The sequence below is a fragment of the Gobio gobio genome (assembly GCF_949357685.1).
Source record: "Gobio gobio genome assembly, chromosome: 21".
NCBI lineage: Eukaryota > Metazoa > Chordata > Actinopteri > Cypriniformes > Gobionidae > Gobio > Gobio gobio.
In genome coordinates, this window is record NC_137117.1 from 23,582,367 (window position 1) to 23,805,972 (window position 223,606).

At 38.2% G+C, this 223,606-nt stretch overlaps 10 protein-coding genes and 1 long non-coding RNA gene across 17 annotated transcripts; 5 read left to right on the forward strand and 6 right to left on the reverse strand.

The window, feature by feature from the left end:
• Positions 1-15,093: 15,093 nt before the first annotated feature.
• Positions 15,094-56,484, forward strand: ada (adenosine deaminase). Of its 3 annotated transcripts, none has more exons than XM_079803425.1 (11): positions 15,094-15,392; positions 33,557-33,618; positions 34,027-34,149; positions 47,296-47,439; positions 47,568-47,683; positions 49,424-49,548; positions 50,191-50,262; positions 50,599-50,700; positions 54,138-54,205; positions 55,260-55,389; positions 55,473-56,484. In XM_079803425.1, the coding sequence occupies exons 1-11, from the start codon at positions 15,291-15,293 to the stop codon at positions 55,575-55,577; spliced, it is 1,149 nt and encodes a 382-aa protein (XP_079659551.1). In that variant the 5' UTR covers positions 15,094-15,290; the 3' UTR covers positions 55,578-56,484. The 3 variants fall into 3 exon arrangements, with proteins under 3 accessions (XP_079659551.1, XP_079659552.1, XP_079659553.1); XM_079803426.1 differs by having other exon boundaries at positions 15,288-16,407; XM_079803427.1 differs by having other exon boundaries at positions 15,293-15,503.
• A 19,491-nt stretch (positions 56,485-75,975) lies between these two features.
• On the reverse strand, positions 75,976-83,642 carry LOC307118068 (uncharacterized protein). The gene is made up of 3 exons (XM_079803428.1): positions 81,430-83,642; positions 81,156-81,340; positions 75,976-76,923 (listed from the first exon to the last, which is right to left on the reverse strand). The coding sequence occupies exons 1-3, from the start codon at positions 81,610-81,612 to the stop codon at positions 76,146-76,148; spliced, it is 1,146 nt and encodes a 381-aa protein (XP_079659554.1). The 5' UTR covers positions 81,613-83,642; the 3' UTR covers positions 75,976-76,145.
• A 487-nt stretch (positions 83,643-84,129) lies between these two features.
• LOC307118079 lies at positions 84,130-85,267 on the forward strand. Its single transcript, XR_013815497.1, has 3 exons — positions 84,130-84,226; positions 84,814-84,887; positions 85,158-85,267. It is a non-coding gene; the product is annotated as an uncharacterized lncRNA (long non-coding RNA).
• Positions 85,268-89,614: 4,347 nt separating this feature from the next.
• pkig (protein kinase (cAMP-dependent, catalytic) inhibitor gamma) lies at positions 89,615-125,192 on the reverse strand. Of its 2 annotated transcripts, none has more exons than XM_079803454.1 (3): positions 125,009-125,192; positions 94,880-95,058; positions 89,615-90,352 (listed from the first exon to the last, which is right to left on the reverse strand). In XM_079803454.1, the coding sequence occupies exons 2-3, from the start codon at positions 95,028-95,030 to the stop codon at positions 90,270-90,272; spliced, it is 234 nt and encodes a 77-aa protein (XP_079659580.1). In that variant the 5' UTR covers positions 95,031-95,058; positions 125,009-125,192; the 3' UTR covers positions 89,615-90,269. The 2 variants fall into 2 exon arrangements, with proteins under 2 accessions (XP_079659580.1, XP_079659579.1); XM_079803453.1 differs by lacking the exon at positions 125,009-125,192 and adding an exon at positions 113,949-114,196.
• An 889-nt stretch (positions 125,193-126,081) lies between these two features.
• On the reverse strand, positions 126,082-130,976 carry ttpal (tocopherol (alpha) transfer protein-like). Its single transcript, XM_079801787.1, has 5 exons — positions 130,645-130,976; positions 129,648-130,092; positions 127,595-127,788; positions 127,403-127,513; positions 126,082-127,289 (listed from the first exon to the last, which is right to left on the reverse strand). The coding sequence occupies exons 1-5, from the start codon at positions 130,696-130,698 to the stop codon at positions 127,011-127,013; spliced, it is 1,083 nt and encodes a 360-aa protein (XP_079657913.1). The 5' UTR covers positions 130,699-130,976; the 3' UTR covers positions 126,082-127,010.
• An 869-nt stretch (positions 130,977-131,845) lies between these two features.
• Positions 131,846-151,790, reverse strand: hnf4a (hepatocyte nuclear factor 4, alpha). 3 transcript variants are annotated; one of them, XM_079802224.1, is made up of 10 exons: positions 151,615-151,790; positions 136,419-136,593; positions 136,234-136,328; positions 135,725-135,831; positions 134,780-134,935; positions 134,274-134,361; positions 134,018-134,170; positions 133,684-133,920; positions 133,262-133,384; positions 131,846-132,925 (listed from the first exon to the last, which is right to left on the reverse strand). In XM_079802224.1, exons 1-10 carry the CDS (start codon positions 151,661-151,663, stop codon positions 132,783-132,785), a joined length of 1,326 nt encoding a protein of 441 aa, XP_079658350.1. In that variant the 5' UTR covers positions 151,664-151,790; the 3' UTR covers positions 131,846-132,782. The 3 variants fall into 3 exon arrangements, with proteins under 3 accessions (XP_079658350.1, XP_079658351.1, XP_079658349.1); XM_079802225.1 differs by lacking the exon at positions 151,615-151,790 and adding an exon at positions 147,333-147,508; XM_079802223.1 differs by lacking the exon at positions 151,615-151,790 and adding an exon at positions 137,958-138,173.
• Positions 151,791-154,756: 2,966 nt separating this feature from the next.
• On the reverse strand, positions 154,757-158,982 carry r3hdml (R3H domain containing-like). Its single transcript, XM_079802337.1, has 6 exons — positions 158,833-158,982; positions 157,671-157,972; positions 157,182-157,300; positions 156,922-157,024; positions 156,089-156,204; positions 154,757-155,946 (listed from the first exon to the last, which is right to left on the reverse strand). Exons 2-6 carry the CDS (start codon positions 157,938-157,940, stop codon positions 155,805-155,807), a joined length of 750 nt encoding a protein of 249 aa, XP_079658463.1. The 5' UTR covers positions 157,941-157,972; positions 158,833-158,982; the 3' UTR covers positions 154,757-155,804.
• Positions 158,983-165,499: 6,517 nt separating this feature from the next.
• On the forward strand, positions 165,500-167,072 carry fitm2 (fat storage inducing transmembrane protein 2). The gene is made up of 2 exons (XM_079802325.1): positions 165,500-165,673; positions 165,890-167,072. Exons 1-2 carry the CDS (start codon positions 165,501-165,503, stop codon positions 166,470-166,472), a joined length of 756 nt encoding a protein of 251 aa, XP_079658451.1. The 5' UTR covers position 165,500; the 3' UTR covers positions 166,473-167,072.
• Positions 167,073-171,213: 4,141 nt separating this feature from the next.
• On the forward strand, positions 171,214-175,568 carry LOC307117467 (protein lifeguard 2-like). The gene is made up of 12 exons (XM_079802322.1): positions 171,214-171,373; positions 172,227-172,311; positions 172,501-172,601; positions 172,681-172,745; positions 172,829-172,882; positions 173,036-173,086; positions 173,215-173,254; positions 173,451-173,488; positions 173,667-173,754; positions 173,870-173,965; positions 174,088-174,141; positions 174,362-175,568. The coding sequence occupies exons 1-12, from the start codon at positions 171,359-171,361 to the stop codon at positions 174,512-174,514; spliced, it is 840 nt and encodes a 279-aa protein (XP_079658448.1). The 5' UTR covers positions 171,214-171,358; the 3' UTR covers positions 174,515-175,568.
• A 405-nt stretch (positions 175,569-175,973) lies between these two features.
• On the forward strand, positions 175,974-191,959 carry senp1 (SUMO specific peptidase 1). 2 transcript variants are annotated; one of them, XM_079803392.1, is made up of 18 exons: positions 175,974-176,531; positions 177,008-177,069; positions 177,157-177,356; positions 177,495-177,591; positions 177,697-177,880; positions 178,070-178,217; positions 179,322-179,440; positions 180,014-180,297; positions 183,472-183,535; positions 183,612-183,650; positions 183,738-183,822; positions 183,896-184,039; positions 189,280-189,411; positions 189,595-189,798; positions 190,011-190,090; positions 190,242-190,326; positions 190,432-190,527; positions 190,614-191,959. In XM_079803392.1, the coding sequence occupies exons 1-18, from the start codon at positions 176,395-176,397 to the stop codon at positions 190,674-190,676; spliced, it is 2,223 nt and encodes a 740-aa protein (XP_079659518.1). In that variant the 5' UTR covers positions 175,974-176,394; the 3' UTR covers positions 190,677-191,959. The 2 variants fall into 2 exon arrangements, with proteins under 2 accessions (XP_079659518.1, XP_079659519.1); XM_079803393.1 differs by having other exon boundaries at positions 177,697-177,745.
• A 3,606-nt stretch (positions 191,960-195,565) lies between these two features.
• Positions 195,566-222,211, reverse strand: rbms2b (RNA binding motif, single stranded interacting protein 2b). The gene is made up of 14 exons (XM_079803422.1): positions 221,899-222,211; positions 212,500-212,666; positions 207,837-207,895; positions 207,034-207,125; positions 199,059-199,216; positions 198,891-198,970; positions 198,701-198,810; positions 198,556-198,602; positions 198,338-198,431; positions 197,555-197,605; positions 197,367-197,477; positions 196,467-196,547; positions 196,285-196,372; positions 195,566-196,059 (listed from the first exon to the last, which is right to left on the reverse strand). The coding sequence occupies exons 1-13, from the start codon at positions 221,968-221,970 to the stop codon at positions 196,292-196,294; spliced, it is 1,203 nt and encodes a 400-aa protein (XP_079659548.1). The 5' UTR covers positions 221,971-222,211; the 3' UTR covers positions 195,566-196,059; positions 196,285-196,291.
• Between the last annotated feature and the right edge of the window lie 1,395 nt (positions 222,212-223,606).

The following is a 223,606-nucleotide window of genomic DNA, read 5'->3' on the forward strand; positions in this document are numbered from 1 at the left end:
TACACTTGAACTGGCTTAAGTTAACAGGAATACTCTCTGATTCATACAATAAATCGGCTGTGGGCAGGAGTGCTTTCATTTAACACCTGCTTTGGTACAGCAGAATAAAAACTGAAATGACAGAGCAGTACAGTCATATGGCAATTATATAATGAATGGACATCAGCCATATTACAAGAAACCTCTCTCAGTGTGGCATAATTGGTTTTTATTAAAGAAATATGCTGTGGTCGGTAAACCTCATTATGCTTTTGGTATTGGGAATAGGAAATCTTTGTGTTTACTCCTTCATTCATCCCAATTATTGTGCGCTGCACATGTGATCTTCAGGGCTTTGGCTTAGGACCTTTCCAATTTCCTTTATTCCTATTAGATGTTACCACACACCCTGTAATAAAGAAGAATTACTTGATGAATCAACATGCTTGACCAGACAAACTGAACATAATTCTAACATTTCTTAGGATTTGCCAGACAATTCCTTATTGACTTAATATTTAAAAAGCCTATGATTTGCCTTGGAGGTTTGAAGAATTTGGCCTCAACTGTAACAGTTAATCAGCTGGAGTCATAGTTAATAATTTTGAAACTGGAAACTTATTTTCTTTGTATCCCTTCTATGACAGTTATCATATTTTAGTTCATATGAATCTTAAATCTAACCTGAAACTTATTTAGTTTGCAAAAAAAAAAAAAAAAAAATACAGTTCTTAATAGTAGCAATAACCGTTAAATTTCTACGAAAATGTTCCATTAAGTTCTCTGAATGTTAAAAAAAAAAAACATGTTTTATGTGAATGCTGAGGGAACATTCCATTTTAATTTTGCAAACATTATGAGAGTGTTGCTTTTGAATGTTCTCTGAGAGCCGAGCAAAAAAAATTGAATGTGTCAGATCGACTTATATCATTTTTATATTCTCTTGTTTGACGTCATTGGTGCTTTGTTCACCATCAAAATCGTTGCATCCAGGTTGCTTTCTTTTTCCTTTCATTTGAACAGACCTTTTACACATTAATCGCAGCTGCAGCCCAGATGTGCAGCGATGTAGACAAATTACCTCTACAAAGAAGAACTTGAATCTGACTAACTGTTTTTGAGGAGAGGAAACGCTACCTACGTTCCAAGCATTCTAACTAGATGTGTGAACTGCGAGAGTCGTAACAGGAAAGCCTTTGGTTTCTGATAAGAACACTGTCCTAAACAAGGGTCAGGTAATGACGTTTGAGAGGAAGCAAGCAAATCTGACAGTCACAGGAAAAATGTCAGACAACACACACACCCACGTGCAGTAACAGCTTTATGGGAAGAGCCCAGTAACCGTCTGGAAGGGAATAATACAATATTTCAACTGAATCTGTGAAATCTATCAATGTAAGCTTCGAGTCACATTGAAATTTACAGTATAAGATGCAGCATTCTGCAGAACACAAAATAAAAAAATCTCTATATTAGGCCTAAGTAAAGTCTATGTTGTTTTGGACCCCATTGACTCTCGTTGTATGAAAAAAAAGCAGTTGAAATAATCTACAAAAGCTCAACAGACTTCCACTGAATTTCACATTCTTAAAAATAAAGGTTCTTTATTGGCATTTATAGTTCCATAAAGACATTTTAAAACCTGTGAAACCTTTCCATTGCTCAGAAAGATCTTTATAGTGGAAAAGTATTCTTTAAGAAATGCTCAGTGAAAAGGTTCTTTGGAAAAAACCCTTTTGGAGTCTTATAAGATGCCATCATTCAGTGTACTCGAGATTCGAACTTGGCCTTGAACTCAGTCTCGAGAACATGGTCTTGGTCTTGTCATGGACTTGTGTGCATTGTGACTTGTATTGACTCGTACTCGAATATATTAGGAATTGGACTTATTCCCGAATCCACTCGAGTCCCATTCAAAATATTTCATTATTATTACTGTATGTTAATATTTCTTTAAATTGATGTTTGATTGACACGTCCAATGATTGGTGATTTTCTTGTGCGCAACTGTGCATGACTTGAGACTAACGCTGACTCCTGCCAGGTTCTCTCCCACACCCGTGACCCGCTTACGCTATGTCCACCTGCCATCCACCTGTAATGATCTCGCTTTCCAGAAAGTCACAATGCTACATTATTTGTCTTAATTGTATTATTGTACTGTTTACAAAGTAGGACAAAAGTGTCACAGAGAAAACCAAATCTTGTTTAATTAAATAATTAAATGAATACAGATACAATGACTGATGACAGTCTCAACACTTAGCATCTCCCCCATCTCCCCCAAAAATGCCTGACAGAAGGCCACCCACCCTCACATTCACACTTTTGCATTAAAAAGGCAGCAATTTTTCAGTAGTCACCCTTGTACCCTCCGTAGCTAAAAAGTTAATCAAATTGAGTTCTAATGGTGTTTGTGGATTTTCTCTGGTCTCGGTCTCGACTCAGACTCAACATACTCTGAATTCGGTCTCGACTCAGACTCAACATACTCTGAATTCGGTCTCGACTCAGACTCAACCTACTTTAAACTCAGTCTTGACTCGGACTCAACATACTCTGAATTTGGTCTTGACTAGGACTCAACATACTCTGAATTCGGTCTTGATTCGGACTCAACATACTCTGAATTCGGCCTTGATTCGGACTCAACATACTCTGAATTCGGTCTTGACTCGGACTCAACATACTCTGAATTCGGTCTTGATACGGACTCAACATACTCTGAATTCGGTCTTGTTTCGGACTCAACATACTCTGAACTTGGTCTTGATTCGGACTCAAGATACTCTGAATTCGGTCTTGATTCGGACTCAACATACTCTGAACTCGGTCTTGACTCGGACTCAACATACTCTGAATTTGGTCTTGATTCGGACTCAACATACTCTGAATTCGGTCTTGATACAGACCCAACATACTCTGAATTCGGTCTTGATTCGGACTCAACATACTCTGGATTTGGTCTTGGCTCGGACTCAACATACTCTGAATTCGGTCTTGATTCGGACTCAAGATACTCTGAATTCGGTCTTGATTCGGACTCAACATACTCTGAATTCAGTCTTGACTCTGACTCAACATACTCTGAATTCGGTCTTGATACGGACTCAACATACTCTGAATTCGGTCTTGATTCGGACTCAACATACTCTGAATTCGGTCTTGACTCGGACTCAACGTACTCTGAATTCGGTCTTGATTCGGACTCAAGATACTCTGAATTCGGTCTTGATTCGGACTCAACATACTCTGAATTCAGTCTTGACTCTGACTCAACATACTCTGAATTCGGTCTTGATACGGACTCAACATACTCTGAATTCGGTCTTGATACGGACCCAACATACTCTGAATTCGGTCTTGATTTGGACTCAAGATACTCTGAATTCGGTCTTGGCTCGGACCCAACATACTCTGAATTCGGTCTTGATTCGGACTCAAGATACTCTGAATTCGGTCTTGATTCGGACTCAACATACTCTGAATTCAGTCTTGACTCTGACTCAACATACTCTGAATTCGGTCTTGACTCGGACTCAACATACTCTGAATTCGGTCTTGATACGGACTCAACATACTCTGAATTCGGTCTTGATTCGGACTCAAAATACTCTGAATTCGGTCTTGATTCGGACTCAACATACTCTGAATTCGGTCTTGATTCGGACTCAACCTACTCTGAATTCGGTCTTGACTTGGACTCAACATTCCCTGAATTCGGTCTTAACTCGGACTCAACCTACTCTGAATTTGGTCTTGACTCTGACTCAACATACTCTGAATTCGGTCTTGACTCGGACTCAACATACTCTGAATTCGGTCTTGATTCGGACTCAACCTACTCTGAATTCGGTCTTGATTCGGACTTAACCTACTCTGAATTCGGTCTTGACTCGGACTCAACATTCTCTGAATCCGGTCTGGATTCGGACTCAAGATACTCTGAATTCGGTCTTGGCTCGGACTCAACATACTCTGAATTCGGTCTTGATTCCAACTCAACAAACTCTGAATTCTTTCTTGATTTGGACTCAACCTACTCTGAATTCGGTCTTGACTTGGACTCAACATTCCCTGAATTCGGTCTTAACTCGGACTCAACATACTCTGAATTCGGTCTTGACTCTGACTCAACATACTCTGAATTCGGTCTTGACTCTGACTCAACCTACTCTGAATTCGGTCTTGACTCGGACTCAACATACTCTGAATTCGGTCTTGATTCGGACTCAACCTACTCTGAATTCGGTCTTGACTCGGACTCAACATTCTCTGAATCCGGTCTTGATTCGGACTCAAGATACTCTGAATTCGGTCTTGGCTCGGACTCAACATACTCTGAATTCGGTCTTGATTCGGACTCAACATACTCTGAACTCGGTCTTGACTCGGACTCAACATACTCTGAATTCGGTCTTGATTCGGACTCAACATACTCTGAATTCAGTCTTGACTCGGACTAAACCTTCCCTGAATTCGGTCTTGACTCGGACTCAACATACTCTGAATTCGGTCTTGATACGGACCCAACATACTCTGAATTCGGTCTTGATTCGGACTCAAGATACTCTGAATTCGGTCTTGGCTCGGACTCAACATCCTCTGAATTCGGTCTTGATTCGGACTCAAGATACTCTGAATTCGGTCTTGATTCGGACTCAACATACTCTGAATTCAGTCTTGACTCTGACTCAACATACTCTGAATTCGGTCTTGACTCGGACTCAACATACTCTGAATTCGGTCTTGATACGGACTCAACATACTCTGAATTCGGTCTTGATTCGGACTCAACATACTCTGAATTCGGTCTTGATTCGGACTCAACATACTCTGAATTCGGTCTTGATTCGGACTCAACCTACTCTGAATTCGGTCTTGACTTGGACTCAACATTCCCTTAATTCGGTCTTAACTCGGACTCAACATACTCTGAATTCGGTCTTGACTCTGACTCAACATACTCTGAATTCGGTCTTGACTCTGACTCAACCTACTCTGAATTCGGTCTTGACTCGGACTCAACATACTCTGAATTCGGTCTTGATTCGGACTCAACCTACTCTGAATTCGGTCTTGACTCGGACTCAACATTCTCTGAATCCGGTCTTGATTCGGACTCAAGATACTCTGAATTCGGTCTTGGCTCGGACTCAACATACTCTGAATTCGGTCTTGATTCGGACTCAACATACTCTGAACTCGGTCTTGACTCGGACTCAACATACTCTGAATTCGGTCTTGATTCGGACTCAACATACTCTGAATTCAGTCTTGACTCGGACTAAACCTTCCCTGAATTCGGTCTTGACTCGGACTCAACATACTCTGAATTCGGTCTTGATACGGACCCAACATACTCTGAATTCGGTCTTGATTCGGACTCAAGATACTCTGAATTCGGTCTTGGCTCGGACTCAACATACTCTGAATTCGGTCTTGATTCGGACTCAAGATACTCTGAATTCGGTCTTGATTCGGACTCAACATACTCTGAATTCAGTCTTGACTCTGACTCAACATACTCTGAATTCGGTCTTGACTCGGACTCAACATACTCTGAATTCGGTCTTGATACGGACTCAACATACTCTGAATTCGGTCTTGATTCGGACTCAACATACTCTGAATTCGGTCTTGATTCGGACTCAACATACTCTGAATTCGGTCTTGATTCGGACTCAACCTACTCTGAATTCGGTCTTGACTTGGACTCAACATTCCCTTAATTCGGTCTTAACTCGGACTCAACCTACTCTGAATTCGGTCTTGACTCTGACTCAACATACTCTGAATTCGGTCTTGACTCGGACTCAACATACTCTGAATTCGGTCTTGATTCGGACTCAACCTACTCTGAATTCGGTCTTGATTCGGACTCAACATACTCTGAATTCGGTCTTGATTTGGACTCAACCTACTCTGAATTCGGTCTTGACTTGGACTCAACATTCCCTGAATTCGGTCTTAACTCGGACTCAACATACTCTGAATTCGGTCTTGACTCTGACTCAACATACTCTGAATTCGGTCTTGACTCTGACTCAACCTACTCTGAATTCGGTCTTGACTCTGACTCAACATACTCTGAATTCGGTCTTGACTCGGACTCAACATACTCTGAATTCGGTCTTGATTCCGACTCAACAAACTCTGAATTCTTTCTTGATTTGGACTCAACCTACTCTGAATTCGGTCTTGACTTGGACTCAACATTCCCTGAATTCGGTCTTAACTCGGACTCAACATACTCTGAATTCGGTCTTGACTCTGACTCAACATACTCTGAATTCGGTCTTGACTCTGACTCAACCTACTCTGAATTCGGTCTTGACTCGGACTCAACATACTCTGAATTCGGTCTTGATTCGGACTCAACCTACTCTGAATTCGGTCTGAATTCGGTCTTGATGACGTCGACTGGGACATGTTCCGCGCGAGTTCTGAAGACGTCAGCGAGTTCACAGAAGTGGCGCTCTGCTTTATCAACACACTGACAGAGCAAGCCACACAAACAATAACTATAACGTCCTTCCCTAATCAGAAACCGTGGGTGGACAGTTCAATCCGCACTGCAGTTAACACGCGCACTATCGCGTACAATGCCGGTCTCCAAACGGGGGATATGAGGGAGTACAAAGCTTCATGTTACGCCCTCCGGCGCGCCGTTAAAGCCGCAAAACTCGGCTATAAAGACCGAGTGGAATCTCATTTCCAACTCAACGACTCCCGGCGGATGTGGCAGGGACTGAGGACCATCTGTGCTTTTGGAACTAAATCCTCTGCAGAGGTGAGAGCTGATCCGTTGCTGGTGAACGAGTTAAACTCTTTCTACGCTCGCTTTGATGGTAATCGCGGCAGCACGACTCCGGCGAGTGACGCGTCAGAGAGAGTCCCTCAGAGCAGCAACGGTCACGTGATCTCTGTCTCGGAGGACGAGGTTCGGAGGGCACTCAAACGTGTGGATGTCAGGAAAGCTGCTGGGCCGGATGGTATTTCAGGTCGTGTTCTGCGGTCCTGTGCTGATCAGCTCGCAGGGCTCTTTACATCCATATTTAACGAGTCCCTTGCTACATCTGTTGTCCCCACCTCCTTCAAACGATCCTCTATCATCCCTGTACCTAAGATCAGTAAACCCTCTTGCCTAAATGACTATCGTCCAGTGGCTCTCACATCTTTAGTCATGAAGGTCTTTGAGAGACTCATTAAAAACAACATTTGCTCCTCCATTCCTGACACTTTGGACCCTCTTCAGTTTGCCTATCGTCCCAATAGATCGACTGAAGATGCCATCTCTCACGTCCTTCACTCCTGCCTCACTCACATCGACAGCAAAAGTGGGAACTATGTCAGGCTGCTATTTATTGACTATAGCTCAGCCTTTAACACCATAGTTCCCATTAAGCTAACACACAAACTCCTGGATCTAGGCCTGAATTCTTCTCTCTGCCTCTGGATTGAAGATTTCCTCACTGGCAGACCCCAGGCGGTGAGAGTAGGCCAGTTCACCTCCACCTCCATCACCCTGAGTGTTGGAGCTCCACAGGGCTGTGTGCTGAGTCCCCTGCTCTACTCTCTCTACACCCATGACTGTTTGTCCACACACAGCTCCACCTCGATCATCAAGTTTGCTGATGATACTGTTGTCCTGGGTCTCATCTCCAACAACAATGAGACGGCATACTTGGACGAAGTGGAGCAACTGACATCATGGTGCCAGGACAACTGTCTCTCTCTGAATGTTAACAAGACCAAAGAACTGATTGTGGACTTCAGGAAGAGACAGCATCGGTCATACTCCCCTCTCATGATCAGCGGGACACCGGTAGAGAGAGTGAGCAGCTTCAAATACCTGGGTGTGAACATCTCCGAGGATCTGACCTGGACTACACACATCCAGACACAGGTGAAAAAAGCCTGGCAAAGACTGTACCACCTGCGCCAGCTGAGGAAATTCAGGGTTTCACCAGCCATCCTGAAAACTTTCTATCGAGGGGCGATAGAAAGTGTCCTGACTCAGTGCATCACAGCGTGGTACGGGAACAGCACCAGTCACGATTCCAAAGCCCTGCAAAGGCTTTGGAACCTACTCTGAATTCGGTCTTGACTCTGACTCAACATACTCTGAATTCGGTCTTGACTCGGACTCAACATACTCTGAATTCGGTCTTGATTCGGACTCAACCTACTCTGAATTTGGTCTTGATTCGGACTCAACATACTCTGAATTCGGTCTTGATTTGGACTCAACCTACTCTGAATTCGGTCTTGACTTGGACTCAACATTCCCTGAATTCGGTCTTAACTCGGACTCAACATACTCTGAATTCGGTCTTGACTCTGACTCAACATACTCTGAATTCGGTCTTGACTCTGACTCAACCTACTCTGAATTCGGTCTTGACTCTGACTCAACATACTCTGAATTCGGTCTTGACTCGGACTCAACATACTCTGAATTCGGTCTTGATTCCGACTCAACAAACTCTGAATTCTTTCTTGATTTGGACTCAACCTACTCTGAATTCGGTCTTGACTTGGACTCAACATTCCCTGAATTCGGTCTTAACTCGGACTCAACATACTCTGAATTCGGTCTTGACTCTGACTCAACATACTCTGAATTCGGTCTTGACTCTGACTCAACCTACTCTGAATTCGGTCTTGACTCGGACTCAACATACTCTGAATTCGGTCTTGATTCGGACTCAACCTACTCTGAATTCGGTCTTGACTCGGACTCAACATTCTCTGAATCCGGTCTTGATTCGGACTCAAGATACTCTGAATTCGGTCTTGGCTCGGACTCAACATACTCTGAATTCGGTCTTGATTCGGACTCAACATACTCTGAATTCGGTCTTGACTCGGACTCAACATACTCTGAATTCGGTCTTGATACGGACTCAACATACTCTGAATTCGGTCTTGACTCGGACTCAACATACTCTGAATTCGGTCTTGATTCGGACTCAACCTACTCTGAATTCGGTCTTGACTCGGACTCAACATTCTCTGAATCCGGTCTTGATTCGGACTCAAGATACTCTGAATTCGGTCTTGGCTCGGACTCAACATACTCTGAATTCGGTCTTGATTCGGACTCAACATACTCTGAATTCGGTCTTGACTCGGACTCAACATACTCTGAATTCGGTCTTGATACGGACTCAACATACTCTGAATTCGGTCTTGATTCGGACTCAACATACTCTGAATTCGGTCTTGATTCGGACTCAACCTACTCTGAATTCGGTCTTGACTTGGACTCAACATTCCCTGAATTCAGTCTTAACTCGGACTCAACATACTCTGAATTCGGTCTTGACTCAGACTCAACATACTCTGAATTCGGTCTTGATTCGGACTCAACCTACTCTGAATTCGGTCTTGACTCGGACTCAACATTCTCTGAATCCGGTCTTGATTCGGACTCAACCTACTCTGAATTCGGTCTTGACTCGGACTCAACATTCTCTGAATTCGGTCTTGACTCGGACTCAACATACTCTCAATTCGGTCTTGACTCGGACTCAACATACTCTGAATTCGGTCTTGACTCTGACTCAACCTACTCTGAATTCGGTCTTGACTCGGACTCAACATACTCTGAATTCGGTCTTGATTCGGACTCAACCTACTCTGAATTCGGTCTTGACTCGGACTCAACATTCTCTGAATCCGGTCTTGATTCGGACTCAAGATACTCTGAATTCGGTCTTGGCTCGGACTCAACATACTCTGAATTCGGTCTTGATTCGGACTCAACATACTCTGAATTCAGTCTTGACTCGGACTAAACCTTCCCTGAATTCGGTCTTGACTCGGACTCAACATACTCTGAATTCGGTCTTGATACGGACCCAACATACTCTGAATTCGGTCTTGATTCGGACTCAAGATACTCTGAATTCGGTCTTGGCTCGGACTCAACATACTCTGAATTCGGTCTTGATTCGGACTCAAGATACTCTGAATTCGGTCTTGATTCGGACTCAATATACTCTGAATTCAGTCTTGACTCTGACTCAACATACTCTGAATTCGGTCTTGACTCGGACTCAACATACTCTGAATTCGGTCTTGATACGGACTCAACATACTCTGAATTCGGTCTTGATTCGGACTCAACATACTCTGAATTCGGTCTTGATTCGGACTCAACATACTCTGAATTCGGTCTTGATTCGGACTCAACCTACTCTGAATTCGGTCTTGACTTGGACTCAACATTCCCTTAATTCGGTCTTAACTCGGACTCAACCTACTCTGAATTCGGTCTTGACTCTGACTCAACATACTCTGAATTCGGTCTTGACTCGGACTCAACATACTCTGAATTCGGTCTTGATTCGGACTCAACCTACTCTGAATTCGGTCTTGATTCGGACTCAACATACTCTGAATTCGGTCTTGATTTGGACTCAACCTACTCTGAATTCGGTCTTGACTTGGACTCAACATTCCCTGAATTCAGTCTTAACTCGGACTCAACATACTCTGAATTCGGTCTTGACTCAGACTCAACATACTCTGAATTCGGTCTTGATTCGGACTCAACCTACTCTGAATTCGGTCTTGACTCGGACTCAACATTCTCTGAATCCGGTCTTGATTCGGACTCAACCTACTCTGAATTCGGTCTTGACTCGGACTCAACATTCTCTGAATTCGGTCTTGACTCGGACTCAACATACTCTCAATTCGGTCTTGACTCGGACTCAACATACTCTGAATTCGGTCTTGACTCTGACTCAACCTACTCTGAATTCGGTCTTGACTCGGACTCAACATACTCTGAATTCGGTCTTGATTCGGACTCAACCTACTCTGAATTCGGTCTTGACTCGGACTCAACATTCTCTGAATCCGGTCTTGATTCGGACTCAAGATACTCTGAATTCGGTCTTGGCTCGGACTCAACATACTCTGAATTCGGTCTTGATTCGGACTCAACATACTCTGAATTCAGTCTTGACTCGGACTAAACCTTCCCTGAATTCGGTCTTGACTCGGACTCAACATACTCTGAATTCGGTCTTGATACGGACCCAACATACTCTGAATTCGGTCTTGATTCGGACTCAAGATACTCTGAATTCGGTCTTGGCTCGGACTCAACATACTCTGAATTCGGTCTTGATTCGGACTCAAGATACTCTGAATTCGGTCTTGATTCGGACTCAATATACTCTGAATTCAGTCTTGACTCTGACTCAACATACTCTGAATTCGGTCTTGACTCGGACTCAACATACTCTGAATTCGGTCTTGATACGGACTCAACATACTCTGAATTCGGTCTTGATTCGGACTCAACATACTCTGAATTCGGTCTTGATTCGGACTCAACATACTCTGAATTCGGTCTTGATTCGGACTCAACCTACTCTGAATTCGGTCTTGACTTGGACTCAACATTCCCTTAATTCGGTCTTAACTCGGACTCAACCTACTCTGAATTCGGTCTTGACTCTGACTCAACATACTCTGAATTCGGTCTTGACTCGGACTCAACATACTCTGAATTCGGTCTTGATTCGGACTCAACCTACTCTGAATTCGGTCTTGATTCGGACTCAACATACTCTGAATTCGGTCTTGATTTGGACTCAACCTACTCTGAATTCGGTCTTGACTTGGACTCAACATTCCCTGAATTCGGTCTTAACTCGGACTCAACATACTCTGAATTCGGTCTTGACTCTGACTCAACATACTCTGAATTCGGTCTTGACTCTGACTCAACCTACTCTGAATTCGGTCTTGACTCGGACTCAACATACTCTGAATTCGGTCTTGATTCGGACTCAACCTACTCTGAATTCGGTCTTGACTCGGACTCAACAGTCTCTGAATCCGGTCTTGATTCGGACTCAAGATACTCTGAATTCGGTCTTGATTCGGACTCAGCATACTCTGAATTCGGTCTTGACTCGGACTCAACATACTCTGAATTCGGTCTTGATACGGACCCAACATACTCTGAATTCGGTCTTGATTCGGACTCAAGATACTCTGAATTCGGTCTTGGCTCGGACTCAACATACTCTGAATTCGGTCTTGATTCGGACTCAAGATACTCTGAATTCGGTCTTGATTCGGACTCAACCTACTCTGAATTCAGTCTTGACTCTGACTCAACATACTCTGAATTCGGTCTTGACTCGGACTCAACATACTCTGAATTCGGTCTTGATACGGACTCAACATACTCTGAATTCGGTCTTGATTCGGACTCAACATACTCTGAATTCGGTCTTGACTCGGACTCAACATACTCTGAATTCGGTCTTGATTCGGACTCAACATACTCTGAATTCGGTCTTGATTCGGACTCAACCTACTCTGAATTCGGTCTTGACTTGGACTCAACATTCCCTGAATTCGGTCTTAACTCGGACTCAACATACTCTGAATTCGGTCTTGACTCTGACTCAACATACTCTGAATTCGGTCTTGACTCGGACTCAACCTACTCTGAATTCGGTCTTGACTCGGACTCAACATACTCTGAATTCGGTCTTGATTCGGACTCAACCTACTCTGAATTCGGTCTTGACTCGGACTCAACATTCTCTGAATCCGGTCTTGATTCGGACTCAAGATACTCTGAATTCGGTCTTGGCTCGGACTCAACATACTCTGAATTCGGTCTTGATTCGGACTCAACATACTCTGAATTCGGTCTTGACTCGGACTCAACATACTCTGAATTCGGTCTTGATACGGACTCAACATACTCTGAATTCGGTCTTGATTCGGACTCAACATACTCTGAATTCGGTCTTGATTCGGACTCAACCTACTCTGAATTCGGTCTTGACTTGGACTCAACATTCCCTGAATTCAGTCTTAACTCGGACTCAACATACTCTGAATTCGGTCTTGACTCAGACTCAACATACTCTGAATTCGGTCTTGATTCGGACTCAACCTACTCTGAATTCGGTCTTGACTCGGACTCAACATTCTCTGAATCCGGTCTTGATTCGGACTCAACCTACTCTGAATTCGGTCTTGACTCGGACTCAACATTCTCTGAATTCGGTCTTGACTCGGACTCAACATACTCTCAATTCGGTCTTGACTCGGACTCAACATACTCTGAATTCGGTCTTGACTCGGACTCAAACGAGGTAGTCTCGACAACACTGCCAACGTTCATAAAGTTCCATACATCACATATTCCTTGAATGTAAGGTGAAAAATATTGCATTTTTCATTCAGCTACCAGTAAGAATATCCATCCATAGCTCCATTTAACTATTTACCATATCCAATGACATTACACAAATTTTCCCCCAAAATTAGTTTGGAAAATATGAAAAAGTGTGATTTTTTAAATAGGGGCCTGATCTTGGATCTGTGCTGCTAAGAAATATCGTGTTACCATTGCAGGTCATAAAAATGTAAGCTCTATGTCATTATTTGGGAGTGTGTTGTTTTATAAAATGTATGAACTCTATAATATTCTGAAACAATACTATCAGTATCACTCAGTTGACAAGGTTACTGGAAACTGAATTCAAATATTTTTAAATATCCTCTTGGTCTTAATAACCCTAAAATAGCAACAACCTTGTTCCATTACTGGAGTGCATGCCTTAAAATAAACGAGAACAAATAAATACAGGACAAGGGATAGATTCACTGCAGCAGCTACTTCTTAACATGTGGCCAGCAGAGTCAATATTTTTAACGGATATTCTGCTCTTTAACTAGTAGAGAAGATCTCCATGACCTCCAACCCACTGAAAGCCACTTTTTCTTTCTAACAGAAGACAAAAGTACTTATATGAAAGAGCATAAGAATCAGGAAATGTATGATCAAACTATATGTTCAAACCACATTTGGTTAGCATATGAATCATATTCAATGACAGTTTAGAGTGATGGCATAGGGGTGAATTCAGAAGACGTCACAGAGTCATGCACATCAAACAGTGGTGCTTTATCCTTTAGACAGGGGGCATGCAAGGAGCCACAAATGAAATGAAACCAACGTAAATAAATGGCGAATGGAAAAAAAAATGTTTTTACATCTGCTCAAAAGCTTTACATCTCTATCCATGTCTTAATAGCATAGAGCACACTGAGGGATTTATAGAAAACGTGGTGCTACCACATTCTCAAGCACTGTTCCAGCAGACTGATGTATGACACATTTAATGGGATGTTTTTGCTGGTTGGGAAACAGGAAAAGGCCCATGTGGCTTCACGTAAGGTTAGAGTAGCTGGATTAGGCCAAGTTAAACAAGGGTTGTTGTTTAGAAACTGCTCTAACAGCAGCAGTTTTAAAAGAACTGTGTTAAAATGTAATGCATTAGGCATCTTTTTTGCATACTATGGCAATGTCTTTTATTTATCTTATTTAGTTTTTTGCAGTAGTTCATGGTGTACTCAATTTTAGGAAAAAATGTGGCAAGGAAATTCATAGCAGTGCATTCAAATATGCACTGAAAAAATGAGAAATTCTTAGCAACTAATCATTCCTATCTGATACTGTGTAGTCCATCTCCACTTAAAGGGACAGTTCACCCAAAAATGAACATTTTGTCATTACTTACTCACCTTCAAGTTGTTCCAAACCTGTATGAGTTTCTTTCTTCTGTTGAACACAAAAGAATATATTTTAAAGAAAGTCTCTAACCAGACAGTTGACAGCACTCATTGACCCATTACATAGTAGGAAGAAAAATACTCTGGAAGTCGCTGCCTGTGGTTACCAACATTCTTCAAAATATATTTTGTGTTCAACAGAAGAAAGAAACTCATACAGGTTTGGAACAACTTGAGGGTGAGTAAATAATGACAGAATTGTCATTTTTAGTTGAACTATCCCTTTAACAAAGAAATGAATGCACCTCCTCACCTATGATTTTCTCCTGACATCTAGTGACCAACTGTGAGCCATTCAGTTTACAGTCTAACTATTTTCAGCCCTAATTGGCAAACAAATCATCCTTAACAACAAATTGCGGATTATTAAATTAAATCCTAGTTCTGGATACAAAATACTCAAATAGTTAGTCAGTTTGAGGTGTTGTAGGATAGGTTACCCTGACTGAGTGACTTGTGTTTCAGCGCTGGTAGCATCCATCCACACGAGGGGGCCCATGTTTAACATTTGGGTCGACCGTGAATTTGCGTGAATAGATTTTTAAAAAATAGTTTATTTTAAGTAATCCGTTCAAAAATCGATTATTTTACGACAGGTCTGGGGCTGGGCAACTCTGTCCCTCGAGATGCACCTTTCTGCAGAGCTCAAACCCTAATAAAACACATCCGAACAAGCTAACTTCAGGATGATAATGCTACAGACAGGTGAATGCAGGGGGGTCGAACTTGGAGCTAAACTCGGCAGGATCTTCTCGAGGACCAAAATTGTCGAGCTCTGCCTAAAAGCAGTAAGCTATTTCTCGGTCAAGTTTTATTAATATTGTAACTTAATTTGCCCAGTATGTTGCATTTCAGTTTATTTTTTTAAAACTAATTCAACCGGGTCGTCAATACTTCAGGTAGGCTATAACCTCATTTGTAACACTGCTTTTCTTGTATTTGCTTTTTGGTTCACTCCAACTGTAGGCTATTCATATGTTTTCAGTTAATCACAAATCGGACACACCCGAAAGAGATGGTTTCTGAATCTGAACTCGGTGACCGCTCGATTCGTGAGCGATTTATCACATAACGGTTCGATCGTGAACATAACTAGGTAGTAGGGTAGCCAATATCTATTACCTATAATTTTCTCATGGATTTTCGATTGGTCTTCTTGTAGGCTAGTTAACTTTACATTCATTGAATAGCTATCCTGGGTTTAAAAAACAAACAACCTTCGCGAAACTTCCTGGTAGTCGCGCAACAGTCTAACTTGTGAAACTAGCCAGACTCTTCCTTGTGTCTCATATAGCCTAGGCTACTGATATAAAATACCAATAACCTTGTGACTATCAGTTTTGTAAACCTACAAGCGCAGCGCGACGCAAATAGCCCAGAACGCGAATTCCGACTCTCTCGCTTGCAGTCTAGCTTCAGCATTCTAGTATCTCGTCGCGTCTGTATCAGTGTAGATGTGCCATTACTGTTTTAAAAGCTGCTAATAGGATTCCAGTTTAATCTCTTCGCAAGGCTCAGGTGCGCTTGTCAGTTTGGTTTGCTCTGTTATTGTTTTCACACTCGCTGAGTGTGTTTAGTTAGTTTATTGCTGATATAGGGGCGGGTTCATTGCTTAGGCTATCGGTTTTTTATAAGGCGTGTTCTTTGTCCGCGAGTGTATAACAGTAACGCTAGTGGGGAAGCTGAACTTCGCTGCTTGAGCTGACAGGTTCCGTGTGTGTTCAAGTTATATCACGACAAATTTACGCTTCGAGTCAAGACATGGCTGAAAAGAATGGAAAACCAGCATTTGACAAACCTAAGGTTAGTAGTGTCATTACTGTTGTTTTTAATATAGCTTAGAGGCATACATTTGGGGTGGAATGCTGTTTAAAAAAAATCGGTGCCCCATACAGCATAAACACCACACATTAAAATGCCAACATTTATGTCCTGATAAATGTAAATTAAATAGCCATAACACCTAAAGCCATCTTAATTCTGATGCTTATTAATAATACAAATAATGATAAAAGGGGGAGACTTAATGGTAAAGGTAAGGCAAGGCATGTTTGTTTATATAACACATTTCACACACAATGGTAATGGTGCTGTACATGAAAAGTAAACAAATACATAAGAATAGAAATGGAATGCACAAGAAATAAAAATAACAATAAAAGCAGATAATACCCCTATCTGGATGGAAGAGTCAAAGAGTTTCAGTCAGAATATTTGTGACCCTGGACCACAAAACTAATCATAAGGGTTCTTTTTTTTTATTGAGATTTATAAATCACCTGAAAGCTGAATAAATAAGCGTTCCATTGATGTATGGTTTGTTAGAATAGGACAATAAAACTAAAATATAGAAGCCGAAGGTAGGGCTGCTCGATTATGGAAAAAATCATAATCACGATTATTTTGGTCAATATTGAAATCACGATTATGTAACACGATTATTTCACATGACTTTGGGAATGTGTTGTATTTATTAAAAATACACCTTTCAACAATTCAATTGAAATTGTAACATTTGTTGTACTTTTTGAACTATTAAAATAAATAATATAACATATATTCGAATCAAAGTATAAAAGTATTCACGTAAAAATGATAACCACAAATAAATAAGATCAACAATATGGTTCGGCTATGCTTTTCATGTACGTCTAACATTAGTTTTCAGGTACAGAAATGTATCAAATGTAAAATAACATTGCATATTTGAGTGCATAAATTAAAGATTAATCCTATTAAACTTACAAAAGCTATTCAATCAAGAGCGGTGAGTGATGTCCTTGTCTTTTGTTGTTTGACATTAAACAGACAGCAGTAAAGGCTACTGCCCCTTTAAGACCTCGCGTCTTCTTTATCGACTGTATAAAGTTCACTTAAGGCATATACAGACTATGTCTGCTAAGATACTCATCAAGATGGACATGTTGACATACGTTTTGTGTGAGTTTGTCCGTTTAAGAGCAAGACTTGAAAGAGAACTCAATATTTGCGCGCTGAGAGACGTGTGCGCGCTCTCGGATGACTGCACAGAGACACATTTTCTCACAGCGCGCGCGGCTTCTCATTCTAAACCTAAACCCTAAAGCACTAAACCCGGGTGATGACGGTGAAAACGGTGAAAACGACTGGTCATATTCGAAAATATGGCAGCACTCGCAATCTCGCATGCATTGAACAAAGTTTACAAAGAGAGAATTATTTGAAAAATATGAAGGAAAAAAAGGACGTTTACACGGCTCCCCTGCTCTCGTCAGTTTTTGTTTCTTTATTAGATTGTCATAGGTCACTCTGTTTAATTTTCAAGTGGTTAAACAAATTCGTGGTGCCCTTGCGTTGCAGCCACTACCATGTAGCAAATCTTAGCATGTTTCTGCTCGTCGTCTGATTCCTCGAAGCCAAACTGTTCCCAGACAACGGAGTTGGTTTTGCCTTTTTTGCTCACCAAACGCTGCTGTAACTGCCCTCCTTCTGCCATCTTTACTCGCGCCGAGTTTTTAAATTCCAGCGGATGATATGCACACGAGTCTCGAGAGTCACGACCTGAGAGAGATTTGTGGGTTCGGGAGGGGCGGATGTGCGCGTGCGCGTTTCATTCAGAACGCAAGTCAAAATAATCGTTTTTTCTCGATTGTACTATTTTGGTGATCGTTGGGAGGCAAAATCGAAATCGAAATCGAAATTCGATTAATTGCACAGCCCTAGCCGAAGGTGCAAAAAAAAAATCTAAATATTGAGAATATCACCTTTAAAATTGTCCAAATGAAGTCCTTAGTGATGCATAGGCCTATTGCTACTAATAATAATTTTTTTATGTATTTATGGTAGGAAATGTACAAAATATCTTCATGGAACATGATCTTTGCTTAATATCCTAATGATTTTGACATAAAAGAAAAATCAATCATTTTGACCAATACAATGTATTGTTGGCTATTGCTACAAATATACCCGTGCGACTGGTTTTGTGTAGGTGTTATTTGTCAGGTAATTGTGCTTTAAACAGTACTCTTGTAACAGTAATCTTCCTGGAACCTCCAGGACTAACTCAACCCTCTTAACCCTTTAAGGTATTTAAAATGTCAAATTTTAACTTAAAAAGGAGACAAAAAACATTCATTATCATGAAATAATTGAAACATTCATACAAATAGTTATATTTAGATAAGAAGAGATCTTGGTGCTTGCAGCTGATTGTTACATCAATATTCCAACAGTGATGGAACAGTGATGTGTGTTAAGCACATAATGCATTAGCCACATACAGTGACACAGGAGCGATGAAGGAGAGAACGCTCCAGGGTTATGTTCACACTTCACACAGAGCATTGTAACTGCCCTTTGGAGTTATTGCACTGACTCAGCAAGCAGAAGTCAGCCTGGGGAACTGATACCAAAAGCTTGCCGATAAGCAAATTATCTGTGGAACTGTCAATAGCCTATGTGAGAGAGTTGACAGAATGTCTCTCCTGTCTTGTGCGCTATCCATAAAACCCTTTTTAAAGGAACACGCCAACTTTTGGGGACTTTGGCTTATTAACTGTATTCCCCAGAGTTAGATAAGTCCATACACACCATTCTCATCTCTGTGCGTGCCATAACTCTGTCGGAAAAAAAATTATTTTGCTTATTAAATGCAAAGTTTTTAATTTCAAAAGCATTTCTAAATTAAGTTCATATTTCCAACAAACGAAATTCTGAGCCAAAATAACGAAGTGGTGCTCAAGTAGGCTATAGGGCGCTTCCCTTGCCATTAATGCTTAATAACATTCCTATGTCTCCTATACGGTGGCGGTGGAATGACTTATCGAATATTGCTGAACTACTGCACAATGTTTCAAACGAATGGAAAATTCTGAACAAAGACTTCGTTTTGGTGAGTGATTCGTTAAATGTCTCTAACATGACTGTGGCAGCTCGGCAAGTTCTCATGTGAGATGTTATGCCAACACACTGAATTTGGCTTCTCAGCGAGCGCCAAAGTTCTTTTCTTCTGCATTAGCCTATGTTTTAAAGATTTTTTCGTGGCTCTAACCAAAGTAAACTTTTTCTTGCTTTTAAGACATTTTTTGTTCAAATGTTCTAAAGAAACTGAAAAATTGTCACACTTAGTTGTAAATTGAGAACTGTTTATTCTTAATGATTGTTCTTTGCAATTGTACTCGACCTCAGTGGTGCATTCGACACTGTTGACCACCACATACTTCTTGACTGGCTAGAAAATTGGTTTGGGCTTTCTGGAATGGTCCTCAAATGGTTCAGGTCATACTTAGAAGGGAGAGGCTATTATGTGAGTATAGGTGACCATAAGTCTGAGTGGACATCCATGACATGCGGAGTCCCACAAGGGTCAATTCTTGCTCCACTCCTATTCAACCTACAAATGCTGCCACTCAGCCAAATAATGAAGAATAACAAAATGGCTTACCACAGCTATGCAGACGACACCCAGATCTACTTAGCCCTATCACCTAATGACTACAGCCCCATTGACTCTCTATGTAAATGCATTGATGAAGTTAACAGTTGGATGTGCCAAAACTTTCTTCAGTTAAAGAAAGACAAAACTGAAATCACTACATTTGGAAACAAAGATGAAATTCTCAAGGTGACCACATATCTTGAGGCTAAAGGTCTGAAATCAAAAAATCAAGTCAGGAATCTTGGTGTGATTTTGGAGTCAGACCTGTGTTTCAGTAGTCAGGTCAAAGCAATAACTAAATCAGCTTATTATCATCTGAAAAATATTGCAAAAATTAGATGCTTTGTTTCCAGGCAAGACTTAGAGAAACTCGTTCATGCTTTTATCACCAGCAGGTTGGACTATTGTAATGGTCTTCTCACTGGCCTTCCCAAAAAGACCATTAGACAGCTGCAGCTCATACAGAACGCTGCTGCCAGGATTCTTAGCAGAACCAGAAAATATGACCATATCACACCAGTCCTCAGGTCTTTACACTGGCTTCCAGTTACATTTAGGATAGATTTTAAAGTACTATTACTTGTATGTTAATCACTCAATGACCTAGGACCTAAATACATTGCAGATATGCTGATTAAATACAAACCCAACAGATCACTCAGATCATCAGGATCAAGTCAATTAGAAATACCAAGGGTTCACTCAAAGCAAGGAGAGTCTGCTTTTAGCTATTATGCCAGCCGTAGCTGGAATCAGCTTCCTGAACAGATCAGATGTGCTCCAACAGTAGCCATTTTCAAATCCAGACTCAAAACACATCTGTTTAACTGTGCATTTACTGAATGAGCACTGTGCCACTGTACGTGCTTTGTCCGAACTGCTTGTATTTTAATTTATATGTTTTAATTTAACCCTGTTTTTATTTTTATTTTTAATTATACTCTTTATTTTTATCTTTCAATATTTTTATTTTGTTAAGGCTGTCTGGTTGGAAGAGGTTGAGAGACGGGGAGCGATAAATAAGTGAGGTGGATAAACCATAGGTGGATGATTGATTCTGTGGTAAATGCAACGTGATTGAAATTTTGAGAATTTTGAGATATCTCGTGGGCGAGGAGGGCGTGCTGTGAGCCGGTTAAAAACCACAGAAGCAGACAGACAATATGGGGAAGTCCCAAAGTAAACCTTACTCTCCATTTTCTTCCACCACAGATAGGGGTTTTCATCTTTATTTTTTATTTCTTTTCATTCCTATTATAACTGTTTTAATTCACTTATGAATATTTTTTATTTCATTTCTGTGTAAAGCACTTTGAATTGCCACTGTGTATGAAATGTGCTATACAAATAAACTTGCCTTGCCTTGCCTTGCCTTGCCTTGCCTTGTATGGCTTACTATGTTTCATTAGAGCTTGTTAATCTTGAATATAACTTTGTTAATAAAATAAAAGTATTGAAAGAAATCTTCATAATCATTTTTCATATTGCAATACTGTCAAACAGATATTCTAACTAAAAACAAAACTCAAAAATTAGCTCCAATTTTGGTTAAAATGTAAAGTTCATGTATTTGCACAGCAGAATAATTAGTTACCAAAAATGTATGTTAAGAATCGTTTTGGGAATCGGATTGTTACTCCCAGAATCGGATCGAATCGTTAAGTGCCTTAAGATTCCCACCCCTACTATATTCTCAGAAGGCACAGCACTGCTCTACTTCTGGGGAGTGATTTGCTGTCAGCAGCTGAGAAGCCCCGCGGTGAGGAGCAGAACGTTTGCTCAGAGTGGAGTAATAGAGTCAGCAATTACTAGATAGTTTACAATCATGGGTGTTCGCTGTATTGTAAAGAACTGAGACAATAAACAGGGGAGACCAGGTAAGGTAATACAATGATATTTCATAGAATTCCTATCCAAAACGCAGACCTGATGAATCGATGGCTACTTGATATAGATCCAAACACACCTGTAGCCATCATCAAGCACCATCGTGTTTGCTCTGAACATTTCTGAACAGGATGACTATTTTGAAAAAAGGAAATTTGCCACACAGACCATGAAATGTGTGCTGAAGGATACGGCCATCCCATCGATAGTACAGACGCGGATCACCCGTGGCTGCGGTTAGTGTTCCGTTATGTTTTTAGATGACTATAGCCTACTGTAACAGTACCATTAGCTAGACTAATGTAACGTTTGTGACACTGTTACATGAATAGGGTGGTCACTACTGTATTGCAGTTTTTCCCGTGCTCCATGCATCCCCTGTAATGTTAGTATTGTGTTGTCACAAACGCACTCTGTCACAGTAACAAATGAGAGGTGCTAGAGGTAATTCTCTTTACATTTACCTTGCTAATGAATTGGAGGGGAGATGGGCAGTTTTAATTTTTGTCCTTGGGTTTATTGAGCAAAAACAGCTACCTTGTCACGCTGGTTTTGTTGACGGAAGTAACAACGTTGCTTCTCAGGTGCTGCGAGCAAATCACTCCCCAGAAGTAGAGCATTGCTGCGCCTTCTGAGAATATAGTCCCCAGTGTATACGTTTATAAGATGGCTTTGTCTCATGTAACCTTGTTATTTGTACACGCTGTGACTATCACAACATGTAAATAGGAAAATGTTGGCGTTATTTTGTCACTTATTGAGCAGTCGGCTAGCTGGAGCAATATACTTCCAGTCTTTGTGCTTAGCTAGGCTAGCAGGGGGGTGCGTCAGACAGAGTTATGGCACGCACGGAGATGACAATGGAATGTATGGACTTATCTAACTCTGGGTAATACAGTTAATAAGCCAAAGTCCCAAAAAGTTGGCGTGTTCCTTTAATGCACATATCTAATAGTTTCTTTGAGAATTAGGATTAGGATTTAATCTGCACCTTTGTCAGCACTCAGTATAGTATGAGAAGCTGCCCTGGAAATGCACAGTATTCTTTTGGGATTCCTAATTGTAAACCAGTCCTACTCAAGCCGCTCCGAGCGGAATTTGAACTGGTGCCTCCGGCATGGGAAGCGGGCACGCAGTCTCTAGCGTCAGTTGCTAGTGTGGCACTTGAGATCAGGGGATTGAGGTTTACCTGCACAGCTCTTACTAGCTGGCCTCTGTTACATCACACATTTTAAAGGCCTTAAACAGTTGTTTAATTTGATTGTAATTTGTAATAGACCTAACAAAGAGCTGCAGTCAGTGTAGGTGGTAAACTATTTACAAAACATACCCTTCATAATACTTGCATTATCAGAAATTCAACAAATTAGGTGGCACTTGACAAACAGTAATTTCCATAATTGATCAACTGCTGATTACATGATTATACACACAGTGAAACGCAGAAAGGTCACACAGCTCAAGTGTTTTAACTGCCAACTAACACAAAGTGCTTTATCCAGTCTGAGTGACATATTAGGATACACCTTCAGCTATATTGTCAGAACAATGAATCACTCATCTATACACAAACACCTTAACAACAAGACCGTATTTTGATGATAAACTATGCAACATTTAAGAGTCATTTGATTCCAAAATGTGAACAGTTGCAAGCAGGTCAATCTTATAAATATTTAAATGCAATGCAGTATTCAAACTCACCCTCTTTGACATTTGACCAACTGCAGAAGTTGCTTGCAATGCTCATGAAACTGATTCACATCTAAAGAGGTTGGCAACTGGTTTTTCCACTGAACGTCTTACTTCTGATATTTATGCACAGCGAGCAGCGACATGGCTCACATGATGGCAGGTATTTTCTATTTTAGCTGTGGTAGAGCATGTGGGAAACTATTAATCATAATATTGTACATACAGAATGCTTTTGCATCATTTATATTCAGCAAATTGTTTAATTTATTAATTAAACTGACTGCAAGAAGACCCGTGAAGACTAGTGAGCGTTTGCAGGAAGTACTGACTCACTGCAGTCCCATTGGGCCTCGTGCTCTGTTAATCTGGTCCGAGTAACTGAAATAAAGACCAATGAAGTGAAAGCACTAGAGGTGACATCATCCTTTCTTAGTTCTGCCAAAGACACACAGTAGAAAATGATTTTAATAATCCCGAAAATGAATCAAGGGTGCAGTTTGTCTATTTTAAACATTGTAGACTCTAAACTAAAGTCTCACTTTTGTAATGAAAAAGAATAAAGAATAGTTTTATTTCCTGTATCAAGGCCGGTTTGCTTTGAGATTGTTTCGATTTATCAGGCATCTCAAGTTACAAAGCATGTGTGTTTCCGTCATTCAAATGCGCGGAAAGTGTTGAAATCGTTTTACGTAAAATGCTGCTTGCAGTTGCACACCATCTTTTCCTCTGGGGGTGGGGGAAGAGACTTCATTCTCAGTGTGCTTTCCCGTGTCCAGCTGGTCCCTGGAGATCACACTGCATAATCAGTGTTGATGTCTTTCAGTATCTGGTTCCTATCATGCTCATAAGGGTCTGTTCTGTTTGAAAGTGTCCTTCTTATTGCATTGAGAAAATATGATCCACTCATTAGCACACGTGCACAATGATCCCATGGCCTCTTTTCTCTCTCTTTGCCCTCTTTTCTCTCATTTCCTAAACTCTCCACCTCCCCAAAATTGGTCTTTGATTACACTCAAGGCCATTTTAATGGAATCATAAAATCTAAGCAAATAACATTGTAATTAGTAACCTACTGGGTTACATATTACATTAAGGTTCCCTTGTAAAGGGGTTATAAAGGTGTTTGTTAATGACTAATAACTCATTTACAAATGCATTGTAAATTGTTGATAAGCAGTTGAACAGGTTCACAGGTTTCCACTCTACATTAAGGTTCACTTTCACAGGTTATGAATGTTTGTAACTCATTAATAAATGGTTTGCAAGTGTCCACCCAACATTAAGGTTCCCAATTAACTATTGGAATTAAAATATTCATTATTTATTTCTCATCAAGTTATCGTTGTGCTCTTGTGTTTTTTTCCCCCCAAAATAAAGTTTGATAATTTCATCTTGATAAACAAGAAATCAGTTTTTACACTGCTGTGGATAGGCATCATTTTTTTTATTTCAAAGTGTTTTTTATTGTTTTAAATGTACATAACACAAACAAACCAACCTACATTCTCTTATACAAGGCATCCCCATCTAGCCTGGCTCCGCCCTCCTACGTACTTCCGCTCAATTTTCATTTTCCTTCAGTACTACGTCTGGGACTGCGGTGTATGCTTAGGTTTTCCCCCGAACAATTTTTTACCGGTCCAATCAGCGCACAGAGGGAGTGGCTGAGAGCGATGACGTTGATGTCGTGCGCTAGTTTGAGTTGTAGTTCAGTAATGGCGGCGGTGAAAGATGCGAGTGTGTGGCAGCGCTGACGAATGTCCAGAAGTTAAAAGTGTGGCGAGGTGGACGAGCGAGCGAGACCGGTGTGCGTGATTGAGACACACCGGTCTCGAGTCCTCTCATGAGGGAGCACGGAGGCATATAAGGGCGAGCGACACCGGTGAAGGACGAGAGAGGACCAGGCCTGGATTTTAAGTTGGGTTTTGTTATGTTTGTGCGCGGCAGTCGTCCGTGAGGGGCTGCCGCTTTTACTTTCATTTTGTGTTTATTATTTGGTTAAAAGTTGCTAAACGTTCGCCGGTTCCCGCCTCCTTCTTCCCTGAACAAACGAACTCCCGTTACACGGAGCAAGAACAACCACTGCTGTACTGCTGATGTTGTGGTCCGGGAAAAGTCTTTTCCAGTTCGCTCCGTTAGTGGTGAAGGAGTTGCTGAAGCCGTCCGTCTCCCACCACCCGCGAGAAAAACCCCAGGCTGAATTATCGACTTTTGACAAACACCAAGGTCGTGTGGTAATGTAATTGCTGTCCGAATCCACATCTCTGAGTTTTCAAGAATATGTCACTTCAAAACTCACTGTTTATATCCTTTATAGACCCTTTCAGAGCACTGCGCGGTTGCGTGAGCTGTAATTTGCATTTCTAGACTTGTATTTCTTTAAATACTGGCAAGTGTTTACAAGAGCAAAATATTTCACCACCGCTCAAAAAATAAAAGAAGAAAAGCACGTAAACATTTGAATTGGGCTGTTATTCAAGGCAGCATTATTCTTATCATACTAAGCATATGACATTTTATTGACAGCATACAATCATGTTATGATTGCACGATATATGCACCACGAGAGCAGCGCGTTCCGATCACAAAACTCTCCTCCACCGTGAATAAATAACAATCCGAATGCACGAGGTTTTATCACTGATACTGAGGTGGTGTGTGCTCAGTTAATGTGAGAATCAAAGGCGAACGGCGCGTGACATACGTCACGACCAAACGTTAGCGATTGGTTAGGCAGATTCAGAGTGACTCTTGGCAGATCCAATAGTTTTAAACTTCAACAGAGAACCCGCCTTCAAGGAAGTAAACGCTTGTCAATGGAGAGTGGCCAGACTCTATGTACAAATGAAATGTACGAGAGTCTGGTAAAACCAGGCTAATCCCCATCTACAAACCTCATACTTTGTATACATTATCTCACAATTCCCCTTTCGTTGCAGATTTGCATCTAAAGTTCGTACAAATACTGAGAATGCACACAGAACAAAAAATAAATAAATAAAAAACAAAATAAATAAAAAAATAAAAATAAATAAATAAAAGGGGAGGAGAAGGTGAGATGAGAACTTAAACTTTTTAATCTAAAGAATTAGCATCAAATGCATTTTCATAATAATCCAAGAAAGGCTGCTATACATTCTGAAATCTTTCTGCTGAGGTTTGGACTGTAGTTCTTAACTTTTCAAGCTGGAGGAAGGACATAATTTCGCATACCCAACGTGAGTGTTTTGGGGATGTGGGAGATTTCCAATTTGTAAGAATTAGTGGGCGGGTTAACAATGTAGAGAATGCTATTAATTGAGATTGGCCTCTTGAAACCCCAACTTGATTGTGTACCACCCCAAATATTGCAATGATAGGATCTGGATCAATATTCTTTTTAAAAATGTAGGTGAATGTATTAAATATCTCAGACCAGAATGTGCCTATGCATGGGCATGACCAGAACATGTGAGCCAAAGAAGCAGGGGCTTGGTGACAACGCGTACAGCTGGGATCCACATTAGGATATATTTTGGCTGATTTGGTCCTAGAGAGGTGCAGGCAATTAAATACTTTGAATTGTATCATCAACCTGTGCCTAACACAGATAGACGATGTGTATATTTTTTTGTATAGCTCTTTGCCAAATTTCATCCGTCAATTCTGTATTTAGGTCGTCCTCCCACTGTACCTTAAGAGACAGAAGAGATGGGCATTTCATGGCCTGAATAGCAGTATACAGCTGGGAGACACCCCCCGAGAGATGAGGCTTGACTGTCAGACAATGATCAAGAGGGCCGATATTTGGTTTTGAGGGGAATGACCGAAACTGGGAATGGACAAAATCACGGACCTGAAGATACCTAAAAAAAATGAACCAAATAGTCAAAAGAAACGAACTTGCCATCTACAAAAAGATCTCCCACACTGTTTATGCCTTTTCTAGTCCAGATGAGAAAGGCTGTATCTATAAGTGATGGCTTAAAAAGAAAGTTTGAGGACAGAGGCATAGACACCAAAGCTTGTATGTGACCAAAATGTTTGCGAAACTGGGTCCATATGCGTAAGCTGCCTCTTACAATAGGATTGTCTGTATGTGCACCCACTGCCTCTGGCAGTGGAGCACACAGCATTGAGGCCAAAGAGACGGACGAGCATGAATATTGTTCCATTAGACACCAACTCTGACTATTCCCACCAATAGAAGCTCCATATTACTAATTTGTGAATGTTTGCAGCCCAATTATAGTATAACAAATTTGGTAGAGCTAGTACAGCATTCTCCTTACGTCTCTCGAGAACTGTTTTCCGTACGCGAGGTATAGTTTTGTTCCATGATGTGTACTGATGTGCCCGTCAAGTTCCTTAAAGAATGATTTTGGTATGAAAATTGGGACTGTTTGGAATAAATACAAGATCTTAGGTAATATTACCATCTTTATTGAATCAATACGTCCAGCCAGGGACAGTGGCAGAGTAGACCAATGATTAAGGTTCTCCTTGATCTGTCCTAAGGTTGATTTGAAGTTATTTTGGTATAGGTCCTTATATCTACTTGTGACACTTACTCCCAGGTATGTCATGGGGCCCTCTGTAGTCCTGAATGGGTATGAGTCAAAGGATCGATTCCGAGCAAGAACATTAATTGGGAATAAAACACTTTTGGTGAGGTTAATCTTGTACCCAGAGGATTTACCAAATTGAGAAATGGTGTCTAGGCATTCTGGGATTGAAGTCTCCGGATCTGATATAAACATCAGCAAATCATCGGCATACAATGACACTTTATGAACCAGGCCGCCCCTCGTGATACCCCGTATGTTGTTATTACAAGTGGCTCAATGACCAGATCTAAGAGAAGAGGGGACAACAGACAACCCTATCGTGTCCTTCTCTGAACAGTGACATATTGCGAATCTAGCTTGGGGTGCTGCATACAACGTCTGAATCCAAGAAACAAAGACTGGACCAAAGCCGAATTTGCTTAGAGTTTTTAAAAGGTGTCCATACTCAATCAGATCGAAAGCTTTATGCGCGTCTAGTGAGATCACAATTTCTGGCGAGTGAATCGAATGTTTAGAGTATATTATGTTAAAGAGGCGACGTAAATTATGAAAAAACTGCCTGCCCTTTACAAAGCCTGTCTGGTCAGGATGTACAATTTTTGGTACTATAGATTCCAATCTTAAGGAGAGAATCTTTGTAAGTATTTTATAATCACATGTGAGTAGGCTGATCGGGCAATAAGACTCGCATTTAGTGGGGTCTTTGCCCTTTTTGGGAAGCACAGATATTGTGGCTTAGGTCATAGATGTAGGCAGCTTCTCTTGTTTGAGTGATTCATTGTAGACGAGGCACAGTAAAGGTATCAATTTAGAGGCAAAAGCCATAAAACTCAATTGGATACCCATCTGGGCCTGGTGCCTTTCTATTTTTCTTTGATCTAATTGCTTGACTAATCTCAGTTTCAAATATCGGCTGCTCAAGGATGGCCTTATCCTCCTCAGCTATAGTCGGGAGAGTTACATTGTCAAGAAATACATGATCACTAGGATTGTCTGAAGAATATAGGGATGAATAAAATAATCTGAATTGCTCATTAATGTCTTTGGGGTCAAGCTTAACTTCTCCATCCGCAGTTTGTATTTTTGTAATAAAATTGGCAGCAGAATATTGACGCAGCTGGTGGGAGAGTAACCTTCTTGCCCGCTCTCCATGTTAGTAAAAGTTTTGTCTAGATTTCAGAAATTTCTCTCCTGCTTCCGTGGAGGTAAGAAGATCAAATTCAGTTTGTGATGCTATTCTTTTTTTGCGGAGGTCAACTGTAGGGGCCGAGGAGTGTTGCTGGTCAACATCGTGGATTAGATTGATCAACTCATTGTAGACCTGACTTCTATTAAGACGGGCGGTGTATTCTATTATTTGACCCCTAATATATGCTTTAAGAGTTTCCCAAAGTATTAAAATATCGGTGTCTGGCAGCTGGTTAGTTTCAATAAAGAAATCAATCTGTGTTGAAATAAAGTCTACAAATGTTTCATCAACAAAGATGTATTAAATCGCCAATTACATTGAATTAGCCTTCTAACCTGGAGCCAAAGCTCCATAGTGACCGGAGAGTGGTCAGAAATAACAATGCTTTCATGACTGCAAGGCTTAATTGATGAGAGCATTTTTTTGATCCAGCAAAAAGAAATCTATTCTTGAATATGTTTGATGAACAGTGGAGAAGAAGGAAAACTCCTTTAACATAGGATTCTTAAATCTCCATGGATCTACTACACCACTAGAACCGCAAAAAGCATTTATAATAGTTGCAGATTTAGAGGGGGAAGGAGGGGCTGTAAATACTTTGGAACGGTCTAGAGAAGGTTTAAGAACTGTATTAAAGTCTCCTCCCAGAATCAGATGGTGTGTGCCCAGCTCTGGTTAGTCTGGTATATGGCCAAACAGTCCTTTAAAAAAGTCTGGGTTATCCCAATTTGGAGCATACACACTAACTAGGACCACTGGCACGTTATAGAGTCTGCCCTGAACAATCACAAAACGCCCGCATTTATCACTAATAGCACTGGTTTGTATAAATTGTACATTTTTGCCAATCAAGATGGCTGTACCACGAAATTTAGAATTTAATTCAGAGTGGTAGACCTGTGATACGCATCCTCTCTTTAATTTAGGAATGTCTGTTATGCGAAGGTGTGTTTCCTGTAGGAAAATTATCTCTGCTTTCAATTTGTTTAAATGTGAAAACACCTTACTTCGCTTTACAGGATGATTGAGTCCCCTCATGTTCCAGCTCACAAATTTAGTCGCAGGTCTATTCATTCCATCTGCCAGACCCATGGCTGATAAAGTTCAACTCAATGTTATTATGAAAACTCATCTCCAACTCTGAGAAAAAGAAAGAAGGTAAAGGGAAAAAAAACAAAAGCACAAAGGCAAAAAAAGAGCAACCGTTAACAACACAGACCCCTGCTGGTCCCTCCCCAAATGAGAGACTGCACCCCCCCCAACCTCCTAAGCCACTATGAAGTTTCATGGAAAGAAGAAAATAAAACTTACCGAGTGGAGCTGAGGCCCCACACAAACCTTATAATAACCATTAAGCTGAACATCTATAACATTAACAAGACTATTTAGAACCATTACTCTATATCCCTGTGTACATGGAAGAGAAAAAAAAAAGGAAAAAAAATTCAAGTTATCAATACTTTGATTTCAGCATGTTAGAAAACGATTCTAAGTGAAATATGAAAAACCAAGCAGACATATGAATTATTGCATATGAAGAAAAAAGAAAAACGCCTCAGTCCGCATATGCCACTAGCTATCAGTACACCCACTGTCCAATGTCACTGAACTGATCCAATGTCCCATGGCATTACGCTGCAGCGATATTGATCCCCAACCACAATTGGTTCACTCCAATACTCCCACCAAATATAACGTTACTATGGTATTTAGCCGAACAAACTCCCATATTAATACCTCATAAGTCCCCTGACAAAGGTAACCGCTTTCTCTGGGTCAGTAAAGCTCTTCTACTGGCCGTCCCGAGTCGTAATCTTCAATTTTGCAGGATACAACAGCCCGTATTTCATTCCCTCGCATTGCCGTAATAACTGTCTCACCTGTCCGAAAGCCGCTCTCCGTCGCGCCACATTCTGCGTGTAATCAGGGACCACTCTGATAGTGTCGCCATTTTCAGATACAAGTTTTGGAGATGTAGCAGCCTTTCGTAGAATGCTTTCCTTCTCTTGATAGTAGTGGCACTTGACGACAAAAGCTCTCGGTGGCTGCCCATTTCCCGGGGCTTGCTGCAAAGTACAGTGAGCCCTATCAATAACGGGCGGTTCGTCCAGGCCCATCACTTTTTGTAAAAGTTTTGCAACGAAGGTGCTCGCTGAAACGCCTGCCTCTCGTCCTTCTTTAACCCCAAAGATGCGTAAATTACATCTCCGTGATCTCGCTTCCAAATCCTCAGCCTTTGCCGCCAAACTCACCACCTCTTTTTTCAGTTCAGCCACCTGTTGCTCAAGATTAGCGTTAGCATCCAAGTGAGTGTTAGCTGCAGTTCCCTAAAAAGTAACTTTGTTGGTTACTTTTTAAAGTAATGTTACTTTACTTTTGAATTCAGACACAGAAGTTCTATTTTTGGCAGATGTTAATGCAGATGTAAAGATCTGTCATACCAAAACTGAAATAAATAAGCCTCAGGCTGAAGGAATTGCAAATTCACGCCTGTACAGTTAAAAGAGCGCAGCTGCCATTCTGGATCACAGAAGAATAAGACGCATGCGAAGAAAGTTTAACACACTACAGCAATAAAAAAAGGAAAGAAACACAAATGTGATGTTTATCTAAAGGATTTGTTTGCTTATCGGTATTTCGTCTTTGAACGTCAGCTGCAAAGACATTGTTTAATAAAGTGAGATTAAATACATAAAGTATATTTGTATTGTTTAACAAATTTAAATATTGCAGGTTTGTGTAATATTCTGAGTTTGCATTTCACTGTTTTTATTCCTTTTAAGGAATACTGAATCAGTTTTTGTGCAAGTGAGATGAGTAAATGCATGCTCGCATTTTCTAGAACATAGTACAATATAACCATCATGTTCACTTACCACTTCTCTCAACTTGCGGGGACAGAAGAGGTAACTGGCAAGAAAAAGTAATGCAAAAAGGAAAGTTGGAAAAAAGTAATCTGATTATGTAACTTGCGTTACTTGTATGCATTACCCCAACACTGTTTAGTTTTTTATGGTCTGTGATTTGACTTGTTATAAAAAGAGCGTATTCACACCAAAAAAAAAAAAAAAAAACATTCTTACTAATGTAACTTAGTTCAAGTTCACTTGCGTGTTTTCATTATTTAGTACATGATAACAAAAAACAAAACAAAAAACCTAATTAAAATGTTTTAATCACTAAGATGAATCTACAGTATATAGTGCTAAACTGCTGCCACTACCTGTTGACAAGGCAAACGTACAACTCTCATACCCAAATACAATGTGAAAAAAAGGCACAATCCAAAATCTTTAGTCATGTCATGTTTAGTTTCATTGCGTTGTTCTGTTTAGTTTAATTGTTTTGCCCAGTTTTTCCAGTTCTTTTGTTTTCTTGGTTTCCGATTAGTTCTCACGTGTTCTTTGTTCCTTGTCTTTAAGCCATCTGTTTTGCTCTGTTCTTGTTTTAAACATTTCTGAATTATTGTTCTCTGCACTGTAAACCCTAACGCTCCAAATAATTAATTGGTTTGAGTAGAGCCAACTCAAATTAAACTAATTCGTTCAAACAAATGAACTTTTATGAGTATTTAGAACTTTCTTTTTCTTTTGAGTTCTCAAAACTGACTCATTTTTAGTAACCTGAATTGTTTCATTGTTTTGAGTTTTATGAACCTGTTTCTTTTCATTTAGACTAACTTAAATTGAACCGAAACTGGCTGGGATTTCAATTTCCCAGCATGCTTTGCTCTTTTTGTGGATTTAATTACACACGCTCACCGTGACACTATTAGAACAGTTGATGCCACATGCATTCTTCAGTTGACAATACTTATGACTTATGATTTCCCTCTATCAAGGATGCTGTTTGTTTCACAGCTGCTGGTGAAGTGGGGTCACAATTTAATTTGGTCATCTGTCAGGACAACTCGTCATGCCGTCAGTACATCTCAGCAGATTGGAGCCATTACATTCACTTCTCTCACAGCTGCCTGGCCTTTCCACTGAACTCATTTGACCCCCTTCCACATTCTAGATGTACTTCACGAGAAGCATTTCACAGCTGCGCAAGAAGGAGCCTCCACTAACTATTTGAATACGACAGGCTGAAAGCTAACCTTAAAGTTTTGACAAATAGGCTTCTGCATTGTGACATTTGACAGGTGGTCATTGGTGTGAAAAAGTCAGTCGATGTACTGATGTATTTTAATCCGCTATTCCTTTATCTTTGCAGGTTGAGCTACACGTGCATCTTGATGGTGCTATTCGAATAAAGACCATTATAGATGTAGCAAAGTAAGTGCATTCCAATTACATACTGTGATAAATACACTAAAATGTCCAATTAGAAACTATTTTCATAGCTTCTACCTGTAAGCTGGTAAAAACAGTTAAATCCTTTGTGGCTATTTTTTGGGGTTCGAATCCGGCACAACACCGGAACGGCAGGTATCGTCACATTAAATAATTAAATAAATCCTTGGTTGGACGTCGATTAATTTTTGCGACTGTCAAAATATTTTCAAGCAGGAAAAACCCCTGGGGTAGGCCATTGGATAAGCTTTAAATGAAGTTTTATTATTGATCAACAGCACCATATGTTCTTAGGTAAATTGATATTACGATACAGGCAATTCTGTGGTCTAGGCAAATTCTAGGCAGTTCTGTGGTCTTTCCATTAAAACTGCTGTAACTGTGTTTCAGGCGGCGGGGAATCCCTCTACCTGTGAGGGATGAGGATAAAATGAGAGACCTGTGCAAAGTTCATGAGCCGACCACACTCACAGAATTCCTTGGCAAGTTCAATCACTACATGCATGTCATTGCGTAAGTAGTTGTGCCGAAAAAAGATCTGCCTCTAAATAAATTGTGTTGTGGGTTTGCTTAGCCCATTTGTGCCCAAATTTTTCTGAATGGTTTCATGCATATAGTCATGTTAATAGTGTCCTGTGTGAACATGTTCTGCATTTATTTTCCACAGGTTTTTGTTTTTTTTCTTGAAAATCGTATTTGAATGTGCGGCAACTATAGTTGCCGGTGGGCAAATATGTTGTATGCACCCCTTCAATGTCAAATTTGACTAAGGAGAACATTTGGCATCTAACTCAAAATAACTGTTTTCAACAGATCAATCTTTATTCATAAACAAATGTATTATTTATAAAAGTCGAAAAACATAAAACTAAAAAAAGCTGCATCTATCTTATAATCTGTAGAATATGAAAATACAACAAACAACAAATACATTTGTCTTAAAGTGATGGAACATAGTGCAGAACAAAGTGCAGCCATTAAGTTGCCCTAACAGGACATTGTGTATCAAAAAGTTAGATGAAAATAAATTAATATAATGACGAAAAAATGACATCTATATATGTTCGGTTCTTTGGGTCACGAGGAAAATATATTGTTAAAATGTATGGTTATAAAAAAGTCTGCTTAAAATATTGAGAACAGTAGGATTTATTTAACCAAATTTATATTTACGTCATGATGATTATTTTGTTGCGTGAGGTCATTTGGGTATCAGCATGCGCAGTTGCGTTGGAAGCTTCATAAAAAACACAGCGTTATTATTATTCACAATCCATCGTCAGGAGCACACAGCCCGTTGGTATGTAGCGAATTTAGAACCTTTGAAAAGTTTATCATAAGCTACGGTCTGCTGTACTTTAATTTAGGAATGTTTAAAGTTTCATACTTGTGTATTTGTCGTCATCGGCTGCGTTTAGTCCGTGCTGAGAGACTTAATTTGTAGTTAGGTTAGCGCGTGTACTGTTCAGTTCTCTCGGTTTGCGATATGTTTGAACACTGGATAATTAACAAATTACCAAGTAAACTAATGTAGCAGACGGTTGTGTGGTCGGCGATGGAGTTGCATTCATTTAGTAAAACATTGAACTATAGTGTTATAATGATTAATGCACCTTACCTGCCGACTCGTGTGATAGTTATACTCTGCGCATGAGCGCTGCTATGCATGATGGGAAATGTAGTTTCTGTGGTGTTCTAACGCAGCTGTGTAAGACTGTATTGGAGATTATATGATAGTGTATTCTTATTTATAGCAGAAATAGATCTAGTTATTTTATTGTAACTACTTCATGTTTGTTTATTTTGCATTATATATTCAATGGATATATTTGTAACACTGTTTATTTCTTATTTCAGGTTTATGACCTGTGGTCAATTGTATAAATAAAACAAAAATACAAGACTAATGACAAACACGAGTCGTGCCACGTGTGCTTCCTGTCACTAGCCCATTCGGATGGCTGAGAATTTAAAAAGATCCGAACAGTCATAAACCATTTAGGCCTGCCATTCAAACATTGTGGCCCTGTTCTGAAGCCTGAAGACCAGAAAATAAATCAGTGACTGGTAACCTTATCTAGTTAAGTTAAAAGCCCATCTATACTGCCTATTCACTTGCTAGTCTGCAAACCTAAGAAGAAAGAAAAAAGCGAATTAACAAGATGGCAGAAAAGGAGAAAATAGAGAGGTTACGGCAAAAGCGTTCAGCAGCCCAGACTGCGTTCACTAAAAGAGCCAACCATCTCACCTCCAGGGCCAATGCGCTAGAAGAAAGGGATCTAAAGGCTGAGTGGAGAGAGTTCAAAGGAGATCATACCAGAGTGGAAGATGCAGGATTTGAGTATGCTATGGCCTTACGAGAATTAGAAGACGAAGAGGCCACAAAAAAGGCAGATCAGGTTGACGAGAAAACACTGGAATGCCATCGCAAGTTTGATGCAGTTAAACACCTCATCCAAAACAGCTTCTGGACCAGATTTGCTGAGGAGCAGATCTCCACCCTTGTAAAGGAGGCTAACTCATCCCTGGATCACGCCGAAGCAACCGACCATCTGCAGCTGTCTAGGAAGGAGTGTGAACTGATGAATAGAAACTTAGAACGAGAGGTATGTGAAGTCAACAGTCTAGTAATTGAGTGGACAGAAATTATTCCTCATGCCGCACTAAAGGAATCTAGAGACCGTAGCAGGATGATGAGAAAGCGACAAGAGAGACTGTGGGATAAGTGGGCATGGCAACGCAGCACTTGGTCTGAAGACGAAGAGGAGCAGAAAGAACTGGTGAAACTGGAAGTTACCGGGAAGAAAGATGAAGACGAGGAAAGCCAGACCGGTGAGCAAGCCGGCGCGTCTATTGGTTCTTCTCCTAACCGTAAACTGTCCTGTCCCATAGACAGTCACTTCCCTATAAGCGAAGTTCAGCATGACCCACCCATCGCTCCCACCTATCTCAGTTATGGTGGACTTCCAAATGCTACAAGCACGCAATTGCAAGTCCAAGGTGCTCCCAACATGTACCCAGGGCCTTTCCATTTCAAGCCCCAAATCATGTTGGAACGAGCACGCCTGCCTACATTCTTTGGTAACATGAGAGATTACTACCGTTGGAAAGCTGAATGGGAGGACCTTCAGCAGCTGGGGAACCCTCATGGTTTGGAAAATATAAAAAAGTTCCATCTCATAGGAAGTTTAGATGACAAAGTCAAAAAGGACCTTGTCTTGTCCAGCTGTGGATCTGCTACTGATGTGTTCAGGCTCCTGGACAACAAATATGGAAATAAGCCGAAAATAGTGCTACTTATTTCAAAAGAAGTACATGACCTACCACCTGTAAAGGGAAACAGCCCTAGAAAGACGATCGAACTAATTCAAGCTGTGGAAAGAGCTCTTCGTGACCTCCAAGTCCTGGGGGAAGAAGATGCTGTGAAAAATCGGTTAGTAGCACAGTCGATTGAGAGTAAGTTACCAGACTCTCTGAAAGAAAAGTGGCTAACTCATAAGAACGACCCTGCAAGCGGCTTTTCACCCAGAAATCACTTCGATTGTCTAATGGAGTACCTGAAAAAACAGGAGGACATTCTTGAGGAGTTAGATCAACTGCAGCCTAGTTTGAAAGACTATACTGAGAGGTCACAGGAAAAGAGTAGAGAAAAGAAGGCATTTACCAAGGCTACATCAATCCAAAAGGGCTCTCAACCTAGTTCATGTATAACTTGTGGGGACGAAAAGCATGCAGGTAGATTGTTTGCGTGCAAAGCCTTCAAGAAGCTCAACCTGTCAAGCAAGAAAGCTCAGTTAAAGAAGTCAGGAGTATGCCTCAAATGTTTGCGCATCCATAATGAGGACGGCTGCTGCACTGAAAGGTTTCTATGCTCCAAAGAAGACTGTCATAAAGGAGGGTCCTCAGACCACAACTACTTACTCTGCCCGTTGCCACAGACGAAAAAGAACGATAAAAAGAATGAAGAGCAATGTAAAGTGAGAGTAGAGAAAAAGAGACTTGGTTTGACAGAGAGACAGGAGGAGGTTCTTGCCAAGCTCTCTCCAGAGCTAAAAGCAGAGGTCAAAGAAGCTTTCTCAAATAAGATTTCAACAACAGTGTGCACTAGTTCAGACAGTGAGCCAATAGAGTACCCCGTAGTAATGATGCTACTCTCCGTGACGACTAACTCGGGCCAGCTAATCGGTACACTGATCGATCTTGCTTCAGATACCAATTATATCTCAAATGAAGCCGCTGAGCGTCTTAAGCTGAAAGGCGAAAACATCAAGCTGATTGTGCAAGGAGTTGGAGGAATGGAGAAGATAGTTGCTACCAAAAGGTATACTCTGAGACTAAGAGTAAAAACACAGAAGGGTACAGTGGCGGAGCACAAGCTCCTATGTTACGGCCTGGAGAACATAGCAAAAGTGAACCAAGCAGTCACGCCACAGCAACTACTGAAATTCTTTCCTAACATCGCCGCACATGACTTGGTCCGTCCAGAGAAGATCGACCTACTAATAAGTCATAGGGAAGGTCGCCTGGTCCCACAGCCAATCAAAGTGGAAGGAGACCTCGTCCTCTGGGACGGCCCTCTGGGAATAACGGTCGGAGGAGCTCATCCTGACCTGTTCGAGAAAGTAGATTTAGCGGTGCACAGGTCCGAAACTCATTTTGCACGTTCTATGAGATCAGCTTCGAAGGCTTATAAAGAAGTCCTTGTTGACCCAACCGAACTTGCCAAAGCTAAAGTGGTTAATGGAGAAACAATCCTCAGGAGTACTTTGGTCACCAACAAAGACATTTTCGATTGGTTCAAGTGGGACAGCGTCGGCGCTGCCTGCGACCCTCAATGTGGTGGCTGCAAATGCGGTAGATGTCCCCCTGGTGGTAAAGAAATGACACTAGGAGAGGAAAGAGAAATAGAAAAAATCAAAGAATGCCTCACCTATGTGCAAGCAGACAAGCACAGCAAGTCTCCTCACTGGGACGCAACTTATCCATGGAAAGGAGATCCTGCGACACTGCCAGACAACCGACGTGCAGTGGAGGCGACTTTCCTCAACACTGAGAAACGCCTCGAGAGGGAGCCGGAATGGAAGGCTGCGTACAGGGAGCAAATCCACGAGATGATCTCAAGGGGAGCTGCAACCAAACTCACTCAAGAAGAACTTGAGAGCTGGAAGGGACCGAAGTGGTACATCAGCCATTTAGTCGCACCAAATCCACACTCATCCTCTACCCCTGTAAGAATTGTATGGAACAGCAGCCAAGAGTTCCGCGGAGTGAGTTTGAATGACCTTTTGTACAAGGGCCCAGACGTCCTCAATCAGATCAGAGGAGTCCTTCTAAGATTCAGGACTGGATTGTACGCCGCCTTAGGCGACGTGAAGAAAATGTATAACTCTGTTTGGCTTAAAGACACAGAAGTTCATCTCCATCGATTCCTCTGGAGAGACAACCCAGAGGATGAGATTCAAACCTTCGCTGTCGTCAGGGTTAACATTGGGGACAAACCTGCTGGCTGCATTGCCCAGGTTGCTATGAGGGAGACTGCTAATCTTCCACAGTTTGCAGCCATGGTTGAAGAACGCCGTGTTCTGGTAGAAGACAGCTATGTCGATGACATATTAACATCCCACAATGACATCAAAACACTGGAAAAGATCACCAACGGAGTTGAAAAGATCTTGGAGGCTGGAAGCTTCTCCTTAAAACCGTGGATTTTGACAGGCCAAAGTGGGAGGTTAGAAACTGCAGCTAACTCCAGTAACAGTGAGACAACTTTGTCAGCGCCTAAGACTCTTGTGTTGCCAAATCAGATGCGAGACGAAGAAAGTAAAGCGCTGGGTGTCGGCTACGAACCAGAGACCGACAAACTTCGGGTGTTGACGTCCATCAATTTCTCAAAGAAGCGAGGCAAGATGAGGACGGGAATTGATTTGAAGGAAAATGAAGTAAGAAGTGGAACTCCAAACCCCTTAACTCGTCGAGTACTTCTAAGTCAGGTCGCTGGGTTCTACGACCCTATCGGGTTTGGCACTCCAGCAAAGCAGAAAGGAGTAATGCTCGTAAGGGAATCCTACCAAGAAGCAAGTATTGGTAATCCAACTAAAGATACTTGGGATGACCCACTGTCGCCAAGAATTCGGGAGGCTGCTATTAGACTCTTTGAAGAGTACGTGAGACTTGGCAAGATAAAGTTCGAAAGAAGTCTCACACCTTTTGGAGCCATGGGCCGACCTATGGGTGTCACGTTTTCGGATGGGAGTGAGGCTTCCTATGGCGCCGTGCTTTATCTCCGCTGGGAAACGCAAAGAGGAGTTGTTGTGAGGTTTGTTGAATCGAAAGCCAAACTTACTCCTCTCAACCAGAAAGGGGACGTGATCAAGGCAGAGTTATGTGGCGCTGTCTTCGCAACCCGGTTGAAAAGGTACTTTGAGAAGCACTGCCGCCTTGAGGTCAAACGCTGGGTCCACTTTGTGGATAGCTTAACTATCTTAGGGGCAATCCAGAAGGATAGTTATGGCTACCAAACATTCTTCTCCAACCGAATTGGTGAAATACAGATGGCTGGGCCAGTGGATGACTGGAGGTGGGTTGACGGCAATCTCAACATTTCTGACATCGTCACTAGGGGAGCAACTCCTGAAGAGCTCGATGAAGAGTCAGAATGGCAACAAGGCCCCGAATTTCTAAAAAGACCTGAGGCTGAATGGCCTGTGAAGATGGCCAGCGAAATTGTGACCAAAGTTGCTGATAAGGTAAAAAGGTTACAAAGAAAAGCATTCTCAGCTGTAACAACCAGAGCTCAATCGCAAAAGGTTGCAAAACCCTGCAGCACTGATAATGCCGCTAACGTGGGAGTTCATATACTACAACCACTCCCAAAAGACCAAGGTCCAACTCAAGCAGTAGAAAGGCAGAGAAGGAAACTTTGGGGCGTGTTTCTTGTGCGCCTGGTGGAGCCCAAACGGTTCAGTAGTTTATCAAAACTATGTGGAACTGTCGCTTGGGTTCGACGAGCTGCAGAATCTTGGTTAAGAGTAAAGAACCAAGCCTTGAATTCAGCAAAGTGGGAGGCAAATAGTTCTAAGCTATCTGTAGAAGAGAGAACAGTTGCTTTTCAAGACTTAGCCCTTGCTGCCCAGGACGGCTTGAACTTTAAGACTACAGCCTTGAACCGCCTAGTTGTAACTAAAGATGAAAACACAGGACTCTTGCTGTGTGGCGGTAGAGTACAATCTTGGAGTGAAGACGGTAGAGCAATACCGTTGATTCCTTTCCAGTCATGGTTGGGGACTTTGCTGGCTAGAGAAGCTCACAAGGCCAATCATGAGGGTGTTGCTGCTACACTGCTACGTACGAGAAGAAAAGCTTGGGTCATAGAAGGCCGAAGGATAGTCAAGAAGATTATGAACGAGTGCGTTACTTGCAAGAAGCAAAGAGCAAAGCTATGCCAACAAGTAATGAGCGACCTTCCTCATGAGCGTACGAGCAGAGCAAACCCTTTTGAGTATACCACATTGGACCTTTTCGGTCCCTATGAGGTCAGAGATGCAGTAAAGAAACGGACCAAGAAAAAGGTTTGGGGAGTTGTATATTGTTGTATGGCTTCCAGAGCCATCCACGCGGACCTTGTTGACGACTTGTCTGCCGAGAGCTTTCTTCAAGCCTACTCCAGATTCACTGCCCTGAGGGGGCACCCTCGGAAGTTATGGTCTGACAGAGGCACAAATTTCATGGGTGCCAAGTCTGCTCTGAGAGATCTACATAAGCACTTAGCATGCTTACAGAAGGTGGCTGTCGAGGACATAGCAGCAAAAAATGGAACTGAATGGCAGTGGGATTTCCATCCTGCGGACTCGCCCCACAGAAATGGAGCGGCCGAGGCAGCTGTCAAACTTGTCAAAAGAGCTCTCAATAGTCTCGGTGGAACAACCGGTAGCTACACCTGGGGGGAGTTCCAAACTCTTCTCTACCAAGCAGCCAACCTAACTAACGAGCGACCCATCGACGCCAAGGCGCAAGAGCAAGAAGATGCAGTAGAGTACTTGACTCCTAATTCCCTCATCCTGGGACGCACCGGACAAAGAGGAGATATGCAAAGTGTTGACTTGGAAACTCACTCTTGGCGTAGGCTGAGGGCTGTTCAAGCGGGAGTTGACAAATTCTGGTCAAAGTGGAGTGAACTAGCGGGACCGAACTTGTTTATCCGGCATAAATGGCACAGAGTGGAAAGAAGTGTCCGGGTTGGAGATCTGGTTTGGATCGCAGACCAGAATGCCCTGAGAGGACAGTTCCGGCTCGGTCGAATCGTTGTCACCTATCCGGACAAGTCTGGAGTGGTCCGAGATGCTGACGTGGCGACCTGTATAGGCCTTCCTGCCTCCCTTGTTGCCAGGACCCAGGCAAAAGATTCTACTTTACTTTCTACTATCGTTCTTCGCAGGGATGTGCGGAGATTGGTCGTATTGATTCCTGTTGAAGACCAGCACAAAGAATAAAGTCCTTACCATTGGGTACCCAAGAGACGTTTATTTTTTTTAGTTAGTGGGTAACCCTGGGAGGCGGCTGAGTGGTTCAAGGGCAAACCTACACTCAGTAGGAGGAAAGGTGGTGGTGCCTACCTCCTTAGAGAGTCTTTTGAGCAAATGTAAACATTGAAAAGGATTTTCTTAATTCTGTGTATGCTGCAAAACTTGACTTTAAGTTGTTGTGTCTACTGAAAGACTCAAGATACTTTGTAGTGGCCTCCTTGAATTTGCATCAGTCGGCCAAGTGGGAGGTGTTCGGTTCTTTGGGTCACGAGGAAAATATATTGTTAAAATGTATGGTTATAAAAAAGTCTGCTTAAAATATTGAGAACAGTAGGATTTATTTAACCAAATTTATATTTACGTCATGATGATTATTTTGTTGCGTGAGGTCATTTGGGTATCAGCATGCGCAGTTGCGTTGGAAGCTTCATAAAAAACACAGCGTTATTATTATTCACAATCCATCGTCAGGAGCACACAGCCCGTTGGTATGTAGCGAATTTAGAACCTTTGAAAAGTTTATCATAAGCTACGGTCTGCTGTACTTTAATTTAGGAATGTTTAAAGTTTCATACTTGTGTATTTGTCGTCATCGGCTGCGTTTAGTCCGTGCTGAGAGACTTAATTTGTAGTTAGGTTAGCGCGTGTACTGTTCAGTTCTCTCGGTTTGCGATATGTTTGAACACTGGATAATTAACAAATTACCAAGTAAACTAATGTAGCAGACGGTTGTGTGGTCGGCGATGGAGTTGCATTCATTTAGTAAAACATTGAACTATAGTGTTATAATGATTAATGCACCTTACCTGCCGACTCGTGTGATAGTTATACTCTGCGCATGAGCGCTGCTATGCATGATGGGAAATGTAGTTTCTGTGGTGTTCTAACGCAGCTGTGTAAGACTGTATTGGAGATTATATGATAGTGTATTCTTATTTATAGCAGAAATAGATCTAGTTATTTTATTGTAACTACTTCATGTTTGTTTATTTTGCATTATATATTCAATGGATATATTTGTAACACTGTTTATTTCTTATTTCAGGTTTATGACCTGTGGTCAATTGTATAAATAAAACAAAAATACAAGACTAATGACAAACACGAGTCGTGCCACGTGTGCTTCCTGTCACTAGCCCATTCGGATGGCTGAGAATTTAAAAAGATCCGAACAATATAACAAAAATCAATCAATCAATCAATCAATCAATCAATCAATCAATCAATCAATCAATCAATCAATCAATCAATCAATCAATCAATCAATCAATCAGTCTCATAGTATTCAATGGCTGACTGTAGTAAGTGATTTCATATAATAATGTAAATGTAAACTCATTACTTGTCTGAATTTCCAAATTATAATGGAATCGTAAGCTACTAGTCATAAAAAGAATTAGGGTCCTTGACCGATTAGAATGAAACGCATCCAAACTGGATGAAGGGTCCTCAATATTTTGGCCCTTACAAGAGATAATATCATAAAATATTATATTTTTCCCAATCAAATTAAGGTCTACTGTACAGTAGAGATGTCAGTTAAAGGGTTAATGTTTTAGGTGGGATATTATGAAAGCAAAAAGCACTAAAAAAAGACCATAAATCTTGATTTATTAACCTGTTAACACAGTATACCCCATTTCCCCATTATATGTACTTACAAGTAATTTGCACAGCTTGGATTTTTGACTAAGTGTACAAAAAACTATAGATCTGTTGTAAGAATTGTTTTGTGTGGATGATTCTAGAGACCTTCACGATTATGTAGATATATACTGTATATATATATTAGGGCTGTCAAAAGATTAATCGCATCCAAAATAAAAGTTTGTGTTTACATAATAAATGTGTGTGTACTCTGTTAATTATTATTTATATATAAATACACACACAAGCATGTATATATTTAAGAAAAAAATATTATTTTTATATATAAAACATTTATATATAGTATAGATTATATAAATGTATATACAGTATATACATGCAAATATTTCTTAAATATATACATGAATGTGTGTGTATTTATATATAAATAATAATTAACAGAGTACACACACATATATTATGTAAACACAAACTTTTATTTTGGATGCGATTAATCTTTTGACAGCCCTAATATATATATATATATATATATGTCAACAAAAAAATACTTATTAGTAACTTCAAAATAACCTTTCTTTGGCAGGGTTTGCATTCGCTATGCTTCCTGGAAGTAGGGGTAGGAAGTTGGCAGTCTCATGTGAAAGGAGGGAAATTAATACCTTTTTTTCCCTCTTTTTCTTGCGTGTCATTGAGATATAAAACATGGATACCATCTAGAAAAATACTTACAAAAGGAAAATGACAACTATACACTGCGGCAACTATAGTTGCCGGTGGGCTTAGATTTTTCATGGGATGGAATTATTATTAAAATTGTATGGAGAGCAGGAACATTAATATGTGATAATGTTTTTCCAACGATTTTATGAAATTATATGAATTTTTTCCCCCTGAAGATTTTGCACCAACAACGGCTATATTTGAGTAATTGTGTGTTCGGGCCGAGTTAATTTTGCAGTTCTATAAATGCTTTTTTTGTGACTGTGGAGGAGTTTAAAGTTACACTATGATTTTATTGTAGTATATTATGTTACTCTCTTAAGATCAGGAAAAATGTGGTTCCTTGTGTATCAAACGATTCAAGGGCTTCATATACTGTTGAGTCCTTCAGCACAGGGAAGTAAATAATGAATTCCATGGATGTTAACTCAATTACTGACAAAAATCTGAACCATCGCTTAAGTGGTTCATAAGTAAGTGAGTGAGTCTGGTGGTGGATACACCCTCAAGGGCATAGTATCCTTTCTGATGTCCAGCATACATCTTTGCATGCAGCTCATGTCACACTCCCCACGTGTCACTATAGCAACGGACATATAACCTTTGCATAGGCTTTTCTGTTGTCCTGGCACACAATCCTCTCATCAAAAGTCAGATAATGTGGCATTTTCTACTTATTTGTACTCAGATTCACGAACATGAGAGAGCAGTTCCGCTGGCAGTTTTGTAGGCCGGCAGCTGACAAGCTTCATTGAAAAGGGACCTCTAGTCCATGGAAGCTTTAAAAGGGCCTTGTTTACAGTATGCTCCTCCCCTACAACAAAATGGGGAACTCACTGGCTGTTTTGGCACCCACTAGACAGGCTCAATGCATGTCATGTGGTGTAAACTGGAACCATGCTTTGTTGCTGCAATCAAATGGCCCTTTTCATTTAGTACTTTCAAGCATAATATAACTTGGTGAGAGGGAAGTCAAAAAAATAACCGTGCCAGTGAGCTGATAAAAAATAAAAATCATACTGCAAGTGTTAATGAGTTGTAAAAATAATTATGGCCTTTGCTATCTTGCGGTTGTGGGAGTTCAACAACAAATGAACATTGGAACATGGTTATGCAATAAAGAAGGTTTCTTTTTATGAGTGTGTAATTTAAACATTTCAAACATTTGGTTCATTCAGTCAGTTCAGCCTTTTCTAATATAACATCTCTTTAAAGCATGTGTTATCTTTGTCAAAGAAAAAAAAACATTTAGACCATAAGGATTATTTATACTTCAACCTGGATGAGGTTTCAATATGGGGCAGTTTTGACTACTAAAAAAAATGACAGTGCAAAAGTTTGGGGTCAGTAATACTTAGACTTATGGTTAAGACTTTGTAAATAAATTACATTTGTATTCAGCAAGGATGCATTTAATTGTTTAAAAGTGACAGTAAAGACATTTATAATGTTACAAAATATTTCTAATTTAAATAAATGCTGTTCTTTTGAACTTTATATTAATTTAATTAAAAATGTATCACAGTTTCCACAAAAAATATTAAGCAGCACAACCGTTTTCAACAATAATATTAATAATCAAGAAAGTTTTTTGAGCAGCAAATCAGCATATTAGAATGATTTCTGAAGGATCATGTGACACTTAAGACTGGAGTAATGATGCTGAAAATTCAGCTTTGCCATCACAGGAATAAATTAAAATATATTCAAATAGAAAAGAGTCATTTTAAATGGTAATAATGATTCACAATATTGGTGTTTGATTAAATAAATGCAGCCTTGTTAAGCATAAGAACAACAAAAACACCTTGCCGCCCCAAACTTTTGAACGGTATAGTGTTATATTCCAACAATAAATAAAAACAAACATAATTAAAAGAGACACTGTGACAGTTAAACCCCTGGTTCTCTTAACCCTTCAGTCAAATTACACATATTCACAATACTAGAGTTTATAAGCAGAAGAACCAGATAAATCATGTATGTATGTGTCTTTCCATCCAATGACCTCATTACCTTTACATTTAGCAGGTGCTCTTATCAAAAACCAAACCAAAAACATAAGCTACTCTAAGGAAGCAGTGACATACATTTCTCTGAAATACAAGCAAAAAGATTGTCTGTGTACCGGTAAAATATATATATATATATATATATATATATATATATATATATATATATATATATATATATATATATATATATATATATATATATATATATATATATATATATATATATATATATATATATATATATATATATATATATATATATATATATATATATATATATATATATATATTATAATATATATATATATATAAATATATATATATATATATATATATATATATATAAATATATATATATATATAAATATATATATATATATATATATATAAATATATATATATATATATATATATATATATATAAATATATATATATATATATATATATATATATATATATATATATATATATATATATATATATATATATATATATATATATATATATATATATATATATATATATATATATATATATATATATATATATATATATTATAATATATATATATATATATATATATAAATATATATATATATATTATAATATATATATATATATATATATATATATATTATAATATATATATATATATATATATTATAATATATATATATATATATATATATATATACACATACCAATTTGTTAATTCAGTAGTAGTTTCTAACACGAGGCCTATTCGGGCATATAGAGGGTGGGTTTGTCATGGTGTCTTATCTATTCTGTGCAGAGGGGACAGAGAGGCCATCAAGAGAATAGCTTATGAGTTTGTGGAGACAAAGGCCAAAGAGGGAGTGATCTACGTTGAAGCCAGATACAGCCCTCATCTACTGGCCAACAAGGGAGTGAATCCTATACCATGGGACCAAAAACCGTATGTGTACCATATTTGCTGTTTTATAGCGTGTTTTGCTTATTGTTCATATGTTACAGTACTGCTGGTTCACATTTTCTCTTGCACAATAACACTGTTCTTGGCTTTGTTCTCTCTCTTCCTCCCAGAGGAGACATCACTCCAGATGATGTGGTGGACCTGGTGAACCAGGGATTTAAGGAGGGAGAGAAGGCCTTTAACATCAAAGCCAGGTCCATTCTGTGCTGCATGCGTCACATGCCAAGTAATGCACTCACCTCTACCTCACCCACCCCCACCCAGTGTGCTGTGTGTTTGAGAAGACACGCCTCACTGTCATCCTTCATTAAAAACCCATTAATCCACAGTCGCTCTCTGTCATGACTCATGACCAATTGTGTTTAATCATCACACCACTGGCCGAACCTTCCTCCAGCAGATTAGCTCAGATTTTAGCTCAGATCAGGATGAGCTGTTTGGCAATGCGAATTGGTAGCGAATTTGGAAGACTTGGTGATTCATGTGTTTTGTAAATAAATTCAAGTAACCCTTGAAACAACTGAATTGTCAGGTACAATACCATTCAAATGTTTGGGGTTGGCAAGATCTTTTAATGTTTTTGAAAGAAGTCTCTTTTGCTCACCATGGCTGCGTTTATTTGATCCAAACTACAGTAATATTGTGAAACATTTTTACAATTTAAAATAGCTGTTTTCTATTTAAATATATTTTAAAATGTACTTTTTCCCCTGTGATAGCAATTCTGAATTTTCAGTAGCATTTACAATCATTTAGAAATCATTCTAAAGCCCCAATCACACCAAGGACGATAACTATGATGATAAAAATCGATGCTAAAATCGTTCTAAATATTAAAGAATAGCAGAGTTCAGACCACAACAATAACGGCACAGAGAAACGATACCGTTAGAAACACTTTCAGGACGATTGACAGCCAATCAGAATCAATTCTGATTTAAGAGCTTGAGCATTTAAAGTGTACAGCGCACGCGTATAATAAACAGAGCGGTATTGTCTGCTGGTGTGAACGCTAATACAGATATTGTTATAGTTATCACTCTTGGTGTGAACGGTGCTTAATATGCTGACATGGTGCTTAAGAAACTTTTATTATTATTATCATCAATATTTAAAAAAAGTTTTGCTGCTTAATATTTTTTTTGTAAACCATGATTTTTCAGGATCCTTTGATAAATGGAAAGTTGAAAAGAAGAGCATTTATTTGAAATCGATTTTTTTGTAACATTATAAATGTCTTTTCTGTCACTTTTGATCAATTTAATGCATCCTTCCTGAATAAAAGTAGCTTAATTTATTCATTTATTTTAAAACTCACCTCAGACTTTTGAACAGTAGTATAAAAGTAAGTAATAAATCACCGATTCGAAAGTTTCAGATTAATTAATTTTGAGAAAAGCAAATAATTTTAACAAAGCATAATACAATACATACATATATATACATATATATATACATATACATACATACATACATACATACATACATACATACATACATACATACATACATACATACATACATACATACATACATACATACATACATACATACATACATACATACATACATACATACATACATACATACATACATACATACATACATACATACATACATACATACATACATACATACATACATACATACATACATACATACATACATACATACATACATACATACATACATACATACATACATACATACATACATACATACATACATACATACATACATACATACATACATACATACATACATACATACATACATACATACATACATACATACATACATACATACATACATACATATATATATATATATATATATATATATATATATATATATACACATACATACACACACACACACACATTTTTTCCAGAGCTGTACATGCACCCAAAACAATGACTTAATCCTTAATGGTTTAAATATAATCTATTGCTTATTGTCGCTGTAGATTGGTCTATGGACGTGGTCGAGCTGTGTAAGAAGTATAGTAAAGATGGAGTTGTGGCAATAGACCTAGCAGGAGATGAATCCTTGAATTGTAAGGCGTACCCAGAACACAGGAGAGCATTTGAGGTAAGAACACATACTTCATATAATCTGCATTTGCAAACCGTTTCCAGCATGGAAAACCATGTCACTGCTGCAGTTTTCTCAGTAGATAATCTAAAGAGAGTACAACTCATCTTTATTAGTCCTGTTATACAACTGCCTGCACAGGATTCGCTGAATTTGAAAGGACATAGATGATAATCGTATGTCTTATCAACAAATAGTTTTGTCAAGGTCTTCTTTTCCTTGACTTCCCTGAAAAAAAAGGTAATACTTTTGGCTATTTGAAGGACTTTACTTCATTGTAAAACTATTTGATTAGTTGATGTATTTAAAACTTGAAGAGATTTAACTGTACTTTGTTGATTTGGAAACTCCAGTAATCCATCATTTATACAACAGACATGGAGACATCTGTTTGTACCATTAGCGTGCTAAGAGCTGCAGCTGAGAGGTTCAGGAAACCAGTCAAACCACATGATCTAAACTGGAGATTACAAAAACAGTGTTTGAAAGCCATATCTTGAGTTTAATGAAACAAGCATAAAACAGTACATACTACAGATGTTGCAGTGCTGTGTTCGGATATTACATGCAGTTTTTTTCCTCATCTGCAGAAAAACTAGCTGTTCTAGCTGTGGGTTTACTGAGTTTTGTTTTTGACAGGAAGCAGTCAGAAGTGAAGTGCACAGAACAGTGCATGCAGGAGAAGTGGGACCGGCCAGTGTGGTCAAGGAGGTACAATTTTCCTTTTTTGCTCAGCATTTACAATAATGAATTCAGCAAGAACACGCTAACCACACAAAATGTGCTTCTCACAGAAACATAATGTTTGTCCATCTGCTTCCTGATACACAGATGAAAAATTGTGTAACAATGCTGAGTCTGTTTTTAATGATCAGCTTTAGAGCGATTCTGTGAGGAATTTCCTTTCCAAGTACTAAATCATATTGCAGATATTTTAGAAAACAGCACAACTGCTCAGCTCATTTTTCGAAATGTCACACTACAAAAAATGCCCTTGTTTCTGAATATATTTGCCAACCCTTCCCATAATGTGAATTCCCTTTGCAGGCTGTGGAAGTTCTAAAAGCAGAACGGATTGGACATGGATACCACACGATTGAGTGTGAAGAGCTGTACAAAAAACTGCTCAAACAAAACATGCATTTTGAGGTAAGAGTAGATGGCAGCTTTCCGACAGTTCCAGAAATCACTTTGAGATACACACCCACATAAATTTACCTCATTAGTCTGATAAAAATGCCATTATTGTGCATGACTTTACAATGCGTCATATAGATCTGCATGTTGCACTGGACTCCAGTCTTGGTCAAAGTGCTCATATACAATAATGGCCCAATAACAAAGTAGCACTTGCAAACAATGATGATAAAGCTTTTCTCTGAACTAATTTCACGATGAGAAATAAATACTTTTATTCAGCAAGGATGCTTTAAAGAGCCCCTATTATGGATTTTTGAAAATTCCCTATCATGTAGTGTGTAACAGTTTTAAGTGAATGAAAACATCCTGCAGTTTTAAATCTGAAAGTGCACCGTATATAAAGTTATTGTCTCTCAAAAGTCAACTCTGAGCCAATCGTTTTTCAAATGAATCGCAAGCCGTTTCGTTGTGACGTCAAGACGAAACATTAGCATATTGCCCATCCACTTATTGCGGGCGCAGACACCAGGAAAACCTTGAACCCCCTCAAACACTGCAGCTGATTTCTGTGGTTACTGCATCATGTAGAGAAGATGCTGTGCTCTACAATGAGTTTATTGTGTTTGATATTGTGTAGGTCTCTGGTTAACCGGCTAACTCACGTTATCACCGTCTTACTGAAATACTACTGTAAATCACCTGTGGGCTGCAGTATTGCCTAAAACTGTGTCTATTAATACAGATTGTCTGTCATTCTTACTACTGTGAGTAAAGATAAAGGATAGAGCAAGGTTTGTTTTGCAAACTTTAATGTTACATCAGTCATTCATGTTAGTGCTCGGCTAACATCTGCGCTATTATTGATAAAGTTCCCACATGTGCAGCGCAATACATTAGAAACACACACACACACACACAGGTGTGTTGATGGACGCACACTTGTTAATGCTGATGTGAGGAATTACAGTTGAAACATCTCATAATGTACATCAAACTGAGTAGCATCACTGAGAAACGTCCTGCTCAAGGTTTGGGTTTTAATAACTACAGTAGTTCTTCCAATGTTTCGTCATCGATTTGGACTCGCGCTGTTGTTGGTGTAAAATCGGCGTCATCGTTACGGTCTTGTACAATCGCTGAGCTTTAGGAAACCTCCGGACGGAGCTGGAGTTCAGTTATGGTAATGGGCGTTTAGCTTCCGAAATACGCGCTGTACACGGTAGACCAGTCACAACAGACTGGGCCATCTGACCAATAAGAGCAGAGTAGGCTCGCGGAAAGGAGGGATTTTGAAAGACTGATTCATCCATCGAGTCGTTTGAGAATCATTGAACACTCTGGTGATGTGCAATGTATATTATGAGAAAAGGAAACCATGCATTTTGTGACCTTTGATGCATGTAAACCAGTTGTTGGAGACCTCAAAAACTAAATTAGAAAAAACTTTAAAATAGCATAATAGGGACACTTTAAATTGATCAAAAGTGACAGTAAAAACATTTATAATCTTACAAATGATTTCTATTTTAAATACATACTGTTCTTTTGAATATTCTATATACCAAAGTATCATAAACTGACAAAGGCAGAAAGCCACGTTTGCACTGTTTTTATCTCCTACTTGAACCCAATAAAACTATTTTTAGAGTGCAGACCTTTTTTGCATTTTCATCTACTGAAACATAGGTCCTAACCCCTAATTAGCTGGGAGAGTGCGGTGAGTGCTTTGACCAAAGACTCCTAAAGAAAAATGTATCATGGTTTCCACAAAATAACTGTCACCGCCCTGCTAGCGGGACGCTTGGGGCTCTTTTTGAAATTGGACATTGCGTTACCATGGAAACTGTACTTTAAATTCTATTCTTTCACGTGGCTCCTCACTGTGTGCGCGGTGTCAGGTTTCATATTACAAAATTTATTTGAACTACTTTATAAATCAAAACCTTTTCTAAACTTGACAAAACACATCGTCGGAAAGGTCTGAGTCTCAAGGTTTCATATTTGGCAACTATTGTGTTACAAGAGAATGCATCAAAAAAAAATCTATGGAATGTGGGTGACTCCTGGTGGCTATTTTTGGTAAAGCGCCCAAAACAATCTCACAGGAACTACATTTTTGTGATTTCGACTTCAAATTTGGAACACAACTTGGTTAGATATATGGCTTTGATTTTATAGTAATAATTATTTTGTAATATATATATATTTTATATAAAAAATTGAGTACAGTGCATTTGATTTACAGTACATTTAATCTTCCATAACTTTTCATACTTTCATTTGCTTTTCTTTAAAACAAGACCAAACATAAGTCTATATTCCAAAGCATTCTTGAATTACAACCATTTAACTTTGGAGTGTGTTTTTCAACGTCTATTCTCAAAAAGAGGGGTGACAGTTATGAGGTTACGCAACACAAATGTTTTCAACAATAATAATGATGAGAAATGTTTCTTGAGCACCAAATCAGCAGAATAATCATTCTTAGAATAATTTCTGAAGGATCATGTGACACTGAAGACTGGAATAATGATGCTGAAAATTCAGCTTTGCCATAACAAGAAAAAATAAATAGTAAGCAATTATATTAAATTGTAATATTTCACAATATTATTGTTTTACTGTATTTTTACTGTACTTTTGATCAAATAAATGCAGCCTTGGTGAGCAAAGGAGAATTCTATCAAAAACATTTAAAAAATCTTACCAGATGAATTTAAACAGTAGTGTAAATATAAATCTATTCCTAAATCTTATATCAGCCTCGGATAAACACATCAAACTGCTCTTTCAAATAAATAATCTACAATTGCATTCATTATTCTTGAACTGTCCAAAGTATTTTAAAGGAAAAATTACATTAAAAACATACATTTTTATCATTAGACGTTAAATTTTGATGTTAAATCCACTATTATATAGAATTGTTCAATAGTATACAGTATTAAATGCAATTACATTAGAAGTAACTAATTAAATTACACATGCATGCATATACACACACACACTCACTCTGTCTTGTATATTGCGCATTTTGATGGTTGTTATCTTTGAAAATATTTGACACCGATAACCAGACCTTATTGCATACATTATGGCCATTTACCCTGATATCTTTCTTATGCAACAGCTTGTTATGTCATTAGCTGTGTGCTCCATGGCCTGAATGAGGTGTGTCTTAGATACGAGAGACACATAAAAGTTGCATTGATGGAGCTTCAGACAGAAACTGAGAAACTAAGTGGAGGATTTCCTGGAATGTAAACTCATACTGCCCTCTGGTGGACAGTTTAGTAAACATCAGTGTTTATACACGTGTCACTGTACAGTCTCTCAGTGTACTAATGTTTATATTTTTACCGGAGTATTTACGAGATGTTTAAAGGAGGTTAACAACGTACACAACATGACTGTGATCTTGATAGTGCTTGTGTGTCTTGTTTTAGATGTGCCCTGTCTCTAGCAGACTGACAGGAGCCTGTGACCCAGACTTCACTAAACATCCTCTCATCACGTGAGAACATGTTCATTTACTTCACTGAACGATTTATTGGTGCATGTTATTCAACTTTTCCATTATCAGTTAGTTAGGCCATTTGGGATATTAGATGTCAACAAATAGCCAGAAAGCTATTTTAGCTGTTTTAGCAAACTCCCACTTGGTCTGACTTCATTTCTGTTGCGTTTAGGCCAATTCACACCACACAGATGAATGCCAACAAACTAGTTGGCTGTAGGATTTAGAATTTGATGAAAAATAACGGTCATGTTCACAATGCCCCAACAACAAACACTGACTGAACATGTTCAGTCAGGGGAAAACAAACCCCGACCGACGGCAACAGACGCCGACAGGGTCCAACAAACATGTTTGTTAGCGTTTGTCTGTGTGGTGTGAATTTTCATGTTTTCCGTTCCCGAAGGATAAAATAAAGTAGGCCTATCACTGTGTATGTTTCATAATTGACAGAAATTCTTGTAAATTGGGCAACTCACGTTAGGGCTTTTCTCACTGTACTTAACCATGGGTTATCTTCGTTCTAAACCCTGCTTTTAACCCCGGGTAAAGAAATGTTTCACAATTTAGGGTGTGTTCACACTTGGCAGCTTTCGATTAAAACAAACTCTGGTGCGATTGCTCTGTTAGTGCTGTTTATAGTGCGCACCAAACAAGTGGACAGAGACCCCTGAAAAGATGGGCCTCGGTCCGCTTCCAAACAAACTCTGGTGCAGTTCAACTGAAATATGAACGCACATACAACATGACAATTATCCCCTCAAACGCCGAAACTACATTTCTGTGGCTGCCCGTAGCGAATTGTCTAGCCGTGACATTCTAACACTCCATCGTTTCTCACCAGAGCAGGGTTTCATAGCCTCTCATCTAAATTACAAGTGTGAAACATTCCTTTACCCGGGGTTAAAGAGGTTTTAGAGTTTAGAACGATAGCAGGCTTAAGCGCAGAGTGAAAAAACATAATATAACCCAGGATTGTTTACCCGGGGTTTAGAATGACCCAGGTTTATCTAGTTCAAGTGTGAATGGAAAGCCATGTTGTGCGTTTCAGATTCAAGAAGGACAAGGCTAACTACTCCTTAAACACAGATGATCCTACCATCTTTGACTCCACCTTGAACTCAGACTACCAGGTGGTGCAGAAATACATGGACTTCACTGAAGAAGAATTCAAGAGACTGGTGAGACAATTTAACAGACTCTCCAATGGAGTCCAAGATGCCCATATCATGGTGAAAATTATTTTTAATTTTCCTTCCCACAGAATATAAATGCAGCTAAGTCCTGCTTCCTTCCTGCGAATGAGAAAAAGGAGCTTCTTAATCAAATCTACAAGGCCTATGGCATGCAGCAAAGCACCAGCTTTTGAGCGCAGCACTGCTGTAAACAACTATACAGTGAACAGAGCCTTTCAGGACATTTGCCTTTTCACAAGTGAACGTGGGTCCTGATTCCTTGAAACCAGGAGAACTCATACATATTGCTCAATGTAATATTTACACAAAAAAATATGAAATAAAAGACCTTAAATACAACCCTCCATCAAAGATTTAACTTTAGACGTGCCGTTCATATACAGTAAATGACACGTGTAACATTTATTTGTATTTCATTAACCACTGGTAGCATAATTAGCACTTTTCATCTACATTTTTCCTCAGGTGTTGTAATATCTGTAGCCTAAACATGAAATATTGGTCTTATTTTATATTTACTCAAATATAAACCACTATACTATGTGCTTTTCGCAGTATACGCACAGAATATGAGCATAATGTTTTTAAGCTGTATGCCATGTATGAAAGTTGCTATGTGAATAAAATTAATTTAGTACCTCAGCTGTATTTTACAACGTAAAGAAAGAACAACTCCAAAACATTCAACCAGAATATGATCTTATGTATGGTGCTTATCTGATGTATATTATATAGCCTGTGCATTATACAAACCTTTGGGTAACAGTTTAAAATGACTATTAATATTACAGTTATTATTAGAGGTTACCGGGTTTGATGAAATGCTGTGCAAAACCCTTTTTTTGGGGTCAATTTTGTCATTGCTTTGTTCTAACACCAGAGGGCATTTACCAAAAGACGATTAATAGAACTCAGGTTTGGAGTTTATCAGCCAAGTGATAAGTATGTGTGGACGTTTTTACACTTTCTGTTGTATAATGTGAACTGCATAGGTGACACATTAGGACTATATTACTGTGGAAAGGAAGGGACTGAGAGCTGTCACTGTATAAACTATCAATACAAATAATTTTGCATTTGAATGGTTGTGATTCTTGACCTTGGTGTAGCGTAGATACGAGTGGGCCCGCCCCGCCCACATTGACAACTTGCCCATCCTGTCAGATTCAGGGAAATATATATATTTTAATAATAATATTTTCTAACGTTTAACAATTCTTCAATAATTATTTTAAATATTATTTATTTTGTCATGCATTAGAACTCTATTCTAATATTAATAAAACAAATATGCTAATTCGTCTCTTCAGTTACGTCACGCCAGTAGTAATGTTATGTTTCTTCTTCGCGGCAATATCCGATTCGAATCCAACTAGCAGCGCCGTTTTTGTCATTAAAAAAATGGCTAAACTGTCAGTTATGACACATTTAAGAAAGAAACACGTCTTGACAAAGATGACTGGAGACCATTACACTTTTGTCGTTTGAAAGTGATAACTGATAAGTGATATTATCAACATCTTCAATTCAAAACCCGGCCAACTCCGACTTGTTTAGAACAGACATCAGCCACAAGGTAAGCTATGGGTATATGGCAAGCCGTTTTAACTTTTAATCTATCGCAGGATATGTATTTGTGATATCAACAAAGTTAATTCTTGATATCAGAAATTAGATTTCGACTAGTAACAATGGCAATTTTTGATATCAGGAATTACATTTTCACTAGTAAAAATGTTAATTATTGATATCAACAATGACATCATCACTCGCAGAAATCAAATTGTTGATATCAAGAATTAAATTTCAACTAGTAAAAAATATTATTCTTGATATCAACAATTTATACTCAGGGAATGGCAAATAGGCAAGCCGTTTTAACTTTTAATCAATCGCAGGATATGTATTTGTGATATCAACAATTCAATTTTCACTAGTTAAAAAGTAAATTCTTGATCTCAGGAATTAGATTTACACTAGCAACAATGACAATTTTTGATATCAGAAATGACATTTCCACTAGTAACAACATTAATTCTTGATATCAACAATTCAATTTTCACTAGTTAAAATGCTAATTTTTGATATCAATAATTTAATTTCCACTAGTAAAAATTCTAATTGTTGATATCAGTAATTGTATTTTCACTAGTGAAATGTCACCATAGGCGGCCATTCAAATTCAATTTTTGATATCAAGAATTGATTTCTCACTAGTAGAAATTACAATTTCAGATATCAGAAATACAATTCTTACTAGTAAAAATGCACATTTCTGATATCAATAATTACATTCTTACTAGTACAAATATCTATTCTTGATATCAACAATTGAATTGCTACTAGTAAACAATGTTCATTTTTGATATCAATAATTCGATTGTCACTAGTAACAATGTTAATTTCTGATATCATGAATGTGATTGTTACTAGTAAGAAAGCCATTTTAGATATCTGAAATTATATTGATATCACAAATACATTTTCAGATATCAAAAATGAACATTTTTACTAGTAACAATTCAATTGTTGATATCAAGAATAGACATTTCAACTAGTGACAATTTAATTCTTGATATCAGAAACCGCATTTTTACTTGTAACAATGTAATTATTGATATCAACAAAGGGCAGTTGATATCTGACATTGCCCTTGCAACTAGTGGAAATAGAATTACTGATATCTTAAATAATATTTTTACTAGTAAAAATACTATTACAGATATCTAGAAATGACATTTTTACATGTAAGAATGGCTATGATAATGAGTTCATGAATATTAATGAGATCTGGTTTTCCCGTAATCCTCTTTAGGCCAAAGATGGAGGAAGAACATCCACGCAGAGAAACGGCTCCTTCTTTCTTTATTTGTTTAGTTAACGAAACATAAAACATATATTATGGCTTAATTTTTTCTTTTCTGTTAATTCTTTAAAAAAGTAGTTTAATCCTGTTTATTTTAATCGGCCACTGGGTCCTTCGGAGAATTAATGGAAAAAATGAACAAGACATTAATTTATGATTAATTTTACCACTGTCCTGAACATAACCTCATGTCGTTTTTTTTTTGTTTTCATTACACTTTATAATGCATTAAATAAAAATACAACCAAAACGAAAGATAATGTGTAATGAGTCAAACAAAACTGTAACCTTTTGCTGGACGATTTTTATATAGTTCCATGACATTTAGATATGGATATAATACAGAATGAGTCCTCATCGTGCATGCACAAATTCTACGGGTGCGAATTATTATTATTATTATTTTTACTGTAAATTTATAGGCTATATTATGTACACCGAAACTTTCTCTTATGGGATAGCCTATGATGAGCCAAACTATTTACACTCTCTACCCAGTTCGGCAGTGAATTGACTGCTGTGGTCTCACAATTGTGCATGTGAAGTGCATTCAATTAAAGTGCGGAATATAATTAATAACGGACTTGACACTTGATGAGACCAGTGAGTAACGCCCGTTTCACACATAGGCCTACACCGTTTGCGGTTCGTATTTTTTCCCGTACCCATATCAACCGATTAAAGCTTTCACACTGCGCGCGGATGCGGTCCGGCAGTCGTTCCAGAAGCGGCGTATAGAGCAGTGCGGCTTTCTTTTCCGCACCGAGTCTATTTTTTGCTGCGCTGGACGCGCTGAATTAAAGTGACAGCATATTGTTCGCATTAAAATAAACATGCATTTACATGAAAATATGCATGCATATAAAGTCTACTCTGTTTCAAAGTCAACACATGGCTTTTTTCCTCAGGTAAAGCAAGGAAAACCTTTAAGGTAGGCTAAACAAGGATATAATGGAGAGCACTTTAAATGTGCGTTAAACGTGACATCAATGAAAGAGTAGGCTACACAAAGATAATTACAATGCTGACAAGCTATGTTCAGTAACAACTGTTGGATTTGAAATAAAAATAATTTTAAATGAATAAATATTGTGTTTTTGGTATAAAATGCGGATCAATTGCGCACTGCAAACAGCATATGTGAAAGCACAACAGCGCCTGCTCCTGCGTCACATACGCACCGCAACACGCACCGCAAACGGAGTGTGTGTGAAACAGGCATCAGGCCGCTATGAGATGATTAGCCACATCACAATTACATCTTTTTCTTGGCTTTTTGTTTTTACTATAGCAAACATGTCTTATAAACACATTGCAGCAGCTAAAATAACTAAATAAAAGGTCAGTAGCCCAACTAAAGCAAATACTGATCCCTATAATGGTAACCAGACATTTTCAATAAAACACCAACATATAAATGTCTGTGATTTCTCACTAAGAGCTTCTAAGGTTTATGAAAGAAAAAGTCAAACTGGGGGTGTGTCTCCAGGAGCCAACTGGGTGCAAGTTCTGTCATTAATGGAATTCAATGACTTGCAACCATATTTGCTAATGATGCTTTTGGGAAAGGCACCCCTGGTTAGAAATAAGTGAAGCTGGGAATGCTGTTTGTGGACTGGAGTAGTTTAATCCTCTGCTGAAATGTGTTTGAACAGTAATAAACTGTAAATTAAGGTTACAGTAAGAAAGCAATACTTTGTAAGTGAAGCTGCTGCAAGTAGTTTACTATAAAATTACTGTAAAAATGTATGGTAACTCAAGGACTAATCCACACACACACACACACACTCCAGAATAAGCAGAGAAACACTGATATGCTTCATGTTGCTTTATCTAAAAGCAGTAACTGTGTTGCTGATGCAGCGATTAGTTCATTAAAAAGTTAAAAAAACAAGCGAAATTGAAATGAATTGAAACTAAATAAGTTCACAGTTTTATTATGCTCACATTATTAGCACACTATGCTATATTAGTTTATTAACTTAAATAGCAATTGACCATTTTATGGCAGTCAGTTTCTGAAAATTAAATTAATTAAATTGAGTTTTAATATAGTGCAACTGTGCTGCCAGCATTTTACAGATACATTTGGGCAATTTTCCATCCATCCATCCATCTTCTTCCGCTTTATCCAGGGCCGGGTCGCGGGGGCAGCAGTCTAAGCAGAGATGCCCAGACTTCCCTCTCCCTAGACACTTCCTCTAGCTCTTCCGGGGGGACACCGAGGCGTTCCCAGGCCAGCCGGGAGACATAGTCCCTCCAGCGTGTCCTTGGTCCTCCCCGGGGCCTCCTCCCGGTTGGACATGCCCGAAACACCTTCCCAGGAAGGCGTCCAGGAGGCATCCGGAACAGATGCCCGAGCCACCTCAACTGTCCCCTCTCGATGTGGAGGAGCAGCGGCTCTACTCCGAGTTCCTCCCGAGTGACTGAGCTTCTCACCCTATCTCTAAGGGAGCGCCCAGCCACCCTGCGGAGAAAGCTCATTTCGGCCGCCTGTATCCGGGATCTTGTCCTTTCGGTCATGACCCAAAGCTCATGACCATAGGTGAGAGTAGGAACGTAGATTGACCGGTAAATCGAGAGCTTCGCATTACGGCTTAGCTCTTTCTTCACCACAACAGACCGGTACATCGACCGCATTACTGCAGAAGCTGCACCGATCCGTCTCTCAATCTCCCGTTCCATCCTCCCCTCACTCGTGAACAAGACCCCAAGATACTTGAACTCCTCCACTTGGGGCAGGAACTCTCCACCAACCTGAAGTGGGCAAGCCACCCTTTTCCGACTGAGGACCATGGCCTCGGATTTGGAGGTGCTGATCCCCATCCCAGCCGCTTCACACTCGGCTGCAAACCGTCCCAGTGCATGCTGAAGGTCCTGGTTACAAGGGGCCAACACGACAACATCAGACAACATCATCCGCAAAGAGCAGAGACGAAACCGTGTGGTCCCCAAACTTGACACCCTCCGGCCCTTGGCTGCGCCTAGAAATTCTGTCCATAAAAATTATGAACAGAACCGGCGACAAAGGGCAGCCCTGCCGGAGTCCAACATGCACCGGGAACAAGTCTGACTTACTGCCGGCAATGCGGACCAAACTCCTGCTTCGGTCATACAGGGACCGGACAGCCCTCAGCAAAGGACCCCGGACCCCATATTCCCCCAGCACCCTCCACAGGACGCCACGAGGGACACAGTCGAATGCCTTCTCCAAATCCACAAAACAAATGTGGACTGGTTGGGCAAACTCCCATGAACCCTCCAGCACCCTGTAGAGGGTATAGAGCTGGTCCAGTGTTCCACGACCAGGACGAAAACCACACTGTTCCTCCTGAATCCGAGGTTCCACTATCGGCCGAATTCTCCTCTCCAGTACCCTGGCATAGACTTTCCCGGGGAGGCTGAGAAGTGTGATCCCCCTATAGTTGGAACACACTCTCCGGTCCCCCTTCTTAAAAAGAGGGACCACCACCCCGGTCTGCCATCCCAGAGGCACTGTCCCCGACCACCACGCGATGCTGCAGAGGCGTGTCAGCCAAGACAGCCCCACAACATCCAGAGGCCCAGTAAAAAACTGTCAACTGTCAAAGCAACAGTACCTTGTAGGTGTAGCTGCTGCCAGTTAATAGACTACTGCAAATTTGGTTATTGTATTTACCCTTTACGCTTTTGCTTGCAAAACACGTAATAGAATGGAATAGATAGGAATATGTAATCTTAAAAGAGATAAGGCAGCGGCTATTTGCACAAAGCGTTAATAGCAACTAGATTCTATTTACACTCAGTGAAAATAACATATTTTCTTAGCGATAGATGATACACTAAGTGCAAATAGCTGTAGATGCTATTTAATAAGTGAAAATAGTATAGTTTACGCCATATAAAAGAAGCAGTTCTTTGTAATATAAATAGTAATTTTGTAAATAGTAATAGTAAAACTTTATTTTGACAGATTCATAGCCTACTATTTACACTTCAGTATTGTTTTACATTAACCTGATGCAAAAATAACAGTGTAAATTATTATTTTTATTTAAATTATTAAATGGATGCTGACTTAAAGGGACAATAAAAGCACTCTCTACACAGCCCCCTTACCCTACCCAATAAATGCTTTTATTATAATTAAACATTTCGTTAGGCACTTTATTTCCACATTTAGAACATTGTCTTATTTTTATTGAAAATAAATGCCTTTCCGATTAGATTTGTGATGAGAAAAGAGACAAGAGCAAACTCTGCAAAAGGTGGACTCGAACCCATGTTGATCGCGACAAAACAATGACCTTCGAACCATGCACTTTACTAAACGCGCGACTGAAGACACTTACATAGAGGCCTTTTTTTTAAATGACCTGCTGTCGTCAGATTTTTTAAAATATACAACTTGCTGTCGTCTGATTTTTAAATGTGCATAAGCGATGTAGGCACTTGTCATTAAATTATGCACATTTCACAATTCATAATATCTGAAATGCGAGTGATGACGTAATTTCTGATAGCCTATCAAGTATTCATATCCTGCGAACGAATAAAAGTCAAAACGGCTTGCCGTAGCCGGCCGTTTTTACTTTTATTCATTACCAGGATATGAATTCTTGATATCAACAATTATATTCTTGATATCAAGAATTAATTCTTGATGTCAACAATTAATTCTTGATATCAACAATTATATTCTTGATATCAACAATTATATTCTTGATATCAACAATTATATTCTTGATATCAACAATTATATTCTTGATATCAACAATTATATTCTTGATATCAAAAATTAATTCTTGATATCAACAATTAATTCTTGATATCAACATTATATTCTTGATATCAACAATTATATTCTTGATATCAACAATTAATTCTTGATATCAACAATTATATTCTTGATATCAACAATTAATTCTTGATATCAACAATTAATTCTTGATATCAACAATTATATTCTTGATATCAACAATTATATTCTTGATATCAACAATTATATTCTTGATATCAACAATTATATTCTTGATATCAACAATTATATTCTTGATATCAACAATTAATTCTTGATATCAACAATTATATTCTTGATATCAACAATTATATTCTTGATATCAACAATTATATTCTTGATATCAACAATTAATTCTTGATATCAACAATTATATTCTTGATATCAACAATTAATTCTTGATATCAACAATTATATTCTTGATATCAACAATTATATTCTTGATATCAACAATTAATTCTTGATATCAACAATTATATTCTTGATATCAACAATTATATTCTTGATATCAACAATTGAATTTGAATGGCCGTCTATGGTGACATTTAACTAGTGAAAATACAATTACTGATATCATGAATTAGAGTTTTTACTAGTTCAAATGTAATTTTTGATATCAAAATTGTCATTGTAACTAGTCGAAATCTAATTTCTGATATCAACCATTAGTATTTTAACTAGTAAAAAAAAGGCAATTGCTGAGTCTAAAGGGTTTCCCATCATGCTCCCACTTTTTGGCGCCTGCACGTTATTTAGCAGTCTGATGTAAGATGGAGGAAGAAGCAGCTTCAACGGAGCAGGTAACGCTAGATGCGGCAGTTTCCGCCTTTGACCGAATTTTTAATGCCGCAAATAGAGCAAGAATTGAACTTATGCAGAGTTCGTCAAGCGAGAACTTGCTTACTGCAACAAGGAGGCTGTTTCGACGGTCTCGAAATCGACATTCAGGTAAGTTAGGCCTATCGTTAGCGAATGTGTCGAAAAGCTTTTTTTTTTCAGTAAATACCATCATACTTATTAGGATGCATACATTTTGCTTTTCTCTTTTCAATCTCATTAAAATGTGATGTTGTTTTTTATGTTGCTGTTGAAATTTTAACATTAAAGGGATAGTTCATCCCAATAAAAGAAATTAAAATTCTGTCATCATTTACTCACCCTCAAGTTGTTCCAACCCTGTATGAGTTTCTTTGTTCTGTTAAACACAAAAGAAGATATTTAGAAAAATGTTTGTAACCAAGCAGATAGAGCAACCATTGGAACAACTTGAGGGTGATTAAATGATGACAGAATTTTCTTTTTTGGGTGATCTATCCTTTTAAGTCGTAATATTAAATGTATTATGGCAATAATTTGGTAATTGGTGTGAAAAAAAAAACAAAGTTTTCTTAAAAAATGCAATGGAAAATGCGGGATATTTATGCAATTTTAATGCGATAAAACTTTTTGATGTTTTGATGCGGTTTGATGAAAAGCAGAAAAAAAGCGAATATTTCTGCGATCTGAACCGCTGAATCGACTCACTGATTCATAACGCTCTGAATCGACTCACTGATTCGTAACGCTCTGAACCGCTGAATCAACTCACTGATTCATAACACTTCGAAGCTTCATGATGCTGTTTTTTGAAATCGGTCAACACACTGGGAAACTGCTTTGCGCGGTCTTTTGTTGTTATTTTTGTTGGCAAATGGGAATTTGCGTGCTTCATCATGGTTTCACCGATATCTATGGTTTGCCACGGGGTTTGCAGCTTTTCGATGACGTTCACGTCGGGTAATTACGTTAATTACGGGTAATTACAGCTTTCCTGTAGCTCAAACAGTAGAGCATGGCGCTAGCAACGCCAAGATCATGGGTTCGATTCCCAGGGAAAGCAAGAACTGACAAAAATGTAAAATGTGTACATTGAATGAAATGTAAGTCGCTTTGGATAAAAGCGTCTGCCAAATGCATAAATGTAAATGTACTTCAAAATGTTCCCATGGCAACAGGGGGAAATGGCGGCTCTTGTGTGAAGTAAACATTTTTCAACTTTCTGCTAATATATATGACTTTGTTACAACGAAAATGCAGGGATTATTAAATCATGCTAGCCCCGCATATTTTGCACGCGGAAATAGGCAATTTACACAGCGTATTTGAAAAAAATGCGGCCCCCCGCATAAATATGTGGACTTAAGCTGATTATGCATTAAATCATGCGATCGCATAATCGCGTTTTTCTGGAGGGACTGATATGCCAAACCACAAACCAGTCTATTCTAAATAATTTTTTTTATACCTGAACTCAGATTATACATTTGTAGACATTTAATGACACGTTTGTATAATATAACGGAAGAGTTGTTCGTCTTATTGTCTAGCTCGTCAAAACAAAAGCTCTACAAAATATCATAAATACACTTCATGTAATGGTATTGGATGATTTGTTAATTGCATTGCACATTCAAAAAAAAAAAACACTTACAATTTGTAAATGTAATTGTACATGATTTGGCTGAGCTTTAGCGGCATTTTCGCTGTTCTGACCATTAGGGGGTCACCAGCACGTGATGTGTCCAGTTCTTGAACCGTGAGTCGAATTTTGTCCAACAACCCGCTTTGTTGCTTTTTTGCTAGTTTGACTTGCTGCACAGACTGATAGGTGTATGACATCACAGAGCCATTCAAAAGCATATAGATCTGTCTTTAGATAAAAGCGTCTGCCAAATGCATAAATATAATGTAAAGTAAATAAAAGCAAACCATTTTCAATTTCTCACTATTACTTTTCATAAAGAATATTAAACTGGTAAAATGTAAACATTGATCAGAGTTCTGATTTTTTTCTTATTCAGTCTTTTAATGTTCTTGTTTCAAAGGTACAGCCGGAAGACGGGGAAACCTTTGTTGGAATGTTGGCCTTTTTTTGCTTCCTGGCCCAACCTTTACAAAGCTACCTACACTGGCAGAACGAAGACAAATGACACAAACTGGATTTGGTAATTGCACTGTAAATCATGAGATCACCTTGAATAACACCATCAAATTAGCCAAGTTGTTGTTTAATAATAATAGTAATAATACATTAATTTATTATTATTTTTTTTTTAATCTTTAGGTAGCCCTGTGGATGACACAGGTAAAGGAAAAGTGTCCCAGATCCAAATGAATTGGAGTTTGGCAGATTTCAAACAATTTATCTGTCAAAGTTTCCCAGATGTCAGCCTGAATTTGATTGGATATGAGTTAGCCAAGGCTGACAGAGGAAAGAACTTAAAGAAGATTCAGGTTACATCTGTCAAAGAATTAAAGCAAGCTCTTGGCCGGAGTAGGCTGTACATTCTGCCATTAGCAGAACTACACCAGGTTTGTAATAATTTTCTTTGATAATACTTAAAAGTAAAAGTTGTGGTGCTAATGACAACAATTACCCACACAGGAATCAGCACCTCCTTTGTGCCAGTCACAATGTGAACCTGAACCAGGAGCCAACCAGGAGACAACTCCATCTGTGGTGATTGACCTTACTGATTTTACAAATCAGGAGCTTAGTGGCAACGCAGATGACACTGCAGACAGCACAGTGGTAATCAAGAATAAACCTATAACGTTTTAAACCAGTATGTACAGAGTAAGTGTTGATAATTTGTTAATCATAATATTTAATTCAGATATTTTTTTGATGTGTCAATAGGCCTTGCAGCAGTGGCGATCTTTGCGGCAAGAACAAGACAAAGAATTTGAACAGTCTTTAATGGCAGACAGAGAAAAAGTAAGTAACTAATATAAATTTATATAAATTTAACTGTATTATAAAACAGTACACTGCAACGAGCAACTCAGCAACTACCTAACTTTTTTCTTTTTTAGCAAGTTTACATCAAGGAAACATGATGGTAGCTTACTGTTACTCTTGTAATTCTTCAGCCAGTATGTGTAAATAGTGTTGGGCGGTATACTGGTTCATACCGAATACCGGTATTTATTTTATCATTTGAATTTTGATGATACCGCAATACCGGTATATGTCGCTTAAACAACGTTCGGAACGCGGCGCAGCGCGTCATTGTTTGAGAGGAGAGCACAGTTGAGATTGCATTACAGCACAGCCTATGGCTGAATCCTATACTCTCATTCACTATTCCCTACGTTATCACTTTATTTGAAGGAGTGAATGAAAACGTGCAAAGTCGGACAGGCAATGTGTGTACATCGGCTGTACACTCGTTATTGCGGTGCAATGGGATAGAATGAGTGCACTCAATAACGTCCACTAGGGTTTCGGACACCACTACAAAGCGCTGTCCCCTCCAAATAATGCTCTATTTGAGGTTATGGGGGGCGATTTCAGGTTCAGCCCTTGATTACAGTGGAGAATTCAAACTACACGCGATGGGTTTAACAACGCTCACCACATGGATCATATAGCACTGATATAGACCGGAGCGAGCGCGTTTAAATTTTTTATGGACATATTTCATAAACTCTAGTGCTCTAGACATGAACCAGAAGCATGTAAGCGCGCATACTTCATCACGTCTTATTAAAATGAAATGTATGCACTGATTACACTGATACAACTGTATGTCTGATCTCGAACGCGCTGACACAATGGATTATTCTGCTACACAAAAGACAATGATGTAAATTAATAAATAAACTGACAATTCAAAGAAGAATGGGCAAAAAAGTAAGTGCTTTTATTCTTTTTGTGTTTAACTGATGTGTGTCATTCGTTCAGAGAGTGCTCTTAAATGTATTTCAAATATCCGCGTTTCTCCTCGTTTTGCCAGTTTATATAGGGTTAGATTTTTAAAATGCTTAAGGTTGCCTCAACTCAACTTTTAATATTCAGGTGTCTGTAAGTATGACTGAGCGTGTTGCAGGTCTGTGTTTTATTGGTTGTTGTCTCTCCACAGCATCATTTTGTGAGGCTTTGTAAACCTGTATTTACTCTAGTGTGGAATTTTTCTACAATATTCACTCGTCATGACAGTAAAACAGGGTATTTTAGTCAATCTCCTGCAGTATTTCCTCTCTCTTAATCAGTAGAAAACGTGATTAACACCCGCTCATGCATAGGGGAAAAAATACCGTCATATACCGTGAAACCGATATAATTTAGAAAAATACTGAGATATACCGCCCAGCACTGTGTAAATGTCTTTGATTGAGAACATTATTAAAATCCTGCATTAAGTTATATATAAACTGCATTAGCTATTATTTTTAAATGTTGAGGTCCTCTTTCCTTATCTCAGGAAATTCATGTTTTTGATCAGGTGCAAAATGTATCCTGTGTGAAAGATTTTAAGAAAAATTTGATGTTGTCACAAGACCTCATTTAACCATTGTTACATGTTATTAATTGCCATGAAATGAAAATTAGCCCATGATTTACTCCCCCTCAAGTCCTCCTAGGTGTATTAGTGTTGCACGATATACCGGTACTAGAAAAGTATCACGATACCCTTCTATTGAAAACGGTACGATATGACATTTTATTAGTACCCGTACTTTAAAAAATGACAGCACCCTAATAAGAACAGCATTTATTTGTCGATGTGTGAGAGCAGGAGTCAGGACATGCGTGCAGAGCTCTGATTCCATCGTTCACTAAACAATAGAAGCTGAAGAGTTAAATAAATACAAGCAGCACATGACAAAGAAAGAAACAGAAATGCATGCAGAAAAAAGAAAAAAAAAACTGACGAGTATTCAGGTAAACACAGTCGGATATGTCTTTAGTGAATGTAGACAGTTCAGTGAGAAATCGGATGTGTTACAGTGGATTGGGTCTGTGCAGCTCTTAAAGGGCAGGACCTAAAATGTTGTGTGATTTAATGTTAATCAAACAACAAAAGAAAATAGAAAATCACCCCATGCTTGACTGAATAACTTGAGAATCAGTGTATATATTTTTTTATACATTTGATTATTTAATTTCTTTCTTGAATGATCCTGTAAAGTATACCTTCTGTAGCTGAAAATAAAGCACTTTTTTTGTCATATTGTTTGTAATTTACATTTTTTTCTTATACAAAAAAATAAAGATTTTATATATATATATATATATATATATATATATATATATATATATATATATATATATATATATATATATATATATATATATATATATATATATATATATATATATATATATTATATTAACATGATTGATAATGATGTGATTTTTGCAAACATCTCTGTAAGGATGTTCACACCGGCATGTAGTTATTATTATTATAATATTATTATTTTTAAATAAAGAGGAGGGAATGGACAAAAAGCAGGGCAGGAACATGCTGGCCAAGTGAGTATTTAGGGTTAAAAAAAAAAATGAATACATTTCTGTCATATTATTCAATTACTTTTACTATTTTTGGCTGTGGTATCGATTTAGTATTGGTATCAAGGTATTTTAGTCTGGTATCGTATCAAAGTCATAATTTTGGTATCGTGACAACACTAAGGTGTATATGACATTCTTCTTTCAGACGAATAAAATCTGAGTTTACAGCGGTCCGCCGGAAGTTAGTTATTGTATTCTATACATTTTTAAACATTAATTTTTTTTCTTACACAAACACATCACTTCAGAAGGCCTTTATTAACCCCACGGAACCATGTGGAGCAGTTACAGTGAGGAAAATAAGTATTTGAGCACCCTGCTATTTTGCAAGTTCTCCCACTTAGAAATCAGGGAGGGGTCTGAAATTGTCATCGTAGGTGCATGTCCACTGTGAGAGACATAATCTTAAAAAAACATCCAGAAATCACAATGTATGATTTTTTAACTATTTATTTGTAAGATACAGCTGCAAATAAGAATTTGAACACCTGAGAAAATCAATGTTAATATTTGGTACAGTAGCCTTTGTTTGCAATTACAGAGGTCAAACGTTTCCTGTAGTTTTTCACCAGGTTTGCACACACTGCAGGAGGGATTTTGGCCCACTCCTCCACACAGATCTTCTCTAGATCAGTCAGGTTTCTGGCCTGTCGCTGAGAAACACGGAGTTTGAGCTCCTCCAAAGATTCTCTATTGGGTTTAGGTCTGGAGACTGGCTAGGCCACGCCAGAACCTTGATCTGCTTCTTACAGAGCCACTCCTTGGTTATCCTGTGTGTGTGCTTCGGGTCATTGTCATGTTGGAAGACCCAGCCTCGACCCATCTTCAATGCTCTAACTGAGGGAAGAAGGTTGTTGCCCAAAATCTCACAATACATGGCCCCGGTCATCCTCTCCTTAATACAGTGCAGTCGCCCTGTCCCAAGTGCAGAAAAACACCCCCAAAGCATGATGCTCCCCCCCCCCCCCCCCCCCCCTTCACAGTAGGGATGGTGTTCTTGGGATGGTACTCATCATTCTTATTCCTCCAAACACGTTTAGTAGAATTATGACCACAAAGTTCTATTTTGGTCTCATCTGACCACATGACTTTCTCCCATGACTCCTCTGGATCATCCAAATGGTCATTGGCAAACTTAAGACGGGCCTTGACATGTGCTGGTTTAAGCAGGGGAACCTTCCGTGCCATGCATGATTTCAAACCATGACGTCTTAGTGTATGACCAACAGTAACCTTGGAAACGGTGGTCCCAGCTCTTTTCAGGTCATTGACCAGCTCCTCCCGTGTAGTTCTGGGCTGATTTCTCACCTTTCTTAGGATCATTGAGACCCCACGAGGTGAGATCTTGCATGGAGCCCCAGTCCGAGGGAGATTGACAGTCATGTTTAGCTTCTTCCATTTTCTAATGATTGCTCCAACAGTGGAGCTTTTTTCACCAAGCTGCTTGACAATTTCCCCGTAGCCCTTTCCAGCCTTGTGGAGGTGTACAATTTTGTCTCTAGTGTCTTTGGACAGCTCTTTGGTCTTGGCCATGTAAGTAGTTGGATTCTTACTGATTGTATGGGGTGGACAGGTGTCTTTATGCAGCTAACCACCTCAAACAGGTGCATCTAATTTAGAATAATAAATGGAGTGGAGGTGGACATTTTAAAGGCAGACTAACAGGTCTTTGAGGGTCAGAATTCTAGCTGATAGACAGGTGTTCAAATACTTATTTGCAGCTGTATCAAACAAATAAATAGTTAAAAAATCATACATTTGTGATTTCTGGATTTTTTCTTTTTAGATTATGTCTCTCACAGTGGTCATGCACCTACGATGACAATTTCAGACCCTCCATGATTTCCAAGTGGGAGAACTTGCAAAATAGCAGGGTGTTCAAATACTTATTTTCCTATAAGGATAGATCCACTTTTATGGACTTCAAAAACGGAGCAACATTCACTGCCATTATAATGCTTGGATTAGCCTGGACTTTTATAATATAACTCTGATTGTGTTCGTCTGAAAGAATGAATAGGTCATACACACCTTGGATGACTTGAGGGTGAGTAAATCATGGGCTAATTTTCATTTTTGGGTGAACGAACCCTTTAAGGCCTGGATGGTGTAAGAATATGGTGTAAGAAATATATACTGTATGTCTATTGAAATAGAATCCCAAAATCTTTTTATCATAAACAGGAGATGAGACGCCAATTTTTAGAGGCACAGGAGAAGTGTCGACTACAGGTAAAAGTTACTTTGAAAAATATAACTTTTAATGATTTGTTTGGTTGAAGTAAAAAAGTACTGCATTTATGTAACCTTGGTTGCATTATAGGCAATTGAAGACAGACGTGAGAGGATGGTGAATCACAAGGAACCCATTGACGGCGTGCCCATCAAATTCAAGTTTCCGAATGGAATAGAAAAAATTAGAAAATTCATCTTTTCAGAGACGATTCAAGTACATGACTGCTGATTTTTAATAAAATGATAGACACTAATGATAGAAAACACTATTGTTTTAAAATCTGTTTGGGAAATATAGTAAATAGCCTTTATGAAGAAAGATATTTGTATAATAATGACACCTAGTGAAATCTACCTACATTTCATGTACTTTTTTTCAGATCCTATTTGACTTTGTTTGTCAGGATGACCTGTCCAGTGAAGTGTTCTATGTTCAAGAAGCGACATCATCTACACCTCTTGAAAATAACCTTTCAGGAACACTTAATGATTACAACATCCAGGGTCATTCAACACTTTATGTTGTTTGGGTTTCACCAATGGATGCACACGTGAGTAATCCTTCTATGTATAGTCTCCAAGTCTCTGAAACTATTTTAGGTTTTATATAGTTTTTCTGTTCTTTTTTAAAATGTAAAATATTGGTCTGTATTTACAGGAAAGTCAATTTAATCATAATGAGGCAAGCATTCAAGGGAATGCAAGTGATATTTCTTTGACAGTGAATGATTGTCATTCCCCTACACCCCCAAACTGGTCACCTGCTCATTCACCTGCACATTGGTCACCTGTTCGGTCACATGCTCCTTCACCTGCTCCTTCACCTGCTCCTTCACCTGCACATTGGTCATCTGTTCCTTCACCTACTCCTTCACCTTCTCACACATATCACCACTGGTCACCTGAACGTTCTCTTCCCACTCAACCTTCCTCTTTAACAACTGACAATTGTGAAACGATTTCGACACAGTATGTTGTTATATTTTAAAGGAATTTTAAGCACTAAATGTTTTCAGACACATTAATGCTAAATAATTTTTTACCTCTGTGTTTTAGAGTTGATCTACAGATGATTTTGAAAAGGCTTCATAGCAGAGTTGATCTCTCAATTTGTCCCACAAGCAATCAAATTAATGTAAGTCGGGACAACATATTACAAGGTAGCCTGCAAGCTTTCAAACGAAGGCGCTTTAATCCAGAAGCAAGGCTGGATGTGATTTTTGTGGACTCTGATGGAGTTGGAGAAGGAGCTGTAGATGAAGGGGGACCGACCAGAGAATTCCTACGCTTGCTGATGAGGGAAATCCAGATGTCAAAAATATTTGAAGGGCCAGAAGATGACAGACTATTGGCTCTCGATACTCATGGTGAGGATTATCTAATTGGCTTTTCTTTATTTCTTATGAAATTTAAATGTGTGTGTGTGTATGTGTGTATATATATATATATATATATAATGTGTATATATATATAATGTATATATTTGTATATAATATTTTGTATATGTTTTTCAGCACTTGAGAATGGCTTGTACATGACCATTGCAAAAATGATTGCAGTGAGCATAATTCATGGTGGAGTTGGCCCTCGTTTTTTTTCTATCCGTCTCTTTATGCAACTCTGTGGTAAATCTACACTTCCTGTCTCCCTTGAAGAAATAGCAGACAGCAGCTTCAGAGAAAAACTCTCAAAGGTGATTTTGTAAAGTGTAGACTTGTCCATATATTAAAGGGTTAGTTCACCCAAAAATGAAAATTGTCATTAATTCATTCCCCTCATGTCATTCGACACCCGTAAGACCTCCGTTCATCTTCGGAACCCAAATGAAGATATTTTAGGGTAAATCCGATGGCTCAGAAAGGCCTCCATGTGAACAGTGCACTGTACACTCTCAAGACCCATAAAAGCACTAAATACATCGTTACAAAGTCCATCTCACTACAGCGGCTCTACAATAACTTTATGAATCGACGAGAAGTTTTTGTGCGCAAAAAAACCCTGAATAATGACTTGTATAGTGATGACTGATTTCAAAACACTACATCATGAAGCTTCAAAGCGTTATGAATCAGCTAGTCGATTCATGATTCGGATCGTGTGTCAAACTGCTGAAATTACGTGACTTTGGCAATCCAAACCGCTGAATCGACTCGCTGATAAATAACACTTCGAAGCTTCCTAATGCTGTGTTTTGAAATCGTCATCACTATATAAGTCGTTATTTCGTTTTTTTTTTTCACACAAAAACTATTCTCGTCTATTCATAAAGTTATTGTAGAACCACTGTAGTGAGATGGACTTTGTAACGACGTCTTTAGTACCTTTTATGGGTCTTGAGAGTGTAAAGTGCATTGTGCCAATGGAGGCCTTTCTGAGCCATCAGATTTCAACTAAAATATCTTAATTTGTGTTCCGAAGATGAACAGATTACGGGTGTCGAATGACATGAGGGTAAGTCATTAATGACAGATTTTTCATTTTTGGGTGAACTAACCCTTTAAACGGTCTCATCTATGCAGGGATGTTTTATTTTTTTATTTGCAAAGGATGCTTTGGGATTTCATGGCATAACTTTTTCTAATGATTTACTTGTAGATTAAAGAAGCAGACTCTGTTCAAAAAGCAAATTCTGCTATCGCCGATGCTGGTGACAGTCTGAACATGATGGGAGCACTTAGGTACATCTCATCTCTTGAAGAGAGGGATTCCCTGGTCCAGTCTGCAGCAGAATACTTTGTGAATGGGCGGACAAATTTGGCTCTCAGACAGTAAGTATCTGGCATAAGAACCATGTAAATGCCTTACAAAGTAAAAATGTAAATGGAAAGTTTTATTGTGAAATAAAATCTCAATGTCCTGTGACAGATTTGAAGAGGGTTTCAAAACTTTTGGTCTGATCGACGAGCTCAAGAGTCATGTAGACATCTTTGAGGACCTGTTTGTCAATGCAGTCAGACCACTGGAGGCAAAAGATCTGTCCATTCTTTTCGAGGTGGACTTCTCACCCCCTGGAAGCAACAAAAGGCACCTTGAAAATAAGACCATCTGTTTCTGGAGAGACTGGTTGATTGATGTAGAAGGTAGGGTTTTAATGCTCTATCATTGAAACATTACACAATTAATTTGCATTAGTAATTTGCTTGAGTGACTAATTTCTTGTAAAGTAAATTTTTTTTCCAATAAAGAAAATTGTTGGCTACTGAATGTGCTATTGCATTTAAACCTTATTCTGTTTCTTTGTGTGAAGACTACATGGCCTTAACCTTAACATTAAAATTCAGAGTTTTTGGGCCAGGCTTTATCAATCCAACATTCAAATCTAGTTATTGTGTCTTATTTAACTACATTTTTCTTTTTACTTTGCTGTTTAATGTCTTTACTTATGGCATCCCTAACATTCTCTAATCTGTGTGAATACAGAAGGTGACTGCAATCCATTGACACTGGAAATGGTGTTGGAGTTTGCTTCTGGAGCCTCGTCTGTGCCTCCTCTAGGATTCCCCCATCAGCCAAAAATTGAATTTCTTCATACATTTGGTCAAGACACCAGAATATTTCCAGAGGCCAACACATGCCTTATTACTCTCAGACTTCCAAATCACAGTACTTACGAAGCTTTTAGAACCTACATGACCGAAGGTATTTTGCAGTCACCAACTTTTGGCACCATGTAATACCTCATGTACCTTTTTCATGTAAGGGTGACTACACAAATACTTTGTTTCAGCACAGTTTCACAAATGATCTTAAAAGGTTAGATCACCCAAAAAATGAAAAATTCTGTCATTAATTACTCATCTTCATGTCGTTCCAAACCTGTAAGAAATCCGAGAGCTTTCAGATCTCCACATAAACACCAATGTAATTTCCATTTTAAGCCCCGGAAAGGTAGTAAAGACATTGTTAAAATAGCCCATGTAACTACAGTTGGCTTGAAAGTGGAAATTACGTTGCTATCTATGTGGAGGTCTGAAAGCTCTCAGATTTCTTACAGGTTTAGAACGACATGAGGAAGAGTAATTAACAACAGAATTTTCATTTTTGGGTGAACTAACACAAGTTTTACTGTTACTGTGTTTACTGTTATTGTTGTACTATTCTTATCTTTAATGTTTGATTTGTATTTAGAGTAAAGATACACGTTTCTTCACTTTATCATCAATTGTAATTTCTCTAAATTGATAAAGTGCACAGTAAAACAGTGACCCATCTGACATCAAAATTTTTCACTGCATAGATGGAACAATAAAACCTGAATCAATTTGTGCATTTGTCTGAATCTTTTGTTCACATTAGAGTCTAATAATCATGATGAATACATTTTGTCAGAGCACGAATCAGACTGTGGTATTTACCTGAAGGTATTTAATTAATTATTTTGGGGGTACATCAATAAATCAGGAATACAGTCAGAATACGCCAACATTTATTTGAAGGTGTATGACATTGAGATTTCTTAAGAGTCTGGGCTTATCACTCTTAGGGCACGTTGCTAGAAAAAACAAGCTGTATCAAATTGTATATCAGCCATCTTGTAATGTGTTCGCAATTTCTCTGCAGCATGTCTGATACTTAACAGTAGCATCTGAGATGGTCTCAATTGCCTGCATAATGTTTTGCTGCTGCTGATGGCTCAGATTGATTCTGGGTTGCTCCACAACTACAGCTGGAAAATGATCTTCGTCATCATCAGTCACAGGGAAGTTGTCTATTCCATGTTGTGCCAAAAGCTCTTCTAGAGTTTGTGTGCTGCAAGGATCCTCACCAAAAACATTGCTGATGGCTCTGCAGTTTGTCTCCATGTTGGCAAGCATTCCTGCAGTCCAGATTTGGATGGGTGTTTTGTTGTTCTCTGTTCTGATTTTGTGGTGATTCCATCCATTCCTGAACAGATCCAGTCTCTTTTGTATCTCTGGCAGGAAGACAATTTGCAGGGACATCTTGTGGACATCATCATCTGGATCAAGGACCTCGGAATCCTCTAGATTGTAGAACAACTTGTAAAAGTACTGTAGCACATGCAGGAATACATCTCTCCAAAGTCGCTCTATGCGCTGATTGTGAACGGATTCTCCTGTTAAGTGACTCCTCCGTTCCACCCCTTGAACAAGATTCATGAAGAGGGCGATTTGTGAATTTTCCCCCCCATGGTCAGATCGCACTCGTGAAGGGAGACCATAAAGACATGTTGCCTTCACAAACTGGGTCAGCACAGTGGAGGCACGGTTATTTGTGTTGCAGCTCAGATAGGTTATAAGGCGAGATTTCCCATCGATGGCCCCATGTACAACAAAACCCCACCTTGAATAAAATAAAGCATAGAAACAACACAAGGTTAATTAAGACATAAAATAATAATATCTTAAATAGGCCTAGCACTAGTAGATCCTAACCATAAATTAAAATGTGTCAGGGTCATAGCATAGATAATTATTAAGTTCTTGTGATGTAGATTAGTGGAGTGTGATAATGACAAATAATTTTTTGATATTCTCTGGGATTTTGGCTATAATTATAATTACACAACATTTGCTGTGTTATTGTATTTTTTGTGTGCTGCTATCTTGTCTGGTTTAGGCCTGTCACTAGCCACGTTTCAATTACTCTCCAAATTGCGCGAATTGAAAATACGCCCAATGGAAACCATATATCGCAAAGTTTTTAAGCTTGCACAAGGTGGTTTTTCAGGCATTTCGAAAAAGGACATTTTTGCAAAACAGTTTTTCCGCATTTACAGGTCACCTGGTACGGTGACACATTGCTGCCACATAGGGCCTAGCCTACATATTTTTTCCACTCAATTATTTCGTAATAACGAGATGCTATGTCGTAAAAACAAAATTCTCGTTAAAACGACATATGAGAAAATATAAGGACATATGTTGTATAGTACAAAATAAGCCTTTTTCCACATTAGAGAATTTATAGCCTATGTGCCTTTGTCACACTTCTATGTTTTTATACTATATTAGTATAAAAGTAGAATATAACAAAGTAGCCTATATCAGTCTGGCGACTAAACAAAACAAACAAAAAAATTACTAGCCAATGGCGATTCTATTGCCAAGGTTTGCGTAGAAGGTTGTGCTCACGTTTCATAATCAACATATGAAATAAAATAAAAATATTATAGGCTAATATTTAAACATAGCCTAACTACGAAATTAAATAGGATACATTTTCTATAACAGCGGAAACAATTCACAATGCTCCGTCATTTTTAGCCATACAGATCAGTGCAAGACATAATTATAAACGGTCTACTTTTATTTGTGTAGGCCTACAGTCACAATAACAACAAATGCTGTGGATTCAGGGAACAGATTATTTTGCAAAGTTTTTAATTACAAAAGCATTTCTAAATTCAGTTCATATTTCCAACAAACGAAATTTCAAGCCAAAATAACGAAATGGTAAAGAAAAGAAAACAACAACATTTGAGTTACCACCATGCAAATTCAGACATTTCGCTCTTTTCATTTTAGTTAATGCTTGAATAACACGCCTATATCTCCTTCAATTAAAAATAATGGCTAGTGCGGTGGCTGGGACATAGATAAACCTACCAACATCATTTTTGTAATGAGTTCACACGGGAGGGGAAAAAAAACGTTTTAGTCGCATAACATCGGTTAATGAATCGTTTTTTTATTTTGACATTTTGAAAATATCGCAAAAGTTTTGCGCAAATCTGTAATGGAAATACGCCTTCTGACAGCTAAAAATGTACTTATGGTACATATGCACCATATTTATATTAATATTTTTTATATATATATATATATATATTATATATATATATATATATATTATTATAATAACTGCATTACTGTCATTTGGGTTGTTAATTTTAACCTTTAATAAATATACCAGCTGAGAGGGCTCCCTGTGTTTACATCATTAGTTGAGAGATTTTATTACCAGGAAAATTACCATGTAGCTACTGTGCCTGATATTTATCTAAATGAATTGCCATTGAATTAAGATCAGAATCAAATCACAAGCTTATGAATTGAAATACTGAAATTTGTGTCAAGCGCTAAAAATACAGTAGCCTAGCCATCATGTAAACATTGTAACATGTTGCCATTAAACTTTTGAAAAAAAAATTTTGACCATCACAATTGTTTCTTATTGCAATAGAGTGCCGAAGTAATGACGTCACTTTGTAGGCCAACCCGGAAGTTAGCGGTGCATGGGTTCCCTCGATCAAAAAGCCATTCATTTTCCCAATAGACTTTTGGAAAATCGCAAAAAATAAGATCTGTGTTCAACAAAGAGTAATGACCCTTACACGTTTTGTCTACCAAGATAATCTTTACAAGTTAATCCAAAATGTATACATTTTGAAGCCCAAATAAAGCCGTCAGATATAAAATGCTAACGGTAGGCTATAAACGGACTACAGCACACCATGGTCGCGGATCAACGTCATCATCAAGCTTCCTCAAACTTTATTTAAAAGCACGCTCGCTCATTATGATCTGCTCTGTGTATGAACACTTATCCACTTTTCCATGAGAAATATTGCCCATTCGTTTTTTCCAAAAATGTTAGAAACTAATTTTGTTTATGCGTGCCTCTCTGAGATTTATCTTTTGTTAATGTTTTTTCAGACAATATGATTATCACTGTGATAACATTAAATGACATGAAACACAACCCAGTCTCTTTTTGTTAAATGCAAGTTTATGTATGATCAATAATACAAAACGTATAATAAGCTACACATGAAATAAAGCAAACAATTCAGTCAAACATTCAAAGTCAGTGCTAGTCGGCTAACTTACAACGGTAACGTACAGTTATAGCCTAAAAATAAACAAGTAATGAAACTTATCTTTGCACTCAGCCTAAACGATTTGCCAGGGAACAAATTATAGATCCATGAGAGCAAATATGGGCCGTTAAATCTCCACAAGACTAATTATAGCTGGAGACGCCACAGAGACATCAGAGCCAGCGGCAGACGGCAGAAGGACTAGCCGAGGAAAGTCAACTCTCGCCGGCTAAACAAGCGCTGACCGCCGCTGACTCACTGGAGCTCACAACTCCGATAACACCAGATAAAATGTTTAAATAGGCACTCTTCTTATAAATAAACCACAGATTTGAGCTTTAAACAACTACATTATCGACTGAAAAAGTCTTAAAACTAAGTTGTCACACATTAACAGTAGATTTTAACACAAAAAGACGTGTAAACACAGCCCATGTCAGCCATTTCTCAACGAGACAAACATGTGAAGAGAGTAAACTCCAAATGTTCAAGCATCCAACTTTGCGATCCAACGAATAGCGCGATAGCGCTAGAGAGATTGCCAGTTTGTCACGATGACGTCTAAAGTCCCCGCCAAAGGATGTAGTCCCTTTTAGCAACTTGTTAGCAACCATCGTTTTTAAGACACAATAAAGTCTTAAAAATTCACAAGCAGGTTATAACTAGTGTGTTTTATGTCATGGATTAAAACGTGAAAATATATAGAGGCTTTGTTAACCACAGACCTTATTTCAGGCGATTTAGCAAAAACCCATTCAAAAAACCCATAGACTTTAGGGCGAGGGAACCCATAGGGCTAAAATGCTAACTCACTTCCGCGTTTTGGCCTACAAAGTGACGTCATTACTTCGGCACTCTATAGGGATGTTGTTTTTTTACATGACAATTTGTAGCTGCCACACTGGACTAGCCTATGTCTTTAGATGCAGCGGCAGAAACATAGCAGGCTGGTAGGCATGGCTTTGTGGTGTCATCTTTGCCATCTCCATATTGTACTTTTCTGCTCGACCTGCACTTTCCAACAACAGAACCTTGTTTCTGCAATGATTTTCAGCATGTTTCTTATAACAATGTCTGAAATGTTCACATTACACGTGGCATGAGAAAATTAACTAAACCATGCAAAATTACATAAAACGATTTCTAGATATGCAATTTGAATAGGGTTTCAAACCACATATAAACATAGCTCAAAACATTTCATGTGATTTTTTGTTTGTTTTTGTCATTCACACTTAAATGTGAATGGATTCCAATTAGACATGCACAAAATCTAGGTTTGGACTGACAGTTGGAATAAGGCTTATTCGACACAGGTATTACACCAGAAGCCCTTACTGATGTAACAGCACTGGAATGGTGAGAGAAAATTGTTCTTGTTACGCGTTTCATCTTTAAAACAAACTTGGTTCTCAGCTAGCAAAGTTTAAATCCCGTCTGGCTAGCACACTTCCCATAATGTTTACATGTTGGATCAGTAGGAGGAGAGTAGGTGTCTTTTGAGACTGTTCGAACGCATTCAATCACATGAGCATTTACACTATGAAAGCAATCCGGTCAAATGGGTTTTCTGGAAGTGGTCAAAAGTGGGCAAGCGTAAAACGTTTTAGACCCCGTTTACATCTGTATTTAGTATCAACCACCTGTAATCAGATTTACCAAAATGCATTTTAACACCAGGTGGAAACAATTTAGTGTCTAGTCCATCTAACCTGTATTTCTTTGTTTTGAGGGGGGATGAATAGTGTATTACCTAATCAACCGCATATTTCCATCTATGTGCCATAAACTGTTTGGATGAGGAACATGGTAGACTCTTCTGGCAATGGCACTACTCCACCTGCGTGCAGTCGCAGTTGGATCGATTTCGGTGAGGGCTTCACGGACCCTGGACCGCTGGACAAACAGCCCTTCTCCACGTAGCAGTCCCCTCATGATCTAAGGAGTAATAATAATAAAACAACATTCAATTATTTCCACTGTATGGATGCAGAATAATGAATTTGAATTTCCATTGCGTAGCACACCTCACTTCCTGTGTTAGGATAAAGACTGTGCAGTCTTCTGACATGCTGAATGAGCTCTTCCTCAGTCACTTGTGTTTGCAGTTTTCGTATAGGAATTCCGAGCAGTTTAGTTTTCCTATAAAGAAATGAAGATGAGCATCCCAGAATCTTGGCCATCTGCTTAATGGTGTGTCCCTGTTTCATTAGAAACTCAATTTGCTGCTTTGAAACATTAATGCAAGGTCTTCCACGTACACCTAAGACAAAAGGAAACAAAGAACATTTGAACAACAATTAACACAAATAAAAGCAAAACATTATACTGGTAGGGCTTGTTTTGTAACCAGGCCAATATGATTAAACTCGTGTCTTTATATTAAATTTAGTTTTTGGAAATGTGCAAAATAGCAGGTCGTTAGCCTATAACAGGGAACTTTAATGTAGTTGAAAAAAAATATTGCTTCACAATATTTTTATAATTGTTAAAACAATTTGTAACATTTTGCATGCATTTATGCTTATGACCAAACAAAATGTTGTGTTTGCGTATGATAGCCTACCATTAAATTTCACAAAATACAAAACTACCCAGCCCATGGAAAGTGTACAATAGCAGACAGCTGCAGAACCGCAGCACCTGCATTTTTATAACTAGGCTACTATTGTTAGCTGAGAATAAACAGTAATAAAAATAATATATCATTAGGCTGTGTGTAAACGCATTAACACAACGATGATGAGACACACACTAATGGTTCTAAATGGCATCGAAGAGTAGGACATTTTTGCAGTAGGCTAGGCCTAGGCTCAACAGCCAAATTCTGAACTAGAGACGGTGCGTCTCCACGTGGTTAAGAGTATGGTTTGAATAATGAAAATGTTCCCTATTAACAAGATCTCATGTTTTAATAACTTAAAAAGAACACTTCTACTCACCTAAATATACACGTCCGGCAGTGTAGGCCCGGTCTTGCTCTACATTTTGCACCAGCAAAATCCTTCTCAGGTCAATGAGCGAGTCTTTAAGTTCATCCGCTGTCTCTGTTCTTAACAGACTGGCAACTCTTGATACATTTCTGAGACATGCCTCTATGACACGAAGATGTCGTTGACCGCAAACGCCATAGTGGTAAGTCCTTTCAATGGCATAACATTGCCTTGCAATTTGCCTCAAAACCTCCTCTGCCATCGCCGTTCTGTCACGTGAAAACATCACGCTCTTATTTGAATATTTATAACCAGTCGTCATTACTATGCACATATCCAAAAAGGAGTTCATTACTATGCACATATCCAAAAAGGAAATCATGATATCTGCAATAACAACTTTTACTAGTGAAAATGTAATTTTAACATGTAAGAATTAAATTACAGATATCAAGAATTTAATTACAGATATCAAGAAGAACGTTTCTTACTAGTTGTAATTTCATTCGTGATATCATGAATGTATTTCTGCGAGTGATGGCGTCATTTTTGATATCAAGAATTAAATTCCTGATATCATCAATCATCATTTCTGATATCAAGAATTTAATTGTTGATATCCCAGATAGCAAAAAATATCGGCACGGCTTCTTTTTGCCGCCGGCCCTAAGCTGTCGGCTATAGGTGTGTCCCGCTGGCGGTGATGAAACGTTTGCCGCCGAATACGTCACTCCCATTTCTTGCGAGATGCCGCGGCCGACTAGCCGGCGGGCCGCCGGCTTCATTTTCTCTGGCGGTTGCCTCCGCCTAATGGACCGCGGCCGGCTGGCGGCAAGCCGCTGTGAAATACAAGGATTTCTACTCTCAAATTCGACCAGCCACGTTGGCTATGTTTGGCTTGTTGGGAAATAGAGTGGAACTGACAGCATTTTAACTAGTTCTCACATTTGAAGCGATTATAAAATCATAATAGCCTATATGTGAATTATATCAAATATTAGTTTTTTTTGCTCCAAAGCCATTAGGGTTTATAACAGATTCTTGACTCTTGATTCCATGATAAGGTTAGGTTTAGGAAATTACATTTAAATTTTCACTTGATTATTTGCATGTCGAGTGTGTTTAAACAGTGTTGGTCAATTTGACCCATAATGGATGTAATACTTTTTTTTTTTTTAGCATAATAGGAGGGTTAAGAAAGTTTGAAAGTTCATTTTAGGATAACACTTATTTTTGTATTGCCCTTTTTTCTATTTCTTTTTGGACTGACTTTAAAATAGACATGACAAAAAATTAGAACTAACTTCATGACATTTTACTTTGTTTTCAAAACCCATATTTTTCTGAAAAACAAAAATATATTATTAATTATTTAGGAAAAATTCTACATTCATAATAACTCAAAAGAAGCCCTCTAATATTACCTCTTATAAAGCTGATTTTTACAACTTTGAAACCCTCTCAAACATGAGGTCGCAAAACAAAAAGCTTACAAAACAGAAACCTGAAAGCTTTTCAATTTCATGTGACTGCCTTAATATTATAAAGTATTTTCTATCTCAGAATTCTTATTTTTATTATTTATTTTATATACAGTGTTACATTTGTTGTTATTCTTTGTTCTACATATTCGGAACTGTACCACAATGCTTTATTATTTTTATTTTTCTCTCATTGTACTTTTTGTATTGTACTTGTCTATACTTGTCTATAAAAATAAAATAAAAAAAAACAGAGAAGTACCTCCACCGGCCGAGAGGGGCAGTATACCTAAAAAAGGCGGAAGACAAACCGGTAAAACATACAGATTTACCAACAGCGGCCGCTCATCACATGGTTTTAGTATTTGAAGAGAGGAGATCAGAAAATATCCTCGACTACGAGCGTTTAAGTAAGTACATGTTTCCTTTTTGTGTCACACAATATTATGTTCATTTTTGATGTATATACCGGTAGGTTGTTTTAATTAGTTTGTTCAGACACGCACGCTGATATAGTGCACAATACACAGTGTTAGCTAACACGTGCTGTTTCGCCTTTTTTACACACTGAGTTCAAGCATGTTCTACATGTTAAAATGTATCTAGCTACTGTAGGTAAGTTAGCCAAAGCTTTACATCTAGAAAGACTTAAGTTTAACTTTTGGTGTTTTCTAACAAAACAGAATGATGTATATAGGTTATTTAAATTATTTTGTTAGTCCGAACAAGCATGCTGCTAGGTCAGTTTTAGCAAGTGTTAGCTAACATGTGCTGTGTTGCTACTGTTCTTCTAGCATTTAAGGTCATTTATGAGTTATTTCTCTGAACTGCTGTACTTTTTATGTTTGAGGACAATGCAGTTTACTTGAATCACTACACTGAATGAATACATTTTACTGTTCCACATTTGGCTGACCAGTTTTCCCCCCCACAGCATAGCTACTGTATATTCTGTATATAACGTTAACAATGTGGTTTTGTTCACATTTTCTTGCAGATACCTTGACCAGAGCACAATCGGTTATCTTCATCCAAGAGACCTACTATTGGACAATCGTTTCGGCTTTCAAGGTAAATAAATTGTTAGTCACAATGTCTAGTTACTGGGCTATAAGGAGAAGAATATTGAAAGGAGTTGAGATGGACAAACAGGAAATTGCAGATGTTGGAAACTTTAACAGTATGGAAAATTGTGCCTGTACTGTAGTTGTTGTTTTATTTATATATATATATATATATATATATATATATATATATATATATATATATATATATATATATATATATATATATATATATATATATAATTAATTAAAATAAAATAAAATATTTTTTATGTAGATTTCCAGAATGAGAACCAAGCCCTGAGGGAAAGCAATGCACAAGCAGGTGAGAACATGCACTCTTTCTTAAATTTTACTTTTTTGACTGTGATGTAGGTCCAAAATTACCAAATGCCTTTCATTTTGTAGCTTCGGATGACAGCGGCTCACTTCATGAGCAGGTGAAGCAAGTTGGAACAATGTTGACGACGTTTGCTCGTACTGGGCAATCAGGTACAACTTGCAAACAACACCTGTGGTTGTTGGTTTAATTCCCACTGGGGCCACCTGTACATGTAGTAGACCTAGTTGTAAATGTCATAGTTTAGTAGTTGAGGGACCAGGACTGACTGCTTTATTCTTTTATTCTGTGAACCCCTGTAGGTGCAGATCAGACCCTAATGCTGCGACGTCTTGGAGAGTTTGGCGATGTTGTGCGTAGCATGGACAACAAAATGGACACTATGCTGCAACATTTCAGTGCCAATGTGTCTTTTGGAGAGTTATCCCTGCCAGGGGGTCTGTTACTCCCCCTAGACCAGTGGTTTTCAAACCTGTCCTGGAGGACCCCCAGCACTGCACATTTTGTATGTCTCCCTCATCTAACACACCTGATTCAACTCATGAGCTCATTATTAGAGACCGCAAGACCTGAAGTGGGTGTGTCAAATATGGGAGACATACAAAATGTGCAGTGCTGGGGGTCCTCCAGGACAGGTTTGAAAACCACTGCCCTAGACAACCCATTTGGCGTTGCTTGACAACAGTTTGAGGCAGGATAAAGAGCTCCAGTAAGTGTGCTGATTTTGTTTATAATGCTGTAGGGTAATCTAAAAAGTAAAATTTAAGATTGTACACTGCATATTCTACAGTCTGAATCCACAGCCTGTCACATTTTTATATTTATGTATGAGAAGCTTCAGAGATATGTAATTTGTAACACTTTTTTGTATTTTCAGCTTCGGTTTTTGGCAATCAAATGTGGGAGGGACCTAAAGACAACCGTGTGGCGAATGCTTTAGAGTATCTTCTCTAATCACCTTTCCATTAATACAACCTGGACGGGTGTAGGGGATAAAGCATGTTTTAGAGACATGTTCCTGAAGACCATTGTTCAAAGTAATATATATAAATATATAAATTTGTTATATATTTAAGTAGATGTGTGTGGCCTTATGACGTTCACATGGAATGACAGATCTGTATTTTCTACAGGAGCCATCCGGAAGAACCCGGCGACCCAGGATGCCACTGATGAGGCGGTCCAGGTTAGCGCTATGCGTTACCTGAAAGGAACATCTGATCGTGAAGGCGGAAAAAGACGCCGCACAGCTGAGAGGGACCCACAGCCGACCTCTTACACCTAGGCTGACTACTGACACCTGGAACCCTTTCTTTATCCTGCAGTCAGTAACATCAAGACCCCTAAAGAAGCCAGAAGTTTCAGGCTACACTCACCCAATCCACACTGTTCACTGTGGAAATGACTTTTTTTTATTCCCTGTGACCCTGCCTTGAAGGCAGCTCCTTGGATAGATATGGGATGGCGAGGTTGTTTGTCCTTTATATAGGCGCACAAGAAATCACTGAAGATAAGCCAATTTGCGCTGCCTCATTCTGGATGTCGGGGAAAACCGGAGAACCCATAGTCAGGCTTGTTATAATGTTCTGTTCTACTACTGTTCTATTCTTCTCCAGAGCTTTACTCTAAATTATTACCATTTATCCTATTGTTAGAAATGGCTTGTTAAATGTGATGTTATTCCTCGATTTATTTGGTATCCTGCACATTCTTTGGTACCAAATATCCTCATTATTTGATATAATATTTAATGGTAATTCTTTTCATCCCAGAGCTGACCTATTTGTTATTAACAAATATTGTAAGTGTTATAATTTGCTTGTAAGGCTGTTTTTTTTTTTTTTTTTAAACCAAAATTTAATTGGAAACATGCAGGTTCTTTAGTAAAAATGTTTTTTGTTATTTATAGGCCTATTTAAGCTTATTTATTGTCTGTTATATTTCATTTATATTATCTTGTATCATTGACAGTTAATGTACTTTGAAATGTGGAATAAAAATGCCAAATGGGAATTTATCTGGTTTGTTCAATTATTATCCATCATAAACTGCATGTTACAAATATATGAATAATAAATAAATATATATATTATTTATTACACAATAAGCGGAGGCAGATCGCTCGAAAATAGCGTTTGCCTCCGACGGGCCGCCTTTTGGTATAAAGGCGGCGGAACGGCGGTTTGCCTGCGGGCCGGCGGCGGTACGAAGGCGGTAGGAAGCCGGCTGCCGCTTTTAAAAAGCGGCTGCCGCCGGCGGTGCGCCGTCAAACGTGTTTGCGATTACGCAATTCTGACGCTTCTACAGCCGCCGGATCACCGCCGGTGGTCCGCCGACTCATTGCTATCTGGGATCTAGAATTGTAATTGTTGATATCAACAATTCATATCCTACATGTGTTTTAAATGTTAAAATGGCGACAAAACTATTACAGATATCAAAAATGCATTTCTTACTAGTACTAATTCTGAATACAGATATCAGCTTTGTTCTTCTTACTAGTGGAAATATATTGTTTGATATCAATAATTATATTGTTACAAGTAAAAACGCGGATTTCTGATATCAAGAATTCAATTGTCACTAGTTGAAATGCCTATTCTTGATATCAACAATTGAATTGTTACTAGTAAAAATGTTCATTTTTGATATCTGAAAATGTATTTGTGATATCAATATAATTTCAGATATCTAAAATGTCTTTCTTACTAGTAACAATCACATTCATGATATCAGAAATGAACATTGTTACTAGTGACAATCAAATTATTGATATCAAAAATGAACATTATTACTAGTAACAATTCAATTGCTGATATCAAGAATAGATGTTTGCACTAGTAACAAAGTAATTATTGATATCAGAAATTTGCATTTTTACTAGTAAGAATTGTATTTCTGATATCTGAAATTGGAATTTCTACTAGTAAGAAATCAATTGTTGATATCAAGAATTGATTTTGAATGGCCGCCTATGGGGACATTTCACTAGTGAAAATACAATTACTGATATCAAGAATTAAAGTTTTCACTAGTGGAAATTCAATTCTTGATATCAAAATGAGCATTTTAACTAGTGAAAATTGAATTGTTGATATCAAGAATTAATGTTGTTACTAGTGGAAATGTAATTTCTGATATCAAAAATGGTCATTGTTACTAGTGTAAATCTAATTCCTGATATCAAGAATTAACATTTTAACTAGTGAAAATTGAATTGTTGATATCACAAATACATATCCTGCGATTTGATTAAAAGTTAAAACGGCTTGCCATATGGGTAGGTTTTTAGTCTGGCCCGCCGTGACATGTAATATTTGTGAGCACGTTTATTAATGGGTTGTCGATACAGGACATTGTGATTTATCTTCGTGATATAGTTAATATCCAGAAGGCAGTAGAAGTTGACTATATTAAAATACAATATACAATAAAAGGTCCAACATATACGGAATACTTTTAGCTATGTTGCTATGTTTCAGTTGGATATTTGGATTTTTCTTCCAAATTAAGGGGGTAATGCAAATTATTCCGGCCCACCCACACTATTGGAGGCCCACCCATCAACAACTTTCTGCCTTCGCCACTGGGTGTGACAAAAATGTTTTAATTACGTTTTTGAAAAAAGAAAAAAAAATTCAGCCACCACCAACATTTTTTTTTATTATTTTCACAAAAGTTTCATAGCCCCCAGAATATTTTATTATAGAAATGTCTGAATATGCAATGCCAAAAGAAAGGAACCTCTGCTTTAAATATGATATTCTTATATTGATCTCTCATACCAGCCACCGAGCGATCCCACAGAGTAACATAACTTTCAACACACTCAAATGGATTTAGTATGATTGTTTTAACCGTAAAACATCTCTGCGTTACCCCACACATGCAACGAAAAGAGCAGAAGTGGCCGACTGCTGGCATAAGCATATTAAAAGCTCAGAGACCGGTGTTTCGAGCAGGTCTCTATTAGCTTTCGCTCCAAGGGCTCTCGGCCCGCACTGCTTCATACCACCGTAATCGCTCATTCATGAACATGATTTCTGCCCAAGTCCGTCGGATATCGTAGAGGTATAGAGTCAAGACTACAACTCCCATGATTCCATGCTCATTCCCGGCATCATCAAGCTAGGCTTTTGTTTTGAATAAGCGATCTCTAGCGGTGGAAATTACCTACTGCGCCTTTTATGGAGTATTTTATTTATTTATTTATTTTTTAAAGCTTTAAAGGTAATACTTGGGTAAAAATTATAATTTAGACTAAAATTTAATGTCCACGTATTTATTTATTTGGTGAGTATAATGATTATTCATATAACTTTCCACTCCCGTTGTGACTGAATGTTTACTGTGCAACCAAAGTTCAATGAATTAAGACATTGAAAGCGAAAATGATGTCATTCCTGTTTATTTTGAGGTACTTCCATTTAAAGTCACTATATAAATGCAATGTGTTTCAACAACTGTTTCTTGAGAGTTTGACAAAAACCACAAAACAGTGCCAGGAGCAGAAAGCAGTAACTTAAGAAACTACATAAATATCGTTAATTATGTTACATTTGTGTTACAGTATGTAATGAAGTGTAGAAACAAATCTCTTCTGACCTCATTCAACTGGAGTGGTCATTGTTTAAAAAAAAAAATTTAAAAATTGAGCCATCCATGCCCTAGGCTGTAACAAAAAGGTACTTTATAGTGTACAGTAGCTCAACATGAGATTGAACCGTTTAGTTTAAGTTTAGGTTGGAAAAATATCAAAACGCCTGTGCTTCTGTTCAACCTCTGTAAGAAAAAACAACTTTCCCTCACTCAGCGCTGTGAATGAATACAGTCCTTGACAGATTCGTCCCATTTAGTGGTGTAAAGGCAGTGTCTTCTCCATCTATCTCTTAGGCACTCAACAGCATGCAACGGGTGGACGTCCACCTTAATGGCAGTCTATGAGAGGAATCCTTCACTGCTGCCCGATGAGCAAAGATGAGGAGAATTTTGATGAGAAAAGGAGAGAACTCCTCAGCTTTCCTCTCTCCTCCGGATCATTTTTGATCTTTATGATGGTCCCTCTGTCCCCTGATTGTCCTGGCTCCCGGAGGCCTCTGCTTCAGGGGCTGGAGATCCAGAAGCATCTCCCTCTACAAGACACAGATGAGACAACGTAATGCCACAACATTACATGTGCACATCCCCAGCTACACATTCTTGACAGGGTCCTCATAGTCATGGGAAAGTCTCAGGTTATTTCAGAGATAAAATGGTGCCAAGAATGTGAACTGAGGAAATTGGGTCAAATGGAGACAGATGCAGCTCTTATTTCAGTAGGAAAGAGTTGAAAAGTTCCCATACGAATAGGAAACGGTCAAGGAAGCAGTTATTGTTGAGAGGGCAGATAATAAATCTGTGTCACCAAACGCATGCGTGTTCAATCTGGACATTGTGACCTTACGGAGTCGTGTCCTGGATAAAGTAAGGGACATTTTGAAAGAAAGGCCAGTGAAAGTCCACATCCTCTTTTTTTAAAAGACATTTGTAATGTGTTCATGTGTCACTGTCTTACCGTATTCACAAAGCAAGTCATTAGAGGGGCCATAAGGATGCAGTGTTGCATAATAAATATGACAGTATAGACCACTGGCAGTTAAGAGACATTATCAGTTCTTTTAATCACACGAGCAGCACTGGTTGTGCAGAATTACTAATACGAATTACTGTCAGAATATTTATAAGAACATTTAAAAAAAAAAAAGGTATATTGAAGAAAATATTAGTGCGGTAAAGTTTTAGGTAAGGTTAGCTTTCATAGCATCTCAGCCACTTTATAGTTTTAACTTTTACATATTTTCTTGTTTTCATAACATGACGAATTTCAGTGTAAATTAGATGATCGAATAGATACAAGAAAGAGGACCAATGATAACTCTTCATGCACATAAATGCAAGACAGATGATATAATTTCTGTCTGTTACATTGGCTTAGATTCAAATGGTGAATATTCTAACAACAATAAAAGAGTTTAATCTCATATTTCTTTAAAGTATAATGTTAGTATAAAACCACAAATGAATAGCTTCGATGCACCGATTGCAATTTTCTTGGCCGATTTCCGGTTGTTGTTTTTTGTGACCTGCCGATACAGATTTTCGATGAATCCCATTTTCCTTTCTAAGAACTATAATTGACACTATATACAAAGAAAAATCCACTTTTCTTCAATGCCAAATTTTATTTTCATAAAGAAACAGGGTTATGAAAAAGTAATAAAATAAGAACAAATAAAAAGAATTTGCAAACAATAGCACAAATAAATAAAATAGAATAAAGAGAGATTTGAAATAAACACCAGTTTACCATTAAAGAGCAGACAGTGTTTTTCTTTGTCTTTTGTTCTTTGATTAACATGTTAGGCCCCGATCACACAGAACGCGTTTTTCAGGTTCGAAAACACGAGGCGCTACGTTTTATTATGTTGCTAGGAAACCCCCGAATCAGCTGTCCTGTCAGTCTAATCAAGGTAAAGTCGCCTCAACGGAAGACCCGCCTCTCCATTCATTCGATTGGACAATAGAAAAAAAAACGCGATGACGTCGGGCCAGGGCCGGCGTTTGCTATAGGCGAGCTAGGCAGTTGCCTAGGGTGACAAATGTGTTGGGGGCGCAGGCGCCCTCTAGTGGTGCCCTTAAACTTACTTCCCATTAAGCATAGAATTAGAACAAGCGAAATAAAACAATGTTTATTAAACATGATCATCCTTGGGCGCCCCCTCAGCCACACGTTTAATCACTTAACCTGATTATTAGATTGAATTGATGGTGAGTATTGTCGAGCACAGGCGTTCAGGCGTTAGGTCAGGCAAGTGCTCATCACTGGCGCGTTCATCAAAAATGAAGCGGTCTAAACCCTCGAGTGCACAGGGACGGAAAAAGAGAAAGGCAGACGATCAAAAGAAAGCCCAGTATAGAGGCAAGTCTTCTCATCTCAGCCATAAAGGTGTCAAATGAAATAAATTTACTTCGTATTATCCATATTATCAACTAATATTGGACGACATTGGACGTTTCATTGCTGTCACTAAGCTATCACTAGCTAGCTAGTTAGTTTTCTACACATTACTATGCATTTCACTGACAATAAGGAAGTCCAGACGAGCCAAATTTTAATGCTGCGTCAATTTTGAAGGTGACTAGAAATGCCAGAAACAACTGTATCTTTTATTATTTGAGATAGGGATAATGCTACAAGAACTTTTATATTTTAGTTTTGTAGTGGTAAGTACAGTGTATCCATAATAGCACTTTTGTTTGTAGAGGGTATAGTTAATTTAGTTTATGGGTCATAATTTGCTTAAAGGGTTAGTTCACCCAAAAATGAAAATTCTGTTATTAATTACTTACCCTCATGTCGTTCGACACCCGTCGGTTCACTCTCAAGACCCTTAAAAGGTACTAAAGACGTCGTTACAAAGTCCATCTCACTACAGTGGTTCTAAAATAACTTTATGAATCGGTGAGAATAGTTTTTGTGCGCAAAAAAACCCTAAATAACAACTTATATAGTGATGACGATTTCAAAACATGGCCTCATGAAGCTTCGAAGCGTTATGAATTAGTGAGTCGAATCATGATTCGGATCGCGTGTCAAACTGCCAAACTGCTGAAATTTGGCGATCCAAACTGCTCATTCGACTCAATGATTCATAACGCTTCGAAGCTTCATGAGGCCGTGTTTTGAAATCGTCATCACTATATAAGTCGTTATTTAGTTTTTTTTGCGCACAAAAACTATTCTCGCCGATTCATAAAGTTATTGTAGAACCACTGTAGTGAGATGGACTTTGTAACGACGTCTTTAGTACCTTTTAAGGGTCTTGAGAGTGAACCGTGCATTGTGCCAATGGAGGCCTTTCAGAGCCATCAGATTTCAACTAAAATATCTTCATTTGTGTTCCGAAGACGAACGGAGGTCTTACGGGTGTCGAACGACATGAGGGTAAGTAATTAATGACAGAATTTTAATTTTTGGGTGAAATTACCCTTTAAGTGTCTTAACAGGTGCTTAAGAGAGTTTTTGCACAGTTTATGGAGTTAATATTTGGTAAATATCCTTGAACATTCTTTCTAGCATTTGTGTATGAACAATTTATTACAGTTGATCCTTCAAGTCTTAATTTGCTTGATTAAGTGTTGGAGTGACTATAAAAGCATTTTTGTTTGTTCATCCATTGTTTGAGTCATAATTTGTTAAAAACTCAATCTCGCCTAGGGCAACCAAAGAGCTAGAGCTGGCCCTGCGTCGGGCGCTTTTCTGCTCCGAGTTGATTTTTTTTCCAACTTCATGCGCTCAGAGCGCTCCTTCTAAAACGTTCAGCTCAGCTCAATATACTGTTACAAAACATGTGTTTTCTCTCAAATATTTACGTTCCAAAACCGAAGGCCCAGGTATATTCATTTTCCGTTGAGCGCAGTAGTCTTTTTAAAACTATACTCGTATGGCCGTGAGCATGGAAAGACACGTTTGGCACGTGAACTCCATCTAGTGGATTTTGTTTTCAAGCACTCAAGTCACTAATTGGGCTGCACACGGACGGGGTGTGCGGACGACCCCAGACCCTTCTGATGACGAAAATTACATCACATGGACATAATTTTCATTGTCATTTCAACATGGTCGGCCGAAGTTTTCTTTGAGCTTGACTGTTTAAAAGGGCACCTATTATGCAAAATTCTCTTTTAATTGATGTTTGAACATAAATGTGTGTTGGCAGTGTGTGTACACAAGCACCCTATAATGGTAAAAATCCACCCAATCCTTTTTTTTGAATCCCCATAAATCATAAGCAGTGTCTCAGAATAAGCCGTTTTGAGAATCCTGGTAAAGTGACGTCACATTTCACAGGCCCCGCCCACGAGTGTTGATGGCTGTATTAGCGTAGACCCCGCCCTCAGAGAGCTGTACACAGTCCGCCATGTTTATCTCCTAGCCCGAGCATTAACAGCAGCATTCAAGTGAGAAATGTGTTCTTAATAAAGCTACTAAAGTTCATTCAGTCAAGAGCAGTGAGTGATTTTCTGATTTCTTCTGTTGTTTGATTCATATTAACAGCAGATATAGCAGTAGGTACTTGTATATTACACTGCTTTCACTTTAGTAAAGTTACACTGATCTAATGTGCACACGGTATTGTGTTCATGTGAACTTTGTGTGTTTCTGACATAACCTTGTGTGCATTTGACAGTTCGCAATAACATATTTCATGATGATGAAGAACTGCAATGTCACATGAGCGTGTCTGCGATGACGCAGATGATCATCAAAACAAACAGATGTGTCATGTTTCAGTTTTCATTGGAGTGTTCACCCGTGAAGGCTCCGCTCTCTGGGAAGGGGAGCAGCAGCTCATTTGCATTTAAAGGAGACACACAGAAAACTGCCAATTTTGGGGTTTGAGAAAAATTAGCTTTTTCAAAATGGTATATTAAATGGTCTATTAGGAATTTTGATCTGAAACTTCACAGACACACTCTGGGGACACCTGAGACTTATATTACATATTGTAAAAAGGGGCATAATAGGTGCCCTTTAACTGAATTACATTTTGACATAATTTTGTATGCATTTGACAGCGAAGTTAGCCACTCATTTTGGTACTCTGTGTGTGACGTACCTGCAGCTTTCAGGTCCATCTGAGCCATGTCTTTGGTTAGTTCACTGGTCCCCGCCACTACCGCCTCTCCTTTAATGTCTGGCACCGCGTTCCTGCGACCTGTACGATCACAGTTTATGAACTCTGAATATGACGCCTCAACGTCCATCATCTGCTCACAAACTGCCCTCTCATTACACCTGAAAGAAACAAAAAGACAGACAAAAAGGTAGAACATTTACCGCCAAGAGAGAAAGAAACCAAGAGTTTGACTAGAAACCTCTTTTGAATAACTCCTTTTAATAAGCACTGGAAAGGAAAAACCTGACAGAGAAAAGCTGTGAAACTCTCAGTTCAGTAATGCCCATGACGGAACACGCCGTCTGATGAATTGGAGTAATTATTACTTCAGGGGCTCTATTTCAACGCTGAAGTTAATAGATTCAGCCAATGAACTCATTTCATGGCCTAATTATATAAGAAAGCTAAAAGCACTCATCCAACGCTGGATGCATTCGTCATTCTTTTCATGCTTGTTTACACTCAGGGTTTTCTTGCGAGTATCAGTTCAAGCTTCCAAATGGAGCCTTATTGGCACGCAAACAAGAGATAAAACCCAAAGCGATCGATTAGACACTTTTTGGAGCTCATTAAACTGCTTTCAGAAGGAGAGTCATGGTTGGGCATTATGCTGAGAGAGGAATCCTCCCGGAGAATGCATCCAAACACATTAGCTGCTCACTCACTGAGTCAACATGAAATCCAAAAAATACCCCATTTACTTTTAACCAATGCTGCTGATAACGTCTCAAAAGTAACACTCATTACTTCCTAATTTGACACCGTAATATTCAAGGTTTATGTTCTACAAACTTCAAAATACTGTGAGAAAATGTCTTTAGTTGAGTAATCATTTAACAGCAAGGTCAATGAAAATGGGAAAAAAAAAGGTACACATACATATACATATACATATACATATATATACACACACATATATACATACATACATATACATACATACATATACACATATACATATACACATACATTAGGTGTTCGTATACTGCCCGGCCAAAAAAAAAATATTCGCTGTTTGAATTTAAATGGGCAAATCATGAGTAAATGATTGGATCATTATTGCAGTGATTTTTATGTTTCTAGCATGTTATATGTTTGGCAAACAGTTCTTCCAACCCTTATTGATGGATAGTGTAGCTTTTCATTTAACACTAAACCTTGTAGGAAGACACATTATGGCCATATTCCAGTCTGGCAACAGTGTAAAATTACTGTGCTACTGGGACACCAAACTGAATTGCAAAAGGTTTGCCCATCACCCAAAAGCATGAGAATACACACTACAGTATACAAGTGAAAAATGTTACGCAAAAATAAAAAGCGGTTTTCAAAATAATAAGAAATGTTTCTTACGCAGCAAATCAGCTTATTAGAATCATTTCTGAAGGGTCATGTGACACTGAAAAAAATCAACTCTGAGCGGAAAAGTGCCCGACATTATGATTATTATTATTGCTTAATAAAAATAAGAAATATAACTATTACAATAACATTTTCATTATTAAAAATTTAAAACCGCATTTAAGAATAAATATAACCGTATAATAAATAATAATTATAATTATATTTTACTAGAAAACTTATTTTACAAAAAAAAATGATGGGTTACCTGTTAATATGCAGACAGCATATGATTAAAAATCATTAGAAAGGTCTAAGGATTTATTGTAAAAAATATATTATAAAAATCTGCGCTTTTTTTCTGTGATATCAATTTCTTAAAGTCTATGTCTTTAATATGAAATATGAGCCTCTTATGCATCCCCTGTGGGGATTAAAACTCCTGTACATTGAAGAAAAACGTATGGATTGTCAAACATTTGGGTAGAAAATAAGAAGAAATACTTCTAAATAAATGTATAATTCATACTGGAACCCAGAGGGCGCCCTCGAGCAGAAACTCCACATTTGCCTCAGAAGAAGTAATCATTCCTTTTCAGGAAATCCCTTCCCTATGGGAAATCCCTAAAGTGGCTGTAGGCTGAATAAAACGAAGATAGAAACGCTTTGACTGATTAATAATAAACATGAAGATAATACTTCTGCAACAAGATATGGTGTATTTGAGTTCTTCTAGCCTTCTCTGGTATTTTCATAATAATAAATATCCAGTGCTGATTGACATTCTGTGATAAGAAGCCACATCAGCTCGACTGACTATGAAGTGAGTTAAAACGTGTTATTAAACGTATTTTGTTGGACAACAGGTTTATGAACACTTCACACTGCTAGTTTGTGAAGATGTTTGACACAAGTTGCTTTTTCAAACGCACGTTATAAGCGACTCAAACTCGCAGTGCTTTCAGACGGAGCAGCGCTTACTGATCACAGAGCCGCTCTTCACTGACACACTGGGCATTTATTTATTTCATAAAAATCGCAGCCTTTGCGCTTTCATAATCGCACATAACCCATATCGCGATTGCGGTTTAATTTCCATGAATCATGCAGCCCTATTATCGATGCTGAAAACAGTGATGTTTAATATTTTTGTAAAATTACAATGTTCAAAAGAACAGTATTTATTAGATTTTTTTTACTGTCACTTTTGAGCAATTTCATGATTACATTTCTTTGATTCAAGCTTGCTGAATACAAGTATTAATGCATTTTAAAAAATATAGACTGACAGCAAAATATTGATGCTTATATAAAATAAATGCACAAGTCAACACGTTATATCAAAAAACTCAATTTAATGGAATATTGCAACAGTTCTTAACACACATTCCTAGTTTTATTCTTCAATACATTATACTCAAAAATAATCTTTCACCAAATCACATCAATTCCTTTCCTCTCTGAAATGTCTTTTTCATCTGACGTCGCCAACCACTTGCCATTTAGAGACCATTTTTCAATATCCAATCAATTCAGGATGGATAAAATCAAGTTCTGCCCTTCATTTTCATCTTATCGCATATCCTGTTCCACTCAAAGATGCATCACATTGGGCTGTAAATACTAAATGTGTATGTTGTGACTCTAAATGCCACTCTGAATTTGTACAGCTGGTCTGTCTGAAGAGATGGGACAACAGAAGAAGGGATATTCCAGAGGAATGTGAGAGGGCGAGGGAAAGACAACAAATACAAAATAAATGCAATGCTATTTGTTGGAAGCAGTGGGGGAGGTGTGAAGGAGCAACAGGCAGAGAAAATTACAGGGTATAAATCATAGTGCTGGTCTTCACTGCTCATCCTTCCATTCTGCATCTCTACTTCCCTCAAATCACCCTGTATTTCTCTTTTCATCCTTCAACCCTCCTCTTTTTTTTCTCCTTCTTTTTATAGCTCCCCTCTTCCTTTCTGTTATTCTCAAATGCTCCAGTAGTGCTGAGCAAATCAGGGGTGTAGGAACAATCTGAAAAGTGGGAGGAACTTTAACTTGAAAAGTAATGATTACATCCCAAAATGTGGGGAGTTGAACATAGAGATTTCTGCAAAGAGCAAATGATGTCCATGTCAAAATGTGTTGCAACAGAAGTTAACTTTTGGACACCACTTTTGTGGATCAAGGGGTCAAAGTCCGGCTGGTTCAGTTCAATCAGTCTGCTAGATAAATGTAACCACACTATCTAACTCCAAAAAGCCATCCATAGATGGTCATTTCAAAGTAGCCATGTATTACCCTAAGGAAGCTGTTCAAGGAAGCTCCACATGTCTATGGTTTACATAATTTAGCATCACAATGAGGAGGATCTGCAGTGTTTTCCATCATATCACAGCCTGTGCACATTCAACACTGGCCACTGTGTGTTTTAGCCGGCTGAGTCATTACACACAACGTCTGCCAGCACCAGCATGTCAGTTACCCGATACTCCCGAGTCCCAACCTCATTTTCGGCCAGGACCTTGAGAAGTGTGAGCCAATTTCACTTTCATGCAAACTTTGCTGGCATGTTCTACAAATATCAACCGGTTTCCACAGCATCTATAATTACTAGCACTCACATGTCGTAATGTAGGTAGATAGGTTATTTTTTTATTGATGTGACCCGAGTCAGCAAAGGTCAGGCTGGGGTCACAGCAGCTGAAGAAGAATTTGGAACAGTGGCCTGCAGAGAGCTCGACTCCCAGAGAAGAGACAAGCTAATGAAAGTGTCACACAAAGTGCACAAGGCTTTTAAAGAGAATCTTTCCCAACAAAACACAAGCTTTTCAAAAAAAGTTTAGCATCCCAAGCAACATTGCTCAAAAAAACTTGCTGAGTGTGTGAGAAAGTGGCAGTTGAGATTCACATTCATGAACATTCTGTCAATGCAAGTCTATGGGATTTTTTTTGCCCGCTTTTTTGTCTGTCGTGTGAACATTGTAGGTCCAATCTCTTAGAAAGGTCATAGCACACACACACACCTCTCCTCAATGAGCCAATCAATTTGACACCTCATTCATGGGTCTATGACAAACAGTGCGGGACGAGTTACATGGCGGTTCCCCCGGGATCTTGACTTTTAGGCTACCCCTCGGAACGCAGTTTTTACAAACATGTTTAAAGGGGCACTTCAGCGCTGGGAAGATGAATGTGTATTTAAACTGTAATTTATGTAGTAGAAATGTGAAATTATTTTTGTCTCATGTGGATGAAAGACAACAACTCCCAGAATGCACCTGCTTCGCTGCTATTGGTTATCACTTGCCCCCCGCAGCACTTCCCCCAACGTCGTTTTGTTATTCATAGTAATAAAATAATTTCGTTCAGTTAGAGAACATACACTACAATTAAAAAGTGAACGTGTCTTTTCAATAACTTGTGAGTGAGCCGAACGAAAGGCACAGCACAGACGCAGCAGGAGTCAGATTTCATTCTTCACGAGAGAAGAGCTGAGCAGAGCTGAGGTAAGCGCGGCTGTCATTCTCTGCGCGTCTCCAGTCTGGCGTGTTATCAGATTGCATATGGAAGCTAAACTTTCATTGGAATTCATTGAAAAGTTGAAACACTCACTTTGCTCTGTACCGCTCTGTTATGAATGCCCGAGCCGAGCGGCAGCGGCCGTGTGCATTTACATTCTGTGAGAGATCCCACCCCTGTGGGCGGGTTGAAAACATGCGGAACTAGCTCCTGTAGTCTCTAGCCTCTGGCCAAAAATCTTCCAATGACGCAAAATGACGATATTTGCGTCATCGGAGGATTTTTTTCCAGAAATAAAATGCATAATTATCTCGTCCCAGGGGGATATGAGGGGGGAAAGTACCATAATTCGAATATACTACCGGGTTTCTACTGATACAAAGCTTAATGCTAAATCACTGAAGTTACCCTTTAATGGTGTATAGATATATACATTTATTTTCATTTATATTAATTTTTTCTAGTGTATAGTTGGTATCAGAAAGATTAAAATTCTAGGTAAAACATCCAACATACTAAGTACCTAATATATAGCACTCCAGCCTTAAGTAAAAGTTTCTATACTTAGCAAGTTTATCTGGCAACCGGGGGCTGTTGCTTTGCTTGGCTCAAATGTACAGTGTTCAGTTACTTTCCATTTACTCTCACAAATTTCATTACAATAAAGTTACACTAAGGCTTACTAAAAGGTAATTTGATATATTTTCCCTTGCATGTGGCCCATCTTACAGAACCAAATCTTTTATTTGCAGATGGCATCACAAGAGAAACAGGAGTCAACAACAGCTGTAGGCAGCGTCAGAGGACAAACGACGCAGGTGTGTGTGTGAGTGTGTGTGAGTGTGTGTGTGTGTGTGTGTGGGTGTGTGTGTGTGTGTGCGTGTGTGCACAAATCCCTGAATATCACCAAAAACCCTCACATAGCAGAGGGAAATGGCACAGTTCACCCTCAGCCTGCAGTCCTTGTGGGATCAAAAACGAGAGCCTTACAAAAACACCAACTTGAGCACTGACATGTTTATCATTTACATGAGTTCTGCGTCGCCAGCAAGCTTAAACAAGTGACAAATTCAGGTTAAGTATTTATTTAAATTAAATAAAACATGAAAGCAGAAAAGCAGTGAAAGAGAGAGTCTCGCTTTCACTCTCACTAGATGTTTGGATATGTCCCGTGTCTAAACAATCTGCACAGCCCACTGGGTACATAAACACATTGCTCATTTCCATATTTGGACAAATCATGAGATATTAGGATCATGCGAATGAAATCCAGCCACTCAGTCTGCCCACTAGATCATCACTCAAAATCAGAGTCAACCACTGGTCCATTGACATTAAGAGCACTGCCGACATTTCAAAACATGTTTCATACTCAGCAACTTCCATGCACAACTACTCCTGTATGTGAAAGGTTAGCCAAGTCTCATCAGATCAGAAATCATTTACATATACAAGTCTTAAAGGTATACACTGTAAACCCTAACACTCAAAATAATTCATTGGTTTGAGTAGAGCCAACTCAAAATAAAAAAATTAGTTCAAACTAATTAACTTTAGTATCTCGACACATTTTTTTCTGAATTGTTTTGTTTCATAATTTAGACAAACTTTAATTTAACCAAAACTAGTATGCAGCCTGTGTAAAAGTATCAAATAATGCTTGAAAAAGTGACAAATGTGGACTTCAGTAAAAATATGGACACTGGTCTTTCAGAAATGATGTCACTCTCCTCAATTAATGAAGCCTGCATCACTCCCCCGGGTTCCTAGAAAACACCATATATGGCCCTTTGGTAAAATTATCCGTCTTAATTATCAACATTACGGCTGTGATGGAAAGGTTTTCTAGACCACAAATAGCACAATTTACTATCCTCGGGAGGGAACGACAAAATGTTCAGACAGAGACTCAGGAATGCACACTCAAAGGGAAATAAAATGACTCTGAGGTTAATATCATTACACCATAAGCTAATACATTTCATGGACAAATATGCCCATCTCCAATATTTATGTGGCTTTCAAGTGTAGAAACCAACAAGAATACTGAGTGAGTCTCCGGTGCTCTCCAGTCCATCAAACCGGTCACAGGGTGTGTCAATATGCCTAAGCAATTACATGGATGGTTTAAATACTTTTCGCTTATAACTGCTCGACTTCGTCCATCAGTCCCTGGTTTGAAAGTGCATGCGGCCACTCTCAGCAAACTGTTCAGTCAATAAAGAGCCTCTTCCGTATAAGCCGGAACTGGATAAGGAAGATGGGACCCTTGAGACAAGAAACCCTTACTCCTCAAAAGGCAAGAGCTGAACCGTAAAGGCAAGAGACTTAGGCCACATTTACCCTGCAGGTCTTGATGCCCAATATTTAACACTAGAACCGACACAGGGAAAAATTTACCCATGGCTGTTTTTCAAATGTACATAATCGATTCCCAGTCATTGACTTTTACTAAAACTGTGTTATTTACAATCCCCTGTTGTTGTTTTTTATAACCAGCAGGTCAAATTTACCCCTATATAATTTCTTTATTTTCACGCTGTGTTTGAGCAACGTGTAGGCTTACTGTAAACAGTCACACAACACATGGTTAAATGAAGATGTTTTAGCCTACTCATATATGTTCAAACTTTGGTATATTATACATTTTTGTTTTGTAATTTGTATTGTGTATGGTTTGCTACTGTGTTGCTATTTATTCAAGTCTGTCCATTTCCTGAAAAAATGAAATCTGAATAAAACAAATTGTATGATTTCGCCAGGTGTATTGGTGTTGTTTTCTTATTCAAATTATAAATTATATAACAAAACAAATTAATCATTAATTAGGTGAGACTATGCTTCAATTTGTCATTGGATCATACATATGCACACTGTAAAAATTTCAGGTCTCCAATTTAAAATGTTCTAGTGACTGGTCACATCAACATTTTTCAGTTGGCCAAATTGAATTTCCCAAATTCAATTTGGCCAACTGAAAAATTTAGATGTGACCAGTCACTAGAACATTTTAAATTGGAGAGGCCTGACTTTTTTTTACAGTGCGGTGAATTATTATTGTTCTTTATTGTCTTTTTAGGGTATTTTAGTAATTTAAATAACATTGGTTGTCTTAATATGTGATTAATGACATTTTAATATAACATTACACCACCCAACAAATATGTATTTATTTTCTTCTTATTCTCGTTGTCATTGCAGGCTGATAAAACAACAGGACAAAAACATATTTTTAGTTGAAGGCTCAAAATAATAATTTCATGACTCTACATCACTTTGTGACATCCATCAGACAGTGGAATAATATGGTATAATACAGTGACATAATACATTTTTTAGCCATATCAAAACCGTAGTCATGTGCATGGGTAAATTCTACCCACTGGCAGTTTTAGGTATACAATGACCCCTGGCGGTTCTAGTGTTAAAGGTCTGAAAACAAAGGTCTCTTAAGGCTTGGAATTGGGTCACTTAAACCATGTAAATGTAAATGCAAACTTCAATCCAGTTCACTTTAGACACTTGATCTGTACCCGGATCACATTCTGGACTGAAAGGCCGCCAATTTCCAGCTATTGCAAACTAATCTCATTAAACCTGCTGTAACATAAGCACAGTCAATAACGGATGAAAAACCTTCTTTGTTCTCTGTGTCACTGTGATGCTCTAATCATATAATGGCTATGGGAGCCTATTATTGCAGCCATGAATGCAGTGTGAATCAGCACACCTGAAAAGCAAATAGGTTTCATTTATAGTCCTCCATCCTTGCTGCTGTCGACCGATGAATGGGGGATCATCTGAACAGAGTGTAACGGGAGCTCTTACTGATATTATCAACAAAGGCCCGAACGCCCAGCAGAGGATACAAGTCTACTGTTACAATTCTACATGGGACCCTCTGTGCCTCTGAGTATAATAAAACACATTATCTGGTGGTGGTAGCAGTTAGCCCTAACAAACAGTGAAATTAATGAATAAATCTAACATTACCTAAGGGAATAAACTTGCATAATAATGAAAATGCAGCAGAATCTGCCAATAAGCCTTTCATAAGCACAAATTAAAGTGATTTTTTTAAGTTTAACATTTTAAGAACAATTATGATTTTTTTTATTGTGAGCTCTAGGGCTGGACCAGAATATTTGGATATTCGTTCGATGGGTTGGTATTCGATTATCAATTTTGGGATTCAACATTTTTTTTCTTTTTTCCGCGCACACCTGGCATCCCCCTTGACATGGTTTTCATTTGAGCCTGCATATGTTTACACTATAAAATCTGGCGAAATACAATACTTTTTTTTTTTCTTACAATTCTTTTATAGCCTAGCAGTTTTTAATAGGATGGACCGTTTAGGAACCCAACCTCGTTATAATATTAATATATTTGCTTAATCTTAAATTGTAATGTAGATGCATTTTCTGTGAAGCTGCTTTGAGACGATATGTATCGTGAAAAGCGCTATACAAATAAATTTGAATTGAATTTGAATTCATCTTAGCGTTCCATGCAACAGAGTATTCTCTGTCTAGTGCCCACAACTGCATGAGCGCATGCCTGAGCTTGCATTTTGGGTTAAGCTGCGTTGCTTTGACATTGTGGAAAATAGAATAATAAAATCAAAATGTATTAGCCTTTTTACCTGTTAAGGATGTGACGGTGGGCGGGTTTCTTGTATTGTGGGTTCATTAGCCTATTATTCTTAATGAAAAACACAACAAACAGTACAATGACAAACTCCCTTAAATAGGCGCTTTTACATTTCGCTTTGAAACCAAATCTTCCGCTGTCTTCTTGTCGTTCAGTTCCTCGCACTCATGTTGAATGATACCTGACTCTCGTTCGGCTCATGCTGCACGTTCAGTTTTTAATTGTAGTTAATCTGTTCTCTAACTGACTAAATTATTTTTACTACTATAATATATATCAAAACTGGGACGTAACAGACCGGTGTGTTTTGTATCACTACAGTGTCCGTTCTCGACGCATATAAGCCCTGCCCGCATGAAGCGCGCTGCTTCGAGATACATTCGAATATTCAATGTTGATTACTAATGAAGCTTCGAAGCTCCAAAAATGGTATTCGGGCCAGCCCTAGTGAGCTCAGACTGTTAGAACCTACATTGTAGGCCTATTTATACACAAAAAACACTCACATTTAGATTATGGATGAACAAACAAATTAATAAATGAACAAATGATAACAAATTTTCATTGTAAAAATTGTTTGTTGAACCCCACATTTCAGATGAACAAATTAACGAAAGAATTGAATAAATGAAGTAAACAAACAAATTCAATGAATACATTGACAATTGAATAAAAGTTTAAGTAAATAAATTACCTAAATGAACATGTAAGACCAAATTAACCAAAAAAAAAACCAATACTTAAAGGGGTACTTCAGCACGAAGATACATGTGTATTTAAACTGGGTCATTTATGTAGTAGGAATGTGAAATTATTTTTGAATTTGGTGCCTTCTAGACTGAGAAAAGACAGAAAATGTATGTCTCATGTGGATGAAAGACAACAACTCCCAGAATGCACTTGCTTCGGTGCCCTACAAGGCCACTCCTAAAGCCTCGGCTATTGGTTATCACTTGCCCACCGCGGTACCGTCTTTTCAATAACTTGTGAGTGAGCCGAACGAAAGTCACGTCACAGACGCAGCAGGAGTCAGATTTCATTCATCACGAGAGCGAAGAGCGGAGCAGAGCTGAGGTAAGTGCGGCAGTCATTCTCGGCGCGTGTCCAGTCTGGAGCATTTTCAGATCATGCCTATGGAAGATAAACTTTCATAGGAATTCATTGAAAAGTTGAAACACTCACTTTGCTCCGCACCGCTCCGTTATTAATGCCCGAGTGGAGCGTCCGTGCAGGTGAGATCCCACCCCTATTGGCGGGTTGACAACATGCAGAACTAGCTCCTGTATGTAGCCTCTGGCCAAAAAAATCCTCCGATGATGCAAAATGACGATAATAAATAAATTAACTAAGTGAACATGTAAGAACAAATTAACAACAAAAAAAACAATACTTAAAATAGGTACTTCAGCGCTTTTAAGCTTTGTATCGCATCGGTTCCAGTGTTGAACTTTACGACGGCTCATTAATGCAGAGTTCACACCTCCCGATTTTTGCCCTGATTTTGACTCACCGACAGGTTTTGAAATCGGCGACAAATGCCTGAAATCATAGGAAAATCGGTGCTCATTCACGCAAGTGACAATCACGCAGTGTGAATTATCAAAGGCGCGATCTGAGAGAATCGCCGACGAGCCGCTGATGCCTGTGATGCCGAGTTCAGACTGCACGATTTTCAAACTCGTCGGATCACTGTTATTTTCACACTGCATGACTATCTGGGGTAGCATTCAGTTGCTGCTGTGTTCACACTGCACGATGGATCACGACAGGAGGTTTCACATTGCATGACTGTACAAGAGGAAGAATCTCCGACAACTCTGTCCTGTCCGCAAACTACGTTTCACAACCAAACACGAGAAGTGACAAGGAAACAACGCAAGATTACGTGCGAGTCAGACCATAGATATGTATACATAACTATGGGTTAGACCCAGGGCCGGCCCTGACCAATTTGCTGCCCTAGGCAAGATTTTACTTGGTGCCCCTTGTATCAAGGTTTAGCACTACATGTTTTCAGTCTAAGTTGCGGAAACACTGGTACTGTTTTATTTTTTTAATGCATTGATGTTTTTTAATTTTTATTGTTGTTGTTTTATATGATGTCCAGTCCATTCTACCCCGTCATTATGTTCATTATATTATTATTATAAAAAAAATTTAAAAGGCTGATGAGAGTTAAACTATACAAAAATAGCACCTACGCCACATTACAGCCTAAACACAAATAACAAGTAATTGCATCTAGCATTCATGCACAAACTATTGAGAACTAGCAAAAGTGTTTGTTTTCCAATAGATGGCAGCAAACTTCCACTAATATGCACATTCATGTTTTCACCATGAATTAAACTGAGATTTCATGTGAAATTTACATAAAATGTTGCTATTTTAAATAAACCTGTATATAAATATCATTACTAATTTCTTCATTACTAATGTCCATATGTCCCCTTAAAACTGCACAACTGTAGAATAAAAACATTAGGCTATTAAAAAAGTGATATTACATGCGTTTAAAATTAGATATGATTTTTTTTTTGGACAAAATACACTATCTGTGGCCACTGGAGAACCCAGAACAGCTGCTTGCATATAGTTTAAGGTAAAACTGGAATTAATTAGCGTACATTAGTATTTTACTACTATGCATTTAAATAAACTGTTCATTCATTACACCACTTTACCTCTGTCTTTACACTGCAAAAAAATGCTCTTCTTATTTAGTATTTTTTTTCTTGTGTCCAGTCCAAACATCAAAAAATTCTTAAATCAAGATGTATTTACTAGTAAAATGACAGAATTTTTTCCTTGTTTTCTGGGGGAAAAAAATCTAAATGAAGTGAGTTTTAGCTTAAAACTAGCACAATTATCTGCCAAATGGGGTGAGAAGAATTATCTTATTTCTGTTTGGGACAGAAATAAGATTTTAATCAGAAACAAGATTATTTTTCTCACCCCATTGGCAGATAATTTAGCTTGTTTTAAGCATAAACTCACTTAGGAAAAAATATTATTTTACATATCTAGTAAATGCATCTTGGTTTAAGAATTTTTAGATATTTAGACTAGAAACAAGACAAAAATACTACATAAGAAAAGCATTTTTGCAGTGTTTCCCTTATCTTGCCTGCATCAGAGGGCTTCTGTTTTTTATGACACTACAATTCGGCAATCCGTCATAAATAATCAGGCAACTTTCACCGTGTCTACACCTGTAGCGAGCGGCAAGCACCCTAAAATATGAAAGCAATCCTGTCTACATTAGATGCGGCGAGAGGCGACGCGACACAACAAATTCCATAAGTTAAACTGATCGCGCGTTATATTTCTGACGCACTTCAAGTAGCTCGGCGGGGGAGATTGATGAGGCGGACCGGGAAGACGCGGTTTTTTGCGCTTTATTTGGTCTTATTTCAAATTAATATGAATAAAATAGTATCAGTAATACATTTTGGCGCCCCTATGGATGAGTGGCGCCCCTAGCATTTGCCTATTCCGCCTATGCCACGGGCCGGCCCTGGTTAGACCAGAGTTCTTGCGCAAGACTGGAATTGATGTTAAGCATAGCAAATATCTCACGGGCGTCGATGCTTCTGACATATTGCACTCTCCTTATTTGTGGTGATCCTTTGGGATTGCAACAAAACCAATGAACAAATAAATTAATTAACGATTGAACAATGAACAAACTAATACAATTAACAAATTAATAAACCAATAAATTAAAAGATTAGCTAGTATAGTGATTTAACAGTTAAATCAAATTAACAAACAAAAGCACAAATAAATGAACAAAAACAATTGAACGAATAAACAACTAAATGAACCAATGATAGAACAAACAAACAAGATGAGATTACAGTAATGCATTCCAAAAGCCACTTTTTGGCACATACCACCACAAGACACACTCAATCTGTGATAGAAATATGGCAGCCAGACTGAAATATTTCTGCTAGCATTAGTTTGTGTACTGTGGGTTATTATGGGAAAAATGCCAAATTAGAAACACCCAAATGGGACAAGCTTATGCATAGAAATGACACAACCTTGTTTTCGTATTTCCATTAGACAGACATGCACACTCTGACTGCAAGGAATTTTAAGATGAAGGAGTCTGCTGATAATATGTTTAAAGCTCCAGTTTTGGACAAGAGAACAAAGCTTATATAATAGCTCCCAAGGAATAAAGCTTGAAAAATGTCCCATATTCGGTCTTTATCAGGGAAGAGTTTCTGGACACCACAGAGCTGTATCTAATCAAGTTGAATAGACTCCAGCCTGTCTAAAGAAGCAAGCACATTTAGCTGCTCTTGAGATAAGTGCACCAGCACCAGCACTCCCATTTTTACTCAGATGAGCCACAGGCCCACAGCTCAACTGAACGAACGAACACACTTTGTGTTCACATGACGTAAGTGACTGCTCAGTCAAGGGGAAAAAACACCCTATTGCCACCATTGCGCGGGCATTGTTTTAGTTTTTTTTTTTTTTGGCATGGGTTTTAACAAAAAAAAAAACCTTACAATTCAAAGTTTGTTTGCTGTCGTCCTGCGTATCCTTCCTCCTTTTGAAGGGCCTTGCTTTTCAAAAGAGCCATTGCCTGAATTTCCATGCTGATGATATTACTCTGGACCAGAAACGGTCACCTTCTTCCACCGACCGAGGATTTTGTGCTATCATGCCTTTTTAAATGCCAACTTAACGGTCCCCAAGCACTTCAGCTGCACTTTCACAGCATACTGTAACATTTCCCGGCGCATATTCAGCATCGCCAGGAAAAGGTTATGAGCAAGGGAACTTTGTCGGTGCATTACACATTACACTTAAAATGTGAGGAGGGATCTTTGATCACATTTTTCAAAAAAGTGAATAACATTCAATTGTCAAACAACACTAAAGCAAAATAATGGTCATCAGGAATTGTGTAAGTCATCAAGCAAACAAACAAACACCAAAAAGAAATTGTAAAATGGCATAGCATTTTAGCTTTAAAAATATTGTCTGACAGATATTGTCAGACTTATTCTCTCAATAAATATGAACTCATGAAAATGACCCTACAATTAAAATGGCATGTAGTTTCAGTTTAGCACATCACACAACAGGACAAGTTTGTTTGACTCAGTCATAACAGTTCCCATATGTATGAATCCATACAAATATGTAACCATTTAACTTATGATATGCTTATTAAATGTTGAAAATATCTCTATTATGTGGAGGCATCACCGCAGGACTAAACTAAACATGAACATGAAAGTAGTTCCACATTAACACCATAAATCTGAATAACTCCCAAACCTTCAAAATGTCTAATTTACTTCCTGTTGGGGTCTTGATTAGCAACATATTCAAAGATCCACAAGAGACTGGCCATTTTAAAATGGATTTTGTAAGTCGCTCCTCAAGACTCAACTGGTGAGTAATATATAATTTTTTAGGGCAATTTTTTTTTTATCGATCCCATGAGATAATGGCCAAATATTTAAACTTAATTTATATCCACATAATTTCTGGGAATGTTAAATTTAAAACATAAAATTCTTTGGTGTCTAGCAAAATCAAAAATGCAAGAGAAAAAAAATGGCAAGTACCCATATAATGCAAATATAAGAGATGTACGGGTCGCTAAAATCGGTATTCATGTACAAATTTCTATAAGCGCCTCTTTAATGCCAAACTCAAACAAGATAGCTCTTAAATGTGTAGTGGGCATATTGGTCATAAAGGTGGCATGAACACTGTGGAGAGAGCATGAGGAGATACTGCCAGGCCCACCGTCGTGCTACTTGTGGATGAGACGGTGGTGTCACCCACACGTGACTCACTCTCATCTGTCTTCCTCTAACGCCTCGGGACCGCTGCCACTCCAACCATGAGGATCAAGACAAGAATTGCAAAGCTAATGCAGAGCATTTGCGGTCAGGAAGTTTCTCTCGTGTCACCGAGACCCTTTCAGCTCCCTGGCCGCTAAGCGTAGGGCTGCTACTTTACAACCGAGAGATTTCCGAAGCCACTAAGAAGCAATTAACTGAAGATTTGGAAGCGATAGCCGAATCGAGATTAAAGCCATTTTCTCGCACTGATGTCGGGAGGCTTTTAGCTCGCAGGGTCCTTTAACGGAGCGAGTATTTGGTGTTATTTCATGAAACGAAGTGTTAGCATTTAAAAAGGCTCGGGGAGATGAAGGTGTGAACCCGCCACCTCTTTACTAATGCAGGAGTTGATGTGCTTCATTTCCCTGTGTGGCCCATCAGCCCTTTTGATATGAGAGCAAATATTAAATAATAATGAGGATACTGCCGGGAGACCGAGTCAAATGTTACAGCAGTTTGGGCCCGCTGAACTTTAGAGCCGACACACAAAGACACAAATCCTTCTTTAATAATTCCACAGCACCCACATCCAACACGATCACAACATTATTTGCCTAGCACGGGTGGACGCCTGGATGGATTTGCCTCATTATTTGAAAGAAACACACCAACCACGGAAGCTGACGCAGACTTCATAAAGATAAAGGGTAAAAAGCTTATGGTTTGTCTTCCTACTGACTTCATATACAATTCATGTCTATAATAAGCAGGAATAAACTCAAACTCATCTGACAATGCAGAAGGTCAAAAAGACGTTTTTTACGTTCTGGAGGGCAGAAAAGAAAATGTCTCACAATTGAGCAATCATGTTCCGGTCTACTAAAGGGTTTCCTTTTAGACCACGTTTAAGGAAGTAAAACTCATGTGTGTCAATGAAAGATGGCATACGTTTTCCACCGTTGGTGATATGCTCACGCACATGATGCAGTTTGCGGCCGGCTGTCACAGTCAATCTCCCAGCCAGAAAATGAGCAGGGGGGAAAAAATGGCTTGCTAAGTGAGAGAGTTCAAATCTGAGCCAAACAGTCTCAGATCTCTGAATCAATCTGCTGTTTGTTTGGAGGCATAATTACCACTTATTGTTTTATGTGGCTCTTTCCCCAATTAAATTCGCAGCGTGGAGGCGAGAGAGAGAGGAAGCGTGCTAAAAGAGTTTAGGATTTCCCCATGAATCACACATTAGACTGTGACAAACGTGACTGAAGGGAGGAATCTTTGCCGAGTCATGAACAGGTGGTGCCTTTCAGATGAAAACAGTGGGAGTTTATTTGACTGGGAATGTTGGAAAAGGCTAAAAACTTAGTCCTCCCAAGAATTCTTTCATTATTTACTCATGTTCATGTCATTTCAATCTCTCATCCATGGAACACAAAGGAGAACTTTTGAATAGGGAGTATAGGGAATGTCAGGCTCCAAAAATTGAGGCGGAAAAACGCATTCTAAAACGGAACTAATTCAATAGCTTTGTGCAGTAAAAATGATCAAATTTAAGTGATTTACTAATAATCGAGACATGTTTGAAGTCAATGATGCAAAACATCATTGGTTTTCTCCTGAACAATCGTGATGTACCACATTTTAATATGCATATTTAAATTGCATGAATAAGATTTACTGCAAGTGCTACAATGGAGTAGAATTTTCAGTCTGTTCAGTCTCAAAAAGTGTCATTTAATGTCTTGAGGAGGCTTGCCATATAGCATACTAGTCATGCGTCCTCCTGCATGGACAAGTAAAAACTTAAATGACTGTAAAATGGTTCCAGAACATTTGATGATTGGAGGTTTACAACACTTATGCACATGAAAACTCTTTGCCAACAAACAGTCAAAAGGTCATACGCCTTCCAAAAATAATCACGCTGCTTGGAAAAGGAATGGTTCGCACACAAATTACAGTACCTATCCAAACCAAATGCCACACACTGAAATATGCTCACCATCCTCTGCACCCTGCTATTACAAACAGCACAAACAGTATAGGGACAAATTTAAATGATAAACAAGATCCTCAAATGTGAATAAACAACTAATCATCATATTTAGCAATAACAAAGTCATAGGAAAGTGAATCGGGAATAGAACAGTTCACACAAAAATAATGTTCTGTCATTATGTACTGTCGTTTCAAACCGATATGACATTATTTTACAATAAAATTCTCATAATAATTAAGACAAAATGATTTCAGAGTTTTTTTTCCATACACTGACCAGGCTTGTCAAGCTCAAAAGCAACAACAAAAGAAAACTATAAATGCACCATTTAAAAAAAGTCTTCTGAAGCCAAATGGTTGCCAAGTTTGAGGAACAGACTGAAACACAAGTCACTGAAAATATTCTCTTCCGCTTTAGCTTAGTTTTGAAGTCATAACGTCTAACATCAAACACCTGGAGTATCATATGGCGCAAGTTTAACGTCATGGCAGTTGCAGCAGGGGTTCTTGAGATTCTCAGTGTGAACTTTTATTGTAGTGAAAACATCAATGAGAAAATATTCTACAACATACATAATATACTGTATATTTGGGGAAAACACATTCTGGTGTGGATGGAATGACATGAGGGAGAATAAATAATGAAATGCTCATTTTTGGCTGAACTATCCCTCTAAAGGGCAGGATATTGTCTCTTTGACAGGACTTCATTACACACATCCAGTTCTACTCTTGCATTAAACAACACATGGCCTTAACAGGAAGCAGGTGGGACGTCTGTCCTTGTCATTTATGTCCTTCTCCTGCCACCCGAGGTCTGACTGCGAGAGAAAGAGAGCAAGTGGAGGACACACAGCACCAGAAACACTGTACTGAGCATCTGGTGTGCAGACAGACAATAATAGAATACCGACATATTTATTAAGCTTAAACGAAAGGTTGACCCAAAAATGAACAATTCTCATTGTTATTCTGAATCTGGACCCCATTGACTTTAATTGTATGGACAATATTCTTCTTGGGTTTCACACAGGAAAGACGATCATACAGTTTTGGAACAACATGGTGGTAAGTGAATGATAGCAGAATTTTCATTTTTGGGTGAACTGTTCCTTTAATATCCGTCTCTAGAACTCAGCACAGTTTTTGAATGAGAACTATGCATAACTTAGCAGCTCTTGAATGACACTGACAGAGGTGATCGCTAAATGGTCAACCTCAGGGTTTGTGGAGATTTTGCCCTCATTGGCAGCCCCGAACAACAACAACAACAACAACAACAACAACAACAACAACAGAAATGGACCCATAAAATACCATTTAAACTATGGTACTGGTAAATGACAGTAACAGATAAACTTAAACAAGTATGCGCAAGAAATACAGAACATCCTCTTGTTAAAACATCTCTAGCAGAAATGCATAATATTCTTTGATTCATTTGTGACATGCAAGCAGGATCTTCCACCCAGCGCTCACAGCCACCACAACCAGACAACAATTAAAAAGAAACGTCCTGGACCAGCAAACGAAACTGAACAGCTGTTAAGTCTTAAAGACCACCTGTCACTGTACAGTTCCTCTTTTTGCTGCCCCATCTTTAACCCCTTCTCACTTCCAATTATCAATACTTCAAGCTAACAACCATTATCCAAACTTACAGTCCACAGCACACAGCTTCAATTACTTACCAAACACACTCTGAACGCTAATGACATGGTGCCACAAAGCTCTCCAAGGACCTGAATAAAGGCAGTTTTATTTTAGTCCACACGAGAAACAGAAAGCAGTGTCCTCTGATCCTAGGGTTTATGAGGGAGCCTCCTCTCATTCTCTCTCTTTCTGTCTGCCTCTTTCTTTCTCCTTCCCGTCTCTCTCTCTCTCCCTCTCTCTCTCTCCGCAGCGAACGGATCCCACACAGCTGCAGCACGCCTCTCTCCCACAGATCAGGGAGGATGTGGGCGTAAAGTGATTTGATTTGCTCTGAGTTGTGAAGAGAGGAAGACAAGCCAAACATATCCTGAGAGAAGCTTTCAAATGCTGAATGACAGCTTGAATGAATCTGACCAATGGCTTTGGTCATAGCCTACATAGTAAGTGCATGAAAGGCACATTGACCATGATTACATGCACATGAAAATTCAGATTAATATTGCAATTCGATCATATTTCTATGATGTAAGCATGTTAACAAGATATTTATAATAACTTTATATTATACAAGTTATTACAACCTGATTAAGCCGATATTCCAGTCAAAAACGCCATGGCAGTTGAGCCAAGTGTACAATTAAATGTATGCATTTAATTGTATGTTATTATTATTTATTGCTATTATCAGGGTTGTCATGGTTTAAAATTTTCAGTAGTCGGTACCAATAAAATGATCAGAAAAATTCTGCCAATTTCGGTACTAGAGCAAACACTGTTCAATTAAGAACTTATGAAAAAAATTGTCCCGTTTTGTCTCATCCATTGGTTTTCACGGACAATAATTCGTAGTTTCTGATTCCTTTCAAATAGGGTTGTCAACCCAGAAACTTTGCAGAGTACTTAGCAGCATGAAAAACTAAACTTGTATTCAAATTGTGAATTTGTAATAAACAGAAAGCAAGAGAAGAGCCTCCCTTTATAATCACTAAGGCTGTCAATCTCTAAACCGCAAGCTCACTGAAATTCTGCACTCTCGCGAAAACTCGCTATAATAAAAAAGTTGTCTTAAAGGGATAGTTCACCCAAAAATTAAAATTAGCCCATAATTTACTCACCCTCAAGTCATCCTAGGTGTACATGACATTCTTCTTTCAGACGAATAAAATGGGAGTTATATTACAAAAGTCCAGGCTAATCCAAGCATTAGAATTGCAGTAATAGTGGCTCGGTTTTTGAAAAAGAAAAATATCCATATTTAAAACTTTATCAAGTAAACTTTCGGCCGACCGCCTTCCCTGTTCAATTTTATGGAAAAATTGTTGAAAGTTCCCCTGCCGATCGAAAGACAAACGCGACCAGGTAGGCTCCTCATGACGTCACGTACACATCTTGAGTTTCACTTTCAACATTCAACACTTTTCCATGGAAGGCGGTCGGCCGAAAGTTTACTTGATAAAGTTTTAAATATGGATATTTTTCTTACACAAACGCATCGATTCGCTTCAGAAGGCCTTTATTAACACCCCGGAGCTGCTTGGAGCACATTATTTGACAGACAGACGCACTTTATGGACTTCAAAAACAGAGCCACTATTACTGCTATTATAAAGCTTGGATTAGCCTGGACTTTTGTAATATAACTCCGATTTTATTCGTCTGAAAGAAGAATGTCATATACACCTAGGATGACTTGAGGGTGAGTAAATTATGGGCTAATTTTAATTTTTGGGTGAACTATCCCTAATTGTACAATGAATCTCTTATGTACATCATTTTTACACACTTTGTTAGTTAAAATGAAAGGATTCGTAAGCATGCAGCTAGCGTTGGAACAATTACGCGCTCAACAGATATAATTTGTGACAAAAAACTCCCCAAAAAAACCCCGCTTTTGATGCTCAGAAAGCGCTTAAACACAAACGAGAACATGTGAAAGCCGTGTCTATCAGCGTACAGAATATACCTGGGGCCTCATTTATAAAACTTTGCGTAGGATTTGCGTCAGAAGTGGCGTACGGATGAAACATAGGACGTGCGTACGCACAGAAATATTCGGATTTATAAAACCGTGCGCACGCACATCCTACGCAGTTTTCCCTTAATAAATTACAATCAATTCTAAATGTAGCGCAGCTTTTGCGGCTTCATGTCACGCCCATAGTTACCCATAAATAGTCCGTGAAACGCATACAAGTTAATATTCATAATGTGCGAAATCATGGCGAACACAGAGAGGAAATTTAAAAAAAACGTAACTTCACTCAATGTGAAGTAGAAGTTATCGCTGGCGAGGTGGAAAAGAGGAGAACAATTTTGTTTGGAGGGCACAGTGTGGGCATTACTAATGCCAAAAAGGCACTTGAGTGGCAAAAGGTTGCAGACGCCTAAATGCTGTAGCCTCACAACCTCGGACCATGGCCGAAATAAAAAAAATGGTCAGACATCAAAGTCGAGGCAAAAAAGCGTCTAGCGCTCCATCGCCAGAGTGTGTCTGCCACGGGTGGGGGAGAGGGGACACCGGAGCTGACCCCTCTTGATGAGAGACTGGCGGCAATTATTGGGGAATCCTATTAATCCCTATCCCTATTATCTACGTGGAAATGGGAAATAGTTCAGTGCAAATGTAATTTCTTGCAGTTTTCTGAATGGTTGAGACATACGTCATACGTTATTTTATCAAAAATAAAAGAAACTAAATATGATTCCGTAGCTGATGAATACATTTTTACTACACTGTAAAATCGAATAGCTTTCCTGACTCACATATACTTCGTAAACTTTACTCACTAATATAGAATACATACTTCTTACTAGGTTTTGTTGAGTTACAGTCAATTGCAGGGTGAAAATAACAGTTTACTCAATTGTTTGAGTGACGCTTACTTGAAACAAGCAAGTAGCAACAAAGGATGTAATGACGTTACTATACCAGTGAGAGGCAGCAGTGCATTAAAGCGTGCCTAATGTGCAGAAAAAACAAAGACGAAGAAGCGGCACTTGTAAGAGCATGCGCAATAGAATCTGTACGTATCTCGGCCATCTCAGCGCCAATTTGAATTTTGCAGATGTGGAAAGACGTTGACAGGCTGCCTACGTTTTTATCCGGAGCTTTGTTGCAGTTTTGGAAGAAGATTAACAATAAGGTAAGTAATCAAGCGTGCAACTTTTGTGTAAATGTTTTCTATCTATCTATCTATCTATCTATCTATCTATCTATCTATCTATCTATCTATCTATCTATCTATCTATTTGCATCTACAGGGAGTGCAGAATTATTAGGCACGTTGATTTTCTGATCATATTTTTTTTCCAGGCACATTTGACCAATTCCAAACCACAGTAATCCTAATAACTACTATTGATTTAGTATTTAATAATGTATAAGTGATATATAATTGTTCATGAAGGCTGGAAATGAAAAACACCTTATATTCAGGTGTGCAGAATTATTAGGCATGTTTTCTTTTACAGATAAATTGAGCCAAAAAAGAGATTTAACTCAGGCTGAAAAGTCAAAAAGTATTAAATGCCCATGAGAAGGATGCAATACTAATGCAATACTAGACATTGCAGTTAAGGCGTGACCATTGGACAGTGAAATGCTCGTTGGGTCAGCAGGATCTGACAAAAACAGGTGGTGAAGAAAAGACACCTGTTAACTGCAAAAGAATTAAGAATTAAGGTGAAGAATTAAGTGTGAAACCATCAGGAACCCTTTAGTCTCCAGCGCCACCATTTTCCAGAGCTGCAACCTACCTGGAGTCTCCAGAAGTGCAAGGTGTCAGGATCTCAGAGACTTCAGTTAGGTAAAGAATCCTAAAAAAGGACCCCCACTAAATAAGAATCACAAGCTGAAGTGTTCACAAGCACAAGCTGAATATCTGCTCTGCCAGACGCATTGACGAGAATATCAGTTTTGTAGGCTACATTATTTCGTTCTGTTTACCATATTATTTATGAGGATGAATTGCATAACATGGCAATATTATTGCAGAACATATTTCACTTTTCTTTTTGCAAATATGTGTTAATTTGCATTTCTGTTGTAATTTTCGTTTGTTTTACACTGCAGATCGATCAAACGGGTGTTCGTGTAGGCTGTTAATTGTAAGACTTGCTTTGTGAAGTCTTCATGTTATTTATGAGAGGCAGTATAGCCATTTCTTTTACACTATGTTCTACAGTTTCACGTGTTTCTTCCATCTGCCGACGGTGTCGCTCATTTCTCATTTCACCCGTTTTTTTGCGTACGCCTGGGTCAGAGCTTGCGTGATGGACCGCACATTTTCCCGTCAAGTTTGCTTTTTATAAATACCAATTATTGCGTAGAGAGCGGCGTACGCCTTCTTTTGTGCATACGCAACGTTTATAAATGAGGCCCCTGGTCCTTGGTACTACTGGTACTGCAGAAATGCTGGTAGATAGATAAGATAAATCTTTATTTGTCACTGTTAAAGGAACAACGAAACGCATTTAGCAGCTCTTAGCAGGATAACAAAATGTAATCAGTCAGTGTATATAAATAACTGGGACAATTGAAAAAGATAGATACGGTGTAAATTTAAATATATGAATATATCCAAACAAAAGAACAGTATAACAGAAAGACACATACAACATGACAAGCATAAATATAGAATGAAAAATAAGGTATAAATAGATGGACAGAAACCGTGAGGTAGTGCAGAGTGAAATAATAGTGTGCAGTATAGTAATATAGTGGGGGTGGGGGTGGGGGTGGAGATGTTAGTGCACTTGTTACTTTAAGTTAGGGGTTTATTGCACAAGTCTCATGTACGAAGGGCGATTATGTGTTTAAGCATTTAACTGCCATGGGGAAGAAGCTATTTTTCAGTCTGTTTATTTTGGATTTTATTAGCCTGTATTTTCTCCCAAAGGGTAGAGGGAGAACAGATGATGTCCATGATGAGTGGGGTCTTTTAAAATGCAGTTTGCCTTCTTTTGAAGTCGAGCAGTGTAGATGTCACTGAGTATAGTGACGTACCAATGACTCGCTCAGCTGCCCTCACAACCCACTGCAGGTCCTTTCTGTTCTCTTCGGTGCAGCTTTTGAACCACACTGGGCAGCAGAAGGTCAGGAGGCTCTCTATGGCTGACTGATAGACATTGGTCAGCAGGTTGAGGGAGGTGGGCATGTTTCAGCTTCCTAAGAAAGTAAAGTCTCTGTTGGGCCTTCCCTATCAGATGAGAGATATATGTAGACCAGGTGTAGAATCATGAGTGTTATAAAAACACACTGAAGAAGATTATTGAGGAGGAAACAGATTCTACAAACATTAAAAGAAAGTAATAAATTAATAAACAGATGGGCAAAAGCTTTATGAGAGTCTCTTGACCTACATTTTGCAATTCAATGTGCTCTTGTGTGCTGCTGTCAAGGGCATGAATAAGAATTAATGAGTTGATTATTTCAATTTATTTTAACTAATCTGCACAGTAAAAGGCCAGAGCAAGAAGCTCCAGTATTTCAACAATAAAACAGTGAGAAAAGAATACACATGTAATTTAATTGATTCAGCTTATGCTGATTACATGTATTGAGGGAACAGCTGAGAGGCATCTGTATCTTTTTCTGGAAAAAATATTCCCTATAATATAGACAATGGTTATTATGGTTATCTAAAACTGTTTTGTTAGTTCAAGTAATGCTGAAATATCAGATAAAAGCTAAAATCAACCGATTAAAAAGGTTATGTTGGCAAACAACTAAAATAAAGCACACAAATTATGGTAAATAAATAAAAACTAAAACTGAAATAAAATATATAAACAAATAAAATAAAATAAAATAAAAAAGAATAACAAAAATGAGGGCAGTCACTAGCAATTATTTTGACGATCAGATAATGTTTATTTTGTAATAAATATAGACCTAAGTGAACAATAGCTTTTCAAATTACTTAAAATACAACCCCAAATCAGAAAAAGTTGGGACAGTATGGAAAACGCACAAAAAAAGAAAGAAGAAGAAGTGATTTCTAAATTTACTTTGACTTGTATTTCATTGCAGACAATATGAACACAAAATATTTCATGTTTTTTCTGGTCAACTTCATGTCATTTGTAAATATGCATCCTTTCCTGTCATTCAGACCTGCAACACATTTAAAAAAAAGTTGGGACAGGAGCAATTTAGGGCTAGTAATGAGATAAAACGGTTAAATAATGATGTGATTTGAAACAGGTGATTGTAATTATGATTTTTACAAAAGCAGCATCCAAGAAAGGTCTAATCCTTTAGGAGCAAAGATGGGCCGAGGATCGCCAGTTTGCCAACAAATACGTGAGAAAATTATTGAAATGTTTAAAAACAATGTTCCTCAAAGAAAGATAGGAAGAGATTTGGATATTTCACATTCAACAGTGCATAACATAATTAAAAGATTCAAGGAATCTGGAGGAATTTCAGTGCGTAAAGGACAAGGGCGCAAGCCTAAGCTGAACAACCGTGATCTCCGATCCCTCAGGCGGCACTGCATCAAGAATTGTCATTCATCTAGAAGCGATATCACCACATGGGCTCAGGACTACTTTGGCAAACCTTTGTCAAGTACCACAATACGTAGTTACATCCACAAATGCCAGTTAAAACTGTACTGTGCCAAAAGGAAGCCCTATGTTAACAGTGTCCAGAAGCGCCGTCGACTTCTCTGGGCTCGGAGGAATCTGGGATGGACCATCACACAGTGGAAACGTGTACTGTGGTCAGATTAATCAGTATTTGAGGTATTTTTTGGGAGGAATGGACGCCGTGTGCTCCGGACCAAAGAAGAAAAGGATCATCCAGACTGTTACCAGCAACAAGTCCAAAAGCCTTCTGTGAAGGCACCATTAATGCTGAAAAGTACATAGAGATTTTGGAGCATAATATGCTGCCTTCAAGAAGACATCTTTTCCAGGGACGTCCATGCATATTTCAACAAGACAATGCAAAACCACATTCTGCACACATTACAAAGTCCTGGCTGCGGAGGAAGAGGGTCCGGGTACTTAACTGGCCTGCCTGCAGTCCCGACCTGTCTCCAATAGAGAATGTGTGGCGCATTTTGAAGCGCAAAATGAGACAACGAAGACCCGTACTGTTGCCCACCTTAAGACTTGTTTGCAGGAAGAATGGGACAAAATTACACCTGAAACACTTCATCACTTGGTGTCTTCAGTCCCTAAACGTCTTTTAAGTGTTGTGAAAAGGAATGGCAACATTACAAAGTGGTCAATCCTTTACTGTCCCAACTTTTTTTTAAATGTGTTGCAGGTCTGAATGACAGGAAAGGATGCATATTTACAAATGACATGAAGTTGACCAGACAAAACATGAAATATTTTTTGTTCATATTGTCTGCATTGAAATACAAGTCAAAGTAAATTTAGAAATCACTTCTTTTTTTTTCTTTTTTCTTTTTGCGTTTTCCATACTGTCCCAACTTTTTCTGATTTGGGGTTGTACATATATAACAATGAGGCAATAATAATTGGTTCAAATAAAGTATCAAAAGCAAGTAATCATATGGGTTTTATTGAACAACACTAAAATGTAACACTGTTAATGTGTTAATGTATACATAATATAGACAATCAACTTACGTACATTATGTATTTAGCAAATGCCTGCAGAGGTAGCCCACAGCACGGTGATTGTTTGTTACACTTTACAGCATGATCAAATCCTTGTTTTATATTGGCCAAACAACATTTAATTCAAACTTACACTTAATCTTTAATATTTGACCACTTCTTTATGATAAAAATGCTACAGCGAGGGTTTAAACTTTTATTTTGAACAACAATTGCATATTTAGAACCATATCGATGTATTTTCCTGTGCTGGCGTAGGTTTATTTAAGCGATTTAAGTCACAAATCTGTTTAAATGGCACACGTTGCATTCCCAGATGAACATTATAAGCAAGTAGCAACCACAACTCGTAGCATATGCAGCAGAGTTTGTTAACCGAGCTGCTGCTGAGACGTGCTTCAAACATGCAAAAGATAAGTGCAACACTCGGCTATGAAACAAAGCGCATCAGACTTTATTTGCATTCCCAAATGCACGTTATTGGAAACCCAAGCAAACAGCAAATGCAGAGACTGAGTAAGTGTGGAGCAGCATTTACTGCACTAGAGTCGCTCTTGAGACAAAACTTGCACGTATGTAAATAATTAAAGCATCGTGCTTCATTCTGAAACCCGCAGTGCATATACTTAGTCTGCGATTTAATTAGATTTGTGATTTCACAACAGCATTATGTTATATATTGATTCTTAAATGACTTACATATATCATGCAGCATTAGAAAATTGTCTAATAATGCGGTTCATGGATTCTCGTCCTTGGAATGCGTCATTTCTTGTATTTAAAAAAAAAAACTCAAGTACTTAAGTTTAATCGAGGAATCGTGAAAGCCCTAAAAAAATTATAAATAAATAAAATAAAAGACATAAAATTACTAAACTTAAACTAAAATAAAATAAAAATAAAATTTGAAAAAATATTGATAAAACCTTTAGTATATAAATAATACTCAAATAACACTAATATGGACCTCAACTGAAAAATTATTTCATGTGGAAAAATGTATCAAGAGAACTGTGGAAGGACAGTAAAAAAATAAAAAAAATATGAGAAAGTGTCAACCCTGATTCATTCAGCAACAGTTGTGTCAATTCCTGAAATATATGAAGTTATATAAATTGTGTTGATTCTATATAATTAATAATAATAATCTGAACAGCTCTCCCAGCAGGCTATAATTGAGTGGAGAATTGCTTCCCAGCTATAATGTTATAATATAAACAGCCTTGTTGATGAGGCCCTCAAGACATTGTACTGCAATTCGATCAAAGCACTTGTGCACACCAAATTATTTCAGAGTAACAATAACAAATATGGATTTTGTCAAGCTTACAAGTAAAAATTTACATTGGTTTCAATTCAAAGCTACTCAGTGGGAGACCCCACAAATAGCCTCTGCTTTGAGTAGAGTAGTTTATATATTTAAATTCATGCATCAACTAAATGTGAGACAGTTAAATAGCCTATTCGCTAGGCCAACTAGAAAAACCTTTATAAAAGTAGAGGAAAACAAATTAAAACAAAAACAACCACAAACGCCCTAAAATGGATACCGTGGCATGATAATGGCTCAAGTACTGATGTGAAACTCTTGCCGTAGCCTGACCTGGACGTGTCATGCAAATTAACTTTTCAGCATGAGAGCACTTATCGAACCGAGTGCTGCCAGCAGAGGATAATGCTTCGGCTACATCACAATGATAAATTATAATGGTCACAACACATCTTTGAGTACCTGCCATTTCATCAACCTACTCTAGCTGAAGAAGCCAAGTGGATGATGACTTGCTCAAATAATATCTTTTGACTCAGAGGTCCAAAAGTAGTTGCTAGTGAAGCTGTTGGGCCATAGATAGAAAGTAGGGCAGCCAAACTCATGAGAGCAAAAGACACCAGTGATTTCTTGGTTGTACAGCACAAACTGACAGTTTAAGTTACATATCGTAAAGTTCACTACAGTACCAATCAATCTGTTGAATACAGCCTAACGTCCACTGCAGCATTAAATATTTACATTCACTCTACAGAATTAGTATCATACGAATCGTCCGGATACATTTACACAGCTCACATGACTATGAAAAATTAAAAGGCTAGCGACAATGGGCGGATTGTTCTAGATCGTTTCGCTTCGGATTGTTCATTGTTGATGTGCGACTCATCAAAACGCCTCAGTGAATCAAGTCCATGATGTCTTTGGGTTCAAGGGTCCCTCCTCCTGTTCTGGCAAAGGATCTCATGAATGTAGTGACCTCACAACTGATTCCTTACAAGTGAAAGAACTAGAAATGACCATCTTGAATATTAAATACACAGATCAAAGTAAACAGGCATCTGCATGCACACATACACTAAAAGTGATTACATTCGATTTGTGTAATGTCTTTGGCACATCTTCCACGCGTGTGCCGCCAGAGCACTCCATCATAATAAAAATGTCCATATACCATTGAACCACTGAAAGTGGCATGGCAGATCTCTTTGTTACTACATTACTGCTGAACTCATGCAAAGTGCTCTTAAAGGGATACCTCACCCAAAAATTTGCATTCCGTCATCATTTACTTGTTCAAATCCATAAGACTTTTGTTCATCTTCAACCACTTTTGCACACAACCCCAATATGTATTCTTCAAAAAGTATAAATAGACATTGTAAAAGAAATATGATGATAAAAATGATGAGAGAATAATAAAAATAGCTTCATTTGTGTTCCGAAGATGAACGAAAGTCTTATTGAGTTGGAACAACATGAGGATGAGTTATTGATAACAATTTTCATTTTCTGGATGAACTAACATTTAATATCTCTAGTATGCATGTGAGAGCGGTCTCTGACAAGTTCCTCATATGAGGAACACTTCCTCCTCTTGCAAATATGATAGTATAAAGGTTTTTGCTAAAAAATAAAAATAAAAACCTACTGGTTGTGGATAAAGGGATAGTTAAAAATATATAAATTCTGTAATCATTCACTAATCTTCATGTTGTCAGGCAGATTGTCCTTCATAATGTGGAAATTGATTGTCATAGAGGGATGGAACAACATGATGGTAGGTAGGCACATTGTAATTTTAGGGTGAACTGTCCCTTTAAGGTCTCTGAATATAAATTGGCAAATGTTTTTGCCTATACAAGCGAGCAGGAACACTTGGGAAACAATGGCCAAGTAAAGAAAAACAACTGAGACAATTTTCTAAAACCAGTATCAACTATACATTTGGATGAAGGAGCGTTTCAATTTCTTTTAAATATTTTGTAGACTTATGAATGTTAGAATTAAGCAAAATAAGCCCTTACATCACTACTTGGAAGTCTATACAATTGACGTGTCACAAATGACAGGAAAACTTGCAATTTGGCCACAATCTTTATGCATATGTTTAACACAATACATCAAGAAAGTAATGGGTGTATGTGTTTTGTTACATTTGCAACGCCTGTTCTTACACTACCGAAACTATGTCGGCTGCAATCACCCATCATTACTGGAACAAACACTAACCTTGATCCGCTTCACTTTCTTCCACTTGTTACAACGCCAGATTTACTCTTTGTCGGGATTCCCCTTCATTTCCAAACGCTATTCCCACATTTCACACACCGTTTCAATGTATTTCTATTGATCTGTTCCGAGATTCCAAGTCCAATCCAACGCTCCTTTGACAGTCTATTGAACACAATAAGGAGGAGGGATAAGGCTTTAAACAGCTGTTTCCAAAATGGAGTGACCCGACAGCCAATCACACTCCGTCTGCTCTCTTACCAACAACAGCACTTCTCTTGTTCACGCGGAGCTGCTTGCATGCTAAAATTGTGGCTTTGAATAATTTGCATTTTGAACATGTTTTGGATTGGAGAGATTTATGAAAAGGAGCACGTTTCCAAGCAGGAGCAGTGACTACGCGTGCTGAATACCCTTACAAACTTGCCATGGTAACCACAGTTTCCTCCAAAATAACAAACTACAGTGATTGTTTCTATTATAAACGGTGGCGACGTAGCCACCATTGTCAGCTAAATAAACAAATTAAGCTATAATGACACCTGAAAGCTATATACTTTTAAGAATATATTATATAGGATGTTTTACTGTAATGTGCCTCTGAAGTCAAACTGTATTCCCTTCGCCAGCTATAGGGAAAAAAGGAAGTGTGGCAGTGAATCAAGTTTCTGTCAAATGGTGTATGGCTCCATCTTCTGGCAAACGCCATACTAAACAGCACTTCTTCAGTCAACCAAAAAATACCTGAATGAACTCTTAACTCTGAAAATTATAATGTTTATTGACCGTTTCCACAAACAGAAATAATAAAGTTTTTTAAGATATGGCTACAATACTGACATCAAACATAAGGCATAAATGTGCTCAGTAATACAAAAATGAAATTGCAATCTTTAATATTTAAAATAAAATAAACGAGTTATCTATACAAGGTACACAACATTAAAGATTAATGTCCATTTAAACTATTTTGGCAAATGACAATATACAACCATACAATGTGAATTTTATATTGGCCATTCAACTTGAAAAATGTTATGTAGCTGAGACGTAAAGAAATATAATGAGCAAACTCGCATGAGCTTAATTTATTGTAAACATACAACTATCTGGCAACTATCTTGCTTTATGTAACTTATGGACAAAGGTCTTATGTGAACAGAAAGTCAACTGTAAATTCTGTAATGCTCACTTGTGAAAAATAAAAGAAAACAATTAGAGCTGTTCAATCCAAAAATCAGAAAGAAACATGGTAATTATATTATTCTCTGAAAAAAATAAAGCTTCCAAAAGAGAGTTTTAGCAATGATGTCATAGAAGAACCATTTCAGTGAACAGTTTTTATTAGTGTGAAGAACATTTTAATAATCTAAAGAACCTTTTGTGCGATGGAAAGTATCTATGAATGTTAAAGGTTCTTCGTGGAACCATCGATGCCAATAAAGAACCTTTACTTTTAAGAGTGTATAGGATAAAATAATGATCTGTACTGAGGCTTTTAAATTTAAAAATGCACATTGTTATTGCATTGTATTTAATTGACATGGTAGATTATCTCTAATGTGGTAATATAATCGAATAACTCATTCTAAATAATCAAAATAAATATAAATAATATTCCCTTCACCGGAAATTAAGGCGAGCATTATTTGAGATGTAACATAAAATGATGTAGCGCTGAAAATAACTATTTTAGACATGTCAATGCTCACTGTATAACTGAAAACAAATACAGACTGATTATATATTAAAATCCAGGGCTCCTTCTCAAAAGGATATTGTTCGGATGGCTATTGAGTAAATGATTTTGAATCAAGTTTTTAAAACACAGGGTTACCAGGTTAAGCCAAAGCAATGAGTACATATCAAGCATTTAAGTGGCTGTCTGTACCAGATCTTTTAAACAGTCAGACTGGTCCGGTGACCTCATCGCACTGTGAATACACAGTTGGTCATAGCTAAACAAATGTTTCAAAAGAACCAGTTGCACGTTGCCAGGAGGTCAGTAACAATAATAAAGCTGGGAACGCAGATGTCTGAAGGAGTCCTCTCCATGTGCGCCAGCTTGCTCTCCCTCAAACATCATGGAGTCTGGCAGAATGACGCCCTCCAGAGGATCAGGCTGACAGAACTCCACCACAAACTCTTCTTCAGCCTCCAGCAGCATTCTGGACCAGGCAGACATGTCAAGTCTTCCAGCTACTCCTCCATATTCTTGAGGCAGGACAGATTGAGGAATGACTCGATGGAGAGAGGCCAGGTCTGAGCCATGCAGGACATACTGTTGGGGAAAGTTTTATGATGTTTTTTTTACTGTGTTATTTATTACTATTTCTAGTTTTATTATGCTAGAAATGTCTGTGTAGATACCAGGATAAGTAGTTAGTTGCTTACCCTCTCTGCCATTTTCTCTTTCAGAAATGGCTTAATTATCGCAAAAATACCCTTGAAGATACGTGGCTCATTTATAATGTTTACAGCCTTTATTCTGATAGGGAAGCCGTCCTGAAACACAAAAAATGCCGATTAGTACTCATGCCAAAATCAATGACTTCATCATAATTAATCAGTTTTGCAATATCTTACTTGAAGGATACCAACAACTTTCTTTGCCAAAAGTGGACCAGGATTAGAGGCTTGAGAGAGGCCAACTCCCCCATAGTCCACCAGGATAACAATTCCATTCACTTGGGTTTCCTCAGGCTGAATCAGCTTCTCTAATGTCAAATAAATAGCTCGAATGTTGTCCACAAATGGGTAATCATTAGGCTTCCATTTACCTAGGAAACGAAAGACAAAAAAATGCTTCGTTTTTACAGCAACATTGGGGCTATATATTTATAAAAGAGCAAAGTCAGCATTAAAGGGGAATTATAATAGTCTTTTTTTTCTCTATTGTAAAAAATAGTCAAGAAAATAGGAACTGTCCATTTTAATATCATGGTGATTTTAAGTGAAATATAAGCAGCAAAGTTAAGGCACAGTCTTTATTGTGCGTCCTAGATTATTTTTTGTATTAATCCCAATATTACCCAAAGTATATACTTATAGATTTCAGGACTAAAAAAGGGTCTTGTTAAAACTACAGCCATGGCCTAAAGTATTGGCAGTGACATACATTTTGTGTTTCGCAAAGTTTGCTGCTTCAGCTGTTGTGGTGTGTTGATTCACATTGTTTCTAGATTATTGTGCAGAGTGATCAGATGCATTTTAAATAACTGCAAAAACCTTCATTGGCCAAAAAAAGGAGAACTTTTTACACAAAAACCCAAATTTCACTGGGGGTTTTTTTGGCCCTGAAAAAAAAACTACCAGCTAACATCATTTAACTAATCATGTCATATCATCGGCACATGGGAAAGTGTGAACGAGTACAAGTCAGTATCATTCTGATTGGATTATAAGAGAAGAATGATTGAGGGATGGGAATAGTGCTTTCAATCATTGTGTTCTTCTGATAGCAATGGATACCTCCAAATAAAGTACAGACAGTGTCCTCAAATGCAAGGAAATTGCTGCAAAGAAAATTGCACCTGAAATAACAATTTACCGAATTATCAAGAACTTCAAGGAGAGAGATGTAACTGCACTGAAGAAGGCTTCAGGATGTCCCAGAGTGTCCAGAAAGTGTCAGGACTTTCTCCATCTGACGAATCAGCTATGGAATCATGTCACCATCGGTGTAGAGCTTGCTCAACATTGGCAGCAGGTGGGTGAGAATAATTCTGCACACACAGTGAGGCCAAGACTTTTGGACAATGGCCTGGTGTCGTCAAGAAGGGCAGCAAAAAAGTCACTTCTCTCCATGAAAAAGGTTGACAGACTGAAATTATGCAGGACCTATAAGGATTGGACAGGTGCAAAATTATTCTCTCTGATAAAGCCCCCTTCCGACTTTTTGGGAAACAGATTTGAAAAACAGAGAAAGAAATTAATTTTGTGTTTTGCTTTTTAAACAAGGGAGAGGGCTCTCTCAAAATTCTGCCCCAAAACACTGCCATGAATAAAGACTGGTATAAAACGTCCTGCAAGAGCAACTTCACCACAACGATCCAGGAGCAATTTGGTGATCCGTGAATTTTCCAGCATTATGGAGCACCATGACTCAAGACAAGAGTGAAAATGAAGTGTCTCTGAGATCATTGCATTGAAATTTTGCAACTTCCTGGATCCCATGACCCATAGAGAACCTGTGGTCAATCCTCAAACATTGAGTGGACAAGCAGAAGTCCACAAATTGGATCAACTCTGAGCACTAATAAGGTAAGAATGGATCGCCATCATTCAGGACTTGGCTCAGAAGCTGATATCCAGCATGCCCGAGCAAATCGCAGAGATTATGAAGAAGGGTCGACACTGTAAATATTGAGTCTTTGCATGTATTGAATTTTGCCAATAAAAGTCTTTCAAATGTATGAAATGCGTATAATTGTTTTCCAGTATACCACAGAAATGCACTAAAAAAGAATTATCTACCCCGCGACCCGGCCCTGGATAAAGCGGAAGAAGATGGATGGATGGAAGAATTATCTACAAATACTGAAGCAGCAAACTTTGCGAAACACACAATTTATGTCAATACTTTTGGCCATGGCTGTATAAGCATAAGTCTGCATCAGTTCAATCATTAGTTCATTACCTGGCCGTAAACACAGTATGTAGCGTCCATGAGGGTCTGGTCTGGGAAGGACCGTGAGAAAACCCTGGTCTAGGACGTGCTTGACTGTAGAGGGCTTCAGGTCCTGGAACACCTCCGGCCAGGCTTTCCGGTTGGCATGATAATTCAGGAGAAGCTGAAGGGCCCGGTCATAATCAAACTTTCTAGCCCTGAGGAAGCGCAGAAGAAATGCATCGTCTAACCGTGTCCTCAGATTAGGGTGGTCTTTTAGTATCATATCTCGTAATGCCTGGACGTCCCGAAGCCTCCATTCAGGCTTCTCCTGGAGCTCTTCCCGTGCCTTGGCCACCAGTTCAGGAGTAAGGGTGCAGGCGTAGATGGGTGGGGGAGGAGCTGGGAAGCCTACACCTGCCACCGCTTCCCTTGGAGGGCCAAGATCAATGTGACCATTTTGGTCTGCCATGGACTATTAAATATGGACACATGTAAATGACAGACAAAGAGCAGTTAATGGGTAAGATTTCGTTTAGAAAATACAATCAAGCACTATATATGGGTCATTCTTCAGAAGTAGTGCTAATTCAGGTTTGTATGAGGCTTACATTTTTCATCTTTCCTTTCACCAAATGTACTCTATATTTGTATTGCATTGTATTGTATTTGTCACAATACCAAAACAGTAGAAAATTTATAGTATTTGTGTACACAATTTTAGAACTATATATATGGTATATATAAATGGTGACCATTTATTGTATTTAGTTGTATTTATATGCTTAAACAAAAACTGTACCATCATATGCACAAGAATACAACAATATTTTGAATAACTGATGGCAGACCCATAGCTAAACACAAATGAAATTCTTTCTAATGCTATTGAAGCACTGCAATTAAATATATGAAAGCCATGTATAATACTTTAAAATTCTGAATGAGGAAATGTAACGCTTAAGCGTTGAAAAGGTGATGCTCTTTACATACACCGAACAGAAATCAAACAGTGAACATAACCAACCTGCCAAAGAAATCCGCAATCAGTTCCGTGTAGAGGCATAAGGCGTTCTACCATTGGTCACGCTCTATCATGTGATGTATGACGCCAGAAGGTTTTATTCGGTGTGTTTCCCCAAAGTCCCTTTCCCTTTAAAGCTGTCATTTATACGATGTAAAACATTTAGATATCTCAGCTTAATATTCTGAGGCAATTATAGGTAATAAATTGGCAGTCTGAGTTAACCTAACTTGTAAACAACACTGTGGCTATAAATTGCTAAATTCGCTATCAAATGCATTGCTCGGTTTGAGGATCCATCATCCAGACATCACAACACTGGCTCACCCAATGGCGTGAGTTTGGGGGCGGGGCTATGGATTTTTGGCCAATGACAGCAGCCAGAGCGAGTGTTCGGGATTCTGGGTAACATGTTTTTCAAACCCAACCAGCACGGGTTTATGTATGATTATTTTGCTGGTAAAAGGGTAATAATTCACACTTTCCTTTCCTTCGGTGGCATTATTGCAACGTTAAGTGGCTTGCCCTTTGTGGTAAATTTTTTTTGAATTTAATACATTGTGTTACTTTCTGTCTCATCTTTGAGTTTGAAAGAGTTGTGGAAAAAAAACACCAGTTTTATGGAATTATAGATGTGATGAACGTGGAGTTCATTCAGTAATTGGCACGTCTGGTTATATCATTCACTGACAGAGATTTCTTAAGAGAAACTATCAGTAAAGGCGCCTGCTTTATGAATTGTTTTATTGTCTTTTATCAGTGTTGAGCAGCACACACCCCCAGCTCTAAAAATCCTTGACCATACTCTGCCACGTACTCACTTTTATCATCTTGTTTTGAAGCAGGTTTTACAGCTGGAGATGATTATAAGCCTTAAAAGTTCCTCTAGAAAACTTTTGCTATCAAATAAGGATTGTTATTTGGAAAGAGATGGACATGCATGATCACAATTGAACTGCCTGCTGAAAAAAATCTTACCGGCTGGTCTTCCAACCTGACCTGATAAATGTCCTCTCTAAAACGAGTTTAAGTTGTTTTTTTCCAGAAGGGTATATCAAAATATATCTCCCAAATAAAAAAGCTTATTGAAATGTTTGTTCAGACCACCCACTGAAATGATAGTATGCTGTTATAAATGTACGTTGTTTGTATAGCAGCTTCTGTGACCTAAAGATAAGATTCAAAAAGAGATATGAGCAAAAATAAACAGCAGCACACTTTTATGTAAAAATATAGCCTTGACATTTATTATAAGTTCACATTAAAAGTTTGAAATTGTCCTTCTCACTGAAGGCAGTAATTGTAAATTGGTAGTAAATGACCAATATTTAAAACTACAAATGAGTGTGACATTCTTTCCTGAAATATACTGTGCATACACATCACTAACTAGTCACAGTTAAGGGATTGAGCAGGAGACAAAAAATGTTTTTTTAATCCTAAAATCATGACTTAGAATAGACTAAATGCATTTATGAAAAAAGGAAATCATTATATTTACATTTTAAGTATGGCACATACAGAAAAATATGAAATGCACATACTCTTAGCATATATAAAATAATTAATTACCAGCATTTTGGTAAATAATATTTCCAAGGCACAAAATGTTATATATTCTATCAGGCTACTGTAAAAGTACTATAAGAGCCAGTCATTTGTAGCAAGCTGTTAAAATACTGTACAATAAAAGCAAACATCCGATCACATTCAGGCCTGCTGTAACATTTATGGAACTCAAACTCATTGAAAGGAGAAGGAAACTTGCATAGCCATTTTATTATATGGTCCTTTCTGTCTTTTTGAATGCTGTTGTGACCCCTTGGGTAATATAAATATGCACCACTAGTTCGTTCTAAACATACATACAGCAAACAGATGAGATGGGATGAACATATATATATTTAAAGTGTGATTGTTGCACACCGTTAAACTAAATTATTTTGGTTTAAAGTTCTTAAAATGGGGAATTCTGACACATTTCACATGTCTTTACTGAAAACCTTAAATTTAACAGCTAGTGAATTTAGATGTCAGTTTTACTGTGTCCAAATGTTTATGAGAATGTATTGTCATGCTTCGCACAGCCTATTAAAAGTACCAAGTTAAAAAAAAATGTTTAGCTTTGTTTCTCTATGCACTCAGATGGCCTCTTGTTTAGTGATGGTAGGTTGAGGGATAGAGCTTGGCTGCTTGGGCACTGTGGCTATAACCCCCGGTGCCATTTTGTAGTGATCAGAACCTGAGGCTGTGGGGGGAGATGGGATTGGAGTTTCCGGAGTGGCTGTTTGGAAAAAGAGCAAGAGGATACATTAGCTCAGGGGTCCGCATGGGGGTATTATGGAAGCATAAATAGACATAATTTGCATAGCATGATAACATGTGAAATAAACCACTGGTTGACGCGAAATAAGCACGCTTATGAAATTTCTGAAGGCATTAGGGTAGGAAAGAATTACAGTAGCCTTCTTTGACAAAATAAGCCTGATTAGTTTCTACGATTCTGGCAGGGATTACTCCAACAAGCCTGTTTGTTTATACCTGATTCTAAAAAAAATTCATAACTCTTTATTCATAACACATTTTTATGAATTACCTTCAAGAAGATAGAGTTACTTACACATCTGGCCGTTGTGAATCGGAGTGGCCATGTTGGTGGTAACTATGACATTGTTACTGAGGTGCTCCTGGACCAGATGTGGGTGTAAAGAGTGATGGGAATGAGGGGCTTCATTAGCTGAACCTGATAGGAAAAGAGGGTCATTAAATCTCTGATTGGGAAGATAATCTTTAATAACTTGTTTTTTTAGTCAATAGGATGTACATGTAAGGCGGGTCATTAAGAATCCAGTGTGTATAGGCTGCCTTTTTAAGCTTTTCTCAAGCTGTTCTTGTTGTTCCCTGATGTTTCATCATGCATCTCAGACATTGCAGCTATACAAAGTTAAGTGTCATTTACAGAACAAAAGTGCAGTGCCACAGTTCTCTAAACCCTGAATTTTCACTTCTGCAAAGTTTCCTTTCATTAACAGAATCAGTTACCTCCTAGGAGCATCTCTTGTAGCAGGTTGTCTATCTTCGCCATTCCAAACAATTTAACGAACTGGATTTGCTCGATCATTTGCCAGGTGATACTCTGTAGTGTCGGCAACAGAAGCAGCAACTCGCCGAACCGTCCCCGTGAGTCATACTGACGATCATTGATGTAGTCCTCCAAACTAACTTGAACTTGGTATCGCATACGTTTGATCTTGCTTGGGTCGCTTAAACCTTTGGCATCTACATGGGTAAAGAAAGACCATCACATTAGATGTGTTTGAAAACTCACTTGACATTCTGTTGTGCATTGTCTCTTTTTTTTAGGACAGTTGTATACCTGGATCAAAAAACACAATGGCCTTCAAGCAGGCATATTCATTGTCATCGATCTGGAGATCTTGGAAGGGAAGGACTAATTCGTCAAGGATCCTTACAGCTACACGGCTCACCTCCAATTCGGGGCAGTTTCGAGGAACTATATGATCATTACCTGCCAGAAACATGAACAATTGTGAGGTAAAACATTCGTAAAAGTCTGCCCTCCAGAAGACTGTCATATCCACATTACCAAAGTGTCTTTCTTTTTTACTTACCTAATAGTAAAATATCCTTATACAGCATGGAGCGTTTGGAAGCTCCTAGTAAGAGATGCTCTCCAGCGTGAGCTCGCAGTAAAGCCACCTGAGACAAATGAATGCATTTGTTTGGTTAGAGTCCTTTTTTTGACCATAAGAATAAATGTACATAAAGTATCTCTGGGGGCAAAATAAGGTTGGTCTTCATGACTGCAGTATATGCGCATTCACGTGCATGTTTGTGTGAGAAGATGCAGTTTGAGACGCTCTCACCCTTGGCTAAAACACTGATCAGTTACCATGCCTCAGTGCTCAGCATGTTAATGATTCTGAATGTCTCAAGAAGAGATGTAACTTTCAAACCAGCTCATCATATTCTAACCTGAGCCATCTAAATACATTAACTACCCGAACGAAAGATCTCTGAACTTTTTTTTCCAACCAAGACCAAAATTTCAATCAACTGACACCATTATCCATGAAATATATATTGTAGGAGCATTTATATTTCAGGTCTATCCTACCTGATCATCCAGAGGGAGGTCACAAAATGCAGGGATGTATTTGGCCCATTCCACCAGCACCAGCAGCTGCTGTTTCATAGACTCGCACACATCGGTTATAGTGGCTACCTTCTTCGTTCTGATGTCGCCATTCATGATAGGACCTGGTGATGAGATCTGCATAATAGCAAATGGGAGAATTTTATTATAGCTACATGTTTATATCTCTTAAACATGATTATACATAAAAATCATTATTATTATTTATAAAATACAATAATACATATAGTAATGATTTATAAGTATACTGTAATCATCTTATAAGTCTAAATCACATTATAAATACAAAATATATAATAGTGACACCCAGTTGAATTGCAGAAATATTGACTGCTTCTGAACAGGTTTCCTAAACTGCTCTACTATTGGTCAGATAGTCCCGCCCCAAACTTATGCCATTAGTTGGGCCAGATTTGCTATGTGGTTCTGATGGGGATGCTCAAACAAACAGAGCAATGTTATGATCGATCCACAGTCAGTTTTTGCTGCAAAATTTGCGGTTTTCCCACAAAATTGGGCTACTTTTACACTGTTGCTGCGGTTTGTTTTTTTAGTCCATGGGTTCCCCTGGGAAATCGACTTTTAGCCCCCTGGAACGTGATTGAACACGATTTTTACTGGGGAACCTCCCCAGCACGTGATTGAACACGATTTTTACTGGGGAACCTCCCGGGAACGTGATTGGGATAGTGATTAATGGGGTTAAGAATAGCATTTGGGCTGGTTTTGTTCCACAAACCTGGCAACCAATGTGCTTACACTTTTTCAGAATAATCAACCTGCAGATGTCTCATTTCTAATCTCTGCATATTAAACTGGGTTAAGAGAACATATTTTACACAATTCATCTTTAATATTTCTCAACATTTGTTGATAGAATAGTTCAATTTGAATTGCACTACGTACCTGTCTAGAAAGGACATCGGCCTGAATGAGTGCGTTTATGGAGGGTAAGCTGCTGTCTTCGTAGCTGGATCTTCTGGTGCTTATCCTGTCTCTTTCATTCTGCACAGCTGAGGATGAGAGGAACAGATTTAATCAACAAATTAAAGACAAAAACAGCTCTTGGTAAACCACTGAAACCCACACTTTGGTTATCAGTAGCAGTGAATGCAACCCAGTTCTGACAACCAATTGAGATAGCAGAGATGAGGGATATTAGCCTTTGAGAGAGGGGGGAGTCCTCAAGGTTGCGCTTTTTTTTTATCAGTGTGCAGTTATGATGGCTCTAAACTGTTTGTTCAGCATAAACCAGACATAGACCTGTGAACATTAACAAAATGTCTCTCGCTAACTCTCTCCCTGCTGTTGCAACATCTCCCATTTGCGCCACCTCATCCCCTAACCTCCCAACGTTTAATCTCTGTTTCTTTAGTATCATTATATGAATGTAATATAACAGCATGAGCAAGTACCTTCCTTCTTCATCCCAGCTCGAAAACATTTCTTTAATCTGCAGTACCGGCACTGATTTCTCTTGTCTTTGTCCACTATGCACTGTCTGTTGAACCTATACAGAAGCATAAAGAAGTCATTTGACACATTAGATGGAAACTGGCAAATGATGGAAAATTTTGCCAAGGAGGTTGTGTTTTCTAACCTGCAGGAGTACATGTGGTTTTTGCGTACACTGCGTCTGAAGAACCCCTTGCATCCATCACAGCTGGAGGCTCCGTAGTGCTTTCCTGTGGCCCGGTCCCCACAGATGGCACATAGGGTGCCCGCCCCTAAGTGGTTGGCAGCATTCATGTTGGCACTCTCAGCTGGTGAGGAGTCTGAAATCATGGGGGATCTTGAAATTAGTGTCACGATTATGCAAAATAATTTGAATTGCTGTTTCATGCATCAAAAACTGCGTAAGAAAGAAAAGCTGCTTAAAATCTGAGACTTAAAATATATGTGAGGCTGAGAAATATATCTTTTTCTGGATTTTTCTGAGGCTTGAATACCTGGGTTGCAGATTGAACCAGTCAGACTCTTGATTTCAGACCAATCAGAGTTAAAGTAAATAGGGAAAAGGTCATGGAGTGAAAAGCACTCTCAAAAAGACATTTTTACAGCTAAATCAATTGGCTGTGAATCATCATCAAGAACATGTGCTGGAAAGGACTGTTTGCTAAGTAATCCAGAAGTGATTAGGACTAAACCTGTACAAAAGCTACAAAAAGATCATGTTAGATTATATAAACTCTAATTAGTGTTCTTGATGACCTACTAAACAAATTCAACAAAAAATTCCTGTCTCATGTACACTATCCTATCTAATAAAGACATAAAAGGCCAAAAAATACAGCTAAAAAAAAAATTATTATGAAGAAAATGATTTTATGTTGATGACAGAAATCATTGAACCATTCATGATTTCAAAGGAAAGATGTGTGAGTTGTTAAATGTTCATTTTTAGGTTAGAGGTAATCAGAGATAATTGCATTAAAACCCAAGCAATGATCAAAGGCAAATGTGCTTAAATGAATTGGTGTGAGTGATTATGTAATGTTAAATGATTAAAAATGATTCAAATAATGTGTGATGAACAAAATGGCTATATTTCATTATTTAATTAAAAAAAGAATAATTAAAATGATTTTGATATACTCTATTGAATAGATAACCTCTACAATAAATGCTAATGTGACAGTAGAAAGCACACACACACACACACACGCAGGTCAGGTTGACAGTGGTTGAATATCAATTTGTTGCACAAAACCCAGACATGGGAGACTTAGCTGCAAAACATTTACATGACACCCTCTTTGCTCAGTAATCATTCATCCTGGTGTCAAACTTCTTCTTGAAATACTATCCAAACAAGTCATTTTATCCCAAGCCGACTGTATGAGAACAAGCAAGAGGAGATGAATGAACCTCTTCTCCGTCCTTATAGAGTACCATGTCTGCAGGACAGAGCATGTTGCGCTTCTTATCTTCTACTGAAAAATGCATTTCGAATTGGCTTTTACAATCAGTATTGGGTGTTCTGTGCAAGAGGTTACGAACTTGCCAATTGGCACTTAAGTATAACCCTATCAGCCCTGTTAAACATCTGCCACCCACACTTGACCATATACTATAAAGTAGTCTATATAAGTCACTAAAGGTCTCAAAGTTCACCGCAGGGTCTGAGCAGATGACTCACCTGTGCTCATCGCAAGCACTTGCATGTTCTCAAACTCCAGGGTGGTGTAGGCTGGATCCAAGGCCTCGCTATAGTCTGCCATCTCCATGTCTACTAGTGGTTTGGACAAACGCATTCTCAACTACCTGATGCTGGGGGGAAAGACTTGTCCTCTCTACAGCGTTTGGACACCCCCTCATAGGCCAAGCCCCTCCTCTCAGAGGGGTAGACACCTCTGAGTGACAGGGGCCATGTCCTCAAGGGCAAAGATGAGGCTTGCTGTGATTGACAGTCCGGGCCTCCTCCCAGGGCACGGCCCCACTCTGGTGTGGGATGGCCCTTGTGTTAATGATTGAAGTGCTAAATCAGAGTTGTTGTTTTTTTTCTTCTTCCAGAGACAGAGACAAACAGGGGGTTTTACTGTCTTATTTTTTGTCTCAGTTGTCTCAAATTCATTACTAGAAAAATAGCCGGTCTCAACTCTATACTTTCTATAGGTCTTGACCCATTTTAGACGGTAGGGAAAGAGCACTCACATTCAACTCGAATGTGTAAGATTGAGAGTAATGGTCCACATTTCAACGTGCAAATTACGTGTTTGCTAAATCTCTGTTAATTCTAGCACAATAAACAACAGCAATAACTCACACGGAGTAAAAATTGTGGCCTTTATATAAAAGAGCTCATTGTTCTGGTGAACATTCTAAATGTGCATGTGATGCACAACTCATTTGTTCAAAAGAGATCGTTTACTTCTCATCAAACTATGCAAAACTAGCATTTGGTACATCGAAAAATATATTGGTGAATTTGCTGTAAAAAACTGGCAGCTGTGGTTGCCAGAAGTTCATGGTGACAATAATGTTTAATATTTCATGCATTTTGGTGGCTGTTTATTGTACAGTTCACAAATAAATAATAATAATATAATAATAAACACACCCACAATAATTGTATTATTACTTACAATAATCACATTATTATTTTTGTATTATTTATATAGGCCTACCTAGTAAATATTCAAATATCTACCTAATAAATACATTTATTTTGACTGTAAATGATATGGAAATTCATGCTTTTTACCTGCAAGATTTTTTTCTTTTTGTATTGTGCTATTAAATATCAAATAATTTTTGAGGATATATAATAAGGTAACGCACAGTTAACAACTGAACAGGTTTTTAATGTACCATTTTACATAACATATTATTTATTTTCCCATTCAAATTTAAATTTTTTCTTTAAGGTTTGGTGACAAGATATTGTCTCCACACATTCTAGCCATAAACTAGGCCTGATTCTGCAAAGATTCTGACACAACAGTGTCCAACTCACCATGAGATAAGGAAAAAACTTAGGTGATCATCTATGTTGCAGTTTATGTTGTCCTAACCCTTTTTAGAGAGGATAAAACTATTTGTTACTCAAACAAGAAAGTTTGATGTTACAATTGTGCAAATACCAACTTCAAGCACATAAGTATCTGGGCCAATGCAAACAGATACACGTATAGTGTAGAAAGCAGTGGGTCATCGTTCTTTAGTTCAGACCTGCCCTAGATCCTCTAAAATCTCATGTCCACCTGCATAGAGAACAGCTATACTGTCAGAGTGAACTTTATTTTTTTTACCCCATTGGAAAACAGTAGTTTTAAGAACAGATTCAGATTTTATGAGGTTTATTCTTAAAACAAAAAAATCTAGATATAGAATTATTTCTTGCAGTGTAAATTAATGCAAGTTTGTTTAAGATCCTTCATTAATGTGGCACAGTAGCGTTTCATGTTTGTTTTACATTTAAATTAAATTACTCCACCGCACAAAATTGAATGACAATGTGGGGTTATGTATTTTATGTTGAGCTTGCTAAAACAGTCCTGACATTGTTTATTATCAGAAAATGGCACATCCCACCTGACCATCTCTGTGGACTAAATATGCTGAGCTGGTTTTGAACAGGCTGGAAAACACCTAAACTTACAAGATAGCTGGTTTGAATATATTTCGGGGACATTATAGCCACTTGCATATTCATAGGGATATAAAAAAATAAAAAATACATATATTTTCGTAAGAAAAAATGTATGTTAGCAAATTTGACAAGGCTGTGCAGCAGTTGAAAGCTCTGGCAGGATGATGTTTAGCTGGTACAAATTTGAACACGAACTGCATATTTTTAGCCTGTATGTATCAGAAATACTTATTAGTATTCCTTATTTCTGTATACAAGGTGACTTCACTTCTCCAGCAATTAGCCCAGTGTAATGACAATCGGTGTACAGGAATGACTCACAATGAACAAATCTTATCTGAGTCACCATTAAATTCCTTATCGCAGTGCACATCTCCGTGTTTCTGTTAACTAAGGAATGACCTCTATAAAGTATAATCTGTAAAGTTATGGCCCTTTCTCACATGCACCTCAATGATCAGAGCAGGCAGGCGTAGATAACTACATTAGATCATTACCTCACATGGGCAAAAGCCTCTGGTGAACAAACCTATTTAACAGATTTACATCTGCAGATTGTGCTGATGTGGATTAAGGTTGGTTTATGTATTCATTAACTGGCATTTGTGTGTCACTCGTGTACTTGTATTAACGTGGCAGGCCATAGCTGTAAATTACGTATTTCATTTGAAAAAAAAAAAAGGACATTTTTGAATTTTGAGTGAATATGTGTAGATAAATTATCTGCTGTATTATTTATTTATTTTATTTGACTATTTTATTTATTTGATTATTTTTCATATTGCTTTTATGACCGTATATTAACAGTAAAACTTTACTCAACTATGTATACTAGTTATACACTGTCCCTAATGCAATTATATGAATTTAATCATTATTAATAATCATTTTTAATAATTTTGTTAATGATTAATCTAGATGTTGATTTAGAAAAAGTGAATTAAATGCAGACTTTTGAATTGTTTTTAACACTCCCACCACCTCTTTCTTCTCCCCTTAAAGGGATAGTTCACCCAAAAATGAAAATGATCATTTACTCACCCTCAAGTTGTTCCAAACCTGTAGGAATTTCTTTCTTCTGCTGAACACATGATGGAGATATTTTGAAGAATATGGGTAACTAAACAGTTGATTCCATTGAATGGGAAAAAGTCAATGGCACCCATCAACTGTTTGGTTGCCGACATTCTTCAAACTATCTTTTGTGTTCAGCAGATGAAAGAAATTCATACAGGTTTGGAACAACTTGAGGGTGTGTAAATCACGATTTTTGGCTGAATTATCCCTTTAAGTGTCTGTTCCTGAAACCGAACTAGTAAAACAAATTCAAAGCAACTCGCTCATAACTGAAAGTATCCCTCATCAAACAGTCAGAATTTTCCACCATTATCTGATCAATGTTGCAAGGCAGACGTTTACATGCGCACTGCGGCTCGGTGCAATCGTACTTTGATTCACATCACAGAAGACAATATGACATAGCACATGCCCTGATCGTCTCCTCTGTGTGATATGAGGCAGCAATGTCATGTCCTATAATCAGTCACCCATACCGCCTGCCTGGGGCTAAAAGTCAGAGGGTTGATGTAACTCCTCTGCCTATTTTCCCCTTTGAAACTTCAAACTCCAGTTTGTGAACAAAGTCCTGTCTATCTCCACAATAAGGATCTCCGACCACTGACCAAACTCCATTTGTAACCACTGCCTATTTGTACTTTCTCTCCAATGACTCTTTTTCATTTCACCTGTCTGAATGGGAATAACAAGTAGCACTACAAAGGTGGATGTGCAATTCACATCTTGTGGGAACCGGTGGCCTACATGGAATAACATCCTCTTGGAGTACTCGGGAACGTGTTTTACGTGGGAATACGAGTTACTTTCTTTTGATTTTGAACATTTGAGGCTTTGTGCCGTTGATAAGAGTGGGAGAAGACGGCAGCAATATGCTTACAAAAGCACATTCGAGGCCAGTAGAAAAGCCTCTGTGGATTGACTGGGGTAGATGGCACAGATATGTGAGTATGGTGACATAGTGAACACACAGCTGATTGTCAACAGATTGGTTGGTAACCTGCGAACCACACCGCTCATGCCCTTTTGGGGAAAAACATTGACTTTTACTGAATGCAAATGATATCTGAAACATAGCATTTTAAATTGTTGCAGTGTTGATATAACCTAATGTAAGACTTTTGAAATGTATCTTTCCATACTGAGCATGAAGGGGCCTATAAGTGTGGATAATGCCCCTCCCCTCGGTCTAAATTTTTTTTTTGTTGAGTTTCATCAGACTGTTGGGCTTTATAAAGGCCTGTCAAATGTAATTCAATGGTCATATTCGAAATATTCCAAGCATTTTCATTCATTCCATTTTTCTATGATGGTTTATGTTCAACTTTAATTGTATATTTCAGTCAGCAGATTATAATAAAACTCATTTTGAGAATAAAGCAAGAACAGAAGAAAGAATTCAAAGTATTTTCTAATCAAAATGTTGTCAGCATCAAGAAACGGAGAAGCATGTCATGCGACCTATTTGCTCTGACAAACAGTTCAAGTATTGTTACGTTTTTAATACATAACCTAGGTGCAAATGAAGAGAATTTACAAGCAAAATCTCTAATTCCTGCCAAGATGTAATTCACAATGTTGTTAGTGACTTTATGATGGCCAGTTAAGTTTTCCCTTGGGTTTCAACCCAAAACCGTATACAAGCAATGGACAGATTTTCTTCTGACAACTTTATTCCTTTCCCACATTTGTTTGCAATTTTAAATGTTGATTTTCTGACTTTAGTTCCAATGTATCAAGTCAGTCTTTTAGCAGTGTTTTCACTATGTTACTCAAAGCAAACCCCTTTTCTTAAGAGGCACCTGAGACAGAACCATCATCCTCCGTAACGATTAACAGAGACAGTTATCTATGAAGTTCCCATAGTCCTCACCCATCAGGTTATTTGTAGTCTAGGTAATCATAAACCCCTAGGGCCTAATATTGCACAGCCTCCATAAAGTATTCCAGTTTAAAACTCAAAATCATTGGGTAATAATATGTTTGTCACATTTAGCCAACCTTTGCTGTTACTTTCTGCTTATTTCTATGTCATGCCTTTCATCAGAAACATGATAAAGCCACTGACAGGATTTTGTCCTGATGGCTTTCCTACTATCAAGTGATCATGTTTATGGGATTAAATACTATTTGAGAACGTATGCTACTGAAATGATCAAGCTTCTTCGTTACTTCATTCACATTACAAAAGCTCAAGTAGTAGCTCTGTGCACATCACGCAAGTAAACAATTGCATCAATAAACATTTAGAGCAATGCTCTTTGTAAATCAATCACATCTTCTGATAAGGCTCCTTTAATGATTAACAGTTTTTCTGCTGAGAATCTGTTTGCCTGTTGACCCAATCATATTTGCAAGCTGAGTGATGCTGCGTGGACAGTTATCACTCACTTATCATCAATCAATCACCTTTTCATCATAGTGTACTGCTCACAAGAACATTTTGCCCAAACAAGTTTAACTTTACCCCAGTTTATGAAAGCCAAAGACTCTACATGGTTATTAAATTATAAACAGTTAACCTGTTGCTACTCTGTGTACTTTTATTCACTGGTGCTGTGTGGAGTCAGTTTCTTGAAGTTTGAATATCACAATAGTACAAAGAAATGACATAACTGTGTAATGAATAGGATGTTTTACCGGTGTGATCACTGTTTAACCACTTTAATGACACTATGGAAACTCAGAAGTCTGTGGAAGCCTTTTTTCCCCCTAGTCTTGGATGTTGCCAGCATTTCTATGATGATACATGTTTATCAGCTCATTTCTTATGTCGTATAAACTATATTATTGTATAAAAAAGTTTTACATTACATTACATTCAGAGTCAAATATCGTAGGCATGTAGAGTATATCAAATGTCTGAGACCATATGGAAAATCTGGGATTTAAAATTGAATCAAGCCTGTAGCCTAAATAAACAGAATATTTTAGAGATTTAGAAAAAGTAAAACAAAGAAATGTTATGATGTGAAATTTATCATTTTAAGATTCTGTACTATTTGTAGGTCTAATCAAATAATTCAATTTGTAACATTGATCATGCAGGGTTGCAAACTCTCATGAAATTGACACTGTTAGGCAAGCTCTCATGCCAAACATTTTCTCACACAGTGTAAAAAACACTGTGCCAACAGACAAGAAAGAGCAAGACAAAAACTGCCAGCTTTCAAATTCTCTCAATTTTATTCAAACAATAAATACCGTGTTGTCGCTCTGGCACGTGAACCGATAATCTCTTCCTCTTTACTAGTTAAAGCAATGTGTAGGCCTATGTATAAATGTATAATCAAATTTTAATTTAGGCTTCAAATATTACTCGGGTCATTCCTGGTATGCGGTAACATTTTGGCTTCATAAATGTTGGGGGAAAAAGTACATGATTTTCATGTTTTTAGCATTCTACCAAAATGGTGACATGTTTAACTAGTAGGAATACATATTGGTCAAGCTCAGGGACTAAAAAAATAATAATTATGGATAGATTCTTTATTCAGACACGGGCCGTGAAGGTGTTCCACCCTGTTAGGGACATACATAGTTATCACAAAATGTTAATAATGTAAATGTTAAACAATAACAAGTTTTTCTTGGATAGTATATGTCCCTTATGCCATCATGGTATTTTTTTAAATTCTTGAAACAATAACAAAACTATTATTGATGAATAGAATGTCTTGATTATTAAGAACAGGTACTTTTTGTACCCATTTTTGCCAACAGGATGGTAAATAATAAAAATAATTGTTCAAAAACATATAATGTATATGCTGTTAATGATCCTCACCTCCCAAAATAAAACATAAGTATGCAAAACATTTAACGTTGCTGTCAAATTATTATTTAAAAATGACTCGCCTAAGAGGGTGGAACGGCACCTAACAAGGTGGAAGACCATAACAGTGGAGGAGTTTTCCGTCATTGTCCTGCATGATTTGCCATCAGTAATGTGTGGCACTGCATCTATATAACATGGTTTTACATATATATAATATTTATTTATGCATATATGTGTTCTAACAGGATGCAACATTTTAAGATAAGTTAGCCATAGCTCTTTGAGGGATCAACATTTAGCTAGCTAACCTTCTACAGATAAACAGAACTTTTATAACTATGTCAGATATGTTTTTACATTTTTTTGACCGGACAAACACTCTTCATAACAGAGCCTAACAGGGTGGAACTTTAAGAGTGGGACAAGCAGGATAACATTTCAAAAACTAAAAAAAAAAAGGTAGAGGTGAGAGTTTAAGCTTACTTAATTTTGTACGGTTGAATTCCAGCAGGAAAAACAAAGGATGTAATTTCCTGAAATTTGTCTCAATGACATTGTGGTCTTTTTTGGAAGCCGAGAAATACATCCTAACAGGGTGGAAGATGACTTCAGGGACACAGTAAATGAAGACAATTGTAAAAAAAATAACTATAGTTTCACATGACTTATGTGTATAACTAGAGGTAGTTTAGCCTATTCTATAACATAATCTAAAATATTTTGAGATTTTTATCATTTCATGGTTTATAGTTCTTTACTTTGCACTGAGGACATGATAAAATTGAATGCATATATCAATAAAAAGGTGTGTAAAATACAAAATAGTATTTTTAATATCTATTATATCTGTTTAAGTGATAAAGAAGACCTACATTTATAATTTAAGCCATTTCTTATAAATATTATTACTTATATAAGTAAGTAAATCATAAAGACAGAAAAGTTACTGTATAACAGGAACGACTAGTCTCACAATTAATATGCTAAACGTTACATGCATACTCGATATGGAATAATTAGCAACATGCTGTTTAAAATTGTGTATTATAGCACGAAATAAACATGAATGGACATCAAAGAGGTTATGTTGAAAGATACAACTTACTGAAATGTCTCATGTAATCGCTCAATCAGTGTTTCAACCGTGGAAAGACGTCAAAACAGCTTGCAAACAATATGTCACGTGTTACATTTACCTCAGGAAAGCCGTTCAATGACAATAGATTAGCTTGAAAAAGTAACTCTAGAGGGAAGCATTTAGCTATGCACTATATTACATATTCATTTACTAATTTTTACTCTTATCATTAAAAAATAACATTATAAAATCATTGTATACAAATCAGCTGTTAATATTGTTTTATTTTTAAATTATAGTAATATTATAATATTATAGGGTGAATTTATGTTGATTGGGACACTTTTCACCATTGAGATGACTGCGAAAAAGTGTCCCAATCAACATGAATTCACCCTAGTATTAATATCATAGCAATAATATTATTTAATATTTATTATAGTAATGTACCAGCTGACAGGGTTCCCTTAGTTTACAGCATTAGGCTAATTGAGAGAGGTTTTTTGTCTTTGAGGAAGCAAATCAACATGTCTTGTAGGCTGATATTTAATCCAAATTAATCTATATGGAATGCTTCAAACTCAAAAGTTGGCAGCATTGGACCATGAGATTCTTTGTACAGACAATGAGATGTTCTTGCTTCCATTGAAGCTCAAGATGCTCTTAAGATCATCGCAAATCATGCTGGAGAACATGTTCATCAGGCTTTACACAAACTTGTGGAGTTCAGGCAGCTAGTGTGAGGCTGACATTAATGCAAAAGGAGGACAAACCAAATACTTAGGCATTCTAAAAATTCATGTGAATTCCTTGATTAAATTTTTTAACTCAAATTGTTAAGTTAATAATGTAATATATAATTAACATTTTGTATTATATTAGTAAATCCAAAACAGAAGCAACTGTAACTTTGAAACTTTATAAACTGTAACCTCAAAGCCATTTTAAGAATGGTTATGACAATATGAATATGAGAATGTACCAGCATTTTAATGTGCAGCAGTCTACTATTAAGCAGCTCCTCCATGTGGACAAAGCTTGCAATGACATCTGAAGGTTTCCTGCAGAGCCAAGGGCTTCACCTTGAATCCCAAAAAGTAGTGATTTTAATAAGCAAAGTCCATAACAGCCATTTTCACATTCTGACCCTAAACCTCTAAAGATAAACAAAAGTCAAATATTCTATTGTTGATCAGACATTTGAACCACTTTTAGCTTTAAACTGTTCCATTATGCTCCAGTATGTCTCATTTTCATTATTGTAATAAGTGAAATTTCTCATTTCTGCCCAAACATTGTTTGTAAACTCCTTGTAAACTCATTTGTATCCATATGTTGTATCTCATCAACAAACTAAATGAAAATCGCATAGTTTTTTTTTTTTTTTTGTAAGCTACTCTATTTAGGAGGAAAACAAACTCTCATAATCTACCTCACGACCTTCAGCTTTGACTGCTCTAAAAGAGGCAGTGGATCTATCTGGTCCTTGTACCTGGTGTGGTGTTGAAGTGGCCGGTGCCATGTCCTTCATACATCCTGCACTGGTCTTTTGGTCCTGAGAGCTGGCAGGGACCCCCCGCTCCTCAACCTCCTCCACACAATGATCTATCCATTCAGTGAGTGTGAGAGCGTGTGTGGGAGCTGCCGTTCTCACTGCCGTACACACACTGACCAGCAGCTCGCCTAATCCCTTAATGCCTGTCACAATGAGATTTGATTGGGGGCTTGAGCGCACGGCCTAATATTGTCAAGTGTACAGAGCGTATAATTCATATCTGGCACTTCCTGTTTCTGAGGCCCCTGGATTCTCCCACAAATGGATAGGAAACATTAAGTTGTCATTTTGATAAGTGCGGCATCAGTGTTCAGTCAATGAAACCTCTTAATTTAATAATATGTTTTCTGATACTGAGGTGAGATGTGAAAAGTTAAAGTTTCTGTTTCTTAGAAATCCATTAGGTTGTCTGAACTATTGGAGAGTGTTAATCAGTAGCCAAATATCTATTTAGCCAATTTTTTACAATTCTGTAATTCTGGTGCCAATTTAGTGCCAAAAGTTTTGTGGTCTGTAAGATTTTTTTGAATGTTTTTGAAAAAGTTTCTTATTCACACCAAGGCTATATTAATTTGATCAAAAATACAATAAAAACTGTAATATTGTAAAAATATTATTATTACAAAATGATGATAACATTATTATTACAATATATACAGTATATATATTATTACATTGTTCTTACAATATATATTATTACAATATTTTTTACAAAATTATTTACAATATTATTACAGATCATCCTATGTGCATGAGCATGTATTATTATGGACATTGAAAACAGTTTTGCTGTTTAATATCTTTGAGGAAACTCTGATACAATTTTTCAGGATATACTTTGATTAATAGAAAGTTCAAACGAACAGCGTTTATTTGAAATAGAAATCTTTTGTGTCATTATAAATGTAATGCATGAACAATTGAATGCATCCTTGCTGAATAAAAGAATGAATTTCTTTCAACAAAATTTTTTTTACTGACCCCGATTATTTGAACGGTAGTAACGTTCCACTATCCAATCAATTTTGTAGACTGTTAACTAATAAAACTACACTGTAAAAAAAATAAAAAAAATAAGTTACCTGGTTGCCTTAAAATTTTTAGTTAATTGAAATTAAAAATTTGATATAATACAATGAACGTTTTTGAGAATCGACATCACCCTTTATTCAAGTATTATTCAAAGATTTTGTAAGCATATTGCGTAATTGTGTTATATATGTAATAATGCAGTGAAACATGCCAAATTGTGCTATTTTCATGACAACAAAAAAAATTATGTGGTTCAGATACAATAATATTTTTCTATGTTGCTATTTATTAAACCAATTTCCTTCATTGTATTTACTCAAATTTTTTATTTCAATGAACTCAAAATTTTAAGGCAACCAGGTTACTTACTTTTTTAAGTTAAACCAAAATATATTTTTATATATATATATATATATGGATGAGCATAATGTGTATTCTTAGTTTTTGACAATGTGTATATATGTATAAATTATGTAATGTTATATGCTCCTGCAGTGTGACAATTGTTTTTTTCCAAAAGTACAAATATTTCCATTTCAAATTTTAATTTAGGCTTCAAATATTCCACAGTCTCACAATTCATATGCTAAAAGTTACATGCGTAATCAAATATGGAATAATTATCAAAATGCTGTTTAAAATTGTATATTTTAACATGTATTGCATACAGCAGAACATCTCAACTACCCAAATGTATTTAATATCAACTAATCTAATAATAAAAATATAATATAATATATAAAATGTAAAATAATTTAATTAAAAAAAAAGGAGGCATATAAAGTATAACCTTAAATGTGGATGAAATTGCTGAATTCCTGGTTTAAATGCCTCTAAAACTTTGCTGCGTACTGAAGAGAAATGAGATCTTCAGTGACCAGGAGAAAGAAATGCTATTGATCAGGAACAAATATTTCCAGACATGGAAGAGAGTCTTTGTAGGAGTTCTACTTTTAGCAACATTCCACACAGACCGTTGAAGCTTGTTGACTCAGGTAGCCTTGAACGGTCTCTGAGCTGACAGCTGGAGCTCCACCACAAAGTCATTCAGCATTTCAGGGCACTCAAGAGGTCTACAACAGCCATTGTGTTTAAAGTTACCTTGAAATCAAATTCTTTCATTTTATGGAATATTGCATATTTACTATGAATGGTTTATCCGTGCACATCATTATTTTATTTTTAATTCATGTGCAGTCATATTTGATCAAAATAACTTCCGCTCCCTCTTGCAACGACTTCTCTTCTCTGATGATGCTACAGGCACGATGGCCTGTCACTCACATGACATAACAGCAATAACAAACCACAACCATCCAATCAATTCCTGATGGACAAAATCAAGTCCCGCCCCACATTTTGTTCTTATTCAAGAAGCCGTTTTACTTGTAAACACGCCACAATAGAGAAGAAAAGACTATTGCAACTTCCATTTCATACTTTAATTTTAGACAGTATAGTCACAGTATATACTTTTTTGCGCAAGCATGCAAGATTCATACACCTGCAATGTAGCATTGGCTTTAATTAAATATGAATTTATTACAAATGTATGTTATGTTTTTTATCAAATTTGTAAAAATAGGCAATGAAGGTTGAAGAATTTGTTGAAGAAATGATTACATTTTATATACTTATCTTGCTTAATGTTAAATACAGCCTACTGTTATTCGTTGTTAGTTCATGCATTAAATCAAATAACTTTTACTGTTTAAAATGTAGTAACTTAGCTTATTGTTTACTTTTAGTTCATGTTAAGTATTAGCTAATGTTAATGTATGCTAATATGTTTGATTCTTCTTACATGATGTTTGTCAGCGGCATTTCGCACTAGGATTTGCCCCAGCAGTGCTTTGTGCATTCTTTGTATTCATGAAAAACACATTACAGTAGCTCTGAAATTATCTAGACCACAAAACAGCCACAGAAATGCAACAATAATGTAAATGCTCCAGTACACACTCTATAAAGACAAATGCAAGTGTTGACATATACGATTGTAATGCTTTACTTGTTTGACAAAATGTAGCCTATTAGAAGATACTCTCTAAATGTATTAGAGAGATGCTGACTTTGTGATTGATTGTTAGATATTATATTTCATATTAACGAGCAAGCATCTGGCCACAAGGAATTGAGTGAAGCATCTTCTGAGAACCAGTGCATGTTTATATGACACTGTACAGAGGGATGCTAAAGTTAGCAAACTTTGTTGTTTGCATTGCATTTACTATAAAATCTTATAGATAATATAATTTTTAATATTACGTAATTGTTATATTTCTCATAATTAATGTATCATTTCATAATTAATACGTACACTACTAAATAAAACAAAGTGTTATGCTTCAGTATTCAGCAAGGATTAATTAAATTGACCAAAAGTTACAGTAAAGAAGTGTAATGTTACAAAATATTTTTTATTTCAAATAAATGTTGTCCTTTTGAACTTTCTATTAATCAAAGAATCCGAAAAAAAGAAAGAATAATAAGTATAACAGAATCTATTAAAATAGAAAACAGTTATTTTAAATTGTAATAATGTTTCACGATATTCCTGTTTTTACTGTATTTTTTATTAAATAAATGCAGCCTTGGTGAGCATAAGATTTTTCAAAAACATAAAAAAAAATGTTATTGACCCCAAACATTTTGAACGGTGGTGTATAATATTGAACTACTTTTAAAATATCTGTGTCAAAACGGACAAAAATGACGATGAATAATGCAGTGACATAATTTTACTATGTAATATTGTCATGCATATCGTTTTGCTGTGGGCCTGTTTTCAAGTTGCATTGAATAACTATATCCTTAAGACATCATGTTTGGATTGCACATCCAGTTTGGTCTGAAGATTAAAGCCTAGAGATCTTTCATAATGCTCACTTTGTTCCAGCACTTTATCCAGAGTATCCTTTGAGTCAAGAAAAGAGGAACTTCAGCCATTCTGTCCACATTATTCATCTTCTCCAGCAAATAGGCCCTATTTACCAGTCATTATGGATTTGCCACACCTCCCGAATTGCAGCCGTGCACCACAAGCTCTCACGAATGGCGAGGATAGCTACCATACTGGATGAAATGTCAACGAACAAAATGCCCATTCAACAACATGTTCCACCAAGATCACCAAAGCACCCACCATTTTTTCCCAGAAAGCTGTTAAAAGAGACGGAGTACTTACCATACGGTGGATCCATATGGGTGCTAACCTGAGCATTCACATTGACCATGATGTCTCTCCTGTCCCACACCACTGTCTTTTAGTGATTTTTCTCTTTTAAGTGTAAAAGATGATGAGGAATAAACACATATAAGTTTTGCACAGTCCTCTGTTTCTGGTGAAGGTGTTGTTGGCGCAAGGTAAGGCCGGTACTCCTGTTATCTTATTGATTTTCCTAATCTGGGCAAATGTGGGTGGAGAGGTTAAACAGTAACCAGGCTTGTATAGAGACCAATCCATATGACAGCTGTAGCTATAGCAACAGGATGATAGAAACTCAAATAGACAGTTTGTTATAATTTTTCTCCATTTCTCAAAGTCTACCTCTTTTTAAACTCGTGCCATATTCAGGAATGAATCATTAAGGGTTACAAGAGTTTTGTGTAGCCAAGCATTAGGAGATGGAAGGGGTGTGAGAAAAGAAAGGAGTGGAGCGTTTACACAGACTCAATTAGCTATTCTGATTTGTCCGATTCCCATTAGCTTTGACAAGAAATAGTCCAAATTCACTGTTTGACAACATGCCTCATATCAGCTTTCATTTCCGCCACTGTAATTATTTGCATTTAGACAGACTCGAGAGGTTTAGTGGTTCACCTTTGTGTTAGCAGGTTAGATTCTTAGCCATTACACCAATACCATCTCATTTTAGTCTTATATAGACCTGCCAAAGAAACAAGTGCACAGCTATCTTGAGAATATTCGTTTACTTTGAACTTCCTTTTTTGCGGTAGCTCTGTATTGGTATGTTTACACGACATTGACATACTTAAAATATGGTAACACTTTACAATAAGGTTCATTAGTTAACATGAACTAATAATGAACTGCACTTATAAAGCATTTATTTATCTTTGTTAATTTCAACATTTACTAATGCATTATTAAAATCTTGCTAACATTAGTCAATGCACTGTGAACTAACATGAACAAACCATGAACAGCTGGATTTTTATGAACTAACGTTAACAAAGATTAACTAATGCTGAACAGAGGTGTTGTTCATGATTAGTTCATGCTAACTAATGCATTAACTAATGTTAACTGATACAACCTTATTGTAGTGTTACCAAACAATATACTACGGGGCTGTTGAATGCTAATATCTGATTGGTTGACGAATGTTCTAAGGTGTGCAATAGAGTGGTGCAGGTATGACATCACTTTGTAGGCCAAAACGCGGAAGCGGGTTAGCATTTTAGCACTTCCGGTTCCCTCGTCCCAAAGTCAATGGGTTTTTTGAATGGGTTTTGTTTAAATGGCTGAAATAAGACCTGTGATAAACACAAACTCAAGACACTTTCCCGTTTCATTCTACGACATAAAATACACCTGTATTACCCCAATCGTGATTTTTTTTAAGCTGTTGTGTGTCTTTAAAAAGACGGTTGCTAACAAGTCGCTAAATGCGACTACAGAGGCAGTCGGGGAGATTAAACGTCATCCCGAAAAGGTAAACTCAATCAGCTTTTACACTTATAATCAGGCTCTTATAAACTAGTCTACCTCAAACTTTCTGGGAAAATGTTTTTAGATTAAAAAAATTTGTGGGAATCTTAGTGATGGTGACGTTGAAATCAAGCGACTGTGGTGTAGTCCGCTTATAGCCTACCTTTAGCTTTTTACTTCTAGCAACTGCATTTAGGCTTCAAAATTCATAAAAGTTGTGTTCATCTGTAAAAATGATCTTGATGGACAAAACGTGCAAGTATCATAAACGTTTGTTAATCACAGAGCTTGTTTTTTACGATAATCCAAAAGCCTATGGGAAAATCCTACTGGGTTTTCTCTTCAGGGAACCAGGGAACTGCCGGTTGGCCTACAAAGTGACGTCATACCTGCACCACTCTATTATTTTCAGGGAAATGCACAGCTACGGTAGTTCCAGGCAGGTCTTGACCGCATTACATGTCCATATCACTTCGCCAAATGATTTCAGTTATTTCAAAGGTCTTTTTACAGTCTACAACAACAAAAGAACCTAACGTTAAACCCACAACGACACTCGCCAAGCAATTAGATAAAAGTTAAAAGTCCGTTACATGACATTTCTCACTAGCGATGCCTAATAACGGCGCTGTTCTTGAGTAGATAATCTTACGTTTCACTATTAGTAGAGACGCTTGTGAACAAATGTCAGTAGACTGGGAAGATTTTAAAATGAGCGGTTCATTCCTAAATCCGTAAGATCTTACCTCCATGCTGTGGAACTACAAACCGGTAGACACAACACAACAGCGCAGAGCTGAAAAGGGGCGGGGCTACATACGGTCTTTACAACTTGAGTATAATATTCTGTTGCCTATGGGGACACAAATAAATATGCTGCCTTTTTTTTCTTAACAGATACATTGTTAGTTTCAACAGTTTTTCCCATGAATATAATGTGATGCTTTCAGACCGAAGTGTATAGCATTACATAAGTCTACTGTTGCTTTCACTTTTAAGCAGCTTCATGGGAAAGTGAATTTTTAGGAACTTTAGATTTTCCCCAGATTTGTCACGCTGGTATAGAGACACTTAAGTTCTTCATTACCTTTGTGTCCATTTGCCTTATAGGGTGAATTCATGTTGATTGGGACATTTTTTCCAAGTCATCTCAATGGCAAAAAGTGTCCCAATCACCCTGAATTCACCCTACTTGCACTACCATTCAAATGCTTAAAATATCTTTAAAAGAAGTCTGTTATGCTCACCAAGGCTGCTTTGATAAAAAAAAAAAAAAATATATATATATATATATATATATATATATATATATATATATATATATATATATATATATATATATATATATATATATATATATATAATAAATACATAAAACAGTAATATTGTGAAATATTTTTACAATTTAAAATAGCTGTTTTCTATTTGAATATTTTTCAAAAAGTAATTTATTCCTCTGATGATAAAGCTGAATTTTCAGCATCATTACTCCAGTCTTCCAGATCATTCAGAAATCATTCTAATATGATGATTTGCTGCTCAATAAACATTCTTTGTTATTATAATCAATGCTGAAAACGGTTGCGCTGCTTAATATTTTTTGGCGGAAACTGTGATACATCTGTTTGAGGATTCTTTGATCAACAGAAAGTTCAATATACAGAATTTATTTGACCTTTTTGTAGCATTATAAATGTATTTACTGTCACTTTTGACCAAATGAATACATCCTTGCTGAATAAAAGTATTAATTTCTTTTAAAAAAATGTAAAGGTGGTTTACATATTTGATTTATGCCCTTTTGAAGCCAAAAAAAGTGATATATTCATGTTTAGTTATACAGATGAACGATCTCAATTACTGGTAAAGTATTCCCTACACTGGTTCGGAGACCAAGGCCCGGCGCTTTGTTTATGGCTTTAATAGCCTTTTAGTCATGATTTACTGCAGATCTGCCTCTTGTAGTCGGATTGAACACATTAATGAGGTGATAAAAGATGGTTTCGTTCTGCTTCTCAATACAATCCCACCTTAATAATATGAGTTAGCCTATCTAATATATTACTGAAATGTATTAAAGATTCTTTGTTCTTTGTCTTTATTTATTGTATTTTTTACTTGTTGGATATGTGCCTGCTAGGAAGGTGTTGGCAACAGTCTGTCTGTGTTATAAGACAAAATGTAAATAAAAGGTCCTGTTTTTATGAGGACAAATGTGTTGACAGTGCAGTCATGTCCTCTGTGTGACTTGAGTGCAAGAGACATTTCAAAAAGATAGTAACTTAGAAACCATTGAACACACAACTTTTTCTAATCTAAAGAAAATGTATTACCTGTACAAAAAGAACAAAATAATAAAAGAAAGTGCTTAAATCTCGTGAATTGTCACTGCGATGCAACTACAAAAAATTATAAGTATAACAGTGCAAACAGCCCATAGCCTTGAAAAACATCAAATGGCAAACATTAAACAACTTACAGTAATAAAGTAATAAAAAAAAACATGGACAACTATGGGGTGATGATAAACACAAGAACAGTTGATGCAATTTGACATTTACACATTCGATTAATGGACATTTTACGGCACTTCATTTTTATAAAATGACCACGGAATAATTTGCATTGTGAATTTTACATTTTAGTGGTTATATGACATTTTTAATAAAATAAAACTTTTTTTAGGGATTTTTTTTTATCGCTTAGCCTCTGAAACCACTTGTATTTCTTCTGGATTTTGATCTGGAGTCACACTGGTTTTTATCACATGATCCTCCATAGCTTGAGGGACACGCGGAGCATGGTTTTCCTGTTTTATATGGAGCCTCTCCTACCCAGTTACCCCTAGAACAGAAGCAACATATGCAGGTTTGATTACTTTCCCATTTATTTTTCTTGCACAAATCTTTTTATTAAGTATAATCATAATTTACTACATTTTTTTAATTAAAATGATTGTACTGATACAGTAGAAAATGAGTCTTACTTGATAGAATAGTTGCAAACCAGTAAGGTGGCCTGTTTCCATGTACTCCCAAACACATATATGTTTGAACACCTTCTGACAGCACATCCGATCTTATTGCTGGTGGCCCACACCATCTAAAAAAGTAATTACTAAAAATTATTATCTATATATGGACGTATTATTAATATATGAAGGATCATGTGACTCTGAAGACTGGAGTAATGGCTGAATATTCAGCTTAGCCATCACAGAAATCAATTAGCCTACATATAGCATATATATTCAGCACCGGTCAAAAAACATTACTATTTTAATGTTTTTGAAAGAAGTCTCTTATGCTCATTAGGCCTGCATTTATTTGATCAAAAATACAGAAAGAACAAATTTTCATCAGCCATTACTCCAGTCTTCAGTGTCACATTATCCTTCAGAAATCATTCTAATATACTGCATTTTTTATCAATGTTGGAAACAGTTTATTTATTTATTTCATCATTCATTTATGTTAAATAGAAATATTTTGTAACAATATACACTAATTCAAAAATTTGGGGGTCAGTTTTTTTTCTTTATTTTTATTTTTTTTTAAAGAAATTAGTGTTGCACTGATAAAAAGTAATAGTAAAGATGTATATTATTAGAAAATATTTTTATGTTTAATAAATGCTGCTCTTTTTTATTTTTTATTCATCAATGAATCCTGAAGAAAAAAAAAAAAAAAAAAAAAAAAAAAAAAAAAAAATATATATATATATATATATATATATATATATATATATATATATATATATATATATATATATATATATATATATATATATATATATATATATATAATTTTGGAAACCCACCTGAGTGTAGTGTGTGCAGACTGAGCCGCTGCATTTATTGGGGAAGGAGAAAGAGTGTCTCTCGTCATACCAGGATCTTACCAGATCAACGATCGATCTGTATCTGCAAGATAAAAGAAATTGTAACAATCATACTCAGAATGTGTAGACAGTGTTAATAAAATCCAGAATTGATAGTTTTCAGATAAACAGTATCATGCATGCTGATACCATTAGTGTACCCATTTTCGGTAGGCCTAAGTTTTTGTAAGTGTCTGTACCTTCCAGAGATAATGGACAGATTCTGTCCACTGGACCGCAAAACATGAGGCGGTCCATGGTCCCATATGCACTGTGAGGCCCAGGACTCTGCAGATTTAGCCAGTCTCTCATCCCACACCTTACCAAGAAAAGAGAGGGTAGATAAACAAATAATTAAAAGAATATAGTTCACCCAAAAGGACCATGCAATGACAATGAATAGGACCAAAAGATGTCAAGCAAAATTATTATAAACATTCTCCACACGACTATATTCTTCCGGGAAGACTCAAGTCAAGCTCACTTGAAGATGTTTAAACATGTAGCCTAATATACATTTGATCTTTTATTATACTTTTACGAAGAGTTTGAGTCCTTTTTGGACACTTTCAGTCACCATATAGCCTACCTTGCATTAAAAGAGCGTCCAGGTTGTCTTGAAATGAAACAATTTTTTTTTATGTTGTGTGTTTGCTAAACCTAAGACATTAATAATGCGAAAAACCTACCATATATTCCATATTTGCTGCGGGTGGGAAGACCTGTGAGCGCACGCGGTTGTGATAGTCCAGTAATGCCTTCATATCTTTGCTGGAGATGAAGCGTTTCCGCCGCGCTCGAGGTGCGCTGGTGTAGCTGCTGTTCCTCAGCACAGCCTCCATGGAAACCTCATTGAGATGAAGCAGCTCTGTAGCGCCGCTCACCGCCACCGCTGCTGTCATGCACGGCAGCGTCCACAAGGTGGCAGCGAAGAACAGCTGAGCGCAGGCCAAATTCATCTCGCTGCCTTCTGTCTGGTTGGCTGCAGGTGCTTTATTTGTGGAAAGAAAGAGAATACAATGTCAACAATCTCTCACTGTATTAGCCAGCTAAATAACACTAAAGGTGAGGAATGTAACTCATAGTCTCTATTCAAGTGCAAGTTGCATATACCGGTAGTTTAATCCTGCAATGTCTGTTAGTAAGATAGCCAGACCATTTAAACCACAGTAACAGATAAACAACATAGTGATATAATTAGGGATATTATTAGCTATAATTGGTAATTACAGATAACCTACAGTGTAAAATGTATAGTCAAAAACATATAGGTAGTTATATAATTTAACCCTACAATTTGCTTTGTTAGTTAGCCTATAGACAGATGTTATTTTATCCTGCTAAAAAATTATAAAATAATTTAAATATTATATAATGTCCTGGTTTCACAGACAGGGTTTAGATTAAGCCATGATTAGGCCTTAGTAAGCGTGCTTTAGAAAGAAGGGAAAAAACATTACTGATGTGCATATCATTGCAAGTTGCTTTCAGTTAAAACCACTCAAACATGCATTTTAGTCTGGGACTAGCTTAAACCTTGTCTGTGAAACCAGGGGAATATATAATAACTATAAAGTTCTAAAATAACACTATACTCTGTGTATATTCTTATCAAAAAAAAAGTCTCATGGTTGACAGAGCAAATCATAGGGTTACATTGCAAAAGGGTTTAACCAAACTGACGAACATTACACCCAAATGCCCTCACTAGTCTTTAAAGATATTACATGACCATCTCAAGGAAATACATCAACAACAAATATCTTTCAATAAACTCCTTTACAGTTTTTTCTTAATCGAATAAAAAAGTGAACACATAATGGCTATTTAAGATAAAATTGCTGTGTATACTTATGAATGTAGTCCTGCAGTCTGAAGAGAGCGGGGGTCCTCAGTCTTCACAGCTCATGCCTTCAGGAGTGATTCCAGCACTTTAGCACAGCCTGGAGAAGAGCAGCTGAAAAGATCTCCACCTTTGCAAACAACGTCTTTGACATGTGTGGCAGCGAACTTTAACTGGGCCAACTCTCTAAGGCCATTTGACGTAAAAGAAAAGCCCTTGTCTCTTTTTCTTCCCCCACAGGGATGTTCCCAAGGTTCAGGAAACAATTTAATGGAAGGCTTTGCTTTTTCAGCACACACTCAGTTTGGAAGCTCCAAACAGCCATGCTCTCCAACAGGATTTTAAGATTGATGACTTTTCAACAACTCTTTCCATTACCTTTGTGATTTTCAAATGTTTTTTGTGTTGTTTTTTACAGCTTTTGGGGGCAAAGTTCACCTCTGATTTCACATCCTATCATACCAGTATATAGCATCCTTTGATTTGCATATACTGGTAGGCTATAGTAACTACAAAATTACACACAGCACATGCACAGTAATATTCAAAGACAAATGTTATATATATATATATATATATATATAGTGGGTACATTTGGCCCTTGTTCCTTTAAATCATACATTTCTGTTCCTTGCTTATATTGGACATTTGTGATTTTTTTTGTGAGCTTTGGTTGGAGCTGCACTCAGCCATCCTGGCAAACTGTTTCAATAAAATAAGTTGAATAAGCACAGGCAAGGATTTTATAAAAGGGGGGGAGTTGTTCTATAAATTAAAGTCCAACTTTTAAAGTTATAGCCGAGTCAGCACATTGTTCCAGCTGTTTATTCAGGAAGGACATGCCATGTGTAATATCTCTAGTCAGGCATTGCCAATATAGGCTATACACTGCACAACTGACTGTCGCAACTACTGAGCAGGGTCATCGAGAACATTGCGTTACACATTCTGACTTATTAATGCTATGTGGCAATTCAAAATATTCACCTCATCATTGAGCAGAAATGTCAATAATATCATTATCATTTCCGTTAAAGATTAGTAAATGACTACAGATTGTTGTTTAATTGTTACGGTATGTGTCCACTGTGTGAAATGTTAGAGCTTTACAGACAGAAAAATGCAAGGAGACACAAATAAAGACTCGTTTTTTTTTTTTTGAAAGATGTTGGAAAGACACCAACTTCATTTCTAATTAATAATTTCAAATAACTACACTACCAGCCACAATGAAAACAACATGTAAAGATATCATTTAAGCAATAAATACACCAAAAACTAACTTTTGACACATTTTGACACACTTACACGTGACAAACGTCACTGCCTGAGAATCTTAAAGTAAAAAAGAAAGAAATAAAGCTTTTACTTCAGCTTTTTATTCAGCATGTACCAGTAGTTAAGGGTCACTGTCCTCAAAGGAAACTTAGCAGTCATCCTCAAACTGCCACGGTCGGCGGGGTCAAGGTTCAACTTGAGGCCTTTTTGGAAGACTTTCTCTTACAGGCAAACTGTTCTCTAGTCTAGACAAACATATGATGTCATTTCTTAACATACACCATGTTGCAACCTTATGGTTTAGTCTTTGTAGACAAAATGCACAAGTTTAGCCATTCCATTGACGAGAGGTTCTTCCCCGTGTCAAATGTTTGTCAGCTTTATGTGCTAATATGACGTAGGCTAAGCTACAATGAGCCCTTGTGGAGTGGAGTGTTTAAAAATAGCCACAGGCATGTCTCTGTCAATTCTGTCACATACTTAATAGTGTTGTCATCACACATCAAAGGAGGTGATGAATGTTGAGCAGAAATATCTACTGAATCACTCAGTGCATGTACAAGCAGTAGCTAGATTACATTAAGCTTAATTCATTCGCATAATATTACCTTGACTGCACCTCATTCATGCTTCCCGTCTGCATAATGCTGAAGGATCCTTGTGCATTGTGGGAATGAAAGAGAGAGAAAAAGTGACTTAAAAGGTGCACAGCTGTGCCATTATCTCCTCCACAGCAATGAAAAGGACAGTCAGGTCTTTCTCTGTATAATCACGTCATTTAGCATAAATCCAGGGCTTCCCATTCCCTGCCACTGCTCCATTTCTCATGTCAGCAGTCCAAACTTTGTTTTGGCGGCCCTGAAAACAAATTTGCGAAGTGATGTAGCTGTTCATGGTGATGGATAGTTTTGAAGGGAACAGAGACAATGGGTCTGTTCTGACCACCGGTTACTGGAATTAAAGAAATCACACACACACACACACATATTCGAATTACACATTGATTTAGCAGTCACACTTTTACAGCAGTGGAACTAATTATTCATATGCAGATGCAAACTTATATTGGCACAATTTGGCTGACACTTTTATCCAAAGGTGCATTAAAACTAATTCATTTTTTTCAGTATTCCAGTAGATATTAAAAATGTAATTAAAAATGTATTAACAATCATAACAGAAAAAGATTAGCAATGTAGAATCTGTGAACAAATAACACTGATAAAAGGAAAATATATAAATTAAAACGAATAAGCAAATTATTCAGCGGACTGAATATTGACAACTGTAATTCCGTTAATCAATCTATTTTGTTCTCAAATCATTAAAAAACATATAAATATTTAAATAAATAAAAATAAATAAATAAATACAAATTCTGTCATCATTTTAGTCAACTTTTAGGAAATTCTGCATTTAATAAAAAAAACATAGTAGTAAAATAGTATAACATATAGGCCTACAGCCTGTGAACAAATAACATTGATCAAATGAAAACTGTAGTTCAGTTATAGATCAAATTATTTTATCCTCAAATCAATCAAAGTCACCAAATGGAATTTCTATCAGCATTTACTTTATTTCTTTGTGGAACACAAAAGATGAAGAATGTTTTGTCCATAATAAAAATTAAAGGGGTCCAAAACAACAATGAATAACAAAATAACATAAAGGGGTCTACAACACACATGTTGGGTTTTCATGTTTTATGGGGACTTTCCATAGGCGTAATGGTTTTTATACCGTGCAAACCCTATTTCATATCCCCCTACACTGCCCCTGCCCCTAAACCTACCCATCACAGGAGACATTCTGCATTTTTACATTGTCAAAAAACATCACTTAGTCTGATTTATAAGATGTTTTCCTCATGGGGACCAAAACATTTCCCCACAAGGACTGGGATTTCGGATATTGCCATCTTTGTGGGGACATTTTGTCCCCATAACGTAGGGATTACCAGTCCACACATACACACACACACACACACACACACACATGCACACACACACGTTTGTTTTTGTGAAATGTGAGGACATTCCATAGGTGTAATGGTTTTTATACCGTACAAACCATATTTTCCATCCCCTTACACTGCCCCTGCCCCTAAACCTACCCATCAAAGGAGACTGTGCAGTTCACTTTCTGTGAAAAAAACCTTGTTCTGTATGATTTATAAGCATTTTGAAAAGTGAGGACATGGGGAACGTCCTCATATTTCACCCTCTTTTTGTAATACCTATGTCATACCCATGTCATTATACACATTTGTGTCCTGATATTTCACAAAAACATGCCCACACACACACAAACACGTCTGGTTCACTATCTTTGTGGGCACTCTCCATAGACATAATGTTTTTTATACTGTACAAACTGTATCTTCTATCCCCTTTAACTAACCTTACCCCTAAACCATCACAGAAAACTTTCTGCATTTTTACATTTTTAATTTTAAAAAAATTACTTTTAAAAATATAGCGTCTTTTGTGTTCCACAGATGAAAAGAAAGTCATGTTTGGAGCAACATGAGGGTGAGTAAATAATTCTCATTTTTGATTGGATTACCCTTTTAAGATTTTGTGAGACTTTTTAGCCCATATCAAACCATAATTATATTTCTCTCATGTGGGGGATCTGTAAAGGTCCATTTTATGAAGCACTCATGATGTCAAGCTGTAACATTTCAGATTTACCGTCAGGAATGCTCTGAGGAAGAGACAAAGCCATAACTCATTGAGGCCCCCTTCTGTGAGACGGTATGAAGTGGGTCAAGCTTGGGTGAAACATCTCTAGCCAATCAGGCCAGAAACATTCCCACTTCCTCTAATATGACATCATCTTGTCTAGACACACAAAAGTGTGGTGTCTAAAGGGTTTTACCGGTGGGCAATGCAAATATACAACCCCAAATTTTGTAACATGCTATAAAAACAAGAATCTGTGATTTGTACAAAGTACAAAAATGATTTCCACTGTTTTCACTGAACAACTTAATTTTATTTTGTAAATATAAACAAATTTTGATTTTGATGCTGCAACACACCAAAAAAGTTGGGACAGAGGCATGTTCACCACTGTCACATCACTGAGGGCTCAAAGGTCACACACATTCAACAAAGGTCTCCTGCCTTGCCCTACAAGTACTGAGATTTCTCTGGGTTCCCTGAATCTTTTCACAATATGATATGGTAGATGGTGAAAGACATAAATTCTTTGCAATCTTGAATTGAGAAATTAGATTTTTGTTCCAAGAGTTTAACATGGATATTCTATAAGCTTTTCACTTTTATTTTGCCTCTCTCCCTCTCTCATTTTTTTTGGAGTGTGTAGCAGCCATCAAAATGTGTGATTTCTTTGCATTTTAAAATGTCCCAATTTTTCTGGATTTGGGGTTATATACAAGGTGTGTGTGTGCGTGCGTGTGTGTTTAACATCCCGTCAGAGAGTCAGACTGCTCTGTCTGGCACAATGTGAGGAAGCAGAATGGAGAGAAAGCATAGCCAAATGGCACACATGCTTGGAAACTCTGCCTCTGAATAAATACAGTCTTTCCAATAAAGAGTACAACAAGGGCAAGCCTGTGGAACTTTCCAAGTTGCCTAAAGTTCTAAATCATACAAAAAAAATATTCTTTATTATTATTGAACAGTACATGTTCTCTCAAATGTATCTGTAGATCTTCACGTTTGGGTCTCATTCAGGTAAAAACTGGTTTTCAACAAATGGCATGCAGATGAGGTGGGATAAGATGATACATCTTTGGAGACGATTTTGATTAACCTCAAGGTTTTTTGTGACTATTATAGTGCCACCTATTGGACAGTAAAAGTCTGTTTAAAAATCTGCAAAACTCCTCTTTACATCTTCAAAGAGTATAGGTGATAAATATTTGTATAAAATATATAATTTTGTCATGCTTTAAAAGAGCTAAAGCTTTTGAACTCATATTTCTGTTCTGGTGTTATCCTCTTAAGACCCAGGAAAGTATTTTTAATTTAATATTTGTTCATGTCATTATATTGTTTAGCATAAGTACATTTTATTTAAAGAGCACATTTAAATTCAGCTTACACCGACCAAGTGCTGTACAAAACAATCATAAAATAAAAATAAAAATCGGAAAAAAAAATCGAAAATCGAGAAAACTGTTACTAATCCATAATTTAATAATCAGGAAAAGCTAAAGAGTAATATTTTATTCATATATTATTCATATGTCCTCGTCCGTAGACACTGGGACTCAGTTGTGTAAAAAATGACATGAAATTACACGTATAGGCAAAAACAATGGGATTTTTTTTCTTTTCTTTATTCATCAATCAATTTTCAGGTTGCTAGGTTTTTTTTTAACCAAACTTTGCTTAAAGATGATTCTCAACTATGTTATGAAAGATATAACGTAATGAGTTGATATACCATTTTACTTTATGGAATATGTGGGTAAAATGGCCATTCATGGGTTTTCCCATTCAATGTAATGTATCTATACACTGTATAAAATTTGCATTTTAATGTGTTCTTGAAGTAATGGAATGGAAAAAAAGAAGTGTAATAATGAGAGTAATAGTTAATAATATCTAATATTTTAAAATATGAACATTTATATATAATTTCTTTCCCTATTCACTTGTCTCCCAAAAATGCCTGATAAACATGCTTTAAGTCAAAGTGTCCTCTATTGCCCTGTTTTGTAACAGAAACTCATATTTTGATTAGAAACCCCATAACATTTTCCTGCGGTGTTGATTGATAACAAACAATTTGAAAATTAGTCCGATTTAAATTATAATTATATTACAAAATATTATCATTTTCCAAGAGCTAAATTTGATCTTTCAGTCATTTTTAAAGATCAAGGAGAAGTTGTCGTCCTGGTGAAACCTCAAAACAAATGGTATCACTGAAAAGCCCTGCATGTGCTCTTTACAGGACATTTTTACAGGACATCCATTAAAACTGTGACATATGGTGTCAGAGAAATTCACTAAAATATAATGTCCTCGTAGGCTACCAGGAGAGTGGCACCCATGAGGTTAAAATCTCATACAATGGGGAATGATTTTAATTCTGTGAGTTCGTGATTTTTTTTTTTATAATGACGGCAGACTGAGCAGCAACTCACCCGATTCCAGATTGCGAAATTACAACAACTCCTAGAGCAGCGAACGTTTCGCTCATGCATATTAATCAAATAGCGCCTGCGTGTTTGGTAACCTTCCTATTGCGGGCGTCTGACTCTTGGATATTAATTAGGTTATGGTGACGTTAGTTAGTGGTTCTCCAATGGCGAACGCGTTCTCATGAATATTAATCAGTAACCCGTAACCATAGTAGGATTCGTAGTACTATGGTTTCTGCTTCCGCATTCAAACACACATTCAGCACATAGAACAACATGGCTGCAGTAGGCAGCTTAGTGAACAGTTTGGCTTGTTTCTGGAGACAGCCATGTACCCGTGCTTATTTACCGCACTTTTTCTTATGTATTTCGTTTACAGGATCGGTTTTGAAAATGATGGACCTCGTGCCGGAGAGCTACTTCAGTAGCAGTAGAAATATTTTAAATCTGTGAGTACTTGTCTATGGTAGCTACCTCACCCAGCTAGAACTCATTGAAACACTGTAAAACTAAATAATTTTACTAGAAATGTGTTCGTTTTTAGAAAATAATAATAATATGCAACATAAAGTAATATATACAATAATAAAAGCAACGCATGTCATTGACAACTTAATATGACATTGATGTTTGGCTCAAAGTCATTTAATCTTTTTTACTTTCAGATATTTCGTGAAAGTTTCTTGGGGATGGACCATTGTTTTGCTTCTGCCTTTCATCCTTTACTCCAACTCTTACAACAAAAGCCGCACATTTGTGTTAAAGCGGCTTGCGTCACTACTGGTAGCAACATCAATTTGGTACACCTGCACTGAGTCTTTTTTCTACATTGAAGACATTACAGGTTCATGTTATTATGAGTCAGACAACATGCAAATCATCCATGGGGAGATTACCACAAAAGCGATGTGCAAGAAGGCTGGATTCATTTGGGACGGATTTGACATATCTGGGCACTCCTTCATCTTGACCTACTCTTCTCTTGTGATTGTGGAGGAAATGGTGCCCATGTTACACATAACTGGCGTTTACAGAAGCTCTCCTCTTGATTGTCTTTATATAGCACTTAATGCTATTGTAGCCATCTGGATATGGATGTTCGGATGCACTTCTGTGTATTTCCATGATTTTATTGACAAGATTCTAGGGACCTTGTGTGGGATATTAGGGTGGTACGTGACCTATGTTGTTTGGTACCCATTTCCGGTTTCTCCAGGTCTCCCTCCACAGGAGAAACAACATGCTTAGAGTGAGAACTAAATAATACAAGTGCACTACAACAAGCTTTACATATCTGCACTGTTTATGTTATGTGATGGGTTAGCCATCCACGTGGGGCAGAAGGCAGCTGGTGATCCTAAAATGACAATCTGTAATCTGAGAAGTCGCATCTGAACCTTATTGTTGCCTTCTAAAGTTGCGTGGCTTTATACAGAGCTGGAATAGTAAACCTGACATTAAATTTAGCTTATACATTAGTGTGCTGCTACCTCCTGTAATCGACCTGCAATCTTCAGCTGAGCTGCCTTTTAACAGTAAATATTTAGACTTTGTCCTCTGGAACAAAACATTTTATTAAACATTTTTTTTTGAGGTCAGAGAATTACAGCGCAATGCTTTGTTACATAGTTAAATTGTGTTTTCATGGACCATTTTATGTGTTCTGCCTAAAGGCCAAACTGTTGTTCATTTAAATGTGCCACTGTTAGATTCATCATTCACAGTTGTTGTCATTCCTCATATCACTGATGAATGTTAAAAGTCTGATCATTGTATAACAAGAAAACAGACACCGCCTGTTCTTGGAAACCTAAAATGTACTGTTTGGAATATTATAAGAGTATTTGGTGACTGGATTGTTGTTTGAGTGATACTTTTTTTTGAGTGCCCCTATTATGCTATTTTAAAGGCTCCTAATTTAGTTTCGAAAGGTCTCTTACAATAGGTTTCCATGCATCAAAGGTCAAAAAACACTTTCATTTTCTCATTATGTACATTGCACATCACCACATTGTTCAATGATTTCTCAAACGACTTCCTCCACCCCATTGGAGCTCCAGAGAGGAGGAGCTGATAAAATGATATTCAGCTCCTCCTCTCTGGAGCTTCAATGGGGTGGAGGGATTGAGTTGTGGGTAGGGTTAGGGTGTGGTTGGCTATTCTAGCTCCACCCATTAGGCACAAATTACATTCGCCCCTCCTCTCTGGAGTTCTAGTAGGGAGGAACTACATGTACGCTCCACCCTCCTCTGATTGGTCTGATGGCCCAGTTTGTTGTGATTTGGTCTACCGCGTGTATTTCGGAAACAAACGGCCATTACCATAACTGAACTCCAGCTCCGTCCGGAGGCTTCCTAAAGCTCAGCAATTGTACAGACTGTAAAAACAGTAACGCTGACATCGATTTTACCATATCAATCCAAGCTAGAGTCAGATGAAACATTGGAAGAACTAGTTATTCAATCCAAACGTGGGAACTATATTTACTGTATTGTTGGGGTAACTTAGGACCCAGGACCAGGATATGTGAAAAATGAAGACCAAGAGTCAGGAGTGTAATTCTTTAAAGAAAAATTTACTGAAGAATAGTTTGCAGTTTCATCAGCAGAAGCCAGCTTCAAGCCTCACAAGGAGTTCGTAGGCCACGCTCCCTCTACCAGCCTAGCCGCCTCCGCCGATCGTACATACAATTTCTGAACAGTTATACTGTTTTCAAGGTCTAACCACGTCATTACTGCCATGTGAATTATTAAGATTGGCTCAGAGCAAATGGACAGTCTTGGTAAATTTCCACACATTGTCAGTTAATCAGATTCACGTGAACAGATATCACTTGTTGACGCTTTCACCCCGGAATTAGGAACCTTCCAGATTCTGGAGTAGGCGCCAGCTTGTCCAGATCAACAAGCCCCCCATCTTTTAGGATGCCCGTAATCCACCTCCAATACTGATCTGTAACACCGAATACTGCGCACACATACACATATACACAGTCTCTCCAAGGTTGGAGTTGGTGAGATCTGGTCCCAACCAGAGAAAGTTTTCCAAAACATATTGATAACGTGCTTTTCTCTCAGTGAGAGATACAGACAATAGTACAGACCATATTCATCTTGATTCTTTAGGGTTTCAGTAAAAGGAAATAATAGAATAATATAAAATATAAAGGAAGAAACAAAATCATAATTATATAGGAGGATGAATATTTATTGAGGCTTTGATTATGAATTTAAGTAGGATTGAAGCGGTGGTAGATTCCAGAATCTTTCAGTATCAATAACAGTGCATAGTTAGCCCAGCACTAATGTGGATAACTGATGTAACATAGACGTAAAACAAATCTTGCTCCATCCTTTATCTTTACTCAAAGTAGTAAGAACAACAGACAATCTGCATTAATAGACACAGCTTTAGGTAACAGTGGCCCACAGCTGTTTAGCAGAAGGATTTCAGTAAGACCATAATAAGTTAGCCAGAATATAAAAACACAAAACTACGTATTTTGAACACCCGGCAGTATAAATATTTATTCATACTTGTAGGTTGTGATTCTGAGGAGCAAGTTGGTCCAAATAAACTGGGTACTACTGACCCATCTTTTAAGAGTAAGCGTTTCGCAAAACCCGCGTTGAAGATTGTTTGAGGGCTGGTCAAGTTGTTTGCGGGCAGACAATGTACAGAAAAAAGAAAAACAAATTCTTGGGAGAAACCAGGCTCAGTTGGGGTGCGCTGTCTAAGCGATATAAAAAATAATGAATAGGCCTATTCAGAATTTGAATAAAACTTTTGTTTTCCATTCTTGACAAGCGGTCACATACATGCTTCAATACATAGGCCCATCCGCATATAAATATCAGGAAAACACGATTCCTGGCTACATGTCAATATCAATGGATCACTGGATCTTTGGTAAGTTGTAAGGAACACTATATCGAGTCAAACCTTTAGTTTAAACTGAAAACATCTCTGCCACTCATTCCCAGTTGAGGGGGCGTGTTCTGGCGGGAAAGTGACGTCAATGCATACCCTCTATAGAGGGTATGCGTGTGACGTCACCGTCAGCCCGAGTGACTGCGGTTACGCCCACTGAGTGGCAGAAAGACGGTGAGTTTTCAGTGTGAATGCCGCAAAAAAAACACAACACACATCTAAAACGGGAAAGAGCTTTGAGATTGCCTGTATTAATACATTTGCCAAAAACTCTGAGATATATTTTAACAGACTGCCGAAAGCTACAGAAAAGAGAAGCAAATGGAAACTGCAATTCACAGAAACAACGTGAATCCAGTGAAACGTGGATTTGCAGTTATCGTTTTGTGACAAAAATATGTTGAATTTTGGTGTAAAATCATACTCTATATATTGTATTGTTATATATTGTATTGACAACTCATCACTTAAATATTTACTATCTTATTTTCTGCATGATTGTATGTTTTTAAATAAACACTGACATTAACTATAAGTTTTAGGACTGGATAAAATGACGATATATATAGGCCTAACATTGATAAAAGTGATCATGTGCATATAGACATAGCTATATTGTATTTATATAAAGCATTCACAGATAAAATTTGCTTTATGTAGTAGCCTATTTCTCCCGGCATTTAAATCAGGCTCATATAAATGTTAGGAAACATGATTCCAGCCTGCATGTCAATATCCATGGATCACTGGATCTTGGGTAAGTTGTAAAGAACATTATATTGAGTCCAACGTTTAGTTTAAACTGATAATCGTGTGTTTTTACTTGCGTTTTCGCAGTTGCCCCTATTAACTCCAGTCATGCAGCAGACTCTTTTGCCACTTAGTCCGGCTGAGGGGGGCGTGTTCCGGCGGGAAAGTGACATGGCAAACGGCAATCGATTCTTTCTTTTGGTAGACAATTTATCGTGCACTTTCGACTTTACAACTTAGCAGAACGTTTACATTCACAAACAGCTATATTACACACTGCATTAAATATATTAGGGGGGAAAACATAATGGGGCACTTTTATCTGATTATAAGTATTTTTTTACAGGTTTGAGGAATAATGCAAATTATGTAACTTCTAAAATACAAATGGCACATCCATTAGTCATTAGCCTACATGAGTCAATTCAGACATTTTGGTGTTTCATGGTGATTATGTTTGTTGTACATCAGTATTTCAAAGAAAGGTGTTAATATTAGGAGAGGGACAGACAGCAGCACTGGCTGCGAGATACGTGTGTGTGTGTGCCACAGCCTGAGAGACAGCAGGTGAATGTGTGTGAATGTGTGTATGTTGCGTCTGACCTCAGTGTGTTTCCCTATTATCCACTACAGTGACCCTCAGTAGGTGAGTGTATATAGGCTATGTGTTAAACACTGTGGTATCAAATGTTCTAATTTGTTACACTGTTTATTTAAGTTTAAGTTATGTTGTAATATTTTCCTCTATTATTTTGATGTTTATTATTATCATTAATAGTATTATTAATGTTCATGTATAATTATTTATGTTCATATATGTATTATTATTTATGTTCATATATTCCTAGCTTTGGCAATATTGTATGATTTACATTCATGCCAATAAAGCAATTTTGAATTTGAATTTGAAAGCAAGCGCAGATGTGATGTGATGACACGGAGATCTTGTTAATGTACGTCACAGGTGTATTTTTATTTAATTCACTATGGTGTTGGAATGAATACATGTCTGAATTGAGGAATTATTAAAATGTTTGATTTTGTTGTGCATTTTATTGTTACAGGGCAAGACTTTTAACTGAATGAAATATCTCGTTCATCGTCCTCCGTTCCTCTTAATTGTCTCTGTTTTGGTGCTGAGGAAAAATTCTGGAAGTCTCTGGACAAATGTTGCGGGATTGATGCAGTTTAATGCATGTCATGTTGTAAATGCTACCCCCCCTTTTCTGCCAGCATGATTGGTACAGTCCTAGCCAACCTGGATGTTGCTAGAATGTGCCTTTTACAGTGAGGGAGGGGGGTTGTGCTCATAGAAATGCGGTTTATTATATCAGTACAGCATCGTCACAATCTGCGTGCAGCATCCCAGACAGGTGCAGAGAATACAGGCTAAAGCTCCGAAGGGACACTTAAGACTTTTTTAAGTAAGCCTAATTAGATTCAAAGCTGTGACCATGACCCAGGGAAAGGTAAGCATTTTTATTCTTTACTATGTTTTAAGATTTGATCATTTATATTTGTGTGTAATTGCTGAACGTTAACCAAAAACAAAGACTTTTTCTTGTCTGTGAGTGTCAATTCGCAGTAGTCTGGATGACTGAAATGTATTTTATATGCTAGTCTGGCTGCCCTGTTCTGGTTTTGTCTCTTTTTAAATGATGGTCCAGTGACGCTGAAAGAAGCAAGTCATGTTTTGTATTTGTGTCTTATGCTTTTGGACTGATTTATGCCCATCTATTCTATAGTGCTGCCTTTTGATATGTGTTATTTAGGAACGCTATTTTCATTTCGCCTGCTGTTATATTTATCATAATGTTTACAACTGCGCACGAGCTACAAAGGTAGAATTAGAAAATAATGATCGCAAGACATGTTCTTTTCTTGATTGAACAGATATTTTGATTATGATTGAATTTCTATAGTTTTCACTACATCTGCAAGAAATCCTTTTAATTTTTGGGAACAAGGTATTTCTCAGTTGCCATTAAGGAGGAAAGCGTCTTTTAAGGTGGCTTGGGATGTCATTTACCAACAGTGAATTCTCATATTACAGTGAATCAGTCATTGATAAGTAATGGCCGTTTAAATTACTCAGTCTCTCCATTCTCAGTTACTGTAGTAGCGCATACTTTTGGATGGCATTATCTACTATGATTTACCAATGGAGGCAAAGTTGTCCTGATTGATGAATAATATAATAAATACATGAATACCAGGTTCTGTAACAATACCTATCTATCTATAATTGTTATGGATGGAAAACCAATATATTGCCATTGAGTGCATATACAGAATAACACATAAAATTTAATATGTTTCCAGCTTTCAGTAGCAAACAAGTCGGACAATGGCTCGGATGCTCAGCAGATGGCCTCAGCTCCTCCAAGTTACCATGAGGCGACTGCTGGTAATATTACTTTTTTCCTTAGTAAATTTCTTGTTTATACTGATCTACATTTTGGTAACTATGCACTACTCTACTTTGGGGACATCAATGGCATTGGTAACACTCCAACACCCATGACAGTCTCCGTGGATGTTTTCAAGAATACCTGTGAGACACAAGATGTTGAATATATCCTTATGTTGTTGAAAGGTGGCAGCCCTTGTTATAGTGGAGCTTATCCTGAAGATGGTGAGATGCTCACAGAATTCAGCTGGGATGACCGAAAGATCAGGAGGATATTCATCCGCAAGGTATCATTGCCTTCTGTTAAGTGATCCTGGTCTCCTGTAGATGACATGAAGTGAATTAATGTAACAATATTTCCTGTAGGTGTATACCATCCTGATGCTCCAGCTTTCTGTCACATTTTCCTTTGTGGCTCTTTTCGTTTTCTGGTGAGTGTGTGTGTGCTAAAACTTTCATAATGCATTGTTCTTTTTTTTAAGCTTGATTAACACATGTCTTGTCTATCTTGTAGTAAACCTGTGAAAGATTACATTCAGTCCAACCCTGGCTGGTACTGGGCGTCATAGTAAGTCAAATTAATATTTTAGGGATGATGTTTAAGGAATTTAGCTTTAAATACAGCAGTTCAGTTCTAGTGAGTTAGCATTTAAATGTGTGCTTTATGCATTGTTATCGACTGTGAATGTATAATGGCTCGGTTGTCTTTTTCTCTCTATAGTGGAGTGTTTTTTGTCACATATCTGACCCTGTCCTGCTGCAAAGGACCTCGGTGAGTGTTTTTGTAGCCTATAGACAGATGCATATCAGTAATGCACAATATAATATAATATTCAATATTTCATTTAATAATCCATTCTACATTCTCATGTATTTCTACCCTTTTTTTATTACTTACAGGAGGCAGTTCCCATGGAATCTGATTCTCCTCATGATCTTTGTGAGTATTGAAACAACCAGAACAACCGTAATAACAAGTCTTTGGTCATCTCAGATACATCAAACTATCACATATCTACTAGTCAACGCTAGTGCTGGACTTGAAGTACTAGTATTGCTTAAGAACAAGCCCGTTGTCACATTTAAAAGAAAGTCTTCCTCTATTTAAACATATAATCTCTTCTTTCTTGCTCTAGACTCTGTCTCTTTCTTACATGACAGGAATGTTGTCCAGGTACAGTCTCAAGTTATATGCGTATCATGTCTTTTTATTTTTTTATACATAACAACAAACCTCAAGTGCGTTTCATGGTTGCATATTACACCTTCATCCTACTTGTTCTGCTTGTACAATATGTTGTTACTGCATGTTTTTCATATTGAAATATTCCCCTCTGGCTCTATCTCTCTAGCTACTACAATACTAAATCTGTCATCATCTGCCTGGGTATTACTGTCTTGGTCTGTCTTGCTATTACTATCTTTAGCTTCCAAACCAAGGTTAGTATTTTTGAAGCAACACATACTTCCATTTTTCTTGAATGCAATCATTTTCAACTGTAATGTGGAATATATATCATATATTTAGATCATACGAATGTTTGTCATTTTACAGATTGATATTACTTCATACCAAGGTGTACTGGTAGTCTTCTGCACAGTAGTGTTTATTTGTGGACTTGTCCTGGCAATACTCCTGCCCTTTGGATATGTAAGTACCGATGATTGATTGGTTGGTTGATTGATTGATTGGTAGATTTATTATTTCTCAGCAGTACTTTAATATTCACAGAAATGAGAATGTACTTTGACAAAGGCTTCTCTCTCCTACAGGTTCCATGGTTGCACGCTTTGTATGCTGTCTTGGGATCAATACTGTTTTGCATGGTACATAATTATAAAATAATTTCAACTTAGATCAATATTAAATGTTAATGCATTTTTTTATTTGGTAGTCATGAGTAGCCATGTAAAAAGCACAATAATGTACAGTCGGCGACTCAGCGATATCATTATTGCAAATTAAACCAGACCGCATGCAGCATTGTCCCTAGTGTTTGTTACTAATTATTGTCATCTAATTATTTTCATTCGTTTGTCTTTATAGTTCCTGGCGTTTGACACACAGATGCTGATGGGAAGCAAGCGATACACCATAAGTCCTGAGGAATACATCTTTGCTACCCTCAGCTTATACCTGGACATTGTGTACATCTTCTCTTTCTTTCTCCAGTTGTTTGGTACTGGTGAACGACAGTGAAAGCACTGTTTAACCTGAAGCTGTTATGGCTCTGAGTGTCTTTTGTCCCTCTGGTCTGAGTGATCCTGTCTTCTCCAGCATGATATGGATCTTCAGTGCACGCTGTTGTGTTTCCTCTCCTCAGCTTTTACCATGTGCCATGCGCTTATCCTGTAGCAGAAAGGATATACATAACATATGTACACTGGTAAAACTTTAACAACATCCATCTAGTTTTACACATGGTGCCATAGAAAACAAAATACAACATATTAAATGCACTGGTGTCAACATTTGTGAAACCTATACGATGTAATTAGAAGTGAAAGTGCATGAAATATTTGGTCAGACTCGGATAGGAGCACAAGCAGCATCACATTGAGGTGAATCTGTGTATTTATCCATCTGTTCCCTCTTTGTGTCTGACTCAGCAAAAGTTTCATAATGTGATATCACAGCATGAGGACATTTTAACAAATCATTCTGAGAAACTATATATGGAGGTGAATATTTAACAAGGTTTTTGAACGGTCGGCTGGATTTGAGGAATGCACGTACAAATCAATTTTGTAAAAATGAAATAATCAGTGTTTCTATTTAAATTCACCTTCATATTTTCATGTAAGGGATTTTCCATTAGGCAAATTTTCACTGCCATTTAAAGTCAATGACTTGACTGAGATATGCTTTGTTGAGCATTAGTTCTTTTGTTTAGGCCTGTATGTATCATTAATTATTAATCCATGTATTATTAATTCATCGTTACACAGGATTTTAATGTATTATTATAGTAAAGATCTATTTTTGAAGAAAATTAATTATTTTGAATGATTTTGGATATGTACATAGCTTCAACGTGTTCGCAAAAAGAGTGCAAAATCACTGTAGCTGGGTTGAACAGAATGCAGTGCTGCATATAATTTTTCCTGTTTGTGGTCTTTACAGTAGAGACAGTGACTTATAGATTTTTATCAAATGTATTGAATATGACGATGTATGTTTCAGAAAGAAAAGGTTTATCAGAGAAAACAAATGTAAAAGTTTCTGAAATCAAATAAAATTCAAAATCCCTCCTATTTGTGTGCAGGTGTGTTGTCATTGGTGATATTATAGTTTAACACAATGCTCTCTTGTTATAAAAGGGACACATTCACATACAATTGTAATATAAAAAGACTCTCAGTTGAGTGAATGGTTCAATGACTCGCTCATTAAACACAAACGACTATTATTATCACTATTTATCGCCACCTACTGGCATAACGATGTAACCTGAAGAAAGAGTCTGAATGAATAATGGAATAATTCAAAAGATTCGAGACACTGAGAATAATGAATCCCCAACACTACAAAAGGGGTTTGAAGTAAAAGCGTGCGAGACACTTTGCACATGATCCAACCATTCCTCTTTCAAAACACTGCGCACTGATGACGCTCTTCCGCTCCCCTCGTCCAATGGGAAAGCGCGGTTTTAACATGTGGGCTTCGGCCATGTTCTGCTTTTAAATAAGGAAGAAGCGGGAGGCGTTAATGTAACTTTGTGTACTCAATATCTCATTCACAGTATCTCTTACGGTTTCTGAGAAATTTGAGTCGGATAGGAAAAAATATCCACAACAGATACTAACACACGGTCAACTCGTGGGGGCTTGCTCAACCACAGATATAATTATTGCTGGGCTGGCATCTCGCCGTTAGCAGTTGGTTAGCTGGTCGAGCTAACGATCAGCGGTGTGGGTTTATCTGGACGGGTTTAGTCGTGCTCAAGTGAAGGATTCAGGTACTTTTAATCTAACAAAGCTGGTTAGCAGTGGCATGCGGATGAAGGGCAGAGGGAGCCCGCGTTTGGGACTGCGCTGACAGCCCCGAGGACTTATCCCGCTAAAATAAAGGCTTTCATCATGTTTAATAAGTTCTACGAATGGATCGGAACCGGCATCGCCAGTCTGCGAAACGGAGCTCCTGCTGGTGCTGTTCATGCCGGTTCAGCGAGAGTGGATCAGGACGGGACATCACGGAGAAAAAGACCCATAGATAGGTTAGTGATGTGCGAAGAATCGTAAGACAATTTGCGTACGTGTGCAATAAGAATTGTGATTTAAATGATCATGTTTAGATTTTAAAAGTTTGCTTTTGAGTCATAAGTTGGATTGTTTTGGTTCGGTCATTAAAGCGCCAACTGTTCCGATAGGATGACGTCAGAAACGCGTGCGCTTCAGCAACTCCTGCAAAAAAACTATTTTTCTTGTTTGTTGTTGTTGTTTTTCTTCCTCATGTGTAATGTTGTTTGTTTGAATATATGAATACATATTATTTGCTGCTTCAATCAAATTAGTAACTTTATAATGAAGTTAATATTACGTTTGTGTTATTGTATTTTTAAATTTACTGAATAATTCACGTTTATAATTTTTTTCTATACATAGTAATTCTATTTTTATATATATATATATATATATTACATATTATAATAAAATACATTCTCATACTTATGTCTCAATTATTTCTATATAGTTTGGATGATGGAGATGCAGTTGATCAGGAGGAGGAGAGGGCGGTGAAGAAATTCAGAATGGGTAACTAAAGTAACACTGTTTTTAGTACATGATTAAAAACTGAGTTATGCCTAACTTTTTCTTCTTCTTTTTTTTGCTTGTTTTTAGGAGACTTTATGGATACGGTAAAAAATGCAGCCGAAGGAGTGAAGACCCATGGTTCAAGTGTTGCGTTTTGGGTGAAGAACAGTGTCCGACCTGACCCAATGAACATGCTGCCGGCATCACCTGGTCCACTTCAAACAGCAATACCATCAGAGCCCGCAGCCAATTCTGCTACATCTGCGTCTTTGTGGGTGGACAATAAGGTACTTGTTTGCTCAAGCGTTTGTGATATCCTTGAAATATATCCTTGGTATGACAGAAGAGCAACTGCACTTGTGCTGTCTAATGCATTTTGTCTACACTGTACATTTTAATGTGTCTACCTTTGTTTTTCCCTAAAGTTTGGGGATCTGTCACATGATATACTTGAGGCTCCATCATCCAACACATTTGTGGCTCCATCCAGTTCAGTTGAGTGGAAGACTGTCACAAAATCTGGTAAGAATAAAACATCCTCTCTCTTTTTTTCTGCATGTAGGTAGTTATTTTTCTTTCTGCATATTACATATGCTGATATATACAATTTTTGTTTTGTTTTGATAGACTCCTTGAGTACGGAGCAGTCAGTGACCATATCAAAAATAAGCAGAAGGCAAGTTTGTATGGACCATCCACCCCACGAGACACACAAAGCTAACGGACACTCGGTTAATTTACCTGCTGCCTCCACGCCAAAACCATCCCCCTCTCCCCGCTTGGGCAGGTCCCTGTACCACCGACCACACAGGTCACCTTAAATAAAAAACTATATAAAATGTTTGAATTAAAAGTAGTCACTTGAAATAAGTACTAAATCCCTTTAATTAAATCATACTGTTTGTTGTTTAATGTTTTGTTGTGATGAATATTATAGTTCCGGTTTTGAAAGAGTGCAATAAGTGCAAAGGTTTGAAGCTGAAAGAAAGTGTGTTTGTAGCTTGCTGTCATCTGCGGAGACCCGTTCAGGAAAAGCCACTTATACCAGCCTGTATGAGAAGACCTTTCCCATTCGAGTGGTCCAGAGTCCTTCACATGGCAGCTCAAACCGTCTCCTCCGGACCAGAGCCCGCTGTACAGCACAGGAGGTCAGAAACTCACTGTACTCGTTTGTTTAATAAACAAAATATTTCATAAGCATACAATATTTGTAGAATTGACCTATCGGTAAGCCCCTCCCATCGAACGCCGATGAGCCAATGGCAGTTGAGTATCAGTTGCGCTGGGACCGGAACTCGGACATCTTTAGGTGTCAGCGCCATAGAGAAACATTGGAAAATCCGAAGCTGTCATCGGTTTGATGGTGTTTATGCTACAAAAATGGTAAATGTCGTGTCTGAGGTACTGTAACACTGATTCCAGGTATCCTGAGAGGATTTTCTGGTGGTCATACTCTAAGTTACTATTAAAGTTAGTAATTCCCTGCTAACGTACAAACCGACTAACTATAACTAACTGTTCTCATGCAATGGTGTAGGTCAGAAACACAAAGGTCTACATTTCAGTGCATCTCTCCATATTAAACTGATTAAATGTGAATTTATGTAATCTTACCCTGCGGTACATGAACAGTGTTGATCCTGGATGTTATCATCTGCGATCGTAACAAGAGGCTTCTCCCGTTTGCATTGAGATCTGTAAACCATCGCTTCCAAATTAATCTCTCACCATATTTATTTTATTTCTGTGAGTTTAGATATGTTTAAAGGTCTGCATTATCTGTCTTATAAGGAGGACTCCTATTTTGACGGGTGTTATGTGTGCTGTGTATGTTAATGGAATGCCACGGAGAGAGGGCTAGAGAGAGAGTTTGTGAATGAGACGTTAAGGCGCACTTATGCTTTGTTTGTTCAGCTCTTACGATGATTTTACAGTTAGCTGAGTTAGATTCCGAGTTAGCTACAGTAACTAAGGGGGGGCGGGGCTTACCCATTGGTCAATTGCTTAATTAGCCTTAGGGCTGCACAATCGATCAGAATAAAACAGAAATTGTGCTTAGTCTGATTTTCAAATCGCAAAGACTGTGGTTTAATAAAATAAGATTAAATTTAATTTCGGAGCAATATTAATATTAACAACCTGGAGCTTTTAAAAAGAGAGTCACAATTTCTATCCGAAAAATCACTATTAGCGTTTTTCCCCCTTCACTAATTAGACTTTGCTTTTACTGTTTTTATCTGTTTGTTTTTTAGTCTGTGTGTGAGGAGGAAAAGGAAGTTTACAGGCAGCTCCTAGCCATGGTGTCCGGTGGCCAGTCGACCTACCTTCACGATGGAAGTTCTCACTCCAGCATTCGCTCGCATCGAGATTTGTAAGTATCTGTGTCAAATTACTGTACATAGTGTTTCTGTGTATAAACCTGATCTGCTTAAAGGGATAGTTCACCCAATAATTTTAATTCTGCCATTAGCTACTCACCCTCATGCCGTCCCAAACCTGTAAGACTTTTGCATATCTTCACAAATGTCCATCCATTGAAAGTCTACGCAACCGAATCGATCACTTATTAAAAAGTTCATGATGACATCGTAAAAGTAATCCAAATGTATTGAGCTGTTAAATCCGTAAAAGTCTTCTGAAGAGTCGTTCTATATGATAAACATGCTTGACGTTTTGTGCTTGACGTGCCAGAACAAACCATATAAACCGCCCTATTCATATGGATTATGTTTACAATGTCTTTATGAACAATTTGAAGCGTCAACGTTTTGGTGGATTGAAGTTTAAATGGAGATATTTTCAAAGATAAACAAAACTCTTATGGGTTTGGAATGACATCAGGGTGATTGATGACAGAATTTTCATTTTTGGACAAAACTATTCCTTTAAGTTTAGTTTCAGATGAGTTTTCTCGCTTATGGTGAAACATTTTCTCTTGTTTCAGCTCCAGCTTCCTGTCATCCAGTCGAAGTTTTCTACAATGTGCCTCTCCAGCAGGCTCCGGCGCTGGTGTGTCGTCCTATGGGTTATCCAGTCTGCCTCCCAGCCCCCAGCCTGGGTCCAGTCAGGCTTCCAGTGCCCTGCCCAGTCCTGATGCGGCTTCTAGCATTCCAGAGCCTCAGCTATGGGCCCATGACCTTGAGTCCAGCACTAAAAGACCAGCTGTTCCCTCAGCTCCATCACCAGCTGCCCTTCAGGATACCTCCTCTCAGGACACACAGTCATCAGGTGAGTCCCATTTCATTCTTTTTCATGTTTGTAACGTGACATTTGTGGCTCAGCCCGAAGGAGCGACGTGGGGACACCTTCCCGTGGGCCCACCACTCACGGGAGGGACCGTAAGGGGCCGGTGCAAAGCGAATCGGGCAGCAGTCGGAGGCGGGGGCCTAGACGACCCGATCCCTGGACACGGAAACTGGCTCTTGGGACATGGAATGTCACCTCGCTGGCGGGGAAAGAGCCTGAGCTTGTGCGTGAGGTTGAGAGGTTCCGACTAGAGATAGTCGGAATCACCTCCACGCATGGCTTGGGCTCTGGAACCACACTCCTCGAGAGGGGATGGACTCTTTACCACTCTGGAGTTGCCCATGGTGAGAGGCGGCGGGCTGGTGTGGGTTTGCTTATAGCCCCCCAGCTCTGCTGCCATGTGTTGGAGTTTACCCCGGTGAACGAGAGGGTCGTTTCCCTGCGGCTTCGGCTCGGGGATAGGTCTCTCACTGTCGTTTGTGCCTATGGGCCGAACGGCAGTGCGGAGTACCCGGCCTTCTTGGTGTCCCTGGGAGGGGTGCTGGAAAGTGCTCCGACTGGGGACTCCGTCGTTCTACTGGGGGACTTCAACGCCCACGTGGGCAATGACAGTGAAACCTGGAGGGGCGTGATTGGGAGGAACGGCCCCCCTGATCTGAACCCGAGTGGTGTTCAGTTATTGGACTTCTGTGCTAGTTACAGTTTGTCCATAACGAACACCATGTTCAAGCATAAGGGTGTCCATCAGTGCACATGGCACCAGGACACCCTAGGTCGTAGGTCAATGATCGACTTTGTGGTCGTTTCATCTGATCTGCGGCCGTATGTCTTGGACACTCGGGTGAAGAGAGGGGCGGAGCTGTCAACTGATCACCACCTGGTGGTGAGTTGGATCCGATGGCGGGGGAGGAAGCTGGATAGACTCGGAAGACCCAAACGTACTGTGAGGGTCTGCTGGGAACGTTTGGCCGAGTCTCCTGTCAGAGAGATCTTCAACTCCTGCCTCCGGCAGAGCTTCGACCGGATCCCGAGGGAGGCTGGAGATATTGAGTCCGAGTGGACCATGTTCTCCACCTCCATTGTCAAAGCGGCTGCTCGGAGCTGTGGACGCAAGGTCTCCGGTGCCTGCCGAGGCGGCAATCCCCGAACCCGGTGGTGGACACCGGAAGTAAGGGATGCCGTCAAGCTGAAGAAGGAGTCCTATCGGGCCTGGCTGGCTTGTGGGACTCCTGAGGCAGCTGACAGGTACCGACAGGCTAAACGGACTGCAGCCCGGGTGGTCGTGGAGGCAAAAACTCGGGCCTGGGAGGAGTTCGGTGAGGCCATGGAAAAAGACTATCGGCTGGCCTCGAAGAGATTCTGGCAAACCGTCCGGCGCCTCAGGAGGGGGAAGCAGTGCCCTACCAACGCTGTTTACAGTGGCGATGGGCGGCTGTTGACCTCGACTGGGGATGTTGTCGGACGGTGGAAGGAATACTTCGAGGATCTCCTCAATCCCGCCGTCACGTCTTCCATTGAGGAAGCAGAGGCTGGGGGCTCAGAGGAGGACTCGTCCATCACCCGGGCTGAAGTCACCGAGGTGGTCAAGAAACTCCTCGGTGGCAAGGCACCGGGGGTGGATGAGATCCGCCCTGAGTACCTCAAGTCTCTGGATGTTGTGGGGCTGTCTTGGCTGACACGCCTCTGCAGCATCGCGTGGCGGTCGGGGACAGTGCCTCTGGGATGGCAGACCGGGGTGGTGGTCCCTCTTTTTAAGAAGGGGGACCGGAGGGTGTGTTCCAACTATAGGGGGATCACACTTCTCAGCCTCCCCGGGAAAGTCTATGCCAGGGTACTGGAGAGGAGAATTCGGCCGATAGTGGAACCTCGGATTCAGGAGGAACAGTGTGGTTTTCGTCCTGGTCGCGGAACACTGGACCAGCTCTATACCCTCTACAGGGTGCTGGAGGGTTCATGGGAGTTTGCCCAACCAGTCCACATTTGTTTTGTGGATTTGGAGAAGGCATTCGACTGTGTCCCTCGCGGCATCCTGTGGAGGGTGCTGGGGGAGTATGGGGTCCGGGGTCCTTTGCTGAGGGCTGTCCGGTCCCTGTATGACCGAAGCAGGAGTTTGGTCCGCATTGCCGGCAGTAAGTCAGACTTGTTCCCGGTGCATGTTGGACTCCGGCAGGGCTGCCCTTTGTCGCCGGTTCTGTTCATAATTTTTATGGACAGAATTTCTAGGCGCAGCCAAGGGCCGGAGGGTGTCAGGTTTGGGGACCACACGGTTTCGTCTCTGCTCTTTGCGGATGACGTTGTCGTGTTGGCCCCTTCTAACCAGGACCTTCAGCATGCATTGGGACGGTTTGCAGCCGAGTGTGAAGCGGCTGGGATGGGGATCAGCACCTCCAAATCCGAGGCCATGGTCCTCAGTCGGAAAAGGGTGGCTTGCCCACTCCAGGTTGGTGGAGAGTTCCTGCCCCAAGTGGAGGAGTTTAAGTATCTAGGGGTCTTGTTCACGAGTGAGGGGAGGATGGAACGGGAGATTGACAGACGGATCGGTGCAGCTTCTGCAGTAATGCGGTCGATGTACCGGTCTGTCGTGGTGAAGAAAGAGCTAAGCCGTAAGGCGAAGCTCTCGATTTACCGGTCAATCTACGTTCCTACTCTCACCTATGGTCATGAGCTTTGGGTCATGACCGAAAGGACAAGATCCCGGATACAGGCGGCCGAAATGAGCTTTCTCCGCAGGGTGGCTGGGCGCTCCCTTAGAGATAGGGTGAGGAGCTCAGTCACTCGGGAGGAACTCGGAGTAGAGCCGCTGCTCCTCCACATCGAGAGGGGACAGCTGAGGTGGCTCGGGCATCTGTTCCGGATGCCTCCTGAACGCCTTCCCGGGAAGGTGTTTCGGGCATGTCCAACCGGGAGGAGGCCCCGGGGAAGACCGAGGACACGCTGGAGGGACTATGTCTCCCGGCTGGCCTTGGAACGCCTCGGTGTCCCCCCGGAAGAGCTAGAGGAAGTGTCTAGGGAGAGGGAAGTCTGGGCATCTCGGCTTAGACTGCTGCCCCCGCGACCCGGCCCCGGATAAGCGGAAGAAGATGGATGGATGGATGGATGTTTGTAACGTAACCTTGGCTTAAAGGTTGGCTTAATGTAGTGTTTCACTTTCTTTAGCTCATGACGGAGATTCAGTCATTTTTGTAAAGGAGCAACGGGGTAAGAAACCTGAGAGCTCGAGGTAAGAGAACATTTTGAGTTTACCATTTGATCTCCATTTCTTTTTTCTTTACATAACCCCTTCTTACTCTTTCTAGTGTGCCGTGCTTCCAGGCTGAACTGTGGATCAAAGAACTGTGAGTACTTGTTATCTTTTATCTAATATGTACAGTTGTGGAAGTAAATCGCTTCTGATATCTGCCATTTTTGCTGTGTATTTTCAGGACTAGCCTCTATGACTCTAGAGCTCGAGAGCGACGGAGGTTGATCGAAGAGCAGGAGGCTCTGGCCTCCCAGTTCCTGCGCCAGGTAAGTCAGTTTGCCCTCATTTTACACCTGCATTTTTTGACAATCCAACTCATGCTCTCATTTGTATAATCAGCGTCTCTCTGGAGAGGGTCGAGCCACCCCAGCAAGTGTTGAGCTGAAGGTTCGAGTCCCTCTAGAGAAGGAGGTTCCTGTTGCAGCTGTTATCACAGAGCCTCCGCCTATTAAAGAGGTGCCAGAATTCCCAGAGTTAACAGAGGTGAGTGCTCCTAAAGGAATGGATGAAAATTGTTATCATAAAATAAAAATTGTCATTTACTCACCCTCATATCGTTCCAAACCTTTTTAACGTAGGGGGGTTTCACACTGGGCATGTTTTGCCAAGCTGCAGTGCTGCAGTCTGGTTTCGCACTCATTTCATTCTAGGGATGTGCACAAGAACTCGTACTCGGATGTGATCACAACGATCGATCATGAAAACATGATCGCTGTGACGATGTATTAGTTTTTTTCTGATTGGTTATTGCGGCATTTTGACCGGTTCCTGATGTCTGGTTAGTTGGTGTTAGGACGGCATGCAGTCCAGACTGGCGAAATAAAGTGAAGCTATGGATTTGAAAACGTGCACTGCAGTAACACTTGTAATAACTTTGATCATGAAAATACAGTTAAATGCAAGATGTGCAGCACCAATCATAACATTTATAATGAGATCACTATTGTAATAGAATTATTTGCTTTAGTTGCCTGTGTTTCAGCGTTGTTGTTATGGGAAGAGCCCATCCATAACAGGAGTGATACATTCAGACAAGCACACATGTCAAGCGCGCATGTCAAGTTCACATGCGCATTCGTGTTCTTTTGTGCAGATGTAAGTTGTAATATTACTTTTATATTGTGTATATATCAGATTAATCTCATATAGGATCATAGACCGTAAAAAAAATATGGATGACGCGACTTCATTGGCTTCCGCTGAAGTAACTGTGGTCCGAATATGGCGCTGACATCTTGCGCAGATTTGGGACCGAGTCTGCGCAGTAGTGATCTCGGGACCGGAATCTGCGGGGTAGAGAGCAGGAAGTAGAGGTGCGATATCAAAATCCCGTCCACACTCTCACAGATGCAGAACAATTCATTATGTTGGTGTGAAATAAACAGTTATAGAAATGTAGAAATTAAAGCTAAAGCTCCAATCTCCTCCCGAAAATCCTGAAAAAAGTCAGGTTGGTGCCTCAGTGACAACTTTACTCAGAGAAGCTGTCAATCTCAGCTGTCAATCATGACGTCACACCCCCCGTTTTTATAGCATCAAATAACTAACTAAAACCAAACTTATTTAAAGAAGAACACGTGAAATTAAATCGTAATAAAAACTGCCTACAATTACAGAAACCTAGCCTGACAAGCCAACCCACATCAAGATGTTGGGTCTGGAAACTCACCATTGACAGGGCTCAATCCAAGGGGCGTGATAAACGGTTGTCTTTCAAATTCCCTCTGCACGCAATTTGATAGCGCTATGGGCGCCACAACCAACCAGAGCGAAGAAGAAGGTGAAGCCGAGCTAACGTTAGTTGATAGACTTTCGCCAGATCCGGTAGACAAAACTTCGAACATATCTTCTTTTCTTAAGAATGACTTCAGTGCCGTTCTTTTCTCAAAGAAAAGCTTAACTCCAAGTCTTCCAGAGTCGCGGCCAAAGCCGATTCAAAAGGCCACTGTTCGTCAGCTTTGTTTACAAGTAGCACGCAGTGTTAAGTTTAAGACATAAAAAATGTGTTCATGCACATGTATATCTCTGTGCTGAATTTAGTTTAAGATTTCACATGACCGATTACCAAAAGGAAAAGGGAACTCTTATTATGAAGTCCCCGGAAGTGCGGATGTTGTTGTTGTTGTTCCCCGAGCACGAATGCACAATAAACGGGTGATCGTTAAACCACTGACATGTGTCTTCTTTAAGTATAACACGCAGAACCTCCGCAACTCTGCTGTGACTTGCCGTCATTATGTTAAGCCCGCCCACCGACTCTACACACGCTGGGATTGGCCTGACCAGAGTTTGGTTTTTCCAGCTCTCAGGTCTACCGAGAGTTGCTAGACTACACTTGTGGCAAAATAAATTTTCTGCCGCTAGGGTGCGTCTAGATTTCTTGGCTAACAGAAACCAACTTTGGGAAAAAATTATTTGAAGTGTAATTTGATTGTTTAGTTTGTCTTGCGTTCATTAGAAAACACGGAGGGGCGGGTTTTATGAGCTATACTGAGGCCAGCCACCTGGGGGCGATCGAGGCGCGGAGGCTTCAGTTTCTGAGAGGAGTGCTACAGGCTTGTATAGGATGCATTTGGTTGAGTTTGTTAACCTGCTAGCAAGGTGCTTTAGTTTACCGATGTTCATTCAGTCTTCAGAGTCAGCAATGCCTGACATTATTGACTATCATTTGATTAATTGAGGCAGTCATAATCCTTTTTAGATGTTTCTTTTTCAAAAACATGGATATTATTAATAATCCAGCTGTTATTTTTTTATAACAGTAATTTAATATAATTTCTCATCATAGATTCAAAAACATTCAGTGATGTCTGGAAGCACTTGATGAAGTAGTTGTGTATTCTTTGTGCTTTAGTTACCCGTGTTGTTACAGGAAAAGTGCATCCACAACTGGCCACTTTGTGGCTAGCACATAGTTTAAGTTCGCTTGCATTTGGGTCCTTTTGTGCAGAGAAAAGTTGTAATGTTAAGTTTATGTTGTGTATATAGGATATCTGATTAATCTCATAGGATGTGCCATATAATGCTTCCGATTACTGGTGTTCATTCACTCATCACCTTCACCTCATGCAGCTATTCCTTTTTAGATGTTTCCTTTTCAAAAACATGCATTATTGATAATATTGCAGTGTTATTTTTCAAGTCTTATTTTAACTGACATTTTTGCATGTCATAATTTTTATTTGTCAACATTAATTTTCGTAAATTCATAAAGTATTGTCATTAGTGCCATGACCGACACACCCCATCCTCCACACAAATACTCAAGTACTCGTTTTTTGATATCTATCAGGACTCAAATTGAAACATTTACAAAATGCCCATCCCTACTTCATTCTATTAAACAATTTGAACCATTTCTATTTGATTTCTACATCATCACAAACGTGCATGGTGTATTCCAGGTAAATCATCTCTATTGTCATCTCCTACATGTTTTGTTAATGGCGGCGGTGGCTAAAAATCACGCAGTGATATTTTACTTCCTGAACAAGTGCTCACTCGAGTCAGAGTTGCTTTCACATTCACATGAATCGCGCCATAGGTCCAGTGCAACCGAACTCACACCACCTACTAGAGGTTAGTCGTGGGTTTGGTACCCTGGTGCGATCCCTGGCAGAGTCCTGCACGGGTCCGATTTTGTAAACCCGCACCCGCCCGTACCCGTAGTGCTTAAAACCGCATCCGACCCGTTTTCCGACAACAGCACTAAATAAAATCCGCACCCGACCTGCTTAAAATAGAACCGACACCCGACCCGCACCCGCAATAAAATCATTGTTTTTTAAAAAATATGTTTTTTTAACATATCACATTATAGACACATACAAAAATGTTTATTGCCTGCATACAGAAGTTATTACATGACCATTAACACAAGGACAACTTCAGCCAGGACATTCTAAATGCTTAACGTGGCTTAATGTAGGTAAGACGCTGTTATTAAGAGACCAAACTCAGTAAACATAATACTAATAACGTATACTATGTACAAAAAATCAGATGAGCCCAGAATATGAATGCAACGCGTTTAATAACATGTTAAGCGTTTTCCTCCCATAGAAAACCATTATGAGAAAATGCTTAACGTGGCTTAATGAGGGCTACTAAGACAGTGTTATTAAGAGACCAAACTCAGGAAACAACACAAATACTGTTCGATAGAACTGCTTGTGCTTGGTTTGTTACCACAGTTATCTGCGTGCTTCCTCAGCGATGAAGTTCCACATTTGCGGCTCTCTTTTCTTCAACTCCTCATGATCCATCTTGACAACTGCAGTGCAGGCAGATCGCGCGCGGTTGTGATTCTTCTGGGAGGGCGCGCGGCCACAAATAAACTGACATGGATTTGAAATTATTTTGTCAACTTGAAATACAGGCAAGGCATATTTTAGTATATGCATATTTTTAGGAACACATCTACAATATACATGCATATATTTTTATATATAGGCCTATATTCGTTTGCACGTGACTGTTTAGACCCGTGTCCTCCCTTGTCCGACTCGACCCGCACCCGTATCCGACACAGTAGGATGTTTTTCACCCGTTTCAGCAATATTCGCGGGTCACCCGTCGGGTACCCGCACCCGTGCAGGACTCTGCTCCCTGGTCCACATGACAGCTTTCACAATTCACATTACCAATTTTTTATGCGAACCATGCTCTGGTTTAAACTAATCTGCCAGTGTGAAAGCCCCCTACTATTTAGAATATCTGTAACCAAACTGTTTTGGTTACCATTGATTTCCATTTTGTAAGGGCAATAAACACATTTTTCAGAATATCTTTTATGTTCTACGGATGTCCTACAGGTTTGGAACGACATGACAGCATTTGAAATTTTTGTGTGAACTTCCCCTTCAAGTTCACCAGTTTGAGTTGAATTGACTTGTCCAAAGGTCTGAGACTATTAGTGGAAAAGTTGCATTTTGTCTTTCTACAAAACTTGATGATCCATGTTATCCAGCATGATTTAAAATGTTCCAAAGATGATAATGTTTTGTTAGAGCACTGAGTTGATCTTGTGCAGTGCACAATGTTCACATTGTCAGCCTCACACATTTGCATGCAATTTGGTTGGTGCTGTTGAAATATTTCATTCATATTTCATTTATTTCATCAAAGAATTTAAATATTACTTAATTTACCTCATCAATTTTTTTCTATGGCTATCCATAGTTCTAAAAATACTGGAAGTATCAGGGAACTTTATAATCTCTGGAACATTTTGTTGAGTGCAATACTGTTGTTGTTTATAATTATTATTATTATTCAATAATAATATTACATTTTTTTTATCATTCTAAAACTGCCTGATTGAGTGGGGGGGAATCAGTGTGATCGATCTCAGATGTTTGTTCACCACAGTTTATTAGTCCGTTTTTTTTAAACTGACTAATAATCATCATAAAGTTTGAGACTGTAATGTGGTGTCAATTTTCCACAGACTTAAGATGATAACAGCAGAGATTCCCAAACTGTTTTTTGTCTGCCAAGCCTGTCTGATTTAAAATCTCAGGGGGTACCATACTAAATGTTTTAAATCAATAATTTTACATCAAATTTTTTTTAGTATGTTCTATTTTGATTTAAAAAAATGTTTTAAATGGTTTTACTTTTTTTTTTATTAGCTTTTTATGAACTCACAATCCCTAGTTTGGGAAAGTGTACAGTGCAGGAATGTTTTTTAGTGGTGCGTTTCCTATTTGTGACGTTCGCAGGACATGGAGAAGGAGGTGAACAGAGCTCTGAGAGGCGGCAGTCAAGATGAGATTCTCAGTGAGGGCTTCCGCCTCACCATCACCAGGAAGGACCTGCAGACGCTCAGCCACCTCAACTGGCTCAATGATGAGGTCAGAACTTTACTACATCATTCAGGTTTCTGTACAAGCCTGTCCGTAATTTCCAGTAGTATTTTAAAATGGATTCTGAGGAATCCATTTGTTCCCCTGTAATTATCAAAACCTACGAGTTTTCCAGTGGCTGAAGATATCTCAAGATTTGAGGGACTGACGTATATATTTTTTCCATTTCAGGTTATTAACTTCTACATGAACCTGCTTGTGGAGCGCAGTAAACAGCCCAACCTGCCATCCACTTACACCTTCAACACCTTCTTCTTTCCCAAACTGCGGAGCTCTGGTTACTCTGCTGTCCGCCGCTGGACTAAAAAAGTGGATATCTTTTCTGTAGACATCATTCTGGTGCCTGTCCACCTGGGGGTGCACTGGTGCTTGTCTGTAAGTAAACCAAGGTCACACTGAGGACATGTGCCTGGAAGATGCATTGCATTTGGACTGATGCTTTCTTTCCTGATATCAAGTAATTCAAAATAGTATTGTAATACATTTACAATGAGTTGAATACATGAACTGTTAATTCCGATTTGCTGTGAAGTCCGGATTGTCATTTGTTTTGTTTTGTTTTTTATCTAATTTTTTGCTTTTGATAGGTGGTGGATTTTCGTAAGAAGAGCGTCACTTACTTTGATTCCATGGGAGGAAACAACGACGAGGCCTGCAGGATTTTATTGTGAGTGCTGCCTGTGGATTAGATGATGAAACGGGTCTGCAAGAAGTGCCTTTTCTAAATAAATCCCATGATAACCCATTAAGAAATAAACAATGAATTATGCATGACTAGGCATTGTCAAAAGTGTCTTAACTGTGCCTCTGTATTTCAGAAAATATCTGAAACAAGAAAGTGAAGACAAGAAGGGGCGGAACTTGGATACCTCAGAATGGATTCTAAAAAGCAAAAGACGCAATGTGAGTTTCCCAACATAAACATCATTTAGGGCTTGTATTGTTTTAAATTGACCAAAAAAACCTCCTGGATCATCTAAAATATGTTTTATTTCCCTGAATGCTCAGGAGATCCCTCAGCAAATGAATGGAAGTGACTGCGGAATGTTCACATGCAAATATGCTGAATACATCACCAAAGACCGACCAATCACATTCACACAGGCGAGCATCATTTGCATAGATTTTTCTGAAGATCTTGTTGGTCACACTTGGACATTTAATTGACATTTAATTCTTGTTTTAAACAGAAACACATGCCCTATTTCAGAAGACGAATGGTATGGGAGATCCTGAACCAGAAACTGTTGTGATTGGACACTATTTGTGTGTGTGTGTACAGAACGTATTTTGATGTGTCGTATGGATATGAGGGCTCCTGTGCACTTCAGGAACCCCGAGACAAATATGGGATGCCCTCAATCACTTGTCATTTCTATGCTGTCTAAATGAAACGAGGGAAATCCTCATGCACCTAAAGGACACATTCTCAGCCTTTAAGAGTCAGGGCAATGGATTTTTGCTCTTTTATAGTTCCCTATAACTTGACATGCTTTTGATTAGCCAGCTAATGTTGTTTGACTATGGAAGGATGTTATTTTCAATCTTTTGTGCTACCATTCATCTGCAGTCAATATAAGGTTTGTCTTAAGATGAATTCAAATGATTAGTTTCAGTTTTTTGGCAGAGTGTGCTTGATCTCAAATCATCTGAAGTCATAAATGTTATAGTAATATGATTACTGAGTGTTACGCTGATATCTTTTCACTCAAGTACTAGTAAACAGCTGGAAATGACAATCACAGACTCACTCAGTGAATTTGTAATGAAAAACAGCAGTTTACTTAAAATTTGGGCTATTTGATATCTGTATGTTTTATACAGAAACTGTTGTGGTATTGAACTATTAAGTTCATTTTCTTTTAAATAAGCAACTAAGACTCAATTAGAGGTCTTTAGGATGTCTGTTTTTTTGGAAAGACATTTTTTTATTTTTTTATTTTTTCAGATTTAAGTGAGATTTAGTGGTTCTTTTTTTTCTAGTGGGTGATGAAAAGCTCTTGTGCTGCAATGCTTTTGACTTCAGTATGTCTTGAGATGGAGTTCTGTCGTCACAGGCATGTTTATTTTTATCAGTATTTGCTGACTCTTTGATTATTTGAGGGGTCTTCTGACATTTTTGGTCATCTCAGACTGCGCTTAACCCAGCAGCTTCATGTTTTCTGTTCTTGACATTACTCTGTTCTTTTGTGTACGAGAGAACTATTTTTTGCAACCGTTTCTAAAAAACTTTTCTGCAGGATCCACAAATATTGTGTATATACAGTGACTATACGGTAAAACTGAAGACATATTTAATACGCATTTTGTACCTTTTATTATCTGTTTTTGTATGTGGAACAGGTCTTACCAGAAATAAATTCCTGAGGTTATGGGTGTATCAGATGATAATTGAAATCATTTCAAATGAATTCTTGATTTTTTTGAGTCATCTAAGAAACTCCTGTTTTATGTGCTTTAGACAGGAAATTTGACTTGGAATACCAAAAAAAGCAAAAAAAATATTAAAGGTGTTAAGACAGGGTTGGGTAACTACAAATGTCCTGATTAGTTTCTGATTCATTTGCTGGTGTATTTCAATTTGTTTTTGATTGGCTAAAGCCAGGGGTGTCCAAAGACAGTCCTGGAGGGCTACTGTACTGCAAAGTTTAGCTCCAACTTGCCTCAACACACCTGCCTGGAAGTTTCTAGTATGGCTAGTAAAACCTTGATTAGCTGGTTCAGGTGTGTTTAATTGGGGTTGGAGATAAACTCTGCAGAACAGTGGCCCTCCAGGAGCAGGATTGGACATCCCTGGCTAAAGCAGACTACATGAATCATTTGCATTTGTGAATCAGGCTACAATAGTCACGTTGAATGTTTGTTTTTTGCATGATTCCAGTGGTGACAACTTTTTTTGCAATATCAATTCAACAACAGGTCTCTGTTTATATACAGTTAAAACATGCAGTTTAGTAAGTTTGTTCTACTAAATGCAGGTCTTTTAAGAATCGATGGGTATTGTTTAGATGAAGATCTGGAAATTAATAGCCTTTAATATTACCAAACCTTAGTAAGATACATTTTACCCTAAAGTCTCGCTGGGTAAATTTGGCATAAGCTGACTTATCTTTTTTTTAGAAACAGAAAATGCCTACATTATAGGCCATATTTCTTGAAAATCTTTTAAGGGTAACTTCAATGATTTAGCATTAAGCTTTGTATTTATACTGAGTCATTTATGCATGAAATGTTCCGGTTACTAACGTAACCTTGGTTCCCTGAGATAACAGGAACGAATATTGCGTTAGTTTCTGATGCTTATGGGGGGAAAACAAAAGCCTGATTGGTTCACATCTGTGCACAGACAAATGGCTTTTCAGCCTGCCAAAAGGGGCGGGCCGACTGCCTATTTAAGTCAAGTCGAAAGCCATTTTTAGCGAGAAATGTGGAGTCAGAATCGTTCATAGGCGCTGTAGTACGGCAAGCTATGCAATGCTTGTTTCCCATTATTTCAGGGAACCAAGATTACGTTCCCTTTCAATACAGTTCACTTGCATTGCGCCAGTTTCTGACACGTATGGGAAATACTATTCAATTGCGCAGTGCTACTAGCACAGAATGGAAGCGTCCTGCTAGGCCGTAGCCTGGGGGCGTTTTCTGACAAGGGCCCCAAGGCAGGCTACCAGAAATAGGGACTTAAAATATGTCCAATAAGACAGGCTCTGAGCCTGTGGGTCATGATGCCCTCTAGAAAAAAAATCCCAATGGTGAGGACGCCTAGGCTTTAGGCAAAACATTTGGCAAATTCTGTGCCTAAAGAACAGGGACAGCTAGGTTATAGAACCGCTGGACACACCGCTAGACCAAGCCCAAGAGGAGGCCATTCCCCTGGTGGAGCACTGCACTGCAAGTCCAAGGACCTGTAAGTTAGTGCTAATGCGTCCACTATCCAGTGGGATAGTCTTTGCTTTGTATAACTGGCAGCCTCCGAAGCACATAAACTCTGATTGCCTGAACTGCCCAGAGCGCTCGTTGTACACCCTAGGGGCCCAATCTGGGCAGAGTGGGTGCTGCACCTGTTTGCCCTCAGTAGAGGGAAGAGCAGAAAGAGAAATGACTTGCTCTAAAGGGCGTGAAAAGCACCTTGGGCACATGGCCTCATCTGGGCTTAAAGACAACCTTGCTGTCGTTGGGCCCAAAATCGTCCACTGATAGAGCCTGCAGATCACCAATTCGCTTGACCAATTCCAGAGCCAGGGGGGCCATGAAAACAATGGATAGGTCCCAGGAAGGGACCGTTTTGGGGTGAGGTGGGTTTAGCTTCCTGGCCCTTCTGAGAAATCTGACCATCAGGTCGTGCTTCCCAACCGACTAGCCAGCTATAGGAGTGTGGTGTGCTGTGATGGCTCCTGTGAAGACCTGAGGGAGCAGAGCTACCGGATGGAATGCGTAAATGTGCAGAGAGGGCCATCTGTGGGCTAATGCATCCTTTCCCCTTGAGAAGAATAGTGGGCAGTGGGTGTTCTCTTTTGAAGTACCAACAGTGAACACAGCGCCTCCAAAACCCGGAACTGAACAGGGGTCAGGGAGGTGAACACACTGGTGCTTTGGTGGCGATCCGGCCTCAGTCAGACTTGTGAGGTGCCTGGGAAACGGGTAGCGCTTCTTCACCTTGGGTTCCGCTTCCTGGTGGGGCTGAGCGGGTGCGGCATCTGGCTTGGTGCGCTGCTGAGTCAGCGACAACTTGGGGCGACTCGAAGCAACAGCGGAACTTACTCTCTCCGGCAGAAACGCTTGTGTTGTCTTCTGCGCCGCTGTGAAGCGTTTAGAAAAGCCATCCAACTGTGGAACCAAATAAGCCAGAGGGAGAGACAGGGGAGTCCAAGAGGGCTGTCATAGCATCCTTGATCTCAGTTAAGGCGCTCAAGGACCACCAAATTGGCCATGGCAATCGCCCGGCGAGGTCAGTCGCGATGCGCAGCTCTTGGAAGGCCGCCGGATCAGGACCGCTCTCGTCCATGGCACGGAGAAGCTTGGCCTGATTATCTTGGAGGACCGCCATGGTGTGAAGCCATGCTTTTGCCACAAAGCTGCAGAGAAGAAGCCCTGAGTCAGCAGCGAGCTATGAGGTGTGAGGCGCCGTTAATCCGCTGCAGCTAGCTTGTTTCTACGGTCAGCGAGGAAATGATCTTCATGCTGAAGGAGAAAAATTCTGAATAAAAATGGATTTTGGCGCAGTCTGCCCCGCCCGTTTTGGCAGGCAAAAAAAAAAAGCATTTTTTTTCTGTGCAGATGCACACACGTGAACCAATCAGATTTCAGTACTCAGAGAATTTATTCCCCACCTTCCCTGTTGTGACATCTATCCGCACATTCAAGATACAAATGTTCACACCTGCTCTTGCGTTAAAAATGGATATGTCTTTCTTTTATGCTAATATATTAGGATGTATAGTATTATGTTTGATTTCATACATCACTGAATTATTGCCATGGTCAGCTAATTTAAATGTACATTTCAGCATCTTGGATTTATGTGTACACACAGAGCAAAAAAAGGAGGAGACAAACTGAGGGCGTGATCCACTAATAAGGGAAGAACTCTTGGATTTCATTATATTGCCATTTTTATAGCTCAGGGGACACAGCCCAAAGAACACACTCCTCACTCACCAAGGCAAGAAAAATTAATTTACAGGCCTACATTACAGCGTTGGTGGAGCACTCCTTACAATGCTTAAAAGAAAAGACAAAACCCATATGTATGAAGAGGCAAGACAGAACCATTGACATGAAAACAAAGCCATAAAAAGTTTATCATCCAAATAGCTTCTCTTTTAAATTTTCTTTAAAAAATGTTTCTTCAAATACAAAAATAAATCTCAACATTTAAACAGAGCATAACCTAACTTACAAGATAAAGCAGCATTTTGGAAGGAAAAAGTGTTTTTTTTTTTTTTTGTGAGGGGATATGAGGTCTTGGTTTTTAGAATTCCGCCTCGTCTCACTGGATACAAACTTGCTTGAAACAGTGAGTGCATTTACAACACTCTTCGATACAGCACATTTTTCTGTAAATCTATTAAAACAACTTAGCTGCTGGTTTCAGCATTTTCCTCTGGATTTCCTTAAATCAATATTCAAGAAAAATGCAGCAAGATCTTTGCAAAAACGTTTTTTTTTTTTATGTACAAAATTCCTCCTTTTGCAGCAGACAGTTCAAAAGCAGTCAACAAAATCTTTGAAGAATTTTACAAAAACATAAAAACAAATTAAAAATGACACGTGGTGCTGTAACATCGTAGTTGTTCCATTCTGGCTTTGCAGAATGTTTTAGAAAATAAAGTTGCAGAAAAATATTTCTCAAAGTGTGTTGGAGTGTATGTGCGTAAGTCTTTGTGATAAAAAAAGCTTACTTTGCTTTTTATGACATCTTGTAGTCATAGCTTTCTCCACCCAAGTCTTTCACTTACTAAAAGAGGTTTAGCTTCATTATCGGTTGGTCTTCTCCAAGAAAAAAAATAGTCGCAAAAAATGTCTGCTTTCTTCAATTGGATAGAGACACGGTTCTCAGTTCCTTTTCACAATGTCCATTTCTTTTCATGTCAAGAGAGGTGTTTCCGTATCCAAAGTCCTCCATCATTCCTATGAATACTAAAAGGAGAGAAAGAATGATCATACGGTCAGAACAGAAGCTTATAAAAAGACAAAACATCTACTCATTACTCATCCATCTAATTTAGAAGAATTGATTTTATAATTTTTCCGATACAGTGGATATGCCAATATTATTATCAAATGATCTTGTGGATAAACATTGTTTCCACTATCTTTCCATTACAGACCACAGCATTTGCAAAGCAACAGGAAGTAGCCCACCTCCTCTTCACTTGCCATGCTGGTAGGAGTATGTTGTGTGGTCCGTGGGTGTCTCTATGGCAACCTGCTGCTGTTGGACGCTATTTTCCTGCAGTGGCATAAGGTCAACATTACTGACAATACATCACAATGATTCAAGCTTTCAAACACTTGGAATAATTCAGCATGCGAGGGTTTCGTACCTCGGCTGTAATGCTTGAAGGAGGCACTTGGGCATATTGTGGTATGTAGGTCCCTTGCATAGCTGTGTTTGCAGGCATATACTGAGGACAGATGGACACACATTGACAATTGTGTGATAACCACAGACAGCACACAGAGGAATATTTTAGGTAGCTGGAAAACTGGTTCATATGGTTATTCCTAGGGTTTACCAGATTTACATGGTCATGGCAGGAGTTAAAAGACTCGATTGTTACATACTTTATATACAATGGGTATTAGAGTCGTGTAAGTATTGTCAAGGACGTGTACGTGTACTTAATGGTTTTAGTGAGGGAAAGAACTATCAATCCCATGAAGCATTGCGAACAGCATAATCAAATTAAAAATGATGGAGAAATATAAAACTACTCATTTACAAATGTTGATTATATGTATAAAAGACAATATATTTTAAGTTTATTGCAAAATATGCATATATATATATATATATATATACAAACATTTCAGTATTTTCATGGGAGTGGGCGGAGATGACTTTATACCGTCAAGCTTTTATGTGGCGGATATATATCTTCACTTATTTTACAAACTATGAAAAACTGAAACTAAACATAAATACACTTTTATAACTACCTAAAATAAAATGGCCTCAATTGCATCTTAGTTTTAGATTCTGATACATTGTAATATTATAAAACCTGTCCTGAGAAATTTAACGCAGTTAAATATTATAATTAATACCAGATTGCATTAACTTTGGTAGCCCTAAAATACTAAAATATTGTGAAACTTTAAAACTAAGATAAAATTCACAATGAAAAGTTGTTTGAAACTAAACTGAAAAGACATATTATAAAAAAAAATAATTAAAAAAAGCTTATTTTTTGACATTAGCAATATCTCTGTGGGGGACGTACCGTGCCTGTGCTGCCCAGGGTTAGATGGCTGAGCTGCTGTGTGAGAGGCCCTAATATGGCAGTGGGCTGGATGGTCATGGTGTGGTCCACTGTAGGCGTGAGGACGGTACCCTGTGCACAGGAGAGAAAGAAAGTTAGACAGGTAAAGAAAGGTACTTTAGGAAAGCAGCCATTTAATGGCAACTTACTGTGGGCTGCATGAGGTAAGACTGGTGATGTATCCAGGAGGGATTGTGTACCTGAAATTAATAAAAGACACTTTAGATTTGGGTCCTTATTCTATACAATTCAGATCTATAATGATTTATACCTAATAAGCTAGGGTGGATGTAAAGATTTTCAGTGAATAACAACTTAAAGGATAGTTCACCCAAAAATTTAAATTACCCCATGATTTACTCACCCTCAAACCATCCTAGGTGTATATGGTATTCTTCTTTCAGATGAATACAATCGGAGATATATATAATAAAAAAAAAAGTCCTGGCTAATCCAAGCATTATAATGTAAATGGCAGCCCAAAATTTGAATCCCCAAAAAAGTGCATCCATCCATTATAAAAGTAATCCACACGGCTCTGGGGGGTTCTGAAGCGATGGGGTTGTGTAAGATCATATACACCTATCCTAGGGTGAGGGTGAGTAAATCATAGGGTAATTTCAATTTTTGGGTGAACTATCCCTTAAAATGTCTTACATCAATTTTTTTTCATGTCGTCAAAAGACTTAAAAGAATAGAGCATGAATCGTATACAATATTTTTATGGTGTTTTTTTAACTTTACAGCTGTTTTATTTTTTAAACAGTTTTTCTAAAATGTATATTTTAGTGCGTGATTGAAGATTGGAATGAAATGAGGGAGGGTAAATGATGACAGGTTTCATTTTTGGGTGAACTATTCCTTTTAAACAATACTACAAATATACATATTAGGCACAGCAGTAATATAGCTCCAGCAAAAAGAAATCGTACCTGGTAGGTCGATACAGGTGAGTGCATGTAGGGAGAGATAGAAGTCTGGGCAATAATTCTGTTAGGAGCGATGCTGTAGGAAGGGGAATAATACCTGCAGGGGGCGACAAACACACATTTATTTTTTACATTTTTTAAAAGAAAGAGCTTAAACCATGCTGTGTCATAATGAAAGAAAAAAAGTACAACATTTCTTGAGTATTAATTTCATAACCCACCCATTTTGTAAAGCGGGAGTAGGGTCATATGTTAGCGTCATCCCGCCCTGTATGTGTGTGAAACGAAAGACAGACAGTCGAATTAAGACCTGGACTAGAGGATGATTTAAATCAACATGATAAAGCAGAGAAAATCATCTCTCACAGTCTCGCCCTCTCTTGGCCACTGCCGCACATTTTGGTGATATTTCCCCTGATTCTGACGTTTCTTCTGTCCACCGTCCGCAAATTTACACAGCAAGGGTTCTGTAGGCACTTAGTAAACACATATTAGTCATTATTTATCTGTCATAGCCATACAATCCTCAACATGAAAAACAACCATAATGCAGTACCTGCTACTCCAGGAGGAGTCTTGATGTATTTGCCATTAAAATGTTGAATGATGGCCTCACATTTTTCAGTCGATTCCATCCTAACAGAGAGTAATTGCAAATGCATTATTAATGGTGTATTAATGATGATAATGTCAGGTTATACGCGTGAGAGCTGATCAGGTGTACCTGGCGAAACCCACTCCTCGGCTGGTGCCGTTTGCATCTCGTAAGATGCGTGTGGAGATGACCTGGCTGAAGGGCTTGAGCATGCTCTCTAACTCCTGCTCATCCATAGACATCGGCAGATTGGAGATGTACAGATTGGTGGGGTCCTGTTCCTGTTGCTGCAGAGGTAATGAAGAAGAGAGAAACAAATGTGGCCATTCTGTGAAAAACTGTCGTTCAACCAAAAATGAAAATTCTGTCATCATTTAATCACCGTCGTGTCTTTCCAAACCCGTAAGACTTTCATTCATCTTCAAAACACAGATTTAGATTTCTTTAAAATTAAATCTGACTCAGACGTTTCTGTCCCTTCATTGACAGTCACGCAACTACCACTTTAACTCTTCAAAAAGTTCATAAAGAGATTGTAAAAGTAACCCATATGAATTGAGCATCTTATTCCAAATTTTCTGAAGAGACACAATCATTTTATATGATGAACAGATTGAATTTAGGCTTTAATTCACATATTAACATTCATCAACGTGCACATCAGTTATGGTAAACAAGCTCAAGCATGTTTGGTTCACGTGCGACAACCAATGAGGTTCATTCTCGTGTGTTATGAGCTTCTGCAAGAACTGATGAGGTTTGTTCTTGTGCATCAAGCTAGGTTGAGCTTCTGTTTAAGTTCGCTGATAAATGTTTATATGTGAATAAAAGCTGAAATTCAATCTGTTAATCATATAAAGTAATCGTGTCTCTTCAGAAAACTTAGAGTAAACCACTTAATTCATATGAATTCGTTTTACAATCTAATTATGGACTTTTTGACGTGTCAAAACGTGTGGTAGTTGCGTAGACTGTCAATGGAGGGACAGATGAATCTCAGATATAAATTAAAAATCTTAATTTGTGTTCCAAAGATGAATGAAAGTCTTATAGGTTTGGAACGACATGAGGGTGAGTAAATGATGACAGAATTTTCGTTTTTGGGTGAACTAGCCCATTGAATTTCAGCCTATTTTTTCCACACAACGCCATCGAATGACTTCAAGGGGTCATTCAGCGCTGGAAAGATGAATGTGTATTTAAACATGGTCATTTATGTAGTAGAAATGTGAAATCAATTTTGAATTTGGTGCCGTCTAGACCGAGAAAAGACAGAAAATGTATTTTTGTCTCAGTTGGATGAAAGACAACAACTCCCAGAATGCACTTGCTTCGCTGCCCTATGAGGCCACTCCCAAAGCCACGGCTACTGGTTACATCTCTTGCCCACCGTGGCACCGCCCCACCATCGTTTTGATATTCATAGTAATAAAATCATTTCGTTCAATTAGAGAACAGACACTACAATTAAAAACTGAACGTGTCTTTTCAGTAAAGTGTGAGTGAGCCGAACAAAAGTCAGGGCACAGACGCAGCAGGAGTCAGATTTCATTCTTCACAAGAGCGAATAGCTGAGCAGAGCTGAGGTAAGCGCGGCAGTCATTCAGGACACGTGTCCAGTCTGGCGCGTTTTCAGATCATGCCTATGGAATTTTAACTTTCATTGGAATTCATTGAAAAGTTGAAACACTCACTTTGCTCCGCACCGCTCCGTTATTAATGCCCGAGCGGAGCGGCAGCGGCTGTGCGCATTTACATTCTGTGAGTGAGATCCCACCCCTGTGATCGGGTTGAAAACATGCGGAACAGCTCCTTCTACTGCCTGTAGTCTATAGCCTCTGGCCAAAAAATCCTCCGATGATGCAAAATGACGATATTTGTGTCATCGGAGGATTTTTTCCAGAAATTAAATGCATAATTATCGCATCTCAGGGGGAAAAGTACCATAATTTGAATATACTACCGAGTTTCTACTGATACAAAGCTTAATGCTAAATCGCTGAAGTAACCCTTTAATGACGAATGATAAATACAGGGATTAATATAGCACTTGGATGCATTGATCATATGGACTACTTTTACAAGCCATTCATAACCCAAGGCAGTCTTTAATTACTATTTGAATAACTAACTTGAGCATCATATTTTAGAATCCAGTGTTATGTGTGAGCCCCTCTCCATCTAGCTTATGGAAAATGGCAAAGCAGTGCTGAGGAATGCAAAAATGCACTGTACATGAACGCCTCATGCTGTATTTTTTTTTTTTTCCCTCCATTTTGGAGCTTGATCGTCTTAGTCCTCAATTAATTCATGTAGGTGGAGAAACTTCTGGTTATGTGTTACTGACATAATTCCTGTAGGTGGATGTGTGCAAAGTGCCCTGATTTCTTCCTGAAGGACTGATCAGCCTTACAGGCTCAGTAAGGTTAGGATTATGGGTAAGTGAGGTTAGAACCTGATCAGCCTGTCAGACACAAAGCAGAGCACCATCAAACACTGGGCCTTTTTTAGGATAGTTATGTCACATCCTTTCTATGCCCCTTCCCAATATGCTCATATAGAGACGTAGCCGGGTTAACTTTCCAGAGTCAAAATTATTGTTATTATTTGTTGAGGCATTCGACAACCACAAGCACTTTATACAGACATTATTCAGGTCATTCCGAACGTATTCCAATAATGACACATTCCACCTTTAAAATATATTGGAAATCAAAGAAGGAAGGTAGGAAAGAATGTGAAGGAGTTCAGAAGTTTGTCCGACCTCATAACTTCTTCACAGTCTTTCCTATCTTCATTTTGGTTTCCGCTGACCCAGCAGCCTTGTGCATTGATGTGGTACGTGTGTGTGTGTGTGTGTGTGTGTGTGTGTGTGTGTGTGTGTGTGTGTGTGTGTGTGTGTGTGTGTGTGTGTGTGATTGGAGAGATAAGACTGTTCAGCTCCTGCTGAATCCTGGAGTTCAACTATGAAATATGACGCTTATTTTGTTGAAAGTCAACTAAACATATCACTTTAGCCTTGGATGTTCTTTTCCAAAAAAAGAACAATATAAATGAATGAAATAGAAAAATCAAAAGAGTGCATTTCACATATTTTGTGCCATATTTGTCTTTTACCTTTGCATAATTATATGCAGGAGTATGTTTTTTTAGGAAAACGTGTCAAAATGACCGTTTTCAAGGCCAGCACTGAGTCAGCTCATTACCATATAAACACCTAATTAGCTTCATTTGAAGCTGCGGGCATGACAGCAAATATGCATACAGTACAAAGTGACACCTTTCTAACCTCAAATGAACAGATACACAAAACTGGTGCTTGCATGTCTTCTACAGATTACCCAGTTTGTGCACGAGGTGTGTGTAGGAGGTTTCACTTTAGGATATCAAAACTCCTTAATCATATTATGCATATCAAATTAATTTAGTTCATTATCACTGAAGCATGAGCTGTGTGATACTTGTCTAAACAAATCAGAAAGACAGTAAAGATAGCTTCAAGACAGCAAACCTCCAATTCACCCTGCTGCTGATTTGCATATTCATTGCTTTGGTGTGCAGATGAGATTAAAATGTGAGCTGTAAATGTATTACCAGATCATCTCGCCACCATGAATAATGAATATCTAATTGCAGTGACCTGCGATGAAGGTGATTTTTGTACTGATCTAATCACACTGTGAGACGGTTCCTTTTTCCACAGAGTGAATGGGAGGAGGAAAATCCACGGCAATTGCCTCAACAGACTCTTAAACGGGTCAGGTCGCTAAAAGACTCTAAAATGGCTGTAATTAAGACGGGTGCTTGGTGATGTTCTCGTGTGAAGAGGCTGCCCTTTCACGCTGATCTACAGAATAAATGGGTGAATCTCACAAAATCTTTCTAGAATATGTTCAGGTCACATTTTACCCCAAAATGAAAGGGAATTAAAAATAATAATTAAAAAAAACCCTGTTTTTGTTGCATTTTTGTATTGGGACATACTTTTTCGCATACTTTATAAACCTCCCTCATCTAAAAAAATAAATCTATGTTTTTACTGTAATGCAAAGATAAATAAAGTAACATACTTACATTTATTGTACTCCCTTTAATTCGATGATTTGCATAGAGAAAAACTGTATTACAGTAATGACAATCTAATGATAATTACCATTAAGGAAAAAAATTACAACAGTGATTCTGGATTTTTTTAAATCATTATTTTTTAGCATTATAGTAATGACTTTTTTTGCATTTTGATAATGATTATAGTCATTTTAATAATATAATAAAATATATAAATATTAATTGTCATTAAAATAATATTACAATAAAAAATCATATACAAATTATTATAAAGTGTATTATAAAGACTATATTTTTTTAATCATAAACAATTGTCATTAAAATAATATTAGATATTCCCCAAATACCTTAACAAAAATAATAATAACAAATAATATTAAATTAGTCTTTTATTATATTCTTTATACAAATTTCAATTTTTTTGTGAGATTTATGCAAATGTTCTACATAAACTTGATTAAAAGGATGTGAAATCAGTAGGAGGGTCTGAGTGACAGCAGGGCTTTGTGAGTGGTTGGACAGGCCAGGAGCAACGCTGGCCTGCAGGGCCACAGTCCTCTACGGAGGGCGTGCAGAACTACCAGCCAAGCTGCTCAGACAGTGACTCAGCCATGGGTGAAAGAGAGAACACACAAACTCTTTGTAGAGCTGGAGCACCACGCAGGAGCAGGAACGGGACAAATACTCCTCAGGCACTTACTTTGAACTGCTCTCAATGGTGGACCTGCATGAGCCTAATGGGGACACCAGCTCCATTTTCATGGCTCAACACCCACAGACAGGCCAAGTGTGGTAAAATAATCAGCCGTCCTACACTAAAGGGATTGCCGCCATTTACTTTCAACATTAATTAGCTTCCCCTTGAATCAGATATGCAATATTTTGTTACAGTGCTAACTTATCCAAGATTCATATCAAAACTACACACATATGTGACCCTGGACCACAAAACCAGTCAAAAGGGTCAAATTTTTTTTGTTGAGATTTATACATCTGAAAGCTGGATAAATAAGCTTTCCAATGATGTATGGTTTGTTAGGACTAGGATAGGACAATATTTGGACAAGATATAGCTACTTGAAAATCTAGAATCTGAGGGTGAAAAAAAAACTAAATATTGAGAAAATCGCCTTTAAAGTTGTCCAAATGAAGTCCTTAGCAATGCATATTAATAATGACTAAAAATCAGGGCTCTGAACCGGTTCATGGAAAGAAAACGAAAACAGGAAACGAACGAAATTTTAAGAGGAACAAAAACTAAAACGAAATCAAAATCAATTTGAATCGTTCTGAACAGAAACGTTAATTTGAAATGACCATTAACCGGTTAATAACGTTATTTTATCGTTCTCTTTAATATTTTAATTTGGCAGTGACCAATCATGAATTGAGTAGTCCAGCGTGTGACGTTGACGTATCAAGCAAGCGTGAGTGAAATGCCCGCGCACCATCATCTATGAATCTACCGGTAACGCAAGTCAGTGTGAGCGCGCATTTTCATGCCTCAAGTACATTTCTTTCCCCGCTGAGGTCTACAATGAATGTGCAGGTATTGGAGGACATTCTTTTCAAACGTTTAAATAAGCAGTACGGACTTTAAGCTCAAATAGACTGATTTAGGCTATTTTATGGATTTTGTTTAAGCCTATCCAAGTAGGTTAATAGCATATATCAAACATTTTTCCTATAGTCTTTCAGATTGCCAATACAGGACAGGTCAATGTTTTCTATATAGACGGTTGATGCTTCGTATTAAATGGTATGTTATATTGCATTAAATGATCAAGCTTTATTAGCTGACTGAATTTGATTATGTGATGCAAGGACGTGTTGCGCAGTGTTTGCTTTGAAAATACCAGTTGACGGTAGCCTGGATGCCAGCCGAATTTAGCCCCGCCCACACATTTTTTTGCTCGGGCAATTCGGTCTGGACTCGCTCCATAGAGGAGGAATTATGCCCGAACAGAAACTGTTCGGACCAATGAAATTGTCAGGGCGGGCTTTAGACGATGATGGACAGATGATCAACAGTAGCGTAATCATCCACGTCATCGAAGGCTCTTGGGTTGAATTTGCTCTCATCCTAAACGGAGAACTTGTTCGTATATGCATTCACCTTCACTATTTCTCTCAGAAACGATGATCGTGTTGGTAAGTACTCGGTGTATCCTTAAATTATTTTATTACTGGCAAAGATCGTTTACACTCATCTTTTTCTTGTAACGTTACTTAATCCAGCGTGCGTGCAGACAGGGTTTCCAAGTGTTTTTGCAATGTCGCGCACAGTTGCTACTCAAAACTATAGCCCAAAACAATAACTTTCCGGGGGGTTCTCCGGAAAAAAATGGCGTTTGGTTGGCAAAATATGTTATTTTGGCAAGGTTGCCTGCTAAAATTCGCATTCCTGGGTTTATATAATCACATAATTGGGGTCGCTTCAACCCGCGGACATGGAGAAAAACACGGACTTGGTAACACAGTGCAGTTGAGTTCTGTTGACATTTGACTACTAACGTTACGCGTCGCTCCGTTGCTCTGATTGGTTGTGGGTCTATCCAATTGAGGTCTTTCCTGGCTCGGTTGAAACACGCCCCATAATCAAAGCTCAATGGAGCGGTACCAGACTCATATTCTGACTAGAATTGAGTATGGCCACGCCAGGCTAAGTTGACGGTGCATTAATGGTTATCCAGTTTATTTATTCTTTATTCATGCAATTCTTAAAACAAGTCGTGTTGAAAAAAAGTTATGTACAAAGAATGTTATCACTCTTCTGAAAAGAATTAGGCATAAGAGGCCACTTTCAATTGTCTAACGCTCCATTAAATCAGGTCCACTGTTTATGCTTTGTAATTAATGCATGTATTTCTGTTGTGGTTTTAAAAATGTTATGAAATAAATATTCAATTTTTAATGTTTAATTACCATGCGTTATATTATTATTGAGTGAAAATAAGTCTATTTATACATATTTGTTTAAAGTATAGGCTAAATTAAAATAACGTTATTAACCGGTATTTTTTCAAATCAAACCGTTTTCGGAACAGTAATGTTTATTGAGGAACGCAAAAACGGAAACGCTATAATATCGATTCTGCTCGGAGTGAACCGATTGATATTTTTTTCCGTTTTTAAGCCCTGCTAAAAATACATAATATATAATTAATTAACTAATAATACATTTTGGATATATTTACGGTAAGAAATTTACTAAATGTCTTCATGGAACATGATATTTGCTTAATATCTTAATGATTTTTGGCATAAAAGAAAAATCTTTTGACCCATACAATGTATTGTTGTCTATTGCCACAAATATACCTGTGCGACTTATGTCTGGTTTTGTGGTCCAGGGTCACATATGAGTGTGCCTGTCTGTAGGGCTTCACGATTATGACAAAAATCATAATTGTTATGATTAATAAAGTCTACCATTCAAAAGTTTGGGGTCAGTAAGATTTTTTTTAAACAATACTTTTATTTCGCAAGGATACATTAAATTGATCAAAAGTGAACATTTACAAAAGATTTCTATTTTTAAAAAATGCTGTTTTGCATCACAGGAATAAATTACATTTTTAAATATATTCAAATAGAATTATATTCAATTGTAATAATATATTTCACAATATAATTACTGTATTTACTGTATAAATATATATATTTTTATAATATCAGTTATATCCTAGATATTGCTCAAGTACTCCTTCAAAGTAAACTCATGAAATGTTTCACCCATTTTATCCTTTACCAGCCCCAAATCGTAAGTCTGTTAAGAAAAGCAATAGTACACGTTTCCTCATCAATCTGCACGATTTGAAGCATCATTCATGTCTGTAGCACAAATGTTGCAGGACGAAATATGAGCCGAAGTTGAATAGTTTGGCTTAGCGGTATGTTCAAATCCCAAACTTAACAATAACAATACCGATGCTTGCGTTTGGAATTCGTTTGAAGCCGTTTCAAAGTGCCTCACAAGGTTTACAGCAAGTATGAGCAGTTTAGGAACAGTGTGTTTAGTGTCACTGACTCTTACCTTTGCCATCTGAGCCTGAACTCCACTGGCCTTAAGCGCTGTCACTGCTTTCTGTGCAGAGGCCGGGCTGTCGAAATCCACAAAGCCATAGCCTGAACACACACACACACACACACACACACACACACAGAGAGGATCAGTGATCACTGCTTAAAGTTTAGTTGTTAAGCCAATGGCGTTCCCTATCACTCCTCTACACCTTAGCTCACACTGGTAATCTAATCTGTGAGAAAAGAGCTATCAGACCAAGTTAACCATGCACTCTCTCTCTCTCTCTCTCTCTCTCTCTCTCACACACACACACACACACACACACACACACACACACACACACACACACACACACAAATGTAATAGCATTGGTCCATTTGACAGATGTAAGGTTATGCAATACCAATCTGATTGCTGTTACATCAGCACACATTTGCTAGAGATAAAATAGATGAAGTATATTTAAAGACCACTCATGAGTTAAAAGGGAACAGTTCACCCAAAAATTTAATTTGATTATTCATACTCATGACTTTCAAAACCTCTATAACATTCTTTCTTCTGTGGAACACGAAAGGATGTTTAGAAGAATGTCCAAGCTGCTCTTTTCCGTACAATGAAAGCGAATGGTGGCCACAGCTTTCAAGCAAGATTCTCTATGAATATCAATTTAATTTTCAGTCTGTTTCTCAGAAATGTGGCTTCAGAAGACTTGGAATGTAGGGCATAAGTAATACATTTCTCTTTTTGGGAAAATGTCGGTTAGATTAAATTTTTTGGGGTGAACTATCCCTTTAAATATTCCATCTCACCTTTACACTTGTTGGTGGTCTTGTCAAGGATGGCCTTAGTAGACACTATTTTTCCATAGCTGTGCATCACAAAACAAGAACAAAAAGTAACATTTGGTTTAGCTGAACAGATAAACACCATAAACAGATTTTTTACATCTTACTAATAATAAATACAATCAAACTTATAAGACTTGCTGATGTGTATCGGATATTTTATAGGGTCAAACATAGTTTGGAAGAGAGCCAGTGTAATCTAAGCCGGAAACAGCCGAGCAGCGGGGCACAAAAACTCATAAAAGGTGGGCACCAGCTCCGCTCAATTCACAATGCGCTGCTCAATGGGCCCCCATATTCAGAAATCATTTGCTTGAAATCTTCATGAGGGTGCCAGTGTGGTGGAGAAGCCCTGATCAAATGGTAATGCTCTTTGAATTGTGTTCATAGGCCTACTGCTTTGAATATCTTAGGAAAAGGCATTGCCGCAGCGTGATACAGGTATATAGCTGTAGGATTGCGTACGCTTCTATGGATTACTGGCGGCATGCGGGTGTTTGAGGGACGGGGAGGGGGGTGGGATGTTCTCTCTCCAGGCATGTGCTTGCAGTGTAACCTGAGAGTTCTCCTTGTCTGCCCTGCACAGCTCTGGCTGGGATCCACAACAATCAACCAACAATGCCCTCCGCCAGGCTCCTCATGGGTCCTACTGCCAGCGCACAGCACCTCGGACTGATCTTCATGATTGAACTAAATCTATATAGTGTAACTGTAGTATAGATGCAAGCAATATGAGAACATTACAAAGAGTTTCAGTTTTTTTACTTAATCATTCAAACTTTAAGGGTTGTTCATGCTGGACATAGAAAAGAAAAAATGCAGGTGTTTTGAATTTCACAAGACATCTTCAATCATCAAATCAAATACGTCTGTCTAGCATATGTTTTCATTAAAAATAAGATATATAAAACAGCACAGGTGCATGCAAGTGGAAACCCAATGCACTGCCAATTTTTTCTTGTACAAATGTAACAAAAAATTCTTAAAAGGTTAGTTCACCCAAAAATGAAAATTCTGTTATTAATTCCTCACCCTCATGCCGTTCCATTCCCGTAAGACCTTCGTTCATCTTCGGAACACAATTGAAGATATTTTTGATGAAATCCGAGAGCTCTATAGACAGAACACTTTCAAGGCCCAGAAAGGTAGGAAAGACATCGTTAAAATTGTCCATGTGACTCCAGCGGTTCAACCTTAGTTTTATGAAGCGATGAGAATACATTTTGTGTGCAAAAAACAAACAAAAATAACCACTTTATGCAACAATTTCTTCTTGTCTGTGTCAGTGTCCACGCAGTTACCACAAGTGCTCACTATTGGCTAACTCCTACATCAGCATCACATGGTCTATTTTAACAATGTCTTTACTACCTTTCTGGGCCTTGAAAGTGTTAATTACATTGCTGTCTATAGGGGGGTCAGAGAGCTCTCGGATTTCATCAAAAATATCTTAATTTGAGTTCTGAAGATGAACGAAGGTCTTACGGGTTTAGAATAACATGAGGGTGAGTAATTAATAACAGAATTTTTTCATTTCTGGGTGAACTAACCCTTTAAAAACAAGCAATTTATTCATAATACCATTAACTGCTTGGCCCCAACAACATGTACAATTATCAACATGACATAATTTGATCATTAGTGATGCACGGCAGCTAAAATAATTTGGGCGAAAGAGCTAAAAAAAAACTAACATTTAGTTTCGGCTGAAATCATTGTCTGTGTCAGTGTCAGCAGCGTGAACACACTTCAACTGTGACCAAAAATAATGCTAGAGTAGCATGATTTTTCGAAAGAAATATCAAGAGTCAGCTTGTTGCAGAAGAACTTTTCAACTACTGGTTTATTACTTGTGAACACGACATCCTGAACAGTCTACATGAAAACTTTCATTTTGGTTCTCAATGTTTTTGTGTTTAAAATATTTATTTAAGGGCATCGCTATTAATAATGCATCAAAAGTATGATTTTTCCAGCCTAAAACATGAAATAAACACTGGTCAAATTGTATTTTAATATTAGCTAAATTTTATGTGACAAAATGAAATACTGTTTACAAAACATGGAATAGTTTAATTGGACCCACTGCCATTGATGTCAATAACAAAAAAATAAGGGAAGCCTTTTCTCCTCCATTTTAAAAGCCTATTTATTTTGCCATCCTAAACATGCATGACTGTATGGTTATGGTGTGCATTTAGTATTGTTTTTCCCTGATGTCCCTATGGGGTGGAATGACAGTTAGTCATGTGTGAGATGATCCAACCAAGAATCATGGTCAAGCAAACATTATGTGATGACTTGCAGAGTTTAGTGTATGCTGACTCTAGTAACTCGTACTTATATGTGACCTTGTTGCAGCCTTGTTGAGGCAGATCGCACAAGAAATAAAAATCAAGAAAAGGTTTCTTTTTTTATTTCTGTAATGCTTCAGTGACTCTCAATTAATTTAAATGAAACACAATGAATCATTCACTCTACTAATTCATTCTAAACACTGATTCATTCAGAAACAAAACAAGTGACAAGTGATTCAACAAATCATTCACTCAACTGATTTGGTCAACAACAACAACAACAAAAATCACTGAATCATTAAGGAACTATGTTTATTGTGCTTGTGTTCCATTTGGAACTATTTTATTTGGTAGATAGACAAATAAAAAAGACAAATTAACTGGCAATTTTGTGTTACTCAATACTTTTTTATATTGAATTAATGTCACTCATGCAATCATGCTATTTTCTGAACCACTGATATTCAGAACAACGGCACTCTTGCACTCGTGATATTGCTTAAATGAGATATATACACGTGGCTGTCCTTATGCTTGTGATATCCATAGCATTTCCTTCATAAAACAAGCTTTAGTGTTCTGAAACCATTCGGCTTGTGATCTGCTCTTTCGCTTTCCATTAAGGTAACAGCTTCTTTGCTAAGAAACACCTGATATATTTAACTAACTCTTATCTCTCTCTCTCTCTCTCTCTCTCTCTCTCTCAGTCTCTTTCTCACACTCCCCCAAATCTCTCTTTCTCTCTTCCAGCTTCTCCCCACCCCCATCACCAACAACTTTTCGTCTGCTCTCCCTCCCAGCTGTTGCCCTTGTTTGTCTTTCCCTTTCCCCCTGGGCTCAGAGTTTCCTGTAGGGCTGGGCAGCCTCATCTCAGCCGTTTCTTAGAATCTCCAGCACCACTTCTCAAATCTGTGCACTTTCTTTGTACACCAACTTAAATATATGAGCCCTTTGTTCTAAAATAGAATATATACTTCAATAAAGCTCAAGAAGATACATCATATTTTTATTGCCCAACATAAATCACATCAAATTGGGCATCAAAGACATTGAGTTCTTTTACTTTTGCTTTGGCAACATGATACGAAAAAAAAAAAAAAAAGAGGATCATATTTTTTTATATATAATAAACTAAAACATTTAGAGTTATATAATTATTTTAATATTTTGAATGACTCCTATTTTTACATTTTCAGTTTAAGCTTTTGTAATTTTTATACATTTCTATTTAGCTTTAATTCTTATCATTTTAAACTTATTTCAGTTAGTTCCCAAGCCAACATTTCAAATTTTTTAAGTTGTCATTTATTTATCAATATTTACATTTAATTTTATTTTAGCTTTATCAATTATTTAAAAAAATATTTTCAATAGTTTTAGTTAACAGTTACAACACAGCAGTTTACAGAAAAAAGTCAAATATCACAAAAAAGCCTTTTTGTTAAATTGCTGTCTTAACCTTTTAAGTAAAAACAAACCCTTTTAAATTTACCTAGTGATAAAAAAAAAAAAATCTAAATCAAAACCCCTAAAACACAAAATGGAGTAGTAATGACAGAAGGTACTGTGTTGTTAAATGTTAAATGGATGTTCTCATAATTAATATATTTGTGTATGTACTTTGGAACATCTAGGTGGGAGAAGCAAAAGCAATGATCTCTCTTCAAACCCTTCCTTACTTTTATCAACCCTAAAAGGAAGTGAGGCGCAGGCAGGGAAAGACGCGAGGAGAGGGATCCGTCATGCCTAGCTATTGGAAACACTGCAGTCGGTCAACAAAAAAAGAGCTTTGTTTGAAACCCAAACCTCTGTTGAGTTTGTGTCATTACATTCCATCAAAATGTCCTCTAACATGAAAGCACGGATCTAAATGTAAAAAAAAAAGTGACATTCATTTCAAAAGATGAATTCCCCATCTACCAACAAAACACATACCAGGATGAAAAACTAGCACCCCTCAGGCATCGCACCAAAATGTTATAAAAATATCAGAAACATTTCATGAATAGAAATGTGTGATTTACACACCATCTACTAAATCAAGATGCTGCATAAGCCCATCCAAAAACACTTTAAGTAATTCGCATTCATTTCAACATGATCTGCCAGCAGTGCATTTCTAACCTTCTCGTGAAGGGTCAAATTAGGACGCTCAAACTCTTGAGTTTTTCTCTCCCACAAACCCATGTTTTTCAATGCATTTTTTGGTCTTATTATACACCCTGAGCTCCTCTTCAACTGCTGGTTATGAACCTGACCTTACTTGCCTTCACCATACCTAACCCTAAATTCTTTTCCACATGAAACAAGGATTGCTAAAGGATACTCACGGTTGACAGAGTTTGACCAGGTCCTGATCTGTGGTTCCTGGATGGAGACCACGGATGTACAGGTTGGTTTTGCTCAGCTGGTCCCCAGCACTGCTGCTTCCATTACTGCTGGTGGTGGTGTTGGGACTGGGTGGTGCCATCTGCTGGGTGGAGGACGCATAAGCCTGCTGTGAAAACAGAGACAAGATCCAATACAACGCTATTAGATACAAATTCCAAAGAGCTTTCCTTTAATTTTCTAAAATGAATGTGTTCAAATTTCCCCTGTGACTTTTAAGGATGTAGGATAAAAGGATAAAACACTGCAATATCAAAATAGCCCTATAGACTAACAGGTTAAAAAATGTGTTTACTCAGAAATTGAAATTCTGTTATTATTACTCACCCGGGTGTCATTTCAAACCCATATGTTTTAATTTTTTCCATGCAACACATAAGGAAAGATTTGAAGGGATAGTTCACCCAAAAATGAAAATTACCCCATGATTTACTCACCTTCAAGACATCCTAGGTGTATATGACATTCTTCTTTCAGACAAATACAATCAGAGTTATATAAAAAAATGTCCTGGCTCTTCTAAGCATTATAATGGCAGTGAATGGCTATTTCTGTTTTGAAGTCCATAAAAGTCAATCTGTCCATCATAAAAGTGCTCCACACGGCTTTGGGGGGTTAATAAAGGCCTTCTGAAGGGAAGCGGTGTGTTTGTGTAAGAAAAATAACCATATTTAAAACTTTACAGCTTAAAATAACTAGCTTCCGGCAGACGTTTTTGAACGAATCTTTAATATGACTCGGGAACAACGAGTTGTCTCAGAGATTGATTTGTTCATTTTGTGTTGACCGTGCATGCGCAACATGCCATCGGTTCTGTACAGGATCTTTTCGTTTTTTTGCATTCAGCCTATGGGGCTGTGACTTGGTGAACAAATAACTCGAACCCGAAGACTTGAGAGGTGAACTAATCAATTCTGTTTCCGGGACTGCATGCATTGATTTGAGGCTGTCACGGCCCAGATCAGACACTGATGACGGAACTAACGACTCGAACCCGAAAACACGAGAGGTGTACTTATCTTTCCAGGGAACAGACATGATTAAATGTGAAGTGACAAAAGAAAGAACAACTCTGATTCGGAGGTGAGGTGAACTAACAGACTGCATAGCCTGAAGACCCAGCTAAGCAATGAATTAATCATTTCTTTCTCAAAGTTTGGCCTTGGCTGCATTAGCTTATAATTTATTTTTTATTCAAATGTGATCAACGTTTGCATAAGTACTAGATGTGTTGGGACATGTGATATTTTAATTATATTCTGCTGAAATGAACAAATTACTTGAAAAAAGATTTAAGTCCAAACTTTCCACTACTAAAAAAGAATAACCTCAGACACGATGTATAGAAGTATTGCAAGTTTTGACAAATAGGGCTGGGCAACAAACTCAAGCCCCTCTTCTCTTATATCGAAATCCTCTGGCATTTGTCTTTAAAAAATCTTGTTTTAGACTTCTAGTTCATGACCGGTGTTTTGTTTTACTCTATCCTCTGCGCTTCCGCGTTCGTCAATACATCATTCGTCAGGTCAAGGGTTACTCTTTCGCCGTGAATCAATGCGTATGGGCGTCTGCCGGAAGCTAGTTATTTTAGTTTATAAAGTTTTAAATACGGATATTTTTCTCACACAAACGCATGGCAAGCGCATGGCTTCGCTTCAGAAGGCCTTTATTAACCCCCCTGGATTACTTTTATAATGGATGGATGCACTTTTATGGACTTCAAAACAGAAATAGCCATTCACTGCTATTATAAAGCTTGGAAGAGCCAGGACATTTTTTTATTTAACTCCTTCATCTGAAAGAAGAATGTCATATACACCTAGGATGACTTGAGGGTTGGGCTAATATTTATTTTTAGGTGAACTATCCCTTTAAAAAAAATCATTCATAGCAACAAAAAGGATGCATAGAAATAATACATACGATTTATGTGCTATATTCCAAGTCTTCTTGAAGCTTTGTGTGAAAAACGGACCAAAATTGAATGAACCTTCGTTCATCTTCGGAACACAAATTAAGATGTTTTTGATGAAATCCGAGAGCTCTCTGACCCCCCTATAGACAGCAATTTAATTACCACTTTCAAGGCCCAGAAAGGTAGTAAATACAAGTTCGCAAGTTAAAACAATCATAAGGCTCCAGAAGACTTAAGAAGAAGGTTTGGAATGACATGAGTAATGACTGCATTTTCATTTTTAGGTGAATTATCCCTTTAAAATGTAATTTTGTTTACAAAAACAAGCAGATTCTGAAAAAGAACATGCGTCCGATTGTTGTTGTGTCCAAAGCCTGGGGCTTTCCCTCTCCTGAGAGGTTCTGTTAGTTTTCTAATTAACTCCTCATCAGTCAGAGGGGCAGGCAAGGATGAAGTATTTCATTAGTCAAGCCTGTGAAATCAAATCTCAGACAGGGAACAATGGGCTAGTTTAATACATGCCACAAGTTCACTGGTTTGGCTGAGATTGTTGGAAAAAAGGGAGAGGGCAAATTCAGAAGTGCCCGCACAAACGTTATGTCATATATAGGACTCTTGTCTTTTGCTCTCCTCTTGAGCTGGTTGAACTTAGTTATAGAAGCCTGTCTAATTGAGATCTGAGCTTGTTAGCGTTGAGCGCTAATCCCTCTCATGTGCTGGGTGCAGTCAGAAAGCACTGTCTCATTAGGACTGCTCTACTCGGCTAACTCTGCCTCTGCATGGGAAAACAGATGACTGAACCACTGCCCCCCACTAAGCCCATCTGCCCTGCAACGCTGTTCAAGGTTGAGCAGTGCCGCACACCTAACAACACCCGTCTTCCCCACACAAACACTACATGCTAAAAATAACAACCCCCCACTAATGACATATATCCAGATAGAGGTGTTGTTCAAATCAAGCTTTCTAATTAACAGATTTTCCCTTTTCTTACCTAGAAAAACCGGGTTACTTTAAAATACATATTTGTAAATGTTTATATAATTTCTATGTGCATTATTTATTTTACATTTTTATATAATTTCTATACAATAACCAATTTTTTTTTTAGATCTAAAACTCTCTCTCACACACACACACACACACACACTGATGTAATGGCTGCTGAAAATTCAGCTTTCCCATCAGAGGAATAAATAAGTGTAAATGCAGAACAAGAGCCTTCTTTTTAAAACATTGAAACAAAAACATACTGACCCCAAACTGGTAGCGTTTATTCTTGTGAGCTCAAACTATAGCTCATTAAAATGTACTGAGCAAGTAATGTTACAAAAATATGTGTATCATGGGTCATTTTATGCGTGCATTCTGGGGAGGAAATTTAGCTATGCATTTTAAAAGGGCTTGTTTAACTATATGCCTTGTATACCTCTCTGACTTCTCATGACCCATATGGACTCTACACAAACAGCTCCCATTCAAGTACATCTGTTAAACCTACAGCTTTAATTCTTGTTCATGCAAAGCATGTGATATATTAGGTGAAGACATTCCTCCGAGTCCACAACCGTGCTGACAGTGATTCATGCATCGCGACCATCCTCACATGCTCCATCTGCTGCGACTGCTCGGTTTACTTCAGATTGTACCTGAATGCAGAACAAATCCTTGTCAACAACTAATCAATACCAGCAAACCTGCCCAGCTGCCCTTGAACATCTCAGTTGCACTATAATGAAACCCGAGAGTTTTCCCTTATTTGCACTTGAGGACAGCCCTGCAGTGGAAGCGGCTTTAGGCCGCCTCTTCATTTCCATAGATATGCGCAGTGTGGTAATGAGAGCATGGCGGGGTTTGCACCTCTCTTGATTACTCCATTGCAGTGCCACTAGGGCAGACTCTTGGGAAGGCTTGCAGAAATAGAGGTCACAGGAGGCAGTAAGCAGCTCGGATGGGTTAGCAGGGGATCTGGCTCTAAAGGGCTGGCACCAGGTGTGACTGTGAATGGAAATAAATGGTCTGTCTACCACTCCAACCTGCATAGGTTATAGAATTGTGATGTGTGCTTTGGGTTTTGCTGGGGAATATGGACATTTAATGACCTACCAGCACACATTGCAGCATAATGCGGTCTGCAGTAGCAATTGAAAATAACTTCATTCATTTTATATGCGACTATTGTTTGAAATGACTGAGGTATGGTATGATACAATGGCAGTCTAATGATTGTACTTTTGTTATATTTATTGTATAGGTAAATTTTTTTTCGTTTTCAATTTCTAATCATATACATAATAATATCATATATGAAGCAGCGACATTCAAATTATTAAAACTGTGTTAAAGATTTTGTAAGCATATTGCGTAGTTGCACAGAAAACTTCAATTGTTTTCTGTGATAACGCAATTGAACTGTCAAACAAAGAAATTATGAACACAAGCAAAAACAAGAGAGAACCAACAAAATATTAATTACTGTGTTGTGCAGGTATAATGATATAGTACACAAAAACAATTTTTTTAATGAAAATGTAACTATAAATACTGATTCTTGGCATGAGAATATTGATACGGTATTATGAGGTCAAATATACTTCGAAATACAGATTTTTGTCCCTCGCTCCCATTTCCCCAGAGATATGAATAGAGACATGGTTTCTAAATCACGTATATGTGATTCTTGTGAAATATGCCGTTTTTCACCCAAACAAAAACTTCAAAAATCCCTCACTTCCTCAGTTCTCCACCCATTTCAAGCTACACTCACAAATCAGGATTACATCTTGTATTACAGTTTTCTCAGCCTCTGACCAAAAATGTCAAAATATCACCTTTGGTAAGAAAGAAACTTAACAAATAACTCTGCCACAGCCAGTAACCCAGGATCCATGCAAAATGTTTGAGATGGGAATTTCAGGAATTCTAGGTCATTTATCTGAGCAATCTGCATCCCTGCCAAGAGTGCGGGAAGGAGGGGAATGACTCTCCGTCTAGGCTGCTTGGTTTTCAAAACTGTCTTTCAGCAGCGATCCATCCCGTGAAGGAGAATTTCTAAGTGCGTGCGTGTGAGTGAACACACATTTCTGTGGCGGTACCAAGAGAAACAGACTCTGTCTCCAGGAATCTACATGCACAACTGAGTGATTCAAATACTTTTGTAGAATTACACAATCTGCAGAAAACTTTACAATGTTAAAGTTTAAAACTTTGTTACAATTTAAAACTTTACAAAGGTTAAAATTCTAAGTTTGCAATTTATAAACACTTTATTAGAACTTTAGATTATATAGTTTTGCACTGTATGCCTTCAACTTCCAGCGTTGACAGTTTTTTTTTATTTTACTATTGGTCACCCTTTACATCTGTCTTTGGGTTTTGCAAATATTTAACCAATGAAAAGTATTAAAGAGAGCTTGTGACTAAACCTTATAATTCCACTGGATCCTCAAAATGTCGGTAAGACCTTATAACTCCACCCCTCCGAATTTTGGACCATCTCTGCTTGTTTGCAATGCAAGGGTCAATGAAGAACTGGTTCTTTGAATAAGTATAGAATTTTCTTTCCTCAAGGAACAATATATATAAAGGCTAATGTTTTGAGTATTTGAGGAGCGGAGAAGAGTATCTTAATGCAGCATTTGTCGTCAATGTATAGCCAGAATTGTCTTAAAAAGCCTGTGTAACACTTTATCTTTAACAACATAAGATTTCGGCCAAATGAAATGACAGAAAAAACTAAGAGCCCAGATAGCTACAGTAAACTTTATAAACTTAAAGTTGATGAAAACTTAAATGCAATGCACTTACGGCCGTTCCAATGATGGACAAAGCATGTATGTCTGACATTTGCTGGTCAAAAACCTTGTAATTCCATTTGAGCTTGATTTTGGTCAAATGTTAATAATATAATGAGCGTCTGACTATATATAAAGCCACAATATCAACGTTTCATTATTTAAAGTGTTTTTTCCATTTCCTGAAAAGTAGCAATTTTGAAGATACAAGGTTTCCACCCAACACCGACGATAAGAACAGTGACGGTTCTCAGTGTTCCTCACTAGATGTTCAATAAAAATCTCAAAGCTCTCAACTTTACATTGCCTAAGAAAAGCATTTTTCATTACCTGAAAGGTCAAAGAAAATTTCTTTGAATATTCATACTGTGCAAAATGATATTAGCAACATTTTTTCGCCCCACAGAGTGTCATTCTCCAGCGGATTTTATTCCAGCAGAGCTGACAGCAGTTGGGAGAGTCAGTGCACCAGTGCTTAGCAGACCTGCAGGGCTTAGGAAGCCTATCTAAGTTTGGGCCACTTAAGGAGGAAATTAGAGACCAGTGGCTGCACACTCTCAATATCCAAATATTCTGAAAAAAATGTATGTCCCTTGATAACTCGTAGGCACTCGGGCTGTGGAAAATTGTGTTTCAAATGACGTTTTCTGCAGAGCTTATTCACACCAAGCACAAAAATTCACATTGAACATGAGTAAAGTATTATTAAATATGTATTTTGTAGGTGACGTTGCATTGCCAGAATTATTAACTTGCATTCAACCCTTGCATTAGGCTAAAAATGTTGGTACAATTGTTATGGTCGGGGTCAAACTAAATGAATTCAGCAAAAATCACACTATATCAAAACAATTGTAAACATTATTTTTTTTCATAAATTGTGAATATTATTATTAATAGTATTGTTACTGTTTTTTGTAACATTTGAAACAGAAGACGTGTGGAAAAGCACTTCTTCTGTGTACTTTCATGAAGCTCAAACAGAGCATGCATTGCGCTAACATTGCTAAGATCTTGGGTTAGATTTCCAGCAAACGGAACATGCATGAACAAATAAAAATGTACAGTTCAGATAAAAGCGTCTACCAAATGCATAAACGTAAATACCCTTAGAGGGTAGTTGAGAAACTGACATAAAAATGCAACAAAAATCACAAAATTCATCAAAAAAAGAACATTTATTTCCGGTATATTCGAGCAGCCTTATTTAACAATCATTATAATCGTGATAGAAAATTTGTATGCACTTTCCACAACACAGTGGAGTGTTGATACTTTGCAGGCATGTTCAGGAAAGTCACAAAATTTCAAGACAAACATCATAGGTTAACCAGTATTTCCAACAAGTCAAAAATCATGCAAATGACCAGAGTGCTTTTGATTAGCTTTTGAGTTCTGTTCATGGTATGAACCGACCTCTCAGTGACCACACTCAGTGAGAGCTGCAGTATCACTGCAGAAATACTGTTTGGTAGTTTTACCCACACATGACATTCTCCCTCTGCATTTGTACATATAAAAATCGATATAGAGGGCTCCCTCAGCTTCACAATACACTATGGCCAGGACATATTCCAAGTGAGACCTCATGGGTCTGAAATTGTTGTCCAAACTGGACTTGTCATTCTCCTTTTTGGCTTACATTGGCAGCAACAACAGCTTTCCGTACTCAAACGACAGGGCTGCCTCTAGGCTTTTGGCCAATAGCCCCTACACAAACCCAATACTGTTTCATCCAGTCCGTTCCAGCAGGTGAAGAGGCAACCTGACATCACCAGCTTATTTTTCCATTACAAGCAGATGCCCTGAATTAAATTCTGCTTAAATCTGCTTCCAAAAACACAGTCTACCATCTTCACCGGCATTCCCTGAGGTGATACATGGCATAATATCAATACATTCCATGGCAACATACAACCTTTCAGTGATGTCTTCTTTATGGCAGACGGACATGGATCTCACCTGCCCAACACAGCTTCTTCCTTTCTAGCTACTACCTACACTTCCTCCCCCAGCACTCTGTAACCACGACCTGCTGTGCAAGTTATTGAGAAGAGATGCACCATGGGCTCGGACACCTGCCTGCTCAGCGGCTGGGCTGGTGGCAGTCAGTCAGTTCAATGTTTTCTAGAGCAACACTTATAAGCAAAGTGTTTATTTTGAAAAGAAAAAAAAGGAGTCCAAGGTTAGCTCTGATAAAAGAACTGAAAGTGGTCTTCTCTTATTTCTTCATAAACTGCAAGGTAATATACAATCAGTGAGCCGGGTCGGACAACTGCTTGCGTCTATGCGTTGTTCTTGGATTCTGTCGTGATCATGGGCGTGAAGCTGAAATAACATTTAGAGAGCCAAGCTGGATCAGATCACAGGGTGTACGCTTATGAAACTGTTAATGATAGATACTCAATATCACAGTCAGAAATTGCTTCCCATTTATCTATTCTCCCTGGTACCCTGGTAGAAAGTTACCAGGCAATAAATCATAAAATGATCAACACGTTAATACGTGTCTTTGCTTTGTGCTGTCCTTTTATTGCAATGTTAATTGTCATACATCTATGATAATGACCTTGTATAAACATTGAATATGGCAGAAGATAAATATGGAGTGCTTTGAATAAACCTGCAAGCAAACACACTCATGATGGTAGCCGTATACGTGAACTGGCTTGCACCGAATCATCAGCATGTGTCGGGTAGAAATTGACTGGTTTAACCCAAACATTTTACAGATATAGTTTTTTGTATCAGATTTGCATACATTTGCATACACAAGCTCAACAACGATTCATTCTTAAGTGATAAATACGTAGCATTTTGAGTTTTTAATTGTTATATATTTATCAAATTTTCTTTACTTAAATAGATTTAAAAAATAAACTTAATCATACAAAACAATAACGGTCATAAAAAGAATATCTGTTTATAATATTAGTTTTTCTAATAAATCACTGCACTAGCACTATTACTGCCCAGCCTATATGTCGGACAAGCGTTCATTATAACAAATAAACTGCGTCATGAACATATTATAAAAGCATTGTTTTCTTATTCTAACCTTTTGTCTCTCCAAAAAATAAATATCTGATAATTCAAAGGCATCCTATGTCGGATTCATTGACTTTCTGTCTCTGCAAAGTCAATCCGAAAGCTAAATGTTTCCCGTCATAGTAGTGGGATTTATAGGGGTGGGGCAAATGACTCAACGTAAAACTTAAGTTAAACTAATTTTATTTTTTCCCCCGTCAAACCATTTCCCTCGAGAATCCCAAATAATGGTCCGATTTACTGTAACGAATCCACAAGCATCGCGTCCCTATAAATAAGTAGCTATCCGTGAATATTTCGGACCGCAAGTTCAGTATGTGACTTCTCAATCAACCAGAGTAGATCAATCTACATTAAGATGCCCGCTTTTTAATACAATCTCACTTTATTATCTTACTCAGCAGCGGTATATTATCCGGCACGATCGCGCGATGATACACTTCAATATTTCCACGGTTCCACTTTCAAGGACACTGCAGCTCACACTCGAACATTTATACACACAACAGAGAGATAAGCGACATAAATGAGCGTTTTCCGCCGGCCCGAACGCCTGACGCCAACGCATTTGAACGGGGCTTTACCTTTTTACTGGTTCTGCTGGTATAGCCGTTATATGGGTTGATTCCTGTCCTTGGCGGCACAGAGAGCAGCATTTTTACAGCAGCAGCAGCAGCAGCAGCGCGCTGTGTCCGGAGCGCCTAGTGCAGCCAAAACAGTCAGCTGACGTCACCGGGGACATTCTGTGGAAGAGATTGAGTCGCGCGCGCACACACACACACACACACACACACACATACACACTGCTGTTCATTAGCACACAGGTAGAAAAAACAGCAATAGTGCATGCTTTTCTGGCATGGTAGGCTATTAGCTGTAGCCTACTCTCTTATGACTAATAAGAGTTCTGGTTTCATCTTGTTTTTGTTTTTTTAAACAAGGATCCTTATGGAGGAAATCAACTGAAAGACCTATTCTTGAACTTGCTTGGAAATATGCGAATTTTCACAGCTGCACAAATACTAGCATTAAATATGATATTTACTGGTCGTATATGCGTCTCTGGGAACCGCTAGACATTTATGATAATATAAATTCATGTATTCTTGTGACACTCATTAAAAGCATTAGCAAGTGTAAGCGATTGGTGCCCCATGCACATCTAGGGTGCAGTTACACTAAAAATGGACTTAGCTAATGGCATAATAGCCTATATGCAATTTCCCCATATAATACTGTAAACATTATGTTGTAAATAATATTGTAAATGTAACTATCTCATAGCAATTACTATTATCTCAATAAACTATTTTACGTTTTGGCAAATTGGTGCCTATAATTTGTATGAATCTGTACAATCTCATGCGTGTTTACTCATGATCTTATGCCCCAGATGAGTTTAGAGGTGGACCTTCATGCTTACTTTTTTTCGGAATAATCGTACGTTTTATATGATTCACAATGTAATTTATCACTATGATTAGGTTTAAGCATATGATAGCCTATATAAATTATGAGTTTCAAACCCATAATCCCTGAAACACTGTCATTTTTATTGGGAATTCTTAACAACCACACCATTTATCCACTTTACAGCAAAGGAACACCATGTTGCCAACAAAGCCCAAAAGACACTTAGGATCACGAGTCAGCCCACAACAGAACCCAGTCATACACCGCTAAGTCATCTCCTCCAGCATCACAGAACAGCCGAGGAGCCGACAGTGTTTATCTGAAGTCAGATGAGTGGCTAATGTGGGAGGATAGTTGTTTAAAGTCTGATTTCTTTGTTTGGCCACTGCAGATGAAACCTCTTTGCTTGTAGTCTTCTTTCTACCGGTCTCTGGCATTTTGCTTGTTTATGTTTAGAGCTATACATGCTGCATTCTTATGCTGTTGGTACAGTGTTTAACATGTAGAGGCTTATTTACGCGTTCTGTATATTTCAATGATTAGAGCATTGTTGATTAAAACGCACAAAACGTACATATCCATATTCCAAAATGATTTATGATTTGCCAAGATTTCGGTTTAGTCTTGCAATTCCTATCAGCTTATATCAGAAAATACTGCTTTTCAAGCCTGTAAGCTTTCCTGGACAAATGAAGGTCACTGAGCTATTGATTGGTGTATATACACAAGATAAACCGTTTGGCCTTCCACAGTGCAGGTCTAACATCAGAAAGATACTTACAAACACCTTATGGAAAAAATGTGGCCTATTTTTTAAGATATTCTAAAGTGTAATTTAGCCTATAGGCTCCAGTCTTCAGTGTCATGTGATCCCTACAG

Bases quoted from the DNA above. Each gene is read 5' to 3' on its own strand.
- ada (XM_079803425.1), top strand. From the start codon at position 15,291: ATGATAATGCTACAGACAGGTGAATGCAGGGGGGTCGAACTTGGAGCT. The intron at 34,150-47,295 runs GTAAGTAGTTGT...TATTCTGTGCAG, and splicing joins CACTACATGCATGTCATTGC to AGGGGACAGAGAGGCCATCA. The intron at 50,263-50,598 runs GTACAATTTTCC...TTCCCTTTGCAG, and splicing joins CGGCCAGTGTGGTCAAGGAG to GCTGTGGAAGTTCTAAAAGC.
- LOC307118068 (XM_079803428.1), bottom strand. From the start codon at position 81,612: ATGAAACAGGGACACACCATTAAGCAGATGGCCAAGATTCTGGGATGC. The intron at 81,341-81,429 runs GTGTGCTACGCA...ATTACTCCTTAG, and splicing joins ATCCTAACACAGGAAGTGAG to ATCATGAGGGGACTGCTACG. The intron at 76,924-81,155 runs GTAATACACTAT...ATTTTATTCAAG, and splicing joins GGAAATATGCGGTTGATTAG to GTGGGGTTTTGTTGTACATG.
- pkig (XM_079803454.1), bottom strand. From the start codon at position 95,030: ATGATGGACGTTGAGGCGTCATATTCAGAGTTCATAAACTGTGATCGT. The intron at 90,353-94,879 runs GTACGTCACACA...TGTGTCTTGTAG, and splicing joins GATGGACCTGAAAGCTGCAG to AGGGAGATGCTTCTGGATCT.
- ttpal (XM_079801787.1), bottom strand. From the start codon at position 130,698: ATGGTAGAACGCCTTATGCCTCTACACGGAACTGATTGCGGATTTCTT. The intron at 127,514-127,594 runs GTAAGATATTGC...TTTGTGTTTCAG, and splicing joins AAGTTGTTGGTATCCTTCAA to GACGGCTTCCCTATCAGAAT. The intron at 127,290-127,402 runs GTAAGCAACTAA...TTTCCCCAACAG, and splicing joins AAGAGAAAATGGCAGAGAGG to TATGTCCTGCATGGCTCAGA.
- hnf4a (XM_079802223.1), bottom strand. From the start codon at position 138,072: ATGCGTTTGTCCAAACCACTAGTAGACATGGAGATGGCAGACTATAGC. The intron at 134,936-135,724 runs GTACGTAGTGCA...GCTATTATGCAG, and splicing joins CCGATGTCCTTTCTAGACAG to ATCTCATCACCAGGTCCTAT. The intron at 134,171-134,273 runs GTAAGTAAAAAA...TGTTTCTGGCAG, and splicing joins TAAGGATATTTTACTATTAG to GTAATGATCATATAGTTCCT.
- r3hdml (XM_079802337.1), bottom strand. From the start codon at position 157,940: ATGAATTTGGCCTGCGCTCAGCTGTTCTTCGCTGCCACCTTGTGGACG. The intron at 156,205-156,921 runs GTGGGTTTCCAA...TTACTTTTTTAG, and splicing joins TCTGCACACACTACACTCAG to ATGGTGTGGGCCACCAGCAA. The intron at 155,947-156,088 runs GTAAGACTCATT...CTTCTGTTCTAG, and splicing joins GTTTGCAACTATTCTATCAA to GGGTAACTGGGTAGGAGAGG.
- fitm2 (XM_079802325.1), top strand. From the start codon at position 165,501: ATGGCTGCAGTAGGCAGCTTAGTGAACAGTTTGGCTTGTTTCTGGAGA. The intron at 165,674-165,889 runs GTGAGTACTTGT...TTTTACTTTCAG, and splicing joins AGTAGAAATATTTTAAATCT to ATATTTCGTGAAAGTTTCTT.
- LOC307117467 (XM_079802322.1), top strand. The intron at 172,312-172,500 runs GTAATATTACTT...TGTTGTTGAAAG, and splicing joins TTACCATGAGGCGACTGCTG to GTGGCAGCCCTTGTTATAGT. The intron at 172,746-172,828 runs GTGAGTGTGTGT...TCTATCTTGTAG, and splicing joins GTGGCTCTTTTCGTTTTCTG to TAAACCTGTGAAAGATTACA.
- senp1 (XM_079803392.1), top strand. From the start codon at position 176,395: ATGTTTAATAAGTTCTACGAATGGATCGGAACCGGCATCGCCAGTCTG. The intron at 176,532-177,007 runs GTTAGTGATGTG...ATTTCTATATAG, and splicing joins AGAAAAAGACCCATAGATAG to TTTGGATGATGGAGATGCAG. The intron at 177,357-177,494 runs GTACTTGTTTGC...TTTTCCCTAAAG, and splicing joins CTTTGTGGGTGGACAATAAG to TTTGGGGATCTGTCACATGA.
- rbms2b (XM_079803422.1), bottom strand. From the start codon at position 221,970: ATGCTGCTCTCTGTGCCGCCAAGGACAGGAATCAACCCATATAACGGC. The intron at 207,896-212,499 runs GTGAGTATCCTT...TGTGATGCACAG, and splicing joins CTGGTCAAACTCTGTCAACC to CTATGGAAAAATAGTGTCTA. The intron at 207,126-207,836 runs GTGAGATGGAAT...GTGTGTGTTCAG, and splicing joins GACCACCAACAAGTGTAAAG to GCTATGGCTTTGTGGATTTC.